Consider the following 243,793-nt stretch of genomic DNA (forward strand, 5'->3'; position numbering starts at 1 on the left):
TCGGTGCTGGGACCGCAGCTGTTTACAATATACATTAATGATTTAGATGAAGGGATTAAAAGTAACATTAGCAAATTTGCTGATGACACAAAGCTGGGTGGCAGTGTGAAATGTCAGGAGGATGTTATGAGAATGCAGGGTGACTTGGACAGGTTGAGTGAGTGGGCAAATGTATGGCAGATGCAGTTTAATGTGGATAAATGTGAGGTTATCCACTTTGGTGGCAAGAACAGGAAGGCAGATTACTATTTAAATGGAGTCAAGTTAGGAAACGGGGAAGTACAACGAGATCCAGGTGCTCTTGTACAATCATCAATGAAAGCAAGCATGCAGGTACAGCAGGCAGTGAAGAAAGCTAATGGCATGCTGGCTTTTATAACAAAGAATTGAGTATAGGAGTAAAGAGGTCCTTCTGCAGCTGTACAGGGCCCTGGTGAGACCCCACCTGAAGTATTGTGTGCAGTTTTGGTCTCCAAATTTGAGGAAGGACATTCTTGCTATTGAGGGAGTGCAGCATAGGTTCACAAGGTTAATTCCCAGAATGGCGGGACTGTCATATGTTGAAAGATTGGAGCGACTGGGCTTGTATACACTGGAATTTAGAAGGATGAGAGGGGATCTGATTGAAACATATAAGATTATTAAGGGATTGGACACACTGGAGGCAGGAAGCACGTTCCCACTGATGGGTGAATCCAGAACTAAAGGCCACAGTTTAAGAATAAGGGTTAGGCCATTTAGAACAGAGATGCCGAAAAACTTTTTCACCCAGAGAGTGGTGGATATGTGGAATGCTCTGCCCCAGAAGGCAGTGGAGGCCAAGTCTCTGGATGCATTCAAGAGAAAGTTAGATAGAGCTCTTATAGATAGTGGGGTCAAGGGATATGGGGTGAGGGCAGGAACGGGGTACTGATTGTGTATGATCAGCCATGATCACAGTGAATGGCGGTGCTGGCTAGAAGGGCTGAATGGCCTACTCCTGCACCTACTGTCTATTGTCTATTGTCTATTAAGGTCGCTTATAGGGATGGAATGTGAAACTGCTAAAGCAATTGCAAGCAGGGATGGAAGCTGTATGACCTTTTTTCCTGCTTGCTGCTAAATTTTACTGGAGAGGGTGCAGAAAAGTTTTACCAAGATGTGGACTGGACTAAAGGGCCTGAGTTATTGGTGAAGTTCGGCCATGCTGGATCATTATCCCTTGGAGTGCGGAGAATGAGAGGTGACCTCATAGAAGTTTATAATATCATAAGGGGTTTGGATGGGGTGGACAGACATTTTCCCTGGGGTTGGGGAGTCTAAAGCTAGAGGACCCGTTTAAGGCAAGAGAAATTTAATAAAGATTGATACAGAGGGCAGTGAGTTGCTGGAATGAGTTGCCAGAGGAAATCATTGAAGCAGGTACAATTGCAACATTTAAGAGACATATCATAAGATCAGACATGGGAGCAGGATTGGGCCATTCAGCCCATCGAGTCCACTCTCCCATTCTATCTGGGCTGGTTTATTTTCCCTCTCAACCTCATTCTCCTGCCTTCTCCCCACAACCAAGGACAAATCAAGCTCCACTTTATATCTGCCCAATGACTTGAGCTCCACAGCCAACTGGGGCAATAAATTCCACAGATTTACCATCCTCAGGCTAAGGAAATTAATCCTCTTTTGTGAAGGGATGTCTTTATATTCTGAGCTGTGCCCGCTACACTATAGGAAACATCCTCTCCATTTTCACTCTATCTAGACCTTTCAATATTCGATAGGTTTCAATGAGATGCCCCCTCATTACTTTAAGTGCACTTATCACCAGGCAGAGAGTTACAGGCAACTGGGACTAGCAGAATGGCCTCTCAAGAATTTTACTGTCATTAGGTGATGGGGAGAAGAACAGAATTGAATCACAATCAAGGAAAATAAATGGGACAGGCTTAGGTAGGCACTTGATCTGCATGGACAAATTGGGCTCTGACTCCATGCTATATGGGGACAATTGGAGTCAGGAGATTATGTGTCTGCTTTGACCAGGTTAGTAATTCTAAAAATCGTCTTTATTTTAAATGTGAAGTCAAATATGCCACCAATTTTTATTGATGTACCAGAGAAAGCGTCTTGCTTGGTATGGCAATTGCTCTGCCTGGAACTGCAACAAACTGCGGAGAGTTGTGGAAACAGTTCAGCACAACATAGAAACCATCCTCCTCTCCATGGACTCTGCCTGTACTTCTCACTGCCTCAGTAAAGCAGCCAACAAAATGAATGCCTCCACCTACCCTAGCCATTTTCTCTTCTTCCCTCTTCCATCAGGCAAAAGATACAAAAGCCTGAAAGCATGTACCACCATTTTCAAGGGCAGCTGTTATGAAACTATTAAATGGTTTCCTAGTACGATGTGTATTAGGTGTATAAGATGATGAGAGTCATTGATCATGTGGATAGCCAGAAGCTTTTTCCCAGGGCTGAAATGGCTAACACAAGGGGGCATAGTTTTCAGGTGCTTGGAAGTAAGCAGAGAGGGGATGTCAGAGTTAATTTTTTCACACAGACATTATTGGGTGCGTGGAATGCACTGCTAGCAACGGTGATGGAGGCAGATACAATGGAGTCTATTAAGAGACAGATAGGTACATGGAGCATAGAAAAATAGACAGCTATGCAGTATGGGAAATTCTAAGCAGCTTCTAGAGTAGGTTACATGGTCGGCACAATATTGTGGGCTGAAGGGCCTCTAAAGTTCTCTGTTCTATGTTTGGTGCTTACAATAAGATGGACTCTTGACCATACCATCTATCTCATTACGATTTTGCACCTTATTATTTACCTGTACTGCATTTTTCTGTAGGTGTTATGCTTTATTCTGCGTTCTGTTACTGCTTTACCTGGTTCTATCTGAATGCAGTATAAAAATTTGATCAGTCTGAACAATGTGCAAGGCAGGTTTTTCACTGTATCTTGGTACATGTGACAAAAAGAAACAATTCAACTTCCAGTCCTCCCAAGTGACCCAATGTTTATGGGAAGAGAAAATGACACTGACTGGGAGTTTTGCTGAGATTTGTAAAAACTCCTTACCCTAAACAAGGCTAATTCATGGCTTACAGTCAAGGACCCTTCCTTTGGTTAAACATTCTTCGGCAGCTTTGGAATTGTTTGAAAAATTTCATCTTGTGTTTTTACCTCTGGTTAAGCTGCTGCCCAGACATACAGACAGAGAGTTACACAATAATTTTGCACTGGAGAACAAGCTTAAATGGCATAAAATGAGATGAGCCCCTTGACTGATGGCACCTTATGTTTTAGGCCTGTTTGGACATCCTTCATCAGAAACACAGTGGCCACTTTATTAGGTATACCTGTGCAACTGCTCATTGACGCATATATTTCATCAGCCAAACATGTGGCAGCAACTCAATGCACAAAACATGCAGACAAGTTCAAGGGGTTCAGTTGTTTTTCTGACCAAACTTCAGATTTGGGAAGAAATGTGATCTAAGTGACTTTGACTGTGGAATGATTGTTTGTGCTGGGTCTGAGTATCTCAGAAACTGCTAATCTCCTGGGGTTTTCACTCATAGCCGTCTCTGGAGTTTATAGGGCATGGTGAAAAATGTCCAGTGAACGGCAAATTCTGTGGGCGAAAATGCCTTGTTAATGAGAGAAGTCAGAGGAGAGGGGCCAGACTGGTTCGAGCTGACAGGAATGCGAGAGTAACTCAAGTAACCACATGTTACAATGATGGCGTGCAGAAGACCACACCTGTACCTAATAAAGTGGCCACTGAATATATATGAATGGTATGTAAGACACGTTTTTCATTGTACCTCAGTACATGAGACAATAATAAACCAATTCCAATTCCAGTCCTCCCAGGTGACCCAATATTTCTGGAAAGAGAGAATGACTGGAATTTCTATTGAGATTTTGAAGTTTATTAGCCCAAGCAAGGCTAAGTCAAAACAAGAGTGCCCTGTTTCAGGCTTGCAGTCAATGGCCCTCCCTGAGTGTAAACATTCCTCATTGGGGTAGTTTTTGGGAAATGTTTGAAAATGTTAATGGAAATGTTTGAAAAATCGCTCTCGCCTATTTACCTTATGTTAAGCTGCAGCTCAGACCTACAGATGGAGAGTTACACCATAATTTTGCAACAGTGAACAAGCTTAAATAGCCTAAAATGAGATGAGCTCTATGATTGATGGCACCTTGTGCTTCGGGCCTGTTTGGACATCCTTCATTAGATAGATACATTGCCTTTATTTACTCTGTGATTAGAATGACCCGCGATTTGGGTGAGAGTCTCACCATGCCTGGTTTAAGATGAATTAGCCTTCTGATACATTGCAGAATACATACAGAGAAGCTGTGGAAATAATGAAAAAGCAGGGCAAAGAATCCTTTGCAGTTTCTTTCCTACTTCTCATTTAAGGCAAATTGTCAAAGAGCAGCAGGATGTGTTAGCTGTGCAGAAGATCAGCAGTGCATAATGTCAAACATTAATGCCAGATCTCTGGGGAACAACAGGGAATGATTAAACAGTCAATCTATACATGAACCAGAACCACACATAGAATTATTTTAATTTGTCCCATGGGCAGATCCTCTCTCTCCGTTCCCTCATTCTATCTGTTGTTATTTTTGTTAAATCTGTTCAGAGAAGCGGTTTAAATGCCACCCTGCATTCTTTTGGAAAGCCGTCTGCTGGAGGGACAGACAGTACAGAGGCTGTTTATCACAAGCACACTTAGAAATTAAAATTCATTGTGCTTAAATCCTCCTGATTGCTCTTGCCTTGAAAAAAAAATAAAGTGCGTGCAATACATTTCATGCTGCAAATTTTAGCAGTAATGGAAAATTAAATGATCTGCTGTCCAAGAAAATTGAATCCATTATTTGTCTCCGTGTTGTGACTCAAGAGGTTAGCTTGGTCTTGCTTCAAATCTAGATAAAGTGTTGAAATGGGGGGGGGGGGGGTGGGAGAAATATCCTGTTGGTTTCTTCCAAGTGACGGCACAATCAGTAGTAGACTTACGACAATTATGATGAGCCCTGGTGCAAGCACATTTGCAAAACCATGTATGATTTCAGAAAGGCTGTATTTGCTATAGACAGGCTGAAGCGCTGATCCACCGGAGAGTTTCCGGGGATGGCTGATTTCCAGGGTAGGCTCTCTGGAGCAGGGGGTTGTCAAGCTTTTTATGTCATGGACCAATACCATTAAGCAAGGGGTCTGTGGACCCCTGTTGGGAGTGAAGAGAAATGAAAGCTGAATTAATTACAACACATAGAAATCCTCAGCAGTGCTTGATGGGGTAGATATGGGAAGTGTGGTTCCCCTGGCTGTAGAATCAGAACTCAGGGACACTGGCTGAAAGTAAGGGATAAGCCATGTAGGATTGAACTGAGGAGAATTTTTTTATGTTATTTTATTTATTTAGAGATACAACATAGAGACAGGGCTTTCCACCATAATGAGTCCTCACACCAAAGTGATCAATTAACCTGCTAACTACATGCAGAATGTGGAAGGAAACCAGATCACCCAGAGGAATTCTATCCATTCATGTGCCGAACGTACTGGATAGCAGCAGATCCCTGACATTGTAATGGATAGATAGATACTGTAGATACTTTATTCATCCCAAATGAAATGATCCTAATCGATTAATAAAATTTATTCACTATAAGGGTGGTGAATCTTTGGGTCTCACTACCCTGGATTCTCCGGGGCTTAATTTCTTACATAAAATTCTTCCATCTTTTCCTAATTCAACTCCATCGGATTTTTCAGATTTGATTTTTACTTTTAATCCTTGTCAGAAGGGATTAGTAGCTTTTATTTATAACATGATTATGAAGATACAGCCAGAAATATCGGATAGAATTAGACAAGAATGGGAAAAAGAACTTCGATGTAATATATCAACAGATAAATGGGAAAAAATTTTACAAATGGTTAATTCCTCCTCTATTTGTGCTAAACATGCTTTAATACAATTTAAAATTGTACATAGAGCTTATATGTCTAAAGATAAACTTGCCCGATTTTATTCGCATATTAATCCTCAATGTGACAGATGTCACTTAGAAGTGGCTTCATTGACTCACATGTTTTGGACATGTCCCACTTTACATAACTATTGGAAGGACATTTTTGATGTCATTTCCTCAGTATGGAATATCGATTTACAACCCCATTTTATTACTGCAATTTTCGGTATACCAAATGAAGATGGCAATCAGCTTTCCCCTTCAATCAGACGAATGATTGCTTTTGTAACATTAATTGCCAGAAGGTCTATATTACAAAACTGGAAAGAAGTAAATCCTCCTACTACATTTCAGTGGTTCTCCCAAACTATTTCTTATCTGAGTTTGGAAAAAATCAGAAGCACTATCTTTGATTCTTCAATTAAATTTGAAGAAACCTGGGGACCATTTATTCGACACTTTCATATGAATTAATTTGGCTTATTTCAGATCCTTTTCTCTACTTATACTTGTTCAGGTATGGAGTTCTGGAGTTTTTCTTGACACCTTTATATATTTATAAAGTGCTATTATTGCCCATGTTAGTTTTAGTTTAGTATTTTTGTTCATTATATATTTTTTCTCATATATAATTTCAATTTTTTTTTTTCTTTTTTCGACGATTATTTTTGTTTTTCATATATATTTATATAGACTTGATTGATTTATGTACCTTTTGTTGATGGATGTTTTAATAGGATATTATTATCCTATTACTAATGTAATCTCAAGTCTATTGAATCTGTAATCTATTCATTATTTTGTGTTGTTTTTTTTATATATGAAATTTAATAAAAAGATTGAAAAAGAAGGATTCTCCGGGGCTTAGTCATTGACGGCACTGACTGAAAACTGAAGGCTTTAACTTCTCAACATTAAAGGAGTTGAGGATTCTAATTAATTGGGACACATTGGGACCAGTATACGTATTTTAGCCCAACTAAGCAGCTGCTCCAATTAGCCAAAGTTTCGTGGAAATAATTAAAAAGGTATAACAAGGACAAACTGAGTAACAAATCATGTATTTAAGTGAAGTACAGAACAAATTAGAACACTACCAACACTACTACAGTACTATAAAACTGTGTATTAGTTCCTAATACTTTTCGATAGAGCAATTCATCCGCACTGCATTGTAAGTGAACAACACCAGCACTGACATCTAATGCAGATAGTGGACCGCCTTCAAACAATTCTGTCAAAGGTGGCACCCTCAAAATTTTCATTTTCATTGTAACATTCAAGATGATTCACAACACTTTCAAGTTCTTCATAGTTTCTAACTTGTTGAAGTAGTGAAATCATTTCATTTTAATTCCCAGCCATTTCTGGCATCTCCAGGCCTGAATGCTTGAAACTGCAGTGAGCAAAACAGGTCTGAATTGCCTTACTGCTTATTTCTTGCCGCACACAACTGACGCTATTAAAAAAGGTTCACTCAGGTCATAGTGTACTCTCTAAAGCTCACACGAGCACAGGTTAGAAATCTTTTGGCAACAGTCTCATGCCCCAATTAATTGGCATACTGTCTCAAATAAACAAAAGGATCCCAGCTAGTTTCTCAATTAGTTTTAGTTCTTTAAGAGTTGTCCCAAATCAGCAGCTGCTCCAATTAACCAATGGCCCAATTTACCAAAATCCACTGTGTTTGATAGGGTAGGCAATCTTATTACATAACAGAGAAGGTTCAATGGAATAAATGGCTTGTTGCTACTCATTCATTCTGCCTCTTCTGTTTAAGTTAAGAATTCAGCATTCACACCCAGTATAAGGCAAGGATATGTAAACAAGACTAACACCACCATTGAATGGACGTAAATTTAGATTGTAGTCTGTCTACTTGTTTTCAGGAGACATGTCCTGGCCAACAGATTCCCACACAGGTGTTATTTTTAAAAAAGCAAGGAATTTTACAAACACAAAAACGAGGAAATCTGCAGATGCTGGAAATTCAAGCAACACACACAAAATGCTGGTGGTCTCAGCCGGAAACGTCGACTGTGCTTCTTCCTATCGATGCTGCCTGGCCTGCTCCGTTCCACCAGCATTTTGTGTGTGTTGAAGGAACTTTACAGATGTTTATGTTTTCAGCCTTTATACAAGTTAAAGATCCAACTGTAGCAACACAGCAAAATGGCTATGTCTAACTCCTTTCATCCATCAGCCTCACTTACAAACATTGGCTGAAGATTTTAACATCTTCATCATTCCTGTCAAATACTCCCACAGCTTTATGCTGTTCTTTACTGGCAAGCCACTCCCTGTATCTCACCAAGGCTCCTGCACACCTTTTAACCCTCACCCCACCAAAGTCCTGCCCATTTTACTGGCTCTTTCCCTCATGGCTTTCTCTTCAACGGATGGCTCACTGAAGAACAAAGATGCAAGGGAGACGTCAGATGCTGGAATCTGGAGAAATGCACACCAAGTGATGGAGGAAGTCAATGAGTCAGGCAGCATCCATGGAGGAAAGTGGACAGTCAGCATTTCAGGTTGAGACTCTTTGCCTGCACTCTAGTCCAAATGAAGAGTCTCGACACAAAACATCGACTGTCCACTCCCCTCCATAGCTACAGCCTGACCCGTTGAGTTCTTCTCACTTCTCATATGCGGCACTCTGAGGAAACCTCTGTATGTGACCTCAAAGCTCCACTTTACTCTTCACCCTCCATAGAACTCATCTCTTTCGCCCCATTTTTGTCACTTGTTCCACCACCTGCTTAATCTCAAGCTCTGTTTGATAACTCTCCTGAAAAATGCCAGATTAAATGGAAATTATTATTGCAATTTGAATTATACTCCATAGCGACTTGATGCAGAGGTAAACCACTGGCAATTTTCTCCCATGAGCTTGGAGAAGTGTCTGTGCATGTCCCCTTTATTTACAGTATATTAGTGTTTTATTGGCACATGGGTATTCCATCTGGTTGGCAGTATAATAGAGGCAAAACAGGACATTTAACATAGAACACAGAAGAGCTGGCCCTTCACCCTAAAATGTCAGAAATCAACATGATGCCAAATTAAACTAATTCCCTCTGTCTGCATGTAATTCATATCTCTCCATTCCCTGTGTATTCCCTGTGCATTCCCTGTGTAATTCCCTGTGTAAACTTGTGTGCTCTGTATTATTTATTTACTTACTATTATTACTATTTTGTATTTGCACAGCTTATCTGCTTGTCAGTCTTTGTGTGTAGTTTTTCATTGATTCTATTGTATTTCTTTGTTCTGTTGTGAATTCCTATAAGGAAATGAATCTCAGGGTAGTATCTGGTGACATATACGTAAATTGCTTTGAACATTGGTTCATGTGACTGTCTGAAAGCACCTTGAAGCTGCTGTCTGCTTTCACCATCACCCCTGAGAGCCTGCTCCAGGCACCCACCACTTTTTATAAAAGCTGTCCCACGCATCTGAGCAAATTCGGCCTTTTCTCTTTGGAGCGACAGGGGGTGAGAGGTGACCTGATAGAGGTGTACGGGATAATAGGAGGCATTGATCGTGTGGATAGTCAAAGGCTTTTCCCCAAGGCTGAAATGGCTAGCACAGAAGGGCATAACTTAGGTGGTAGTAGGTACAAGGGAGTTGTCAGGGGTAAGTTTTTTACGCAGAGAGTGGTGAGTGTGTGGAATGGGCTGCCAGTGATGGTGGTGGAGGCAGATACGATAGGGTCTTTTAAGAGACTCCTGGACAGGTACATGGAGCTTAGAAAAATAAAGGTTATGGATAACCCTTGGTAATTTCTAAAGTAAGTACATGTTCGGCACAGCATTGTGGACCGAAGGGCCTGTATTGTGCTGTAGGTTTTCTATGTTTCTATGTTTCTAATTGCTTCATAGAATCATAGAAGACTACTGCACAGAAACATGTCCTTCAGCCCATCTAGTCTGCACCAAACTATTATTCTGTCTAGTCCCATCAACCAGCACCCAGTCCATTACCCTCTATAACCCTCCCATCCAAATTTATCCAAAATATTTAAACGGAACCTGCATCCACCACTTCTGCTGGTAGCTCATTCCACACTCTCATCACCTCCTGAATGAAGAAGTCCGGACCCCCCACCTCCCCCCCCCCACAAGTTTTGCTTAAGTATTTCACCTTTCACTCTTAACCTATGGATACTATAGAGAGGGTACAGAGAAGATTTACAAGGATGTTGCCTGGATTGGAGGGTTTACCCTATGAAAATAGTTTGAGTGAATTTGGCCTTTTCTCCTTGGAGCGACGGAGGATGAGAGGTGACCTGAGAGATGCGTATAAGATGATGAGGGGCATTGATCTTGTGGATAGCGAGAGGCTTTTCCCCAGGGCTGAAATGGGTAACACGAGGGGGCATAGTTTTAAGGTGCTTTGAAAAAGGTACCAAGGGGATGTCAGGAGTAAGTCTTTCACACAGAGAGAGGTGGGTGTGTGGAATGCCCTGCTGGTGGCGGTGGTGGAAGCAGATACAGTAGAGTTTTCTAACAGCATCTTAGATAGGTACATGGAGCTTAGAAAAATAGGGAACTGTGCACTAGGGAATTCCAGGCAGATTCTTGAGTAAGTTACATGCTCAGCACAACTTTGTGAGCCGCAGGATCTGTAATGTGCTGTAGATTTCTATGTTCTATGACTTCCAGCTCTCATCTTACCCAAAATTACCTAACCTCAGTAGAAAAAGCATGTTTGCATTTACCCTGTCTATGGTATATCCCTCGTAATTTTGTATACCCCTATCAAATCTCCCCTCATTCTTCTTTTTGAGAATGAGTCCAAGTACCTATCCCAATTTCCTTAGAAAGTTTTCCAATAATTCCTTGACACATAAAAGGGAAGTGTTGTGGGAAAAATTTTTGTACAGTGCCAATTCATCAATTGAAAATGGATTACTGATATTTTGGTAAAGTGTGTTCCTATGGGTGGAGAGAAATGAGTTATTTGTAACAGTGGAAAGATTCTGTAGCTTTGCAAATAAAGATATACACTCCAGAGTTAATGGTGTCATGGCAAGTAAAAAACAGAAGAAGCTGGAAATACTTAGTGGGTCAAGCAGGTGGAAGGAGAAGTAGGATACATTTCATGTCCGGGATCTTTCACCTGAATGGTGTTCTAACAAAAATTCTTATAACAAATGCTCAAATGTTGAGGAAATACTGCACTAACTTCCTCCAATACTTTCAGTCAATAGTTCCCAGACCAGAATATCTACCCAGAAGCCTCTGTCTTCATCTCCTCTTTGGCACATTTGCCAATTATCTTAAATCTGTATTTTCTGGTTACCAACCCTCCAACAAGTCTAGTTTTATTTACACTAAGTCCTTGTTATGCATCACAACCTGGTAAGGCAACTTCTTCCGCAAAAGACCACAAGAAATTGCAGAGAGTTGTGAACACGGCCCAGTCCATCATGGAAACCAGCTGACTCCGCCCACTCTTCCTGCTGCCTCGTATCAATATAACCAAAGTCCCCTCCCACACCAGTCATTCACTCTTCTCCCCCCTTCCTTTGGGTAGAAGACATTAAAGGTTGGGAACTCTTAACAGCAGGCTCAAGGACTATTGAATCAATGCTTTATATGATGAAGATGAACTCTTGATCTCCCACCCTGCCTATCATGGCCCCTGCACCTAGTTGTCTACCTGCACTGCACTTCCTCTGACACAGTATATTCTGCATACTTTTTTTTTTCATTCCTCTTGTACTACCTTGATATACCTATGTATATCTGTCTGCATGGCATGCAAACAAGAGCTTTTTACTCTATCTTGGTACAGGTAACAGTAATTACTTCTAATTACTCTTTACCTAGAGATACATTTACTCATGAGGTCAGGCTGTGTACAACCGGGAGCAATGGTAAACAATGTAATTTTTTCCAGAACTCTCTACACCAAATCCTGTTGTCTATTAGGTAGACTGCATTTGATTTCCTGTGCTGGCAAGAAGCGATCTGAGTTGGGGCCAGGAATAAAGAAGGTCAGCAACAAGGGCAACTGGAGGAGAGTTGTCCAGACCAAAACTATATTCACAGAGGGACTAACCACATCAGTTCAGCCTTAGTGTCGTCACCAGTGGCCTTACTGGTATCTGCCATTTGTTGTTATCACTGGAAGTCTGGTCTCCTTTTCCTAAAAGATAACAAGGACCCCAGTGTAACTCACAATTTTGTGCACATCTAACACATCCCATCTGGGTTTCCAACAATTAATGGCAACAACAACAATGACATCTCTAGTCTCTTGCAGCTAAAATCATTGTCTAAGGTCTGCCTGTCTTTCTTAAAGCACACACTGCTCGATACTGGACACCACGTACCGTCTAACCAGGTTAAAATTAAAATCATCAACATGGTAGACCAAAAATAAAATCACGCCCTCAACATCTGAGCTACATTCAAAGAGGATGTTGTGTAAAATAAATCGAATGCATAATTTAAAACCAGGGCTTTGTACTCCAATGAGGAATATGGTAGCTTTGATATCCAAAATACAATGAGCTGGATGTGATTAAACTTGCATAACCCCATTCAGCTCACAAATAACGATAGAAAAAAATCAAATGCTAACTACATCCTTAGCTGCATCTATTAGCTACACCACAGCCTTTGTTATATTTTGCTTTGAAATTATTGCTTTTATTCATTCAAAGTATTTTCACAGTTCACAAGCAAAGGGTGGCATTTTAAATATCTGGAATAAACCTCTGGAGTTCTAAATGTCAAAAGAAACCCGTCTGAACCAAAGTAAGGAACATTTAATGTGGTAAAAGTTTTCAAACTTCTGTAAAAAAAAAAGTCTGGGTGGATTTTGATTGAAAGGCATTATTTCTGCACCAATTAGTGCTTTATTCTTAATTTTGAATCATAACAAAGAAATGTCTAGCTGCATACATCACCTCTCACAGTACCAGGATCTGCCAAAATACATCTCAACCAATCAATTACTTTAATGGTGCAATCACTGGTGTAAGGAAGAGGGCAACCAATTTGCAGATCACAAGATTGCACCTGGACCTGGACAGTCTGGAATATTGGTAAGGGAGATAAACTCCAGCCACATAAGAACTTTAATATCCACCTAACAGAACAGGTGGCCTGGAGAGATTGCTGAACTGTCTGTACATTTCCTAGAGTAAATCTGCAGTCCTGAGCCCAAACCAAACTCTAACAAAGCCGTTCACTCTTTCTCAGAAGAAGCTAGTCCATTCATCACTAACCTTAATCCATTTTATACTGTACGACTCTAAAGGTGAACTCTCCCAATCAACCTCAACGGGGCACTTGCATTTTAATTGCTGCCTGTTCTTCACTTTCTCTGCAGCTGCTATAAGACATTTATTTATTGAGAGATGCAGAGTGAACAGGCCTTCCAGCCCAATAAACCTAGTCACAGGGCCATTTACAATGACCAGCTAACCTACTAACTGGAACGTCTTTGGACTGGGAGGATGCTGGAGTACCCAGAGGAAACTCCCGCAGTCATGCGGAGAATGTACAAATGCCTTATAGAAGGTGCCAGAATTAAACTCTGAACTTCAACATCCTCAGCTGTAATAGCATCACACTATGCTACTGCGCTGCCCCAATTCCATAAACAGTACAGCACAGAAACAGAATCTTTGGACCATCATATCCACACCGAACATGATGCAAATCAGAAAATCACTTCTGCTTGATTATGATCCATGTCCACCTAGTTCCCTGCATATTCACAAACCATAAGGCCATAGATATAGGACTAGAGTTAGGCCATTTGGCCCATCGAGTCTGCTCCGTCATTTCATCATGGCTGATCAAATTTTCCTCTCAGCCCCAATCTCCTGCCTTCTCCCCATATCCCTTCATACCCTGACCAATCAAGAATCTATCAATCTCTGCTATAAATATACATAAGGATTTGCCTTTCACAGCTGCCGGTGACAAAGAATTCCACAGAATCACCACTATCTGGCTAAAGAAGTTCCTCCTCGTCTCCAGTCTAAAAGGACGCTCCTTTATTCTGAGGCTGTGTCCTCTGGTCATAGACTCCCCCACCATAGGAAACACTCTCTTCATAACCACTCTATCAGGGTCTTTCACCTTTCCAGACATTTCAATGAGGTCACCCGTCATTCTCCTGAATTCTGGTGAATACAGGCCCAGAACCATCAAATGCTCTTCATATGACAAACCATTCAATCCTGCAATCATTTTTGTGAACCTCCTTTGAATCCTCTCTAGCTTCAGCACTTCCTTTGGGGCCCAAACCTGCTCACAATATTCCAAGTGAGGCCTCACCAGTGCATTACAATGTTTCAACTTTACATCCTTGCTTTTAAATTCTGGTCCTCTTGAAATGAATACTAACATTGCATTTGCCTTCCTCATCACAGACTCAATCTGCAAATTAATCTTTTGGAATCTTGCACAAAGACTCTCAAGTCCTTTTGCACCTCAGTTTTTGTATTTGTTCTCCATTTAGAAAACTGCCAGCCTTTCAGTTCTTCTAACAAAGTGCATTACCATACACTTCCCCATACTGTATTCCACCTGCCATTTCTTGACCATTCTCCTAATCTGTCTGTCCTTCTGTAGCCTCTCTACTTCCTCAAAACTACCTGCTCCTCCAACTACCTTCATTTTGTCTGCAAACATTGCAACAAAGCCATCAATTCCATCACCAAAATCATTGACTATAACGTAAAAAGAATTGGTCCCAACACAAAACCCTGTGGAATACCCTTAGTCACCAGCAGCCAGCCAGAAAAGGCTCCCTTTATCCCCACAGCATTATCCATGCTAAAATCTTTCCTGTAATACCATGGACTCAGCTTGTTAAGCAGGCTCATGTGTGGCACCTTGTCAAAGGTTTCTGAAAATCCAAATACACAACATCAACCAATTCTCCTTTGTCTAACCTACTTGTTAGTTCTTCAAAGAATTCCAACAGATTTGTCAGGCAAGGTTTTCCCTGAGGAAACCATGCTGACTATGGCCTATTTTCTCATATACCTCCAAGTACCCTGAAACCTCAGCCTTAATAATCAACTCCAACATCTTCCCAACCACTGAGGACAGACTACTGGCTTATAGTTTGCTTTCTTCTGCCTCGCTTTGTTTTTGACAAGCAGAGTGACATTTGCAATTTTCCAGTCTTCCGGAACCATTCCAGAATCTCGTGAATCTTGAAAGATCATTACTAATGCCCCCATGATCTCTTCAGCCACCTCTTTCAAAACTCAGGGTACACCATCTGATCTGGATAACCAGTCTAACATCAGACCTTTCAGTTTCCCAAGAACCTTCTCTCTAACTATGGTAACTTCACACACTTCATGACCCCGACACCTGAAACTTCCATCATACTGCTAGTGTCTTCCACTGTGAAGACGGATGCAAAATACTTATTCCATCTGTTCACCATTTTGTTGTCCCCCATGTTCTTCCAGGCTGTTGTCGCCAATACAATCTTCTATGCGGTGATGTGCTGGAGTATTAGCATCAACATGGGTGATGCCAACAGCCTCAATAAACTGATTAGAAAGGCTGGCTCTGTTATAATAGTCAAATTGGACACACTGGAGGCTGTGGTAGAACAAAGGACCCTCCAGAAAATCCTGGCAACTCTGGACAGCGTTCCACCTTGGCTTTTAGTAATAGACTAAGACAACTGTGCTAAATGAGGTCATTCTTACCCTCAGCCATTAGGCTCTGGAATGAGTCAACCTATAGTCAGAGAAGTGATGACCCCCTCCTGTTCAAATGTTTAAGACAACTTATTTTTTTCTTCTTCCTTACTTCTCTTCTAATATTTGTATATCTGTGCACTTGTAGTGCTACTGTAACACTGTAATTTTCATTGGGATCAATAAAGTATCTATCTATGTATCTATCTTCTACCTCTCTAGCTTTATTTTCTAACAATCCAATACACACTCTCACCTCTCTTTTACACTTTATGTATCTGAAGAAATTTTTGGTTTCCTCTTTAATATTATTGGCTAGCTTACTTTCTTAATGGCTTGGATGCTCCATCAATTCCGACCATTGCTGCTCTGCCATCATCCCTGTCAGTGTTCTTTTCCAATCAATTCATGCCTCTGTAATTTCCTTTACTTCACTGTAATGCTGACACATCTGACTTTACCTTCATACCTACCTAAACATCTCATTAATGCCATTTAAAGGCTTCTTAAGGGTCTCTGCATATTTTCGTACAACAAAGAAGGGGGCATTGCCGCCCTTTGTGTAATCCATCTCTGGGCAATCCTAACTATCCTATTTCTGTATCTGCTCCCCTGTAATCTACTCTGTCTCATGAGCCCATCAATTCCACCCACTCAGGCAAAGGGTAACCAACAAAGGTCAAATAGCTTTCAGCGACAGGGAAAGTGTGAAGTGATTCACTTTGGAAGGTCAGATTTGAAGGCAGAATACAGGGATAATGGCAAGATTTTCAACAGTGTGGAGGAACAGAGGGATCTTGGGGTCCACATCCATAAACTTTTCAAAGTTGCCACACAAGTTGGTAGGGTATTAAGAAGGCACGTGATATGTTGCCCTATGCTCATTGGGCGATTGAAGTCAAGAGTTGCATGGTAGTGTTCCAACTCAATAAAACTCTTGTTTGATCATACTTTTGTGTTCTGTTCTGGCACCTCATTATTGGAAGGAAATGGAAATTTTGGAGAGCATGCAAAGGAGATTTAAAAGGATACCTTCTGGAATTAAGAGCATGTATTTTGATGATAGGTTGAGCAAGTTAGGGCTTTTCTTTTTCAAGAATGAGAGGCAACATGATATTGGTGTACAAGATTATAAGGGGCATAGAATAAATGGATAGGTAGAGATTTTTTTCTCAGAATGGAAATGGCTAATACAAGGGTGCATAATTTTAAGGTGATTGAATGAAAGTGTAGGGGAGATGTCAGAAGAACGTATGCTTTTACAAAGAGAGTGGTGGGTGCATGGAACACCCTGCAATAGGTGGTGGTAGATGCAGGTACATTAGAGACTTATATGCTTATATAAGCATATGAAGGTTAGAAAAAATGAGGGCTATGTAGGAGGAAAGGGTTAGATTGATCTTGGAGTAGTTTAAAAGGTCAGCTCAACATGATAAGCCGATGGATCTGTGCTGTGTTGTAGTGTTCTATGTTCTATGTTTTAACTCATCAGCATGTGGGTGAAAACAGGGGCACCCAATGTAAACTTATGTGGTCACAGGGAGAACATGCAGATTCCACAAAGAGCACTGGGGAGACTGCAGGGGCTGTAAGGCAGCAGCTCACTCATATAAGGAGGGATATACATATGTACATCAGAAGCAACTTAAGAAAAGGCTAAAAAGGCTGGCTGTAAGAAGTTTGTGTGTTCTCTCCATAATGGCATAGTCTCCTCCAGGTGCAGTGGCTTCCTCTTCTACCCAAAGATGTACATGTTGTGTATTAATATTTCAGTAATATTTGAGAAATCTTATAAATATATTGTTTGATTAAGCATTCTTTATTGTTGATATAATTCATTATGGATTACACTGGAAAACAAAGATTTTGCTTTCTGAATCCTACCAAACCAGCCAAAATTAGCTTTGCTGATATTGGGAAAGTAATGGAGGAACATTTAGAAATAAAACAATTGTTGATTGCTTTAGGTTTCATAAGCAGAATCAAAAGGAAGGGGAGTCCATTTCAGCATATGTGGCTGAATTGAGGAGATTCTCCGAGCATTGGAAGTCTGGTGATGGGCTTAATGAGGCACTAGAAGATTGTTTAGTTTGTGGAAACTTATGAGAAAGAATTCAAAGATGGCTACTAACTGAAGAACAACTCACATTTGAAAGAGCAGTTGAAGTCGTTGCATCAAAGGAAATAGCAGACAGACACGCAATTGTGTTGCCATCAGGAATGAAAGAGAGTGTGAACAAAATTGCAATGTCTAAACAAAAAATGCCTGGATAAACAAATTGGGTTACCATTGTGGCAGGGGCTCACATACCCCAGATCAATGCAGATTTAAAGGTGAAGCATGAAGAGAATGCAACAAAGTAGGACGCATACAAAGAGCATGTCAGGCAGACAGAAAGAAATGGACCGCACAGGGAAGAAAAAAAGATAAAAAGTTAAATTGCCGTTTCAAAAAGGCTGCTAACCTGCATGCTGTTGGTGAAAAACCAGATGATGTTGGGAATGCCACAGGACTGAGTAGTCTTAAGATTTACAATGTGCAAACTGACAAGAAATAAGCAATATGGCTTACACCAGAAGAGAATGGCAAACTAATTAAAATGGAATTGGACATTGGCTTCAGTCATTCCGCAAAATGAATTTGAATGGCATTTCAAAGACACTGAGATGAAGCCTGTAGATATCAAACTAAGATTTACACTGGAGAAAAGATAACTCTTGTGAGAATAACATTCATAACAGTGAAATACAACAACCAACAGGCCACATGGGGCTTGTATTGTATGTGGCAAAAACAGGAGGGCAAGCTTTGTTGCTCTGTGAGTGGCTCTGACAACGACAACTCGATTGGAGATTCATCCACCATTTGCATGCCACATCCCCTGCAATAGAGTCAAGTGAAAGGGAATTAAGGAAGGTACTGGATGATGCCACAGTAATGTTCAAGGATAGCACTGGAAAACTGAAACATATCAAGGGTAAGATAGAGTTAAATAAAAATGCCATATCCAGGTTTTACAAAGCCCGTCTAGTTCCTTATGCCATCTGTGATGAAGAAGTCTGTGAGCTAAATTGTATGGAGGCTAAAAGACTTCTTTCCAAGGTTAAATGCAGCCCAAAGGCAACGCCAGTGGTCCTTGTAACCAAGAAGAATGGGTCTGTCAGGATCTGTGGTGATTTTAAGGTCGCCATCAATCTAGCACTGAAAGTAGATCAATACTCTCTGCCTTGGATAAAGCATACCTTTGCAAACCGTTCTGGAGGAAAACACTCAGCAAAGAGAATTTAGGTTAGGCCTACCTACTGATAGATGGAGAAGGAAGAAAAGTCCAAAGTGGTTCTAACCATAAATACTCAGACAGAGTTTTAACACCATAACAGGTTTATTTTTGAAGTACCGTCTGCACCTGCATTCCGGCAGAAAGCTAAGGACCAGGTGCTACAAGGCTGTCTAGGCACACAGTGTTTCCTGGATATCATCATTGCTACCACTACAGATGGCAAGGTACATCTCAAAAATCCCAAGACAGTGTTAAAAATATTTGAATATTATGGACTGCAGTAAGAGTGAAGTAAGATGCTTTAAACCAAGCATCACTTACTGTGGTCACACCTTGACGCACAAGATTTACACAAGTGTACTGTGAAAATTCAAGTAGCAGTGGATGCCCCAAGGCCAAAGTATGTATCACAGTTGTGGTCTTTTTTCTAGGATTTAACAACTACTATAAAAGGTTTCTACCAAATCTGGCTACTGTGTTTCACCCCTTGAACTTATTATGACTGATTGGGAAGACATGGCAATGGACAAGTGAGAGGTGGCTTTCCAAAAGGTAAGGGAAGTGATGATGTCAGACACTGTACTCACACATTATGACCCACAGCATCCAATGAAACTTTCCTATGACATCTCACCTTGTGGGATAGATGAAGTCACGTCACATGTTATGAGTGATGGAGAAAAATGTCCCATTGTGGCGACACATTTCCTGGCACATCCGAACCGACTCACAATCTGATAGCCTACGGGGGTTTGCGAGCACAGAGCTTTGGAGCCTCTGCGCCACAAGGGAGGCTTAAAAGTGAGGCTGAAGATTTCGAATAAAGTTTTTTCCTTCGACTGCAATTACCGACTCCGTGTCACCAATTGTAGCGCACCTGCGACCACCCGAGCTCAAATACAGTGCTTTCGACCGGGAACTGTTGGCGCTCTACCTGGCAATCCGGCATTTCAGGTACTTCCTAGAAGGTCGGCCCTTCACCGCGTTCACGGACCACAAACCGCTTACCTTTGCGTTTATGAAAGTGTCCGACCCCTGGTCGTCCCGCCAGCAACGCCACCTGTCCTACATCTCTGAATACACGACGGATGTCCGGCACGTCTCGGGTAAGGACAATGTCGTGGCGGATGCGCTCTCTCGCCCTACTGTTCATGCCCTTTCCCAAGGGGTAGACTTTGAGGCACTGGCAGAGGTGCAGCAGGCGGATGAGGAGATTCCGAGTTACAGAACCGCAGTCTCCGGTTTGCAGCTCCAGGACCTCCCCGTAGGCCCGGGTGAGAGGACCCTACTCTGTGACGTCGCCACCGGCCAGCCCCGTCCAGTCGTCCCGACAGCCTGGCGGCGAAGCGTTTTCGACTCCATTCATAACTTGGTGCATCCCTCCATCCGGGCAACTGTCCGGATGGTTTCCAGCAGGTTCGTTTGGCACGGACTCTGCAAACAGGTCAGTGAATGGGCCAAAACGTGCCTGCACTGCCAGACGGCCAAGGTGCAGCGGCACACCAAAGCCCCACCGCAGCAGTTCCATCCCGCCCACCAGCGTTTCGACCACATTCATGTGGATATCGTGGGCCCCCTGCCAGTGTCGAGTGGAGCGCGTTACCTCCTGACTATCGTGGACCGGTTCACAAGTTGGCCAGAGACGGTCCCGCTCACCGACACCACCTCCAAATCTTGCGCCCGAGCCCTGATCGCCACCTGGATATCTCGCTTTGGTGTACCAGCCCAGATTACCTCCGACAGAGGCGCCCAGTTCACCTCCAGCCTGTGGTCAGCTATGGCCAGCCTTTTGGGGGCTCAGCTGCACCACACCACTGCCTACCACCCACAGTCGAACGGGCTAGTGGAGCGTTTCCACCGTCACCTGAAGTCGGCCCTCATGGCCTACCTGCGAGGAGCCAACTGGGCGGACGAGCTTCCCTGGGTCCTACTCGGCATCCGCACAGCGCCCAAGGATGACCTGCACGCCTCGTCGGCCGAGTTGGTATACGGCGCGCCCCTGGTCGTCCCCGGGGAGTTCCTACCAGCCCCGAGGGGGCAAGAGGAAGATCCCGCAGCAGTCCTGGGCAGACTACGCGAGAAGCTCGGTAACCTGGCCCCCATACCCACTTCACAGCACGGGCGGCACCCGACCTGCGTACCCAAAGACCTACAGAACTGTAAGTTTGTGTTTGTACGAAGGGGCGGGCATCAGCCACCGCTGCAGCGGCCATACGAGGGGCCGCTTATGGTGCTCCGGAACAACGGGTCCACGTTCGTGCTGGACGTTGGGGGGAAAGAGGAGGTTTTCACGGTGGACCGCCTCAAACCGGCCCATGTGGACCTGGCGCAACCGGCCGAGTTTCCGGCACCTCGGCGCAGAGGCCGACCTCCCAAGCGGGTTCTGGCCCAGACTGTGGACATTGGGGGGTGTATCGCCGGTTCTGGGGGGGGGGGGGCGTTATGTGGCGACACATTTCCTGGCACATCCGAACCGACTCACAATCAGATAGCCTACGGGGGTTTGCGAGTACAGAGCTTTGGAGCCTCTGCGCCACGAGGGAGGCTTAAAAGTGAGGCTGAAGATTTCGAATAAAGTTTTTTCCTTCGACTGCAGTTACCGACTCCGTGTCGTAATTTTAGCGCTGCGTGTAGCACACCGCTACACCATAGCCTTTTTATCACATGCCCTTACTACTGTAGAGAAAAATTACACACAGATTGACAGAGAGGCTTTGAGTCTGGGTTGAGGCGTAAAACGTTTCGACCAGTACTGGGGTCTCAGGGCTGGGTGTGTCTGCTGTCATTAGGTTCGGACATGGCCCAAGTGCGGAGTGAGAGACACTGAAGGGGGTCGATACTTCACAAAACCTTAATGCAAACAATGTTCAAGGGAAAATAAAACAATAACTGCTGGGTCAAACAGGGCTGTTAACTAAAACTCTCAAACGGGAAATGGAGCCTACACTCTGGCTGAAAAGAACATCTAATTATTAAACAAATACCACTAGCACTCAGAGTCAGTTGACTCCGCAGACCAATTTCTCAGGCAAGGCCAATGCAAAACAAAAGCGAAGCGTTGCTGTGCTCTGTCCAAGTCTCAACAAGCACTACGACGACAAGTATGGAGTTAAATACTATCACGATTAAATAATTAGCTGACACGTGCAAATTCACAAGTGCAATTGATGTATCTACTGCGCTGCCAAATCCGTGGTTGTGACATTGGCACCTATGCCATCCTCTACCCCAGCACTACTTCCCTGCCACCTGTCCCACTCCCCTGCCCCGGTACTACTTTCCTGCCACCTGTCCCACTCCCCTCCCTGGCACTAACTCCCTGCCACCTGTCCCACTCCCCTGCCCAGATATTACTTCTCTGCCACCTGTCCCACTCCCCTGCCCCAGTGCTCCACACTCACCATTCCCACTATCCTATGCTCCTGCCAGATTTACAAATTTGCTCTCCACTCCATGTTGACAAATACTAGACTGTGTGAAAGTCTTGGGCACCCCAGCTATATACAGAATATGTGCTGAAGATATTTGCATAGTACAATTGTGTGTGTGTGTGTGTGTGTGTGTGTGTGTGTGTGTGTGTGTGTGTGTGAACTTAATCAAACAATATCTTTTCAATACTACTTAAATATTACTGAAATATTAATATTTCCCTGCTTAGCTATACTATATATATTTAGATAAATAGAGAGAGAGAGAGAGAGTGGTATTATATATGTAATAGGCGAGTTTATAGGCAAATATATATACAACTCTCATAGTACAGCGAAGCAGGGAGGAGTGTTGCATATTAATATTTCAGTAATATTTAAGTAGTATTGAAAATATATTGTTTGATTAAGCATTCTTTGTTATTTACATAATTCACGTTATAAGTGTGCACCTCACTGAAGTAAAAAATTAAACGTACACAAATTATCCCTGGCTCAGTGTTTTTCATTTAATTAGTTTTATGTTTTGGAATTACGAAACATAACAGTCCGGGTTAGAAGGTTAATTGGTCACATTTGTGTAATTGGGCGCCGTGGGCTCATTGGGCCAGAAGGACCCATTTCTATGCTGTATCTCTAAGTAAAATAAAGAATAAGAGGTGATCTTACTGATCTGTTGGGACTTGACAAGGTGGATGCTGACAGGATATTTCCCCTGGTAGTTAAATTTCTCTCAGAGACTTGTGCATCCTTGGAATACTCCACGGTGGAGGCCTGTCGGCGCAATTTATTTAATATATTCAACGCCATGTTAAACACATATTTGTACTCTAGGGAGTCAAAGCTGATGAGAAGAGACAGGAGAATGAAACAAAGATCAGTAAACTACCCATCAGGCTTGAGAGATTATATCTTGCTTCTATTCCTTGAGTTCCTCTTGGGTAACTGATGTTAAGAGTCAAAGTACTGAACGGCTTCCTTCTGAACCTTAGACTTCCGAAACAGAAACTGGACAGAATGCATAATATTAAACTTGAAATCAAATTGCTTTGAAGTACTTTTGTGATACACATTACAGGAAAGTGATCAAAAATCACAATGGAAAATACTAATAATCTGCACAATGGCATTACTTAACAAAACAAAATTCATCTTTCTCACCAAAATAAATGGGTTATTTTCTTTTTAAGTGGCTAACAGAGGAAAATAGGGGTGAGGCCAAAATCATTGCAAGAGCGTATTTATGTTGCCTTGTGTGATTTCAACCCAAGAATGTTTCCATTACTAAACATTGGTACAGCATGAAATTAGATTTTAATGTGTTCTGTCCTCAAAGTGAATTTTGTAAATGAATTTACCAATTGTCAGCATGTTGAGATTTGGAAACATGAATAATTGAACAATGCAGCATTTTTAAAAAATATTTAATTGGTTTCAAATGAATTAGTAATGAGTGGTGAGGGAAGAAATTAGTAATTCCTGTTAAAGTCATATTTACTGAATAAAACCCATCTAAAAGTGTTCCTACAAATGAGCTGAAAAGTTTTATCAGCTGCTCTTCCAAGACCACTATTGAATAAAAAGCTGACTGCACTGCAGCCTGCAGTGTGTAATGGAGAAGAATTCTGTCATAAAAAGCTAACACTAAACCAATATAGGCGGCTTATTCTCACTGCAGCACTTCCTGCGCCTTTAAAGTTAGGCAACCCAATGGTGTAGCAAGTGGACCTGTTCCCTCACAGCTCAAAAGATGCATAAGACATTGGAGCAGAATTAGGCCAATTAGGCCCATTACCCTGCTCCACCATTCCATCATGGCTGATTTACTATCCCTCTCAACCCCATTCTCCTGCCTTCTCCCCATAACCATTATTTAAGTAGTAAAATATTGCAGTATGCTGCTGTGCAGAAGGACTTGGGAGTGCTTGTGCATGAATCACAAAGGTTGGTTTGCAGAAGCAGCAGGCTATCAAGAAAGCAAATGGAATGCTGGCCTTCATAACTAAAGAGATTGAATTTAAGAAAAGGGAGGGTGTGCTGCAACTGTACAGGATGCTGGTAAGGCCGCACCTGCAGTACTGCATGCAGTTCTGGTCTCCTTACTTGAGGAAGGATATACTGGCTTTGGAGGTGGTGCAGAGGAGGTTCACCAGGTTGATTCCAGAGATGAGGGAGTTAGACTAAGAGGAGAGATTGAGTCACCTGGGACTGTACTTGCTGGAATTCTGAAGAATGAGAGGAGATCTTATAGAAACATATAAAATTATGAAAGCGGTAGATAAGATAGAGTCAGGAAAGTTGTTTCCACTGGTAGGTGAGACTAGATCTAGGAGTCATAGCCTCAAGATTCAGGGGAGTAGATTTAGAATGGAGATGGGGAGGAACTGCTTTTCCCAAAGAGTGGTGAATCTGTGGAATTCTCTGCCCAATGAAGCAGTGGAGGCTATCTCAGTAAATATACTTAAGACAAGGTTGGGTAGATAGCAGGGGAATGAAGGGTAATGGGGAAAAGACAGGTAGGTGAAGATGAGTCCATGATCAGCTATGATCTTATTGAATGGCAGAGCAGGCTTGATAGACCAGATGGCCTAATCCTGCACCAACTTAAGTTCTTCTGTTTCTCATGTTAACATTTGACACCCTTACTAATTAAGAACCTATCGATCTCCACTTTAAATATACCTAATTACATGGCTTCATTTGTGACATCGAGTTCCACAGATTCACCATCCTCTCGCTATAGAAATTTCTCATCATCTCTGTTCTAAAGGGACATCCATCTGTTCTGAGGCTGTTCTCTCTGGTTTTAGACACCCTACTGTAGGAAACATCCTCTTCGCATCCACTCTGTCTGGGACTTACAGTATTCAATAGGTTTCAATGGGATTCACCCCATTCATCTAAACTTCCTGACTCTGGGTGCTGTCAACGTGGAGTTTGAACTTCTGTTCTGTGACCACTTCGGTTTCCTGTGTATGTTCTGATTACCTCCCACATTCCAAAGACGTATGGGCTAGTAAGGCTTAGTAATGCTACGTTGACACAAGAAGCATGCCAACACATCCTTGGACTTCACTGTATGCTTTGAGTACATGTGATAAATAAAGCTAACTGTCTTTATCTTTATCTTTAATGTGTATGGGAGTAGTAGAATTTAAGAAAAGTTAGGAGCAATGTGGGGAGAATAGTGTTAATGGTGCTTGATGGATCAGTGTGGGTTCAGTGGGTCACTACCTGGGCCCTTCAATATTGGGTAGGTTTCAGTGAGATCCTTCATCATTCTTCTAAACTCCAACAAGCAGAGACCCCGAGCCATCAAAGGTTCCTCGTACGTTATCCCTTCCACTCCTGGGATCATTCTTGCAAACCTCCTCTGGACCCTCTCCAACACCAGCACTTCCTTTCTTAGATACGGGGCTCAAACCTGCTCGCCGTACTCCAAGGGCAGTCTGACCAATACCTTAATAAAGCCTCAGTATTGTATCCTTGCTTTATATTCATGTCCTTCCAAAATAAATTCCTTCCTCACCACCAACTCAACGAAGGTTAACCTGCAAGTTAATCTTTAGGGAATCCTGCACTCGGACTCCCAAGTCCCTTTGCACTTTTAACTGGATGTAAAAAGCTTGGAACGGCAACTGTTCTGCATATAATCATAGAGAGTTGTAGACACAGCTCAGCACGTTGCAGGAACCTGCCTCTCCTCTATGCACTTTGGCATAGTAAACCGTGTCAAAGACGCAGACCACTTAGTCATTCTTTCCTCTCCCCTCTCCCATTGGGTAGAAGATGCAAAAGCTTGAAAGCACATACCACCAGGCTTCTATCCCAGTGTTAATCTTGAATTGATGTCTCGTATGATAAGATGAATACTTGTCCTCACAACCGACATACCTCATTTTGATCTTGCGCTTTCTCATTTACCTGCACTGGACTTTTTTGGTATCTTTCCGCTAAATCCTGTGTTATTATTGTTTTACCTTACTCTAGCTCAATGCACTTTGTAATGATTTGATCTGTATAAACAATATGCTAGACAAACCTTTCACTGTATCTTGTTACATGTGACAACAATAAACCAACACCAACATCAAAAATTGTTGGAAATGTTCATCAGGTCAGGCAGCATCTGTGGAAAGAGAACCAGAGTTACTATTTCAAGTTGCAGACCCTTCGTCAGAAATTCATTGTGGTCTTCTGCATGAAATGTTGATTTTTCTCTCCACAGATGGAGACTGCCTTCCTCAGTGTTTCCTGCACTCTCTGGCTTCATTTCAATTTTCTAGTATCTGTGACCTTTTCTTTTATTTTCATCTACAATAGCTGGGGCTGTTGCTGTTATCCTGCTTGGTGGGTGAGTGTGTGGATTTGGGAGATGCTGCTAGAGTAATCTGGCTGCAATGTGGCTTGGTTGAGGGCATGAATGTTTAAGATTGTGGACTTCAGGAAGGGGAAGTCAGGAGAATACATATTAGTTCTCATTGAGGGGTCAGCGATGGAAAAGATAAGCAGCTTCAAATTTCTGAGTGTCAACCTCAGGGGATCTATCAACACATTGATGCCATCAGGATGAAGACAGTGGCTCTATTTCATTGGGATCTTGAAGAGACTTTGTATATCACAAAAGATGCGTGCAAGGGTCTACAGATTTACGGTGGTGAGCATTTTCACTGGTTGCATCATCGTCTAGTATGGAGGCTCGGTTGTGTAGGATCACAAGAGGCTGCAGATGGTTGTAGACTCTAACAGCTCCATCATGATCACAACCCTCTCCACTATCGAGGACACTGTCAATATCCAACAGCTTAACAGCCAGGAATTGAAAGCTGCTGACCATGAGACCATGTCTCACATCGAACAGATCCTGCCCTTTCAAGTAAAGCTCTATTCATTGAAGAAGAGGTTTAAGGTGCATGAGTATCTTTCTGTAAATATTACCCTCCCCATTATCAAGGAGATCTTCAAGATGTGACATCACCCTCACCATTAAGATTTTGCCCTCTTCTCACTGCAATCACTGGAGCGAAGTTACAGATGCCTGAAGGCCCACACTCAGTATTCTAAAAATACCTTCCTCACCTCTGCCATCAGATTTCTCAATGGTTCATGAACACAACATTGTCATTTTTCTTTAGCACTATAGATTTATTTTAGTAACTAGCATTTATTTTACGTCTTGCTCTGTACTGCTGCTGCAAGACAACAATTTTCACAGCATACGTCAGTGATAATAAACCGGATTCTGATTCTGGAGTGATGAATTAGGAGTCTGCTGAAGCTAATAATGTCCAAATTCAACACAGGGAATTTGAACTGAAGACTACTAGTCTCCATAATGCTGTCGAAACATGCACTTTCCAATTTACATTTGAATATTATCTATAAATTCAGGTTAACTATAGGGAAGTGCACGATTCATTTGGAATGTGGATATCCTAGTGGAATAAATCCAAACACAGCAAACAAATAATCTATAGGAATGCTATACTGGTATCATTATTATTCCTTAGATACATTAATGACCTCCCTGAGGCTCATTCACATCCCCATGTCTTTTTATATTCTCAATACACAATCCAAATCTGCTGTCACAAATCTGCTAAAATTGATTTTAAAAATGGATTAATTGGGGGCGGGCTGCAATAAAGATTTCTCAGCAGCTACAGAAGAATCAACTTATTTTAAACATAAAACCTAATCAATTTGCATGGATTCTTTCCGATGAGTTGGCTTAAGAAGGGCACCCTTTGTAAATCAACATATATAGATCTAACCTTGCAAATGTTGCAGATTCTAGATGGAGTTAGACAATAAATCACCCTTCAGGAATTGTTTTACCAAACACTTTTCAACAAGGTAAGCTCTAAAATACCATTTTTCCATTTTTTTCCCATCTTTTGGAGCCTGCTCGAGAGAATGTGAATATAATGATTGCAAATTTCATTTCTACACTCAATATCCACTCTGTTAGATACCTCACATGTTGTGCATTCAGAAATGCTCGTCTGCACCCCACTGTTGTAACGCGTGGTTATTTAAGTTCCAGTTGCCTCCCTGTCAGCTTGAACCAGTCTGGCCATTCTCCTCTGACCTCTCTCATTAATAAGGCACTTTCACCCACAGAATTGCAGTCACTGGACAGTTTTTTTTTGTTTTTCACAACATTCTCTATAAACTATTGTGCTTGAAAATCCCAGGAGATCAGCAGTTTCTGAGATACTCAAGCCACCCCATTGAGCACAAACAATTATTCCACAGTCAAAGTCACTTAAATCACATTTCTTCCCCATTCTAATGCTTTATCTGAACGACAACTGAACCTCTTGGCCACGTCTGCATACATTGTGTTGTTATCAGATGGTTAGCTGATTATATACTTGCATTAATGAGCAGGTGTGCAACTGTACCAAGTACAATGGCCACTGAGTTTAAAATTCCCTTAACATAGCAAAACCTTATCAAGATGCCTCATGTAATGTTACTAAAGAAAAATAAGTGCCTTGCTACATTGTTAGGGCGAGTGATCGAAACTCTATCCAAAGTTAGGATTTAGCAAGCAGAAGAGATGCAGTTACCCAGGCCAGAAACAATAGGCCCACTCCCTGACCCCTTCAGTCATCTCTCGGCTTTAGACAGTGGAGACACCACCTACCACCCCCCCCCCCCCCCGCCCCCAATTCACCCTACCAACCATCAAACCTGGTGGTGGGGCTTTTCGACTAAAACAGCTTTCATTGATTTTAATTGATTTTAAACGTCTCTAAATGTCAGATATTTAAAAACCATCAAAATTGCGATTAACAAAATAATTATTAAAAAAATCATTAACTGAGCACATTAAAACACTTAAGAATAATTAAAGACATTAAGCTAAAGTGAGAGTATTCCTTAAAAATATATTAACAGCTTCCCCTCTGCCTCCTAAATTTGCTGCCTATGTTATGAAAGCGGTGGATCTGGCGTGGTTTCTGACCAGGCACAGGATGGTAACTCACCAAACCTTGTCAGTCTTTTCCCATGAGTTTGTTGTTAAGTGCATTTAATCATGCATTTAGGTGCCATTAGTTCTGTCAGAAACCCTAAATCCAGTAGCCACGCATTATCTGGGCCACAACCAGGGCCCCTGTACCTCCCTCAGGAAATGGATCCTTGACTTCTCCACTGGATTCTAGACATTGAGGACCTCTTCAAAAGGTGATGCCTCAAGAAATTGGTGTCCATTGTTAAAAATACTCATTATCTGGGAGATGTCCTCTTCTCAGTACCACCATCAGGGAGGAGGTGCAGGAGTCTGTAAAATGGACCCACGCTCAGTGCTTTTGGAATGGCTTCTTTCCCTTTGCCATCAGATTTTTGAATAGCCTCTGAAACCATGGAAGTTAGCTCCCTATGTTGCTCTCTTTCTGCACCATATTTATATATTTCTTATTGTAAACTATAGCAATTTTTTACGTATTGTTCTGTACTGCTGCAGCAAAAGAACAAATTTCATGAGATACGTCAGTGATGGCAAACCTGGTTCTGACTCTCACTTGGAGACCAGTCATTACAGATTGGTGCACTTCAATGACGCATTCTTAGCCCACTGCTCTACTGTCTCTCCATTCATCACTGTGTGACTAAGCACATCTCAAATACCAATGACACCACTGACTTTGGCAACAAGGAGGCATTGATAAGCAAAATAGATCAACTGGTAGAGTGGTGTCACAACCACAACCTCGCTCAATGTCAGCAAGACCGAAGAATTGATTATAGACCTCAGGAAAGGGCGGTCAGGATAACACATGAAACTCCTTATTGGGGGGTCAGCAGTGGAAAGATGGAGCGGCTTCAAGTTCCTGGGTATCACCAAACATTTTAACAAATTTCTATAGATGTATATTGGAGATGCCACCTGATGACCATGGTTGCATCACGGTCTGGTACAGAAGGAACAGGAAATGCTACATAAAGTAATGATACAGTCCAGTCCATCACTGGAAAAGCACTCCCCTCTACTGAATACATTTATATGCAGCGCTGCCACAAGAAAGCAGCGTACATCATCACAGACACCCACCATCTATGTCACACCCTTTTTCTCACTGCTACAATTGGGCAGGTTAGATCTCACACCACCAGGTTCGGGAACAGTTATTACCCTATAACCATCAGTTCCTGAACAGGTGTGGACAACTTCAGTCACCTCAACTGTGGATTGATTCTATGACAGACTGACTGTTTCAAGAACAGAGTTGGCCTTCACAACAAGGGGAGTTGAGTATAGGAGCAAACAGGTCCTTCTGCAGTTGTACAGGACCCTGATGAGACCACACCTAGAGTATTGTGTGCAGTTTTGATCTCTAAATTTGAGGAAGGATATTCTTGCTATTGTAGGTTCACAAGGTTAATTCCCAGGATGGCGTGACTGTCATATGTTGAAAGATTGGAGTGACTGGGCTTGTATACACTGGAATTTAGAAGGATGAGAGGGGATCTAATTGAAACATATAAGATTATTAAGGGATTGGACACACTAGAGGCAGGAAACATGTTCCCGATGTTGGGGGAGTCCAGAACCAGAGGCCACAGTTTAAGAATAAGGGGTAGGCCATTTAGACCTGAGTTGAGGAAAAAAATTTCACCCAGAGAGTTGTGGATCTGTGGAATGCTCTGCCTCAGAAGGCAGTGGAGGCCAATTCTCTGGATGCTTTCAAGAAAGAGTTAGATAGAGCTCTTAAAGATAGCGGAGTCAAGGGATATGGGGAGAAGGCAGGAATGGGGTACTGATTGTGGATGATCAGTGATTGTGGATGATTCATGAACACAGTGAATGGCGGGGCTGGATCAAAGGGCCGAATGGCCTACTCTTGCACCTATTGTCTCTTCTCTATAACTCTTTACAACTCATGTTCTCAGGATTTTTTTGTTTGCATAGTTTGTCTTCTTTTGCATGTTGATGCTTTGTCAGTCCTTGTGTATAATTTTAGCTAAATTCTGAACTGTAGTATTTTTATTTTTTTCTGTAAATGCCTGCAAGAAAATTAATCTTAAGGTAGTATATGGTAACTTACAGTATGTGCTTTAATATTATATTTACCTTGAATATTCAGAGTATCTATCCTGGTCCCGAAATGTTGACGCAATCATGTGTAAGGAATGCCAGCAGCTATGTTTCATTAGGAGTTTGAAGAGATTTGGTATATCACCAGACCCTGGGGAATTTATACAGATGTGCTGTAGAGAGCCATCTCTCTGGCTGTGTCACAGTCTGGTATAATAGCGCCAACAACTGTAAGTGCCACAGGTTAAAAGTGGCAAAATCTGGGAGGCTGATGGGGATGTGGGAAATAAAATGAGATGTATGTGTCAAACAAAAGGCCACTGTGGGGGCAAAAGAGCAAAAACTCCAAGGTTTCCAATAAATGTCGGACTAAGGTCTTACCAGTTGCTCAGTCTTGGTCAGGAGCTCCCAGTCTGGGATCCACGAACCCCTCGGTTAATGGTAGGGGTCGATGGCATTAAAACAGGTTGGGAACCCCCGCTGTGGGTGAAAGGACCTTCCCTGCTTGAGGTTTTGGTTCAAGCATCTTCTGCACAAGCAGCTGCAGCAGTTTATGACTCATTGGTAACACTGCAGACCATTGATTGTGGTTCAGGGGCAATACACTACTTCAGAGGTCTATGGGTTCGAGTCCTACCCTGGGGGCTGGAACCCACAGTCTCGGCTGAGCACAGACTCTATGTGGCTTAGATGTAAAAGGGATTATTCTAAAGAAAACTTTGCACCCAAAGGGCCCATGTTTTGCACTATGTTTTCACCCAGAGGATGGTCAGTATATGCAATAAACTGCTGGGGAAAGTGGTTGAGGCAGATGCGTGAAAAACAGTTAAGAAGTATTTGAAAAGGAACATGGCTAGGAAGATTTAGGTTGTATGACTCTGTGGCTCAAAGCAGGTGAGCTTTTCCTGCTCTTTCATTCAACCAAACTCGTTGGTCTTTGGCTGTTTAGTGGGAACTTCCTCTGTACAAATTGGCTGCCATATTCCCTGCATTACAACAATGCAGAACTTTGAACCAAAATGCTGAATATTTACTTCCCACCATAGATGCTTCCTGACCCACTGAGTATCTCCACCAGTATGTGTCTCATCTACTTCATTCCCTACAATGTGTTGGCCTGCAGTCAAATGTTATGTAGGTGCAGTCCTTTCTATGATGCACTGTGATGCCGAACTGCTGATATCACTCACATCTGCTGAACAAATCCAAAAACATCACTCCAGATACCTGCTCTGGTTTCCATGCATATATGGGTTAGGGTTAGTGAGTTGTGGACATGCTATTTTGCCACTGGAAGCACGGTGGCACTTGCAGGCAGCCCAGCACAATTCTCGCTGATTTGATCTGATGCTATTGATACAGTTCGCTATATGATTTGATGCACATGTGACAAATAATGCAAATCTTCTCTTAATTATAGAAACCCACTCCTGCTCATTGGGCAGAAGATGCAATAGGCTGATAGCACAAACCATCAGACCCAAAGGCAACTTCTACCCCACTATTATCAGACTTTGGAATGGAAAGCTCATCTGCTGAAAGATCAACTTGTGATCTCCCAGCTTAGCTCATAGTGTTCTTGCGTTTTATTCATCTACTTGCACTGCACCTTCCACGACTGTAACACTATTCCGTTTGCTTTTTACTACCTCAATGCAATTATACAGTCAGCCTCTTTAGTAGATACCTCCTGGAGCTAATAAAGTAGTCACTGAACGTATGCTTGTGTTCTTCTGCTGCTGCAGCCCATCCGCTTCAATGCTGGACACGCTGTACATTCAGGGATGTTCTTCAGCTCCCCACTGTCGTAACGCATAGTTATTTGAGTTATTGTTGCCATCCTGAAGGCTTGAACCAGTCAGGCCATTCTTCACTGCCCTCTCACATAAAAAAGGCATTTTCACCCACAGAACTGAAGCTCACTGGATTTTTTTGTTTTGCGCACCATTTTCTGTAAACTCTAAAGATTGTAGTGCATGAAAGTCTCCGGAGATCAGCATTTTCTGAGATACTCAAAGCACCCCGTCTGGCACCAACAATCATTCCACGGTCAAAGTTACCTAGATCACATTTAATCCCCATTCTGACCTTGAGTCTGAACAACAACTGAGCCCCTTGACCATGTCTGCATACTTCTATGCATTGAGTTGCTGCCTCATGACTGGCTGATTAGATATTTGCATTGACGAGCAGGAGTACCTAATAAAGTGGCCACTGAATTTACATAACGTAATCTATCTGGATGGCACAAAAACAAAAGCTTTCTACAGGTGACAAGAATAAACTATCACCTCTTCATATTCAGGTGTGGAAATTATTTTAATTTAATTGAAACCCTTGCTCTTTGCATTTTTAACTTTTAACACCAGTCATTCAATCATAATTAATGTAAGGTGTTCCTAGACAGATGTAAAACATTTTAACAAGAACCACTAAATCAATTAAGCTCTAATATAATTTTATAGCGCTTATGCTGTCTGTCATTATTTTGACTAAGTAACAGTTAGGGCAAAGTAATATATTCAGTTTTCAACATTCTGCAGTCTGTAGCGAGCCAGACATCTAACAATGTAACATGGCGCCTTATAAGAACAGACATAGGTCAAAGAGGCAGCTCCTCCCTCACTACACAGAGTTACACAGGAGAGGCATCATAGACAGGGGGCTGGAGAGAGTCTTGCTATTGAGAGGTTGAGCCAACGGTGACGAAACCCAAACACTGAAATTCAAACGACTGCTGGTGAATGTCTTCAACTTGAAATGGTAACACATTTGGTAAAGTGGCTTATTACTGTCGCAGTGCAAAGTATGTTGTGCATGCCCTGCATACAGATCATTGCACCATATCGGGCAGTGCAAGGGAAAAGCAACAACAGAGAGCAGAATGAAGTCTTACAATTACGGACAAAGTGCAATACAGGCAGACATTAAGGTGCGAAGGCCACAATGAGGTAGATTATGAGGTGAAGAGCCCATCTTATTATATAGGGGGCTGTTCAATAACAGTAGGATAGAAGCTGTCTTTGAGCCTGGTGGTTCGTGCCTTCAGGCTTTTGAATCTCCTGTCCAATGGGAGCAGGGGAAAGGGAATGTCATGGGTGGCTGTGGTCTTTGACCGGCTGCATGCTAGCAGCATTTTCTGATGTTATTTCAGATTTTGACTCTCAAAGTCCAAGCCTACGTCCCTGTTGTGAGAGGCGGAAACGGGTAAGGCTGGCCAACAGCGCTCTGGTGAAGCTGTACAGGCCAATCCCCTGTACAGCGGATGCAATGGAGTGCAGAAGCACTGAAGAACTCAAACCATACCCTCACCTTCAGAGGACAACGGAGACATCAAAGGCCTATACTCCACTTGGGAGCTAGGGGCCGAAGTCATTTCAGATTTAAAGCTTTTTAACTAAATTCTGTGACCACCTCTCATCAAGCTGTTTCTCTCATGCATATCCAAGTCCTGAAAGGGAAAGCAAAATAATTTTCCATCTGTCTGAATTTCTAACGCAACCATTCACCTACAGACTCTGTCTACACCCCTTGCTGCTTCAGGAAAACAGACAGGATAATCAAAGACCCTTCCCACCCGGACATTCTCTCTCCTCCCCTCTCCCTCAGCCAAAGATACAAAAGCATTTACCACCAGGCCTAAGGGCAGTTCTTGAATGGACTGCTTGTTAAATAAAGATGAACTCTTGAGCTTGCAATCTGTCTCAATGTAGCCCTTGTGTTTTATTTATCTCCTTACATGGCATTTTCTCAGTAACTGCAACAATATATTCTGCATTGTATTTTTCCCAATTTTGTACCACCACAATCTATATGCATGTATAGATGTCTCACATAGAAGTTTTTCAATGTATCTTGGTATATGTGATAATAATAATCCAATTTCAATTACCAATGTGGCCTGCGTTTAAGTTGGAAAATTTGTAAATTTAGTTTAGAAGGACGATGGCACCTAATGGCGACTCCTTTGCTTGCATCTTCAGAAACAGCTTTAGTTCTATCTTTTATATCTCTATTTTTCCCTTTCAGGATTCCTTTAAAGACCCTGACCTGGAGTTACACACTGACTTCAGTTCTTTGCAGGAATGGGACCTGCTCTTGAGGTTTCATGACTGGCCGCTATTTGATATACCAAGGACGTGGCCTAGGAGACTAGCACGCCTTCAGGGTTCAGGGATTTTGTGGCTCTGGAGGTGGGCGGACTCGAGGTTGGTGCTTCTGCAGGAAGCTGGTGTGTCGTGAGAGTACACGGAAGATCAAAAGCAGTGAGCTGGTTGTGTGTCCAGAGACCCGAGTTCTTTGGGCACAGAGCTCGGAAAAAGCAACGCAACAGACTTTTAACGTCGTAAGTCAGTGAGTTGTTTTGTTATGTCTCCCTCTCGCTGTGAACGGGGACACCTCTTTCCCCTTATTAGGGAGAGAGAGAGCCTGTGGTATGTTGAATACCGGGTGAGTGAGTAGTCTTTGGAGTACTGCAAGTCTGTGTCTTTACTAATGCTTTGCTGCACGTTTGAGTGCTCGGTGGGAGTACTGATGCTTGTTTTGCTGGGCGAGAGGGGTCTTCTAACATTTAACTGTCATTCATTCTTTGGGCACTCCTCTATTTTTGTGGATGGTTGCGAATAAAAAGAATTTCAGGATGTATATTGTATACATTCTCTTGACATTAAATGTATTTTTGAAACCTTTGAAATTAGTTTATTATTCTCTCATGAAGATTCTTTGAGATGAGTCAATTGGCAGTTCATAGTAAGGACAATAGAATATTTAAATTGACAAACTGTTTTATTACTCTCGACAACAGAGATTTTGCTTTCTGAATGCTTTTGGGTGTATCTTATGGATTTTTGGGCTGCTGATCATGAAAATTACCATGAAATTTCTCTATTACACACCACTTTTTTGAAATTGCCTATATTTGTTATATCAACTCATACTTCAAATTGGAATAACTAATGCCAAGAGTAAGGAAGGCATTTTTGTTGGTCCACAAATCAAACTGGTCATCAATGACAGGTAATTCAAAGAACTTCTAGTGGGACTGGAGAAAATTGCATGAAAGGCATTCAAGGATGCTGCTAAAAATTTTCTTGGCAACTGCAGAGCACCAAACTACATCAACTGGTTGACAACATGCTTCAAGCATAGAAAACCATGAAGTGCAACCTGTCATTAAAGATTCATTTTCTGCATTCCCACTTAGACATATTTTCTAAAAACCTTGGCATTGTCAGTGATGAGCAAGGTGAAAGGTTTCACCAGGACCTTGTGGTCATAGACAAATGGTATCAGAGCACCTGGAATGCATCAATGTGGCCTGATTATTGTTGGACACTTAAGCGAGAAGCCTCAAACGCTGAGTACAAGTACAAACGAAAATCAACAAAACATTTTTAGCTTAGTTGAATTATTGCAAAGTGACAGCACCATTATGCAATTAAATACATTATATTCAATAAAAGTTAATTTCTTGTTTCTCCAAATTCCTACGTGATACAAGTAGTCTAAAATTATACTTGTGTTCAACATTAAGTCTATGACAAACACAAAATATTTCTGAGGAAGCAACATTAGGGAAAAATTTGTTGTCCATTACGCTGTTTGACGACCTGAGTTATAGGGAAAGATCAAATAGGTTAGGACTTCTTTCCCTGGAGCAAAGAAGAATGAGCAGAGATTGGATAGATCTATACAATATTTTGAAGGGTATAGATAAAGTAAATACAAGCAGGCTGAGTTTGAAACTAGAGGTTCGTGAATTAAAAGGGTAAAGGTTGAAATGTTTAAGGGGAACATAAGGGAAAACTTCTTCACTCAGAGGCTGGTGGGAGTATGGAATGAGCTGCCAGTGGAAGTGGTGGAGGTAAGTCCGATTTCAACATTTCAGAGAAACTTGGGCAAGTGTGTGGATGGGAGGGGAATGGAGGGCTATGGTCTAGATGCAGATCGATGGGACTAGTCAGAATAATACTTTGAAATAGATTAGATGGGGCAAAAGGCCTGTTTCTGTTCTGCTCTGTGTCTCTATCACATGTACTGAGGTACAGTGATAATCTTTGTTTTGCATGCCAGCCATACAGATCATTCATTTTATACTGCATAGTACAAGGGAAAACAATAATAGAATATAGTGTAAGTTACAGAGGAAGTGCAGTGCAGGGAGGCAACAAGATGCAAGGGCCATTTCGAGTTAGATGGTGAAGTCAAGAGTCCATCTTATTGTACCAGGGCACCTTTAACACTCATCCCTAACTGCACTTGAACCAGTTGCTTTTCTGAGCTGCATTGAGATCAGCTGCTATCATTGATCCAGCATGCTGTTTCATAGTCTTCTGCACTACAAAGTCTGAAGTCACATACTGATGCACCATCAATAACTCTAGGAGACTGGAAGTGAACGACAGGCTTTTATTAACAGCGAAAGGGAGCACGACATGTCAAAGACCGAGGGAGGAGCAGTGCCCCAATCGCCGTTATACAGGGGTCTGTGGGAGGAGCCACAGGAGCAGTCAGCAGAGGGGCATGTCCAGACAGGTATACATAGTTTACCACACATACAGTCTAGAACAGAGAGAGGTGACAGAGTACCTACCCTAGAAGAAATTGAACACACAGTGTGGAAGCAATATTAGCACTGAGTGAAATTACAAAGCCAAATTGAAAATGAACTCAGCTATGAAGTGTAATTCACTATTCTGCATTCTGTCACTGTTTTTCCCTTTGTACAACCTCTATGTACTTATGTTTAGAATGATCTGCCTGGATGGTATGGAAAGCAAAGATTTTTATTGTCTCTCAGTATAGGTGACAATAATAAACCGGTTAAAGTTATGCTGGGACTTTGATTGCTACTTGTCTGATGACCTGGGATTCTGGTGTCATTAAGTCATTGTGGCCATATGCACTACTTGCCATTTCTCACCATGGTTGTTGTCAGGACACAGGATGCTGCAGACGCTGGAACCAGGAGCAACAAAACAACCTGCCAGAGGGGCTCAGTGGGTTGAGCAGCATCCGTAGAGAGGAAGGATTTGTCCACCCTGCGTCAGAACTGCGAGCGGAAAGGGCAGATGGCTGGTATAAAGAGGGACAGAGGTGAGACAGGAGCCCGAGGTGATTGGTGGGATCAAGAGAGGTGAAAGGTTACAGGCAGTGTGGTGAGGGGAGGGGGAGAGAACTGGGAGACAGTGGCAGGTGGGTGAAAAATGGAGACAGAGAAAAAGAAAATAAAACAACAAAGGGCAAATGAATTCAGGTGGGAGGAGGGGAAGATGAATATTGGAGACAGTTTTTTCCCCTGTTATAGAGTCATAGAGCACTGCAGCATAGAAACAGGCTGTTCAACCCATCCATTCTGTGCCAACCTGGTCTTCTGCCTAGTCCTATCTACTTACACTCAGACTATATCCCTCCATACCTCTCTCATTCATGTCCTGTAAGAAGGTTGTACGTTCTCCCCGTGACTACGTGAGTTTCCTCCGGGTACTTGAGTTTCCTCCCACTTTCCAAAGACAATGGGGTTAGTAGGTTAATTGGTCACATGGTTCCAATTGGGCAGTGTGGGTTTGTTGCAGAATGGCCTGCTGTTGTGCTGCATCTCTAAATAAAAAATATATTTTAAAAATTCACCGTTCACTCTAAACCTGAAGCATGTCATCTACTCTCAGTCTCACCCAACCTGAGGGGGAAAAAGCCGGCAAGCATTTACCCTGTTACTCCTCCTAGAGTTAAATAAAGCAGACAGCACAGAGCTAGGGCATTCAGTCCCAATTGTCCAAGCCTGCTCCCACCCCAGCTCATCTCACTCCATCAGCATAACATACTGTCCTTTTCTCCCTCCTGTGTAAATCTGGCTCTAAACAACCGGACAAATGATCTCTTTCCATGCCACAGATGTCTTCAGTCACCACTCTCCAGAGCAGACTCCTCCTCAATTCACAATTGTGCTTCCTTCTGGTGTTACTCAAATGACAACATCTCTAACGTGTAGAAAACTTCGGTTAGACCACCTTTGGAGCACCATATTCAGTTCTGGACATCCCATTGCAGGAAGGATGTAGACAAGAAGATTTGCAGATGCTGGAAATCCAAGGAACTCACACAAAATGCTGCAGGAACTCAGCAGGCCAGGCAACATCTATGGAAAAAAGTACAGTCGATATTTCAGACCAAGGCCCTTCAGCAGGACTGCAGAAAAAAAGGCAAGGAGTAGAGTTAAAAGGTGGGGGAAGGAGAGGGAGAAACACAAGGCCAAGGCCTTTCACCAGGACAGGACGGATACTGATGTTTAGGAGAAGGTGCAGAAGAGTTTCACCAGGATGTTGCCTTGACTGAGGAGCACTAGCTATAAGGAGAGGCTGGGCAAACATGGGCAACTGGAGAAACTCAATAGGTCAGGCAGCATCTATGAAGGCAACATTTCAGGTCAAGATTCGTCATCAGGACCAGAAAGGAAGGGATCAGAAATATTTTCTCTGGAGTGTCATAGGTTAAAGGGAGACCTAATAGAAGTAGAGTATTTCAAACGATGAGAGGCATAAATCGTGTAGATAGAATTTTCTCCACAGGCTGGAAATGTCAAACACCGAAAGCATAGTTTTAATGTGAGAGGGGGAGAGTTTAAAGGAGATTTATGAAGCAAGTTTTATTTTACACAGAGTGGTGGGTGCTCGGAACGTGCTGTCTGATGAAATAATAGAAGCAGATACAACAACTATGTCTAATAGACATTTAGACAGATGAATAAGCAGCTAATGTAGCGATGTGGATCATACGTATACAGATATGCAGTTTAAATTGGCATTATGGTCAACACAGACATCCTGGGCTGAAGGGCTTGTTCATGTGTTCTACTACATACAACATAGAATAGTTCATCACAGGAAAAGGCCCTTGAGTCCAAAATGTTGTGCCAAGCAATTAAATTAAAAATCAATTGGCCAACTGAACTAATCTCTATTCCCTGCACAATATCCATATCCTTCCCTTTTCTTCACATTTATGTGCCTATCTAAAGGTCCCTTAAAACTCTGCCACTACCATCATCACAGTCAGTGCATTGCAGGCATCTACCACTCCCTGTGTGAAAACTTGCCACTCACGTCTCCTTTAAAATGATTCTCTCTCACCTTAAATGCATGCCCTCTTGTATTAGACATTTCAACCCCAGAGAAATGATACTGTCTATCTAGCCTATCTACGCCTCTCATAATCTTATAAAGCTCTATCAGTTCTCCTCTCAGCCTCCGCCTCTCCAGAGAAAACAACCCAAGTTTGTCCAGCCTCTCTTTATACACATGCCCTCTAACCTTGGAAGCATCTCTTCTGCACCCTCTCCAGAGCCTCAACATCCTTCCTATAATGGGGTATCCAGAACTGTATGCAATTCGGCTGAAATGGCATAACTAGAATTTTATAAAGTTGTAACATAACTTCCAGACTTTTGAACTCAGTGCCTAAACTAATAAAGGCAAGCATGGCATATTCCTTTTCAACCTCCCTATCAACCTGCGCAGCCACTTTCAGGAGTTATGAACTTAGACCACAAGATCCCTCCGCTCATCAACATTGTTAAGGATCTTGCCCTTAACAGTCATGCTCTATATCTTCTCTTCGGCTGTCCATCGATTTTGATGTTGACTAAGGCTGAGCAAGGCTGTATAGGAGACTGGCAGTTGCCCATGCTGCAAGTATCCCCTCTCCATGCCACCGATGTTGTCCAAGGGAAGGGCACTAGGCCGATAGAGCTTGGCACCGGTGTCGTCACAGAGCAATGTGTGGTTTAGTGCCTTGCTCAAGGACATGATACGCTGCCTCAGCTGGGGCTCAAACTAGCAACCTTCAGATCACTAAGCCGACACCTTGGCCACTTGGCCACGCACCAACACCTTGTTCTATATACTTCACTGATTGCAAGAGACAGTGGAGTCCTGGATTTGTGAACAGTACTAGATAAGTATATCTTTAATATGCTCATGCTTCTTTAAGTGTTTAATCAATTCCCTCAATTTTATTTGTGATGTATCACATTGTGTCCTCTATAGCCAAGTTACATGGAAAGGTTTCTGATAATTCCTCTCTACGTGCTGGAATTTGTGTTCTGTCCTAACTCAAAATAATCCTTCACTATTTATTCAAGCCCTTAATTTTCAACAGATTCATCATCTCTTCTATCTTCCAGCTACCTCTGTACAAGATTGGGATCTTGAGTCTTTCATCTTAAGCAGAACTTTTCATTTAATATCACTCTGATATTCTGTAAGGTATGATCAAATCCATATTCACTGTTCTAATAAGAACTGACAAAGCAGGGTTGCAATTAAATTCCGAAGCTTGATCTATTGCATCTTCTACTTTTTGCTTGGAAAGCTTGAAGAATATTATAAACACAAGAGATTCTGCAGATGCCGGAAATCCAGAGTCACACACACAAAATGCTGGAGGAACTCAGCAGGTCAGGCAGCACCTATGGAAATGAATAAACAGTTGGCATTTGGGTTGACACCCTTCATCAGAGTTGGAAAGGAAGGGGAAAGAGTCTAGAGCAAGAAGGAATCTGACAGTGGAGAGTGGACCATGGGAGAAAGGGAAGGAGGAGGGGCACCAGGGGAGGTGATAGGCAATTCTGCTCCCATTTTAGGAGGATGTGGAAGCTTTGGATAGGGTGTAAAAGAAGCTTGCACCCTATCCAAAGATGCTGACTGGATTAGAGAACATTAGGTATAAGGAAAGATTGGACAAACTTTCATTGTTGTCCCGGAAGTGTCAGAGGCTAAAGGGAGACCTGATGGAAGGTTATAAAATAATGTTAGAAGAAATGCATTTAAAGGGGGGGGGGGGGTTAAGGTCAAAGGAGATGTGTAAGGCAAGTTTTTACACTGAGAGTGCTAGAGGCCCGGAATGTGCTGTCAGTGGTTTGTTGGCAGGGGCAAAACCAATAGAGGCTCTCAGATAAGCACATTAATGTGCAGAAAATGGAGGGATATGGACATTCTGTAGGCAGAAGGGATTAGTTCAGCAAGGAATTTAATTACTAGCTTAATTAATTCAGCACACCATTGTGGGTTGAAGGGCCCCTTCCTATGGTGCACTGTTCTGTGTTCTACCTCACAAAGAGCCGCCACACTCCACACCATCTTGGATTTCAACGAAGCAGAACTCAATCCCGGCCCGGCCAGTATTTTTTGGGAGACCATCTTTAACTATCAGGTTGCCTGGAGCAACAAATGACCCAACTGGCAGACTAAATTTAACAAGAACCTCAAGTAATTTTGCAAAAGACCAAAACAAGCTTTTGCCTCTCACCACCACATGATTGAAGCCTTCCTGTTAGCAATGAGGTCTGGTTTAGTTGGCTTGACTAAGCAATGTTACTTTGCCAAAGGGAGCCTCCAGGTGCATGTTTATTGAAACCTGACTGATCTCAGGCATGCAAACAAAGATGTAAGCCAGAATGCAAAGCTAAACTTGGCACTCTTTTTTATATATATCTTTATACTCTGAGGTAGTCCATGTGTTGGGGAATGGTACACAATGGGACAAGCAGGTTCAATAAATATATACTTATCACACTATATAAATATTTATAATGAACAAACCTTAAAAATGAACCTAGTGGATAGTAAAGATAACTAAAACTTCACTGCTTCCTGATGATATCTTCCTAATATATGATGACATACACTCTTGCTTCAAATTGGCCTCTAACTTTCAAGAGCTCTTCTTGCTGGATTACTACGATCAAAAACACACAATGCCGGAGGAACGTAGCAGATCAGGCAGCATTTATGGAGAGGACTAAAGCCTCAACATTTCAGGCCAAGGCTCCTGCTGATGAAGGGTCTCGGTCTGAAACATTGACTACTTATTAGATTCCATTGAGTGGGGGGAAGAGTTGGGAGACAGAGGCAAGTGGTTCACAGATGAAAGCGGAGAAGGAAATGAAGAGATAGGTGGCACTGTGGGGGGAAAAGGATCGGTGACATTGGTATTGATATCCAGAGGATGTCAAGCAGGGACAAGGCAATTACATTAGACTAGAATCAGAGCAGACAAAAATGAAGATTATGACCTTGTAACTTATCATTTACCTGCACTGCACTTTTTTGGTAGCATTGACACTTTATTCTGCAATGTTATTGTTCTACCTTCTTCTAATTCAATGCACTGTGTTTTGATTTGATCTGTATAAATAATATGCAAAATCAGCTTTGCACTGTATCTTGGTAAGTATGACAATAATAAACAAAAACCCTTTATCTTAATGCAAATATCACTAGTAAAAAATAGATGTAGGGTAGAGGTTGGATGAATTAATGACACAAATATAATTTAATGGGTACATTCTAACCACCATTGCAGAAGATGAGATTGCAAAGTGACTAAAGCTGGGACTTCATAATTCCAGGACATTTAACTTACAGAAAAGATAGGCTAAATGGAAGAGCAACACACAGACACACACACACACACACACACAATGCTGGAGAAACTTACTAGGTCAGGCAACATCTATGGAGAGGAATAAACAGTCGATATTTTGCGCTGAGACTCTTCATCAATACAAATGAAGAGGAGATTCAGCTCTGATATTAAGGGATGGAATTACAGCAGCAGAAGAACGAGGTCATTTTGGGGAAAGAAGAAGCAGAAAAGGCAGAAAATATTAACAGGTTTTCAAATTGGAAAGAGAATATCAAACATGGCATAAATTAATAAATAATGTAAATCTAACAATGATTACTGCAGGCTTTAATCCATTTAGAATTTGGACAAGCCAACCTAATATTAATAATATAAAGGACATATCCACGGAGTGCACAGAAGATGTTTTTCACAATCAGTATGCTGAAAAGAGTTCATTATATTCTGGTTGTTAGGAGCCCATGGGGAAGAGTGATCATAATAATTTTATGTAATGATTGAAAGTGACTTGCTTCAATGTGAAACTAAGGTAAACTAAAGTTGTAAAAGTGTCTAAGAATATTTATAAAGGAAAAAGAATGAATTACAGCAAGTGATGACTATGTTGAAAGGCACATTAGCCTTTGTTGCAGAAGGATTTGAGTACAAGAGCAAAAATACCTTACTTCAATTTTATAATGAGACTGCAACTGAATACAAGTCTGAATATATGGATAAACATGCGGAAGTGAGCTGAAGGCTCCTCCCAAGTTTGCAAGAAATTGTGGAATTCCAAACACAGCCCAGTCCATTGTACAAACCAGCCTTGCCTCCATTGATTCTGTCTATATTTCCCACCACCTCAGGAAAGCAGCCAACACAATCAATGATCCTCTCCACCTTTGTCATTCTCTTTATTTCCCCTTCCCATCACTCAAGATATACAAAAGCATGAACGCATATGTCTACAGGCTCAGAGTCAGCCTCTATCCTGCTTTCAAAGACTCTTCAATGAACCTCTCATACAATAAAGATGAATTCTTGATAGGCTGGCTGGTGACACAGTGACATCAGCACCAGACTCTGAAACGGAGGTTCCAGGTTTCGAATCCAGTCGAGCTGTTCCCAAGTACGCTTTCCATCTGTGCTGGGTTGAGTGTTGAGCTTGCAACTCGACCTCGTAAAATAAAGAAAAATACTGTGATGAGTCTGTGTGAGTAGTGGCACGCCACACAGTCTTCCATTCCGCACCTTGTAAGGCATGAAAATGCCCGACGCTGGCCTCTCAGGGCTGAGTCCATGTCATCGTCATTATCATCTTGACCGCCCAGTCCACCCCGTCACAGCCTGCACTGCACTTTCTTTGTAACAGTATGTTCTGCATTCTGCTTTCTTTTTTGCTGCTGATGTATGGAATGATCTGTATGGATGACATACAAATGAAAGGTTTTCACTGGACTTCAGTAAATATGACAATAATAAACCAATTACCTAGGTTCACCAGATGAATTTCTGGGCGAGTTTATCCTATGAGGAGAGACTAAGTAGATTAGTACTAACCCCTCTAGGGTTTAGAACAATGAGAAATTATCTAAGTTAAACATGTAAAACTCCTATGGATCATTGTAAGGTAACTGGAGGGATGGTTTTATCCTTAGCTGGGAAGACGAGGTGTAATCGTCACAGTCTCAGATTAAGAGGGTGCCCAGTCAGGACTGACAAGAGAAATGCTCTCATTCACCATCCAGTGAATCCTTGGAGTTCTCTCTCAAAGGACTGCAGAGGATCCAATACTAAGTATTTTCAAGGACAGCCTGATGAAGGGTCTCAGCCCAAAACATTGACTGTTTATTCCTCTCCATTGATGCTGCCTAACCTGCTGAGTTCCTCCAACATTTTATACATGTTCTGCTGAATTTCCAGCATCTGCAGAATCTCTTGTGTTAAAAAAAATGCAAGTTAATTCTTTTTGTACAGTCATATTTGTGAAGAAATTGTTTACACAATATTCTTACGTTAATGTCTGCTGTTTTATTGAAGATTTATAAGCGCTTCCATCTGATCTACTAAACACCCCTTAGTGTATTTTATTGAAAGTAATAGGGTATATAAATGTTCTTAATGTTTTTTTTAATTATCCACAGTATTGCTCCGTGGCAATGCAATCCATTCAATTATTTCACAAAATGGATCTCCAAATGTAAAATTCTCGGTTTAATGGATGAAGCTTGGTCTTAAGAAAATCCCTCTTGAGCTCAGAGTAGCTTGGAAGTCCTGACATGGGATTAGCGTAATATTTCTGTAAATTTAAAATGGTAATTAACAGTGGCACGCGCACAAGGCAGATGTAGCACAATGTTCAAAGAGGGACAGCACAAACTACAGGAATGAGAAGCAGGCGACGATTAAATAAATCAGGAAATGTTTCAAGGAAATCCATATTTGCTCTGACAAGGCTTTGCCATCTGCTGAGGTTGCCTAAAATTCACTTGCTGGTCTTTATAGGAAACGTAAAGACAAAAGTAAAGAACGTCCACATCCAAATGTAAAAGACAAATTTCAGCCAAGTGTTTTACGTGTTTTCCCCCCTTCCTCAACCTCTCCATCATTTCTCCATCACGTCATAGAGTTATGTAGCCATATACGTGCCAACCATGAAGTAGGAATCCATACTATTTACCAGCACTTAAACCATAAAACCATAAGTCACAGGAGAATTAGGCCATTTAGCCCAACAATTCTACTCCGCATTCCATCATGGATGATTTATTATCCCTCTCGAACCCATTCTCCTGCCTTCTCTCCATAACCTTTGACTCCCTTACTAATCAAAAACCTATCCACTTCTGCTTTAAATATACCCAACAACTTGGCCTCCACAGGTGACCATGGCAATAAGTTACACAGATTCACCATTCTCTGAATAAAGAAATTCCCCCTCATCTCTGCTGCAAAGGGATGTCCTTCTATTCTGAGGCTGTGCTCTCTGGTCCGAGACTCCCGTACTATAGGAAACATTCTCTCCATGCCCACTCTGTCTAAACCTTTCAATATTCAATAGGCTGGTCTGTTATCTCAAATGTTTTGGTTATTCTTTAAAACACATCCATTACTGTGACACCTCATTATTGTCCTAAGTTAGTGAAGTTCTATATGTTTATGTCAATGGTGCAGCAATCGAGACGGTTGAGAGTTTCAAGTTCCTAGGAGTGAGCATAACCATGTGTTCAGCCATGTGAACTCCAGCACCAAGGACTTCTGCCTCATCAGGAGGCCGTGTCGCTGTTGACCCTTACCAATTATTATAGCTGCCCCACCCTATCTGGGTGCATCGCGCTTTATAATGGCAACTGCCATCCCCAAGACGACAAGAAGCTGCAGAGAATTGTGGACACAGCTAATCACATCATGGAAAGAAGCCTCCCCTCCATGGACTCTATCTACCCTTCCCTCTGCCTCAGTAGAGTAGCCAGCATAATCAAAGACCCCTTTCACCCAAATATTCTCTGTCCTCCCTCCTCCCATCAGGCAGAAGATACAAAAGCATGAAAACATGTACCACCAGCGAAAGGACAGGCTCAACCCTACAGTTTTACAACTATTGAATGGTGCCCAATACAATATGATGGGTCCTGACCTCACAATTTATCTAATTATGGGCTTGCACTGTTTTATCTGCTTGCACAACAATTTCTCCAGTAACGCTTCGTTTTGATTTCTGATATTGCTTTTCTCTTTCGATGTTTGCAACGATCAGTGTTTATTTTCCCTGGTCCTACCTCAATGCACTGTTGTAATGAAATCATCTGTGTGGATGACATGAGAAACAAGGCTTTTCACTGTACAGGTGACAATACTAAACCAATCTGCCAATTTAAATATGCTGTTGCTCCTATATTGGTTGGCCATTTGACTCACCTCGATGAGTCTTCAACTATCCATTTCCAATCAATTTTTTACTCTCTGACATTTGCTTCACTCACAAAATGCTGGAGGAACTCAGCAGGTCAGGCAGCATCTATGAAATGAATGAGCAGTTGACCCTTCAGGCCGACACCCTTCTCCAGGACTAGAAGAGAAGAGAGAAGACGTCAGAATGAAAGGGTGGAGGGAGGAGGAGGGATACTACCTAGAAGGTGATAGGTGAAGCCAAGTGTGTGGGAAAGGTAAAAGGGCTTGGAGAAAGGGGAACATGACAGGAGAGGAGAGTGGATCATGTGAGAAAGGGAAGAAGGAGAGGCACCAAGGGTACCAGGGGTGAGAAGAGGTAAGAGGCCAGAGAGGGGAACAGAAGAAGAGGGAAGGGGAGGTAACATATTACCTGAAGGATAAATTGATGTTCATGTCATCAGACTGGAGGCCACCTGGACTGAGTCCGAGGTGCTTCTCCTCCTCTGTAAGAGTGGCCTCATCATGGCAAAGAGGAGCATGACATGTCAGAACAGGGATAAGGATAGAAATTAAAATCATTGGCCACCAGGAAATTCTGCATTTGGTGGAAGGAGCAGAGACGCTCGACAAAGCAGCCTTCAATTTACGCCAGGTCCCATCAATGTAGAGGAGACAGTACAGGGTGCACCAAGTACAATAAACAACTCCAACAGATACACAGGTGAAATGTTACCTCACCTGTTTGAGACCCTGAATGAAGGTAAAGGAGGAGGAAAATGACGACACGTACCATATCTGTCACTTGCAGGGGTATGTGCCAGGAGGGAGATCAGTGAGGAGGAACAAATGGACAAGGGAATTACAGAGGGCACAATCCCTGTAAAAAGCAGAGAGTGGGTGGGAGTTAAGGATGTGCTTGGGGACAGGATCCTGTTGAAGATTGAGGAAATTGCAGAGAATGATGCATTGGATGCAGAGTCTTATGAGATGGTTGGTGAGGGCAAGAGGAACTCTATCCCTGTTAAGGCAACAGGAAGATGGGATGAGTGTAGATATCGGGAAATGGAGAAGATATGGATGAGGGCAGCGTCAATGGTGAAGGAAGAGAAACCCCATTCTTTGAAGAAGGAGGACATCTCTGATGTCCTGGAAAGGAAAACCTTATCCTTTGAACAGATACAGCAGAGATGGAGGAACTGAGAAAAGGGAACAGCATCTTTTTACCGGAGACAGGGTGGGAAGAGGTATAGTCAATATAGCCATGTGAATTGGTGGCTTTATAAAAGACTTCGGTAGACAGTTTGTCTCCAGAGATGGAGACGGAGAGATCAAGAAAGGGAGGAGAGGTGTCAGAAATGGACAACATGAATTTAAGAGCAGGGTGGAAATTGGAGGCAAACTTGATTCATCTGTCAATTCTGCAATTCATCTGTCAATTCTTCAGAATCAGAATCCAGTTTATTGCCACTAACATACAGTAGGTTGTGATATTTGTTGTTTTGTTGTAGCAGTACAGAGCAAGACATTAAAATAAATCCCTATAACTTCCCATAAAAAATAAATAAGCAGTGTCAAAATGGAATAACAAACTAGTGTTTATAGGTTCATGGTCCATTTGGAAATTCAATGGTGGAGGAGAATCAATGATTGTGGGTCTTCAGACTCCTGTACCCCTGCCTGATTATAGTAATGAGAAGACAGCATGTCACAAAGCATCTGGAGCCCACTGGGAGATCATGCAAACTCCACAGAGACAGCAGCCATTGTTCAGCATTGAACCTGCATTTCAGGAGCTGAGCCAACAGTTCTACTAGCTGCCTTTCTATGGAAACACACAACATACTACAGGAACTCAACAGGTAAGGCAGCATCTATGGAGAGGAACAAAGAATCAAAGTTTTAGACTGAGGCCCTTTACCAACTTCTCGAGCAACTGGCTCTCTCTCTCAGGAGCATTGGCCCTTCCTCCATGGAGCCATTCATCTGCACAAAGCACTTTTTGCAACGAGGAATCTGCTTCCCACAGCATTCTGTGGCATCTTCCCTTCCATCCCGTTCCGCAGCTCCCACCAAAAGACTACTGTCCTTCAGAAAACTCTTCCCCCCAGCTCTCTAGAACCCTCTCTCATATCCCACAATCCTGATTGGGTGACTCACATTCCTAGGCTGGACAAAGTGGGTCTTTATCTTAGCTGAAGCTAAAACACTTTCCAGCATGGCACACTACTTCTACAGAAAATTGCTGATATAAACTACCTCACAGCATAGCAGTGGAAGTCTTAACCAGGGCATTACAGCACCTTGGTCATCACAGACCAGCTGAGTCGAAGAGGCCTTGAATGACATAGCAGGGACAATGGACGGAATGACCTTCTCCTGCTTATGCTTGTTGTTTTCCTTCCCTGGAAGAAAGAAAATTATTCCCTGAATTTTATTCAAAGCACAGTGGGCTTTCGTGAATATTTAAGATGAAGCTTAGTAGCAGTGTGGAATAGTGAAAATACTTGATCAACAAGAGAGGAGAGCTTACGGAATGCCCAGTTGCTCTCTAATACCTGGAACAATTCCGCCCTCTGCTGTACCAATGGACAAATAACAAGCTTAACTTCAGAACAAACTTCAGCCAGAGGCCCTTTGACCCCACCAAACTCACACCGGCCATTTTTCCCAACGACACTAGTCCCAGCTGCCTGCATTACCATGTTGTCTGCATGGAGTTTATAAGTCCTCCTTGTGACCGTGTGGGTTTTCTCCAGCTTCCTCCCACATTCCAAATATGTACGATTAGGGTTAGTGAGATGTGGGCAAGCTCTGTTGGTGCTGGACACTTTCGGGCTCCCCAGCATAATCCTCGCTGATTGGATTTGATGCAAACGACACATTTCAACGGATCTCAATGTACATGTGACAAATAAAACTGATCAGATTTTGTCTCAGTTGCATTGGACTGCACCTGCTTCCCTGGCAAGGCAATCCCAGTATCAACCACTCCCTGTGTGAAAAGATTTACCCCTAATCTTCCCTTTAGGAGTCAGAAGTAGCTCAGCATCAGCACAACGCTGTTCCAGTATGGAGCGCTCCAGCATTCAGAGTTCAATTCCGCCAGTGTCTGTAAGGTGTTCGTACACTCTCCCCGTGATTTCCTCCGGATGCTCCAGTTTCATAGAAACATAGAAAACCCACAGCACAATACAGGCCCTTCGGCCCACAAAGCTGTGCCGAACATGTCCCTACCTTAGAATGACCTAGGCTTTTCCCATAGCCCTCTATTTTTCAAAGCACCATGTAGCCATTCAGGAATCTCTTAAAAGACCCTATCATTTCCACCACTGCCGGCAGCCCATTCCACGCACTCACCACTCTCTGCATAAAAAACTTACCCCTGACATCTCCGTTGTACCTACCTCGAAGCACCTTAAAGCTATGCCTTCTCGTGTTAGCCACTCCAGCCCTGGGAAACTATCCACACGATCAATACCTCTCATTATCTTGTATACCTCTATCAGGTCACCTCTCATCCTCGGTTGCTCCAAGGAGAAAAGGCCGAGAAATCTTTCTATGGTTTCCACGTCCTTCCTGTAGTGAGGCGACCAGAATTCCTCCCACACTCCAAAGATGTACTGGTTAGTAGGTTATTTGGTCATTGTAAATTGTCCTGTGATTAGGTTCAGTTAGGTTTAAATAGGTGAGTTGCCAAGAGGTGAGGATCACTGAACCAGAAGGGCCTGTTCCAGGCTCTATCTCTAAATAAATAATAACTAAATCTCCTACCTTTTATCTTAACCCTCTGTCCTTTTGTGCTCTCCACCTCATCACTACAGACTCTTTTTCTTATGTCAATAGTATGAAGTGCCTTGTTGGTCACAGATATCTTGTCTCCATCTCTGTGATATGTGTCAAACGTTTTATTCCAGGAAAAACATAATTTGCATTAAAAAAAAGAACTCTTTGAGTTTGAAAATGGACGAGATGTTCATTTCCAGTCTGATGCACCATCGATAACTCACTCTGAGACGTAAAGGCGAGATATCGGCTTTTATTGACTGGAAGAAGGAACAAGCAGTGGTTGGCCACCATACTACATCCTGGAGACTGAAAGGCTGGGCTCAGGCCTCAATCACCTTTATACAGGGGTCTGTGGGAGGAGCCACAGGAGCAGTCAGCAGAGGGCGTGTCCAGACAGGTATATGTAGTTCACCACACAGTCAACGATAAATAGGACTGCTGTTATTTACTAAAACACTCAAGAAGGAGCAATAGCAAAAACTAAATGGCTACATATACGTACTTACTCTGGTCTAGTCCCTCACAGGAAGATGAGCACACCTACATGGAATGCTATCACAAGAAACCAAAACCCATCATGGACCTTGCCCATCCAGGCCGTTCTCTCTTCTTGCTTCTACCATTGAAGCCTTGGGTCCAAAACCACCAGGTTCTGGAACTGTTATTACCCTACAGCCATCAGGCTCTTGAACTAGAGTGGATAACTTCATTATAACTCTGAACTGATTCCACAACCTACAGACTCACTTTCAGTAACTCTGCTACCTTTGTTCTCAGTATTATTTATGGCCACCACCCACCCAAGCCATGCTCTCCCATCGCTGCCATCAGGAGGAGGGTAAATAGCCTCAGGACCAACTCCACCAGGTTCACGAACAGTCATTACTCCTCAACCATCAGGCTCTTGAACCGCTGGGGATAACTCCCCTCACCCCATCGCCGAACTGTTTCCACAACCTATGGACTTACTTTCCAGGATTCCTCATCTAATGTTCTCGATATTTATTGTTTATTTATGGTCACTACCATTAACAGTGAAGCCGTGGGAAGAGTCTGCAGCTTTAAGCTCTTGGGAACGAGCATCACAGAGGAGCTCTCTTGGACCACCAACACCTCCTTGATCGTAGGGAAGGCTCAGCAGCCCCTATACTATTTTAGGAGATGAAGGAGGGTAAATTTGCCCCAACAGCTGCTGGTAAACCTTTATGAATGTGTAATTGAGTGCATGTTGACCTACCGTACGACAGTATGGTACTAGCTGCAACAAAGTTGACCAAAAAGCACCTCAATGAGTGATTAGGACCAGACAGAACATTGTTGGAACACAACTGTCAGGTATGGAGACCATCTACAACTCACACTGTCTACAGTGGGCTCTCACCATCTTATTGAGCTCACCCCACCCCAGTACTTACCTGTTCAATCTCCTACCATCTGGCAGGAGGAACTGAAACAGCTCTGCACAGACATCCAGACTGAAAAACAGCTTTTTGCCCAGGACTGTTGTGCAACTGAATGATGCTCCTTCCCAACCCGCCCATAGTCCATAACAACTATGGACAATCTCTAAGTGCAATACATGGGCATGTGCAATTTTTGGGTTTAAATGGGGCAGTGTGACCTTTCTTTGATTTCAGAGTTCTTTATTTTTTATTGTTGTTTTAGTTAGTTATTGTACTTTATAACATTGGCATATACAATACTTGAATGGGGCAGCCAGTGTTTCTTTTAATTTGGAGTTGTTTGTTTTTAATTCAGTTATAACTTAATGTCATTCTAGTAATTTTAAATTTAGCCATGCAATTTAGTTATTGCATTGAGAGTATGCTGTTTTCACACTGAATGGAGTAGCCACTGTAATGTCATCAGCAATGACAATAAATCTTTCATTAAACTAACTACTGATATTTTGTTTTTTCTTGTTTTGTATTTGTGCCATTTGTTGTCTTTTGCATGTTGGCATTTGTCTGTCCTGTTGGGTGCAGTCTTTCATTGATTCTGTTATGTTTCTTGGATTTGCTGAGTACATCCGCAAAGAAACAGATCTCAGGGTTGTGTATGAGAACCTATATGTACTTTGATAGTAAATCAACTTTGAACTTACTTTTTATTTGCACGTTAGCTGCTTGTCAGACTCTGTTATGTATAGATTTTCATAAATTCTGTGTTTCTTTACTTTCATGTAAATGCCTGCAAGGAAATGAAACTCAAGGCAGTTTATGATACTATATGTACGTCAAGCCCTATGAGGTAGCAGACAAGGGAGGGAGATTTGGAGTGGGATTTTCAGGGCTTCAGGCTCTGGCAGATAAGGGCAATGTTTCCAGAAGAGGAAGAAGTAAATAGCAAGAGAGTTAATTTAGAGGAGAGTAGCTATTTTATTGGGCTATAGGCTAGAGTAAACCCAGAGATAGAAAAGAATGAGGTTTAATATCATTTACATATCTGGTGAAATTTGTTGTTTTGCAACTGCATTTCAGTGCAATACATTAGAAAAATGTATAACTTACTATAAGACATAAGTATATGTATTTATTTGCCAGAAATTTGAAGGTAAATTAGAATCAATTCTGAATTAAATAGTCCTGCTCACAAACACACACACACACACACACACACACACACACATATATATGAATAGTGAATTCTGGTTAATTGGGGCCATCAGTTAATTGGGGCCATCAGTTAATTGGGGCAGCTGTTTATTCAGGACAGCTCTTAAGAACAAAAATGCATTGAGACAATAGACAGGATTTCTTTCATTTATTTTGGATGCTATGCTGCTTAATTGGGACAGGAGACTTTTGCTGAGCAGTTCTTAATTAGAATCAGTTTCATGCTCTTGTGCAGCCAATAGACACAATGCCGTGCTTCAAGTGAACAGTTTTTGAACAGCATCAATTGTGTGTGCTTGTATTCAAAAAGTAATGATTCTGGGTTCCTGGTAGTTGGTGCGAAATAAGCACTAAGATGGTTCAGAACTGTTTTGCTCGCTGGGGTTTCAAGCATTCAGGCTTGGAGATGCCAAAAATGGCCGGGAGTGAAAATGAATTGATTTCACTACTTCAACAAGTTAGGAACTACAAAAAGAATCAAAGGTATAAATAATCTTCTTGAATGTTACAATGAAAATGAAGATTTGGAGAAAGGAATCATCACAAAATCTGTATGAAGGCAATCCGTTATCTGCACTAAGAGTTTGCACTAATTTTGTTCACTTACAATCGAAAGAATGAAACACAGGTGAATTCCTCTGTTGATATCTATCAGGAACTAATACACAGTTTTATAGTACTGCAGTAGTATCGGTAGTGTTCTAATTTGTTCTGAATTTTATTTAAATACATATTTTTTACTCAATTTGTCTTTTTTATACCTTTCTAATGACTTCCATGAAACCTCTGCGAATGTGGGCAGCCGCAAAATTGGGCCAAAATGTACTGGCCCTGATGTGTCCCTGGCCTTTGCATATATCTTGTCTACTGAGTCCAGCAAAACCATTTCTACTGGCAGGAGACGGGCAAAGGTGGGTTACTGGTGCCTTAATACAAGTCACTTTGAGCAGGCGGGGGTCGTCAGCCGTGGTTGGCAGCTCAGCTCAGAAAAGGAAAACTCTGATCTGAGACCTCTGCTGCTAGGCTCAGACCATTCCCACCCACCTGGCTTCACCTACCATCTTCCAGCTAGCCTCCTTCGATCCCCCTCCAACTTTTTATTTTGGCATCTTCCCCCTTCTTTCTCAGACCTGAAGAAGGGTCTCTGCTCGAAACGGCAACTATCAATTCATTTTCAAAGATGCAGCCTGACCTGCTGAGTTTCTCCAGCATTTTGTGTGCGTTCCTCTGGGTCCAGCACTACCCCACCACAAGAGTTGAGCTTTTCTCCTGATGTTGTTGTTGAGAAGAGCAGATAAGCTGCAAGCATCCAGACTAAAAGCTCAGACTGGAAACACACACGGCAGATCAGGCAGCAACCATGGAAAAAGAACCAGTCGAAGTTCACAGAGCTGGAAAGGGGAGTTCGCTGTGTTGATGAAGGTTCCTCAAACTGGAACGTTAACTGCTTTACCTTCCAGAGACACTGCCTGATCTAGTGAGTACTCCCAGCATTTTCTGTTTTCATCACTGCGTTGTGAAGGGGATTCAATAGAATCAGGAGTGATCTTTTGTTTTGTTCTCACATCTCTTGATTCTCTTATTATCTAAAAATCTCCCAGTTTTAATTTTGCATAGACTCAGTAACTATGCATCCACTGCATTCTAACTTATAAAATTCCACTCTCTGAGTGATGACCTTTTTTCCACATCTCTGTTTAGGATGGTCTATCTCTTCCTCTGAGGCCATTATCCTGGTTTTAGGTACCCAGCCAGGGAAACAACCTCCCTCTGCCACTCCTATCAAGCCCTGAAAGTATCAGTGGGATCACCTTTAGAGAATACAGGTCCAGTCTGCTCAATCTCCCTTAAAATAATCTCCCTTCTTTACACTTTCCCCACTATTCACACACTCTTCAAGTTTTATTAGTAATCATAGAAATTTATGTCAGGAAGTCTAGATAAAATTTGAACACTGCTGAGTTCATCCAGCTTGTTTGTACGTGTTGATTGGACCACAGCATCTGCAGTGTATTTTTTGTTTACAACATAGTACAAGCCCTTTGATCCACGATGTGCCTGCCTTTTAACCTACTCTAAGATCAATCTTACCTTTCCCTCCTACACAGCCCTCCCTTTTGTTATTGCCTATTTGCCTATCGAAGAATTTTTTAAATGCCTCTGATGTATCAGCCTCCAACACCACCCCTGGCAGTGCTTGCATGCACCCACCATTCTCAGTATAAAGAAATCTACCTCTGACATCCCCCCCTATACATTCTACCAATCACCTTCAAATTATGTCATTTTGCATTGGCCAGTTCCAACAGACTAAAAGGTGCTGGCTGTCAATTCTTTGTATATATGCCTCTTAACTTGTATACCTCTATCAAGTCACCTCGCATCCTCCTTCATTCCAAAAGAGAAAAACTTTAGTCCAGGTAACATCCTGGTAAATTTCCTCTGCACCCTCATTAAAGCTTCCACATCCTTCCTATAATAAAGCAACCGGAACTAAACACAAATTTGTCACTAACCCTCCCCAGCTTCGAAGGCTTGTCATTCTGTCTGTGTCCTTGCTGTTCCCTCTCAAGTCTCACCAGTTTTCTAAACTATTTTTTTAGCGATACGGCTCGGCAACAGGCTTTTCCGTCCCAATGAGCCCACACCGCCCAATGACACTCATCCGTAGGTCTTTGGAATGTGGGAAGAAATGGGAGTATCACGCGGACACAGGGAGAACATGCAAACTTCTTACAGATAGCAGCAGGAATTGAATCCGGGTCACTGGTGCTGTAAAATGTTGCCCTAACTACTACACGACCATGTAGGACCCACCACACAGAGATCTATCCTGCAATGTTCCTGCTATTGTCTAGCACAGAGAGGGGAAATCCACCTTGAAATGACTATTATATTATAATCTTACAAATGTCACGTTAACTTCTTGTACAGTACTGAACTGTTACTCAAGAGGAATTCATTCTTCAGATGTCAGAAGAGATATCTGCACATTTTATGAAGTGACACAGAGGGAAAGATATAAATAAGCACTTTCAAAGGAAGAGGCTGCATTATTCATGATTTTCTCAATGACCACCAAAGTGTTTAAATTAAATAATAACATTCTTGTAGGCACACATCACAGAGCACTGGAGAAACAATGATCAAACTGAACGCAAGGTATCAGACAATTACTTAGCATAAATCTCCCTTATGATATACACCTACAGCGACCACACACCTATATTCTTGCTTTGGATTTGTGCCTCTTCTGCATAGCCAGTCAAGATAGCACCGAGCTATGCTGTCATGACTCAGACTCAGTAATTTTTAGTTGTCTTTTTTAGGTTTGTAGGGATGGTTTTGAGGAGAGTTAGGGGTCATTTTAGGGTTTCGGGACAGGGATGTGGAGGACAGAGCTCAGGCTCCTCTCTGTGCTTGAAGGCCAGTGACACGGATATGGGATATCCGTGGTCAGATATGGGATATCCGTGGTCAGATATGGGATATCCGTGGTCAGATGTCGGGCCGGCAGACAGGAATAGACTATGCTGATGCCCACCCACCCCACCAGATCAGTTAGTTGTTGGTGGGCTCTGGAATCGGATTTCCTTGCGGTCAAGAGAAACGAGGTACAGTGACACCCTAGATGCCTGAATTGGCGAGACTGGAGTTCGAGGCCCAGTGTTCAATGATCAGTGAGTCTTGGGATTGATACTGAAGATCGAAGCCCACGGGTCAATTGGATGTCAAGAAGATGCTTTGTAAACCTTTGTAAGGTTGCCTCTACACTCCAGGGAAATAAGTCTCTCCTTATAACTCGTGGTCTCACATCCTGGTAACGAATCTTTTCTACACCCTTTCCAGCTTAATGACACCCTTCCGATAGCTGAGTGACCAGAAGCAAGCACAGAACTCTAAGTGAGGATATCACCAACAACTTGTACAGTTGTAACATGATGTGCCAACTCCTGCACTCAATGCCCCGTTGAAGGCCAGCATGCCAAATGCCTTCTTTAGGCTGCATAGTAGCCAAGCACTTTGGTTACACTAAAGATGTTTATTGATCATTACAGAATGTCTCTCTGGTGCTTCCCATTCCCTCCCCTTTCCCTTTCCCTTTTCCTAAACATGATTCCCCTCTCCCTGTCCCCTTCCCACTCTCGGTCCACAATAGAAACCCATATCAGAATCAGGTTTATCATCCCTCACATATGCTACTACAGTACTGTGCAAAGGTCTTAGACAACCTAGCTATATATACACACACACACCTAAGATTTTTACACAGTTCTGTACATAAGATGACACTAGGTGACTGGCAGGAAATGATAAAGTGACAGAGTGACTCTTGGCAAGAGGAACTCTCCTCGGTCGCGGCCGAGCAGATAAAAGCCCAGTAGGACAATGTGTCAGTGTAGGAAAGAGGTTTGGAGTGCAATAGTAAGGTGGCAATGTAGGGGGGGATGAAGGGTGCTGAGGGTCTGTGGAGATGAGTGGCTGATGTGGAGGTAGTGGTAGAATGGGGCAGGTTAATGGATGGAGGTGTTAATCAGCCTGACAGCCTGGGGGAAGCATGTGTTTTTGAGTCCAATGTTCTTGGTGTGGATGCCTCTTCCTTGATGGGAGTGAGGCAAACAGTCCATGAGCAGGGTGGGTGGTATCCTTAATGATGTTATTAGCCTTATTTTCTGGCACTTTACTATATATATATCCTTGATGATGGTTAGGCTGGTGCCAGTGATGTGCTGGACAGTTTTAGAGCCCTCCAGTACAGTTTCTGTACCACACAGTGATACATCAGCTCTGGATGTTACAAGTCAAAGATGAACTGCAATTCCTGTCATCTAGATAGCGAAGGGTCAAAATTTGGAGGGAGGTGTATGCTTAATGGGGACACACAAAGCATGGCTGTGCTTTTGATCTGAGCTCTGGTCAAACCTCCTGAGATGGCACTGCTATCTCACAGTCCCCTGCGCGGTCGCCTCATGTTGGCTTTTCAAGGCTGCTGTGGTGGTTGGGAGATGCAGGAGAGTGCAAACAAACCCCTTGACTAATGAGATGTCTTTACTGGAATGAACGGTGATTTGTATCGGAATAATTCATTCAAATAACATCCTTAAACACATACTGGGCTTTGGAGTTAGTCATGTCTGCTCATCTGCCTGGCACTGGTCCCTAATTCATTTTTACATTAGAGCCAGCATTTGTGTTATGACAATAGCATCCGTCTTAGTCATCATGCACATATCATACTGCCTTACACAAGTAATACGCATAATGCACTTTGGCTGATTGGTTTTCAGGAATTTACACTCAATGTATCTAATAAAGTGGTCACTAAGTCCATGTTCACAGTCTTCTGCTGCTGTAGCCCATCCACTCCAAGGCGTCACAGGTTGTACACTCAGAGATGCTCTTCTGGACACTGCTGTTGTAACGCGTAGTTACTAGAGTTCCTGTCACCTTCTGGTCCGCTTTTACCAATCTGGCCATTCTCCCCGACATCTCTCATCAACTAAGGGTTTGCACCCACAGAACTGCCACTCACTGGATGTGTTTGTTTTTTTTTGTTTTTCAGACCATTCTCTGTAAACTCTAGAAAGTACTGTCCATGAAAATCCCAGGAGATCAGCAGTTTCTGAGATACTCAAACCACCCCATCTGGCACCAACAATCATACATGGTCAAAGTCACTTAGATCACATTTCTTCCTCTTTCTGATGTTTGGTCTGAACAACAACTGAACCTCTTGACCATTTCTGCATACATTGGGTTGCTGCCACATGATTGGCTGATTAGATATCAGAATCAGAATCCTTTATTATCGCCAGGTATGAGGACACATACAGGGAATTGATGCCGGTTTCCCTGAGCTCTCTCTGTACAGAATTAAAAGCAAACAAGAACAATAGTGCAAATAATCATAAACTATATACAATGAGGTCCACCTCATTGAATGTATAGGTGGATTTGATTTATAATAGACTAAAAATCAAGTGTTCATAAGACTGATGGCATACGGAAAGAAACTGTTCTTGTACCTATTTGTCCTGGCATACAGTGATCTAAAGCGCCTACCAGAAGGAAGGAGTTGGAACAAGTGATGTCCGGGGAGTGATGGGTCTACAATAATGCTGCTTGCTCGCTTCCTGACTCTAAATACATATAAGTCCTGGATTGAGGGCAGCTTCACACCAATAATCCTTTCCGCAGCCCTGACCATTCTTTGGAGTCTATTCTTATTAAGAATTTGTATTAACGAGCAGGTGCACAGGAGTGCCTAATAAAGTCACCACCAAATGTATTTTCTTGACATCAAGCCTTGACTCTGCCGGCTATGGCTGGGTCTTTGAACGCGGATTTTTGTAACTCCAGAGTCTTTGTTGTTCAGTCAAACATTCTCCACAGCTTTGGAGCTACAGGGGGCTTTGGACTGAGTCTAGCCTTTGTGCCAGCACTGAGAGATAATGGGAGCAGGGGGCAATGGGCCGCGTGATCGAGGGAGTGTACTCTGCTGATTCATAAGGCAGGTCCAAGCTGAGCAGTAGTTCTGCAAGAATCATGGATTCCTCATAATTTGGCATCCGCCCTGTTGTTTTGTCATCGACCATTGGTGCAGCCTTCTCCCCGGCACACTGACTCTCTCCTCGTCCTCACTGCTCTACACACAGAATCTCTCTTCCTCTCTCCCAGAAACTGACTCCTCCCCCAATCACCGACTCTCCCCCACAAACAGGGATCTGGAACTCCCTCACACATGGAATCTCTCCTCCAGTACATCCCCCCCCCCCCGACTGACTCTCCTCTTCCACACACAGACTCTCTGCTCTTCTCCTCTCTCCCAGTCACTGACTCTTCCCCATTCATTGATTCTCCCCTCGCTCACTCTCCCCATTTACGCTCCCCAAACACTGTCTCCACTCTCCTTTTCTTCCCAAGTCGCCAACTCTCCCCTAGTCACTAAGTCTCCCCTCTTCCATTTTCCCCAAATCACTGACTCTCCCCTCCCCCACTCTCCCCAATCACTGACTCTCCCCTGGTCACCGTCTCCTTTCCTCTTTTCTCCCCAAATCACTGAGTGTCCCCATGACTTTCTCTCCCTCACAACCACCCCAACTCTCTCATTCACACACACCGACCCTCTCTCATATTCTCCGTCCCACACACCACCCCCCATTTCATACTGTCCCACATTGTCTCACTCTCTCTCACACACGCATTCTTCTGCATCCCACTGACTCCCTCTCTCTCTCTCTGTCTCTCCAGTTCTCACCCTTTCTCACTCGCTTTCTCCCACACCGAGTCTGTGTGTTCCATCATGTGGTAATGAGAGAGAAAGGCAGTGGACGGAGGGAGGCAGGAGTAAGAGAGGAGAGGGCGGCACACCGGGAGGAACAGACTCTGGGGCAATAGAACATGCTCTTGTGATAAAAAGCTGCGTAGGGTCATGCCTTCCCCGGCCAGGGTGACAGGGGGTGAGGCAATTCCCCAGAAGATCGATGGTGCTGAGGAAGATGGTCGAGAGCTCTGTTACCAGGTGTGACCAACAATTTGTCCCTCACTAGTCACATTGATGCAACAGCCAAAAAAACAAACCTAAGCCTCCAAACCCTCAGAAAGCTAAAGAAATTCCACGTCCTGAATGACCTATTTTCACAGTAAGCTTCCTAGCCAGTGCATCACAGGTTGTTATGGCAACTGCTCTCCCAAGACCACAGGGAATCGTAGAGAACTGTAGATGCAGCCCAGTCAGTCAACCTCTCCTCCACTGAGATACAAGTGGCTGCAGGTGCTGGAATCTGAGGGAACACACAAAGCGCTGGAAGAACTCAGGGGGTCGGGCTGCATCTGTGGAAGGAAATGGACGGTCGATGCTTCAGATCAAGACTCATTTATTGATCAGTACACATACAGTGAAATGTGTCGTTTGCATTAACAGCCGACACTCCTAAGAACGTGCAGGGGGCAGCTCGCAAGTGTGGCCACACATTCCTGTGCCAACATATCCTGCCCACCATAATCAGCAGAAATATATAAGCGACAGCAACAAAAGAAGCCTCTTTTCTCCGACCCACCCACCTTTTCAATGTTCACTCTTCGCTTGAAGTAGAACCTCACACCAGGGGCATAACTGAACAGTTATGCCCCTTTGACTATTCCAAGTCCAGATGCCACTATGGAGAATGTCCGTTGAGGTTGCAGTAACAGCAAATGACCTGGCAGAAGACTTTAATTGGCCTGTCTATCAATGTGAAAAATTTGACACTAATCCAGTTGACAGGAAGGCACCAAGGTAGGGAACATGGATAGGAGGAATTCACAAAATGGTGATGGAGTCAAAGTATCATAGAGTCATAAATTAAAGAAACAGGCCATTCAGCCCATTGTCAGTGCTGACTATACATGCCAACCCTATTTACTCTCACCAAATTGCCATCAACTCCCTCCTCAGTCGACTTTTCAGGCCAGGAGCCTTCATCACATCTGGAAGGGGAAGGGACAGAAATCAGAATAGGAAGGTGGGCTTGAGGGAAAGGAGTACAAGCTGGCAGGTGATAGGCGAGAGGGGCAGGTGGGTGTGTGAGGGGGGGATGAAGTAAGAAGCTGGGAGGTGCTAGATGGAAGGAATATGATAGGAGAGAACTGGACCATGGAATAAAGGAAAGGAGGAGGGGAACCGGTGGAAGATGATGGAGCAGGGAGGGGTAGAGAAAGGATGAGAGGGCCAACAGAATAGGGGATATAAAGTTTCCTGAGACTGGTGAAATCAAGTTTCCTCTCTTTTCCTCATCCATCCTAAAGATATACGGATTGATAGTTTACTAGAGGTGCCAATAGTAAACTGTCCCTAAAGCAACACACATTCTGCTAAATAAACTCAGCAAGTCAAGCATATTCATGGAAGGAAAGGGATTGCCTATGTTTCAGAAAAAATCCCTGCAACAAGGCTCTTCAAAGCATCTACACAACCGGGTTTGCCTAATAAAACTAGGATTGGTGGAAATTAATGTTTGCATTTCTACAGACTAACTCATTGACAGCTACATTTTTGTGCTTGTTCATACCTGATGGAAGAGAAGTGCAAATGATGACACCATATTGTGTGTGAGTGAGGCTTTCATTGGTCCGAGCTGACCATGGATATTGCATCCTAGAAGACTCGATGCTCAAGCCTGGGCCGTACAACACAGAGAGCAAGCTGGTGCCCATGTGGAAGCCTCCCCCCCCCCCCACGCTTCTGATGAAACCAAAGGAATGGCAGAGACTGATACAGTTTGGTACCAGTAGCACTGCAGGAATTGCCAGTCTGCACTGAACTCAACGTAGGACTGCCTTAGAGATTCCAGCTCCAGATTTTTCTTAAGGTTTACTCCCGATGTTTACCCATGAGTGGGTACTGCCTCAAGGCTGTGGCAGGTTGCAATCAGAGTTTTCCTTCTCCGAGGTGAACTGCCAACCCTGGCTGATGAGCCCCATCTGCCCAAAGCAGCAGATTTTAAGGCACCAGTAACCTGCCTTTGCCTCTTCTCCGATCAGTTGAACTACAATTTCAAATTCTAAGTTTTGTTCTCATTTTCTTTTTTGAAATCTTTTTATTATTATTATTCAAAAATAACACAGGTACATCGAAGTAACAACACTTACAATGCCTAAAAAAAAACAAATTATCTTAAAAATTGAAATTTTTTTGTGAATTAGAAAAACCTTACTAGGCAAAAAAAGTGAGAAAATAAAGAAACCCATTGGGGGTACAACCCCGGAGCCATGCGTTGCACAGAAAGCTTCTAAAAATAAACATCAAACCGCCAACAAGAAAGAAAAATATATCCAAAAAAGTCTTACACTTAGATCATGGAGGAAATCTATCAGTTAACTCAAATGATAATATCGAGCAAATGAGCCCCATCTCTTCTCAAAATCAAATAAAGGTTCAAAGGTTCAACTTCTAATTTTCTCCAAACTGAGACACAGCATCACTTGAGAGAACCATTGTGGCAAAGTAGGAGCTGATATCGCCTTCCATTTCAACAAGATGGCCCTCCTAGCTATCAATGTAACATGTTAGTCAGACACAGAAATACCATGGATATTTTGAGGAATTATTCCAAAAAGCGCTTTATTAGGTTGTAATTTGATTCTGAGTGCTTTAGAAATTGTCAAAAAGACTGCCTTCCAAAACTGTTTTAGTATAGAACATGACCAGAACATATGTGTCAGTGTAGCTATCTCAGTTTTACATCTATCACAATACTTGTCAACATTGGGAAATATTTTAGAAATTCTCTCCTTTGTCAAATGTTAACGAGGTACAATTTTAAATTGAATCAGTGAATGACTAGCACAGATGGAAAAAGAGTTAACCAGCTTCAGAATCCGCGTCCAATCCTCCCATATAAAAGTCAAATTGAGTTCTTGCTCCCAATCCTGTTTAATCTTAAGTAAAGGACGCTTATCCCATTGTAATAATAAATTATAAATTCTTCCAATAGAACCTTTCATCGAAGGGTTCATATTCATAATAGTATCTAACAAGTGAGAATCCAATGTGCAAGGAAAATTACTTAAATATTTTTGTAAAAAGTGTCTAACTTGAAGGTATTGAAAAAAGTGTGAATATGAGAGAATATTTATCGACTAATTGTTCAAAAGACATCAATCTGCCTTCTTTAAATAAATCCAAAAAAGAATTGATACTTTTATTTTTCCAAAGTAAAAAAATTGGATCACTCCAGGAAGGTTTAAAAAAGTAATTACAATAAAATGTACTACAAAGTTTAAATTTTTAAGATTAAAAAAATTGCGGAACAGGAGCCAAATTTGTAAAGAGCGCTTAACCACAGGATATAGGTTTAAATTAGCAATTTTAGCTAATTGTATAGGTAGTGCAACTCCTAATAACAAGGGTAAGTAAAACTGTTTCACAGCTCTCAGTTCCAGGTCTACCCAAATTGTCTGATCATTCCTATCACCCCAATATAACCAAAAGGACATATATCGCAAATTAACAGCCCAATATACATTCTTAGATTAGGCAAAGCGAGACCTCCATCCTTTTTCAACTTTTGTAAATGACATTTACTAATTCTTGGTCTTTTATTATCCCAAATAAAAGATAGAATAATAGAATCAATCTGATCAAATAATTTCTTAGTCAAAAAAGCAGGAATATTCTGAAATAAATATAAAAATTCTGGTAAAATCATCATTTTAACTACATGAATACGGCCAACAAGTGAAAATGTAAATGGGCTCCATCTACTAAATGAGTACTTCATAGAGTCCACTAAGGTAGGAAAATTGGCTTTATAAAGATCCACCAGCATTTTGTGTGTGTTGCTCACGGTCTCCTCTAGTGTCAAGATGAAGCCACACTCAGGTTGGAGGAACAACACCTTATATACCAGCTGGGTAGCCTCCAATCTGATGGCATGAACATTGACTTCTCTAACTTCTGTTAATGCTTCTCCTCCCCTTCTTACCCCATCCCTGATATATTTAGCTTTTTCCCCCCCTCCTTTTTTTTTTCTCTCTCTGCCCATCACTCTGTCTGTTCTCCATCTCCCCCTGGTGCTCCTCTCCCCCTTTCTTTCTCCCTAGGCCTCCTGTCCCATGATCCTTTCCCTTTTTCAGCTCTGTATCCCTTTTGCCTATCACCTTTCCAGCTCTCAGCTTCTCCCCAGCCCCTCCGGTCTTCTCCTATCATTTTGCATTTTCCCTTCCCCTCCTACTTTCAAATCTCTTACTATCTTTCCTTTCAGTTAGTCCTGATGAAGGGTCTCGGCCCGAAACGTCAACAGCGCTTCTCCCTATAGATGCTGCCTGGTCTGCTGCATTCCACCAGCATTTTGTGTGTGTTGCTTTATAAAGATCCTTATTTTTTTTTAGTAATTCTGACACCTAAATATCTAAAAGAATCCATAACTTTAAAAGGAACATTATCATATATAGAGACAGATTCATTTAAAGGAAGCAATTCAGTTTTACTAAAATTTATTTTATATCCTGAAAAATCTCCAAATTTGTCAAATAATTTTAGCAAAGCAGGAATAGATTCTTCAGGCTTAGATATATATACCAATAAATCATCAGCGTAAAGAGAGATCTTGTGCATGGTCTCATTCACAAAAATCCCATGAATATTTTTGGCTTCACGAAGAGCAATAGCAAGGGGTTCTAATATTAAATTAAATAACAAAGGACTTGATAGCTGAAAAAAAGGAGACCCACGGTTATTAGTGACAACAGTAACAATAGGAGCTTTATATATCCTTTTAATCCAATTATTAAAATTAATACCGAAACCAAATTTTCTAAAACATTAAATAAATATTTCCATTCAACTCAATCAAATGCTTTTTCAGCATCCAAAGATACAATGCATTGTGGAGTTTTAGAAGAGGGTGAATATATAATGTTAAACAGTCTCCGAACATTTGAAAAAGAATAACGACCCTTTATAAAGCCTGTTTGATCTTTAAAAATAATTTTACCCAAAATACTCTGCAACCGATTGGCCATTATCTTTGAGAGAATTTTAGCATCAACATTCAATAATAAACTAGGTCTGCATGAGGCACAATCAGTAGGATCTTTATCCTTTTTGAGAATTAAAGAAATAGAAGCCTCATAAAAAGTAGAGGGTAAATCTCTTTTCAGAAAAGAATCTTTAAACATCTCCAACATATATGGAGAAAGCAATTTTCCAAATTTTTTAAAAATTCTACAGGATAACCATCAAGTCCCGGGGCCTTACCAAATTGCATGGAAAAAAAAGCTTTATGAATTTCGGATTCAGTAATTTGGGCATCAAGAGTTTTTTGATCCTCAGCGGAAATTTTAGGAAAAGCAATCTTTCGTAAAAAAGCATTCATTTCAGAAGAATCCACTGGACATTGAGATTTATAAAGTTCAGTATAAAAATCTTGAAAAATCTTATCAATTTCTTCATATTCCCGAGCCAGGGTACCATCCTTTCAAAATTTGCCTTTTGGCTCCAGCCGATTTTAATTGAGATGCAATTAGTTTGTTATTTTTATCTCCAAACATATAAAATTGGCTCTTTAACATATGCAAATAACCTTCAATTGGATGAGTTAATAATAGGTTATATTGTGATTGCAGTTCCACCCTTTTTTAAAATAAGTCAACATTAGGGGAAGTCACATCGATATTATCTAAATTTTTAATTTGTTTTGAAATGTTATCTAATTCTACTTTAGTCTGTTTTTTTAAGTTTAGCTGAATAAGAAACAATCTGACCACGTAAAAGTGCTTTAAATGTATCCCATATAATTAATTTGGACATACCTCCTATATCATTAAAAAGAAAAAATTTCTTTTATCTGGCTTTCAATAAAACTGATAAAATCAGAGTTTTGCAATAAAGTCTGAGACATGCGCCATGGTGGACGGGCAAAAAAGACATTATCAAATTCAAAGGACAAGCTCAACGGTGCATGATCAGATATAGCAATAGCATCATATTCACAGTTTTTAACATTAGGCAAAAGGCGGGGATTAATTATAATATAATCAATCATCAAGTATTTTGTATAGACATGCAAAAAAAAGGAATATTCTCTGTTATCAGGGTGCAAATGCCTCTATAATTCGATCAACCCAAAATCGGTCAAAAAGGAGTTAATAACTGACACAGAATGATTTGGAAGTCGCTGATTAGTTGAGCTCTTGTCAATCATAGGATTTAAACAGTTAAAATCCCCACCCATTATCAATATATATTCATTTAAATCCGGCAATAAAGCAAATTCTTTTTTACAAAAGGAAGGATCATCTAAATTAGGACCATACAAATACAAAACAACCTTTCTATTACAAATCACTCCTGTAACAATTAAAAATCTACCATTAGAATCTGATTCAATATCCTCTTGAGTAAATATACTAGATTTAATAAAGATAGATACACCTTTAGTTTTACTCTGAGAAGTAGCATGGAGCTGTAATCCATTCCACCATCCAAAAAACCTATTTTGATCTCCCGCCCTGATATGCATCTCCTGAGCAAAAATTATATCAGGTTGGAATCAATTAATAATTTTAAAAGTCTTTTTTCACCTAATAGGATGATTCTGACTGTTTAACTGCCAGACTATAATTTTATTCTAATTTACTTTATACATGCACAGAACACATACCAATATGGGATTATCAAAGATGGCAGTAATGACGAGTACAACCATATAAAAAACACACATGCTCCGGAACCACCCAATGGGAAAAAACTCCTAACTCTAGACCCACTCACCCTCCCAAAATCCTGAAAAAAAGGCAAGCGAACTAAGATAGGATACAAAGCATGGGCCGATCTGTTGGTCTCCTCTCTCCCTCCCCCCAGCCAGCACACAAAACAATAAAATGACCTTGTGAGAAAGACAGTAACGTCTCAACAAAGAAGAGTGTTTACATTCCATCATGTATTAAACAAAAAAAGAACCACAATAATATAATCTCTTAGAGAGAAAAACCAGCGCCATCTTAAGTTCAGTTTTAAATCTCTAAGAAAACTTTAAATTCTGTTATAGAATGCTATAATAAAACAGAGGGAAAAAAGGTTGATAGTATATTTAACTGAACTAAATTTACAGAAATATTAATTAGTAATATCATAAGTAACTAAACCCTCCCAGAGAGATATATATATATATATATATAGATAGATATATAAAAAGAAACCCTATTAGTAGGAAAAAACTACCAATTAGTAAATTAAGACACAACAAAAAGAAACATCAAACCAAATACTAGATAAAAGGAACAAATCCTTTTATCCTCTTTTTTCAGTCAAATATCTAATTAGCCATTTAAACAGTCAAACTCGAACCGTAAATCTTCTTTCAAAAAAAAATCCAATAAGATGCAATAATGAGCAGGTTTTCTTATCTTCTTTTATTAATCTCTCAATGAAATATCCAAATAACCTTCATATATCTTCTTTTTGAAATGTGAATAATATACAGATAATCAAACAGCTTTTCTGACAGTTCATTCGGTAGTATCGTCAATGACGGTGACAGGTATAACCTGAACAAAATCCAGCGCGGCTTTTGGGTCAAAGAAAATGCGTGGAGAAGAATTAGGAGGAAAAGCTTTCATTCTTGTCGGGCAACTCAAGGGGGGAAATAGTTTCTTATCCTATGCTTGTTTCATTACCAAAGCAAATCTTGATCTTTGTCCCATTACTTCTTGCGGATAATCTTCATAAAAATGGAGTTCAGACTCGTTGAATCTGAAAACTCTCTGTTTTCTTGCCTGTCGCATTATTTGATCTTTAATTTTAAAGTGATGAAAACAAACCAGAGTAGCTCTTGGTCTGCTTGAATCCTTAAATTTCGAAGTAAATGCTCTATGTGCTCTTTCAATAGCAGGCGGCTGTGATAAAATAGTCGGAAATAGAGTATGAACGAGCTTACCAAAGTAAACCGTTAAATCTCCATTTTCAGCTCCTTCTTACAATCCAACAATTCATATATTGTTTCAACAAGACCTAGTTTCCAGGTCTATAATCTTATTTTGATATCTTTCCAAATGCATTGTAGTTTCAGACAATTTTTGCTTAGTTAACTTCAATTCCTCTTCATGTTTAGTAACTTGAGGTTCCACATCTTTAAGTTTTCCCAGAAATAACTTCATTTCATCATTATTCTTTTCAGTTGATCTTTAATTGCCCTATTCTGATCTTGAATTGAATTCCGTGTCCGAACGATATCTTCAGCCCATGATGGCATTTCATCTGATCTTTCCTTTGGCATCTTTCCTTTTCCATTACCTTTGTCACTGGGTTCAGGCAGATTCTTCCCACTTCTCATAGAGATAGACATATTACTCCCCTTCAAGAATCAGCAATTAAAATTTCTAAATTCAAAATTTAAACTGGGGGGAGAGAGAGACTCCATCGACAGACAGAGGTGGTCCGTTTTGTTCTAATTTCCATTGTTGATCGAAAGCTTAGAAGGAAAAATTTAAACACATTTTAAACCCTAAAACTGAAGATTTTAAAACATGGAATGAGCTATAGGCACACACGGTGGCCACTTTATTAGGTACATCTGCTCATTAATGCAAATATCTAATCAGCCAATCACGCATAAAAGCATGCAGACATGGTCAAGAGGTTCAGTTGTTGTTCAGACCAAACAGCAGAATGAGGAAGAAACGTGATCTATGTGGCTTTGCCTGTGGAATAATTGTAGGTGCCAGGCTGTGTTGTTTGAGTATCTCAGAAACTGCTGAGCTCAAGCACAAACTTCTATAGAGCTGACGGAAAATGGTGCAAAAAAACAAAAATGAAACATCCAGTGAGCAGCAGCTCAGAGGGCAAAAACGTTTTGTTAATGAGAGAACAACATGTCAAACCTTGAAGTGGATGGGCTACAGCAACAGAGGACCACGGACATACACACAATGGCCACTTTTCACTAGGTTCAGGAGATAGCTAATAAAGTGACCACTGAATGGATTTTAATGTACTTAAGACATGAGCTGCTTACTTTAACTGTTTTTCCAAGTCTGGGATCACAAAGGTCAGAGCCTTGCTACATTCTCTAATTATCCTGCTTAAACGGAAAATATTTCCTTGGCCTTTTAACTAGATTATAAGTCTGCTCATAATGTGTAAAAACAAGTCTGTTTAACTCACTGATAAAGCCTGCACCAGTTAGACAAGTAAAGAGATGTCCTTTATTCATAGCCATCAATAAATGAAGTCTCTTGCTCTTTTCTAAATGCCTGTCGATATCTCTCTGCGATTATATCAATGGGCAACATTCTTCATTGATGTTTATCCATTATTGCCCTTGTGGGACTGCAGTTTTGGTCCCTGTGCCATCTCGACAAATGAGTGTTCAAATTGACCTTAATTGTCAGACAAGACTGACCTTGGAGAGACAGAGAAGTACTTGCTGACCTTGTGGCATCAATAATTTGAAAACTTGTGGTGCCATGCTTGTGCAATTACAACTCTAGCCCCTGGAGGGCAGCAGTGCACCACCAGCGCACCACCAGCACACTGGAAGGGCTACAGTACAATTTGATATTCCGGCATGCTCCAGGACAACACTCGTGCTGAACAGGAGGATATTCCTGATATTTGGATATTAATTTGCATTTTTTAAAACATTTCACACAGTATATATAAAATTTCCAGTGAGCCGGATAAATTTCAGAGGAGAGTGGAAACCAAGTTAATTTCAGAGAGAGGAAATGGGGACCCCAGTGAGTTTCAGGAGACAGTGAAAATGGGGGCACCAGAGAATTTCAGAAGACAGTGAGAATGGGGGCACCAGTGAGTATCAGGAGACAGTGGGAATGGAGGCTCCAGTGATCTTCAGGAGACAGTTAGAATGGGGGCACCAGAGAATTTCAGAAGACAGTGAGAATGGGGACTCCAGTGAGTATCAGGAGACAGTGGGAACGGGGGCCCCAGTGAACTTCAGGAGACAGTGAGAATGGGGATCCCAGTGACTTTCAGGAGACAGTTAGAATGGGGGCACCAGAGAATTTCAGAAGACAGTGAGAATGGGGACTCCAGTGAGTATCAGGAGACAATGGAAACAGTGGCCCCAGTGAATTTCAGAGAGTGTGGGAATATGGATCCCAGTGATTTTCAGTGGACAGTGGGAACTGGGGCCCCAGTGAGTGTCAGGGGAAAGCTGGCATGAGGACCCCAGCAAGTTACAGAAGAGTGGGGAAAAGGACCCTGGAGAGCTTCAGGGGACAGTGGGATGAGGGGCCCTGGGGTGAGACACAAAAGCAAAAGACATAGTAACAGAATTAGGCCTTTCAGCCCATCAAGTCTGCTCTGCTATTCCACCATGGCTGACTTATTATCCCTCGCAGCCCTAGTCTCCTGGCTTCTCCTCGTAACCTTTGATGCCCTGACTAATCAAGAACCTATCAACCTCTGCTTTAAATATTCGCAATGACCTGTCCTCCACATCCATTTGTGGCAAAGAGTTTCAGAGGGCAGTGGGCAACATCACCTGGAGTTACAGTACACCAAGGGCAAACCATCAGAAGACACTGCCTGAAGTCTTCACCCGTCAAAGAGCCCCAGCATCCAGGCATCACAACTACCATGAAGGGACAGAAGCCTGAGGTCCCTCACCCCAAGTACTTCCCTTCAACCATTCTGTTCCTGAACTGATAACCTAACACTAAAATGGACTGTCTTTCTATTCTGATTACGTTCTCTCTTACAAAATTATGTATACCTTTTATTTATGATGTTTTCTTGTGAATGGTGTTTATCTGAAGCCATGTGCCTGTGATGCTTGTGAAAGTTTTTCATTCCACCTCTGCTTGTGAGTGCATACTCATTTGACAATAAACTCGATGGGACATTAAGCAGTGACCACGTTGGTACTCTCAGCCACAGAATACTTACGAAGATTAATGGATTCTTTCTGCCGTGACCTTGTAGCAGGAGGGGGCATAGAATCGTAAGGAAGGAAATTCCTTCCTTCCAGGAACTGAGGGCAGCTGAGGGCACAACGAGAAAGGGCGGAGAGAACAAGCTTTGCAAAACTGTGTGGCGTGAATTAGAGCGAGAGAGACAGAGACTAAAAGAGAGTTCGACAGATAAATACGTGTACTTGAACATCACAGATAGTACATCATTTCGCACCCTGCGGGTTCTTTTGCTTGTGTGAGAGAATGCAAGACGCAGGTGGTGCTCCAAATTCAAGCCCTAATCCAATAATTCACAGGTGACATTAAAAAAAATTTTCCACACAAAAAAAAACCATTATAGAAGATCAGACGAGGGATTCTGTAGATGCTGGAACTCTTGATCAACGCACACAAATTTCAAAAAAGCTGGAGGAACTCAGTAGGTCTGATGCTGCCTGACTTGCTGTGATTTTCCAGCGATGTGTGTGTGTTGCTTACTAGCATGGAAGATTCACCTTCAATGCCATTTTAGATAGGGGGAAGTTTCTGAGGATTTACTCAGTGACAAAGCTTTCTATAACTTTATATTAAGGTTGAAGTTGTATTTTTTTTTAAAGGAACACCATTGCCTATATCTTAATCAATTTCTTGCACAGCTCCCTGAATTTGTTCATGTATAAAGCATCGGGCCTTGACTTTGAGTTTAGACCGAATCATGTATGAAGGGACTTAAATTTTAGTTTTTGGAATATTTCAGGTTTCTTGCTTCCATAAGCTTTCATCAGAACTCAGATGTTTTGAGTTTAAGGTGGTTTCAGATCAAACAGACCTACTGACCATCCCATTTCTGAGAATCACCACCACCTACTCTCCATTATTGCTGCTCATCGTTTCTTCACCATTCCTTTCCTATCTGCTCCTCTCCTGTCTTGCCTCTCTTTGAAACAACGACACCCTTAATTTCCTCCAATTCCAATGCTAGTTCACCACCCCAAAAATATTATCTCCCAACAGGTGCCTCCTGGTCTGCTGAGGACTTCCAAGATTTCTTTCTCATTAAGTCAGTCACAGAAACTGACAGGCTTCAGGCAGTTAGCATGTTGCTTTTACAGCTCGGAGCATCAGAGTTCCGGTATCTTCTGCAAGAAGCTTATACGTTCTCCCACGGTCATGTTGGCTTGGTCCAAGTGTAATACTTTCTTCCAAAGAGGAACCAGTTAGTAGGTTAATTAGTCATTGGAAAATTGTCTTGCGATTAGGCTAGGGATAAATAGAAGGGTTGTTGGGCAGTGTGGCTTCTAGGGCCAGAAGGACCTGTTACACACTGAAACTCTAAATGAAAATAAAAATAAAAGCTAAAATAAGCTTCCAATCACTAAAATCCTGAATATTTTATACTAGTCAAGATGAACACTAGAGGGCGCCAGTGCTCCCTAATTCAGTCAGGCAGCAAGTTTGAAAGTCTTTCTTAAGATTTGGCATTGTTAAAGGTCGCTTCAAATAAACACCGAGATAACTCACCTGGGAGAGTGGATTTGTCAAAATTTATTATTCAAAATTGTAATAATTTTTTTTGTTTGAGATGAGCAACTAGGGAGAGTCAGCACAGAAGTAGACACTTCAGATCACCAAATCCATACTGACCCATTTACACTAGTACTACTCTAATCCCAAATTGTTCTTCCCACTTTACCATCAAATCTCTCCGGAGTGAATTGCTACCATCACTACACTTGCCCACAGACCGGAGGAATACTACTGTGGATAATTACCCGCAGAAAGCATCTGAGAATCAGGTTTACCGCTGTCTTATATGATGTGATATTAATGAGGAACTTGTAAGAGTCAGTGTAGAATCCTGCCTCATCTTTCTTTGATCTATGTTTACAACAGGGTAGTAGTCAATATATTGTCCCAACTGGTGAAAGATCAGGATTCCACGTCCTGATTTGATGCATGTATGAAGTTTGTATTACTTTTCATTAGAAGTAGGAAAATTTAGAAATCAAGCTTGTTTAAAATCAAGCTCTTGGAGGGGGAAGAGGGTCAGTGCGGAGAGGGGGAGGGAGGGGGTCGGTATGGGGAGGAGGAGAGGGTTGGAGAGAGGGCAGATTACACTTCTGGCTAGACGGTCAGTGCACATGATTCGGATCAACAACCCTTCATGACAGTTCCACTTCTCCTGCATCACCAGCATTTCTTTCTTTTCCTTTTCTTCAAGAATGCCTGCATTCTCATCATCTTGCCTCTCTCTCCACAGGTGCCACCTGACCTAATGGGCATCCCCAGCGTTTTGGATACAGCCATTTCATGAGCACTACTGCATGGTCCATCAGACTTGGATAGGAAGTGTAGATATGCAAAATTGGATACGAAGGGTCAAAGGGCCTATTTCTCTGAAGCCCAAATACTCCATTCAGATATAGAAGCAGATATAGGCCATTCAGCCCATCAAGTCTGCTCCGCCATTCCATCATGACTGATCCTTCATCACACTCAACACCATACACTTGCCTTCTTGTCATATCCTTTAATGCTCTGACCAATCAGGAAATGATTAACTTCTGCCTTAAATAAAGCACAAACTTGGCCTCCACCACAGTTTCTGGCAGACCATTCCACAGATTTACCACTCTGGCTAAAAATATTCCTCCTTAACTCCATTCTAAAAGGTCACCCCTCAATTTTGAGACTGTGCCCTCTAATTCTGGATACCCCCACCAGAGGAAACATCTCCAAACCCACCCTAACTTGTCCTTTCAACATTCAGTAAATTTCAATGAGATCCACCCCTTCAGACATTCTTTGAAATTCCAGAGAGTACAGGCCCAAAGCTGCCAAACACTCCTCATATATTAACCCTTTCATTCCCAGAATCATCCTCATGAACCTCCTCTGGACTCTTTCCAATGACAACATATCCTTTCTGAGACATGGGGTCAAAACCTGCTGGCAAAACCCCAAGTGTGGCCTGACTGGTGCTTGATAAAGGCTCAGCATTACCTTTGTTTTTATATTCTACTCCCCTTGAAATAATTGCTAACGTTGCATTTGCCTTCTTTACTACAGACTCAACCTGTAAATTAACCTTCTGGGAGTCTTGCACAAGGTCTCCAAAAGTCCCTCCGCACCTCTGATGTTTGAACCTTCTTCCCATTTAGATAATAGTCCACACTATTGTTCATCTTACCAAAATGCATTACCATACTTTTCCCAGGCCTGTATTCCATCTGCCACTTTTCTTCCCCCATTCTTCTAATTTGTCTATTTCCTGCTGCAATTGCATTTCTTCCTCAGCACTACCTACCCCTCCACCTATCTTCATATCAGCTGCAAACTTTGCCACAAAGCCATCCATTCCATTATCTAAATCATTGACAAACAATGTAAAAAGTAGCGGTCCCATACTGATACGAGGAACACCACTAGTCACCGGCAGCCAACCAGAAAAGACCTCATTTATTCTCACTTGCTACCTCCTGCCTGTCAGCCATTCCACTATCCATGCCAGAATCTTTCCCAAAACACCACAGGATGTCATTTTGTTAAGCAACCTCATGTGGGGCACCTTATCAAACACCTTCTGAAAATCCAAATAAATGAAATCCACAACCTTCCCTTTCTCCACCCTGCTTGTTACATCCTCGAAGAATTCTAACAGATTTGTCAGGCAAGATTTTCCTCGACAGAAACCATGCTGACTATGACTTACCATTAGTCTCTAAGTGCCTCGAAACCTCATCCTTAATAATAGACTTAATAACACTTTCCCAACCACTGAGGTCAGGCTAACTGGCCTATAATTTCCTTTTTTTGCCTTCCTCCCTTCTTAAAGAGTGGAGTGACATTTGCAATCTTCCAGCCCTCTGGGACCCCGCCAGAGTCTGTTCATTTTGAAAGATTGCTCAACTCACGTTGCCACTGCAATGTAGCGGTTGGCATAATTCTTTACAGCATCAATGATCAATGATCAGGATTCAATTCAAGCCACTACTGTTCAATTCACGGAGCCTGTATGCTCTCCCCACGACCACGCAAGTTTCCTCTGGGTGCTCCAGTTCTCTCCCACATTCCAGACGTATGGGTGAGGGTTAGTACGTTGGGGGCATGCTACGTTGGCGCCAGAAGCAGGTTGCCCCCAGCATGTCCTCACTGTTGGTCATTGATGTGAATGATGTGTTACACCCTTTTTAATGTATGGTACATGTGACAAATAAAGCTAACCCTAAAGACCTTAAATCTGGTACTTTCATTTCCTCTGCAAGCAGAAGTGTTTCCTTCCTTGACTACTGAAAGGGGGACTCAAGGGCAGCACAGTGTTATGGACACCTTACAGCTCCAGTAATCTGGGTTCAATCCCACTCCCAATGCTGTACGGAGTTTGCAAGCAGGTTCATGAAGAAGGTCGTCACTTTGGAAGGATTAGGTGCCAACATAGGTTGGAGTCTGAGACGGTAGGTTCAATGTGAACCCATGTAGGTTTTCCCTCGTGTGCCCCAGCTCCCCACACCACTTCAACATTCATCAGTTGGGGCAGAGAGTTTAGGGGGCAGGAAGTCACGTTGCAGCTGTACAAAATGCTGGTGAAAGTGTGTATTTCTGGTCTCCCCGTACGGTGGAGGCATTACAAAGGATACACAAGTTGTTTGCCAAGACGCTGCCTGGATTAGAGGGTATGGGCACCAAGGAGAGGTTGGAGAAACTTGGACGGTTTTCTCTGGATCGGAGGCTGAGGGGAGAACCTGAGAGAAGTCTGTAAAATTATGAGAGGCACAAGATGGGCTGCAGGGTAGTTTAACACTTTACAGTCACGGCAAACTGGGGTTGATTCCCGCCACTGCTGAAGGGCTTGTATGTTCTCATGTGGGTTTCCTCTGGGTGTTCTGTTCCCTCCTACACTCCAAAGATACATGGATTAATAAGAGTTAACAAATTTGAGGATGATATGTTGGTGGTGGCACTTGTGGGCTTCCCCCAGCATATTGTCTCACTGTTGACACAAACAACTTATCTATTTGCTTCAATGCACGTTACAAATAAAGCTAATCTTTATCTGGATAGGGTAAACAGAATCCATTTGCACAGGACAAAACGTGTCAGATACTAGACGGCATAGCTTTATGGTGAGAGTGAGATGTTTAAGGAGGTGAGGGCAGGCTTTGTTTTCAATATACAGGGCATGGTGGGTGTCTGGAATAGACTGCCAGGGGCACAAGTGGAAGTAGATGAAATAGCAGCATTTTGAGAGGGTTTACATGAGTATGCAGCGATATGGATCATGGGCAGGTAGGAGGGAATTAGTTTGAACTAGGATGGTGTTTGACACAGACACTGTAGGCCACAGGGCCTGCTCATGGGCTGTACTGTTTAATCCCAAAGATGTGGGTTTAGGTTAATTGGCCACTGCAAATTGCCCCAAGAATGTAGACTCTGATAGTGTGGGGAGAATAGGATTAGGATGGCCTGTTTCTGTTCTGTATGAACCATTTTCATACCACGGCCCTTTGCCCTAAAATTCCCACTCAGTACCTTCAAAACTTTGATCCAAGTCACTCAATATACCAAACATGGGAGTGAACACTAGAAGCCTTCAGGGGTTTAAACAATGGCCCACTTCCATTTCACATACCCACTCTCCTACAAGAAAGATGCACAGACACCAACCACAGGTTAGATTTGCCCCATTACTGTAGTTCAGAGGGACACTCTGGGCTGATATCGAACCCACCATTACAGAATAAAGAGTAACCTCAAAGACCTAAGCATTAAACCTCAGACTTTGTAACATGCTGCACAAAAACTATTAACTTTAAAACAAACACAGAACAAGGTGACTTCCTTTAAAGCATTCTTTATTTTAATCTGCCATACCAACATACAAAAAATAAATGCAATTTAATAAAATGTACTTAAGTCTATGTATTGCACAGACAAAATATTTAATCTTTTATGTTCTGCAAGCATTTGCCTAAATGGCAAAACTTCAAATGTTTCAGGACTCAGATAGCCCAGTGCATTTTTGCAATCCAGAATTGCCAGAGAGCACAACATAAAAGTATTACATTCAATTCTTAAATACATCCACATCAATGTTCACAGAAATCCCATGGTTAGAGTTGTCTAGGAATTTTAGACTTGTGTGTACAAAAATCTTGTTTAACATCCCTTTACATTTCATCGATCCTGACCTACAGTTCAAAGAGCAAGAACATGAGAATGCCATTTTATTTTAAAACTGAATCGCAGTAATTACAGGCTTTATAAGCAACAGCATTACAAACTATGACCTTGCTATTTTTCCTATTAATAACTTCTGTTTGGGTCCAAGACCCATAACCCAAGACGTGCTCAGGTACCTTAGAATGAACTTGATCCACAACAACTCTCTTGAACAAGGTCCACCACACAGATGTTTGTACAGCATTGATACTAATGGACCGATTGCAGGCAGAACTGGTCTAATTGGAGGTACTCTCTGCCTAGGCTAAACACATTTATCCAGCTGCAAAATAATACCAAATCTAATCTCTTTGTCACCCCTCCCCTCCCCACTCTCAAAGTTAAACCCAGTTACAATACCATAAGCTTTTTCTGATGTGCCAAACAGCGTGTACAAGGACATTAATAGGCTGCCGGCTTACCAGAGTACTACATAGCTTGCCTTTCCATTCTCCAAAATGAAACAGCTGAAACCAAGTGCCGAAGAATCCGGCTTGTTGAAGACCATTGCGGATGAGGTGCAGCTCTGCGCCAAAACACCTCACAAGCAACCTCAGCAAAAAGCAACTGTCAAAGCTTTTAACGCACATCTGCCAAATCAGAGCCTTTTTAATAGGATTGTGTGCGAAGTTTGGAGATTGTGGCATTCAATGCCTGACCAGGGTTGCAGTTCTGTAGCATACAGACAAGTTTCAACAGATGAGCTAATTTACAACCACACTAACCTCAACCGTGAATGGGGTTAGTTTATTTTCCTTTACTGTTTAGCTCTTCAGAATGTTCACAATTTGCACAGTTCTCTACAGTGCTATCAATTACTCAATGCACCTTGTAGTATTCACCATAATAAACAACAAGGGCAGTTTCCTGCAACTAAATATTGATGAACAGAAAACCTGCCTTTTGATCATTGTCTTTAATTAACCCCATCAGTAACCTTTGCCAATGTACACAATAGCTAGTGTAGGAATGATAATAAGGGCAAGAAAGCATTTCCAGCCTTTGAGGGATTCCTGTCAATTTTCCAATGCACTACATGTATGAGATCATGATGGGTGATCATGGAATTCGAGATGCAGTCAATGAGAAAGAATCCTAGAGACAAGCTGATGAGCCAGCGTCATGATTTCTGTCCAAGATGCCACACACTGCCTCGTACTTTATGCACAAACACCAAGAAAAATACTTCCACTCTGATTCACTGTTAATCAGATCTAATACAGTACTTTGACTAAAACAGAAGGGGAAATCAAAAACAAAAAGGAATCTTCAAGACTCACCTTAGCAAAATAAATCTGGATGGTAGAAGAGTCAAACAAAAGTAAACTCAGATCTATTTATAATTTTAGTTATATTGAGCGCATTTTACTCTATCTAATGTTCCAAGGGATCCCACCTGGACTTCACCCACATTAACCAACAGCAGATTTTCCTTTACTTTAACATTCAGCTGCACCTCTAGATGGCAGCACTCATCACCTTTCTGAATGCTGCAGCCAATGTTCAAATCAAGGCAACTGATGGATACCCGAGCCCAGAAACCAAAATGAATTAATTACCCAATTTAATCTAATCATGCATTTAACCTTCAATTCATACTCACACTCCAAGAGATTCAACCTCATTGTACAAGATCTTAAGACACGTCTTTAAGAAAATTCTCCAATCCTGAAATTTCAAGATAAAAACTTACTACACAAATAAATAATTCTCCAAGCACGTCTTCAATTTACTGCTCAGAACAGATAACACTCCCCTCTGCATGTTGTCCTCTTAATATAGATAGAAGCACATGAACTGTGCAAATATGAGTGCTAAGCAATTCTTTGGTGGGCTGTTTTATGAAGATATTAACCCACTCCTTTTAAAAAGCTTATTAAAATGGGTCATAAATGATTGCACATAAGTACTTTCATCTTTCATACACTAATATGCATGGTAAAATCCCAGGGACTATGCGATGCAGAATCCTTTTTACCTCCCCTTCCCCCCCCCCCCCCCCACCACCTTACAGTTTAAACAAAGCTTTCAGTCAACTATTTTCTCTTAAAAAGGATAAAAGAACAATGTGACTGGAAGCCATGACACAGGAACGTCAAGTCTGCATTGTGGATTAAGACAGAATTTTGGTGGTGTATATGAAAACCATAAGGGAAACTAGTGTTTCAACCAAGCTGAACTGACAGCATATTAGAACAAAAAGTTCACATCATTGCATATATTAAACAAATTAAGCAACCCAAATGGAAAAGCAAACATTACATATACAGTAAAATGTCACATCAAAACAAACACAAAATGCAAACCACTAGAATGATAATAAATATGTTAGTGTTTCTGTGCAGAGTGGGCCACCTGGTTCTCAGAATAAGGGACTGAACAATACTTTGGACGCTGCCCTGATCACTGGTAACATAAAATAGGCTGAACTTGATTCAGCTTTTTAAACTGATATTTTAATCAAACAGCATTGTTTAAAGTGAATGATCTGGATAAAGGACTAATAATCAAGAGACAGTATCAAATCAGGTGTTGCCTATATGGAGATCACTGTGCAGACTTTTAGAGCCGAGTTTAAAAAACTACCCAATTTCAACTCAAACTCTCAGAACTTCATGTGAACATCGAATTAAAAACTCCCAGTGATGAGAATCAGTGCATCAGATTATCACTGCCTTCATAACAAGCATCCACTATCTAGATGCTCAGGATACCTCAAACAGGTCCATTTTGGTTGCAGTGGAATTGTAAAAGCCAAACTGAACTCTCAACCATTTCAAATATTGCACCTAGCTCTTTAGCTCCACTATGGACGGAGTGAAGCCTGGTTGCGGAAGAAGGGTTGGGTATGGGACTTGCAACCCCATCCCATTAAAAACCTCAAGCTACTGAAACAGCAACAAAAACTGCTAAGACCTCACCCCCAAGAGAGGAAGGATCTTCAACTACAAGACAAAGGACTCTGACAAGCTGCTGTCAGCAGCCTATGCCCCAGGAGTGATGGATTAAATAAGGTATTTAAGTACTAAACACATTATAAAGAGGCTTCCTTTTGAATCCATTAAATACCCATTTGTTACGGAATAGAATAAACTGAGGTAAATATCTTATTCTGGCCCACTGCATTTGTTATAGCCTTGAGAATTAGTGTAAGGTTTTATTACAAACATTCAACTATTCACCTGAACACAAGTGCAATCAGAACAGTGATTTCCACCTTTACTTTGGTCAGGTATTTTTTTATGTTGCTGCCCAAAACCTTTCAACATGGTGATGACACTTCTGAAAGACAGTGGCACCCAGACAGAAAAGCATCATATGATCCATCAGCGGTACCTGCTGCTAAAATCCTATGCACTTCAGTTTCTTTCCCCATTTTGTGATCTGCACAAAGACACTAACCAGGTGTGACAAGCCTAGTCACTTCCTGGCCATCCCCCATGAATGGTATGGATCCTCTTTCAAAACCACATTGTATTAGGGACACAGAGTCCGTAACTTATTGAACCAGGCCCTGTGAATAAGCTCTAGAACCCAGCTTCTAAGTCTCCAAAAACAAAACAACTACCTTATGCACATTTTGGATGCTAGGTTTTGCACCAGAACTGTGGCGAGCCCTCCTACACAAATTAAACATTCCCCGGTGCTGGTTCATCCAACTTACATGTTTAAGTGTCAAATGTTAAATGTTCCACAGACAAAGGAAAATACAGATTTAAGCTACTTGCCATTCAGGTTCAATTCAGCATTCCTATTACTGCCCAATCTTAGCAAATGCTCAGAGCTTGGAGTTAATCTCTTGCCAGACAGACACTCTATTCGTGGAATTCTTGCCGACAGGTTCAACTGATGACCAACAGAACTTCAGCCTTCATAATCCTTCCTTTCCAAGTCACCCAGTAAGTTCAGTCTTCATGTACAGAATGAAAAAATGCAGTCCATTAATGTGCAAATAATTTGTGCAAAAACACCGGGTCTATTAAAAGCTGTCAGGTGCATAACCGGGGTTAACTTCTCAAGATGGTGCACAGGCCTGTCTTGTGAATAAAATCTAGCATGTTAATTGTATTTACGCAAAACTTTGGTCTACTTCCACTGTCTTTTAGTTTGGGGAAGGGGTGGGAGGGGGGACAAAAAGAAAATCAGTAGTTAGCCATAGCAACATCAGTAAATGCTGAACCATTGCCTTTTGACTAGGCAACTGGCAAAATCAATAGATAATCTTGGAAAAATTTAGTGAGCTTTATATCCAGACACTCAAACAGGCAAGTCTCAGATGATACAAAATGAAGGGGAACAGACTAAAGTTGGTGTAAAAAGATGAACAATTACAATCCACACATTAGGTTTTTCAAATCGTATATGCAAATGTGGTTTCCCAGTTCAAAATATATATATTCATACAGTCAGGTATAGAGTGCTTTCAAAAATTCAATTGTCCAAAGCAAGTTTTGCCTTTGATATGGTGTGGTTGGACCATGACTACTGGACAGTGCAAGAACTTTCTGTCTGACAACAAGCACAGGCTGATGAGGTAACAGGCTTTGGAGGAATTAGGTCAAGATCTTCATCATCTGGTATTTCATCTAGGTGGTAGCCGTCTTTCAGCAGCTGACGGTTCAGGTCCTGATTTACTTGCTGCTGAAATAAAAAGTAGCTTTTTTTATTTTCCTAGCACAGGAAAAAGAAACAGATCAACCATTTAGTCCTCCACTCATGCAGGGAATACCTAATAAAATAAACAAGCTAGCTTTCAGCATAACCCTGTAATGTGAAAACTACTCCAAATATCTTAATTCCATATTTAATTGCATCAGTAAAGTTTTAAGATTATAAAGCAAAACAGTCAGCTCACCAATAGTTGATGGGCCAAATGGCCTCCTTTGAGCCATAAATATGGAAACATACAAGGCGTGAAACAGATGACAAATACACTCAGTGGCCACTTTGATAGGTACAGGAGTGGAGCCTGATGTGGTCTTCTGCTGCTGTAGCCCATCCACTTCAATGTTTAATGTGTTATGCATTCAAAGATCACTGATGTAATATACTGTCACCCTCCTACAAGATTGACCCAATCTGGTCATTCTCTTCTGACCTCTCATTAACAAGGTATTTTCACCTACAAAATTGTTGCTCACTGATTTTTTTTTTTGTTTTTTGCACCATTCTCTAAACTCTAGAGTGCTATGCTTGAAAATCCCAGGAGATCATCAGTTTCAGATACTCAAGCCATCCCATCTGCCACTAACAACCATTCCATAGCCAAAGTCACTTAGATCACATTTCTTCCTCATTCTGAGCAACTGAACCTCTTGACCATGTTTGCATGCTTTTATGCACTGAGCTACCATCAATGATTGGCTGATTAGATACTTGCATTAACCAGGTGTACAGAAGTACCTAATAAAGTGGCCAATGAGTGTATACAAGCCAGGATGTTGGAACTTTCTGATGACCTTTCCCATTCCCAAGGCTTTTTTTTTTAAACCACAGAACCCTCATGTGGAAACATTCCCAGGGTCACAAATCTTCATGCAACAACTTGCTCCAAAACCCTTTCTACCTTCCTTTTACATTCTTGCCACAGGATCTCATTCCCGCTCCAAGCAACAAAATCCCACTCCTGCAGCCAAAAGAGCGGAACATGTCAGGGCAATGGGCTCAGAGAACCAAGTGTGGCTGGCTCACTAAATGAATGCTTAGGTGTGTGCGCTTTGAAAGTGAAATAAACTACAACATGTGAAATAACTGACAACCTAGAACAGGCATGAGAAATCCCAACTATACTGAGCACTGAACACCTGGACACTGCAGGAGTGTTGGGTCCTATAACAAGTACCACACAAACACAAAAGGCAGGGAGGGTGCATAGGAAGATAAGGATGATAACCTTTAAACTTATCTTTATACAAGTCTTTATTCTTTCCATTTGTTGATTTTTTTGTTGCAAGTTATGCCAGACCAATATACCACAGTAAATCCCTAATATGTGCCAGCGTATATGGCAAATAAAGTTGGTCCTTTGATAAAGAACCATGGATAGATGAAAAAAGCTCACAATTTCTGTTTTCTACTAAAAAAATTGACAAAATTTCAATGAAAATAACGAAAGTACAATTGACAAAAAACCACTTATGAAAGTACGGTAGGAGAATCAACCATAGTTGATAAGTGAAGGAAGAAAATTGCAGAGTTACAGAAGGAAGAGCTGAAGAAAGTGACAGAATTGCTATAAAACACTGCACCAAGACAATCAACCAAATGGTTTCGTGCAGCAATGACAGAATTTTATGCTGTAATTCTGAGGTCCTCATTCACCTTACCTCTGCTGATGAGTAGCCCGATGATGAATAATACTTGGATTCAAACTCGCCATCACTGGAAAACCCAAAGAAAACTGTTTGTGATACATCAGATTAATTAAATGTGCTTTTGGATGAAATCAAGTAGAAATATTTCTCAAACTCACTTATCACAAAATTTAAGTGGTTCTAATGGAAAAAAAACAATTTCTAACATAGACCATCACCCATGTCACCACCCTACATATCATTATTAGCAGCTGATTAATGATAATCATTATTAGTTTAGCTGATCTCCATTCAGGCACCTGTTCCATTACAAATTACCTGGCCACAGCTGACAGTAATGGAAAACCAGCTCAATATCTTGACCCTGTTCAAAATCAATACAGATATAAACACGCTGAGGTGGAAGGACTAGCTGCTCTTTCATTGAAAAGGCTTTCAAAGTCTACAAAGGCAAGCCAACACCCGCAACGGCATTAGCGCCAGGCTCCAGAGCAAAGACTCCAGAGTTCGAATCCAAGTCAGGCCACCCCCAAGTACGCTTTCCATCCATGCCGGGTTGAGCATCGAGCTAGCCACTCGGCCTTGTAAAAAATACAAGGGTCGAGTCAGGAATGTTCATATCGTGACCCGGTTAATCTGAAAGGAGACCAATCCTGACACCCTGCGCCAGACAAGAATGGCTGACATTCTGGTGCGACACACTTTAAAAAAACCTGTGGAACAGTAGTGCACAAAACAATGAGATAGCAGGGGGGTGTAAAATCATATCATTACAGTAAAAAAGCACTGCTTCAGGCTCAAGTTTATTTCCACAAGCCAGCCTTTTAAAATTCTGCCATGACTTTGAACCACCTCATCTTCAGATTTTTAAAATAACTATTTCATCACTTCCAAATTTACCTCATCATCTCTATTCACAGTCTTGGTGATACTGTCAAATTAAGAAAACCTGTGAAAACTTGTGTGCACAGCTGAAAGGTAAATGCTCGATTAGGAGTTAACCCTTACCTGTCAGACTCCAAGGAAACTAAAGATTCTTCTGGATGCTGCTTCAAAGCAGAATATCCTTTATTGAATTTTACTAACCTGCAAATGACAAACAATTTTCAGAACAAATAGAAACATTCAACAAAATCTGTTGGCCTGCTTGTGTCTTTTCCTTTCATTGCTCAGTTATTACAGTTGCTTGCCAACTCCCAGGCTGGAAAAGCAACAATTTTTGCAACTTCATTCAGGTGAAGCACTGTCTACAATTGTGATTAGTTCCCACTGGAAAGATTTGTATTTATATCACACCATAGAAAGCCCTAAAACACTTCTATAATGTAGAAAACCTGACAGCCAATTTTGCACACAGCAAGCTCACACTGGTGACAACCACATCAGCCACAGAGTAGAAGGACATCTCTTTAGGACAGAGATGAGGATGAATTTCTTTAGAAGGTGGCTAAAAAAAGGTGACCTGAAACATTAAAGCCTAGAAAAAGGTAGTGGATATAGCCCACTCCATCACAGGTAAAGCCCTCCCACCTTTGAACACATTTACAAGGAGTGCTGTCACAGGAAAACATCATCCATTATCAAGGACAGCCCCCACCCCCAAATGGAACATGTTCTCTTTTTGAAGCAGTCATTAGGAAGGAGGCCTCAAGTCCCACACCACCAGCACAGGAAATGTTATTACCCCTCAACCATCAGGGTCTTCAACCAGAGGAGATAACTTCATCCCAAATATTGAACTGATTCCACAATAGTCTCACCTTTAAGAACTCTACACATCTTGTCGTGCTATTTATTGCTTTTTTTTGTGTTTGCACAATTTGTTCTTTTGTACATTGGTTGTCTTTGTTATGTGCAGTTTGTTCTACTATGAATGTCTCCAAGAAAATAAAAGTTCAGGGTAGTATTGATGATATATGCTGTATATCCTTTGATAATAAATTTACTTTGAACTTTTAACTTTGCTAAATCTGTGGAGCTCATTGCCACAGATGGCTGTGGAGACCAAATCATTGAGTATATTTAACGTGGAAGTTGACAGGTTCTTGATTAGCAAAGGTGCCGAAGGCTACAGGAAACAGGCAGGAGAATGGGGTTGAGAGGGATAATAAATCAGCCATGATGGAATGGCAGAGCAGACTCAATGGACAGAATGGTCTCACTGGTTTTATTCACTATGACAGAGGAGCAACAATGTTCAAAGCTCCAGTGATAACTCTTCTTGAAAACAAAGTGGTGAAATGTTTTACATTCACCCAAGAGTGAAATGGATTTCACTTTAATGTTACAATTGAAAGACCACATCTCCAACAGTGCAGTAGTTCTTAAATATTACACTAGAGATACACAGATTACACAGATACCTGTATCTGTGTTCAAGTGTCTGAAGAGGAATTTAAATTCAAAATCTTCCAGCTCAGAGACAAGTTCTAAGCTGCATCCAGCTATCAGCAGCTTCCAACTTCAGTAGGTCAGGACTGTGACAGAGTTACCAACATGAGCACACAACCAGTTCAAAGCAATTTTTTGATAAAATATTTATCTTGGACCTTTTCCTGGAAGAAGTTGACAGGAGAACATATTTGCATTTTCTCAATTAAAAAGGATCTTTAAATCTACTACAGATTTCAAATTTGCATTTAATCCTGTAAGATTTCAATTTGAAGATATTGCAGAGAACATAATTAAAATTCTACATGAACTACACTGAATTTTTAGATGAGTGCAAATTTTGACAAACCTAAATTTAAGAGATGTCAGAAATCACACTTCACAATGTATTAAAGCAAATCAGAAGGTTTTAAAACCAATTGATCAGAGTTTATTTTCTATTTCAAGGTTCGCCAACAAAAATCAATTAAAATAATGAGATAACATGCTTCATTTGAGACTGACTATGATTTACACAGAATATTTTTCTCCAATCTGAATGCCAATCAAAAGCTTGAAAGAAAATAAAATTTTGGAGCAATGGGTTACCAAGGGATGCATCTTGAATGAAGAAGCTAAATGGAGAAATGATTTGGAGCTTCCCTCCATATCGTTAGTTGAAAAGTTCGTTTTGAAACAGGTTATGCAAGAGACGTCTTCCACTGGTTAAAACTGTCCATTCCTGTAAAGTAAAGCAAAAACACACTCTCCCCCACTGGAGCAGCTCAGCAGTTCAGGCAGCATCGATGGAAATGAAGCAACAATTGATGTTTCAGGTTGAGACCTTTCCTCAGGACAGGAAACGAAGGGTGAAGATGCCAGAATAAAAAAAGATGGGGAGAGGGGAAAGGTGACAAGCTAGAAGATGATGGGTGAAGCCAGGTAGGTGGGAAAGGCAAAGGACTGGAGGAGGAGGAATCTCATGGGAGGAGAGTGGACCATGAAAGAACGGGAAGGGAGAGCAGTAGGGGGAAGTGATAAGAGGCCAGAGTATGGAATAGAGAGAGGGTGGGGGAAAGAAAAAAGGAAATAAATTACCAAAAGGAGAAACTGATGTTCACGCCATCAAGTTCGAAGCTACTTAGACGGAATGTGAGGTATTGCTCCTCCACCTGAAGACTGACCTCATCGGGGAAAATAAAAATAAAAGGCAATGGACCAACATGTCAGAACAGGGACAGAAGGAAATTGTTGGCCAGAAGGAAACTCCGTTTTTGGCGGATGGAGCGGAGGTACATGCAAAGCAGTGCCCCAATTTACAGTCGGGTCTCAACTATAGAGAGGAGGCTGCCTCGAGAGTGCCGGATAAACAGATGACCCCAGGTTCACAGCTGAAGTGTTGCCTCACCTGAAGGACTGCTTAGAGCCCTGAATAGAGATAAGGGAGGAGATGAAAGGACAGGTGTAGCATTTCTGCCAGTTACTGGGGATAAGTTTATAGGGGGAGAGAAATGGACAAGGGAATCACAGAGGGAGCAATCTATGCAGAAAGCAAAGAATCAAGGTGAGGTAAAATACATTTGGTGGTAGGATCCTGTTGAAGATGGCTAAATACAAAAAACCGTTCCTTAATATACTCAATACAAATCAGCTTTCAATGGAGGGACCTAGCAACCCGTACCTGTCTGGATCATTTGCACAAATACAAAAAGTTATTCTGCAAACGCTGCAAATCCAGAGTAACACTCAAAATCCCAGAGGAACTCAGCAGGTCAGGCAGCATCAAGTGATGAGGTAATGTTTCGGGCCAGGACTCATCTCCAGCACAGGTAAGGAAGGGGGAAGAAGCCAGAATGAGGTCAGGGGTGGAGTAGCACATCAGAAAGAGATAGATGAAACCAGGTGAGGGTGTTGGGGTGAAGTGAGAGGCTGGAAGATGATAGACAGAAAAAGGTAAACAGCTGAGGTAGTAATCTGAGAGGAGGAGAGAATGGCCCATGGTGAAAGGAAGCAGGGGTGGCACTGGTGGGAGGTGATAAGCAGGTGAGAAGAGGCAAGAGGCAGCCAGAATTGAAGCATGGAAAAAGAGAAGAGGGGAAGGGGAAGAAATTACCAGAAGTTTTAAGTTAAAATTCTATTGGTGCTTGGTCATATGCACAATTTCACACGGTGGACTGTATTGATTTATCATTTCTGGAGCCCACTAAGAAACAAGGAAACCCCCAATTCCTGCCCCTTATTCTGACCGTGCTTCCAACATTGAAATCCAGAGGTGCAGCACCAATTCCCTGCAGTTATCCAGTAGGAATCTGGGTGCCAAATCAGTGCCATCATTAACAATTCCATTCCTTCCAATATAGGATGACTATGAGGGAAATAGACATGGTAGAAAATTTAATTGTTAATCAAAATCATTTGTCAACTTGAATGTCATTATCAAAATCTTTTTATGGACAGCTTCAGTAGCTTTTAGTAGTTAATGGAAACACATTGAATTGTATAAATTTGTCAATGTGAAGCGCTCATTGTAATCCTTGGACAAAGAAACCAAAGCAGTAATGAAATGAAATTCAGATCATCTGTAAGACCATGAACAGGACTCAGTGCACTATGGATTTAAGATTATAAAAGGCAGAGTCAGGTAACAAGATTGAGAACTACTAAAATGTTGACCCATTTCACAGAGTTTTGTACAATTGGCTCCCAAGATCCATACTGAGATTCACAGACCACACAAGCTCCTCCTGCCTTTACTCTTTCCCTCAGAGGCTTGTGAATAATAAACATCCAAACTTATCCATTAGATACAAAGTTTAATTTGCAGTGCAAGATGGAGTGAAGGCTAACCACAACTTCCAGATGCATTCCAGCCACAGCAAGATCAGCAAGTTCCTATACAAGTGTTAAAACTGACTAACCCCACAGCAAGTACTACTCTTATACATTAACCTTCAGAGATGTTGCAATCAAAATTGCAAAGACAATGAGTGCCATTTAGAACATTGACTCCATATCTACATATACATTAAAATCCTTGCCTATTACAAGGCTATTCATACTTCACTGATAATTTACCCTGCTGTGTGACAAAGCAGCTCACCATTCTGTTCAACATGATCAAAGCCATGGGAGAAATATAATGCTAAATATATTTTCAGAGCAACACACTGTAGACAATTAGCATGCAATCATAACTGAGTAGTATTTTCACATGCCAGTCCCCACCCTAAGTTGGTGGATGGAGAATTTACAAAAACTGCACAAATTGGATTAATTAAAGTGTTTCGAGCAGCACAGCTATAGTCAGCACCATCCATAACAGTTTCACAGACACGTTGAATGGACTGGCCCTCACTCATGCTACATTTGTGATTATGCTACCGAAACACCTTGAGCTCATCTCAATGTTACCACATTCCCCAGGTGTAATTTTCAATTTCTACATCATTTAAATAAATCAAATTGAAGGAGTCTTTATTACAAGCAAAAACTCAGACTGCATTATTACTATAACTGGGAGGTCAATCTGAATCTCGGCTTCACACAGAACGAAGGAGCACTGAAAACCCCAAACCCATTGAGACAATGGCCAAACTGGCTGTGGAACAAAAGACAGAGCATAAACACAAGATACTCTGCAGTTGCTGGAAATTCAGAGTAACACACAAAATGCTGGAGGAATTCAGCAAGTAAGGCAGCATCTATGGAAAGGAATAGTAATAAAGACCATATGTCAACTGTTTCTTTCTTTCCACAGATGCTACCTGATCTGCTGAGTTGCTACATGTTGCATGTGTTACTTAGAGCACCTCTTGATTCCAAATAGAATAGCTGACAAGCTGCTGCTCCAGTTCCAGAACCAGGTTTAATCCTGAACCTGATATTATCCAAATGGAGTCTGCACATTCCCCATGAATGGTTTTCATCAGATTGCAAAGACAAGTGGACACTGGAAGTTGCCCCTGGTGTGATGGTAGAATCTAGGGAGAAGATGATAAAGATTGTGGTACAAGCTTGCTGGTCCAAAGGGCCATTCTCCATCTTGCGTGACCATAAAGCACTGTTTGTAGATCACACATTTGTTTTGTGGCCTAGGAGTAGGGAATTCTAAATCAAATTTGGTTGTCAAGTTATTTTAGCTTTGCTGAGCAATTTGGTTTACTTCAACCACTTGTACAATCTTTTCCTAAAATCTTTTCTTTTGGGTAGCAAGTGAGAAAACAGGTCTACTTTACAAAAAAAACACTACTATTCACCAAAAGGCCATAACCACAGTTTAACATGTACAGAATTTAAAATGGTGAACAAAATGAACAAGTAATTCTGATAACACACACAAAATGCTGGTGGGAACACAGGCCAGGCAGCATCTATAAGGAGAATCACTGTCGACGTTTCGGGTGGAGACCCTTCGTCAGGACTAGATTAGAAAGTAATTCTGATAGCAATCTTTTGCTCAATAATGTAAACTTGATTGCCAGGAACTTTAATTTGTTTTTTTAAGGTCACAAGATAGAAGAGCAGTATGAGGCTATTCAGCCCATTGAATCTGCTCCACCATTTGATCATGGCAGATTTATTAACCCTCTCAACCCTATTCTCCTGCGCTTGTTGTAACCTTTAATGCCATTACTAATCAAGAACCTATCAACCTCTGCTTTACATATATGCAATGACTTGACCGCCAGTTGTTTGTGGCAATGAATACACAGATTCACCATCCTCTAGCTAAAGAAATTCCTCCTGTTCTAAAGTAACATCATTCTATTCTGATCCTAGATGCCCACATTATAGAAAACATCCTCTCTACATCCGTTATCTAGGCCTTTCAATTTTCGACAGATTTCCATGAAACCCTCCATCATTCTTCTGAACTCCAGTGAGTACAGGCCCAGAGCCAAATGCTCCTCATACATTAACCCTTTCATTCCTGGGATTATTTTGTAAACCTCCTCTGGACCCTCTCCAATACAGCACATCCTTTTTAAGGGGCCAAAACTTTGCACAGCTGCTCTTGCACTTTACAACACGATAAAACATGTACTTAACCATATGCACATGTTCCAGTTTCTGTTTACATTTTGCACAACATTTAAAAGCTCAATTAAAACCGGTGTTGTTTCCTTCCCATTTTCTTGAGAAAATTCTTTAGATTGGCTGCCAAGTCCACAATGACATCACAGTTAATGGATGGCGGGGATCTGCTGGACAGGTGCCCAGGGAAGGGCAATTCCATGCCAAAGATAACCTAAGATGCTTGAGCAGCCTTCATCAAGGTTCTCAATTACTGCTGAGCCATTTAGTTATGACTACGGAGCTATTAATACAAAATAGATGCCAATTAATTCAATGAAGAAAATTCTTTGGTAAGAAACTGGTTAAGATGTGGAATTTGCTACCACAAATGGTAATAAAAGGGAATAGTATTGGGGTGTTTATGGTGGAGAAAGGGAAGATACTTAATGTAAAAACTGAAATGATGAAAACATTAAAATCCCTATTGTAGGTACAAGCAAAAGTCAGCATTACTCCAAATAAAGATTGCTTCCTCAGATAGGAAAGGTCATCTTTTCAGTTGTCAATGCAGCCAGATAAAAGTGTGAGAAGATGATCAAGCGTGGAAGGGGAATGAGAACATGAAGAAATGAGGATGAGTGAGAACAACAAAGCCACAAGTATATCTCTGCAGCAATTTCATAACACAAAATATCAAGGCATCATGGAGTGTGTGGTCTGTTCAATCAACGAGTTAATGCCATAATACAATGGAGAGAGAACTGCAAGACTGCTTATGTTCAGGTGAAGTATGAAGATGGGAGTGGGTTAGTGTGGAGCGATAGTCATTGGGCTATTGCAGGCCGTTTCTCTGAAATACCTCCTTTAACACCTCCAGAACCAACCTGACTGACCTGTAACTGCTGGTGGCTCCAGCAACTGAAGGACAGTGTGAGACAGTCACTCAACCAATGCTTATTGCAAGATTTTTTTCTTTCATTATAAAGAGTTAGTTTTCACTCCAAATTAAATTGCCAAGAACATCATTCCTCAGCATCATCGGAACTCAAAGTCACACTGGAGCAGAGCGGGATGACTAACCTTTTTGTCCCCGACTTCGGCTGATGCAACACCGGACCTCCAACCATTGCCTTCTTCTTAAGGGCCCTCTTGGCCAATTCCCGGTGTTTCTCTGCAAAAGAAAGAAAATTTAACCTGCAGAAAGAAAACTGCTTCATTCAAAAAAGCCTAAGTCATAGATGAATATAATCCAAGGAAAGACAAAATTCAAGTAGTATGGTTGAATACAATAAGTTAGTTTCTCTGCGAACACCCCAGACACAGGAGACTGCAAATGATGCAGACCACTGGAGGAACTCTGTGGATTGAACAGTAGCTGTGGAGGAGGAGATTTGTTGATGTCTCATGAAATATTGACAATTCTTTCCTCCCACAGATGCCACTCGATCCAGTGAATTATTCGACTAGACTGTTTTATATAAATTTAATCCTTTTTGAAGAAAAGGACAACAAAGGTAGACCACAATGAACTACTAGCACACAGACTCTGCGGACGCTGGAAATCCAGAGCAACAAAGTTCTGGAGGAAATCAGTTAATAAACGACATCTATGGAGTGGATTAAATAGTTGATGTTTCTGGCCAAGACCCTTCATCAGAACTAGAAAGGAAGCGGGATGAAGCCAGAATTATTTTTTTTTTTTAAATAAAGTGTGGCAAGTGAAAGAGTACAAGCTGGAAGGTGATAGATAAGACCAGTTGAGAGGGAAGGTGGCTGGGTGGGGAAAGAAATGAAATGAAAAGCGTGGATGGGGTGGGGGAATGATAAGTAGAAAAGATAAAGGGATGAGAAAGGACTGTTGAGGAGGACCGTGGACCATAGAAGAAAGGGAAGAGGGGAGAGGAACCAGGGTGGGAAAATAAAGTGAGGAAGGAAAGGAGGAAGAATTGACCAGAAGTAAAATGATTGAAAGAATATTTTTCAATTTTGCTTAGCCATACATTTTTCTGCTGTTGGGATTTCCAAGATAAAACTTTGGGCATTGACATTCTGACAATCAGTGTGGATTTTCCTTTAATTCCTATCATCAGTCAACAGTGCAGCATTGGACTGCACAGTCATGTATTGACAGACAGGGGAAATACACCTTCTTATTTAATGGACATCAAGGACTTGGAGCAAAGTAGAAGCATCAAACACTATAAAAATCTGCCATGAACTTCCACACAATAGAGTGAAGCACAATTACGTAACAAATGCTGGCCTTCCCAGTTACGGTCACTTCCTATATTAAACTAAGAAAGAGGCAACACGGTAGCATAGCCATTAGTTAACATTAGTGCCAGTGACCGGGTTCAATTCGCATCACTGCCTGTAAGGAGTTTGTACGTTCTCTCTGTGACTGTCACTTTCCTCCAGATGCTCCAGTTTCCTCTCACATTCCAAAGATGCACGAGTTAGTTGGTCAATAGGTATAATTTAGCGACACAAGCTCGTTGGGCTGGAGGGACCTGTTACCGTGCTGAATCTCTTATTTAAATTTAAACAAAATCCACTTAATCTTACATCAACTCAACCTTCAACATACAAATTTAATTAATCTGCACCTTCTTTTCTATTCCTTACCATAACTGTACCAAAAGAACCAAAAGACCTGGAGCAGTTTTAAAGCTTGTGCAGTCTGTCATGTTGTGTAACCATTCAAATAATGATCCTGACCTCCAGTAATGAAGAACATCATTCCTTTTGAAGTTTCAAGATAGATTTCCAATTGCTGTAATACATTTCCCTTTGTTAGATTCTCATTTATTGAACGGTTTAACTGTTTTAATATCCTTTCAGATTAATTACACTAAAGTGAATGTTGGTGGTTTTGTTTTAAATTTATGTATTTGAACACTTGCGAAGCCAGTGATTTATCCCTCCATAACATTCTGTGAGAAACTAAGAATTTGGCCCTGAACAGCATTATGATTTTCTGATATTGCAGCATTTTCACAAGTTTTCCTCCTTAGAATGAGTTGGGAAATATTGTTCTTTTAGAGTCAGTTTTACCGAATGAAAATGGCCCCTCTGCCCAACTCTTCCATGCTGACCATAATGGACCTTACAACCTGGAATCTGTCTTTTTGTGACTGCAAAAGAGATACAACATTCCTAACTCATGTGGGGTGGCACATGGCTTCGCAGTTAGTCCAATATTAGTACAGAGCCAGCAAACCGGGTTCAATTCTGCTGCTAAAGAGATGTACATTCTCCCAGAGAGCAAGTGGGTTTCCTGTGTGCTGTGGTTTCCTCTCACATTTCAAAGGTATACGCATTGGCATGGGTGTAACTGGGCAGCGCGAGCTTGTCGAGCAAAGGCCTGTCACTCTAAATAATAGGAGTATGCTGCACCTCTAAATAAAAGGAGTACATTTTCCAACAATTCCCCTTAATGTCAGATCCAAGACAATCAAATGTTATTAGTGAACATTGTAATGTATACTCACTCAGAAAACAATTCCAGCTCATGAACACAATATTCAATCACAAGCGCGAATGGTGATCTAACCAGCCCAAGACCCACCAGACATCAGAAACTCCCATCATCTGAATAAAATTCAGTCAGATCAATGGAAATCAGCTCAAACCGAGATGGGTTTGAACAAACAGAAGAGCAGTCTCAAGATGAATGACTTCTCATGCCCAATTCTCCCCTACAAAAAGTCAATTGTTCTAATGATGACATCCTCTTGTTTGCTTATACTTCTCCCCAGCACCTGGTGAGACCTATTTAAAACAGATTCTTTTATCCATGCTAATTCTTTAAGGACTCTCTTAACTTCATTGACTCAAGATGCTACAAACCATGAATTGTGTGAAGCCACTGTCTTGGGACAGATGCCTCTAACAGTAACAAGATTAGAAGAATAAAATCAAATCTTCCTCGTGACTGCATGGGCTCCTTCTGGGTGCCCTGGTTTCCTCCCGCATTCCAGAGGCGTGCAGCTTATTTGGTTAGTTGGTCCCATGGGTGTAACTGGGTGGTATGGGCTCATGTGCCAGAGGGGCCTGTTACCATGCTATATCTCTAAATAAAAAGGGAACATTAATGAAAACAGGTTCCTCAATCTATTAATTAAGGATAAGCTCAAGTTTATGTGCACAGAATTTTTTAGCAGCCATGGATCCATTAGACCCACAAACCAACCTGACTGGCATACAACACCACCCTCTGAAAACCCAGTTCTGCCCCACCTGCAAGCCCTCGGTGGCCTCATCAGTCACTTCAAAACTCAAGGGAAACAAGTCATCTCATTCCCAAAGACAAAAAGAGTCTCTGATGCTTATCTTACTATTTTTATTTCTATATAATGGTCTATGTTTATCTAATGAAGACTAAGTTATTGGATTTCTCATTTTCATGGAGGTGGTGGCCATATGACCTGTCAAGTCTGTGCCAGTTCTTCCTACAATTCATCTTCTCTGACATTCCCAGCAAATACCCGACCTTACCACCACCACCCACACCAAGGCGAACTTACAGTCACTAATTAATATAACAATCAGCCTGCCTTTGGAAGATGGGAGGAATTTATCAAGGGATACCCAAAGGAAGAAGTTGCAAAATCCACACAGACAGTACTGGAGATCAGGATCAAACCCAATTTGCTGGAACTGAGGTGCAGGTTTACCTCCTGCCCAACTGTGGCATTGTGTCTCATTTTGTGATTCTCAAGTCCGAGATAAATGAGACAAAGCACGAATCCCATATTTTATGAACCCAGTGTTGACTCACCATACACAGGCAGTGCTGCAGTGGGTCAAACAGGTCACTGGCATTGTGGCCTTCAGCAAAAAACTTCAGTAACTTAATTCATGACAACTAGGGATACAAAACTACAGTTCTGTTACTTTTCACTAAAGTCAATAAAACCATAAGATCCAGGAGTGGAATTAGACTATTTGAACAGAGTCAGTCCATCAACTCTGCCTTGTCATTTCATAATGACTGATTTATTATTTCTCACAAACCCCATTCTCCTGCCTTCTCCCCGTAACCTTTGATGCGCTTATTACTCAAGACTATTAGTCACTGCTTTAAATAAACCCAATATACCCAACCTTACCAGAAGCTCTCCCAATCACCCCATGGCTAATATAAACAAAAAACAAAGTGTAACAAATGCTAGAAATACAAATCAAAAACAATAAACGTTAGAAACACCCGGCAGGTCAGGCAGCATCTTTCCAGAGAGAAATGGAGTCAAGTTTTTGTGTCACTGACCCTGCTTCGAAACACTGGCACTTTTCGGCTTTGGGTTTCCTGAGCAGGAAAAGCTTTACTTCATTGACGTCATAATGCAATGAAATGTGACATAACCCTTGCAGATAGTTTTTCTACATTTTGCTCATTCAGTTTTCCAGAACAACATCAAGCAGCCAGTGGACAAACCAAGGAAACAGATAAAATGACTAACTGTTGAACTCCAGTTGGTGACAATAGGCAACCTTCGCCCTGTCCTTATGAGAACAAAACCTGGTGAAAATTCAATGAGGCTCACGTTCCCCACTCTAATCAGCACGAGTTAGAATTAACAACTCTATTGACAAGACAGGCGAGGCTTAACAGGATAGTCAAAATGATCAGTCTTTTTTTTATTAAAAAAAGCTTTTCTGTGGCAGAAGAAGAAGTATTCACATAAGCAGCAAGCCTGGAAATCAGGAACTATTCAGGAGGAAGCATCTTGCAACTAACATGCAGTTTAGTCCAAGTCAGGTGATCATTAACTGTCAGGGTGTCACTTAAAACATATATTTGAGGCTCTGTATGAAGCAGCCCTGTTTAGTTGCAGTCACAGAACACTACAGCATAGAAATAGACCCTTCAGCCCATCTAGTCTGTGCTGAATTATTAATCTGCCTAGTGCCCTGAACCTGCACCAGACGATAGCAGTACATACCCCTCCCATACGTGTACCTATCCGAATTCTTTAACATTAAAATCGAACCCGCATCCACCAGCTGCACTGACAGTTCATTCCACACTCACTACTCTGAAGCTCCCCTCATGTTCCCCTTACACCCTCAACCCATGACCTCTAGCTGTAGTGTCACCCAACCTTAGAAGAAAAAGCCTGCTTGCATTTACCCTATTTAGAGATAGTGTGGAACAGGCCCCTCTGACCCACCAAGCCACCGATTTTAACCCTAGCCCAATAACAGAACAATTAACAATGACTGATTAGCCCACGAACCAGTACATCTCTGGACTGTGGGACAAAACCCACACAGTAAAGAACATACAAACCTGCTTACAGAGAACACCAGAATTGAACTCTGAAACTCAGTACCCCACCCCAGTTGTAATGGCATTGCGCTAACTACTACACGACTATGACACAACTACCTATACCCCTCGATTTTGAAAGCCTTTTCACTCTTGTTGGGTCCTCTATATATTAAGGAAACTTCCCTGAACATATTTGAATAATTATCTCATCCAGCACTTTTATAGCATGGGAGTCCCAATGAGTAGTCAATATTACATTATTAACAAATAGCTATATGGCTGCTTATAAAATACAAGAGAAGCATTGTTCAAGTAATGTTTAATTTCCCCATTACAAGCTATCAAGCTGTAAATACATAATCCTAATGAACAGTCATGGCCTGAAACATCATCTGCCAATTCTCCTCCATAAAGGCTGCCTGACCTGCTGAGTTCCTCAAGCATTCTGTACACGTTGCTCTGGATTTCCAGCATCTTTATACTCTTGTGTAGATATCTTGTCACCTTACTCTCACCTGCCAGTTCAGTAACCTAACCCTTTACTCCAGCCCCATCAGCTTAGACTGAAGAACAAACAACGACCCAAACTGTATTTAAATTATGTTTATCAAAGCACCAACCTTACAGGTTTCTTAGTTTGCAAGGTAGCATAACTGAGCTGGGAGCAGCACGAGGAGAGGCACAGCAGTCTGGGAGGTGCAGCCGAAGCTCAGGAAGTTGCTATCGTTTGACAGAAGCTGGAACGAGATGCAGGCAGCCGCCTAGGGAGAGACAAATGGGAGAGCGAGAGAGAAAAAGATATCAAGGAAAAGAAAGAAGAGCCAATGTAAGGGAGAGAGGGAGAGAAAGAAAGAAAGATACACTGAGTGCTGAGGTAGTGCAATTGATGAGAACAGTTCCTGCTGAGCAGTGTGTGTAACAGGAACTTGAAGTGAGAAAAAACAGATAATACAACAAATTGATCAGAGCTTTGTGGGTAGCTGTAAAGATTAACATCTTGAACTTGGACACGTCAATAGGTAGATCATTAAAATGGCTCCTTCCAGATGCCATCAGGAGGAATGTTTAAGATACCATTTGTTTTTTTTTTATTTATTTTATTTAGAGACACATTGCAAGAGGCCTATCAAGTCCAATGAGCCTGCACCGTCCAATTACACCTATGTGGCCAATTCAAATGCTAACTCATATGGCCTTGCAACGAGAGGGAAACTGCAGCACCAGAGGAAACTCACGTGGTCACAGGGAAACCCCTTATGAACAATGGCAGAATTGAACCCAGAACGCTGGCGCTGTAACAGCATAATGCTAACCACTACGCCACTGTGCCACCCTGTTTCTAACATGGGTTCCCACTTCAGCTCAATTCAATAAGTTGACAGGCCAAGACCAGAAACTCGACCAAGTGGACCATTGGCAATAAAGGCAGCAAGCCTACAGTGCCACAGAAGACACAGCAAAGATGGATGACAGGTAACAGAAGTGACAGGCTGCTTTATAGCTTGTTATTTGAGCTGTCATTCACTGAATTGCCAATTATGTAAGGTAAATAATACTAGGTTATTCTTTTTGAACAGACCAAGAGCAGCGGTCGACTTTCCCCAGTATCATCAAAGATGCACAAACAGCTATAAAAGGTCCACACACACAGAATGCTAGAGAAACTCAGGTAGCATCTATGGAAGGGTCTAGGCCCAAAACATCAACTGTTTACTCTTTTCCATAGATGCTGCCTGACCTGCTGAGTTCCTCCAGTATTTTGTGTGTTATTTTGGATTTCCAGCATCTGCAGACTTTGTGTTTGTAATTATAAAAGATCAGCAATTATATACATTACCCAATATATGCTGTAATCCCTGCAGTGCTCACCAGGCAAGGCCCCAAGAGTTTGAGTGCAGGCCCAACAATGCCACAGACAAGGCAGGCAGAACAAACCCTTCTGGATGATCACAAAACAGGTCTGGGAGCAGGATCTCAAGAAAATTCTTGTGACTACCAAATATCCACTATGAGGAACCAAAGATTCCAGATGTGGACTACACTGCAGCCCAATACTTCTCCCTTATTTTATATAAAGGAACACAAATAAATCATTTACTGAGCAATAACAAATACTTTATGCTTGCTCCATTGCTGGGTTATGAAGAATTGACTTTCTCTGTGCAAAAAAACCATTGTGAAACACTCCCATCCTAATCTGGTAATTTCATATGCCAATTCAACACCTCACAATCCACTCTGAAGGACGAGAGTTAACCACACGACATTCATGTGGCACAGATCCCATCTTGAGCTATTATTTTAGCCTACAGGATAGACAACCAATGACCGATACTTAGAGTGAGAGGTGGTTCTCATAGAGACCAAAATAATAGGCAATGTGATAAATTGTATTGACTGGCTGCGTCACAACCTGGTATGGAAACACCAATGCATTCAAATGGAAAATCCTACAAAAAAAAAGTGGATTCGGCCCCGTCCATCAAGGGTAAAGCCCTCCCAACCATCGAACACATCAACATGAAACACTGTCATAGGAAAACAGCATCCATCAGAGACCAGCATCAAACAGGGCATGCTCTTTACTCGCTGCTGCCATCAGATAGGTACAAGAACCTCAGGACTTGTACCCACCAGGTTCTAGAACAGTTACTACCCCTCAACCATCAGGTTCTTGAACAAAAGGGGATGACTATACCCACTTGCCCATCCATTGAGATGTTCCCACAACCAATGATTTCACTTTAAGCACCATCTTATCTCATGTTCTCATTATTTGTTGTTATTTGTTTACGTTTGCACTTGCAGTTGTCTTCTGTACGCTAATTGATCTTGTTATAGAATCTATAGAATAATAATTGAATATGCCCACAGGAAAATGAATCTCAGAGTTGTATATGGTGACATATGTGTACTTTGATAATAAAATTTACTTTGAACTTTGAAATTGAGTTATTCACGAGACGAATTGATACTGAGAGACTGGTACTTTTGTGAGGAGCCAAAACCAGCACATCCTGCATTTTTGTAATGAGATGTTAACAGAAATTACCAGTTACATTAATTTATCAAATTTATCATACTCAAGTGTAAACTTGAGATAATCAATTAAACCAGTGACTGCTCTTGCCTAATGCACCTTCACTTTCAAACAGAACAAAGGTGATTCCCAAATCCCACAGCTGTATGTGGAAACGGACGGCAGCAGAAGACAACTACAAATAGATGGCAACAGGATGCAGAGTGAAGTTGCTGACTGCACTGGGCCTGGGGTGATGACTGTAGCAGGTCCAAACTTGTCAGTCACACCACTGCCCCTCCTTGTCACACATCATACTAATCTGGTACTTTCAATTGATGTATAGGTACAGGGTTTCTTGGAACTCTAATCAATTGCCAAGTACCTACACCTCAGGGGCTGATGCCTGCCGAGTTCCTCCAGCATTTTGTGTGTGTTGAAGCAATTTAGGACAGCTCAGGGCAGGATAATAAATCTGAACATATCAGCCACCCACGTACATTCAAAAAACAAATTCAAAAAGGCAGAGATCTTGACCTCTATTTTTTTTTTTTAAAAAAGGTATTAACTGTTCAAGTACCAAGAGGGTTAAGCACAGTGATTCTTTTCTCCACTCCTTTTCCTTTTGTGTTTCACACTTTAGAAAAAGAAACTCAGTGACTCTTCCATAAAACCCTGACATTTCAACCTGAACAGCAAGGATGCATTCTGCTCGAACCAAGCCTGGATCCTTGGACTACCTTCTCACTGTTAGCAACAAATTACCATATTAATCAGATTTATCTTATAACTTCTCCCCCCCACCCCCAACCAGAAGGAACATAATTTATTGCTCAAATACCCACCACAGCTCCTGTCAATGAGGAAACAGTGTGCTGTACTGTATTCTGCAATCACAATGGTCTGGAAAATATCACTGGCATGATATATGTGTCAGGAATTTGTCTCAACAAGTCAGAACAGTGAATCATTTAATTATTAATCTATTGCAACACAGCAACTTCAGAACATTTTGCCATCCATTTCATTACACAAATCTGGGTGCAACATTTGCCTCCAGTTTCTGTAAACAATTCTAAATGTCCTAGTGACTGAACGCATTAGATATTAAGGATGAAATATTCCTCCATGTCTTTTTTCCAGCATTTGGGCTCAGCTCTTCTGCAGCACAAGTGTTCAGGGAGCTGAATATTCATTGTTGTGTGACACCAGCCCAAACTCAATCAAATGACACTGGAGAGGTAGTAATGGGGGAAACAAAGAAAAGATGGACTTAGATTAAGTATTTTGCAACTGTCTTCATTGTGGAAGACAACCAGCACAATTTGGCAGAAATTTAACTGAGTGTCGGGGAGAAGCCAGTGCAGCTGTTGTCACCAAGGAGAAGGTACTTACCAATCTGAAAGTTCTGAAAGTAGACAGGTCACCTGGATCTGATGGACTACACCCTAAGGTTCTTAAAAAGATAACCAAAAAGAATGAGGAGGCATTAGAAGGGATCCTTCAAGAATCAGTAGATTCTGGAATGGTTCCAGTAGACTGGAAAGTTGCAGACGTCACTCCACTCACTTTATAAGGAAGGAAGCCAAAAGACAGGAACTTGTAGGCCAGTTGGCCTGACTTCAGTAGTTTGGAAGATATTGCAGTCCTTTATTAACAATGAGGATTCAGAGTACCTTTTGGCACATGATAAAATAGGCCTAAATCAGCATGGTTTCCCAAGGGAAATCTTGCCTGACAAATCTGTTGGAATTCTGAGGAAATGTCATGCAGAATAGACATAGGACAGTTAGTGGATGTTGCTTACTTGGATTTTTAGAAGGCCTTCAACAAGGTGCCGCACATGGCTAAGGAGGCCAAGTCATTGTATACATTTAAAGTGGAGATCAAGTTCTGATTAGTAAGGGTGTCAAAGGTTACCAGGAGAAAGCAAGAGAATGGGTTCAAGGGGGACAATAAATCAGCCATGATGGAATGGCAGAGCAGACTCAAATGGGCTAATTCTGCTCTTATGTTTTGGCATTGTATTGTTCACATTTGAACAGCATCAAGGTTCAGAATGGAAGAATGGCATTCTTCCATTGCTGCAGTCCTGGTTGAATTAATGAACCTATTCATTACAGTTCTACAGCATGCTGGTACTGTCAAAATGCACATTAGGAATGATCTCAAGCCCAAAGTAATGGAAGGCTGACATTCTTTGAAATCATTCAGTATTTGGACAAGGAGAAATTAAAACTTCCAAAAAAAAAGGCAGCACCCATCATTATTGACCCACACCACCCATAACATGCTTCATTCTCATTAATACCACCCAGGAGGTGGCACAGAAGCTTTAATGCACCCAATATTTTAGGAACAGCTTCTTCCCCTCCGCCAGATTTCTGAAAGGACAAAACCCAAGAATATTACCTCAGTGTTTTTCTCCTTTTGCAATATAATTTTTACCTTTTTTGTATTGTAATTTATAATACATTATATGTATTACATTGCACTACTCCCTTAAAACAAGAAATTTCATGACATAATGCCTGTGACAATAAACCTGATTCTAAATTACCATTTAAATCTGGAAATAATGCTAATGCCCATAAAAACTACATGCGAGCAACAAGCTTGTGACTCACGCAATTTGAGGTGTATCGATGGAGTTCTGGTGCTGGTCGGCAGCTGCTTCTTCTCATTCATTTTGAAGGATGTCTCGTTTTTCCAGTTTTTGTTGGGACCCTTTAAACAGAACAAAGGAGGGGATGAGGGGGAAAAAGAGCTTCACAGAGCAAATTCGAAACACAAAAGATTCGGTAGATGCTGGAGATATTGAGTAGCATGCATAAAATGAGGGAACTGAGCAAGTCAGGCAGCATGTAGGGGATTAAAAAGTAAAAAAAACTCAAGCCAGGACTCAAAAGTTCTCAACTTGAAACAAGAACTGTTCGTTCCCATTCATAGATACTGCCTGATGTGCCGAGTTCCTTCAGCATTTGTGTGTTGCTCTTTACATAGTAAGCCACCTTCCACTAACAGGACTCTAACATTTGAACTGCTGCTTCATCTAGTAAAATAAAGGCCAAAGGCTAATCTGAATGCAGTTTTAACTCCACATGATTGCCAATACCTGGAACCTTGCTTAGCAAAAACATTTTGTCACCGAATATTTAGAGATTTTTGTCTGAAGGCAATACTCATTGATTTTATGGGAACATAAAAGATGATAATTCCAGGCTTACATTCTGACTCAGATGTTAAACGTTTAAAGTCCAACTCCAACAGATTCAGCAGCTACAATCAAGCACCTTCAGCCAAAGTATCTAAGGACTTGCAGGTCATGTGAGGTGAAAGGATCCAGCTATTCAAGACAAGATATGGCAGAAACCACACTGAATGAGCAGCAGTCTTGGGTGGAATAAGATATTGCATTCTGTACAAGGGAACACTCACAATTACAATAAACCAGCCCAGGAAAGGTTTCAATGCTAGCTACTTCAGGATCACTGCTTTACAAAGGGAGGTATTAGTAAAACACAAAATGTTGGAGCAACTGAGCAGGTCAGGCAACATCGATAGAAATGAATCAACAATTGACATTTCAGGCCAAGAGCATTCAGCAGGACTGGAAAGGAAAGGGGAAAATGCCAGAATAAGGTGGACAAGGGGAAGGAGTACAAGCTAGATGAGGATAGATGAAGCCAAATGGATAGGGGAGAATCACAATCCATAGGTGCCTAGGACACACACAGGGTAATTTCAAAGTTGGAATGTGGAGCCCCTGACAACAGTGGCGATCAAGTCCCTCGACAATGGTGACAATCAAGTGGTAACTGAGAATTGTGAGCCTTGAAATCTTTGTAACTTGATATGTAGTTTTTTTTGTGTAATTTGTGCTTTCTACTCTATTCTCTGGGCTTCATATCCAAGGACTCATTTTCATTCTATATGTCATTTCTTACCTTTATTGTTTGCATCATCTGTTTTTTCCTCTCTGCACATTGGGTGTTTGTCTTTTTTTAAATATGAGTTCTTTTGTGGCTGCCTGTAAGCTGAATCTCAAGGTTGTATAATGTATACATACTTGTATACATACTACGTACGAGTGTGTGTATACATACATAGTCAATGTACTTTCAACTTTGATGAAGTAAGAAGCTGGGAAGTGATAGGTGAAAAAAGCAAAGGGCTGGAGAAGGAGTCAGTTAAGAGAGGAGAATGGACCATGGGAGAAAGAAGGAGACACCAGGAAGTGGTGATAGGCAGGTGAGGAGAAAAGATAAGCAGCCAGAATGAGGAATAGGGGAAACATTTTCTGGAAGGAGAAATTGATGTTCATGCCATCAAACTGGAGGCTACCTAGAAGGAATGAGGTTTTGCTCCTCCAACCCAAGGGTGGCCTCATCCTGACAAAACAGGAGGCCATGGATTGATGCACCAGACTGGGAATGAGGATAGGAATTAAAATGGTTGGCCACCAAGAAATCATGCTTTTTGTGGTTGGAGTGCAGGTGCTTAACCAGGTGGTCCCCCAATTTATGTCAGGTCTCACCAATGTAGAGGAGCACCAGATACAATGGACAATCTCAACAGCTTCCCAGGTGAAGTGTTGCCTCACCTGGAAAGATTGTTTGGAGCCCTGAATGGAGGCAGGAGTGAAAATGAATGAGCAGGTGTAGCATTTCTATTGCTTCAGGTGATACGTGCCAAAAGGGAGATGAGTGGGGAGGGGCGAATGGACAATGGAGAGAAAGTAGAATCAGAATCAGGTTTACTATCCCTGACATATGTTGTGAAATTTGTTGTCTGAGGCAGCACTACAGTGCAAAACATGAAATACTATAAATTACAATAATATAAAATTAAATTAGCACTACAAAAAGAGCTAGAATTACGGGGTAGTGTTTGTTCAGAAATCTGACCGTGAAGAGGAGATAGTTATTCCCAAAATAAGGTGTGGGTCTTCAGGTTCCCTTACCTCCTCACTGATGGAGGTAGTGAGAAGAGGGCATGCCCTGGAGGATGTCACCTTCCTGAGGTACCATCTTCTGAAGATGTGCTCAATGTCAAGAGCCCATTTACAGAGGGAGGGACCAAGGGTCAGGTTGTGAGGCTGGCTTTGCCGAGGCTTCCAACCAGGTCGAATGAGCTACAATCCTATCAGGTCAAATCCATTGCTTTCAAGTTCAACTGCCTTTCAACCACACAACAGGGATAAAGCCAACCAAAACAATGTTCCTCAAAGGTTCATTTTGTTTATAAAGTATGTATGCAGAATGCTACTCCGGGATTTTTCTTCTCCAGATTACCACAAAACACAGAAAATCCCTATGGAAGTCATTGAGGCCCCCTCCCTCAAGGAAAAAAAATCAAAATTTGCAAACCCAAACCACACCCACAACCTCTCCTTCGTACAAAAACTAACAGATCGCCCACCGGGACACGACAGCGAAAACATCAAACCCCTAACCCCAAGCCCCTCCCACAAAAATAAAATTGCACCATCCAACCTCTCCTTCACCCAAAAAACTATCACCCACCAGCCAATCGGCAACCAGAACAAAAACACAGAAAAACTGGAGGACACCAATGCCAAGGGCAAGGTGTAAAACAGAGTACCAACAGGCACACACAGCACATATAGTCATGAATAGTTAGGACTGCAGAAAAACCAGTCACAAAAAAATAGCCCAATTCTAAGTGTCATTCTGATTGACAGTGCACTGGATGTTGTCCTGGAGTCACTTTGTTGAAAGAACAAGCATGCAACAGTACTGAATGTGCACTAGTGCTGCCAGACATATGCAATCCAGCTAGTCTTCCACTGGAGTGCAGCACCAATGGGGGGGGTTGTTCCAACCCAAGCCATTATGGACTCGAGCTCTCTCCCTCACCACCTTTGCAGCTCCTCCCCTGGGCGGCTACAACAGGCATGAGAGACTGGTCTGCACAACAATAAGGCCACACAGCTCCCCACAGTCAGTCTTCCCAATGAACCAAACTTTCAGTATTCTACATTAGTAATCCAAAAGGATCTTGCAATCACAAGAAAAACTTCTTAGACAGCTATTACACAATTTGTTGGACCGCAAACCACCTGACTCCTTCCTTGGGTGCTAATAGCAGGCAGCAACACAATATGCCCAAGTCCAGCTCCACCCGCTTTGAGCAACTTGTCAGTGGGACAGACTAGCAACACTTGATGTTCTCAATACTCAGCAGTGTCTCGCGATGGCAAAAAAAAGGTGTACTGGATGAACAGTACACCTTTGCTTGGACCCAGAGAGGCTGCTACAACCGTGCGTTCCGAAACCTTACTGTGATGCCTTGGCACCAGATTGGAGGGCGAGAAGCTGTTAATTTAGTTGTTTTTTTTTAAAAATGATCTCACTTTAGTTTAATGCCTTTAATTATTCATAAGCATTTTAATGTGTTCTTAATGATTTTTTGAATAATTAGTTTGTTAATCTTCATTTTAATGGTCTTTGAAATATTTCTGACATTCAGAGACATTTAAGATCTACTAAAATCAATGAAAACTTATAGCCAACAAAGCTCCAGTTAGCTATAAAAAACATTGATTGTTTGCCTTCAGGCTCCTATACATTCTCACTGATGGTAGTAATGAGAAGAGGACGTGCCCTGGATGATGGGAACATTTTATGATAAATGCCACTTTTTTGAGGCACCCCCTTTTGAAGATACCCACAATGCTGGAAACTAGTGCCCGTGATGAAGCTGGCAAAGTTTACAACTCTCTGGAGCTTTTTCCAGACCCTACATACTGACCCTCCATACCAGATGGTGATGCAACCAGTTAGGATCAGAATCAGATTTACTGTTACCAGCATACTATATGCCGCGAAATTTGTTGTTGTTGCAGCACAATGCAATAAACAATAGAAAATAAATGTGAATGTTATTAAGTATAAACAAGTTAATTAAATTAGTACAACAATAGAAATAAAATGGTAAGGTAGTGTTCATGGGTTCAATGTCCATTCAGAAATAGGATGGCAGAGAGGAAGAAGCAGTTCCTGAATCATTGAGCATGTGCCTCCTGCCCGATGGTAGCAATGTAAACAAGGCATGGGTAATGGCAGTCCTGAATGATGAATGCCACTTCTGAGGCATCACTCTTTGAACATGCCCTGGATACAGGTTTATTATATTTACCATTAATTTATATGGGAAAATTTCGAGCATTCCCAGACCCAAAAAATAAACCTACCAAATCATACCAAATAACACATAAAACCTAAAATAACACGAACATATAGTAAAAGCAGGAATGATATGATCAAAATACACCCTATATAAAGTAGAAATATTGTACATACGGTGTAGTTTCATGTATCAAACTCAGGAAGACCGTGAGCCAAAATCGATTTGGAGAAAAAAAAATCGGCACGTACACACACACACAAACAACTGCCCACACAAGGCTTCACGGTCATTGTAGTCTTTCTCCGGGTAAGCACACATATAAAGTGGGCATCTTTTTTTTCGTAAAAGTGAAAATCCTCTTGGGTTAGCGAAAACAGGTACTAATGTAGGTCTTTTGTAACAGTGAGCTGTCGTAAAGTGAACGTTCAAAAAACGGGGGCCACCTGTACTACCGAGGCCAGTGCCCACTATGGAACTGACTAAAGTTTACAACCTGTAGCTTATTTCGATCCTGTGCTGTAGCCACCCCATACCAGACAGTGATGCAGCCAGTTAGAATGCTCTCCACAGCACATCTGTAGAAATTTGCGAGAGTCTTTGCTGACATACCAAATCTCCTCAAACTCCTAATGAAAGACAGCCACTGTCTTGCCTTCTTTGTAGCTGCATCAATATGTTGCGTCCAGGTTAGATCCTCAGAGATTAACACCCAGGAACTTGAAACTGCTCATGCCTTTCATTTCTGATCCCTCCGGAGGACTGGTGTGTGTTCCCTTGTCTTACCCTTTCTGAACTCCACAATTAGTTCTTTGGTCTTACTGACGTAGAGTGCAAAATTGTTTCTGCAAAACCACTCAACTAGCTGGTGTATCTCACTCCTGAATGCCTGCTCGTCACTATTTGATATTCTGCCAACAATAGCTGTATTATCAGCAAATTTATAGATGGTACTTGAGCTGTGCTATCCAGAGAGCACAGAGAGAGTAGAGCAGTGGGCTGAGCACACACTCCTGAGGTGTGTCAGTGTTGACTGCCAACGAGATAGAGATGTTATTTCCAATCTGCACAGATTGTGGTTTCCCGGTTAGGAAGTTGAGGATCCAGTTGCAGAAGAAGGTACAGAGGCTCAGGTTTTGAAGCTTTTCAATAAGGACTGCAGGAATGATTGCGCTAAACACTGAGCGGCAGTCAATAAACTGCACCCTGACATGTTTGCATTGTTCAGATGATCCGAGGCTGTGTGAAGAGCCAATGAAATCACATCTGCCATGGACTTATTGTGGCAATAGGTAAATTGCTGTGGGTCCAGTCCCTGCTGAGACAGAAGTTAATTCCAACTATAACCAACCTCTCAAAGAACTTCATCATCGTCGATGTGAGTGCTACCAGATGATAGTTGTTCAGGCAGCTCACCTTGCTCTTTTGGGCACTGGTATAATTGCCCTTTTGAAACAAATGGGAACTTCCAGCTGTAGCAACAAGAGATTGACAGTGTCTTTGGACGTTCCCGCCAGTTGGTTGGCACAGGTTTTCAGAGCCCTACCAGGTACTCCATCAGGGCCTGTCACCTTGTCAGGGTTCAGCCTTGCGAAAGCCAGTCACACTTCGACCTCTGAGATGGAGATCACAAGGTCACAGGAAGCTGGAGGAATCCTCATAGCTAGAGTTCTATTCTCCCTTTACTCAAAGTTTGCATAAAGGTATTGAGCTCTTTTGGGAGCGAAGCATCACTGCCATTCATGGTGTTAAGTTTTGCTTTGCAGGGTGTAAGGGCCTGCAAACCCTGTTAGAGTTGATGTGCATCAGATTCTGCCTCCAACCTCATTCAGAATTGTTCCTTTGCTCTTGAGATAGCCCTCCATAAGTCATCCCTGGTTTTCTTCTTTAGTCCTGAGTCACAATGCCACAGATCTAGCCCTCAGACTACAGACCTCCTGGATCATTCCCAGCTTTGATTTGGTTATGTACAATATGTTCCCATAGACACATACTCATCCACACAGATTTTAATGAAGTCAGTGACAACTGTAGCATACTCATTCAGACTTGAAGATGAATCCCTGAATACAGTCCAGTCCACCTGTTCAATTGCGTCTCCTTTGTCCGTACCTTCTTGGTGTAAAGTGTAGACGTGGGATAGCACAATAGTCACCCATTGATGGTGTAACAATGGTCCAGTGTTTCGGTTCCTCTGGTACTACAAGTGATTTGAAGGTAATAATTATTTAGAGACTTTTTCAAGCTGGCCTGGTCAAAATCCCCCGAAATGATAGGGATGGCATCAGGACATGTTGTTTTGTGCCTGTTGCTCAGTTTGTCTAGAGGCTGTTTGACACTAGCCTGAGGTGTGTGTACATTGCTACCAAAACAATTGCTGAAACCTCCCCCAGCAGATAAAATGGCCAGCATTTGATTGAGAGATGTTCCAGGTTGGGTGAGCAGGCCTAGGACAGCACTTCAACATTTGTACACAAGGAGTTGAATATATAGCCTACTCCACTTCCTCTGCCTTTGAAAGATTCAGTCCTACCTTGGTAGTTTATTGTGAACCCATCTAGCTACATCATTGCATCCAGATCGGCAGGGGATAACCAAGGTTCCATAAAATTAAAAAAAAATCCAAGAGCTTTTAATGCCCTTCTGGTACGGCAATCTAGCTCTGAGATTTTCAACTGACCAGAGATTGTACACTTGCCATCAAGGTGTTCGGTATTAAGAATCAAAAACCAAACTTCCTTGGATGAGCTTTTAAACTAGAGCAACATCCTCTCTTCCACCACACCAACAACCAGTGTCCATTCAAGTTTCGTCAACTGAATAGTGAGATTTTTTTAAAAAGTAGATAAATTGCAAAATGATGTTACTAACTGTACAGACCATAGAAGTAGCTGTGGATTTCAGCTATAGCAGACTGAAGTGTGAATATTTGATTGCTTCCATTGGAGCTGCTCACACAAGTCACCTTCTTGATGGCGCCCCAGTACATCTTTAGAAACTTGCTGGAATCATTGATGACATACAAAAGCTCCTCAAGATCCTAATGAAATACTGTACAGCTACTGACATGCCTTTTTCGTAATTGCATCAAAATGTTGGGCAAACGTTGATCTTCAAAGATGTTGACATCCAGGAACTTGAAGCTGCTTACCCGTTTCACTGCCGACTCCTCAATGAGGACTATTTTGTGTTCTCTCGACGTCCCCTTCCAGAAGGGGAAAATCAATTCCTTGGTATTAATGTTAAGTACAAGGTTGTTATTGTAACACCACTCAACCAGCTGATCCATCCCCTTCTTGTACACCCCCCTTGTCACCATCTGGGTTTCTGCCATCAAGTGGGGTCATTGGCATATTGATAGATGGCATTTGGCATATTGATAGATGCTGTGCCTAGCCACACAGCCATGGGTGTAGAGAGAACAGTGCAGAGAGCCAAGCACACATCCTCGAAGTGCGCCAGTGTTGTCAGTGAGGAAGAGCTCCAAGGACGGCAAAAGTAGATTTGTCTGAGAGATTTGAGAATAATCCCAGGGGCTGGGACTGGGAGCCAAGAGGCAGAATTAAGCAGTATAATTTTACCTGAGGAGCTACAATTAACAACCCAGATGGCTGCTGTAAAATTTGACTACTGGATGCAAGAATGTAATCAATTCAGTTTCTAGTGAAATTCAATCTATTTAAGCATTTAATGGCTTTCATTTTAAAATTATGCAGGGAGAAAATTCAGAGACTGTGCAGAGAAAAAATGTAAAAGGTTGGACAGCGTCAGCCAAGCAGGACAAGCAACAGGTCCAGTAAAATACAAACAGCTTGAACTGTGCTGTACTGTTCTATGTACTATGTCTATAAACCCAAAGGCCTTGCCCCAAGGTATACTGAAAACCTGGGGGAGGAAAATAGCAAATAGAAGTACAGGCATTGAGTAGGAATTGGGGAGGGGGGCATGGAAATGTGGCTGAAGTACATTGATACAAAGCAACGTACAGGAGTTGTTCTAATCCATCAACCACGTTACTAATTTGGAATCTAGACACAAGGTATATCCTCATTTATTCATTTGAGATTTGTTCGTCATTGGTGAGGTGACCCGCTTTTATTGCCCATTCTCAGCAGCCCTCAAGGTAAAGGAAATCTAATGCTTTTTTTTGGCTGGGGAGTTCCAGGATTGGCCATTTCCAACAGGCACCATCATAAGGCAAGTAACTTCAAAATCATATCTTAAGTTACACATGAAAAACTTTTATAAGGTTTACAAAATGAACTAGTGAAAAATGTACCTCCGCAAAATTCAGGATGATAGAACTGAAAGTGGTTTTAAACTTTATTCATTATTCAGGGACAAACAGCACGTACACCTGTTTTATAAGGGAGCCACATGCAGATTCAGATTTATCTCTTGCACATCAAAACATAGTGAAATATGTCCTTTGCATTAACAACCAACCCACCCAAGGATGCGTCGGGGGGGGGGGGGGGGGGGGCAGCCTGCAAGAGTTGCCATACATTCCACTGCCAACACAGCATGCCCACAATGCTTGGCAGATCAGAACACAAGTGACAAAGCAGCAACAGCAAAACAACTCCCATTGCTCCCTGTGCACAACCCACGTGCACACACAGCTCTTCAACTCCAGGACTGGCTTCAAATTTGGCTTCCAGTGGCCATGGACTCGAAGAGATTCACAGATTCTGGGCCCCAAAGTGAGCTTCCAATCTGGACTTCAGGACTTATAGGTAAGCAATATTTTTGATCTTTAGAATGCAAGTACAAGACAGGCACTTCATCTTTAAATAACTAAGCCGAACAGATATCTCTGAGCTTTCATCTACAGATCTACATTCTGGCATAGGAAAGTGGGCTTAATAAAACAGAAAATTTATCCAGTGACAGATAAATTCATACACCAGCCTATTAACTGAATTCAGGTTTGAAGAGAATTGAGCTTGCACCCAGCCTCCAAGCCTCAAGTAGTCCTATCCCAAATGTCTTGATTTCACATTCATGTACTCAAGCTTTGCTACCTCCAGAATCATCCACCATAATAAACCTACAGGAGTGCTGCACTTTCACTAGGTAACTGCTCCATGAGGGGCAACTACGATCTTCATCTGTCAAAGTCTCAAGCTTGGGGATTCCCTCGCTAAGTCACGACTCACCCTTTAAAGACTACCTGATATGTAACCAATCCACCTAACTTCTTGGATACCTATTTATTTCCGTTATTGGTTTGCGGTCAAATATTGCTTGGCATCCTCTCAGAGAGATTAAAAAAGTCAAGGCCTTTCACATGTAACCCCATGGGTCGCCTCAGGCTCGCTCAGCTCGTTCTCGTCTAGGGGGAGCAGCCTTCAGCCCCACCAAACTGGGTAATCAGCTGGTGTGGATGCTGTGTGATGTCCCCGCCTCGCCCAAAAACAGACAGTACACCATAGGCGATTAAATGAGTACAATTTATAAAGGTTACTATAACTAAGTGATTAATAATGATACAGTATATATGAAGAAAAACATAAAGAAAAGGCGCCAAACTTATCAAAGTCCAAACCACTTCGTGCACAACCGTTGGAGCTCAATTACTGAAGTCTTCTGGCTGCCATTCGATCCCTTCCGAACTCCTCGACTCGCAGCTCAGGACCCTCCAAAGTGGTCAACCAAGCACATCTAGCTTCATCCCCCCTCCTCGGAGTACCTCCTGGCCTCGGACCCCCGCTTGGGGTCCGTTCCTCGCCCAGCTTACAGCATTGCGTCCTCTCTCTCAACCCCGTTGCGCCGATCTGCCCAAAAGCCCGTCAACAATCGCTTACAGACTCAGAAGAAGGAACATTAATCCCCATTTGGTTTACAAAGGAATACAATTCTCATTATCAGTAAATTTTAGCCCAAACAAGCTTCCAGCACTCTCTTGCAACAAAGAAGCATTCCTGCTAGTTAACAAAACAAAGAAGCCCTTTTGATTACATACACAGTAACAAAGAAAAAAGAAGAAACCCCCTTTACACACAAATACTTCTTGTTACTGAAGGTAGCCCTGTCAACAGATGTCTGACATCGCTTTGTACATTAGTGAAGGCAACAAAGCAGCACAAATACAACGGCTACACAACAAATGGCCACCAGCTGTTTAGCTGGATTCTTTTTACATTAGTAAAACAGCATAAGCTGTGAAAAGTAGCATCTTCATGGTGATTAGTACAGCTCAGTATGGATGAAAAAAAACGAACACCAGTTATTGAGAATTGACTAGAAAATGCAGGGATCATCAACAGAAAACGGTGTAACTGATTGATCAGAGTGTCATTTGCAATTACACACTGTTCATCATAACTAGTAACCAAATCTTTCAGAGGTGAAAAGGATCTATGCATAAAGATAAACAAAATGAAATCAAAATGAATGTTGGAGCAGAGGAAACAAAAGCAGGGAGCTCTAAAGAGTGGGCTGTGTTAGAAATACAAAAGAGGGAGAATGGAGAGATTGAATGGACAGTAGACACTGAGCTGAGAACAAAAATGAGGGAGGGACATGGCTGTGACAAGAAAAAGACTGAATTCAACTGTCTATATCCAACCGTTTGTTTTTAAATTCTTAATTACTGGCAGACAGAAGCCGTTTCACCACACACCTGATTTCTGCAAATGCATACTGGATGAAGTGTCACAGAAATGGTAATCTTACTGGAACCCACAATTCATTAAGCACCTGACCCTCTCAACATATATACAAGGGAGTGAACATACCGCACAACAATTTATTTTCCCCTTGTTTTCTCTCACTTCACTTTTAATATCGGAAATTACATTTGGACTTCAGACTCAAAGCAAACAGAAACTGTCATTTTACTGAGTTACACAATAACGAATTACATGGAGAAATGTACCATAGTATACACAGCTGGGAGTTAACTGCATTAGGGGATCTATTAAGGGTGCTCAGATTTATGGGATGAAGATGGCACCAGTGAACAACAGTACCAAATATAACATCAAGACAGTTCACAAAGCACCTCCTTTCATCTCTTCTCATTTCAGATGAAGTTCTGCTACTGTGAGAACCCATAATCTACATTCTGGCAGTGTGTTTTCAACCTGTTCGGGCAATCTGGCACTTTACTGACTCCAAGAGGGTTCCACAAGGCTGCGAACCCTGCGGCCTGGAAGCCAGGAAGCTTGGAGACAGGGTGCAAGCCATGACCAACTCCATCTCCCACCGATTAAAGCACCGAGGAAGATCAAAATTATTGAGGCAGGTATGAGGGTAAGCAAGGAAGTAGTACAAGGTGGTAGGTGTAGGTGTAAATGGGAGAGAGGGGAAAGGAAGTTAAGAGCTGGGAAGTCGATTGGCAAATGATAAAGGGCAGTAGAAGGAGAAATCTGACAGGATAAGACACAAGGCCATGGAAGGAAGGGAAGAGGGAGGAGTACCAGAGGGAGGTGATGGGCAAGTAAGGAGATACGATGAGAGGGAAAAGGGAATAAGGAAATAGAGAAGGAGATGGGAGGACATACCGAAAGTTTGAGAAATTGATGTTCGTGCCATCAGGTTGGAGGCTACCCAAAGGGAATACAAGGTGTTTTTCCTCCACCCTGAGGTTGGCCTCTGCATGGCAGCAGAGAATGCCATGGACTGACATGTTGGATGGGAATGGGAAGTGAAACTAAAATGGGTGGCCACTGGGAGATCCTGCTTTTTCTGGTGGACAGAGTGTAGGTGCTCGGTGAAGTGGTCTCCCAGTCTATGTCAGGTCTCACCAATATAGAGGCCACACTGGGACCACCAGATACCGTAGATAACCCCAAATTCACATGGAATGTCACCTCACTGAGAAGGGCTGTTTGGGGCCCTAAGGGAGGAGGCGAAGGGGCAGGTGTAGCACTTGACTGCTTGCAAGTATAAGTGCCTGGAGTAAGTTCTGTAAGGAGGGACAAGGGAGTCTTGTAGGGAGCAATCCCTGCTGAAAGCAGAAACTGGGGGTTGGTGGTGGGCTGGGAGGCTGAAGATATGTTCTTGGTGGTGGGATTCCATAGGAGATGGAGGAAGTTATGAAGAATTATGTGCTGGATGAGGAGGCTAGTGGGGTGGTTGGTGAGGACAAGAGGAACCCTATCCCTGGAGGGGTAGTGTGTGGATGGGGTGAGGGCAGACATGCATGAAATGGAAGAGATGCGAGTGAGGTCAGCACTGATAAGGAGGAAAGAAAGCCTCTTTCTTTGAAGGGGGAGGACATCTTAGTTCTGGAATGAAAAATCTCATCCCGAGAACAGATGCAGTGGAGTCTGAGGAATTGAAAGAAAGGAATGGCTTTCCCCCCACCCCCCAAGTAACAGGGTGGGAAGAGGATTAGTCCAGATAGCTGTGAGAATCAGTGGGTTTATAAAATATATCAATGGGTAAGCTGTCTCCAGAGACAGAGACAGATGGAGAAAGGGGAGAGAGGTGTTGGAACTGGACCACGTAAATTTGAGGGCAGGGTGCAAGTTGGAGGCAAAGTTGATGAAGTCGATGAGCTCTGCATGAGCACAGGAAGCAGCACCAATGCAGTTGTCGAGGTAGCATCGGAAAATATACTATCAGTATAGGCTTGGAACATACACTGTTCCATGTAGCCAAAAAGACAGGCATAGCTGGGCTCACGGGTGCCACTTCCCTCCTGGCACTTATCCTTGCAAGCAGAACAAGTGCTACAGCTGCCCCTGCACCTCCCCTCTCAATACCACTCAGAGCTCCAAACAGTCCTTCCAGGTCAGGCAACACTTCACCTGCGAGTCTGTTAGGGTCATATCTACTGTATCCAGTAAGACCAGACGCAGAATAGGAGACCGCTTCGCAGAGCACCTCCACCTTGTCCGTTAGAAGGAGCAGGATCTCCCAGTGGCCACCCATTTTAATTCTTCTTCCCATTCAGACATGTCAGCCCTGGCCTCCGCTACTGCTGCATTGAGTCCACACTGAGGTTGGAGTACTCCTCTATCTTCTGGTCTTATACAAATTTCAGGGCTAATTACAGCCAAACTTTTCTGTTTGGCTTTCTGTCAATAGTTACAGGGGAGGATTAGATGGGGCATCATAAAACAAAATATTTGCACTTTAGTGAAATCTTAAGCTTAGACATCTTAGAAATCTTAAACATCCCAAAGGTGTTTGCAGGAGCCCTGTCAAATGGAGGATAACACCCAGTTCTCAAGGAGATTTTAGGTCCAGTCTTATAGATAATTCTGATGATCATAGAGGGAAGGTGTGAAGAGTGATGTCTGGAGTTAGGAACTGGGGCAGCTAATGACAAAGATGTCATTGGTGGAAATGTTTGCCTCTGACTTCCCAAACTGGGAACAAGAGCAACTGAAGATTCATTAGTCCCAACGAAGGGTCTCGGCCCGAAATGTCGACAGTGCTTCTCCTTATAGATGCTGCCTGGTCTGCTGTGTTCCACCAGCATTTTGTGTGTGTTGTTTGAAGATTCATTAGATCAGGTTCCTGTGAAGTGCTCTGGTATGAGTTACTGACACAAAGGCAAGCTGTCACTCTCCACAATTTTTTGCTCTTTCAGTGCACCATTTACTTCCTCATAACCAATTCATAAACCGCCAAAAATAAAGATTAGCTTTATTTGTGCACATGTACATCAATGTGGACCATTAGTCTTGCGAGACCATGGATCTGCGCCTGGAAAGTCTTGCTTCAGTCTCTCCAGGGTGCAGGCCTGGGCAAGGTTGTATGGAAGACTGGCAGTTGTCCAAGCAGCAAGTCTCTTCTCTCCACACCACCAATGTTGTCCAAGAGAAGGGCAAGGGCTGGCACAGCTTGGCACCAGTGACGTCACAGGAGTTGCCAGAGTGAGTTTGAAGACAACGCCAGACTCCAGCTCCGATTTGGCCTCGGGGTTTACTCCCGAAAACTTTCCCATAAGGAAGTCAATATTGATCCCATCAGTACATCCAGTAAAATGCATCATTTCAATCAGATCAAATCAGTGAGGATTACACTGGGTGGCCTGCAAGGGTCGCCACACTTTCAGTACCAATACAGAATGCCCACAACTCATTAATCCCAACTATAAATGTGGGAGGAAACCAGAGCTCCCAGAGGAAACCTACTCTGTCATGAGTAAATAGTTTTGAGTTGAACCTCGATCAGTGACTGCTAACACTGTGGTAGCAGTTAGCATAATGCTACCATATCACCCAGGATGTGTTCTTTTGGCCATGACATGTCTGATCATCTGCTTTACCTACAAAGTTCTATAATCATGTACCCAACCATCCACACACTTGACCTGGAGTAAAACACAAGTTATTTACTTCAGTCTACTTCCTATGAAAGCATTGAAAGAACACTTGCCCCACGGTGCAAAACCATAAGTTACAACAAAAGAAAACTTGCTGTGGAATTTAAACCTAAACTTTAAAAGAAATGATGAGCACAGAAGATTCTGCAGATGCTGGACGGACACAAACATGCACCTAGCAGAACTCAGCATGTCAAATCCCCTGAAGGGAGTACGCCCAAAACATTGACTCTTTATTCCCTTTCATAGATGCTCCCTAACCTGCTGAGTTCCTCCAGCATTTTGTGCGTGTTTAAAAGAAACAGTGATGGTGGCCATAAAAGTACTGGATGAAAACCTTCCATACAACAAAGCCCCTTCAGGGAAACAATTCTGCCACCCTAACCTAGTCTCGTCTACGTTCATTTCCTGACCCACCAAAGTATTTGACTATTAAACTATTTCCAATTCCACCAGCAGGTCACGTTTAAGGAGCAATTAGAGGCAGATAATAAATGTCACCTTACCAATGTCATCCAGATCCCCACAATTAATCAGTTGTGCTAATGCTCTTCCTAAAATTGAAATGTGATATTATCAGCCTTCTTCCTACGCCTCGTGGGGATATAATACTAATACCTTCTCCGTTTACTTTCAACTGAAACCACAAACTGTAAAACTGTTTCCCACCTGCCCTCACCAACAAGACTCACCACATACTCACTAGTGATTTAACTCATCAATTTGGCTACACTCAACAGCTTTGCTGGAAATCACAGAGCTTTGTTTGTCCTGTACATCACAGGGAACCAAAGACTAGAGAACACGGTAGTAAAGGTAAGAGGCAAAAAATTAACAGGGACCTGAGGGGCAACACCTTCACGCAGAGAGTGGTTCATATATGGAACAAATATCAGAACAAGTAGCTGAGACAGGTACAATAGTACTTAAGACAGTTGAACAGGTATATGCATGGCGATGGGCCATCACAAAGCTGGAATACTCTACAACTTGAAGATTAACTTTATTTCTCATGCATACATTGAAACATACAGTAAAATGTGTCGTTCACATGAAATTAAATCAGTAAGGATTATGCAGGGCAACCCCACAAGTGTTGCCATGCTCACTGTGACTATATAACATGCCCACAAATACCACAAACACCCCCTAGATCAAGCATGCAACCAGAAAAACAGCGGATCCATGCACTGTCATTCTACACAAGTAATCCTGACCAAGTGGCCATCTTCAGTGCCTATCATTGGGATTATTAAATTCGCTTAAACAGTAGCAAACTAACTACACAGAGAGGGAGATAGAATTGCAAACAGAGCCTCAGACCAAGTCTGCTTACTACATCAGACACAGGTTCTAAATTCAGAGTATAAATTCAATTAGGCACTAATCCAAAACTCGCCAGAGGCAATTAATTAGCTTTAATTCATCCAGCCCAGAATTCAGTCAGAACACAACATCCCATTTAACATACAAGAACATTCGAATAATTCTGGTGCTTAAAGAGATAAAACGGCGACACGAAAATAGAAAAGAACTGATGAAAGAGCAATGAAGTCAGCTCATTATAACTGAAGATCACCAGGGAACGAATAGAAACACGACAAAATGAATCTTATTGCCAAACTAGTCATTCGACAAGGTACGACAGTCACATCATCCAACACTTCTCCCGAGGAATGAGGTCTCATAACCCCACCAGGACACGTCCATCCCACCCGAGTCCGAGCAGCTTCCCCAGCTCAGTAACTGACCCCGAAACCCACCCCGGTACTCATACCCCTTTCTCCCAGTACCCAGGTCCTAGAATCCCCACAGTCAGCGGCTCCGATCCTCCCTCCCCCGGTACCCGCACCCCAATCCCTTCGGAACCCGGCCGGATCCACCCATCCACAATACCCACCCCACAACCCCGGTACCTGTTCGGCTGCTCTCTTCCACCCCCCCGGTACCTGACAACCCCTCCCCTGGTACTAACTCCCTCAGCAGCCCCTCCCTCCTCCCTCCCTCCTCCCACCATTACCGAGGGCCCGGGCTGCTGCGGTCCGTCCAGTGGACAGTAGAGCTCCGCAGGCTCCATAGCCGCCTCTCGCCTCTCCACTCACCACCAGGGCACCATCACACACTTCCGCATCCGGAGCAGAGGCTACCAACTGAAGAGGGAAAATATGTACCCGCCCCTTGGTCAGCTGATATGGAGTGTCACTAACCCCGCCCACAAACAGCTGATGACCCCGCCCCTCGATCAGCTGACTGAGAGCTGGGCACACCTACTTGCTCAGTTGCTATAGCCCCCACCCTCTGGTAAGCTGATATAAGAGTTTCCCACCCCCTGTGTCAACTGATACAAAGATGGCCCTGCCTCTTGGTCAGCAGTTATAGGAAAGGTCCTACCCCCTCTTTCATCATCTGATGGGGGTTGTTTGCTAACCCCACCCTCTGTTAGCTGATACAGTATTGGGAAAGCCTACATCCCCCTGCACTGTCCTGCATTGGTTTCTGCCCTTCACCTACCAGACCAGCATTCAGTACAGACCCCTCACTGCTCTGAGATTCTGGTGATGAACTGGTCTCCTGAACGGTTGCAAGTCCGTTTCTTTGTAGATGTTCACAAACAAAACAATGGAGGTGTCTTATGTTTAAGAAAAGCCAGAGCATCTCATTTATTGAACACCAAAAACTGAACACAAATCGTGGTAACAGTCCTTTACGTTATTACATCATCATATCAGACCAGCCTCTTAAAGTGAGGCCCAACCCAATGTCAGCGGTTGTGAATTCTGTACATTTCCACTATTCACGTTACCCTACACCCTCTGCTGCAAAGCCCAGTGTCACGTCACAATTCATGTATATAAATCTAGGCTGCTTCAGCAAGAGAGATCCTGGAGCAACATGCTGGACGCTGGAGGAGCTCAGCAGGTCCTGGAGCTTCTATGTGCGGAAATGGACAGTGGACGATACAGTTTGAGATATTTCATCTGGATTGGTGTCATAAATTTACCAGTGAATTCAAAATAAGCAGGTAACTCAAGCTGAAACATGGAAGCACTCCTATGGGCTGGACACCAGACAATGAAATTCAGAATCATCCAAATGTAGGGTCTAGACCTTTAATGTTGACTGTTCATTTTCCTTCAATTGATACTAATTAGCCTGCTGAGATCTGTATCATTGCGTGGATAGGACATGATTCCCAGAAATGGACCCGCTCTCAGGGCCTCTTGACCAGCCGCTTTTTGATATCCCAAGGGCGCGGCCTAGAAGACGAGCCTGCCTTCAGGGTTCCAGAATCTCATGGCTCTGGGGAAGTGCTGATTCAGCCAGTGCCCCTGACTGAAGCATTGCGGGAGAACATGGAATATCAAGAGCAGCAGGTTAGCTGCCAGGGGCTGTGTACCCGCAGAGCTGCACCTTTTTGGTGCCAACAATACGGGTGCAGAGCTCAGAAAAAAACGATGCAACAGACTCGTAACATCGTAAATCAGTGAGTTGTTTGTTATGTCTCCCCTCTCACTGTGAAACGGGGCCACCTCTTTTTCCTCTATTAGGGAGAGAGAGGGAGGGCCTGCGGTATGTCGAATTAACGGGTCAACGAGTAGTTTTTGGGATACTGTAAGTCTGTGTCCTTATTGAAGCTTTGCTGCACGCTTGAGTGCTCGGTGGAGGGTGCTGATGCTTTTTTGCTGGTGGGTGTGGGGAGGTCATTGCTTTGCTGCTGCTTGTGCGTGGGAGGGGGGAGCTGGGGGGGGCTTGGGTTCAAATGATTTAACCGTCATTCATTCTTTGGGGCACTTCTCTGGTTTTGTGGATGTCTTCAAAGAAAAAGAATTTCAGGATGCATATTGTATACATTTCTCTGACATTAAACACACCTATTGAAATCTATTAATAATAAATAAATTGTAAATAAATAATACTGAAAAGAAAAAGTTATAGAGTCCTTGAAAGTATGTCCATAATTTGTATTCAGTGATGAGTTCAGTGTTGAGGTCAGTGAAGTTACCCACGTTGGTTCAGCAGCCTGATGTTGGTAGGTAATAGCTGCCACTGAAAATGGTGGTGTGGGACCTAAGGCTCCTGTACATCCTGCCTTTGGCAGCAGTGAGAAGAGACCATGGTTTGGACAGTGGGGATTATTGTCAGAGCTTGTTGTGCATAAATTGCCCACAGCATCACAATAGCAATTATCCTTAAAAAGTCTTTCAAAGTGACTTTATGAAAGATCCCCTGGAAATGAAGGGCTTTATTAAAATCAACAAGCATTGTCTGATTCACAGCCTCTTACCTAACTGAGTCTTGTACTGAAGTGTTTTACAACTCAATCCACTCTCCAACATATGGGAGTACAAGAAGAGCGGTGAGGGGCTGCTTCCACGGAGAAGTGGTAGCGTCGATCACTGGAAAGTTTCTCACCAGACTAGAAAGTAAACACCCACAATGTTCTGGAGGAAATCAGCAAGTCAGGCAGCTTCTATGGTGAGGAATACACAGTTGAAATTTCCGGCTGAGTTCTGTCATCAGTAGTATAATTCACTACGTGATATTTTTTGGATGGAAATACGTTTTCTTGATAATCTGATTCCCTAAAGACACGCTAGCAAAACAGAGTGAAATGTCAGAGTTAGATTGAAATTGTAGTTATCAGCCTTTTAAGAATTAGCTTATCAAATCATATTCAGTAAATTTTGCACTTTCTTTTGTTTAACTTCTACAGATTTTATTTTTGGTCATGCTCTTGCACAATGCCACCTTAAAATGAAAACTTAATTTTACATGCCATGTTTCACAAACTCAGAAAGCCCCCAGAATGACACAATTTTTGGTGTGTTGTGCTATAAAGTCAGTGGCCACTTTATTAGTACCTCCTGTACCTAACAAAGTGGCCACTGAGTGCATGTTCAGAGTCTTTTGCTGCTGAAGCACATCCACAATATGTTGTGGATTCAGGATACTCTTCTGCACTGTTGTAATATGTGGTTATTTGAGTTACTGTTACCTTAGAAACGCCACAAATGCTGACAGATCGATTCTTCTTGGCTACTGGGACCACTGGCATTGTTGTTGAGCTCCACTCAATCTTGGAAAGAATTCCTTCAGCCTCCATACAATCTAGCTCACTGGCTACTTCACTCTATAAAGAACCGGAAGAGCATGGTAAAAATAATCTGCGCGTGGCATTTTCATTTAATACTATTTTACCCTTGATATGCTTGAGTTTTCCACTGCCATCCTTGAACCCTGCTGTGGCATCATCTTTCTTAATTTGCCTTCAGGTTATTATGTTGCTGGGGATGTGGCATGCAAATGGCAGACGGATCTTGAATCAAGTTGTAGTTGCCTCAGCCAATCATGGTCCCACATTGCTGGCCATCCTGTTTTTACCACAAGCAAGCCCAATGTGGCTTGTTGGTTGTCGTATATCACAGTTACAAAGGCCATTCCCACAGAAATGATTTTTTTTTCTCTCCGGTATAAGTTTTTGTTGGGTATCTGTAGGCTTCTGTTCAGTATCTTTGAGATTTGGTTCAAATTCATAGAGAGAACAGAAGTGAAGAGAATGAGCAATTTTAAACTGCTGGAGTCAATATCTCTGAAGACCTAACCTGGACGCAACATATTGATGCAGCTATAATCAACCAGTAAAGTTTCTGTTTGAACATTGCAGGTTCGTTCATGCTCACTTTCATTCCTGGTTACAGCCCAATTGTGTCTTTGGATTTTTTTTAATGTGAGTTGTGCTTTGGTTGGGAGTGTTTTTGAATTCTTACTTGTAAGGTTCCACAAACTAAATGATCTCTCAGTGCATCATTAAGCCCATCTCTGAGCTGACAATGCTCAAATGAGCTCTTCAATTCAGCAACATAAGCTGAAGTGGACTCCCCTTCCTTTCAATTCTGCTTTTGAAACCTGAAGTGTTCTGTAATCATCAATGGTTTCAGTTCTAAATACTCCTGCATTACTTTCACGATATCAGCAAAGCTCGTTCTGGCTGGTTTGCTTGGAGCAGTTTAATTCCAAAGCAAAATGTATGCTTTCCCACCTATTGCATCTAACCATCTCTTTCCTCCTTCCGATGAAAAAAAACATGCTGCACTTTTTAAAAAACTCATACATCTCTCTCTCTCTCAAAGAAAAAAAAATGCTGGACTTCAACAGGTAGTCAGTCATCTCGGGTTTATTTTAAAATTTAATCCTCACCACTATTATGTTTTGTAATTACAAAAACATAAAGATCATGGAGAGAAAAACACGGAGCTGGGGATAATGCATCTACTTCATTCTTACTTTAGTGAGGTGTTCACATATGAGATAGTGGCATGATGACACGTGCCACTCACATACTATTACATATAACCCATAATTAATTATGTGAACAACAAAGAATGCTTAATCAAACAATATATTTGCAATATTATTCAAATATTACTGGAATATGTACCGGAGGGGAATACTGAATTCCATTTATTTGTGTAGTTCTTTATTATAACTAGTAGCAACACACATATTGCTGAAGGAACTCAGTGGTTCAGGCAGTATCTATGGACGGAACGTAGAGCAGTACAGAACAGCAACAGGCTCTGCTGCCCATTATGTTGTGCCGAACTATATAAACTAGTAATTAAATGCCTAAGTAAGCTGATCCCTTCTGTCTACACAATGGCTATATTTCGCCATTCTCGGCACATACCTGGGTCTATCTCAGATGCTCTTAAACACCTTTATCATATTTGCCTTCACCACCACCCCAGCAGTGCCCTCCACTCAGGTAAGAAAATTCCCTGCGCATCTCTTTTACCCTCACTCTCACCCTGAATGTTTGCCTTCCTTAAAAGCTTGCTCTGGATAGCCAGGAGAAGGGTGTCAACCCAAAAACTCCATTGATTTTAATGGTGAAGTGCAGGCCCTCATACTCATCAAGGGAGTTCACTGCCATTGTGACTATTGCTGTTTAAATTCCACCCCCACCCCCCCATCACCGTGCTAGTGCTGCAGGAGCTCTACGGCGCAATCTGCAACCCCAAAGCCACTCACCCCAAAGGTGTCTTCATTGTTGCTGGTGACTTCAATCATGCCAAGTTAAAAACAGTCCTGCCAAAGTGCTCCACCAGCATGTTAACTTCGCAACCAGAGGAGAGAATGTATCAGACCTGGCTCATACCAACGGTCACGGACCTACAAGGCTACCTCTTGTCCTCACTTCAGATACTCAGACTACATACAGTATCTATTTTGCTAATCTCTGCATACAGACCACCGGTTAAACGAGTCAAACCAGTTCACAGGGAGAGCAGGAACTGGCCAGATGGTGCCAACTCAGCACTGCAGGATTGCTTCGAAAGCACGGACTGGAGCATCTTCAGTGAGACAGCTACCCCCGATCATCGCATCAAAGTGCGGGATCAGTGACTGGCCAGATAGAAAAATACATTGAGGACATTACCGTGATTGAACATAACACTGCCAAGGCAAACCAGAAACATTGGCTGACTGCAGAGGCTTGTTCGGGATCTTGACACTGCCTTCAGATTGGGGGACAGGACAACTCTAAAGTCAGCAAGAGCTGAACTTTACGGCCCATCAGCAAAGCAAAGCCTGAGTATGCACAGGAAATTTACAGACACCTTTGTGACAGCTGGGACGTGTGGCAAGGTACACAAACCATTATTGATGACGTCCACCCTGCATGCTAACGACAGCGCCGCCTCCCTTCCTGATAGGCTGGAGGGTTTCTATAGACAATTTGGCCAAATGAATGATGTGACATTGAGAAAAGCCCTCTCTCTCCCTGAGGAACAGACACCCCATCTGGCCACAGCAGAGGAGGATGTAGCCAGGGTAAACCCACGCATAGCTGCAGGGCCAGAGAATATATTTGGTCAGGGGCTGAGGGACTGCGCGGTCCAGCTAACAGGGGGTTTTAATGGACATTGATGCATCATCAATAACTCACTCTGAGACGTAAGGCGAGATATCGGCTTTTATTGACTGGAAGAAGGAACAAGCAGTGAGTGACCACCATACTACATCCTGGAGACTGAGAGGCCGGGCTCAGGCCTCAATCGCCTTTATACCGGGGTCTGTGGGAGGAGCCACAGGAGCAGTCAGCAGGGGGCGTGTCCAGACAGGTATATGCAGTTCACCACAGACATCTTTAATGTCTCTCTGAATGAGTCACCTGACCCTGTAAGTTTCAAGGCAGCCTCCACCATTCCGGTGCCCGAGAGAGCAACGATAACTGGCCTAAATGATTACTGATTTCAACAATCAAGAAGTGCTTTGAGCAGCTGGTAATGGATCATATAAAACCCCACCCTCCAACTACATTGGACCCTTTCCAGTCTGCATACTGCTCAAACCTATCCACTGATGATACCTTAGCCTCGGCCCTCCACTCCATCCTGTCCCACCTAGAAAATGGAACCTTGAAACTTGTACACTAGGATGTTAGTCATCGACTTCAGCTCAGTGTTTAACCCCTCAGAGGCTGGTGGGTGAACTGTCCTCACTGGGACTCAACACCCCTCTCTGAACCTGGATCTTGGATTTCTTGATGGAAAGACCCCTGTCAGTCCGAGCAGGCAGGAATATCTCAAGCTCCATCATGCTGAGCATTGGTGCCCCCCAGGATTGTGTGCTCAGTCCGCTGCTGTTCACACTGCTGACTCACAACCATGCTGCCGGATTCAGCTCAGACCTCATCAAGTTCAGTGATGATACTACAGTTCTTGGCCTCGTCACCAACAATGATGAGTCAGCACACAGAGAGGAAGCAGAGAGGCTTATCAAATGGTGTGAGAATAACAACCTGAGTCTTAATGTTGGCAAGACAAGAGAGATGATTGTGAACTTCAGGAAGATACCAGTCAACCACTTTCCATTGGACAATGGCTCTGCCATTAAAAGATTGAAGAGCACAAACTTCCTTGGTGAGCACATGATGGACGATCTAACCTGGACCCACAACACCTCCTCACTAGTCAAGAAGGCACAGCAGCATCTACACTTTCTGACGAGATTGGGGTGTGCAAGGTTCCCCTCCCCCATTCAATCACCTTTCTACAGGAGCGCCATCAAGAGTGTTCTGTCTGGCTGAACCACTGTGTGGTATGGAACTCGCAAGGCATTAGAGGACAGTAAGAACCACCAAGAGGATCATTAGGGTCTCCGCCTCCCCTATTTGTGACAATTACCAGGACCTTTGCAGATGAAGGGGCCCAAAATATTGGTGAGGGTCCCCACCAAACATCCCACAATCTCTTCGAGCTGAATCTGAATCTGAGCCACTACCATCAGGAAGGAGGTACAGAAGCATCAGGACTAGGTCAACCAGACTAGGTAACAGTTGACTAAGGGATACCCTGCCACCACCGAGATCTCATCACTAGGATAGCAAGCTGTTTACTGTACTGTTTACTGTTTACCCATGCTGTGCTCTACTACGTGCATTTTGAATTATAATTTATTAACTTATTTATAGTATAATATTTTGGTGTATGTGCTGTGTGCTGTATATGTTCTGCAGGTGCACCACGGCCTGGAGGAATGTTGTTTCATTGGTTTTGCTGTGTATATGTATAGTCAGATGACAATAAAATTGAACTTAAATGTCCACTGTGTACTTCGCTCCACAGATGTGTTTTGATGTACTGAGTTCCCTCAGCATCATGTGTGTTGTGATCAATTCCAGTACCTGCAGTCCCTTGTGCCTTCAGTATAACTGGTAAGGTAGGTGAACTCAGATGAGCAACCATGACGTTGTTGCCATTACTGAGACACGCATAGTTGAAGGATGGGACAGATGGACACAGAATTTTCAAGGGAGGCAGAAGTACTGTAAAAGAGGAGTTGTCATTGAACTGTGAGTGAAGGAATACATTCCTTCAGTAGTGAGGGAGGATATCCTGGAAGACTCCTCAAGCAAGGCCATGGGATAAAGATTAAGAACAAAAAAGGCGCTGTCACTTTGCTGGGGGTGTTTTAAAGACCTTTGAACAGTCAATGGGAGATAGAGGAACAGATATGTAGGCAAGTAGCAGAGGGTCATAATTAAAACAGGGTTATGGTACAAGGGGATTTCAAAATCCCAAGTATTAACTAAGATTGTTTGGTTGTTGAAGACTCAGTATGGTGGAATTTTTGAGGTGCATCTAGGAGAGCTTTTTGTCACAGTTTGTAGATAGATCAATGACAGAACGAGCATCACGGGACTTCGTCGAGAAATTTTGTTCATGTAGAGAGGTGTCAGTGGGGGGAGCATTTTGATAATAGTGATGGTAACACTGTCTGCAGATGCTCATCGGGTTGAGCAGCATCTTGGAGATAAAGAACAGATCAACGTTTTGAATCATCAAGACTGTCCTGATGGAAGCTCACCACCATAAACATCGATGTTTTCTTTGTCTGTAAATATTCAGCATGGCCCATTGAGTTCCTCCAGTAGTTTGTTTTATGCACGATACAGTATATTTTAAAGTGGTTATGGAAAAAGATAGGAATAGACTGGGAATAAGAAATTAAATGGGGGATGGGTGGTTGTGGAACTCCTATTTCATAAAATAACACAGGTCCTGGAAAAGTTAATGGTACTGGTTTATTTGTATTCATTTATTATTGCCAAAATACAACGGAAAACTTATCATGCACAGTGTTTATGCAGATCAAATCATTACACAGTGCACCAGCACGAGTTAAGTCAATAACAATGCAGAAAGTGTAACAGCTACAAATATAGTGCAGATAAACAATGAAGTGTAGAATCATAACAAGGGAGATTACGAGGTCACGAGTCTATCGTATTGTACAGAGATCTATTCAAGAGTCTGATAACAACAGGATAAAAAATGGTCCTTAAGCATAATGGTATGTACTTTCAGACTTCTGTGTCAGGTCTAATTCTGCACAGTCTGAGGCATTCAGAGGAGAAATACCAAAAATTCAAGGCTATCCTGTTCCTGTAAGAGATAAAACCAAGGGGACTAAATACAGGGAATCCTGGACATTGATGGATCAAGGGGTGGATAAAAAGGAAGGAAGCTTAGAGCAGACACGGAGAACTAATGATAGGGAAGGCCAGTCAAGGATATCTCAAGTGTAAGGAGATGCCTAGGAATGAAATTAGGAAGGTAAGGGTGATTAAGAGATATATTTAAAAAAAACAAGGGAAAGCGTAGGGACCATTATGGACAATCTGCTTGTGAAGTCCTAAAGGAATATTTTTCATCAGTATTTACACAGAAATGGAGTTTTCAGTCGGTGATCTCAATGAAAGGGAACAAGTAACAAGGTGCCTGTCAAAGTCTTGTGGGCTTAAAGGTGGATAAATGCCCATGGCCAAATGGTATTTACCCCAGACTGTTATCAGAGGCATGGCAGGAGATTACTGAGTCTCTGTCTGAGATTTGTGCATTTTCACAGACTGAGGTGCCATGTGACTGAAGAACAGCAAATGTGCTCCTCCTTTTCAAGATGGCACAGATAAGGTGGACAGTAACTGTCTTTGCCATAGTCTGAAACTAGGAAGCATAGATTTAGGATGAGAGGGGAACTTTTTTGCATGGGTGGTGAGTAGATGGAACAAGCTGCCAGAGGAGGGGGTTGAGGCAGTTCTAATATTATCATTGAAGAAATACTTGGATAGGTACATGGAAGGGCAGGGCCTAGAGGGATATGGACCGAATGCAGGAAATTGTGACCAGCTGGGTGGGCATTTGGTCAACATAGATACAATGGGCTAAAGGCCAGCTGTACGTGCTGTATTGTTCTATAATTGTATGATAGAAAGGAAAAGTTGGTCAATCACAGTCCTGGAAGTTTAAAATTAGTGGTAGGGAAGTTCATGGAAAAAATGTTATGAGAGACTGGATTAAATATATGGAAAGGCAGGGACCAATTCGAAATAGCTAGCATGTTTTTCCTTCAAGAGACAAACTTATCTGACCAATTAATTAAAGTTTTTGAGAATGTTAAAAGTATAGTAACGAGAACTTCAGTAAGGCCCTCAATGTCCCACATAGGAATCTGGTCCAAAAAGTTAGAGCCAGTGAAAACCTGAGCAAGTTGAAAAATTAGATCTGAAATTTGCTTGGCAAATGGAGACACAGGATGATTGTAAAGGGGTTGTAAAGGGGTTTTTTTGTGATTGGATATCTATAACTTGTCATATTCCACTGGTATGGGTACCCTTGCTGTTAGTGATGCAGATATAAGAGGAAGGATGCAGATGCAGATGTCTCCGTAAGTTTGCAGATGACACTAAGATCGGTGAAGAAGTGGACAGAGTGAATGGTAATCAGGCAAGAGAGAATCAAGTTTAGTGTCAATGGCATATGTTGTGATGGAGTAGGTCAATGGGAGTAGGCAGTTTAAATGGTTTGGCACAGACTAGATGGGCCGAAGGTCCTATTTCTGTGTTGTACTTTTCTATGATTCTATTTGATGTTTTGCGTAGCCCAGGCCACACAGTTACACCAATTTGACCGATTAACCTACTAAACCGTAGGTCTTTGGAATGCAGAAGGAAACTAGAGCACCCAGAGGAAACCCACACAGTCATGGGGAGAACGTACAAACTCCATACAGCCTGCAGCAGGAATTAAACCCAGGTCGCTGGCACTAACCACTGTGACATACAGTTCAATCCAGCTGAGCTTGAGGTGATCTGTTTTAGAACATAGAACAGTACCGGCCCTTTGACCCAGGATGTTGTACTGACATTTTAACCTACTCTAAGATCAATCTAACCCTTCCCTCCCAAATAGCCCTCCAATTTCCTATCATCCATGTGCCCATCTAGAAGACTTTTAAATATACCTAATGTATCTACTTTTACCACCAGTGTGTTCCACACACCCATCACATTCTGTGAAAAAATAAACTACCTACGACTTCCCCTTATATTTTCCAATCACCTTAAAATCATGCCCCTCCTCATCACTATACTTTTACCCTGCTTAAAAATTTCAACCAACTGGTCAGACAAGATATGCCCTTGACAAAGCCATGCCGACTATTTCTAATTACCCAAGTAACACACGTAAAATGCTGGAGGAAGTCAGCAGGCCAGGCAGCATCTATGGAAAAGACCCTTCAACAGGACATCTGCTGAGTTCCTCCAGGTTTTTGTGTGTGTTACTTTGATTTCCAGCATCTGCAGATTTTCTCTTGTTTGTGATTTCTAATTACCCTTCCAAATAATCAATAGTCGTGTCTCTCATACTTTTATGCCATTAGCTTCCCTAAGTATGCCCTATTTTGGAAATACTAATGATCATACCATAAATGGTAAAGTCCTAGTGAAATATTGAGGAATAAAGAAACCTTGATGTACAGGTCCTAAGATCCTTGAAGGTGACAGTTCTGGTTAATAACATGGAATGCTGGCTTTCATAAGAAGGGTGTTAAATACAAGACCAGGCAGGTTATGTTCCAACTGAATGAAACAACATTCAGACCTCAGCTAAGGTGGGGGTGGGGAAGGACTTAATAAAAGTGTATACAACTGCAATTAAGGCAGGTAGAACTATAATGATCTATGTCCTCAATAAGTCAAGTTGAGTTGATTGTTATGTGTAGAAGTATGGTGAGGTTCAGCAACAAGGCACATGGATTCAGGCAATGCACAAAACATAATTTAGACATGATATACATAATTTACCCAAGACAATGAAGAAAAAAAAAGACTGCGCAAAATGTGACATCAGTGCAAGCAAAAATAATCAGAGTCAAGTCCATGGTAGTGTGAGAGGTGGTCCACAGTGTTACATTAATGAGGTAAGATTCCTGTTGTGCAGACCAGTTCAAGAGACTAAAGGTTCTGGAAGAGTAGCTGTTCCTGAACCTAGTAGTGTAGTTCTTTAGGCTTCTGTACGTCCCGTCGTGCCTGTACATCATTGAGAAGTGGGCATGGCTGGGTAGTGAGGATAGATGGCACCTTCTTGAGGTAGTGCTTCTTGTGGATGCTTCCAATCGTGGTGCCCATGGTGGGCCAGGCTGTGGCCACAGCTCCTTGTGTGCTTAGTTCCACGACTTGGAGATTCATTAGCTGGAAGGATTAGAGAGGGGCTGAGGAAAAAGTGGGAGGGAGCCTGAAGGTGGTAGTTTTCCCACTTTTGGGTATTGGGAAGTGAGTCATTCAGAGGATACTCAGCCTTTGCTGCCATGGCGTTTGAGTGACTGGTCCAATTGCAGTTTTGATCAATAATGACTACCAGGATGTTGGTGGTGGAAGAATAGGCGATGGTAATGCCATTATAAAGACTACCTTTTTTGTCAAATGTAAATCGAAACGTACAGTGAAATACATCATTTGTGTCAAATCAAATCAGCAAGGGTTGTGCTGAGCATCCTGAAAGCGTCATCATGCTTCCGACACTAACATAACATGCCCACAACTACCCCTAACCACACATCTTTGGAATGAGGAAGGAAACCAAAACACCTGGAGGAAACCCATGTGGTTTCACCTACTTAGTCTGGCTTCTGCCTCTGTCATTTCCAGTCTTGGCAAAGGGTTGCGGCTCAAAAGGTCAACTGTTTATTCCTCTCCATAAATGCTGCCTGACGTGCTGAGTTCTTCCAGAATTTTATGTGTGCTGCTCAAGATTTCCAGCATCTACAGAATCTCTTGCATCAGCAAAGGACCTGATGTAGGCTGCTATTTCCTGCCCTCTAGTGCTCAGTTGAAGAACAGCACCTTGAGGTCCTGATGCAGGTTTCAACCTGAAACATCAACAGTTCCTACCACCCCCCACACTGCCCACAATTACTGCTCATCCGCTACATTCTTTCAGCAGATTGTTTGATTAATTGTTGTCAGTTGGACTTGTAACCTGATTCACTGTGTGTATTGCTATAAAAGAAAGCTCCAAATGAAATAACATTCTTTCTTGTGGTTTGGAGCTCAAAGATTGCAATATTAAAACTTTTATATGCTTTGGGTGTCATTTAAATGTGCTGTAAAATACATCTTATGGAATTCATAACGTCCTCACTTATTAGCCTGGCTGAAGTCTGCTGCTCACAATCAGGGAAGATTTCTGTGGACTTAGCAAGCTATCTCAGAGGGGATAGCAGGTGAACATTCACCAGTCCCTTATTGAAAGGTCTGTGGTGGAAAGGCTGAGCAGCTTCAAGCTGGTATCCACATCTCACAGGATTGATCTGGGGTCTCACACCCAGATGCAACCATGAAGAAAGCATGCCAGTGTCTATACTCAGAAGTTTAAGTAGATTCAACATGTCATCAAAGATTCTGACAGACTCCTCCAGTCGTACAGTGTTAAGCATTCTGACTGATTACATCAAAAGCAGAATCAGATTATCACTGCTTTATACGGCACAAAGTTTATTGTTCTGCTGCAACAGTACAATGCCTGGCACAGAATCACAAGAGATTACAGAGAGTGGAGGACTCAGCCATTTGCATCTTAGGTCAAGCTCTTCCTACCATTGAAGATATCCATAAGAGGTGAAGTCTTAGGAAGACAGCATCTATCTTCAGGGATCTCCACCTCTTCTCGATGCTGCCATCAGACAGGAACTACAGGAGCCTGAAGACTCACAACTCGGGGTTCAAAAACAGCTTCTTTCCCACTGCCATCAGTTACTTGAACCAACCTTAAAAACACTAATTCTACCTCAGACTCCAATGGTACCCCCAAACAGGGAGTCCTAGACTCTCCCCCTCATTTCTGCAAGCCATTTCTGTGGTGGTTTGCAGAGTTAACCCCAACTTGCAAAATGTCATTGTTATTTTTTTACTGTGTCATGTAAGTTATGTATAATTTATGATAATCTGCATTTATGTGATTTATAAAAGCTCATTTTCATGGCAATTATACCCAGGGTATGTGTGCTCATGACAACCATAATCTCAAACTTACCTGAACTTTAGCTCACATGATCTGAAATATAGTAAGACCCAAAACCCTACACAAAAAGAGATTCTGCAGATACTGGAAATCTTAAATAACACACAAAATGCTGGGGGAACTCAGTTAGTCATGCAGCATATATGGAGGGAAACAAACAGTAAGCCATTCTCAGCCTGGCACATCTACTGTTTATTCCCATCCATTGATGCTGCCTGACTTGCTGAGCTCCTCCAACATTCTGCATGTGTTGACCAAAATCCTACAATGCCTTACACATCTATTTCAGGATTACACAGAGTATCTTTAAAGTGTTGTTGCTGTTGCTTTGCAGGAGACAGGTCCCCCTAACCGATGCAAACAGCTGGGTGATAAAGATCAAATCTTTTTCTTTTGGCAATGTTGAGTGACGGATAAATATTATCTGGGGGCAGCACAATAGCATAACGGTGTGCAGTTTACATTTTCAAAATGTCAGTGACCTGGGTTCAATTCCACTGCTTTCTCCAAGGAGTTTGTACATTCTCCCCATGACCGCAGAGTTTCCTCCAGGATTTCCAGTTTCAACCTATGTTCCAAAGACATATGGGTCAGTTGGTTAATTGGTCAATTGGTCACATGGGTGTAATTGGGTTGTGTGGGATCGTTGGGACAGCAGACCCCTTACCAGTAAATAAATTGTTCAGGACACCAGAGGTATTTTCTTAGAAATTGTACCATGGACTCCTATACATACAAATGTTCTCGAAACCTCAGTTTCAGTAGTGTCATTGCCGCACTCCCTCTGCTGCAGGAGATTCTGATCACACTGCAAAAAGGAGGTGATGTGCCTAGAATGGGTGCAGAAAGGCTAGTGGGAAAGGTACCAGGGATGTGGAATTTCAGCTCCAGAGACCAATGTACACTGGGAATGGGAGACAAAGGCTACACAGTACACTGGGAATGGGAGACAAAGGCTACACAGTACACTGGGACTGGGAGACACAGTGTACACTGTACACTGGGACTGGGAAACATAGTGTACACAGCACACTGGGAGACATGGTACACTGTACACTGGGACTGGGAGACAATGGGTACACAGTACACTGGGACTGGGAGACACGGTGTACACAGTACACTGGAACTGTGATACAAATGGTACACTGTACACTGGGACTGGGAGACAAAGGGTACACTGTACACTGGGACTGGGAGACAATAGGTACACAGTACACTGGGAATGGGAGACAAAGGCTACACAGTACACTGGGACTGGGAGACATAGTGTACACAGCACACTGGGAGACATGGCACACTGTACACTGGGACTGGGAGACAATGGGGACACAGTACACTGGGACTGGGAGACACAGTGTACACAGTACACTGGAACTGTGATACAAATGGTACACTGTACACTGGGACTGGGAGACAAAGGGTACACTGTACACTGTGACTGGGAGACAAAGGGTACACTGTACACTGGGACTGGGAGACACGGTGTACACTGGGACTGGGAGACAAAGAGTACACTGGGACTGGGAGACACAGTGTACACAATACACTGGGAGACATGGTACACTGGGACTGGGAGACAAAGGGTACACTGTACACTGGGACTGGGAGACAATGGGTATACAGTACACTGGGACTGGGAGACACAGTGTACACAGCACACTGGGAGACATGGTACACTGTACACTGGGACTGGGAGACAATGGGTACACAGTACACTGGGACTGGGAGACATGGTACACAGTACACTGGGACTGGGAGACAAAGGGTACACAGTACACTGGGACTGGGAGACAACGGGTACACTGGGACTGGGAGACACAGTGTACACAGTACACTGGGACTGGGAGACACCGTGTACACAGTACACTGGGACTGGGAGACACCGTGTACACAGTACACTGGGACTGGGAGACACAGTGTACACAGTACACTGGGACTGGGAGACACTGTGTACACAGTACACTGGGACTGGGAGACAAAGGGTACACAGTACACTGGGACTGGGAGACAATGGGTACACAGTACACTGGGACTGGGAGACAAAGGGTACACAGTACACTGGGACTGGGAGACAATGGGTACACTGGGGCTGGGAGACAAAGGGTACACTGTATACTGGGACGGAGACACAGTGTACACAGCACACTGGGACTGGGAGACAAAGGGTACACTGTACACTGGGACTGGGAGACACAGTGTACACAGTACACTGGGACTGGGAGACAAAGGGTACACAGTACACTGGAACTGTGATACAAATGGTACACTGTACAATGGGACTGGGAGACAAAGGGTACACAGTACACTGGAACTGTGATACAAATGGTACACTGTACAATGGGACTGGGAGACAAAGGGTACACAGTACACTGGGACTGGGAGACAAAGGGTACACAGTACACTGGGACTGGGAGACAAAGGGTACACTGTACAATGGGACTGGGAGACAAAGGGTACACTGTACAATGGGACTGGGAGACACCGTGTACACAGTACACTGAAACTGGGAGACACACTGTACACAGTACACTGGGACTGGGAGACAAAGGGTACACAGTACACTGGGACTGGGAGACACAGTGTACACAGTACACTGGGACTGGGAGACACAGTGTACACAGTACATCGGGACTGGAAGACACAGTGTACACAGTACACCGGGTACTGGGAGACATGGTACACTGTACACTGGGACTGGGAGACACAGAACACGGAGCACTGGCACTGTGAGTCCTAGGGCAGTGGAGCTGGGAGATAACACCTAGGACAACTATACACAAGGCAGCAGGTGTACGGACATCATGTGCACAGGACACTGGGGCACAAGGCACTAGTCTGGTGGACTATTTTTTTAAATTTAGTTTTATATATATATACACACTTCGTATTATAGTAATTTTATCTGAGATTCGGAATCAGGTTTATTATCACTGCATGTGTCATGTGTCATGAAATTTGTTAACTTGGCCGCAGCAGTTCAATGCAACACATGATAATATAGAAAGAAAATCAGTCAATCAATCAATCAATCAATTACTGTATATGTATATTGGATAGGTTAAAAATAGTGCAAAAACAGGAATAATGTATATTTTAAAAAGTGAGGTAATGTTCATGGGTTCCATCTCCATTTAGGAATCAGTTGGTAGTGGGGAAGAAGCTGTTCCTGAATCACTGAGTGTGTGCTTTCAGGCTTCTGTACCTCCTTCCTGATGGTAACAGTAAGAAGAGGGCATGACCTGGTTAATGGAGATCCTTAATAGTAGACATCACCTTTCTGAGGCACCGCACCCTGAAGATATCTTTGATACTACGGAGGCTAGAACCAAGATGGAGCTGACTAATTTTACAACTTTCTGTGGCTTCTTTTGGTCCTGTGCCATAGCCCCTCCATACCAGAGAGTGATGCAGCCTGTCAGAATGCTCTCCACAGTACAACTATAGAAGTTTTTGAGTGTTTTTAGTTGACAAGCTAAACCTCTTCAAGCTCCTAATGAAATATAGCCACTGCTTTGTCTTCTTTGTAGCTGCATCGATACGTTGGCACTAGGTTAGATTCTCAGAGATCTTGACACCCAAGAACTTGATATTGCTCACTTTCTCCACTTCTGATCCCTTTATGGGGATTGGTTTGTGTTCCCTCGTTTTACCCTTCCTGAAGTTCACAAACAGCTCCTTCATCTTACTAACATTGAGAGCAAGATTGTTGCTGCAATACAACTCAACTAGCTGTTATATCTCGCTCCTGTACACCCTCTCATCTTCATTTGAGATTCTACCAACAATAATTATATCATCAGCAAATTTAAAGATGGTATTTGAGCTATGCTTAGCCACACAGTCACAGGTATTGAGGGAGTAGAGCAGTGGGCTAAGCACACACCCCTGAGGTGCGCCAGTGTTGATCATCAGCAAGAAGACATTATCACCAATCCAGATTGTGATCTTCCGGTTAGGAAGTCAAGGATAATTGCAGAGGAAGGTACAGAGGCCTAAGTTCTGTAGGTTTGTTGATCAGAAATGTGGGGCTGATGGTGTTAAATGCTGATCTATAGCCAAGGAACAGTATCCTGACATGGGTGTTTGTATTGTTTATAGTAATATATAGTAATTTTACATTGCACTGTACTGCTGACGTAAAATAAGAAATTTCATGTCAGTAGTCAGTGATTGATCCACTTTTTGCATTGAAATAAATGCAATTTAATCCAGCAGCCTTTCCTCACTTCCTGCCATATGGCGGTCTGTCTTGTCAGCTGGACTTACTGTTGGGACAATAACAGCCACAGTTTGTCTGGTAACTCTCTCCTTGTCTTGTTCTAATCACAGCATGTCCTATAGTAGCTGAGGTGCTCTCTCCTCACCAATCCTGTGTGGAGTGTGCATGTGCTGCCTGTATGGAGGGTTGGTGAGGAGTGACTGCTGCGGATGGGGCGTTTGACTGTCAGGAGAAATACTGGGGGGCCGAGGGGAAGGTTCCTCTTACTCGTATATGCCCCTCTGACACCCAAGTGTATGCCTCAAGCTCAGTTCCTGCTCACCTTGATGGCTCCACGGCCAGACCCACAGCAAGCAAACGCCCTGACTATTTAATCCGGCAGCTCATGCAAGGAAAGGGAATGTCCGTAGTCAATGCCAGACAACAACTCCACTGACCACACTGATGTACAGAAGAACCTTGGTGTTCGAGCCCACTGCTCTTTGAAAATGGCCACTCTTGCGCAGAAAGGTAGTAAAGAAGGCACATGGCACGCTTGCCTTCATTGGTCAAGGCATTGAGAGAAGAATCAAAGTTCAAAATAAATTTATTATCAAAGTGTATACGTGTCACCATATGCAACCCTGCGATTCATTTTCTTACAGGCATACTCAGTAAATCCATAACAGAATAACAATAACCATAATGGAATCAATGAAAGACCGCACTAACTCAGGCATTCAACCAGTGTTTAAAGGACAACAAACTGTGCAAAGACAAAAGCAAGAAATAATACTACTAATAAAAAATAATCAATAAATATTGAGAACGTGAGATGAAGAGTCCTTAAAAGTGAGTCCAGAGGTAGTGGGAATATTTCAATGATGGGGCAAGTGAGGTTGAGTGAAGTTATCCCCTTTGATGGTTGAGGGGTAATAACTCTCCCTGAACCTGGTGGTGTGAGTCCTGAGGCTCCTGTTCCTTCTTCCCAATCGCCACAGCAAGAAGAGAGCATGTCCAGTTACCTGTATGAATCGTTGGTGAGGTCACACAGATTATTCTGTGTAATTCTGGTTGCTCCATTCCAGGAATGATGTGCAGGCTTTGGATACGGTGAAGAAATTCGGCAGGACTTTCCCAAAAACGGAAAGTATAAGCTATATGTAGGGGTTAGACTGACTGGGGTTTTCTTTGGAATGGAGGAGGCCGAGGAGAGACCTGATAGTTTATAGAACTATGAGAAGCAGGGACAGAGGGGATGACAGGATATTTTTTGCCGAGAGTATTACTGGCGGAGAGAGCTAAAGATGGTGCCAGAGGTTTTGCAGACCAAGACACCTTAGTCCAACTTGTTCACAAAACAGCTTAATTTTCTCTTCTCATGCCTCTATTTTTCTTGTTAATGTGTCTGAGGTCCTGTCAGAGTCTGCGATCTACAGCTGCAGCTCAAACTACCGGTTCTTCATGGGTGGTGGGTTCTCACTCTTGGATTTGCTGAGTTGCTTCGTGTGTTAATATCTCCAGGTGCAGCCTGGAAGACGTGCGCCTTTGGAGTGCGGCCCTGTGGACAACCCGATTCCTCGCTGATGTCAGAAATGTCGCAGGAGATTGAAACGTTGCAACAGCAGATGGCGTATGCTGTCGTCTAAATAAGGCCCCTGCGCTCAGATGATCTCTCTCTCTCGACGATGAGGAGCGTCTAGCTGGAGATCTGGTACAAACGACGTGGCAGACTCTAACATCGCAGCAGTGAGCTGTTGGTATCCCCTCTTGCTGTCGTAGGAGCAATCTCTCGCTTTCCCTCTCTCTCGTGAGAGAAAGAGAGCAAGCCTGTCTGAGATGTCCCAGTGTTGGTATGGACAGTAGCTTTTGATGGACCCGAGATCAAGGTCTCTGGTCTCTGGGAGCTATGCTGTTGCTTGCATGGTGGGTGGTAGGGTTGATGCCTTTGCTGCTGCTTGTGCATGGGAGGGGGATGGCAGGCGGGATTTAGGGTTCTAACGTTTTCTGTCATTCTTTGTGGTTGTGAAACAGGGATGGCGCTGGGGTGGCTGGTTGGGCTCTGTTTGCTGTGTGAGCTTCAAACAGCAAGGTATTTCATTGCAGCCTGCTATGTCTGACAATAACATCATCTGAATCCGCATCTGATAACTTGCGAGTGTGGGATGAGTAGTATGATTTAACCACACTGAGGGATATTAAACGTCAATCGAGGGGAATATTTAGTTACACCTTCCTGCTTATTTACTTTTATCCCCTCACTGGGGTATTTACTCCTGGAACTTACACTCGTTCGGGTTAAAATGCGGCGCCTGAAGCTGCTGAGCTTCTGTCTTCTGCGCTCTTCCTTTCCAGTCGTGGGGAAGGGCCTCGTCCCGAAACATCGACAGCAAACTTCCCTCCCGACGCTGCCCGTCCCTCTGAGCTCCTCTCAGCTGTTCGTGCGATTGCCGCTTCAGTGTTCCCCGGAACCAAAACTCTGAGCTGCCGGCCCGACGGAAGGGTTTGATTGAAGGACACAGTACTTCCGGTGTGTGGGAACAGCTCGGTGGTGGATGCACATGGTAGGTGAAGAGGAGATGACTGGAGGGGTTGATGGTGAATGAGTGAGTGAGGTGAAGGAAAGGGAAGGGAGCAAGGGAAGTTGAACGAGGCCGAAGTGGTCAAAGGAGGAGGAGTGGGGAAGCTTCGAGGGAGGGAAGGGTTAGGATGACATGTTATGGGGAGAAGTAGGAGAATGAGGAGTGTGAATGGGGTGGGGAGGGAGTGTTGGAGAATGGGGATCGGAATAGCCGGGGTGGTCAGCTCTGCGCTTGGCCGTGCTGGGGCTGGGACAGATGGAAGGGACAGGAGATGGAATAACTGGGGTTGGAGTGCTATTAGGAGCAGTGGGGGGGGGGGGGGGGGAGAAGGAGAAAGGTATTTGTGTGTGGTGTTAGGAATCGGTATCTTAGCCAGATTGGTCCTCTCTAGATGGGATAGGAAATAGGCTTTCACCAAACGGGGGTGTGTCACAGACATAGGGTACAGACTTGAACCCCATTTCAAAAGAAACTTGTTTGCTGGCCCACTGAGTTCATGCCAAACATTTTACCCTCCGTCAGCTACCCCCGTCCCCAATCCAACTCCCAAAATTTCTTCCACTCATTTACAAACAGGTGGCAATTACCCTACCTACCATCACAATTTGAGTGTTTATAAGAGAAACCTAGAACACCCGGAGGGATCCCATGTGGTCATAGAATGGCAGTGTCAGGGATTGGGATTAAACAGGATCACTGGAGCATTCAGACAGCAGTTGTATCAGCTGCGTCACTGTGCTTGTGAACAGTGAATGGGAGAGTGATGGAGGGCAGTGCTGTGTGATGAAAAACTGCCTTCTTTTCCATTCAGTTACTTTGAAAGGGAGACGATGGAGGAGACTAAGAAGGTGCATCGACAGAAGCACAGTGGGCCCAAAGCGGTGAGGAAGAAGCAGCGTCGGCTGAAGAACCTGGGCATTGGAGATGAAGCGAGTGCGAGGGAGAGAAATCCGAAGGCGTTCACTGTTCAGTCTGCCGTGCGCATGGCTAGAACCTTCCACAGGTGAGAGCAGGTTTACAGAACACCATCTAGTCTGGGTTGCTCCTGCTGGTAGTGGGACTGAATTAGATTTGCTTCATTTGTTCACCTGAATGCGCGGGACCTCAAGGGCTGTAATCCCTGGATTACTTTCAGTGTCGTATGCTGATGAGGAGAAGAACAGGAGAAAAGGCCAAATGAGGAGCTGGTGGGGGAGGTATGGATTCAGGTTCTTGAATCATTGAGATCTCTCCTGGGGGAAGAGGTGACCAGCACAAGAGGGACAGGTTGTGCCTGAACTGGAGTGCAGCCAATATCTAAGCTAATGCTGCTGGGGAGGTTTTAAACAAATCACGCAAGGGTTGGGACCCAAAGCAGTAGTATGGCAGATTGGCAACTTCAAGCAGGAGCAATTTGAGGCAACGGAAGAGGCAGGGGCAGGATAGGGAACGAGGAGGTTCTAATAAATTAAACTGCATTTATTTTGCCACGTGACAAGTTAAGAAGAGGATTCATGGCGTGGATTGGTAATGTAGCACGAGGACATTATAGTCATGTTGAACAAGGTGCAGGTTTGACAGCTCAGCATTCCAGGGCATAGGTGTTGCAGACATGATGGAGGAGGTGGAGGGAGTTGTGTTTCTGATTGAGGATACTGTGGTAGTACTTAGAGGGGATGTTCTTGGCAGACCATCCAGTGAGGCTGTATGAGTGGGATTCAAAAGTACAAAAGGAGAGATCACATTGATAAGATTATCCTATGGGTTGATGAGATTATTCTATAGGCCTCCCCTGTAGTCAGCAGGAATTAAAGGGACAAATACATACAGAGATTGTATCAGTGGTTGTAAGAATAATATGTGATTTCAACTTCCCTCATTGATTGTGCCTGCCATAGTGCAAAGATGGGGTGACATTTTTGTTAAATGTGTAGCCTATTTCTATGCTGTGTTGCTCTGTGATTTTATTATAAAACTCTAGCCAAACTGCTCATGGAAAATAGTATTCATTCTGGTCATTTCATTCTAGAAAGAATGTGGAAACTTTGGAGTGGGTTCAGAAGAGGTTAGCCGGGGTGCTGCCAGGATCAGAGGGCACATGTATAATGAGCTGTTGACAGACTTGGGTAGTTTTCTCAGCAGTAGAAAGTGTCAATTGGGGGTAGGGGGCTGGTTTGTGTGATGTTTTGAACTGTATCCACAGCTGTCTCTGAGCCAAGCCGTGAAATGTCTGGATGCGATGCTTTCCCTGGTGCATTGATTAAACATCAGTAAGGGTCATCAAAGACATGCCAAATGTCTTTTGTCTCCAGAGGAAGTAGAGGTGCTGGTGAGCATTCTTGGCTGTGGCATCTATGTGGCTGGACAGGACAAGTTGTCTGTGACATTCACTCCTTGGAAGCTTTCATCCTTCTTCAACATCGTTGATGTAAACAGGACCATGTGTAGCCCTTAGCCCTGTAGTCAGTGACCAGCTCTTTTGTATTGCTAACTTTGAGGGGAAGATTGTTGTCCTGTCACTAAGCTCTCTGTTCTGACTTGTGATTATTAAGGTACAGCCCACTATAGTGATGTCACCTGCAAATGTGTAGAAGAAGTTAGAGCAGAAACTGAGAATCTGGCCAAGCAGTTGAGTGTACAGGGAGTAGAGTAGGTTGCTGAAGGTGCAACCTCGAGGTTCATCAGTGTTGAAAGTAATCATGACAGAATTGTTGCCTATCCTTGTTACGGTCTATTGGTCAGGAAGCCAAGAATGCAGTTGCAAAGGGAGATTTGAAGGTCAAATGAGGATAGATCAGTAAATGGTTTGGCCCTTTGGCAGGGGTTCCCAACCTTTTTATGCCACGGACCAATACCATTGAGCAAAGGGTCCATGGACACCCAGGTTGGGAACCCCTCCATTAGTGACTGTTGATGAATAGAGGGTGCTTGAGATACAAGTGTAGGTCAGGTAGACCTATATCTGACAGTGGACAAGGCATATCGGAAGCACGGTATCAAATATAGGAACAGTTATGTTTTAATTTCATAAAACAGGTAGTTGGTCCACTACTGGAATGCCTACCTTTCATTAAGCCTTTGAGGTAACCTATAAGCAAACACGAGGAAATCTGCAGATGCTGGAAATTTAAACAACAACACACACAAAATGCTGATGGAACACAGCAGGCCAGACAGCTTCTATAGGGAGAAGCGCTGTCGACGTTTCGGGCTGAGACCCTTCGTCAGGACTCTCCTTGTAGATGCTGCCTGGCCTGCTGCGTTCTACCAGCATTTTGTGTGTGTTGAGGTAACCTATGAGTTTGTTTTCTCTAAGCAGAAAAGGTGTAATGAGAAAGCTCTGCATAATTATGAGGTGTAATGGAAGGGTGGATAGTAAGAATCTTTTTCCCGTGCTTGGGAGTGTCTAAAGCAAAGCCATAGGTATAAGGTGAGAGGCAAGAGATTTTGATGGGATTTGAGGGTATTTTTTCCCCGGGAATTTGTGAAATTCACTACCTAAGTTAATGATGGACCCAGGTACTGTTATCTACCTTAATCAATCTCACTTCTCCACCCAAAGGTAGGTAGAGGTAGGGAATGAAGAAAATGGAAAAGGTGTGATTAAGAACCCTTCCAGCAAAAGAAAATGGAAAGGCACCTGGGAAGCGCTGTTGTGGAAAGTGTGGCCATTAGATCTGTTATGATGGAGCCTGAGATACAGTGCTGTGCAAAAATTTTAGGCACATATATATAGCTAGAGTGCCTAAGACTTCTACACAGTACTGTAGTGATTTATGTATTGCACTGTACCGCTGCCGCAAAAAAATCAAATTTCATGACATGACTGTTGATAAACCTGATTCTGTTATGGGTCTCTATTATGGACTGAGATTGGAAAGGGGGCCTTGGATGAAACATCCATAGATGCCCTACCGCCATTGATCATCTTCATCACCTCAAAAATCTGTAAGACAGTAACCTCCCCTATACAAATCCATGCTGATTATCCCAAATGAGTGTTCTTTTCCAGATGTGAGTGGATTCTCTCCCTGAGAATCTTCTCCAGTTATTTACCTACTTACTGGCCTGTAATTTCTTTGTTAAACAGAGATACAATTTGGAATTGTAGAGGAACTGAGGTCCTTGGTCACTGAAGTCAAGCATTCAGGACCAGGAAGCTCAAAGTAACTGAAATTGTGGGCTGCATCTGATGTGTTGTGGATACATGCAACAAAACACTACAAGAGGAGGAAGGATAGAGTGAAGGTGGGAAAAATAGAGATATGGTCCAAAATGCAGGCAAATGGGTCTAGCTTAGATGGGAATTGTGATCAGCATGGACCATTTGGGCCAAAGGGCCTGTTTCTGTGCTGTATGACTTAACAATTCTTTTGTGGAGAAAGAGCAGGCTGAGAGTATAGATCTGACGACCCAAGGTGGAACAGGACAGTGCTTGATCCAGAGGCTGGTGAAAGAAATTTTCCCAAGGGAATTAGTTCAATGAACTGTCTGGGACTCCACAGCTGTGTATTCAGTGGGAACCCATGCAGATGTAGTATGGAGAGCATTTTGACTGTTTGCATCACTATCTGACATGGAGGCTGCAGTGCGCAGGTTTGAAAAAAAGCTGCAGAAAGTTGTAGACTTAGCCATCTCCGTTAGGGTTGGTCGTATCCCCACCATTGAGGACATCTTCAAAATGTGGTGTCTCATTAAGGACCCTCATCATCCAGGACATTCCCTCGCCTCCCTCAGGGAGGAGACACATGAGCCTGAGAACACACACTCAACATTTTAGGAACAAGTTTTTCCACTCTGCTGTTGGATTTCTGAATGGTATATGAAGCAGGAAAACTACCTCACTACTTTGCTCTCTTTTTACACTTTATTTATTTTTATATATTGTGACGTAGTATTTTTATATACTGCACTGTACTGCTGCTGTATGAATAAATTATTTAGACTATTATAGACTTCATAACTCTATAATTAGCCAAAATAACAGTGGGCTTAACAATGGGCCGTATTTTAAAATTCAACAACTGAGGTCCAAGAAATTAATGAAGAGGGGACAGAATATGAGAGCAAATAAGGGAAGCCTTCATAGAAGAGGAAATACTTGAAAGTGGGGGATCTAATGAGAATAATGGAGTGGTGGAAAAGTGGTTAAAGATCTTGAGGTTGAAGACCAGTGTATTTTAAGAAACTTTAACAGCTGGTTATAGAGATACTGCATGTAATGGTTATCTTGCAAAATTCCTAGATTGTGGAAGGATTCTGCAGATCTGAGGAAAGGATAACAGAGGGAATATATGCTTGGCATTGGAGGAACACGAAACAAAGTCATAGTCAAGTTGATTGTCATGTGCACAAGTACTTGCATGCACAGTTGCAATGAAAAACACAGTAGCATCAGAGGCACATTGTTACTTATTCTCTGCTTTGTGTCAATATTCATAAAGGAGATGGACGTATGAGGATAGCGAGATCAGTTCGGCCACAAACTTGCTGGAAGATGAACTGTACCTGCCTCATACTCTCATGGAAATAGCCTATCGAAGCCGATGGATCAATCAGTTAAAAATTATTTCTTGAGTGTTTGGTGCTAAGGGAAACCAGATGGGTAGATGAGCTTAAGATATAGGGAAACCGATCTAAAAATCTGGGGGTCTGAGTTTACTTGTTATCATATAATAAGCAATCTTTACAGTAATCATAAATTGGAGAGCGGAAGCGTAATTATAATAAACAGTTTAATTTAATTCTATCGTTAACAGAGCACAAGACTTGAAGACTAAAAAGCACCATGTCCCTGTGGTTGACCGGACACCGTTGGAGCCCCCACCTATTGTAGTTGTTGTCATGGGACCCCCTAAGGTGGGAAAGAGTACTTTAATTCGGTGTCTAATTCAAAACTTCACCAAACAAAAATTAACGGAGATCAGGGGTCCAGTCACTATAATTGCAGGTAAGTCTGTGAGCTGTGAGCAACACTTAAATTGATTTGAATTGTTACAAAGGAAAACACGAAGGTAGATAAATGATATGACTCAATGCTGCCATTGCCTTCTCTTTTAGGACATCACTGTTTTCTCCCCCGAGTTCCTTAGTTTCCATGCGCTTCTCCATGATTAATGCAGAGTGGTATTCACTCATTATTTCGCTAGTTACCATAGGTATAGGAGCAGAGTCGGCTCGCTGAGCCTGCTCTGCCTTTCAGCATGGCTATTCTTAACCCCTTTCTCTTGCCATACCCCATAACCCTTAATCGCCTTGCAAATCAAGAACCTATCAATCTCTGCCTTAAATACACCAACAGTGAACCTCCTCATCCCTGTGAAGGTGAATTCCACAGATTCACCATCCTCTTTACGAAGAAACTCTTCTTTTAAAGGGATATCCCTTTATTCTGAAACAGTGCCCTCAGATGCTAGCCTCTCCTACTAATAGACACATCCTCGCCTTTTGATTTTAATATACTTATAAAATCACTAGGGAGTCTGCTTTCTTTATCTGCCAAGGATATCTCATCCCTGTTTTGCCCTCCTGATATCCCTCATAAGCATACACATACGTCCCTTGAACTCTGCAAAGCACTTGCTGGATTCCAGCTGCTGAACGTGACAAATGCGTCCTTTTCCTGACTAGATCTTCAATATCCATTATCAACCTGGGTTTCCTAACACTGTCAGCATTGCTCTTCACTCTAACCGAGAACTCGTTAACTTTGAACTTTTTCTATCTCATTTTTTTTTTAACTTTTTTTATTGAGTTTTCAAATAATTACAGAAATAAAAGAAAATATATGAAAAATATATATATACCCTTTCCCCCCCTCCCCTTAACCCCTCCCCCCCTAACATCCCTATAGAAAAAAAAAGAAAGAAAGAAAAAAAGGAAAGTGCCTGGGTATCGGAAGATCCCCACATGATCCATGGAGTTCGTAATAACTTTAGTATATATATTTATTTCTTTCCCCAAATAACCAATTATTTCATCATCGGAGCACCTATATATTTAATCCTGTCTTTTGTAAATAAGGGCGCCAAATTTTCAAAAATGTTTCATATTTATCTCTTAAATTATAAGTAATTTTTTCAAGTGGAATACAGCCATAAATTTCCTTCTTCCAACGATCTATTCTTAAGTATGTATCCGATTTCCAAGTAACTGCAATAGCCTTTTTGACTACTGCCAGTGCAATTTTTTATAAATTCTTTCTGATATTTATTCAATTTGGGTTTCGGTTTTATCCCTTCAATATCGCCTAGTAAAAATAATATTGGATTATGTGGAAGTTGTGTTCCAATAATTTGTTCCAATAAAACTCTTAAATTTGTCCAAAAAGGTTGAATTTTAGAACAAGACCAAGTAGAATGTAAAAAAGTACCGATTTCTTGGTTACATCAGAAACACTGACCGGATAAATTTGGGTTTAATTTATTTATTTTTTGTGGTGTAATATATAATTGATGTAAAAAATTATATTGCACTAATCTTAACCGGACATTTATTGTATTTGTCATACTATCAAGACATAGTCTTGACCAATTTGTTTCTTCAATTTTAATATTCAAGTCACTTTCCCATTTTTGTCTTGACTTATGGACTCCTTGTTTAATTGCCTGTTTTTGAATCAAGTTATACATACAAGAAATAATTTTTTTAATCTTTCCTTTTTGAATTAAAGTTTCTATTTCATTAGATTTTGGCAATAACATTGTTTGATCTAATTTTTCTCTTAAATAAGCCCTTAGTTGGAAGTAACAAAAAAGAGTGTTGTTTGATACTTTATATTTATTCTTTAATTGATCAAATGACATTAATATACCTCCTTCAAAACAATCTCCTATATATCTAATCCCTTTTTGAAACCAATTATATAAAAGTTGATTATCCATTGTAAAAGGAATAAGTCTATTTTGAATTAAAGATCTCTTTGCTAATAAAGATTTCTTTGTCTCATCATCAACATTTATCTTATTCCATAAGTCAATAAAATGTTTTAATATAGGAGATTCTTTTCCGGTATCCATTTAGATTCCCATTTAAATATAAAATGGTGTATTTTCTCCTATTTTATCTAGTTCTATTCTAATCCATGCCGGTCTATCTTTCTCAAAAAAAGATGCAATAAATCTAAGTTGATTTGCTTTATAATAATTCTTAAAATTTGGAAGTTGTAACCTTCCTAGATCGAATTTCCATGTCAATTTTTCCAACGATATTCTTGACATCTTACCTTTCCAAAGAAACCTCCTCACATATTTGTTTAACTCTTGAAAAAACTTCTGGGGTAGTTGTATTGGTAGTGATTGAAATAAGTATTGTAGTTTAGGGAATATATTCATTTTTATGGTATTCACACTACCTACTAATGTTATTGGTAATACCATCCATTTATCAAGATATTCTTGAATTTTTTTCAATAATGGTAAGTAATTTAATTTATATATGTTCTTTATATCATTATTAACTCTTACACCTAAATATTTTATACCATTTGCCGGCCATCTAAATTGAGTTATTAATCGACATTGACTATAATCTCCTTTAGTAAGAGGTAAAATTTCACTTTTATCCCAATTTATTTTATAATCTGATATTTTCCCATATTCTAATCTATAGGATAATATACGCAATGAGTGCAATGGGTTTGTTAAATAAAGCAGAACATCATCAGCAAATAAGTTAATCTTGTATTTTTCCTGATTAACTCTGAAACCCTTAATATCTGGGTCCATTCTAATTAATTCAGCTAATGGTTCTATCGCCAACACGAATAAAGCAGGTGATAATGGACAACCTTGCCTAGTTAACCTTGTTAACTGAAATGGTGTTGAAATTTGACCATTTGTCACTACTTTAGCTTTGGGATTAGTATTTAAGGTTTTAATCCATTTTATAAAAGATACTCCTAATCCATATTTTTCCAATACCTTAAATAAAAAATCCCATTCCAATCTATCAAATGCTTTTTCTGCATCTAAAGCAACTGCCACACTCATTTCCTCCCTCTTTTGCGCCAAATGAATTATACTAAATAACAGAGTTACATTATCTGCCGATTGTCTATTTTTAATAAATCCTGTTTGATTCATATGTACTAATTTTGGTAAGTATTTAGATAATCTGTTAGATAAGATTTTTGCTATTATTTTATAATCAGTGTGTAGCGGTGTGCTACAAGCAGCGCTAAAATTACGACACGGAGTCGGTAACTGCAGTCGAAGGAAAAACTTTATTCGAAAACTTCAGCCTCACTTTTAAGCCTCTGTCAACCGGCCCCCCATGGCGAAGAGGCTCCAAAGCTCTGTGCTCGCAAACCCCCGTAGGCTATCTAATTGTGAGTCGGTTCGGATACGCTAGGAAATGAGGCGCTACATAACCCCCCCCCAGAACCGGCGATACACCCCCCAATGTCCACAGCCTGGGCCAGAACCTGCTTGGGAGGTCGGCCTCTGCGCCGAGGCGCCGGAAACTCGGCCGGTTGCGCCAGGTCCACATGGGCCGGCTTGAGGCGGTCCACCGTGAAAACCTCCTCCTTCCCCCCAACGTCCAGCACGAACGTGGACCCGTTGTTCCGGAGCACCGTAAACGGCCCCTCGTATGGCCGCTGCAGCGGTGGCCGATGCCCGCCCCTTCGTACAAACACAAACTTACAGTTCCGTAGGTCTTTGGGTACGCAGGTCGGGTGCCGCCCATGCTGTGAAGTGGGTATGGGGGCCAGGTTACCGAGCTTCTCGCGAAGTCTGCCCAGGACTGCAGCGGGTTCTTCCTCTTGCCCCCTCGGGGCTGGTAGGAACTCCCCGGGGACGGCCAGGGGCGCGCCGTATACCAACTCGGCCGACGAGGCGTGCAGGTCGTCCTTGGGCGCTGTGCGGATGCCGAGAAGGACCCAGGGAAGCTCGTCCGCCCAGTTGGCTCCTCGCAGGCGGGCCATGAGGGCCGACTTCAGGTGACGGTGGAAACGCTCCACTAGCCCGTTCGACTGTGGGTGGTAGGCAGTGGTGTGGTGCAGCTGAGTCCCCAAAAGGCTGGCCATAGCTGACCACAGGCTGGAGGTGAACTGGGCGCCTCTGTCGGAGGTAATGTGGGCTGGTACACCAAAGCGGGATATCCAGGTGGCGAGCAGGGCTCGGGCGCAAGATTCGGAGGTGGTGTCGGTGAGCGGGACCGCCTCTGGCCATCTTGTGAACCGGTCCACGATAGTCAGGAGGTAACGCGCTCCGCGCGACACTGGCAGGGGGCCCACGATATCCACATGAATGTGGTCGAAACGCCGGTGGGCGGGATGGAACTGCTGCGGTGGGGCTTTGGTGTGCCGCTGAACCTTGGCCGTCTGGCAGTGCATGCACGTTCTGGCCCATTCACTGACCTGTTTGCGGAGACCGTGCCAAACGAACCTGCTGGAAACCAGCCGGACAGTTGTCCGGATGGAGGGATGCGCCAAGTTATGAATGGAGTCGAAAACACGTCGCCGCCAGGCTGCGGGGACGACCGGACGGGGCTGGCCGGTGGCGACGTCACAGAGTAGGGTCCTCTCACCTGGGCCCACGGGGAAGTCCTGGAGCTGCAAACCAGAGACTGCAGTCCTGTAACTCGGAATCTCCTCATCTACCTGCTGTGCCTCTGCCAGTGCCTCAAAGTCTACCCCTTGGGAAAGGGCATGAACGGTAGGGCGAGAGAGCGCATCCGCCACGACATTGTCCTTACCCGAGACGTGCCGGACATCCGTTGTGTATTCAGAGATGTAGGACAGGTGGCGTTGCTGGCGGGATGACCAGGGGTCGGATGCTTTCGTAAACGCAAAGGTAAGCGGTTTGTGGTCCGTGAACGCGGTGAAGGGCCGACCTTCTAGGAAGTACCTGAAATGCCGGATTGCCAGGTAGAGCGCCAACAGTTCCCGGTCAAAAGCACTGTACTTGAGCTCGGGTGGCCGCAGGTGTTTGCTGAAAAACGCCAGGGGTTGCCAGCGACCTGCGATGAGCTGCTCCAGCACCCCACCGACTGCCGTGTTTGATGCGTCCACTGTGAGGGCGGTAGGGGTGTCCATTCTGGGATGTACTAGCATTGCGGCGTCAGCCAAAGCTTCCTTCGTTTGAACGAAAGCGGCGGCGGACTCCTCGTCCCAGGTAATGTTCTTGCTCGGACCCGACATCAGGGCGAACAGGGGACGCATGATCCGGGCAGCTGAAGGGAGGAAGCGGCGGTAGAAATTGACCATACCTACGAATTCCTGAAGGCCTTTGATCGTGGTGGGTCGGGGGAAGTGGCGGACCGCATCTACCTTAGCGGGCAGAGGGGTTGCCCCGTCTTTAGTAATCCTGTGGCCCAGGAAGTCAATGGTATCAAGTCCGAACTGGCATTTGGCAGGGTTGATTGTAAGACCGTACTCACTCAGTCGGGCGCAGAGTTGACGGAGGTGGGACAGATGCTCCTGACGACTGCCGCTGGCTATGAGGATGTCATCCAAATAGATGAACGCGAAGTCCAGGTCCCGTCCCACCGCGTCCATTAACCGCTGGAACGTCTGTGCGGCATTCTTCAGGCCGAACGGCATGCGGAGGAACTCGAAGAGGCCAAACGGGGTGATGAGAGCCGTTTTGGGGACGTCGTCAGGATGCATCGGGATTTGATGGTACCCTCGGACAAGGTCGACCTTGGAGAAGATCCGGGCGCCGTGCAGGTTTGCCGCAAAGTCCTGAATGTGCGGCACAGGGTAGCGGTCCGGTGTGGTAGCCTCGTTCAGCCTGCGGTAGTCGCCGCACGGTCTCCAGCCCCCCGTCGCTTTGGGCACCATGTGCAGGGGGGAAGCCCAGGGGCTGTCGGACCGCCGGATGATCCCCAATTCCTCCATTCTCTGGAACTCCTCCTTCGCCAGTCGGAGCTTGTCCGGGGGAAGCCGCCGAGCACGGGCATGGAGGGGTGGTCCCTGTGTCGGGATGTGGTGCTGTACGCCGTGCCTGGGCATGGCTGCTGTGAACTGCGGTGCCAGAACCGATGGGAACTCCGCCAGGACCCTGGTGAAATCGTTGTCGGACAGCGTGATGGAGCCGAGGTGAGGGGCTGGTAACTGGGTCGCGCCCAGGGAGAACGTCTGAAAGGTCTCGGCGTGTACCAGTCTCTTCCTGGGCAGGTCAACCAGCAGGCTGTGAGCTCGCAAAAAATCCGCACCCAGAAGCGGTTGGGCTACGGCGGCCAGTGTGAAGTCCCACGTGAACTGGCTGGGGCCGAACAGTAGCTGCACCTGACGGGTGCCATAGGTCCTTACTGTGCTGCCATTCACGGCCCTCAGGGGGGGACCCGGTGCCCTGCTGCGGGTGTCGTAACTCGTCGGAGGTAAAACGCTGATCTCAGCCCCAGTATCGACCAAAAACCGGCGTCCCGACCTTCTATCCCACACATACAGGAGGCTATCCCGATGGCCAGCCGCCGTAGCCATCAGCGGCGGCTGGCCCTGGCGTTTCCCGGGAACTTGCAGGGCGGGCGGCAACGGCGGGCTTCTGCGCCCCACCGCTGGTGGTAGAAGCACCAGTGGTCATTGGGCCGGGGGTTAGTGGGCTCTGCGGCCGGGCCTGGACTGGTTTGCTGCCGGGAGCGTGGCTGGGAGATCTGTGCAATGGACGCCCCGCTCACCTTTTTGGCGTTCCACAGCAAGTCCGCCCGGGCTGCCACCTTCCGGGGGTCACTGAAATCCGCGTCGGACAGCAGCAGGCGTATGTCCTCGGGCAGCTGCTCCAGGAATGCCTGCTCAAACATGAGGCCTGTGTGTCCCTCGGCCAGAGACAACATCTCATTCATTAAAGCCGATGGAGGTCTGTCGCCCAAGCCATCCAGGTGCAGTAAACGGGCAGCCCGCTCGCGCCGTGAGAGTCCGAAAGTCCTGAGGAGCAGGGCTTTGAATTCCGTGTACTTGCCGTCTGCCGGGGGCGACTGTACGAACTCCGCGACCTGGGCAGCTGTGTCCTGGTCGAGGGAGCCCACCACGTAGTAGTAGCGGGTGTCTTCTGAGGTGATCCGGCGAACGTGGAATTGGGCTTCGGCTTGCTGGAACCATAGGTCCGGGCGCTGTGTCCAGAAACCCGGCAGTTTCAACGAAACCGCATGAACAGAGGCGGCGTCGGTCATTTCTGGTCCAAAAATCGTTTGGACCGTCGGGGTCACCAATTGTAGCGGTGTGCTACAAGCAGCGCTAAAATTACGACACGGAGTCGGTAACTGCAGTCGAAGGAAAAACTTTATTCGAAAACTTCAGCCTCACTTTTAAGCCTCTGTCAACCGGCCCCCCATGGCGAAGAGGCTCCAAAGCTCTGTGCTCGCAAACCCCCGTAGGCTATCTAATTGTGAGTCGGTTCGGATACGCTAGGAAATGAGGCGCTACAAGTGTATAATAAAGAAATAGGTCTATATGATGCTGGCTTTAAAAGATCTCTATCATTTTTTGGCAATACTATTAAAATAGCTGTCGAAAAAGATTCTGGAAGTTTATGCGTTCTTTCTGCTTGATATATTAACTCCGTAAAAGGAGGAATTAATAAATCTTTAAGCTTTTTATAAAATTCAGGCGGAAAACCATCTTCTCCTGGAGATTTATTACTTTGAAGTGATCCTAGAGCTTCTTCGACCTCTTTCAATGTAAAAGGCATATCTAATCCCTTCTGTTCTTCCGTATTTAATTTTGAGAGAGTTATTTGTGATAAAAACCTTTCTATCTTGACATTATCATTTTGTGATTCTGATTTATACAACTCAATAAAAATTCTTAAAAGTTTCATTAATTTCTAAAGGTTTATAAGTAATTTTATTTACTCTTGTTCGAATTGCATTTATTGTTTTAGAAGTCTGGTCTGTTTTTAACTGCCATGCAAGGACCTTATGAGATCTTTCACCTAGTTCATAATATCTCTGTTTAGTTCTCATAATTGCTTTTTCTGTTCGATATGCCTGGAGTGTATTATATTGTAACTTGTTATTAATAAGTTGTCTTCATTTTTCTTCTGTCATATTTCTTTGAGATTCTTTTTCTAATTTTGTAATCTCTTTTTCCAATTGATCTATTTCTATCATATATTCCTTCTTAATTTTAGAAGTATAACTTATTATCTGACCTCTCAAATATGCCTTCATTGCTTCCCACAATATAAATTTATCATCAACTGAATGTGAATTTGTATCTAAAAAGAACTGAATCTGCTTTTTCATAAAATCACAAAAATCTTGACGTTTTAGTAATATTGAATTAAATCTCCATCTATAAATTGATTCCTCTTTATCTATCATTATCATTGTCATTATCAAAGGAGAATGATCTGACAATATTCTCACTTTATATTCCACACTTTTCACTCTATCTTGAATATTCATTGATAATAGGAAAAAAATCTATCCTTGAATATGTTTTATGTCTATTTGAATAAAATGAATAATCTCTTTTGGATTAATTCTTCTCCATATATCAATCAAATTTAAGTTTTTCATCAATGATAGTTAATTTTACTACTTTTGATTTTGTGACAACCTTTGTTGATCTATCTAAAGCTGGATCTAGTTAAAATCTCCACCTATTAATATTTTGTCATGTGCGTTAGCCAAATTCAAAAAGACCTCTTGTATAAATTTTACATCATTTTCATTTGGTGCATATATATTCATAAGAGTCCATAGTTCTGAAAAAATTTGACAATGTATAATTACATATCTCCCCACCGAATCAATTAATACGTTTTGTATTTTAATTGGTAAATTTTTATTAACCAAAATTGCAACTCCTCTCACCTTTGAATTAAATGAAGCTGCAATAACATGTCCAACCCAGTCTCTTTTTAATTTCTGATGTTCTATGTCTGTTAAATGTGTTTCTTGTAAAAAAAAGTTATATCTGTTTTCATTTTTTTAATGTATGTTAAAATTCTTATTCTTTTTACCGGTCCATTAAGCCCATTAACATTAAAACTTTAAAAATTCAGTAAATTAGTCATTATTTTTAATTATGTTACTCCAATCTATAACAATACCTAATCTTTCAACTTCCGTGGTATCTTGGGAAATCTTTTAAAAATTCTCCATGTTGCTATGTGTGTCCCCACCGATCATCCAGGCAGAAAGATAGAAGAAAAATAGAGTATAAAGAAAAAAACAAAATACTCCCCCCACTAAAGTTGTGAAAAAAAAGAACACAACATTACCCCCCTCTGTTGTATGGGTCATGGCGATCGCCATGATTACACACGTGAATCCTGCAGTAACCGATCCAAAGCTCCCCAGCACCCCCGCAACATAAAAAAGTGTGTGTGTGTGTGTGTGTGTGTATATATATATATATATATATATATAAATAAAAGAAAAAAACTATTCTCAATTAGTATTTCCGAAATTTTCCTTTTCTCCCCTGTATCATCCTTAAATGTCCATCACTTCTGTTCACTGTCTCTATCTTCATCTTTAATCCATTACGCTTGGAAGTCTCTATGTGTAATTAGTGAATAAATGGAAGTTTTTGTGCGAACTCCTCCGCTTCTCGATAATCGGTAAAAAAAATCTTCTTTTTCCCTCCTCCAAAAAAATTATCAGTGTTGCTGGGTGACGCATTATAAATTTATAACCCTTTTCCCATAAGACTTTTTTCGCTGGGTTAAATTCCTTCTTTTTCTTCAAAAGGTTATAACTTATATCAGGATAAAAAAGAACTGCCTTCCCTGCTATCATCAATGGCCCGTTTCTCTTTTTGGCACATTGGGCAGCCGCCTTCAGGATCTTTTCTTTATCTTGGTATCATAAGCATTTTATCAAAATTGATCGTGGATTTTAATCAGCTTGAGGTCTTGACCTTAAGGCTCTATGAGGCCTTTCAATCTCAATTAGAGTTTCTCCTTCCATTTCCAATTTTTCAGGGATCCATTTTTGAAAAAAATTTATTGGATCTTCTCCTTCTATATCTTCTTTAAGTCCAACAATTTTAATATTGTTTCATCTACTAAAATTTTCAAGCTTATCAATTTTTTCCATAAATTGTTTTCTTTCTGATGTCCATGCAGTAATATCATCTTCCATTTTATTCATTCTTTCAACCATGTCTTCTGTTGTAGTTTCCAAATCTATAATTCTCTTTTCCATTTTTTCCTGTCTTTTTGTCATTTTATCAAACATAATCTCCATATTTGTCATTTTTCTTTTGATTACTTTTAATGCACCTAATTTACGCATTATTTGCATCAAAGTCTTTTCTATATTTCCAGAAAAATTTTTACCTCCACCTTCGTCTGATTTTTCCAGAGAATCTGACTCTCCCTCAGATTCACTTTCACTTTCGGTTTCAGTCGTAACTGGGATTTGTAGTTCTGGTTGCTCTCGTTTGCGCATGCTCCTTCCTTCACGTTTGCGCAGTTCTCGTTGATCTTTTTCTTTAGGATTGATCGATGTTGCCGCAGTTTCTTGTTCTGTATCGCCGGTGGTATAATGCACCTGAGCCCGTGGTTCTTTGGCAGAAGTGGGCCTTGATTCTGTTCCAACTTGCGTTGTCTTCCCGGTAGTAGTTTTCTTCATCTTCTGTTTGTGAGGCATAACTTGAAACAATCCGGAGTAGTTTATAAGTAACTCTTAGAAAGTATTGACTAACTTTTCTTCACTTAAACATTAATTTATTGATTTTTTACGGGAGAGCTGGGTTACATCATCATGTGACGTTCCCCCCCCCCCATCTCACTTTTAAAAGCCTTCCACTTTCTCTTTCCCTCTCTTAATCAACCTATGCAAGATCCTGTCTAATGCTATCAAAATTAACCTGCTCCATTTTGGGCCTTTAATGTGCACCAGCTATCTTTTTCTGTAACTATTTTCTCAGTAGCATTATTGTCATTGTTGTTAAAGTGCACCCCTGCCATTCTTGTTTTGTGGGTAGCACCTGATGAGCTGGGGCAGAGGATCTACTCAAATATATTTTGAATTAATTATTTCTCTTTTTTTCTCATTTCTCTGGTATTTATACACAGTCTCTAGTGCAGGGATTCCCAATCTTTTTTATGCCATGGACCCCCTACAATTAACAGAGGGGTCTGTGGATACCAGGTTGGGAACCTCTGCTCTAGTGTGAAGCCTAATGTAACAAACCTCTCCAGCGAATCTGATATTTCCTGATAGTCAGTTTGCAAGTGAACTCATTCATTGATTCCTTACTTATCGGTCCATCTGTGCAGAAACAGCATTTTGTTGGATTTCCTTGTGCATATTCTTTAGTTCAATGTACAAAATTATATGTTTGATTTTCAATAGGTAAGAAGCGCCGTCTTTCAATTATTGAGTGCGGAAACGATACCAACTCAATGATCGACTTGGCCAAAGTGGCTGATTTGGTGAGGAATAATTTCTGGTTTAGTTTAAGAGAAATAAAATCTCATTGTTTCAGTTAAACATTGCTTGGGGAAGAAATTTAATGCTATTTCCAAATGGCATAGACAACAACCTTTTAAATGTAGTAAAATGTTCTAGGTCCTAAGACACCAGTGTTCTCAGGTTTGACAATTAATGTTGATCAAAAATTAATTATTTGAAATATTGTTGATGGGAAAGAAGTGATGAGCAGAGGGATTTTAGGAAGCGAGCTCAAGTTTCGGTATGGACTATTAAAGGCATCACAGGGTGGTGGAGTGAAGTTTGGTTTGAAATTACGAATTTTGAACTGGGACATTGTTGGAGCAGGAGTCAGCGAGGTTTGCAAATGCTGGAGTGATGAAACGTGGGCAGCATTTTGTTGGATAGGTTATAATTTATGTAGGGTGATAGGTGGGAATTTCACTTAGACCTGTTGTATGTATCTTGTTAAATGAACATTGAAATAGAGCCGGTAGAATGGGCGCCATGGTAGTGTAGCGGTTAGTGCGATACCATTCCAGCTTGGGTGTCAGAAGTTAGAGTTCAATTCCAGTGTGCTCGGTAAGGAGTCTCTGTACATCCTCCCTGTGGAATGCCGTAGGTTTTCTCTGGGTCCTCCATTTTCATCCCACAGTCTGAATATGTACCAAGTAGGTTTATTGGTCAATGCAAATTGTCCCTTGATTAGATTTGGGTTCAGTCAGGGTTGTCTGGAGGTTGCTGGGCTGTGCAGCTCAAAGTGCTGGAAGGGCCAAATCTGCACTGTATTAACAAATAACTACTTTAGGGAGACACCTTTTAGTTGCTGTTTTACACAGTGGCTGATGTCTGAAACGTGTTGCTAGTAAAGTAGTGAAATCAGGTACAGTCACTGTTTAAGAGGCGCTTGGATGAACGCTTAAATAGGCAAGGCATAGAAGAATGATGTCCCAATGTAGGCACTGTGGCTGTTTCTGTGTTGTACAACTCTAGGCTTCTGACTCGATATAGTATGAAATGAAAACTCTTCTAAGCTTAAACATAGTCTGTAATAGGATAAAGCATGTCAGCAATCATTTTGGGCACTTCCACTCAGCAGTGTCAGGTAAAATTCAGTGCTTAAAATGAGGGGCTGCAGGGTGGCATAGTGGTTATCACACCGCTATTACTGCCCCAGTTCAATTCCTGCTGCTATCTGTAGGGAGTTTGTATGTTCTGCCCATGAATGTATGGGTTTCCTCCAGGTTCTCCGGTTTCCTCCAACATTCCAAAGGCCTACATTTAGGGTTTAGTGTGTTGTTGGCATGCTCTGTTGGTGCCGGATCATGGTGACACTTGCGGGCTACCCAGCACAATACTCGCTGATTTGATTTGACACAAGTTTCACTATGTACATATGACAAATAAATCTAATCCATGGGTTCCCTGGTGGTCTAGTGATTAAGGATTTGGCACCTTAACCGCACCAGCCTGGATTCAATTTCCAGTCAGGAATATTGTCTGGCCATCATGGTAGTGTAGCAGTTAGCGCAACGTTATTATAGCTCGAGGTGTTCCAGGGTTCAGAGTTCAATTCCAACACCAATCTGTAAAGAGTCTCTGTATGTACTCCCCGGGGAATGCATAGGTTTTTTCCAGATCCTCCGGTTTCCTTCCACATTCCAAAGACGTGAAGGCTAGGTTAATTGGTAAATTGTAAATTTTTCCATTATTAGATTAGGGTTAATCAGGTTTGTTGGTGGGGGTGGTGTGGCTCTAAGGGCCTACTCCAAGCGGTTTCACTAAACAAATAAAATAATGTTATGTTATAGGGCTGATTGTTGAAGTTGACAGACTAAAAGAAGTATTTTGCTCTATCACCCTTGTAACTGAGGGTGAAAACTTGAAATATTTGATTCCTCACGTTGGTTAGAAGTTTATGAATGTTAACTGGGTTAAATGATCAATGGAACTCATTGTGTCTAACTAAAGGTTTTACTTGTGGTAAAGTGACAGGATAGCCACTCCAACTGTTTTTTTTTCTTCAGGTTTTAATGCTGACTGATGCTAGCTTTGGGTTTGAGATGGAAACTTTTGAATTCCTAAACATCTGTCAAGTTCATGGTTTTCCCAAAATCATGGGTGTGCTCACCCACTTGGATGCCATTAAAAACAACAAGCAGTTAAAGAAGACAAAGAAAAGATTAAAGCATCGGTTCTGGACTGAGGTCTACCAGGTATGAGCCAAGGGAGGTAAATCGAGATTGGACTTAACAACACTGACCAGCACCCTTACATTCACTGTCCCAAAACACAATACTTCATATTTATCTGAATTACCATTCAGATAAATTATCTAGCTGATCAAGATCCCCCTGTAATTTTTATGACCTTCACTGTCTACGATACCACCTATTTTAGTATCATCCTCACTAACCATGCCTCGTATATTCACATCCAATCGACTCTATAAATTACAAATAACATATATTCTAGCACCAACTCCTGTGGTCCACACAGGTCGCAGATCTCCAGTCCAAAATACAACCCTCAACCATCACTCTCTGCTTCCTACCCTCAAGTCAGTTGTGCATCCAATTAATCAGCTGTCCATAAATCCCATGCAGTCTTACCTTGTTTACCGTATTCCATGAAGAATCTGGGCAAAGGCCTTGGTGAGATCCATACAGGCAATGTATCCTGCCCTACCCTCTTCTATCCTCTTTGGAAACTTTTAAGAGATTTGTCAGACTGGATTCCCCGTATATAAAGCAGTGCTGACTGTTCCTCTAATCCCCTCCGTCATCTTCACCCACCACTGATGTCTGATTCACTGGCCTTTTGTTCTTTGGTTTATCTTTACCCTCCTAAAATAACTGTACAACATTAGCCATCCTCCAGTCTTCTAGAATTTCACCTGTGGCTAAAGATGAAGCAAATATCTCTGCATGGGCTTCCGCATTTTCTTCCCTTACTTCCCACAAGGTCTGAGTATGTACTCTGTCAGTCCCTAGAGATTTATTCACCTGAATGTGCTTTCAGGCCACCATTTAGCTTCATCCGCTAATTAATTTGTGCTGTCAGTAAGTACAGCAAGTGACTTACAACATATATGGATTAAAAAGCTATATTACTAATTCTCTTACAATTGTCAGTGATGAAACAGAGACCAGCATCATCATTTGTATTTTCCAGGGTGCAAAGCTCTTTTATCTGTCAGGAATGGTGCACGGACAGTATCAGAAACAGGAGATTCACAACTTGAGCCGATTTATCTCTGTGATGAAGTTTCGGCCACTGATGTGGCAAATGGCACATCCTTACGTCTTGGCTGACAGGTGGGGACAAATTACTTGGACTTTGTTTCAAATCTACATAAAGTTGAGGGCATATTAAAGAGGGACTATCAGAATTGAAATGAGGTAATTAAATAATGGATAGTTGTTTTTGGGTAGGGCTGCAGTTGGGCTCTGGAACAATAACAGGAATTGGGACATGAGACTGGAATAATGTGTGGAGCAATAAGCAGGACACTGGAGGACCTTGGTGGGTCAGGCAGGATCTGTTGGGGGGGGGATGAACAATGGGCATTTTGGGTCAAGACATTTCATCTGTACAGGAATATAATGTGTTGGAAAATGATGGAGTTCCTCCCTTTCTCCCTTGGTTAAATTTGAATTTCTGTATTCCATTGCCTAATTTGTTATTTTTACATCACTGCTTCTGGAAATGATCTTTCTCCTTTATTTCTTCAAACTGAACCAATATGTTACAGGTAGTTCTTTACCAAGCTTAATGATTTAAGTAATAGACTAAGAGTTCAATTCAGGTTCAGATTCAGTTTATTTGTCATTTAGAAACCACAAATGCAATGCAGTTAAAAGATGAGACAACGTTCCTCCAGAATGATATCACAAAAGCATATAACAAAACAGACTACACCAGAAAATCCACGTAACATTTGGCAATCCCCAATCCAGAGTCCGGAGAGGCTGCTGTGTATTAATATCACGCTACCGTCTTAGCGCGTTCCCCAGAAAGGAGCTCCAAATCCACCAGACAAAACAAGACCAAAAACTAAAGCTACAAGACCTGCACAAAACCATATAGTTACAACAGTGCAAACAATAGCATAATTGATTAAAAAAAACTGACCACGGGCACAGTAAAAATAGTCCAAAGATGTTAAAAGACTAGAAGTTCAAAAGAAATCACCACACAGTTTCCACAAGTCCCCAGGATCCCGACAGACTCGCCATCCCATGCCGGTGGCAGAAAAGAATACCCCCGCTATGGACTCAGCCTTGCAGAGGCAGCACACACCGAAAGCGACCTGACCGCAGCGGACTCCGAGTCCGTTGAACCCCCGAGCCGACGACCATCTCCTCCGGAACAGCTTCTCCGAGCACCATCCTCTGCCGAGCGTATTAAGACGGCCCCGCCAACAACCATCGGCAACGCGACCCCGAGGACAGGGGGCCTGTTCTTCCCGGCAGAGTCCTGGACCTCACAGCAGCAGCAGCAACAAAGAGGGTCTTCCTGGAGATTTCCAGATGTTCCTCCGTGCTCCCACGTCCGTTTTCAATCGATTATGATTGTGCACGGCACCCCACTTCACAAATAACAGATAATCAGCTGCGGAGTGGCCGCTGCAAGCTGCGTTGCGCCGCCATCTTGAATTCCAGTTAAAAAGGGATCTAGTGCTTTCCTGGCATATACGATGAATAAACTACTCTAGGGCTTCCAGCTGGGTACAGGTTTCGAAGACAAACTCTGCCATCTTCACCTGAAGCCCTAGAAGAGTTTATTCATAAGAGTTCAGTTGTTGGAACACAGAGTGAATTAAGGGATTATGCACCATGACAGCTGAATAGTCCCAGTGGAGTCGGTGGCTAAGGATGCAACTTTGTACAGCACCAGTGATTAGACAGATGTGCTGCTGCCTGTCCTTACTGATTGCAGTCCATTAGTCATGAATTCAGGAGTCCAGAGTTTGGTAATGAATTTGCTTGGAATAATAGTATTTAAGTCACATCTGTAGTCTGATGTAGGTGTCTTTGGAATATAAAACATTACAGGCCCGTCGGCCCACTATGTTGTGCTGACCTTCTTAACCATCTCTAAGATCAATCTAACCCTTCCTTCCTAAGCAGTCCTCTATTTTTCTATTATCCATGTGCTTCTTTAAGAGTTTATTAATTGCTCCTAATGTATCTGTCTCTACTACCTCCTCTGGCAAGCATTCCATTTATTCACCAGTCACTGCGTAAAGAACTTTCCTCTGACACCACCCTCCCTTGTACTTTCCTCCAATTACCTTAAAATTATGGCCAGAGAGAACACACTGGGGTATATCCTGTCTGGCCTTGGGGACTTCTTATGTTTTTCAAAAGTTCCAGCACATCCTCTTTCTTATCGTTGACACTCATTACTGTCTTTACTGTCTAAATGCACCAGGGATGAGCGTAGTGCCAGTGAGTTGGTATCCACAGTTAACCTGATTTGGCAATAGACAAGTGCACTGGGTCATGGTTGTCTGGAAAGCTGGAGTTGATGCTTGCCATGATCAACCACTCGAAGCACTTCATGATGGCAGATGTCAGCCACTGGATGGTAGTTATAAGATGCATTATCTTGTTTTTATTTTGGTTACCGGGGTGATCATGAAAATGATTCCAAGATTAAAAGGCTTATCAAATGAAGAACATTTGATGGCTCTGGGCTCTGGGCCTGTAGTCACTAGAGTTCAGAAGAATGAGGGGTGACCTCATTGAAACCTATCTAATGGCGAAAGGATGTGGAGAGGATGTTTTCTATGTTGGGAGAGTCTAGGGCCAGAGGACACAGCCTTAGAATAGAGAGGTATACTTTTAAATTGGATGCCGAGAAATTTCTTCAGCCAGAGAGTGGTGAATCTGTGGAATTCTTTCCCTTTTTCAAAGTATTCCAAAGACTTAATGCTCATATCATTTTTGTACAAGAAACTCATGTGAGGAGGGAGGACAAATTTCGTTTTTTTAGATTTTGGCGGGGTCAACAGTATCATGCAAATTCGAATGCTAAGGTAAAAGGAGTTTCAATTTTTATTGACTCCTCTATTTCATTTGTTCAACATGATATTTTTTCGGATCCGAATGGCAGATTTTTGTTAATTATGGGTTTACTTTGTAATAAAAAGGTTGCTTTGGTTAATGTTTATACTCCAAATGTGGATTGTCCTGACTTTTTTAAGTCTTTATTTACTTCTTTACCCAATCTAAACGAATATAAGTTAATAATGGGTGGTGACTTTAATTGTTGTTTAAATCCTCTGATGGATAAATCTTTATCTATTCAGACTTTACCTAATAAGTCGGCCACTTGTATTAACTCCTTTTTGACTGACAATGGAGTTTTTGATGTTTGGAGATTTCGGCATTCTAATGACAAAGAGTTTTCTTTTTTCTCACATGTTCATCACTCTTATTCAAGAATTGATTATTTTTTTGTAGACTCTTGTTTTATTCCATTGGTAATCGGTTGTAACTATGATATTATAGCTATCTCTGATCACGCTCCGTTATTACTTTCTATGAAATTTACGGATACAGCTTTTAATGCTAGACAATGGCGATTTGACTCTACCTTGTTGCAAGACTCTGACTTTATTAAATTTATGGAGGAGCAGATCGACTTCTTCTTCTCAACTAATTCTACGGATGATATTTCCTACGGAACACTTTGGGACACTTTTAAAGCTTATATACGTGGACAGATTATTTCTTATTCTGTTGGTTTGAGGAAACGTATCAAGATGGAAACTCTTTTATTGGTTGATAAAATTAAAGAGATTGATAAGAAATACTCGATTGCTCCTAGTAAGGAGCTTTACAAACAAAGGGTTGAACTTCAAATGGAACATAGTTTATTACTTACATCCTCGATTGAAAATCAATTAATGAAAACTAAATCTGATTTTTATATACATAGTGATAAATCTGGTAAACTGTTAGCTAGTCAATTGAAGAATGCTCTGGTTAAACGTCAAATCACTAAGATTGGTCAGCAGAATGGGAATCTGACAGTTAATCATGATGAGATAAATAAGGCATTTCAAGATTTCTATACCTCCCTGTATCAATCTGAATTTCCTCAAGATTGTAATACCATGTCTGATTTTCTGGGGAAATTAAATTTTCCAAGGTTATCATCTGATGATCTTTTGATATTGGATACTCCTATTACGGATGTAGAAATTAAAGGGGCTATTTCCTCAATGAATTCTGGGAAAGCACCGGGTCCAGATGGTTATACAGTTGAATTTTTTAAATTTTTTTCCGCTACTCTTTCCCCTTGGTTAGGTAAGGTTTTTGAGGAGGCCATTAGATTAGGGAATTTGCCACAATCTTTTTATAGAGCTTCCATTTCTCTAATATTGAAGAAAGATAAAGACCCTACTAATTGTGTGCTTCTTATAGACCTATATCTTTATTGAATGTAGACTCCAAGATTTTTTCTAAGTTACTGGCATCTAGATTGGAGAAGGTATTACCCAAAATTATTTCAGATGATCAAACTGGCTTTATTAAAAATCGTTATTCTTTTTTTAACATTAGGAGATTGTTGAATATTGTTTATACTCCCTCACATGATACTTCAGAATGCGTGATTTCATTAGATGCGGAGAAAGCATTTGTCAGAGTTGAATGGCCTTACTTATTTAATGTGTTGGAGAAGTTTAATTTTAGTCCGATATTTATATCATGGATTAAATTGATTTATCATACTCCAGTAGCCTCAGTGGTTACCAATAATCAAAGATCTCCCTTTTTTCGCCTATTTCGGGGCACTAGACAGGGATGTCCTCTTAGTCCATTACTATTTAACATTGCCTTAGAACCTTTGGCAATTGCCATCAGACAATCACAGGATATTTTGGGTATTAATCGTGGGACAGATATTCATAAGTTATCTTTGTATGCAGATGATTTATTACTATTCATTTCTAACCCGGAGAAATCCATTCCAGCAGTTTTATCATTATTGGCTCAATTTAGTGAGTTTTCTGGGTATAAGTTAAATCTTAATAAAAGTGAATTGTTTCCATTAAATAAACGGGTCCCAATTTATGGAAATTTACCCTTTAAATTAGTTAATGACTCTTTTACTTATTTAGGGATCAAAATCACAAAGAACCATAAAGATTTGTTTGGATTTAATTTTTTACCCTTAATTGATCAGATTAAAGGTTTGTTTACTAGGTGGTCACCTTTGTCTCTATCCCTAATAGGTAGGATTAATGCTATTAAGATGGTTATTTTACCTAAGTTTTTATATATTTTTCAAGCGATACCAATTTTTATCCCGAAATCTTTTTTTACTAATGTTGACTCTAAAATTTCTTCATATATATGGCAGTATAAAAATCCCAGGTTAGGTAAAACATATTTACAGAAGACAAAAAAGGAAGGCGGGTTAGCATTACCTAATTTCAGATTTTACTATTGGGCAGCTAATATTAGATATTTGTTATGCTGATTGAAAGATGGGGGTGGATCTTTTGGCCCTTGTTGGGTGAGTTTAGAAACTAAATCGGTATCAGCTTATGCTTTGGGTTCTATTTTAGGGACTTCTCTCCCTTTTGCTCTTTCTAAATTGCCGAAACGAATTGACAACCCGATAGTTAAACATACATTGCGTATATGGTTTCAATTTCGGAGATTTTTTGGGTTGACTCAATTCGTTTTAAATAGTCCTATTGTATCTAATTGTTTTTTTCACCCTTCCATTATAGATCAAGCTTATTCAGCTTGGAAAACTAAGGGATTACTAAGATTTTCTGATTTATTTTTAGATAATTGTTTCATGTCTTTTGAACAATTATCCAACAGATATAACTTGCCGAGATTTCATTTTTTTAGATATTTACAGATTAGACATTTTTTAAGTTCTGTACTCTCTACGTTTCCAAATTTTGTGCCTTCAGATACTTTGGAGAGTTTATTTGAATTAGACCCTTTTCAAAAAGGGCTTATTTCAAAACTTTATAATATAATTATGAAGATACGCTCAGAGCCCCTTTATAAGACTAAACAGGATTGGGAAAGAGAGCTTAGTTTTAGTATTTCTAGTGAGAATTGGGATAGAATTCTTCAATTAGTTAATACATCATCGTTATGTGCCAAACATTCACTAATACAATTTAAGGTTGTACATAGGGCCCATATGTCCAAGGATAAATTAGCTCATTTTTACTCTCATATAAGTCCTATTTGTGATAGATGTCATTCTGAAATTGCGTCTTTAACTCACATGTTTTGGTCGTGTTCATTTTTGGAGAAATATTGGAAAGATATTTTTGATATTATATCTGCGGTTTTGAATATTGATTTACAACCTCATCCTATTACCGCAATTTTTGGTTTACCAATGTTAGATTCACAGCATTTATCTTCTTCAGCCCGTCGAATGATTGCATTTCTAACTTTGATGGCTAGAAGATCTATATTGTTGAATTGGAAAGAAATTGATCCTCCCACTGTATTTAATTGGTTCTCTCAAACTATGTTATGTTTAAATTTAGAAAAAATTAGAAGTGGTACTTTTGAGACTTCTATTAAATTTGAAAAGTTATGGAGACCATTTATTCAACATTTTCATATGATGTAATATGACCCTTTGCCAAGTACATTTGATTTCGCAGCTTTTAGCTTATGTATTTTGAGAGGACCGGAAGTGACGGCATTGATGAATACTTATTTTTGTGAGATATTATAAACAGCCCACTTTTTTTTTCCTTCTCTTTTGTTTGTTTTTTTTCTTTTATATTACTTATTAGCTATAGTTATTAGATTAGATTAGTTAGTTCTGCATTATATAAATTTTTTTTTGTTTTTTTTTCTTTCTTTTTTCTGTTTTTTTTATATTATACATTATGAAATATTTATATTTACTATGTCCATACATATATCTTATGGCTTATGTCTTGGTAAACTCATTTATATTGTAACTATTATGTATGTTTTTTTTTCATATGTAATGGAATGTGTATGTTGGTAATTTCTTTATCAATATATCATCTGTACTCTGTCCATATTATTAATATTAATAAAAAGATTTAGAAAGGAATTCTTTCCCTCAGGCAGCTGAAGAGGCCACGCCTCTATGTATATTTAAGGCAGAGGTTTATAGATTCTGGATTAATCAGGGCAGGAAGGGATACAGGGAGAAGGCAGGAGAAGAAAATTGGATCAGCCATGATGGGCCAAACAGCCTAATTCTGCTCCTATATGTTATGGTCTTACGATTGTAGTCTTAAAGCAGGAGGGTTTCACAGCCTGACCCAGGGAGAAGATAAAAATGTCTGCAAATACCCCTGCCAGTTGATCCGCTGAGATTCTAAGGACACAGCCAGTGATAGCATCTGATGCTTTCCACGGGTTCAACCGCTAGAAAGCTGATGATACTCCTACAGCAGTAACTGCAGATTCAGGTGCACTGGAAACTATCATGGTGGGTGGTGACATTTCCCTTCCCATCTGTTCAAAGTGTACATAGAATGGGATAATCACATTGAGAAGGGATGTGCTGCTGAAGTGATACTGGCTGATCTTATTTTCTAACCCACGTAAGCTCGGCCACAATTGACAGATAAACTGGGACTCAATTTAGACTGCTGCTGTCTGTTAGCATGTCTGATAGCCTTACAGAACTCGTATTTCTTATAAAGGTAAGGGTCACCTGATCTGAATGCTGCAGTCTGGGCTTCAGAGGAGAGTGAATGTCCCAGTTCATACATGGTTTTTGGTTTGGGAACACCTGGATTGTCCTCTTTAGTACACAGTCTTCAACACTTGCTGATAAAATCCTTATGGTAGTGACACATTTATATCAGCTGGTAGCTGAGTCTTTGAAAATGGACTAGACTACTGACTCAAAGCTATTGCATTAAAGTTCATCATTTTCTTCAGACCGGCACCGTGCGACTTTCTGTACTAGATTCTCCTGCTTCAGCTTGTTTGTGTGCACGGATTAGGAGCACAGGCTGGTGCTTTAATGTACCAAAGTGTGGGTGGGAGATTGATTTGTGCCCAGTGCTTTTGACTTTGGAATGCAAGCATGTAAAGGAGCAAATGGTTTGTTTATCTATGATTTCGAACATAGAACAATGTACGTGGGCAGTACAATAACATAGTGGTTAGCAGGGTTTGATTCCTGCTGCTTTATTTGAGGATATCCTCTTTGACCACGCGAGAGTCCTCCTACATTCTAAAGGTGCATGGTTCGGGTTAGTAGGTTGTAGGCAGGCTATATTGGTGCTGGATTTGTTTCAACACTTACAGGCTGGCCAGTGGAATCCTCACTGATTTGATTTGATGTGAATGTCACATTTCAGTGTATGTTTCGATGTACACGTGACAAAGCTAATCTTTACAGGAACAAGTCCTTCAGCCCACAATGTTATAAACCCATAAAGATATAGAAGCAGAATAGGGCATTTGGCCCATTTTCTCCACCATTCCATCATAGCAGATATATTAACCCTCTCAACCCCATTCTCCTGCCTTCTCTCCATAACCTTTGATGCCCTGACTAATCAAGAATCTATCAACCTCTGCTTTATATATTGAATTGACTTTATTTCTTACATCCTTCACATACACATGTAAAAATCTTTACAATACATCTCCGTCTAAATGTGCAACTTGTATGCTCAGTGACTTGCCCTCCCCCGCTGTCCATTGCAATGAATTCCACTAATTCACCCATCTCTGGTTAAAGAAATTCTGCCTCACCTCCATTCGAATTGGACATCCCTCTATTCTGAGGCTGTGCCTTCTGGTCTTAGACTCGCTCACTATAGGAAACGTCCTCTCCACATCTACTCTATCTAGGCCTTTTAATATCAAATTGGTTTCAATAAGGTCCCCCCTCATTCTTATAAACTCCAGCAAGTACAGACCTCGCGCCAAGAAACGCTACTCATAATGTTAACCCTTTTATTCCTGAAATCATTCTTGTGAATCTTCTCTGGACCCTTCCAATGCCAGCACATCTTTTCTTAGATAAGGGGCCCAAAACTGCCTGCCATGTTCATGCAGTCTGACCAATGCCTTTTTAAGCCTCAGCATTGCATCCTTTCTCTTTTATTCTAGTCTCCTCAAAATGAATGCTAACAGTGCATTTGCCTTCCTTACCACAGACTCAACCTGCAAATTTACCTTTAGGGAATCCTGCACAAGGACTCCCAAGTCCCTTTGCAACTCTGATTTTTGAATTTTCTTTCTATTTATGCTTTTATCCTTCTATCAAAATGCATGACCATGCATTTCCTAACATTGTATTCTATCTGTCTTTTCTTTGCCCATTCTCCCAATTGTCCTTCTGAAGACTCCCTGCTTTTTCAACACTGCCTCTCCACTTATCTTTGTATCATCTGCTGACTTCGCCACAAAGTTATGAATTCCATCATTCAAATCTTTAACATATAAGATGAAAAGAAACTTCCAATACTGACCCCTACTGAATGCTACTAGTCACTGGCAGCCAACCATAGCAGGCCCCTATTATTCCCATTCTTTGCTTCCTGCCAGTCAGCCAATCTTCTATCCGTGCTAATAACTTTCCTGTAATACCAAAGGCTCTTGTCAGATAGCCTCATGTGTACCATCTTTACAAAGGCCTTCTGAAAATCGAAGTAAACAACATCTACTGGCTCTCCTTTGTCTATCCTGCCTGTTATTTTCTGAAAGAAGTCCAACATGGAGCTTAGAAAAGTAGAGGGCTAGATTTGCCAGGCAAGGTATTCCCTTGAGAAAACCATGCGGACTTTGACCTACTTTGTCATGCACTTCCAGGTACCGTGATTCTTCATCCTTAACAATGGACACCCAACATCTTCCATTGAATTCAGGCTACCTAGCCTGTAACTTTCTTTCCTTTACCTACCTCCCTATTTAAGGAGTGGAGTGACATTTGCAATTTCCTAGTCCTCTGGAACCATTCCAGAACCTAGTGATAGAACATATATCATAGAAATTTACAATGTTGTGTTGACCATGTAAGCTACTCTAGAGACTGCCTAGAACTTCCCTACCACATAGCCCTCTATTTTTTTAAGCTCCATGTACCTATCAAAGAGGCTCTTAAAAGACCCTATTGTATCCGCTTCCACCACCACTGCCGGCAGTGCATTCCACACACCCACCACTCTCTACGTGAAAGCTTACCCTGACATCCCCTCTGTACCTATTTGATATTTAAAAGATCATTACTGATGCCTTCACAAACTCTTTCAGAACGCAGGAATGTAGTCCATCTGGTCTAGGTGACTTATCTACCTTCAGACCCTTCTGCTTCTCAAGTACCTTCTCCTTTGTAATAGCAGCAGCTATGGTCATTTCTGCCCCCTGACACACTTGAGTTTCTACCATACTGATAGTGTCTTACACAGTGAAGACTGTTGCAAAATAATTGAGTTCACCTGCCATATTTTTTGGCTGCATTACTACCTCTCCAGCATCATTTTCCGGCTGTCGAATATCCATTCTTGCCTCTCTTTTACGTTTTCGTATATCTGAAAAAAAATTTGGTATTCTCTTTGATATTTTGGGCTAGCTTATCTCCATATATAATCTTTTTTCTCCCTATGTTTTTTTTAGTTACCTTCTGTTGGTTTTTAAAAGCTTCCAACTAATGTTTGCTCTATATATGCCCTCTGTTTTGCTTTTATGCTGTCTTTGACTTCCCTTGTCAGCCAGGGTTGTGTCATCCTTCCTTTAGAATACTTCTTCATCTTTGGGATATATCTATCCTGTACCGTCTGAATTGCCCCCAGAAATTCCAGCCATTGCTATTCAATCATCATCCTTGCTAATCTCTCTTCCAATCAACTTTGGCCAACTCCTCTCTCATCTCTCTGTAATTCCCTTAATTTCACTGTAATACTGATCTATCCGACTTCATTGTCTCCTTCTCAAATTGCCGGGTGAATTCTATCATATTATGATCATTGACTTTGAAGGGTTTCTTTACCTTAAGCTCCCTAATCAATTCTTGTTTATTGCACAGCACCCAGTCTAGAATTACCTTTTCCCAAGTGGGTTCAACCACAAGCTGCTCTTAAAAAAAAATCTTACTGACATTATACAAACTTCCTTTTTTGTTTGGGATCCAGCACCAACCTGATTTTTCCAACCTTCCTACATATTGAAATCCCCCATAGCTATTGTAACATTGCCCTAATTACACGCCTCTTCTATCTCCTGTTGTAATTTATATCCCACAATCTTGACTACTGTTGGGGGCCTCTGTATAACTTCCATCAGGGTCTGGGGTTTTGGCCCGAAACATCGTCACTACCTCCTCCCGTAGATGCTGTCTGGCCTGCTGAGTTCTGCCAGCATTTTGTGTTTTTTATTCTTTTTAACCTTTGTAGTTTCTTAACTCTACCCACAAGATTCCAAATCTTCTGATCCCATGTCTACTGTATCTAAGCATTTGATTTCATTTTTTTTTACCAACAGAGCCACCCCACCACCTCTGCTCTTCCTGTCCTTTCAATAGAAGGTATATCCTTGGATCAAACTAATTAAAGCTGTAATTAAATAGCCAGCTAAACTAATCCCTTCTACCTACATAATATCCATATCCTTCCATTTCCTGCACATTTGTGTGCCTATCTAAGAGCTTCTTTAACGTCCCTATCGTATTTGCCTCTACCGTCACTGCAGGTAGAGGATTCCAGGCACCAACCACTCTGTAAGACAAAAACTTAAAACTTACCCCCTCTTACCTTAAATGCATGCCCTCTGGTCTGAGACATTTTAACTCGGTGGGGGGGGGGGGGGGGGGGGGGGAGATACTATCTATCTACTCTATCTGTGCCTCTCTTAATCCTATAAAACTTTATCCCCTTAGTCTCTGTCACTCCAGAGTAAAGAGCCCAAGTTTGTCCAACCTTTCATGTAGCAGATGCCCTCTAATTCAGTCCACGTCGTGGTAAGCCTTTTAAACGCCTTCAAAAAGCCTTCACATCCTTGCTAAGATCAGACAACCAGAATTGAATGCAATACAGCATAACCATAACTGAAGCTTCCTGAATCTGGAACTCCGTTCTTTGACCAATAAAGGCAAGCATGCCATATGCCTCTGTTACTACCCTTACAAGTTGTGTAGCCACTTTCAGGAAATATAGTGTATTTCAGACGGTCCCTCTGTATACATGTGTGGTGCATTCCAGGTAGTTCATCTTTGTGAAGCCCCACAGATGAAACTTACTCGCAGCTTTGTGACAGTTCCAGTATTCTAGATAGACAGTTCCAAAGGGTCATGATAAAATGCCTTGTCATTTCAGTGATCTGCTGACTATCTGCACAACCCTAACAGGTATTTCCAACATGCCAAAATATGACTATTGCACAGAAAAGCTTTTTTAAATGAGAAAATCGTATTATTTCAGAATGGAAGATCTGACCAACCCGGAAGATGTACGAGTAAATCAGAAGTGTGACCGTAGAATTTCAATGTATGGTTACCTGCGTGGGACATATCTCAAAGCCAACAGTCAAGTTCATGTACCTGGTAATGTATTACTCAAAAGAAGTTTTATGTTTCTGCAGCTCCTTACAGACTGTGTTTGGGAACAGGTGCTTCAGCTAAACAACTTTTAGCTCATACAGGATATTGAGGAAGAAATAGAAAAGATTTACAGGGAAATAAGTTGCAGGGGGCAAGTACCTGAATGACTGTCAGGAGAGGGAAAGGGAATGAGAAGACAATGCAGAGTGTCCTGTGGCCATTCCCCTCAATAATAAGTATACCACATTGGATACTTTTGGGGGAAGAATGACCTACCAGGGAATCCTGCAGCAAACCAGGTCTCTGGTTCTGTGGCTCAGAAAGAAAGAGGGAAGAAGAGGAGTGCAGTTCTGATGGGGATTTAGTAGTTAGAGGAGCAGACAGGAGATTTTGTGCATATGAAAGAAACACTTGGATATGTTGCTTTCTGGGGTGCCAGGGTCAGGGATACCTTGGATCGATGTCACATCATTCTGGGGGGTGTGCGGGCATGAGTAGCCAGAAATAGTGGTACATATTGGTGCCAATGGCATAGCAAAAAAAGGGATGAGGTTCTGGGGAGCGACACGGGCTGCTAGGTAGGAAGCTGAAAAGCAGGATTTACGGGGTAGTAATCTCTGGATTGGTGCCTGGGCTACATGTCAGTGAGGGTAAGGATAGGATGATATGGCAGATGAATGCGTGGCTGAGGAATTGGGGGCAGGTTTTCAGATTTCTGGATCATTGAGGTCTCTTTTCAGGAATGCATGACCTATACAAAAATGAACTCCAGAGGACCAGTATCCTCTTTGGAAAGAGTTTAAGCTGCTGTGGCAGGGGGATGAACACCAGAGTGAATGGACAAAGAATGGGGCAGTTGGTGTACAGGTAGGTTCAGAATGCAGAGAGTCTATGAGGAAAGATAGACAATTGACAGGCCAAAATTACAGTCAGTGGGATAGGTTGAAGTATGTCTATTTTAGTTCAAGAAATATCAGGAACGAGGGTGATGAACTTAGAGCGTGGGTCAGTACGTGGAACTACAATGTTGTGGCCTTTATGGAGACCTAGTTGACACAAGGGCAGGAACAGCTGCTGGATGTTTCGTGGATTGGATCTTACCAGTGGAATGGAGGGGGAGGTGGAAGAGGTAGAGGAATGGCATTGCTAATCAGGAGTTAGCAATGCCGTTCAGGGTATCACAGCTGTAGAAAGGGAGGACATTGTGGAGCAATTGCCTACTGAATCCCTTAAAATATTTTAATTGTGGGCCTGGAAGACATTGCTTTATGTATTTTCATTTAGCATTGGCACATTGTAAAATCTTAGCAAATGCACTGCTAGTAGTTGTTCTTTGTAACACAGTGCATCTTGCCTGTCTATTTACAGTAACGTCACTTGGATTCATTAAAGATTAGCTTTATTTGTCACCTGTACATAGAGCAATCGAAAGATACAGTGAAATGCGTTGTTTGCACCAACAACCAACACAGTTCAAGGATGTGCTGGGATAGCCCATGAGTACCATCATGCTTCTGTCATCACCATGGTATGCCCACAGCTTAACCCTAACCTGGATATCTTTGGAATGTAGGAGGAAACTGAAGTACTAGGAGGAACCACACAGTCGCGGGTGTGCATACAAGTTCCTTTTAGACAGCACTGGGGATTGAACCCGGACTGCTAGTGCTGTAAAGCATTAAGCTAACCGCTAAACTACCATTCCACATGCATAGGTGTAAGACATGACATACATGCGATTTTAAAATTGTTTTTTCCACTCCAGGTGTTGGTGATTTCATGGTGAATAAAGTCGACTTCCTTCCTGATCCCTGTCCACTTCCAGAGCAGCAGAAGAAACGGTCTTTGAATGAGAAAGAGAAGCTGATCTATGCCCCAATGTCTGGAGTTGGTGGCATTATTTATGATAAAGATGCCGTGTATATTGATTTAGGTGGAAGCCATGCACACAGAGATGAGGTAAATATGGTACACTTTCAGTTCTCGTGTTTCTTTTCCCTTTTTGTTAATGTTTTCCTTCCTTCTCCAAACAGAGTTTAATAGTTTCTCTCTGCCCTCCAGTACATAGTGCAAGTGGTTCTGAGGCTTGAGCAAGATCAACATTAGTATCCTTCTCCCCAGCAGGAGACATTACAATTGATTATGGAATCATAGGACATGTAGGATGTAAGAAGAGGCCGTTTAGCCTATGATCTCTGTGCTGTCTGGGGTGCCATGGTAGCATAGCAGTTAGTGCAATGCTATTTTACCCTGGGGGTCCAGAGATCAGTCTTCAATTCCAGTGCACTTTTGCCTGGTAGACCATGGGTAAAAGTGAAGACTGAAAGCATCTGTAGCTATCCAAGAAAGGGATAGTATCATATAGAAAGAAATAGCATACAATGTTGTGAAGATCAGTGGGAAGCCAAAAGATTGGAACACATTTAGGAATGAGTGAGGAATACAGCAAAAAACTGTAAAGAGGGGGAAGATATGTACATTTTGAGAGCGAACCAACAAATTATCATGGAATCATGCAGCACAGAAGCAGGGCATTTTAACCTGACCTGTCCACGTCAATTGTGTTGCCAATCTCCATTAATCCCTGTATGGCTTTTCTTTCATAGTGCCTGTCCAAATGCCCCCCCCCCCCCCCCGGCAACATTGTTGTTTTATCTATCGGTCTTCGCCACCTCCAGCAGCTTTTTTCACATATTCATCCCCTTCCTTGTGGAAAAACCATCATTTTGTAAGTCTGAAGGTAGTTATGGAGACGGATAAGAATGGTTTGCAAGTCAGGGTCCCAAAATGGGGCAAGGCCAAAGATGAACTTGGTGAAAGTGGATTGGGTGCAACTATTTTTGGATAAAATGACATCCAACAAATGGGAGTCTTTTAAAAGGGAGTTGATGAGGGTGAAATGTTTGAATGACATCATTAGGGAGATCTGGATGAACAGGGAAACTGAGGAGCTGATGAAGCAATATCAGGAAGCATGTGACAGATCTGGGCAACTAAAAACACAGTTCTGTGATGAATGCAGGGAATGTAGGAACATACTTGGAAAGGAAATTAGAGTGAAAATCTGCTATGAAAGTTTATAAGGTGAGTATCGAGGTGCTCTCTATTACTATAGAGTATATGATACAAAGTGTATTAAGAGGATTAAAAAGAAATAGAGTAGGTGTTTGTAACATTTGTGACGGTGTGAATGGGACGAATTATAAGTTGACAACTAAGGCAAAAATTGATGGCGTTCTGGATTGTGAGGAAGGTTGTTTAAAGTTACAGCATAATATAGTTCAGCTGGTTAGATAGAAGAATGGCAAATTGAATGTAATTCTGACAAATGTGAGGTGATGCATTTTGGAAAGGCAAACAAAGGTAAATAAACTAAGGGAATGTTAATGAACAGACTAAAGAGCTGTGTGGCGGCTATTGTTGATATGGTGGTGAAGAAGGCAGATGGGACATTCACCTTCATTCATTATGGCTTATGTTAAAGTCATGTAAACACCTTTATAAAGCCTGGGTTAGGCAGTGTTTGGACTATTGACACAGTTCTCATTGGCACACTTCAGAAAGTTTGTGATTGTGCTGGAGGGAGTATAGAGGAGTTTCACAAAGGTGTTGCCTGGATTGGAACGTTAAAGAGAGATTGGATAGGCTGGGTTTGGTTTCCCCGAAGGGAAGGAGGCTGACCTGTTAAGAGACAATAATTTGGGATGAAACTTATCAGAACTGAGAAGAAAGGCCACCGAAGTCAGAATAACAATCCGGGGTGAGGGGAAGGAGTGCAAGCTGGCAGGTGAAGACCAGGTAAGGGAGAAAGTGGGGGAGGGAGGTGAAGGAAACTGGGAAGGAGAGGTGAAAGAGGTAAAGGGCTGAAGAAGAAGGAATCTAATGGTGGGCAATGGGAGAAAGGGAGGGAGGAGGGGGATCAGGAGGTGATGGGTAGGTGAGAAGAAGAGGAGGTGAGATGTTAACCAGAATGGAGAATAGGAAAACAAAGAGGAAGGGAAAGTAAATTATCAGCAGTAAGAGAAATCAATGTTTGCTCCATCGAGTTGGAGGCTCCCCAGATAGAATATAAGGTATTGCTTCACCAACCTGAGTTTGACCTCATCTGGGAAGTAGAGGAGGCCATGAGTAAACATGTGAAAATTGGAATGGGGGACGTTGAATTCAAATGGATAGCTTCTTCCAGAGCTCAGGTGCTTGACAAAGCAGTGCCCCCCAATCTGCTTTAGGACTCATTGACATAGAGGACACTGAACCAGGAGCACCAGCCTCATTTTAATCAGGGATTTCTGCACAGCCCACCTTCTAAGTCATCTGCACCTTCTGACAATACCTGAACCTTAGAAATGTCACATGTTAGAAATACATGAAATGCAAGAGATCATTTAAGGATGGATTATGCATAAGCACATATTCTAGTTGAAACAAATTAAAGGCTGGTGTTACAACAACCTTTCCCCTAATGTCAGCAAAACAAAATAGCAGGTCATTGACTTCAAAAAAGAGGGGTGGTACAATGTTTCTGAGGTTGAGAGGATTGAATGCTTGAAGTTCCAAGTCGAAAACATCACCAGAGTTTGTATACACCGTGGCCAAGAAGCACAGTACTGCTTCTGCTTCCTCAGAGGCAAAGGAAACTTGGCATGTCCCCGTTGACTCTATGAATTTTTATCAATGTACCACAGAAAACATCCCATTTAGATGCATGATGTGGCAACTGCTCTGCCCAAGCCCAAGATTGCACAAAACTGCAGATGTGGATGCAGCTCAGCGCTTTTTAAAAACCCAGCCTCTCCTTCTCCGACTCTGTCTGTACTTTTTGCTGCCTCCGAAAAGCAGCCAGCACCACCCACCAAAGATATTTTGTCTTTTTGTTCCTCCCCCTACCCCATCCCCATCTTCCCCAAAATCAGGCAGATACAAAGGCCTTGGAAATATGTACGACCAGGCTTGAGGACAATTTCGACTCTGCTTTAAGAAACTATTCAACAGACCTCTTGTTCAATAGATTGGAATCTATCATATCATGGCCTTGCACCTTACTGTTTGCCAGCACAGCAATTCCTCTGAATCTGTAGCATTTTATTTAGCATTCTGCTGTTGTTTCCCTTGTATTACCTTGACATGCTGATGTGGATGGCATGCAAAGCAAATATTTTCACTGTACCTTGATACATGTTATAAACCAATTGACAATCACCGATTCTCTCAATGCACTACTAACATCTCAACAGATTTCTTATTGTTTGTGTGTATTGTTTGATTTTCAGGAAGAACAAAGGCCAACCGATGAGTTGATGCAGAGTCTTATTACAACTCATAGTACTATTGATAACAAAATGGTTTCCAGCAAAGTTTCTCTCTTCATGGATTCCCATCCTCTGGAATATGAAGAATTGACAGAAATCAGGTACATTGAAACCTTGAATTCTATGTAAACGGTTCTCTCTCGCAGCTAGAGTTTCTTCATGCACATTTAATCCCAAAGTGATTGTGAACAGCCTTGTTTTTGTTCCTTGCATCATAGAGTTAGTGGAACCATAGTTAGTTGTATTGGAGTGCAGAAAGTCCATCTTTCTTCTTGTGTACCTATTCTTGTACTTCATATGTAGACCAACAGTGTTGGACAGGTCATTTAACACACGATGTGCTGATCTTGATGCCAATTTGTACTATATATCCTCTTCCTGTTTATCATTCATATCCCTCTATTCTCTTAATATTCATGCTTCCACTACTACCACTGGTAGCCCCATTCCTGGTATTTACCATTTTGTGTTTTTAAAAAAAACCTTGGCCCTTGCATTGCCTTGAGACTCCCTGTCTCAACCTTAGAAGCATGTCCCCAAGGCATGTTTACAATGTCCTGTGTATGTTACTCAAAATGGCTTCTTTGGTTTGTTAGGAGTAGGAGTGCTTCTTTGTCGGATAAGTGTTTCTCTCGCTGTTGTTTCGCTTTAGAATGGCTGATATGGTAGTTGTATTCATTTGTTAATCAATGGGGAACGTTATTGTGTCTTGTGAGGCTGGGAACTTGGGGGAGGGGTTTTCGCGGGTTTTTGGTGTGAGGGGAGTCGGGAGAAAGACGCCGAGGGAGGTGGACGTGCGCTCGGAAGACCACCGGGGAGTCCGGGGTGGAAGACGTGGAAGTCAGAGGCAAGCGACGAAGGGTCGAATGGTTCGATGGTTGAGCTCCAACGAGTGCACTAAACAGAGAGAACTTTGATAAGTTGGCGCCTTTTGTTTTTTTCCATATATATATATATATATATATATATATATATAGTATTGCCTAATACTCTTTTAATTTTAGTAAACTCTTTAAAGTGTATTTCATAACGGTATTTGTTGTGGGTTTGATACTGTTGGCGGGTGCGAGGCATAAACTCGATTCTCACAGCACCTGCGCGTACGGGAGGTGGGTTGGTGAGTGGCTGGATCTCCGTTTCCCCTAGACATATACCAGCCTTTTGGGTAAGGGTTACACACGTCTGCCCCTGGGGTAAAGGTCCTGTCTTGCTCTATCTTTGCTTCTCATAATTTCAAATCTATCAGGTCTCCCTTCAGCCTCCGACACTCTAGGGAGAACAGCTCAAGTTTGTCCAAACTATTGCTTATACCCTCCAATTCTGACAACATCCTGGTAAACCTCTTCTGCACTCATTCTACAGACATCCTCCCTATAATGGGGTGACCAGAAGTGCACACAGTGTTCCATTTGCGGTCTGACTGTAGTTTTATATAGTTGCAGCATGACTTCCTTACTCATGTATTTAATCTGCCTACCAATGAAAGCATGCAATATGCTACCCATTTGTGTAGCCGCTTTCAGTGAACTATGGATTTGGACCCCAAGGTCCCTCTGTACCTCAGTGCTATTAAGGTGTCTACCATAAGCTGTGTACTTTCATTTGGCTTCCCAAAGTGCCGCACCTCACACTTCCTCAGGTCCTCCGTCTGATGCTTCTCTTCCCGAATCTTTAACTAATCTATATCTCACTTTATTCTTTGACGGTCCTTTACACTGCTCACAACTCCACAATCTTAGCGTCATCTGCTAATCCACCGATCTGCAATCATATCTTTGGTTTATATCACAAAACAGCAGCTGTCCCTGCACCAGTTCTTGCGGAGCAATACTGATTACAGTGTTCCAATATTAATAACAGCCTTTGACTCTCTGTCTGAGTTTGTTGTTGCCAGCTTAGGAAAAGGCAAATAGTGCCTTTTATAGTGGAAAATTCTAGCACAGGAGTCAGAATTTTATGCTGTAGTTGTGCAGGGCGTTGGTAAGACTGTGCTGTTACTAAGGCATGCGGTTTTAGCATCCCTTTCTGAGGAAGGATATTCTTGGTATGAAGGGAGGGCATCAATGTTGACACTTCAGTCCTATCAGCTCCAGAATCAGACATTAGTTAGTTAGGTTTATATTCATTGGAATTTGGAGGATTGAGTGGGGTAGCAGTGTACTTTATACAGTTTTGGTCATTCTGTTACTGAAGAATGTCATTAAAAGAAAACACATTTACAAGAATTTTGCCAGGACTATTAGAGTATGTGTTATTAGGAGTGAATAGGCAGGCTAGAACTTTATTCCTTTGAGCATAAGCGACTGAGATGTAACCTTACAAAAGGGAGGGTAAATGCACAGTCTTTTTCCCAGGCACAGTAGCAAAAACTAAAGTGCATAGTTTTTTGGTGAGAGGGCAAAGATTTAAAAAGGGCATGTGGGGCTAAAATGGAACAACCTGCCAGAGAAAGTGGTTGAGGAAGGTACAGTGATGACTTTTAAAGTGCTTCTGACTCTGATGATTGCTCGTATTTCATTTACCTTCCTTAGTACCAACTCAACCTACAAGCTAACCTTCAGGGAATCATGCACCAGGAATCCCAAGTCACGTTACACGTCCAATTTCTGAATTAGCTCCTCAATTAGAAAATAGTCATCATCTTTATTTCTTTACCAAAGTGCATGACAATACACTTCCATACACTGTATTCAGTCTGTCATTTTTTGCCCATTCTTTTAATCTCTCCAAGTCCTTCTGCAAACATGTTGCCATCAATTCTATCATCCAGATCATTATCATATGTGAAAAATAGCAGAGACAACAGCAACACCTGAGGAAGGGTTGGTACTGGGCCCACGGCTGTTTACCATTTGCATTGATGATTTGGAAGAGGGGACTGAGTATAGCGTAGCAAAAATTTGTTGATGGCACTAAACTGAGTGGAAAAGCAAATTGTACAGAGGATGTGGAGAGTCTGCAGAGGGATATTGATAGGTTAAGTGAGTGGGCCAAGGTCTGGCAGATGGAATACAATGTTGGTAAATGCGAGATCATCCACTTTGGAAGGAATAGTAGAAGAGCAGATTGTTATTAAAATGTGCAAAGGGACTTGAGAGTGCTTCTGCATGAATTGCAAAAAGTTGGCTTGCAGGTACAGCAGGTTATTAAGAAGGCAAATGGAATGTTGGCCTTCATTGCAAGAGGGATTGAATTCAAGAACAGGGAGGTCATGGTACTGATGTGGCACACCTGGAGTACTGTGTGAAGTTCTGGTCTCCATACTTGAGGAAGGATATACTGGCTTTGGAGGCAGTGCAGAGGAGATTCACTAGGTTGATTCCAGAGATGAAGGAGTTAACCTTTGAGGAGAGACTGAGTCGCCTGGGGCTATACTCTCTGGAATTCAGAAGAATGAGAGGGGATCTTATAGAAACATACATAATTTTGAAAGCGATAGATAAGATAGAAGCAGGAAAGTTGTTTCCATTGGTAGGTGAGACTAGAACAATGGGACATTGCCTCAAGATTCAGGGGAGAAGATTTAGGATGGAGATGAGGAGAAACTTTTTCCCAGAGAGTGGTGAATCTGTGAAATTCTCTGCCCAGGGAAGCAGTTGAGGCTTCATCACCAAATATATTTAAGATAGAGTTAGATAGATTTTTACATAATAAGGGAATTAAGGATTATGGGGAAAAGGCAGGTAGATGGAGCTGAGTTTATGGACAGATCAGCCATGATCTTACTGAATGGTAGGGCAGGCTTGATGGGCCAGATGGCCTACTCCTTCTCCTATTTCTTATGTTTTTATGGTTCTTATGTTCTTGCGGACATTCAGAGTAATTACAAAGAAATAAAATCAAGCAAAATAATAATAATAATAATAAATAAATAAGCAATATATATTGAGAACATGAGATGAAGAGTCTTTGAAAGTATGTCCATAGACTGTGTGAACAGTTCAATGTTGGGTAAGTGAAGTTATCTCCTCTGGTTCAAGAGCCTGATGGTTGAGGGGTTAAAAGAGAGAATAGCTTGGATAGTGGGGATCTGTAATGATGGATGCTACTTTCCTGTGACAGTGCTATATGTAAATGGGCCCAGTGGTGGGGAGGGCTTTGCCTGTGATGGACTGGGCCATATCCACTACTTTTTATAGGCTTTTCTGTTTAAGGATATTAGTGTTTCCACATCAGGCTGTGATGTAACCAGTCAATATACTCTCCAGCACACATGTTAAAATTTTAGATGACACACTGAGTCTTCGCAAACATTTAAGAGAGTAGAGCTACTGCCATACTTTCTTTGTAATGGCACTTGCGTGCAGGACCCAGGTCAGATCCTCTGAAGTGATATACCAAGGAATTTAAAGTTGCTGACCTTTCCATCTCTGATCCCCTAATGAGGACGGGCTTATGGACCTCTGCTTTCTTCCTCCTGTAGTCAGTAATCAGCTGACATTGAGTGAGAGGTTGTTGTGACACCACCCTGCAGATTTTAAATCTCCCTCCTATATGCTGATTCATTGCAATCTTTGACTTGGCCAATGTCATTGTTGTTGCCAGCCAACTTAAATCTGGCATTGCAGCTGTGCTTAGCCTCACAGTCTGAAGTATAAAACAAGTAGAGCAGGGGCTAAGCACATTGCCTTATGATGCATCGGTGTTGACGGTGATGGTGGAGGAGATGTTGTCAGCCCATTTGCTCCCAACAATCCCATTTCCCTGTAACTTTACTCTCATGTCCCTTTGATGCACTTTTTATTCCAAGATGTGCACCACAAACTTCCACTGACACTAATTATCTTTCCAGCACACCTTTGGGATGGGGGATGAAGCCAGTTGGGCAAATTGGGGAGAAGCTCCACACATTCCTCATCTGAGCTTAGTGTTGAATCTGGATTGTTGGAGATCAGAGGCAGCAGATTAGCTTTAGTTTGTCAAATACTGCTGAGGAGTACCAAAATGAGAATTTCGTAATGAAGGTAATCAAAACTGATGATCATTTGCTGTGTTTTCTGTTTTAAAAAAATGCATTTATTTTTCGCAAACAGATTCAAAATGCCCAAGGAGGAAAAACAGATTGATCCAGAGAATGGACGGGTGAGACGTAAAGCTGTATTTGATGATGAGGGTGATGATGAAATGAGTCAAAGTGATGAAGAAGGTTATGACTCTGAAAGTTGTAATGAAACAGACAATGAAAATGAGGAAGCAACCAACAGTCAAGACGAGACTGACCATAAATCAGAATATTATCCCCAGCTGCCTAAAGCCTTGAAGTTGGAGGGGCCAGATGCAGAGGCTACAGTAGAAAGGCCGGCATTTGCTGATGATGACTCTGAGATTGATTCAGAGGCGCAGGTGACTGATGAGTCTGATCCAGAGGATGATATTGTCGGTGATTCTTCAGAGACTTTACGTACTAGTAACAAAACACTAAAGGAGCAACCAGTGATGAAAAGAACTTTGCAAGGAATTTCAAATCGTAAGCAGAAAGATGAGGCGCTGACAATGTCAGCGATGGATACTTCTGAAGAGGGTGAAAATGTAAACTTACTTGTGAAACAGACAAGGTCAGAGTTGTCAGAAGACCTGCTACATCAAAGACACTGTGACACTGAACAGTTACTAAAAGACGATTATGAAGAAAAGACTGATTTAATTGTTGAGACACCAGGTATATGAAATTTTTGATTTGGGTAATACTTGGGTTGTTACTACTTCAAAGCTTTGAATATAAAGAAAAACAAACAATATCTATTTCATATTTCTCCCTCACTTGTGGGCTGCCCCTAACGTAACTCTAGTTTGTATTGGTTGTTAATGCAAACACATTTTACTGAATATTTTGATGTACATGTGATAAATCAATCTGAATCAGTAGCTGGATTTTAAGCATTGAATTTAGCCCTCTTTGCCACCTCGAGCAATCTGAGAAGGGTGTTGCATTTTTGTAATGAAATGCCAGAGACAGGCGCTTTAGAAACATTTAAAAACCATGCAGATAAGTATATGATAGGAAGGGTTAGAAAGCTATGGGCCAAAATGGGCAGATGGGACTAACTCCCTGGGCAACACAGTCACAGTGGATGAGTTGAGCTGAGCGCCTGTTTTGTCATTCTATGACTTGAATTGTGCATACCTGTCTCTAGTCTGTCATGGACATATTTGCACCATTCTTCCCATGATCCCATCATGCTGACACTGCTGTCTGCTCCAAATTACTGTTATTCCACACACCTCCCAAAATGTGATTTTAATTTCTGACCAGACATTCTTGGTTTTTGCTCCTTTGATGTAGACCACTGAATTCTTTGTTTCCTTGTGGAGCGCAGTGGTACATTTTCAGAGAATACAACACAGTAACAGGCCTTTCTGTCCAAACCATCCATACCAAATGAGGTGTGTACCTGTGCTAGTCCCATTTGCCTACATTTGGTCCATATCCTCTGAACCTTTCCTAACCATGCTCCTGTCCAAATATTCTAGTTGTATCTACCTCTACCACACCTGTATGTACTCACTGGCCACTGTGTGGGTGGAGGAGATTTTCCCCTCTGATCCCTATTAAATCTCTCCCCATTCACCTTAAGCTTTTGCCCCATGGTGTTAGGCTCCCCTACACTGAGAAAAAGTTTAAACCCTTTATAAACCTCTATGAGGTCACTATCTCAGACTTTTGCTCCAGGGAAAGCAGTACCTGTGATCCAGTCTCTTGTCGTACTCAAGCCCTGCAGTCGTAGACACATTTTGGATACTGTCTGCACTCTCTCTAGCCTAATCATATCCTTTGTGTAGCATAGAATTGTACACAATATTTCAGGTGCAGTGCCTTTAGCATCTCGTACAGCTGTGACATGATGTTCCAAATCATATACTCTGTGCCCCAACCTGTTTGAATGTGTTGACATTCCCAGGGAATGATGTACAGTATTTGAAGCTGAGAGTGTCTCTGTTCTAGAACATTCCCCACTGTCCCACTCTATAATGCTCTGGCCTGATTTAACTTGCCAAAATGCATCACTTGGCTCTTATTTAAGTTAAGTTCTTTCCACCATTGTGTGGCCCAGTTTCCCGCTTGATCTGGACCTCAGATAACTTTCTTCACTATTCATTCGATCACCAATGTTGCTGTCATCTGCAAACTCAACAACGAATTGATGGAGAGACAGACAAGTGATTCTTTGGCTGTGAATGCACCTCCCAGGTGTTGGTGTCAAGGCTGTCTGTGAGCAGGGGCAGAAAATTCTCAAGGGGAGGGTGAGCAGCCAGAGGTCATTTTTACATATTGTTACCAGAGACATAGGTAGAGAAGGGGGTTGAGTTATGAAGATAGGCTGTTAAGCAGAAGGTTGAAAAGCAGGGCCTCAAGGGCTGTAATCTCTGAATGAATCCTGATGTCGCATGCTGGTGAGGATCAGAACAGGGGATTAGGCAAGTGAATGTGTAGTTGAAATCCTCGTGCAGGTGGGAGAAATTCAGGTTTCTTGACCATTGGACTCTCTTCTAGAGTATTCTGGCAGGAGGTGGGACCCAAATTAGTAGTACAACAGATCAGAATGCAAACAGGTCCAGTAGGAAGGACAGGGAGCAACGAAGATTGTAGCAATTAAACAGCTTTTTATTTTAACACAAAATTTAACATGCGAGGCAGATGAACCCATGGCATGGACTGGCACAAGGGATGGTGATGTAGTTACTATAGAAACATGGTCCTGGGTTGGACTGGCAGGTCAATGTCTTGGGAGGCAGATTGGTACAAGTGCAATGGTGTGACAGTAAAAGAGGAGGGTTGTATATTTATTAGGGAGGACATCATGGCTGTACTGCGAGAGAATATTCTGTCTTAGGTAGAAATAACTGAGAAATAAGAAGGGAGTGACTCATCCTAGCTTCTCCATTCCTCCATATTTCTAGGCATTCTTGTTTCTCTCTAGTTCTGAATACTAATGATAAGTTGCCTTTGTGTTAATGCATATTATGTTTTCTTGATTATTTCTGAAGGATCGTTGAAGTGGAAAGAAGGTCTCGCACAGCGAGCAGCAGATGTCTTTGCACAACAGCAGTCAGCTCCAAACCTCCAGAAGCTGGTCTATGGAGCAGGTAATCCTAAACCATATGGAGGTCACATTTCTTGGAATAACTTGGGCTTAAATGAAAGGGCAAAATTCTGACATTCGCAGAAGATGAGATGGAGAAATGCAATAAGGATTGAGGTGAAGGCAGCTGGACTGGACTGACTCATGACTCTTCATTGTAGTTACTCTAATTAATCCTCCTGTCTTGCTGCTTTTCTCTCACTAAGTCTGTACTTTTTTCTTCTCAATATTAATCTATTTTCCTCAGGAAGCAAGTTTAGAAACAGTACCTAACAATTTTTTTTAAGAAAGCCAAGGACCAGTTGGATTAAGGTCCTTTCCATGCTCTGACTCTATGACACTACAGCTGTAGGAATGATTAATAAGAGCGAATGGAAATCTAGGTTTTATTATTTGATGCATAGAGTACAACAGCCAGTAGGCTGTGTTCACTCCTCCAAAAACTCAGTTTGGTGTCAGCTAGATACTAGATCCGTATTTGAAAATAGACTTTCGGACTGAAATATTTAATGTTGTCATGAGATATGCATTTGCAACAAATGTATTTGTGAGAATGTTCAGGTAGTTTTGCTTGCTCACTGCCTGCTGGAGTCCTAGTCTGGTGTCTCTTGTCCTAGACTCCCCCACCATGGGAAACATCTTTTCCACATCTACTCTGACTAGGCCTTTCAAGATTCAAAAGGTTTCAATGAGATCCCCCCTCATCCTTCTAAATTCCAGTGAGTACAGACCCAGAGCCATCAAAAGTTCATCGTGTGATAACCCTTTCATTTCTGAATGATCCTTGTGAACGTCCTCTGGACCCTGTTCAATGCCAGCACATCTTTTCTAAGATGAGGGGCCCAAAACTGCTCACAATACTCAAGATGTGACCTCATTGGTGCCTTATAAAGCCTCAGCATCACATCATTGCTCTTATATTATAGACCTCTTGAAATGAATATTAACATGGCATTTGCCTTCCTCGCCATCGATGCAACCTGCAAATTAACCTTCTGGGGGTTCTGCCCAAGGTCTCCCGAGTCCCTCTGCATCTCAGATTCCTGGATTTTCTCCCTGTTTAGAAAATAGCCCAAACACTTATTTCTACTATCGCAGTGCATGACCATGCATTTTCCAACAGTGTATTTCATTTGCCTCTTTCTTGCCCATTCTCCTAATCTGTATAAGTCCTTCTGCATCCTACCTGTTTCCTCAACAGTACCTTCCCCTCCACCAATCTTCGTATCATCAGCAAGCTTGGGCAGCAAAGCCATCTATTCCATCATCCAAATCATTTATATACAACATAAAAAGTGTTCCCAACACCGACCCCTGCGGAACACCACTCGTCACTGGCAACCAACCAGAAAAGGATCCTTTTATTCCCACTCGCTGCCTCCTACCAATCAGCCAGTGCTCAACCATGTAGTAGCGTTCCTGTAATACCATGGGCTGTTAACCTGGCAAGCAGCCTCATGTGTGGCACCTTGTCAAAGGCCTTCTGAAAGTCCAAATATACAACATCCACTGCATCCCTTTTATCTATCCTACTTGTAATCTCCTCAAAGAATTCCAACAGGTTCGTCAGGCAGGATTTTTCCTGAAGGAAACTATGCTGACTTTGTACTAACTTGTCCTGTGCTACCAAGTATTCCATCACCTCATCCTTAACAATTAACTCCACCATCTCCCCAGCTACTGAGGTTGGTCTAGCTGGTCGATAATTTCCCTTTTGCTGCCTTTCTCCTTTCGTAAACTGTGGAGTAACATTTGCAATTTTCCAGTTCTCTGGCACCATGCCAGAGTCCAATAATTTTTGAAAGATTATTTCTAAAGCCACCGCAATCTCTAAGACAACCGCTTCCAGAACTCTAAGGTGCAGTTCTTCTGGTCCGGGTGTCTTACATACCTTTAGGTGTTTCAGCTCTTTGAACACTTTCTCTCTTGTAACAGTAACTGTACCCACTTCTCTTCCTTCACAGACTACAACTTCAGGCATACTGCTAGTGTCTTCCGTAGTGAAGACTGACGCAAAGTACTCATTTAGTTCATCACCCATCTCCTTGTCCCCTGTTATTATTTCTTCTGCCTCATTTTCTAGCAGTCCTATATCCACTCTCATTTCTCTTTTATTTTTAACATACTTGGAAAAAACTTCTTATTATCCACTTTGATATAATTTGCTAGTTTGCTTTCATATTTCATCTTTTCCCTTCTAATGGTTTTTTTAGTTGCTGTCTGTAGGTTTTTTAAAACTTCACAATCCTCTATCTTCCCAATAATTCTTGCTTTGTTGTATGTCCTTTCTTTTCTTTTACAATAGCTTTGACTTCTCTTGTCGGCCATGGTTGTACTATTTTACCACTTGAGTACTTCTTCATTTTTGGAATGCTCATGCCCTACACCTTCCTTACCTTTCCCTGAAACGCAGACCATTGCTGCTCTGCTGACATCCCTGCCAGCAGCTCCTTCCAATTTACTTTGGCCACCTCCTCTCTCATACCAATGTAATTTCCCTTACTCCACTGAACTCTTACTGCTACATCAGACTTTACTATCTCCCTATCAAATTTCAAGTTGAACTCAATCATATTGTGATCACTGGTTCCTGAGGGTTCTTTCACATCAAGCTCCATAATCGCCTCTGGTTCATTACATAACACCCAATCCAGTATAGCTGATCCCCTGGTAGGCTCAATGACAAACTGGTTTAAAAAGCTATCTCTTAGGCATTCAACAAACTCACTCTCTTGGAGATCCATTACCAACCTGATTTTCCAATCAACCTGCATGTTAAAATCTATGACCATGACCACAGTAACATTACCCTTTTGACTCACCTTTTCTATTCTTGTAACCTGTGGTTCACCTCCCAGCCGCTGTTGAAGAGGTCTGTATTTAACTGCCATCAATGTCCTTTTACCCTTGCAGTTTCTTAACTCAACCCACAAGTATTCAACATCTTCCAATCCTATGTCACATCTCTGTACTGATTTGATGCCATTCTTTACCAATAGAGCCACACCACCCTCTCTGCCTACCTTTCTATCCCTCCAATATAACGTGTAACCTTGGACATTCATCTCCTAACTATAACCATCCTTCAGCCATGATTCAGTGATGGCCACAACGTCGTACCTTGGAGAAGTAGGATTGAGGGAAACCCCAACATATATGGGGAGCAGGAGAAAAAAAGAGAGAAATGTGCTTAGAGGCAGATGGGGAGTCCTTAATGAATAGATTGCGTCAGCATTGACCAGGGAGAGTAACTTTGACAAATGTGAGGGCAGCATGGAACAGACTAATGTGCTACAGCATGTTGAGGTTAAGAAAGAGGCAGTGTTTAAACTTTTGAAAAATATTAGGATAGATAAGTCCCAAGAACCAGATGGAATTCACCCCAGGTTACTGTAAAAGTGAGGGAAGTGTTTGCTGCGATGTTGACAATAATACTTAGGTCCTCCCTAGCCAGAGGAGTAGTCTGAGAGGATTGCAGGTTGGCAAATGTTGTTCTATTATTCAGGAAAGGTAATTGGTATAATCCTAGGAATGATAGACCAATGAGTCTTACATTTGTAGTAAGCAAACTAATGGAAAGGATATTTGGAGACAAGATTTATGAGCATTGGGAGAAGTTCAGTGTTATTAGGGAACATTCTTTTGTGATGGGTATGTCATGCTTCCTGAGCCTGACTGACTCTTTCAAGGAAGTGACAAAACAAATTGATGAAGGTAGCAAAATGAATGTGGATGGATTTTCCTTACACATTTGACAACATTCCCCTGTGTAGCCTCATCCAGAAAGTCAGGAGGCATGAGGTCCATGGAAATTGGTTATGTGGATTCGGACTTGGTTTGCCTACAGAAAACAAGGGGGAAGTTGCTGTGCAGGTGGACTGTAGTCATCCTGGAAGTTGGTGACTAGTCATGTTCCACAGGGATCTGTTCTGGGACCTTGACTGTTTTTTTCTTTACATAAAGGAAGTGGATGAGTAAGTTTCCAGATGACACAAAGGTCATTGATGTTGCGGAAGGTTGTTGTCGGATGCAACATTGTATTGACAGGGCAAAGAAATGGCAGATGGAGTTCAATCTGGAAAAGTGTTAATCAATACATTTTGGAAGATTGAACTTGAAGGCAGAGTAGAAGATTAATAGCAGGATTCTTAGCAGCATGGAGGAACGGGGGATCTTGGGGTCCTAGTCCCTAGATCCCTGAAAGTTGCTGCAAAAGTTATTAGGGTGGTTATAAAAGCCTTTGATGTTTTGGCCTTCATTAGTTGAGAATTGAATTCAAAAGTTGTGAGGTAATATTGAAGTTCTGTAGAACTTTAGATAAACCACACTTGTATTATTGTGTTCAGTTTTGATTACCTCATTATAGGAGGAATGTTGAAGCTTTAGAGAGGGTGCAAATGAGATTTATCAAGATAGTGTCTGAATTAAAGAACATGTCATGTAAGTAAAAGTTAAGCAACCTAAGGCTTGACTGTTTGAAGCAAAGAAGCATGAGAGGTGACTTGATGGACATGTATAAGATTGAGAGGCATAGGTAGAGTTGTTAGATCTGACTGCTTAATTGTTATTTTCTTTGCAACTTAACAATTAATTGTGAGTTTTATTCTAAATATTATTTGTATACAAGCAACTGCTTAGTATGTTTCCTAGTGGTTGCAGTATGTATAGTACTGTGCGAAAGTCTTAGGCACATGCAGTATCTTTTGCTAGGGTGCCTAAGATGTTTGCACGGTTTTGTATTGGTCAATGTGGAGCAGAGCGCAAGTTTACAAATCTGGCAGGAGCAAAGAATAGTGATTCTTCTGTGAAGCCTCTCCTGTAGCTCTGCAGGGGAGGCTTGGGACAGATGGCAGAGAAGGAATGCAGGGTCGGAGGGGTGTGACACAGGTGCAAACGTAGTCCTTGATTCCAAACGTAGTCATTTGATTCCAAAGAATTGATTTATTGATCATTGCATATTGTCACTCGGGTGCTTCCCACTTCCTCCCCTCTCCCTGCCCCCTTCCCAGTCTCAGTCCACAATAGAGATCTATATCAGAATCAGATTTATTATCACTCACATATGTTATGATTTTTCTTTACAGCAGTAGTCAATGCAAAACATTAAGTTACTACAGTACTGTGTAAAAATCTTAGGTACCCTAGCTATGTATATGTGTCTAAGACTTTAGCACAGTACTCTATATATAGTTGTTCAGTGTGTTACCTAATGATTACACTGGAATGATTCTGTAACGTTTTGTGAAGTTCTGAAAGCTTCTCTGATGCTGCATTACTTGAATAAGGGCTTCCTCAATGGTTGACTTATCTGTGAATTTGAATGGAAGTTTCCTTATTTATGAGAAAGAGCTACTCCATGTTGCATTATCTTTTGTCTTTGTGTTTCTCATTTGACTCTCCCTCTCTTAAATTAGCTGGCTTGTATCATTGCCTGTTTTCAACTCTCTTTGTTGAATAATCGTGAAGCAACACATTTTGCGCCTCTTTCCTGACTTATGAGAAAAGTGTTGGATGAAAACATCAGAATCCAACAAGTGGCATAGTTAGCAGAATTCGAACCTGAGTCAGGATAGCTCTCCATTTTTCTTTCATTCTTGTGCCTATCTAAGAATCTCTTACACATCGCTAATATATCTGCCTCTACCCTGCACCTACCAAAGGGCCTGTACTGAGCTTTACTATTGTAGAAGACCCCAGCGTAGACTGGATCTAAACCTTTGGTGGGGCACACAGATTTTATTACGTAAAGAATTAAGAGTATCGAATCAGCATTGGTAATGGAATTGACAGAGTGAATAGCCATGAGCTAATCGAATAGCAGAGCGACCTGTAGAGACTAACTTGGCTTTTCCCAGCATAAATGAGGCAGAGGTGGAAGAGAGTATGAAGCTCTCCATATGCAATTTATGTAAGGATGGCCTTTTTTGTTATCATTATTTCAGTTAGTGAAGACAAGGAGGATGAGGAAGGTGATATACTGGGAGGAATTTTCCATGTTAGCAAACAAGGCCAAGAATCCAGAAGCAAAGATAGTGGTGTGGATTCCTCAATATTTCTGGTGAAAAACCTTCTTGACTGGGACTTGGAAGAGGTAAGGCTGTTGGCAAATTGTGCCCCAGATTTGTACTCATTAGTCCTGGTTTTGAATTCAAGTATTGTGCAGCATTCCTGTATTCTAATCACCTCAGTCTTACACTCCATCCCCACCATATGTCCCCATTCCAACTGTCCTGCTGCATTCCTGTTTAACCGGTTATGTTTCAATCTCCAGACGAATATCTCTCCAAATACCATTCTTGATTTTCAGAATGTCAATTTGCTATCTTACCAGGTGGCCAGATAACAAAACTGAAAGTTGGCATTGCAAGTGAGATGTGGCCAGTGCTTTCTTTAGCAGTTCATGTTTCCCTTTATATTGATATGGGAGCAGAAGTAGGCCATTCAGCCCATCAAGTCTGCTCAGGCATTCAATCATGGGCTGATCCAATTCTTCCAGCCATCCCCACTCCCCTGCCTTCTCCCCATACCCTTTGATGCCCTAGCTAATCAAGAACCTATCTTTCTCTGCTTTAAATGCACCTAGTGACTTGGCCACCACAGCTGCTCGTGGCAACAAATTCCACAGATTTACCATCCTCTGACTAAAGTAATTTCTCCACATCTCTAAATGGACGTCCTTCAATCCTGAAGTTGTGCGCTCTTGTCCTAGATTCCCCTACCCTATATCACTTCACATTTATGTGGGTTAAACTCTCAGCCCAGCTCTGCAAACTGTCAATGCCCCATTGCAACCTACAACAATCCTCCGCACTATCAACAACTCCACCAACCTTCGTGTCATCTGAAAACTTAATAAACCCCCCTTCCACTGTTTATAAAAATCACAAAAAATAGGGGTCCCAGAACAGATGCCTGCAGACCACAATTGGTCACCAACCTCCAGGCAGAATGTACTTCATCTACTACCACCCTTTACCTTCTTTGGGCAAGCCAATTCTGAATCCACACAGCCAAGTTTCTCCAGATCCCGGGTCTCCTGACTTTCTGAATGAGTTACCATGATATGCCTTATAAAACACCTTACAAAAATCCATATACACCACATCTACCACTCAGCCTTCATCAGTGTGCTTTGTCACATCTTTAAAGAATTCAGTCAAGTTCATAAGGCATGACCTGCCTCTCACAAAACTATGCTGACTATCCTTAATCAGACCGTGCTCCTCTAGATATTTGTAAGTCCTCTCTAATAATTTGCCTACCAGTCATGCTCGACTTTCTGGTCTATAATTCCCAGTGTTATCCCTGTTCTTTCTCTTTAACAAAGGAATAACATCAGTCGCCCTCCAATCAACTGGTACTACTCCTGTGATCAATGAGAATGCAAAGCTCAAGGACGCAGCTGCCTTTTCCCTCATTTACCGTAGTAACCTGCGATATATCTCATCTGGGCCCAGGGACTAATCTATCCTAATGTTTTCCAGAAGTTCTAGCACCTCCCCTTTTTAACTTTAATATGTTCAGAATCATAATCAAGTTTAATATCACTGGCATACACACTGTAATTTGTTTTTCAGCAACAGTACAATGCAATGCATAAATACAATAAGAAATACAGTATATTTGTATATTTAAAAAAATAAGTACTGCAAAGAGGGAGCAAAGTATAGAGAAATAGTGTTCATGGGCTGGTTCATTGTCTGTTCAGATATCTGATTATGGAAGGGAAGAAGCTGTTCCTAAAACATTGAGGCTCTTGCTACTCTTCCATGATGGTAGCAATGAGCAGAGGGCATGTCCTATATGATAGGGGTCCTTAATGGTCATTGCTGCCTTTTTCAAACATCGCCTTTTGAAGATGTCATCGATGCAAGGGAGGCTAGTGCCCATGATAGAGTCTGCAACGTTTTCCAATTCTCTACAGTAGCCCCTCCATATCAGACGACGAGGCAAGCAGTTAGTATGCTCTCCACAGTACATCTGTAGAAATTTGTTAGAATCTTTGGTGACATACGAATCTCCTCAAGCTTCTAATGAAATATAGCTGCTGTTGTGCTTTCTATGTAATTGTATCAATATGTTGGGCCCGGGATGATCTTTAGAGAAGTTGACACACAGAATACTGAAGCTAAGTATTCATTAAGTATCTCTGCTATCTTCTCCAGTTCCATGCACACTTTTCCACTGTCACACATGATTGGTCCTATTCTCTCACATCTTACCCTCTTGTAGAATGCCTTGGGGGTTTTCCTTAATCCTGCTCACCAAGGCCTTCTCATGACCCCTTCTGACTCTCCTAATTTCATTCTTCTCCTTCCTGCTAGCCTTATAATTGTCTTGATCTCTATCATTACTTAGCTTTTTGAACCTTTCGTGAACTTTTCTTCTTGACTATGCAGAATGCCACGCAAATATCCCCTGAGCACTTGCCACATTTCTGCACTACATTTCCCTGAGAAGATCTGTTCCCAATTTATGCTTCCAAGTTTTTGCCTGATAGCTTCATATTTCCCTTACTCCAATTAAACATTTTCCTAACTTGTCTGTTTCAATCCCTCTCCAATGCTATGGTAAAGGAGATAGAAAAATTATGATCACTATCTCCGAAAAGCTCTCCCACAGAGAGACCTGACCCCTGACCAGGTTCATTTCCCAATACCTGACCAAGTACAGCCTCTCCTCTTGTAGGCTTATCTACATATTGTGTCAGGAAACCTTCCTGAACACCTCTAACAAACTCCACCCCTTGAGTCATCCTAGTCTCTAATGGCCAGAATATCATAGCTCCAAGTATTGATCTACACTCCTCTCTCCTTATGTCTCCTGACTCCATCTTCCCATCACCCTCCTCATCTACTTCCACCTATCTATCATCTACCTCTATCTCACTTTCCCCCTTCTACTTTCAGTCCTGATGCAGAGCTTCAGGCTGAAATGCAAGCTATCCCTGTGCCTCCACAGAGGGTGCTTGACCTGACCTGCTGAGCTCCTCCAGCAGTTTGCTCAGTAAATAACACTTGCTTGGTATGTTGTGCTTATGATTTCGCACTGGGAAATAGAAAGGAATTTTGTTTGCAGATGTGGATGAAATTTTTTCCATAGTATAGTAACCACCAGCCAGAAAATACATAGATCAGTAATTCAGACTGTCAGATAGAAGAAAACCTCAAGTTCAAAATTAATTATCATTCCACTGTACGTGACTATAGCCAAACAAAACAACATTCCTCTGGGGCTAAGGTGCAAAACACATTACCACCAACATACTGCACATAGCATGAAAAGCGCTTATGGTTAGGATTTCAGAAAAACATGTAGTTACAAGGTAAGAAAATGTAGCCCAAGGCTTGCTGATGGGATAGTGTTGGTGTTCTTAGTACCCAGTGGTGACTGGCGATTATAAAAAAAATAATGTACAAGACAAACAAACACCTTTGATTTAACCTGGAGTGGCCATCCAAGTGCATCGCCATCATACCGGAACCTTTTGGTTTAATATATGAATGCCATTGAGATATCTTGCTACTCAATACTGATAGGTTTAAGTTTTTTGTTCAGTGATGTGTTTTTTTTAAACACAGGTAAGGAATAGTATCCAGGATTGCTTTGTGACTGGAAAATGGGAATCGGATCAGGATGCCACAGCTCTCCTTGAAGAAGATGGTAGGCGGTTAAATGAAACGTTTTTTTATTTGATTACAGGATATGGAAATAGTTGGTTTGGCAGTAATTATTACCCAGAATAATTATCCCTTAATAGAGTCACTTGTTGGGCTTTTTCAGCTGACAGTCACATGAAGATGATAGGGAATAAAACAAAAAATGCTGGGAAAATCTCAAGAGGTCAAGCAGCATCTGTGGCCTACAGAGTTACACAGCATGGAAATGAGCACTTTGGCTGAATGCACTTATGCCAGCCAGTCAAGATGTCTATTTTATTGTGTTTGGCTCATATCCCTCCAAACCTTTCCTATCCATGTATCTGTCCAAATGTCTTTTAAAACATGTAATTGTACCTTCTTCTACCATTTCCTTTGGCAGCTTTTTCCACACTCTTGTCGAGAACTTCCCTGCTCACAGTGGAGGGAGAGCATTTGGAATGGTATGAAGGACTTCGAGTCCCTGTGTTGGGAGGACTCAGAAGCTTGTTGTAACCAGAGAAAGGGGCACCCTATTTCCTGATCTATAGACTTCCCATACTGTCAAGTACCTCCTGCTTTATATCATCAGAACCCACAAGACTGGGATGGGAATAAATCACCTCAATCCAGAGCTGACCATGAAAGAGCACGGGGGGGGGGGGGGTAAAGATTCAGGGGGTACAATTGAGACAAGTTGCATTTTTTTGGATAGTATGCTACTGTGGGCCATGATGAAGGATGAAAGTGTTAAAAATATTTGGTGAGTTATCAGCTGCAAGGTAGTGTTATCCTTGATAGTTTTGAGTATGTTTGAAGCTGCACTCATTCAGGCACATGGAGTATTATTACACTGTTATTTTACAAGTTGACATAGCTGATTGGAAAGCTTTGGGAGTAACTCCTTGCAGTATCTTCATAGGCAAAAGTGTGTGTGGTAAGTAGAATGGCAAGGAGCAGTCGAGCAGTATTTTCCCCATGCATTTCTTCTCTCACCACCTGTCCAGTCTGCAGTAGCTCTCTTCAGGAACCTTAGTCAGTGGTAATGCCCATCTAGAGTACTGTGTCTCATCAGAGCAGTGCTTCACTTGGGTAAATATCAGTTCATCATCTGAATGCTTTATCACTATTTAATCTGCTGATATGAGACTTCAGGAGATCTGGAGTCAATGTAAAAGACTTTTACAGATGCTGTTGCATATCAACAATGTGGAGTGGGATGGTGTCTTGTGGTGGTGATGGGCTGGCTTCTATTTGTGATACCTTTCCCGAACTAGGTGTGAAGGATGAACAGAAGCCACGTTCCTAATTCTTTGAGAAATTGAGGACATGGCATAGAGTGTTACACAATTTTTTTTCCCCCAGGGTTGGGGAATAAAGAACAAGAGGGCTTTGGTTTAAGGTGAGAGGGGAGAGATTTACTAGGAGCCTGAAGGGCAACTTTTTCACCTGGGAATGGTCAGAGTATGGAATGATCTGTCAAAGGATGGTACATTAACAACATTGAAAAGGTACATGGATAGTAAAGGTTTAGAGGGATATGGAACGAACACTGGCAGATGGGACTAGCTTAGATGTGTGTCTTAGTCCACATTGACCTCCATGCTGTATGACTTTGCAATATGGCTCCTCCAACTTTATTTTCATTATGAGGTGTAGTGGCAATCAACGACTTGGTCAGGCCAGTTAAAAATAATGGATTGCCTCCCTGGAGGGCAGTGTTGAAGCAGATGGATGATCCAGCAGCTTCATGATCACCAATATAAACAGTAGATTTTTGTTTCAGGTTATTTAACTGAATTAAAATTTCCCAGCTACTCTGATATTTGTATTTAGAAGCCTGATCAAAGTTATTGTTTTCCTTAATATTTTCATATTTTTATTTTCCTTCCAGACTCTGTATACGGAGCATTTGAGGATCTGGAGACGGGGGAAGTTCATAAAGGGAAACCTGAAGCGCTAAAACAAAGTCACGAGGTCTGGGTTGAAGACATTTTTTTGTATTATCAAGCTTATTCTTTTGAAGATTCAGGAAACAATGAAAATTAATATGGGTTTCCATAGTGATTGTGTTCTTATATTATGAAATTCAATGCATGTCATGCTTATTTCTCAAGATACCATGCAATAGTGTTGGAGGGGCTGTAGAGGCAATTCACCCTGCTGCTGCTTAGGTTAGAATATTTTAGTTATGAGGAGAGAAGAGGGAAGCCGGGTCTATTCTTCCTATAGCTTAGAGGGGACATGATTGAGATGTGTGACGTTATTGAGATGTATAGATAGAACAGACTGCAGGAAACATTTCCTCATAACAGCAGTAGACAAAACAAAATTGCATTGATACAGGCTGAGGGGGAAAAGGTTCAGACGGCATATCATCTCAGGGGACCTTTTTGACCCAGAGAGTGGAGGGTATCCAAATGTACTGTCAGAGATGAAGGCAGGGTCACTGACAGCATTTAAGGAGTCTCAACAAGCTTAGATGTGGAAGGGTATGGATCAAGTGCCAGAAGGGTGGATTGGTGTGGATGGAATGTGAGTGTGATGGGCAAATGTGACTATCTGCTGAGCTGACAGAAATGGTTCATAAAAGTGAAATAATAAATTAGTGTACGTTAGACTAGGAGGAATTTCTTGGAGTGTGGGCTTTGAAATTAGAGTTTAAAATCATGGAAATTGAATATGGAAACTTAAGTTCAAGGGGAGTTTGATAGTGAGGTGTTGTGGTAAGGAAGTAGGGAGTTTGAAGATGAGGGCTTTAGATGAGAGTCATGCAAATGCAGTGTAATTTGAAGGTCTCATCTTAGCTACAGCTAGTAAGGGGCTAAGGATGAGTTAACTTCATAATAGATGTCTTCTGAAGCAATAACACTCTTTATGGATTGTGAAGTATAAAAGGAAATAATATATAGTTCCTTGGGTCTTGTTTGGGCTCCCCTTTATCCTGTATTGAATGTACATTTGATGGCAAAAAAAGAAAAGGAATCTTTGAAATTCATCCCAAAGCAGAAAAGTAAATAGAGAGCTAAAGAACGCTGTTATGGAATAAGTAAAGAATTGTTTGCATTGCTGTATAATGCTAGATGTAACAACACAGAGCTGGTCTCATCCATTAATCCTGCATCAGAGATTTTCTCATCATTAGCCCTTCTTTGTCCAAATCCATTTTTTCACTCCTTCCCCAGAACCTCTAACAATTGTTCCATGCTTAGTCCAATTGTGGTTTCTCTGTGTTATAAAATAGCAGCTGAAAGATGAGATAATGTGTCACACTGTAAAGGCACAAGTTAGTAGCACTGACATGTTGTGTATTTGGGTATAAACCAACTAAGATGAACATATCCACATAGCAGAATGCTGGAAACACATAGTTGATCAAGCAGCATCACTGAAGAGAGAAGCAGACCTAATGTTACAGATCAAAGACCTTTTGTCAGGTCTGAGCCTGAAACATTTTGTGTTGTACAGGATTCTTGTTGCTTTTGGATCTATGCTGACATTTGTTTAAAGTACAGTATACGGGACCGACAGCTGTGAGCGAGTCAGACTCGAGTGTCATCCCAGCGACATGAATCATCATTTAAGAGAAGTTAGATATTTCCCTTGCGGCTAAAGGGATCAGGGGGTATGGAGAGAAAGCAGGTACAGGGGTTCTGAGTTAGATGATCAGCCATGATTGTACTGAATGGCGGTGCAGGCTCCAAAGGCCGAATGGCCTACTCCTGCACTTACTTCCTATATTTCTATCTGTCAACACTTTTTGTGTTGGTTTGCACATTAGGAATTGATGCAGGAGCAAGTTGTTAAAATCTGTCTGGGGATCACATCCGTAAATAAATTACAACATTCAGACCTTCGGGGCTCGATGGTGGACAAGGTAGAAATTAGAACTCCTATGTTGGAGCTACTTGATAGAGAAATCTGTTTTAAATTTGAATACAAATTGTATGTTAAACCAGGACGATGATATAACAGATGCTGAAGATGACAACGATCCTGGAAAGCCAAAGGAGGAAGAAGAACAGACCAAGCGCTTAGAGAAAAAGCGGAAATTGAAGGAAATGTTCAACGTTGAGTATGATGGTGGAGATGGAACTTACTTTGATGATCTGAAGGATGAAATGCAGAAGCAAGCACAGGTAAAAATAGATATTCAGACTTGGATCCTGCTCTGCACAAATGTGACAAGTTAGGAATCTAAACATCACAAATTGATGTATCTACTCTTTCATTTGCTGTTTGTCACTGTTTTCATTCCCTGTAATTTAGAGGGATTTCATCATTAGTTCCCTAATTATTTAGTTGTGATTCTGAGTTGTTTGGTAAAATTGGAAACGATTTATTGTAAGTATACAGCTGAATGGAAAATCTATTGGGAACGCTATATCAATTTAATTGTACTTGTCAGCATGATGGGCCCCATTTGCTACTATCTCAGGTACAATGCTGCAAGAAATTAGTAATAACATGTAACAGACACACACACATCTCTGCACCATCCAGTATGTTACTACTTAATGTGAATTTTTGTTCTTCTTAAAGCTTAACCGTGCTGAATTTGATGACCAAAATGATGAAATCCGGATTCAGTATGAAGGTTTTAGACCTGGAATGTATGTACGAGTTGAGATCGAGAATGTACCTTATGAATTTGTGGCGAATTTTGACTCCCATTATCCATTGATACTTGGTGGCTTGGGAAGCAGCGAAGGAAATATAGGATACCTGCAGGTAACTATTCACCATTAACAACTTGCAGTAAATAATATCTTAACCATAGGAAGACTTGCAGAAAAGAAACTGACAGATTGGCACTGATAAAGATGATAGGGCAACATTTTTCTGGCATGACACTGTACAGTACATGTGGCAAACTTGCCTGCATTGGTCAGGGCATTAAGTATAAAAATTGGGAAATTGTGTTGTAGCTGTATCGAACTTTGGTTAGACCACATTTGGGACATTGCATTCAATTCTAGTCATGTCATCAGAGGAAGGAAATAGAGATTTTCAGGAGGGTATGGTGGAGGTTTACCAGGATGCTCCCAACTTTGGAGGACGTGCTATGAGAAGAAGTTGGACAAGCTGGGTTTTCTCTGGAGTGATGGATGCTGAGGGGAGATTTGATGGACCTATATAAATTTATGTTAAACAGGTAGGCAGCTAGTATATTTTTCTCTGGATTACATGCCTCATACCAGAGAGCTCGCATTTAAGGTGGGTGGGGAAAGTACAAAGGAGATGTGCAAGCTAAGTTTTTTTACATAGAGAGGTGTGCAGGCCTGGAATGCATCTACGGGTAGTAGAGGCAGATAGCGTAGAAGCATTTAAGAGACTTAGATAAGCACATGAATGTGCAGAGAAAAGAGAGATATGGTCAATATCTGTGAAAGAGGCATTAAGTTAATTCGGAGTCACTGATTTAATTTCTCAGGTACAACATTGTGGGCTGAAAGGCCCGTCTTGTGCTGTCCTCTTAATATTAAAGAAGCATTTAGTTGGACACATGAACATGAATATGGTGGGTATAGACCATGTGTAGGCAGATGGATTAGTTTAAGTTAGCATCAACATGGTGGGTTGAATATCTTGTTCCTGTGCTGTACTGTTCTCTGTCTGACTTCATTTATGAATTAGATTGCTTCATTCGGACAGCTTTGGGAATATTTTAAATATGCATTTCAAAGTATTCCTTCGCCATTCTTTCGGTGCATTTCAAATGGTACAGACCTGATCTTTCTTTTATGAACCAGAATAGTCTTGCTGGTGAAACAGCAATCCATTATTCAGCCCACCAAGCCTGTGCCATCTTTCCAGGCAATCCCTTCTGCCCCCCCCCCCCCCCCCCCAACTAATTGTCCTTGATTTCCCCCACCAATCTACACTAAATACAATCTGGAATGATCAATTAGCCTATCAGCACCCCTTGGGATGTAAGTAACAGCACCTAGGGGAAACCCATCCTAGCACAGAAAGGCTACACACAGCCAGATATCAGGGATCTGGAGCTGTGTGGCAGCACCCCTGTTAGAGCCGTGTTACTCTGCCAGTCTTTCCTTTTGCAAGGATACTGGTTTAACTCCATGCACAAATGTGATTCACGGAACACTACACCACAGCCATCCATACCCCTTCATCTGTGTGCTCATCCAAGTTACCCTTAAATGTTGCGATAGAATCCGCATCGACTACCTCTATGAGCAGCTTGCGCTACTCGCTGAGTGGAGAAGTTCCCTCTCAGGTTCCCCTTAAATATTTCACTTTTCATTCTTAATCTCTGACCTTTAGATCTCGTCTCATCAAACCTCAGTTTAAAAAGCCTGGTTGGATTTACCCTATCTATACCGATCAGAATTTTGTATACTTCTATCAAATCTCCCCTCATTCTTCTGAACTCCAGGGGAAAAAGGCCTAACCTATTCAACCTTTCCCTGTGATTCAGGTCCTGCGTCCCAACAGCATCCCAGTAAATTATCAATCTTACTGATATCTTTCTTGTAGGTTGGAGACCAGAATACTCAAGAAATTGTGAATTTGATTTCCCAGATGCCTCTGCTCTACCACACCCCTTAGTGTCCTACTATTACTGTGTGGGGTCTACCCTCGTTTCTTTTCTCAAAGTGCAACACTTCACAATTGTCTGCATTAAATTTCATCTGACATTTTCAGCCCATTTTTTTTCTTTTACTTAATTCTTCATTGAGGTAATGTAATGTATGAACCATGAGACGGGTTATGTTTGTTAAAAGATGTACAGTGGAAGTTTTAACCTATGCAGGAGCATTATATAAGTACTAAGCTACTGAACTGGCCACATCCCATGGGGTGATGTTATGTCCTAACCAGCCATTGTTTCCTTCTCACTAGATGCGTTTAAAGAAGCATCGATGGCACAAGAAGATTCTGAAGACCAGGGACCCTTTAATCTTCTCCTTGGGCTGGAGACGCTTCCAGACTATTCCGCTCTATCACATTGAGGATCACAATGGGCGTCATAGGCTGCTCAAGTACACACCTGAGCACATGCACTGTACTGCTACTATTTGGGGTAAGGAATTTAATGCCATTCCTAGTTGCTCTCCAAAATATCAGGGACCTTAACAGTCTTTCTGCTGAAGGTATAACCACAATACTGGGAGGATTTACGTTTCAGTCATGAAAGAATATTGATCCATTTCCAAGTCAGGATGGTATGGAGCATGAGTGTCCTCTTGTCCTTGGTGATAGACACATACAGTTCAGAAAAAAAGGCTTTTTAGCCCAACTGGTCCATTTCAACCAAGGCTGTCATTTTAGCTACTCCCAGTTGTCCATGTCCTACTAAACCTTTCCTGTCTAAGTATGTTTGAAATGCTGTTAATGTGGCTGCCTCAACCACTTCCTCAGGTACCTCATTCCACAGACCATTCTCTGGGTAAAGATGTTGCCTGTTGGGTTCCCATTAAATTTCTCCCCTTTTGTCCTAAACCTATGCCATCTAGTTTGGGAACCCTGGGACAAAAAAAAACTGCAGATTCGACTTACCTGTGCTCTTCGTGACTTTTATACACCTCTATGAGATCACCTTCCCCTATTTCCTATACTCCAGTGAATAGCCCCCTCTCACTCCTCGCACCCCTCTCACCCCCCCCCTCCCTGACTGCAGGCTGGCTGGTCTCCAACTTGATGGCATGATCATTAATTTCTCTAACCTCCCTCCAATCCCAGAGAACATCCTTGTAAATATTTCCTTCACTCTTTCCAGCTAAGTAGCATATTTCTTATAAAAAAGCAATCAAAGAGGAATACCATATACTAAATGCTGGAGGAACTGATCAGGCAGCATCTATTGAGGAGAATAAACAGTCGATTTTTCAGGCTGAAAGCCTTCATCAGGACTGGGAAGAAAGGGGCCAGAATAAGAAGGTGGGGGGAGTGGGAGGAGTATAAGGTGGTAGGTCATAAATGAGACCAGGTGAGAGGAAAGCGGGGGTAGAAACGGGGGGGGGGGTATAATGGGAGAAGCTTTGAGATGATGGGGGAGGGCGGTAAAGGGCTGAAGAAGAAAGAATCAATTAGAAGAGAATAGTGGGTCATGGGATCAAGGTAGTGGGTGGTCAGAGGGAGGTGATGGGCAGATCATGAGGGTGGAGGAGAAGAGAAGGAGTGAAAAGCCACCACAATGGGGGGGGAGAAATAAAAAAGGGGGAGGGCAGAGAAAGCTTAGGGGACTGGTACTGGAGGTTAGAGAAATTAATGTTCATGCCATCAGGTTGGAGACTAGTCAGATGGAATATGAGGTGTTGCTCCTCCAACCTGAGTTTGGCCTCATCATGGCGATAGAGGCCATGGATAGACATGAAGGTGAGGGAATGTCAAATGGAATTGAAATGGGTGGCCACCAGGAGAGCCTGGCTGTTGCAGTGGACAGAGTGAAGGAGCTCATCAAAATGTGCACCAATTTGTGCCACATGTCAGTGATGTAGAGGCCGTACTCAGAACTGCGGCTGCAATAAATGTCACTGATGCAACTGCAACATAATATCCCAACCTCTGTGTCCAACAGCCCAACTGATAAAGGCCAATGTGCTGCATCATTCTTCAGCACTCCGTCTACCTACGAAGCCACTTTCTGAGAATGTGGGCTTGTATCTCCCTCTGTCCCAGCATTCCCCAGGACCGTATCATTCACTGTAAAAATCTTACCCTGATAAGTCTTCCCAAAGTGCAACATCTTGCATTTATCCAAATTAATGTACATCTACCATTTGTAGGCCTATTAACCCATATAATAAAGATCCCTCTGTAGATCCTAATAACTATCTTCACTTTCTGCAATACTGCTAATTTTAGTGTCACCTGCAAAACTTTAACCACACCTTGTACATTATCATTCAGATCACTGATATAGATGACAAACAACAATGGGCCCAGCACAGAACCCTAAGGCACATCACTAGTTATGGGCATCCAGTCCCAGAAGCATCCTTCCATGATCACCATATTAGAGGTTGTGGGTTTGGAGGTTTGGATGATGGCTTTGTGGCCAAGTTTGCTGACGGTACAAAGATAAGTTGAGGAGCAGGTAGTGTTGAGGGAGCAGAGAATCTGCAGAAGGACTTCATTTGGGAGAATGGGCAAAGAAGTGGCAGGTGGAATACGGTTGTGAATTTTGGTAGAAGGAATAAAAGCCTGGGCTGTTTTCTAATCGAGAGAAAATTTAAAAATCAGAGCTACAAAGGGACTTAAGAGTCCTTTTGCAGGATTCCCTGAAGTTAACATGAAGGTTGAGCTGGTGATAAGGAAGGCAAATGCAATGTTGGTGTTCATTTCAAGAGGACTAGAATATAAGAGCAAGGGTGTAATGCTGAGGCTTTATAAGGCATTGGTCAGATTGCACTTGGAATATGGGGAGCAGTTTTGGGCACAGTATCTAAAAGATGTGCTGGCAGCAGAGAGGGTCCAGAGAAAGTTCACAAGAATGATTCCAGGAATGAAAATGGAGGAGTCTTGGAACCAGAGGAACAGCCTCTAGAGGGTGTCCATTGAGAACAGAGATGAAGAGGAATTTCTATAGCCAGAAGGTGGTGATTCTCTAGAATTCATTGCCACAGGCAGCTGTGGAGAACAAGCAATGAGGATATTTAAAGTGGAGTAGTTTACCACACCCTCCCCCAACAGTCGACCTGAGAGAGGTATATAAGATCATGAGGGGCAGAGACAAGATGAAAGTACACAGACTTTTTCAAAGGGAGGGTTGCTAAAAACAAGGAGGCATAGGTGAGGTGAGAGATTTAAAAGGGACATCAGGGGCAGTTTCTTCATACAATGGGTGGAAAGAGCTGTCTGAAATGATGGTTGATGCAGCACTTTAGCAACATTTAAAAGTCACCTAGATAGAGGTTTAGAGTGCTATGGGTCAAACATGGGCAGATGTGGCTAACTTGCTCGGCAACACAATTGGCATGATGAGTTAGGCCAAAGGGCTTGTCTCCATGTTGTATGAGTCTCCAACACTTTAAGCTAATACACCTCTAGTTCCCTGCTTTCTAGCTTTCTTCTTTTTTGAATGTAAGAGTCGCATTAGCAGATTTTCAGTCTTCTGGAACCATCTCAATGAGTTACGAAAAATTTTAGCTGATGATCCACTATCTTTGCAGCCACTTCATTTAAAGCAGGTTTGCAGTCCAATGGGTTCTCGTGACTTGAATGCCTTTATCCCCTGAGTTTCTCCGATACTCTGCCCCTTGTTATTGGAACTTTACCAGTAGGGATGGTAGTTCCCAATGACACTGATGCCAATCATCAAGAAGTGCTTTGAACAACAGTGGTGGGGCTCATCATCAACAACAATGAGACAGACAGGAGGTGGAAGTGCTCAAGGCCTGATGCCAAGCAAATGACCTCTCCCTCAACATCAACAAGACAAAGAAGGTTATCGACCTCAGGTGAACTCTCACCACTCTCAAACCTTTTTATAGTTTCAACCTCCTGGAGTGCATATCTTGCACAACCTCTCATGGTCCCAGAACATATTCTTCACAATTAGGAAAGCACACCAATGCCTTTAGTTTCTGGAAAGGTTAAGTGAGCTGGACTATGCACATCTGTATTCATGTCATTCTACAGCTGCACAGTAGAGGGTGTTGTAAAAAAATACTTATAACGATGATTAGTGAGACACAGAGAGCTGTATTTACTAACAAGTACCTTTATTGTTTAAACTAACAAGTATGTGAATCAATACACTAAATACGTTGTGTGCATACCCACTAAATATCCCTGACTCTCTTGAATAGTCAAAGAATAGCATAGGTATTACCCAGGTAGAGGAGTTTACACTGGCCAGGCATTCCTCATAGTCCCGATTCACTCCCCAGGTACTTCACGCAGGGTTGCTCGCACTTGTATCTACGATGGTTATTCTTCAAAGTTACTGCTACCAGCACACACGAAGCATCAATTTTTATATCCATTCCTTATCAATTCAAATATCGCATTCCAGTGTCATTGGCCACAGGTCCTTTAACACTTGTGATAGGCTCTGCTCCAAGCCAGCATCCATTTATTGCTCTCTTCCCATCAAGTGACAGTCAATAATTTATGGCTCTTTGTTCTCAATCAACAACAAACCGGGATCACTCCAAGTAGGCACTAACCCTAGCATTCACAAACCTGCATATTATATCCAACCAAAGAACATCTCACAAATAACTTATTTGAAACTGATCACCAGATTAGCAGATTACCTGAAGTATCATCGTCTTTAAAACATTGATCAAGCTCATTAATCAGCATGTCAAGCTCACAATATGGAGAATAGAACGTCTTCACAAAGTAGCAGCCTCCATCCCCAAGCATGCGGCAAGAACAAACGCAATTAGTCTGTCTGCTTCCACTGTCCTTGATTCATCTGAATTCACTGATTAGTAAACTGTCAATCTTTCTACCCAACAAGAGCATCCTAACATGCTGTTTGATTGCTTGGTATGGAAGCTGCACTCTGGCTAACAGGAAGGCTCTACAACGGGTAGACAAACTGCCCCATGCATCACCAGTACCAGTCAAGGAGTAAGGCTGATCAACACCTCCACCACTACTTTATGAACATACAATCAATCTATGTATATAAGCTATCTTATGTATTTATATTTATTGCTTATGTTTTTTTTAATATTGTGTTCTTTATCTCATAGTGTTTTTTTTTCATTCTCTTTTGCACTTGTGTACTGGAAATGACATTAAGCCATCTTGAATCTTTTGTAAGTTCTACTGTGTTATTTGAAATTAGCCTGCCTGATACCTTAGGGATACGAGCAATATGTTCTCTGGTGGAGGCTGATCCAAAAAAACCTATTTGGTTCAGAGGCAACACTTGAACTGCTTAGGCATAGATGGCTATAGATCAAGTGCAGTAAGGAGGTGTTACTGGTCAGCATGGCTCGTGATGCCTGTTTCTATGATCTCTAACTGCTATTCCTTTCCCCGTTATTCTAGGTCCAATCACTCCACAAGGCACAGGGTTTTTCGCCATTTCATCTATGGTTGGTAGTTCGGTGAGTTACAACTGGCATGACATGAGAAAAGCCTAAGTCCTGGATGGAGGGCAGGCAAGCCTTGGTTCAACGATTCCCTTTTGCATGCTCCTGCATCGTCCTTAATCGCTTCCTTCTGCCGCCCTATTATTACAACTCCCCACTAATCAGGAAGAGTCCAGATTTATTCCTTAGGAATGTAGGAGGCTGAGGGTTTGACCTTTTAGAGGGCCATTATGTGGGGAAAAGGTATTCAGAGACTTTCTCCTGTGACAGTGGAGTCTAGAGCTATTACATAGGTTTAAGGTGAGGGGGAGAAATTTAAAAGAGATCTGCGGGAACAAGCTGCCGGAGGTGCTGATAGATGTAGTTGCAGTTACATTTATAAGGTGTTTGGGGAGGTACATATGTAGCGAAGACATTGAGATTTATGCCCTCTAAGCAGGAAAAAGACTAGCAAAAACATGTAGGTGAGCTTCTGCTCTATTAACTATGGATGATAAGACCTAGGAAGAACAGAGGAACCTTTTCAAGGAGCCCTGAAGGCATCAGAACTGACAGATAGGATGATTAAGAAAGCAAACAGGATACTGGCCTTTAATGGTCACTGCACACAGCAGGAAGATTGTGAATAATTATGCTAGTCATTAGTTCGGTTACTAAAACACTGTACACAGCTCTGATAATCGCACTACAGGAAGAATGCAATTGCACTGAACAGGGTACAGAAGTAGAGGAGAAGGTGAGAAACATTTTTCCTTGGCAGAGGTCTCTGCAGCCAGAGAGGAAAAGTTTATGATAGGGGAAGGAGATAGAGGGGATGTGAGGAAGATGATTTTTCACCCAGAGCATGGTTGAAATCTGCGGAAGGGGATGGTGGTATTAACACATCATAAGGTATTTGGACAAGCACTAGATGTGGGACAGAGAAAGTTACAGCTTAGTGTGGAAAATAGGATTAGTGTGGGTTAGTATTTGATGTCTGCCACTGATGTAGTGGGCTGAAGGAATCCTCCTCATACTGGACAACTAACTGGAAAAAGCCATTTGTTTTATCATGGTGTTTCCTCAACACCATGTCCCTGTACTTATGCAGTATAGCTCAGTAAACCAAAATCTAAATTCCAGAAGAGTATATAGGACCCTCTCCAGAGGATAGAACTTTGAAGGTTTTATAGGTTGTAGCTGAGAAGTACAGAGGAGATTTGATAGAGGTGTATGACATTAATGGCAGGTTGAGAAAAGGTAAACAAAGAAAAGCTCTCCCCACACTGATTGAAGGATCCACGCCCAGATTTAAAGGCCTAAGAAAATAGGGTAGTGTGAGAAGCCTTCCTTTAGTCAAAGGCAAGTAATGACCCAGAGCTGGCAGCTTACAAGGATGCTGGAAGTTGGAAGATCAGTGATTTCAAAAGTTGTGGTGACACAAAGAGAATAAACCAGATAACTGCAGGAGTAGAGAAAGGGAATGGGATTTGCAGAGAGTTGGCAGGGAACCGACATTCTCATTGAGCAGCGAACAGTACTGCACAGTACAGGCCCTTCAGTAGTGCTGACCCTTTAACCTACTCCAAGATTAGTCTAATCCTTCCCTTCCACATAGTTTTCCATTTTTACTTTCATCCATGTGCCATTCTAAATCTCGTCAATGTCCTTAATATATCTGCCTCCACCAGCACCCCTGGCAGCACATTCCATGCACCTACCACTGATGTCCCCCGTATGCTTTCCTCTCAACAGTTTATAGTTATGCCTGGGAAAAAGTCTCTGGCTGATTAATGCCTCTTTATCATTTTGTATACCTCCTAACAAGTCGCCTCTCATCCTCTTCTCTAAAGCCCTAACTCATTCAACCTGAGACATGCTTTCTAACCGAGGCATCATCCTGGTAAATGTCCTTTGCAGCTTATCCTAACCTTCTACATCATTCCTATAATGAGGCAACCAGAATTGAACAAATACTCCCAAGTGTGGTCTACAAGTAGTTTTATAGTACTGCATCATTACCTCGTGGCTCTTGAACTCAATTTGCCAACAACTGAAGACCAGGACACCATGTTCTGTAATAGCCGCCCTATCAACTTACACACTTACAGCTTTGAGGAATCTGTGGGTGTGAGAATCCCAAGATCTGTCTGTTTCTCGGCATTGTTAAGAATCCTACCATTATTCTGTCCTCACGTTTGATGTTCCAAAGTGAATCACTTCGCACTTTCCCGGATTGAGCTCCATCCTCCACCTCAGCCCACCTGTGCATCCTCTCAATATCCCGTTGTAACCTACAACAACCTTCTACACGATCCACACCACCAACCATCATATCAGCTGCAAACTTACTAACCCACCCTTGCACTTCTTCACCTAAGTCGTTCATAAAAATCTCAAAGAGCAAGACCCCCAGAATAGATCCCTACAAACACCACTGATCACAGACTTGCCACCTTCTGCCTGCTCTGGGAACCTCAATTCTGAATCCACACAAGTTTCCCTGGATCCTGTGGCTCCTGACTTTATGAATGAGCCTACCCTGAGGAACCTTTTCAAGTTCTTTACTAAATAGGGCTGTTGTGTGAGTGGACTGTGTTAGAATGGGGAGCTAGAGGCTTTGGCTCAGCAGGCTTAGGTGAGAAGAGGTGGAGGCTAAGGTAGAATTCTGGTAAGTATTTTTCTTTCCTTGTCTGTTAGGCCTATCTAGAGTAGTGAGGATAGATCCAGGTTCAGGGGTGTGTTGTGGGAGTTCTGGGAGACCTCCATTATCCCCGATAACTACATCAGTATGAACCTCATCCAGCTGTGTGTCCGCACACTGCACAGCTCGGAGGGAACAGTGGCGAGTAGCCAGATGTCGCGGTATTTATTGGTACCAACATTGGTATTCAGAGATCAGAGAAGCGATGAGGTCCTGAAGAGAGAATACAGGGAGCTAAGTAGGAAGCTGAAAATCAGGACCTCAAGGGTGTAATCTCTAGATTGCTGCCTGTGCCATACACCAGAGATATTAAGCATAGGATGATTTAGCAGATGAATGTGTGGCTGAGGAATTGACACAGGGGGCAAGGTTTCAGATTTGTTGATCATTCATATCTCTTGGGGAAAGTATGACTTGCACAAAAAGGCAGTTCATACCTGAACTTGAGAACGTGATCATTGCGGGTAGATTTGGTAGCGTTGTTGGGGATAGTTTGAACTAGATTGGCAGGGGGATTGGTACCAGTGTGATGGGGTAGAGAATGGGGCAGCTGGTATACAGGTTGATGCAGCTTGATGTGTCTATTTTAATAAAAGAGGTATCAGGAACAAGGGTGATGTACTTAGAACATGGATCAGTACATGGAGTCACAATGTTAACAGAGACTTGGCTGTCGCAAGGGCAGGATTGGCTGCTGGTTGTTCTGGGGTTTAGGTGTTCCAAAAGGTATAGGGAAGGAGGTAAGGTAAGTGGAGAGGGGGTGCTGGCATTGCTAATCAGGGATAGTATGTCGTGGAGGGATTGCCTACTGTATTCGAGTGGGTGTATTCTGTAGACCCCACGCAGTTGCAATAGAGACACTAAGGACCAGATCAGGAGGCAGATTTTGGAAAGATGCAAAAATAACAAAGTTGTTGTCATGGGTAACTTCAACTTAGTATTGCTTGGCGCCTCCTTCATGCAAAAGGTTTAGATGAGGTAGATTTGTTAGGTCTGTTCAGGAAGGATTTCTGGCAATATATAGACTGGCTGATTGAAGGAGAGGCCTTACCTGACCTTTGCTTCTACATTGCTCAGCTACTGCTGCTGTCTGTTGTCCTGTCACCCTCCCTCCACATTCTACCTGCTGCTGCTGTCTGCTCTCCTTTCACCTTCCCCTACACCAGTGGCAAATGGAGTTGCTGCCACACCACCTACATTGTACTGGTGACATTACCTGACCATTCAGGCAAGTTAAAGCTTAGATTTCAAAGCTAACTACTGATTCTTTTCTTTGCAGAGTGATTTCAGAATTGCAGCAACTGGTGTGGTGCTGAACCTCGATAAATCCATAAATGTTGTTAAAAAACTCAAATTGGTTGGATTCCCTTTCAAGATGTACAAGAACACGGCCTTTATAAAGGTGAACTACTCTTCGCTTTGGAGTTGCTGATGGTGTAGAAAGTTGCCATAGCTTACAACAGGACATTGACAAGATGCAGAGATGGGATGAGAAGTAGCAATCTTATTTCAACTCTCTCTCCCCACGCCAGCTGGCTTCTTTATACTGCCTGGTCTTTCCTTTCCTGTTTTTTTGATCTACCTAGCCATTATCTTTGCATTCCCCCTTCCCAGTCTACCTATTTGTCCACTTCTATTTCTAAGCTTTACCTGTACCTTTAGAATCAAACCACACAGGATTCTATTCAGTAAAATTGGTTCTCAGTTTGCTTTTTGAATTAGCAATGTAATTAATCAATTACTGTACAATCACACATGACTGCATGGCTAAACACGTGATACAACAGCGGTGGGGATCTTCACCAACAATGATGAGTCGGCCTACAGAGAGGTGGTGGAAGAGCTTGAGGCTTGGTGCAAGGCAAACAACTTCTTCCTCGATGTTAACAAGACAGAAGAGATGGTTAGTGACTTAGGGAGAACTTGCACCACTCACAACACTGTTTACAGTTGTGGAAATAGCAAGCATTTTCAAACTCCTGGGATTACATATCTCACTCAACAACACCTCTACTTTCTGAGGAGGCTGAAGAGAGTTGGACTGTGTACACCTATACTCAGTGTCATTCTACAGATTCAGAGTAGAGCGCACCCTAACAAGCTGCACCACTGCATTATACAGAAGCTACACTTCAGTAAACTGAAAGGCTCTACAATAGCTCAAAACTGTCCAACACATCACTGGCACTACCTGCCAAAGGACATATACGGGTGCCAGAAAAGGAGGTCAGTAAGATCATGAAGAATCCTGCCTACCCTGCTCACCGACTGCTTGTCATGGAGGCTTTGTAGCACCATGCCAGAAACAGTTACCTTCCCCAAGCAGTAGCGCTGATCAACACCTCCACCACTAATGCACTCAAAGTTCAAAGTAAATTTTATTATCAGAGCACATTATATGTCACTATACAGCCCTGAGATTTATTTTCTTGTGGGCATACCTCCAACCACCACTGCTTTATCATTTACTGTCAGTAAATATATAAGATTTCTACCCCAACACTAATAACTGAAAACACAACCTTTCTTTTTCCATCTTTCTCTGCCTGTCTACAGCCATTGACGTTGCTAGAAATTTGCCTATGTTGAGTTAACAGATAACGCGATCGTAGACAAAGAGGACATTTTAAAAGATGACATGGTGAGTGATCAGGGCCAGCTTCGTCTTGCTAAAGTGAAGGGCAAGACTGGCAGGATAAGGGAACCCTGACTGATTAAGTGTTTAGAGACTCTGCTCAGCACATGAAGGAGGCATACATCAGGTACAAGTGGTTAGGATTAAGTGGGTCCTTTGTGATGCAAGGAGGAAATAAGGGAAATATCCCTGGCAGATCAGGTAAAGAAGTATCCTGCAAGATTTTATAGTTTTATTAAAAGCAAACAGGCATGTAGAGAGGGAGTAAACAGTGCAGACACCAGCTCTTCAGCCATACTGCTCCATGATAAAGTTGTTGCCAGGATGAGAGGCCATGAGTTATAGGGAGATATTGGCCAGGCTATGTCTTTATTCCTTAGAACATATCAGAATGACAGCGACCTTACAGAAGTGTTTAAAATTAAGAGAGGCACTGATCAAGTGGATTATAAGAGTCTGTTCCCCATGGTAGGGGAATCCAGCACTAGGTGGCATGGGATTAGGGTGAGAGGTGAAAGTTTGAAAAGAGACCTGAAGCGGTGACTTGTTCACAGAGTACGTCAGGATGAGCTGCCAGAAGAAGTGGTTGAGGCAGGAACAGTAGTATCATTTAAGAAGCATCTGGATAGGGACTTGCAGGGATAGGGGCCGAACGTGGAAAATTGGGACCAACTAGTTGAGCATTATGATCTGCATGGACTCGTTGGGCGGAAGGTCCTGTTTTCATGCTGTTGCTCTATGTCTCTGACTAACTTCGTGGGCTTTTAATTACTAGTTTCATTAGTTCAGCACAAATCATTCCTATGTTCTATCCATTCTACAATATTCCTATCTTTGCATTGTTTAATTTTATAGCTAGTTATTTTATCCAACCAGGTAGCTCTAACTTTGACTGTATTTCATTCCCACTCTAGTCTACAAATGAATGGTCTCCTCCTTTATATCGTCCTATTGCTCTTAGTTTTACCCTTTGTTTCCATTGGCAGAATTGTCTTCAGTTTCCTGAAATTTGCCTGGAATGAGTTGTGTCCTCTGCAGGTGATTTGGTAGTGGGTCATTCTCAAGGATGTATTCTGTTTGCATGCAGGGAATGTTCAACTCTGCGCTGGAAGTTGCCAAGTTTGAGGGTGCGTCACTCCGAACTGTAAGTGGAATTCGTGGTCAGGTGAAGAAAGCACTTCGTTCCCCAGAGGGTGCATTCAGGGCCTCCTTTGAAGACAAGCTGTTAATGAGTGGTGAGCAATTTCCTTCAACGTCTAATTCTAAAGGAATTAGGTCTCAAAATGATAGCAAAGCCTATTGTTTATACTACATTTCTCACCTCCAATGAATCTATTATCCATTGGAATTTTTGTTCTGGGCCTGTTCAGTTTTAAGCATTTTAGGGTCTGAAAGAAATTGTTTAGTAAACCTAGTTCAAGATGCTGGATCCATGCTTTCCCTTCAGTGTATCGAACTCATTACTCATGCTGTTAAGTTATGGGATTGGATTGTGAGTTGAATACCTAATAAAAACAGAATTTGTTTTGCCTCTAACCACAGTGCAGTACTTTGCATTTGATTAACGTTCTGTTCGTTTGCTCAAGATCTCAATATTGATGACAATGACCATGAAACAAACTGATTGTCTTGAAATCTTATCAGCATTGCCTCTGGGTCTTTAAATTCTGACAGAACATACAACAGTACAGCACAGGAACAGACCCATTGGCCATTGATCTTGTGCCATACTAATTAAACTATACTATATCTATATTCTCCCCCCCCCCCCCCCCCCCGCTGCCATTCTCCGCACCTAAGAATCTTTTAAACGCCTCGCTCATATCTTCCTCCACCGCCACCTGGCAGTGCATTACAGGACTCACCACTCTCTGTGTAAAAACAAAAACTTGCACCTCCAGTGAACTCGTAAATACATGCCCCACACCCTCTCTGGCTTGGCAGGCATTTCAACACTAGTAAAAAGATATACTCTATATTCTCAATCAATGTCTTTCAGAATGGCCTCTGCCATTCTGGAGAAAGCAACCCTAGTTTTCTAACTTCTCTTCATTGCACATGTCTGCTAATCCATGCAGCATCCTGCTAAATCTCTTCAGCCTCCAATGTGTCCATATCATTCCTGTAATGGCGCAACCACAATTCATGCATTACTCTAGCTGTGGCCTAAATACAGTTTATGTAGTTGCAACATAGCTTTTATAGAGATGCAACATAACGTTTTGGCTTTGAACTCAGCGTAAAGTAACTAATAAGGTTAAGCATGCTATCTGCCTTCTTTACTACCTATCAACCTTTGCAGCCACTTTCAGAAGGTTGTGGAGGGTTCAGAAGAGGACACCAAGATTCCTCTGTACTTCAACACTTACATCAGTATGGTTTTACTGTTAATGATGTACTACCTCCCCAAAATTTAGTCTAACATCGTGCAACACCACAAATTTGGCTGGATAAATTCCAACTGTCATTTCTCCACCTACATCTTCAACTGATCCATATCTCGCTATATCATTTTGCAATCTTCTATACTATCCACACCACCAGCAACCTTGATATTGTCTGCAAACTTACTCTCCCATCCATCTACATTCTTATCTAGGTCCATGCACAAACAGCAGAGATCTCAGTACAAATCCCTGTGTACACCAGTAGCCATAGACCATGAGCCAGAATAAGTCTTATCGAGTACTTTGCTCTCTCTTCTATGGGCAAGCCACTTCGAATCTAAACGCCCAATTCACCAAGGATCCCATGCATCTTAATCCTGTGGATGAGCCTACCTTGAGGGACCTTGTCAAAGGCCTTATTAAAATCCATATAGACAGCATCTACAACTCATCAATTGCCTGTGTCACCTCCTCAAAAAACAAATCGTTAATTAGACATGACTTGCCGCACACAGCCATGTTTACTGTCTCTAATTAGGCCATGATTTCCAAATGCTCATAAATCCGATCCCTAACGATCTTCACCAGTAACTTTTCTACCATCGATGTGAGACTCACCCACCTATAGTTTTGGCATTATCATTTTTCCCCTTCTTGAATAATGCAGCAACATTAGCTACTCACCAGTTTTCTGGATCCTTGCCTATATCTAGAGAGGACATGAAGATCTTGGTCTTGGGACCTTGATGACCCAACACTACAGTGCCTCTTTCTTTATCTCAAAATGGCCTATGATATTATCATGCTCCACACTGATCTCACAATCCTCCAAATCCTTTGCCTTGGTAAATATTGTACCAACACAAAGTACTAACTTAACCTTTCACGTCTTTGCTTATTTCCACTTTAAACATACTCAAAGACTGCTATCACCACCCTTTAAGGAAGCGAGTTTCAGAAATATTTATTATTTATTTAGAGATACAGCACGGAAACTGGCCTTTCTGGCCCAACAAGCCTATGCTGCCTAATTACACTGATGAGACCAATTAACGTATGAACACGTGCCTCTTTGGGATATTAGAGGAAAGAAGAACTCCTAGAGGAAGCCCAGGTGGTCACTGAGAGAATGTACAAGCTCCTCACAGACAGCAGCAGAATTGAATCTGGGTCACTGGTGCTATAATAACATTATGCTACTGTGCTGCCCAATATCAGCCTCTGTTTCTGTTTTGGCTGGGCAACGTGTTATTTTTAAGAATGTCAGTTTGTAGCTATACCCATAGTAGGAAATTTATTCTCCAGGTCGATCCTGGCCAGACACCTCAGGATCTTGAATTTTAATTGTCACCTTTTACAGAACACCAGCACGTTCAAATCTAACCTCTCCTTATATTCTGTGACTATTGTTGTACTGCAAGAATTGCTGCTATGGCCCTTGTTTCTGATATATCAATAACATGAATATTTAGGAGGTGTAATAAGTAAGTTACAGATGACATGAATGTTGCTGGATTTGTAGATACTGAGGAATGCTTTCTCAAGCTACAACAGGATATATACCAAATGAAAAGTTATACATCAACAGATGAATTTAATCCCAACCAGTGCCAGGGAATGCATTTTGGGAATTAAGTAGTGATAAGATGTACATAGTAAATGGTAGCATGATAAAGAATTTTAATGAAGAGAGACCAACAATACTGTGCAAAGGTCTAGGCACAGAGAGATATATATATATATATATATACATAGGGTGCCTAAGACTTTTGCACAATACTGTAGTAATTTTATGTATTACATTGTACTGCAGATTTCATGACACGTGAGTGATGATAAACCTGATTCTGATGTGGGTGTCTGTTGTAGACTGAGAGTGGAAAAGGAACAGGGAGAGGGGAATCATGGTTTGGAAAAGGGGAAGGGAGTGGTAAGCACCAGAAAAACATTCTGTAACGATCAGTGAACCAATTGTTTAGAATCAGATTACCCTGCCAGGTGTCTTGGGGCTGGGTGGGTCTGCAGCCACCCTAACCACCCCCCTCATCCCACAATCCTTTTCTGCCACTTGTCCCTCACCTCTGCTGCGACACTTCATCTTCACCATTCCCAACATTCTTTGCTCCTGCCAGATTTACAACCTCACTCTGCGCTCCCACGTTGTCAAATACAGTACTGTACAAAAATCTTAGGCACCCTAGCTATACATATGTGCCAAAGATTTCTGCACAGTGCAATCGGAGTCCAAATCTCATCATTTGCTGAAAGTGATGACTCAGTAGTGAAGAAGGCATGAGCATTCTTGCCTTCTTAGGTCTGGGCATAGAATATCAAATTCAGGACAACTTGTTGGACTCTATCTGGAGTATTGAATGTGTCATTTAGAATATCATGGGCTGATGAGAATGTAGAGGAGATACACTAGGAAGTTGCCTGGAATGGAAAATTTCTGTTATGGAGAGGTATTGGAAAATCTGGGCTTGTAGGGATAGAAGGCATAAGTAAAAGGAAAGATTTTTAAAGGGGATCTGAGGGGTAAGTTTTTCACAGAGTGTGGTTGATAACTGGATCTCACTACCAGGGGATGTCGTGAAATCAGATAACAGTCATGATTGAACAAAAGTTGGAAGAACAAGTAAATTAAATCAACTGCTCTATTATTATCATCATAAATTTTAGTTGCCTCTTCAGAGAACTACACCATATTAGTAAAATATGATTTCCCCTTTCTGAACCCATGCAGGCTTTCTGCTAACATACATGTTATCAGCTGCTTTTCCATCTCATTCTTTATTATCTTGCCTGTAATACACATTAAGCTTAAGGGTCAGTAGTTACCAGGGTCCGTGCAGTTACCCTTCTCGTATGCCTGGATAATGTTAGCCCATTTCCAGTCCTTGGGGATTTCACTAGTCTTCAATGACTTGAAAAATGCATGTTATTAGTTTGTATATATAATCACAGACCTCTTTAAGTACCCTTGGATATATGTTGTCTGGCTCTGGAGATTTATTAACTTTCAGCCTTTACAGTTGAAGCAGGACCTCACTTTCTAAGATATCTAAGTCACTTAACCTTAATTTCTCTGTGCACTTACTGCTGTTATTGCTAACATCTTTGCAAGTGAATACTTCAGCAAAATAAGAGTTAAGAGTATCCACTACGTCCTTTTCTGGATAATTTAACACCCCACTGTTATTACTAATACACTTAACTTCCTCCTTGACTTTTATTTTACTACTAAAGAATCTCTTGGGGTCATTCTTAGCGTTATCAGCAATATCCTTTTCAACCTGCCTTCTGGCAATCCAAATTTCCTTCTTAACTATAGCTCTCACATTTTCATATGTCCTATGGCTAACATAATTGCTATTTTTTTTCGGTGTTCCTTATATAGCTGTCTTTTCTTCAATAATTTTTAATGTCTATCTTTATTCATCCATGTAATTGATCTATTGATTTTATTGCTTCTCCTGACCTTGGGTATGAACATTTCCTGCACTGTGTATTAGCTCTTTAAATCAACCCCATTGTTCCTCAACTGACACAACGTCAAGCAGTTCTTTCCAGTTTACCTTCTGAAGTCTTTGCCACATCGGCACAGACTTCGCATTTCTGAAATTCAATTTAATGGCTTTGGTTTTTACTGATATATTCTCCCAAAAAACTTTACTTGTTCCTGAAGGCTCAACAACTTCCGTACTCAAAATTCTATCCTGATTGCTACAGAATATCAAATCTAGACAGGCTTCCCCTCTTGTTGGTGCATTAACATATTGGGTCAAAAAACAATCATTCAATAACTCAATGAATTCACTTTCCTGTAATCCATTAGTCACTGGGTTCCCCACTCAATATTTGAGAAAGTAAAGTAACCTATAAATATAACATCACCCTCAGAATTTATTACAATATGCTGATAGTTGTTTATTAAAATCACTATTAGCATTAGGGGTCCTATAGCATATACCCAGTGTTATTCCTTTGTCCTTATAGCTTTCAATGCTCACCCAGGTATCTTCACAAAGTCTCAATTCATCCCCTATCACAAGCAGCCTCACATTTAAATTCTCTCGTGTATATGGCTACTTCTCCACCTTTACGATCTTGGCTATCTTTCCTAAATATATCCTTTAATACTATGTTCATCACCATCCTTTGAGGTAGGCCAGGTTTTAGTTATTGCTATTATATCATACTTAGAAGAACGTACATATAATTCCAGCTCATTTTTTTTATTCTTAACATTTCTTCCTTTTATACAAGCCATCCTTAGTCTATTACTGATGTTTTTCATCCTATTCCAACTAATTTTTATATTTTTGAAGCCTATAATCAGTTTATGTCATAATGGTATTCTCCACTGAGGTGTTTAAACTGTTGTAAGTTCCCTGCCACCCCTCCACACCACTCCCCTGCATTCCCTAGTTTAAACTGTCCTCAACTAGCAGAAGTATACACCTGCCCAGTACATTAGTGCCCCTCTGATTCAAATGCAACCCATTCCAGTAGTACAGGTCCATCTCCCCCAAAAGGCATCCCAATGTCCTATAAACATATGCCCCCCTAACCTACACCATGATTTCAGCCACATGTTAAATCTTCCTATCTTCTCCATCTTACCTGGACTGGAGCGTGGCACAGGCAGAACTTCAGAGAAAATCTTCTTGTCAGTTCTGGCCCTACGTTTCTCAGCTAACTCTGCCCTTTCCCATGCCATTTGTTCCAATGTGGACGATGACTACTGGATCCACCACAGTTCTGGTCAGGAGCTTATCTACTCGTCCAGGGATGTCTCCTATTTGTACAAGACTCCTCATCAGTACATATCTGATTCTCAGCCTCCTCTGATAATTGAGCCCCCCTGCTATCACTACTTACTTTTTATGGGGATTAGGTTTAGGATTAGAGAGGGTCCTGTGGGGTTCCTCTGTTCTGCCTACCAGAAGTTTCATGGTCGTCGTCAAGCATCGCTAGATGTTCAAGATGGTTGGATACTTCCAGCTCTGGGGTTTTTTGCCTCTAGACAGTGTGCACCTCTTACCTTGCGCTTCCTTCCCATGGTCCCCACCTGTCTCTTTCTTTCTGTTCTGGAGTCTCAACCCATGGCTCTTTTGGGGTGCATACTATCTCCCTAATGGACATCTGGAGCACATCTGCCAATACTCTACAACATCGCAAGTAAGCTACCTCCTCAAGTTCAGCCACCTTGTTACCGAAGTGTTAGATTAGCTGACTTTTCTTGCATGTGAACTCTTTAAGGGAGCTAATTAAGAACCGTACATAACCGTGTTGCTGCTGCCTCATACAAAATTAGAAGGGAAGTTCCTCTTCTCCACTTGTGTTTCCTGAAACAGCTACCCAGTTTCCATTGATGGAGACTGTAGCTGAATTCCTTGAGCATTCCATTTGTTTCAATCACTCTTGCTAATCTAAACTGAGTTCAAACTTGACTCAATGCAATCTTCCCAGAGAAACTGCTGAATTCCTTTCTGTGAGTCAGCAGTGTTTCACATCCAATCACCCCCATTCTGATTTGTTCCCCTTTTCTTTTCTGATGAAGAGTTTTGACTCAAATCATCAACTTTTTTTCCTTTCCATAGATGCTGCCTGACCTGCTGATTTCTTCCAGCATTTGCTGTGTGTTACAGTCATCTCCATTGCTTGCAGCCCTTACTCTGGATTTGTCTGCCTTGCCTCTGACATCTGACCCATATCTCTAAACTGTGCATCACAGTAGAACCAACAATTACTGGAAAAATGGAAGTGCCCCAAATCTGACAGGCTAGTACTATGGAACATTTCAAAACATGCCTTAAAAAACCATTTTTTAATTTGACCTACTTGTAGGATTACTTAATGCTTGTTGAAAATAATTACATTTATATAATTTGGTACATTCAGTTAAATTTTATTCTTTACTTATTATTTCCAACTGTCTCACATTTTTATGACTATACTGATCTATCTTTGCAATCTACGTAAAGCATTTTGAGCCTGCGTCTTAATGTATGAAAGGTGCTATATAAAGTTAGTATTACTACTATTATTGTTCAGTACAACTGACCTTAGAAGTAAGAGGTAAATGGCTAAGTAGACCTTTAAATAAAACACATATGATGAATAGATCACATAGTTCTCTGTGAATAGCCAATAATGTTTCTAAACTAGACAAATGTGATTATTCTAGCTATAAATGCTGATTGTTGTTTGACAGATGATGTCACTCTACATATTAGGATGCCAAATGTCTGAGGCATTCTAGACTGTATGATGGCCGAAAGTACTATTCTGGATTTTTCTGAGCTGAGCCATTTTCCCCTGTTACTGTATTTTCATGTTTTGCACTCAATTGTGTGGTACTGATAAATGCTGTTCCCTCAATTCAGCATAGGGCCCCTTTTATCAGCATCTTTCACCTCCTTACTATTTGAGATGTTTAAAGAATATATTTGCTCTTAGAAATAGTGGATGTGAAACAATAAGGGAAATCCAGATTAACCTTCATACGTCTTCAGTAAAGGCTCAGCTAGAGCACGGTGTTCAATTTAGAAAAGATGCCAGGCTTTGGAGAGATCACATAAGGTCTTTTAAGAGACTCTTGGATAGGTACATGGAGCTTAGAAAAATAGAGGGCTATGAGTAACTCTAGGTAATTTCTAAATTAAATTCATGTTCGGCACAGCATTGTGGGCCAAAGGGCCTGTATTGTGCTGTAGGTTTTCTATGTTTCTAATACAGATGGGGAAAAAATGATTAGAATTGATGCAGTTGTCTGAATGGCCCATTTCTGTGCTGTGCAATGTGACTTTGTTAAGCAATCTGACCTGCTTTGTTTTCCTTTTTTAATAAAATTCTGAACTATTACAAAGCAGAGCTATTTGGTTTTTTTTCTCAGATATTGTCTTCATGAGGACGTGGTATCCAGTTTCAGTGCCGAAATTCTATAATCCAGTTACCTCCTTGCTTCGGCCAAATACTGAAAGGGAGAGTTGGACTGGAATGCGGACCGTTGGACAACTCAAGCATGATTTAAGTATTAGGATGAAACCAAACAAGGATTCCTTGTACAAGGTAATTTTATAACCTCAATATATACAATCCTAATATTAGGTTAGAGTTCCCTAGGCGCTGTCAATAAAATAGCACCCCCCCCCCCCCCCCCAAGATCACTGGGTTGGGGAGGGGCAGTCTCTGCGCTTAGTCGCTTGAGTACTGAACTGTATCCAGGGAATCTTGTATACAGCTACACCAGGACTACAGGAACTATATTTACATAATCTACATAGGATAAATGCATTAGTAACAAGCCATTCAGCCTAACCAGATTGAATTGATATTTATTTTCCACTCAGTCCTTCTTCAGTCTTCCTCATCTAAATATCTCAGTGCGATCACTTACGCTTGTCCAGCTTCCTCATCAGTGTACCAATGCTATTTAAAAACTACTTATGACAGCAAGTTCTACCAATAACTACTGTACCTTATATTGAGGACCTGTAATTATGTTCTTCCCCTGTAATTTCAAGTATTCTCTTTATAACACCAAAGTCCTTCATAATTTTACTGACCTATATCTTTTCTGGAGAAAGGAAAACTATGGCCCAAAATTTCTGACTTTGCTCTGCATCGCCTCCAGTGCATCTATGGTGATAATAGCTTTGTATAACTTCTTAACTTTTCATTTCTGTTCTCTGGGAAATATAGCCCAGTGCTAAGTTAGTTTTCTCTATTATTTGTAACCTATGGTAGTATGTTTTTTTATATACTCTCTATACTATTTGATATGATCATGACATCGGAATCATTAGTTCAGACTGAATTGATCACAGCACAGTGCTCCAACCTCCATTGTGGATTGCTGTGCTTTACTCCCACCTCTGCTTTCTGTCCTGGTCAGTTAGCAATCCATTCTGCTCCTTGTTCTGACTCTCCAATTTTATACATTTGTGCTTGATAGGGTATGTAACTGAAAGGTTTGTCAACATTGAGGTAAATTGCGATTATCTACTCTTTTTGTTATCTCACAAAAGTTCAATGATGTTTCCTTTTGAGAAAAGTGTTGATGATACACTGTTGTAATGTTCTATACATTAGTTGAAATTCCAATTTGTTTGTATCATCAAAGTTACCAACTAAATCCAGCACCATAAAATGACAGTCTAAAAACTACATTCTATTAATCACAATTCAAGCACTGAACTCTTTGGTTTACTTTTGCAACTTACCAAACTCACTGCCTGTATTCAGATGTTACCCACCCTTGCGAGGTGACTGAGCTCAAGATTTGAAAAAGTAGTGGAAGGCATTGAGGACATTTAGTGGGCTTAAGATTACAAGAGCCATTGGCTTGTGGATTGTGAGCATGAGGTTTGAAGAAGTATGCAGGGCCAGTTGGGACATTTAATATGCTTGAGATCACAGGCACTTGGCAAGGGCCAACAAAAGGAAATAGGTTTGAACTGGAACAGTCATTGCGGGAACACCATAGTGTGAGTGGGCCAGTGGTGAGTTACAGGCTTTGACGAGAAGAAGCAAGTTTCCTTCTTCCTTTCCTCATTATTTACTTAAGAGCAGTGGGATACCAGGCAGGACAGTGGAATTCTCTTGTGGGATAGAAATATAGAAAATCTACAGCACAATACAGGCCCTTCAGTCCACAAAGCTGTGCTGAACATGTCCCTACCTTAGAACTACCTAGGCTTTACCCATAGCCCTCTATTTTTCTAAGCTACATGTAGCCATCCAGGGGTCTCTTAAAAGACCCTATCATTTCCACCGCCGCCGGCAGCCCATTCCACGCACTCACCACTCTCTGCATAAAAAACTTACCCCTGACATCTCCTCTGTACCTACTTCCAAGCACCTTAAAACTATGCCTTCTCGTGTTAGCCATTCCAACCCTGGGAAACTATCCACACGATCAATGCCTCTCATTATCTTGTATACCTCTATCAGGTCACCTCTCATCCTCGGTTGCTCCAAGGAGAAAAGGCTGAGTTCACTCAACCTGTTCTCATAAGGCACGCTTCCCAATCCAGGCAGCATCCTTGTAAGTCTCCTCTGCACCCTTTCTATGGTTTCCACAATGTGGGAAGACTGGGAGACCTTCATTGTCTCTGATGACTACACCTACAGGAAGTGCATCCAGCTGCAGCTTCTTACAGACCATGCTAGGGAGCTGGAACTGAATGAACTCTGGATCATTCAAGAGGCTGAGGGGTTAATTGGCAGCGATACAGGGAGGCAGTTAGACCTAAGGAGCACAGCACAGGAACAAGGGAATCACCAAGACAGGGAAAGGTGATAGGCAGTCAATGCAGGGTATCCTTGTGGCTCTTCCCTCAATAACAAGATTACTACCTAATAGACAATAGACAATAGGTGCAGAAGTAGACCATTCGGCCCCTCGAGTCTGCACCGCCATTCTGAGATCATGGCTGATCATTCACTATCAATACCCACTCCCTGCCTTGTCCCCATATCCCTTGATTCCCCTATCCATCAGATATCTATCCAGCTCCTTCTTGAAAGCATCCAGAGAATTGGCCTCCCACCGTCTTCCAAAGCAGTGCATTCTACACCTCCACAACTCTCTGGGAGAAGAAGCTCTTCCTCAACTCTGTTTTAAATAACTGACCTCTTATTCTCAATCCATGCCCTCTGGTACTGGACTCTCCCAACATCTGGAACATATTTCCTGCCTCAATCCTATCAAATCCTTTAATTATCTTAAACGTTTCAATCAGATCCCCTCTCAATCTCCTCAATTCCATCGTGTACAATCCCAATCTCTCCAATCTCTCTGCGTAAGACAGCCCTGCCATCCCAGGAATCAACCTAGTGAATCTACGCTGCACTTCCTCAATTGCCAGAATGTCCTTCTTAAACCTGGAGACCAAAACTGTACACAATATTCCAGGTGTGGTCTCACCAGGGCCCTGTACAAATGCAAAAGAACATCCTTGCTCTTGTATTCAATTCCCCTTGTAACAAAGGCCAACATTCCATTTGCCCTCTTCACTGCCTGTTGCACTTGCTCATTCACCTTCATTGACTGGTGAACTAGGACTCCTAGGTCTCTTTGCATTTCTCCCTTACCTAACTCGACACCGTTCAGACAATACTCTGCCCTCTTGTTCCAGCTTCCAAAGTGGATAACTTCACATTTATTCACATTGAATGACATCTGCCAAGTATCTGCCCACTCACTCAGCCTATCCAAGTCTCCCTGTATTCTCCTAACGTCCTCTTCGCATGTCACACTGCCACCCAGTTTAGTATCGTCAGCAAACTTGCTGATATAGTTTTCAATGCCCTCATCTAAATCATTGACATAAATCGTAAAGAGCTGTGGTCCCAATACAGAGCCCTGTGGTACCCCACCAGTCACCTCCAGCCAGTCTGAGAAACACCCATTCACTGCTACCCTTTGCTTTCTATCTGCCAACCAGTTTCCTATCCATGTTGAAACCCTGCCCCCAATGCCATGAGCTCTGATTTTACTCACCAATCTCCTACGTGGCACCTTATCGAATGCCTTCTGAAAATCTAGGTACACAACATCTACTGGCTTACCCTCGTCTAACATCCTTGTTACACCCTCAAAAAACTCCCAACAGATTAGTCAAGCATGATTTGCCCTTGGTAAATCCATGCTGGCTCGGCCTAATCCTATTTCTGCCATCTAGATGTGCCACTATTTTGTCCTTAATAATGGACTCAAGCATCTTCCCCACGACTGACGTTAGGCTAGCAGGGCGTTAGTTCTCCGTTTTCTCCTTCCCTCCCTTCTTGAAAAGTGGGACAACATTAGCCACTCTCCAATCTTCAGGAACTGATCCTGAATCTAAGGAACATTGGAAAATGATTACCAATGCATCCGCAATTTCCTGAGCCACCTCTTTTAGAACCCTCGGATGCAGACCATCTGGACCCGGGGATTTATTAGCCTTCAGTCCTACCAGTCTACTCATCACAGTTTCTTTCCTAATGTCAATCTGTCTCAATTCCTCTGATATCTTATGACCCTGGCCCATCCATACATCTGGGAGATTGCTTGTGTCCTCCCTGGTGAAGACAGATCTAAAGTATGCATTAAATTCTGTTGCTATTTCCCTGTTTCCCATAACAATTTCTCCCAATTCATTCTTCAAGGGGCCAACATTGTTCTTAACTATCTTCTTTCTCTTCACATAGCTAAAAAAGCTTTTGCTATCCCCTTTTATATTCCTGGCTAGACTGAGCTCATACCTGATTTTTTCTCTCCGTATTGCTTTTTTAGTTAAGATCTGCTGTTCCTTAAAACTTTCCCAATCATCTGTATTCCCACTCATCTTAGCCCTGTCATACTTCTTTTTCTTTAATGCTATACAATCTCTGACTTCCTTTGTCAACCACTGTGGCCCCTTCCCCCTCTTTGAATCTTTCCTTCTCATTGGAATGAACTGCATTTGCATCTTTTGTATTATGCCCAAGAATATCTGCCACTGCTGATCCACTGTCTTTCCTGCCAGGGCATCCGCCCATTTAACTTTGGCCAGCTCATCCCTCATGGCTCCGTAGTCTCCTTTATTTAATTGCAACACTGACACCTCTGATCTGCCCCTATCCCTCTCAAATTGTAGATAAAAACTTATCATGTTATGATCACTACTTCCTAATGGCTCCTTTACTTCAAGATCACTTATCAATTCCTGTTCATTACACATCACCAAATCCAAAGTAGCCTCGTTCCTGGTTGGCTCAAGCACAAGCTGTTCCAAAAATACATCCCTTAGACACTCCACAAACTCCCTATCCTGGGGTCCAGCACCTACCTGATTCTCCCAGTCCACCTGCATGTTGAAATCTCCCATAACAACTGCATTACCTTTAGCACATGCCAATGTTAACTCCCTAATTAACTTGTACCCAATATCCACACTACTGTTTGGGGGCCTGTACACAACACCCATTAGGGTCTTTTTACCCTTACTGTTCCTCAGCTCAATCCACACAGACTCTACTTCCCCTGTTCCCAAGTCACCTCTTGCTAAGGACTGAATCTCATTCCTCACCAACAGGGCCACCCCACCCCCTCTTCCCATATTTCTGTCTCTACGATAGCACGTATACCCTGGTACACTCAATTCCCAGGCCTGATCCCCTTGCAGCCATGTCTCCGTTATTCCAACAATATCGTAGTTCCCCATTTTCATCTGATCTTCAAGCTCATCTGTCTTATTTCTGACACTACGCGCATTCAAGTATAGAATTCTTAGCCCATTCCTCCTCTCTTTGCTTAAAACACTGTCTACTGTACCTAACCCAGCTCCTTGAACTTCCATCGGGCAAATTGCACCCTGAATTTTGATGACCTTCTCAAGATCACCCAAACCTTGTACACATTTAACCCCATGCACCTTCTGACCAACCCTCTGGATCTGGATCCCTGCCCCCTGCACATCTAGTTTAAACCCCCCCCCCGAGCAGCACTGGCAAATACTCCTGCAAGAATGTTAGTACCCCTCCAGTTCAGATGTAGACCATCCCTTCGAAACAGATCCCAATGTCCCTGGAACAAAGACCAATTATCCAAAAACCTGAACCCTTCCTTCCTGCACCATGCTCTCAGCCTCGTATTAATGTGCATAATCATTCTATTCTTCGCCTCACTCGCACGTGGCACAGGTAGCAATCCCGAGATTGTCACCCTGGAGGTCCTGCCTTTCAGCTTCACTCCTAACTCCCTGAACTCTCTAAGCAGGACCCCCTCACTCACCTTACATACATCATTGGTCCCTACATGGACCACTACATCTGGGTTCATGCCCTCACTCTCAAGAATAGCCTGCACCCGATCTGAGATGTCCCGGACCCTGACACCAGGGAGGCAACATACCATCCAAGACTCCCGATCTGCCCCACAAAATCTCCTAACTGCCCCCCTAACTATAGAGTCCCCTAAAACTATCGCTCTCTTTTCTTCCCTCCTCCCCTTTCTAGTTGAGGGTTCAACCACTGTGCCAGAGGCAGGACCACTACAACTCATTCCTGGTAGGTCATCCCCATCAACAGTATCCAGTACGGTATACTTATTGTTAATGGGAATGGCCGCAGGGGTGCTCTGCTCTCTCTGCCTGCTCCACCTGCCTCTCTGGACTGTCACCCATCTGCCTACTTCTTGGTTTTTTGGTGTGACTACCTCCTGATAACTATCTATCTCTGCCTCCACCTCCCGAATGATCCGTAGTTCATCCAGCTCCTGCTCCAACTCCCTAACTCGGTCTGATAGGAGCTGCAGCTGGACGCACCTTTTGCAGGTGTGGTCATCAGGGACAACTGTGTTGACCCTGACCTCCCACATACTGCATACAGAGCACACCACTGCTCTGATTGTCTCCCCCAAACCTGAACTGGATTAATAGAATAAGTCTAAAAAGCACCTAGCGAGCAATCACACAAGCTTACCGAAGCCCACGTAGCCAAAGCCCAGGACTCTGCTTCCACGGACTCCGCTGCCCGCTCTGAAAAGAAGTCCTGCCTTTTAAAGTGCGCGCTCGACGCTGACGTCACTCCCGCCTAGGGGGATGACCTAGCAGAGGAAAGCCATAGCAATCTGATCTTTGACACTGCCAAGGCAAGGAGCAAGGTTTCAACTGCTTCCATCATGGAACACCAATATACAGATGATAACGCCATCATAGTTCGCTTTGAGAGGGATCTGCAGTGCTTAATGGATGCTTTTGCCAGAGACTCCTGGGACTTGATCTGAACATCAAGAAAACCTAAGTCCTGCACCAACCTGCTCCAGATCAAGCTCCTAAACCTCCAACCACTCAAATTGACAACATCTGTCTGGAGAACACTGATCATTCCCTGTATCTTGGCAGCCTACTTTCTTCTGACTCTGTGGTCTGATTCTGTGGCTTGGAAGGGAAGTGGAGAGAAGACGTGAGCAGTAGTGATAGGGAATTTGTTTGTTAGGGGAGCAGACAGGAGGTTCTGTAAATGAGAACAAGGTTCCCTGATAGTATGTTATCTCCCATGTGCCAGGGTCAGGGACATCTTAGATAGAGTCTGTAGCATTCTGAAGTGGGAGGGTGAGCAGCCAGAGGTCCTGGTTTGCATCAGTACCAATGAAGTAGGCAGGAAAAAGGATGAGGTAATGGAAATTGAGTTTGGGGAGTTAGATGCTAAGTTAAAGGACAAGACCTCCAGGGTTGTGATCTCAGGATTGCTACCTGTGCCACATGCTAGTGAGGCCAGTCCTAGGAATATACTACTGTTTAACATGTGACTAAGGAGATGGTGCAGGAGGGAGAGCTGCAGAATTTTGGATTAAATTCATGCTGACTAACCCTCAACCTTTCAAATATTTCCCTGTCTCCACCTTAGATATCTTGAACATGGCAATAAATTTGAAGTTGGTTCAATGCGACCTCCACCATGCTCTGCTGCAGTTAGTAAACTGACTTGTTACATGTACTGAACTACAGTAGAAACACTGTTTTGCATGCCAACCTTGCCAATCATTTCATCACATCAGTAATCTGAGGTAGTGCAAGGGAAAAGCAATATCAAAATGCAGAATAAAGTGTTACTATTACGGAGAGAATGCAGTGCAGGCAGAAAATAAGGTAGCAAGGCCACACCAAGGTAGATTGTAAGGTCAAGACTATTTTATCATACAAGTACATGTAACTGCCAAGTGCCTTTAAATGTTGTTAATATACCTGTTTCACTTACTCTGGCAGTGCATTTCATATATTGACTACCCTCGTAGGTGAACAAGTTGCCATTCAGGTTCCTATTAACTCTCTCCCCTCCCACTGATACATACAAGGGACCTTCTTGAAGTCAGTGACCAGTTCTTTTGGTTTGCTGACACTAAGGGAAAGGTTGTTGTCTTGACACCATGCCAGTAGGTTTTCTGTATCCTTCCTGGACAGGAATGCATGAACTTAATCGTCTCGTGTTCTGGATATATTGTGAGGTGACTGGCAAGACCTTGGAGGAAGATACAAAAGTAATATAGCTGAATGCTCCCTTTGTTGAAGGACTTTGTGAGGTGCAAAGACAGCAAAGGCTATTCCCCTTTATGCATGACTGGAAAGATGTGAATAGTTAGACAGTATTAGCTGCAAAGAACATTTGGACAGAGTTGTATTGTTTTCTGTGGAGCATTGGAAACTGAGCAGTGATCTGGTGGAAGTAAATAAAGTTATGAAAGCCACTGAAAAGGTAGATGATCAGTCTTATTCCCAAAGTGGAAATGTCAAATACCAGAAGACAGAGCATTAAAGATTAGTGGTTGGTGCCTCGAATGTTCTACCTGAAGAAGCAGTGAAAGCAGATAAGAGAGCAAAACTTCCAACTGGCAGGTGCACAGGCCGGGAATGGAGAGATATCGAGTGAGTGCAGGCAGATGGGATTAGTTCGATTGGCATAAATATGGACGGCCAAAGGACCTGTCCCTGTGTTGTACTATTCTCCAAGTATGGAAAGTTGGGAATGAAATCTGAGTCAGTCAGATTTGGGAAGAATTTGATTAAGATAGCTGAGGAAATAGTTTCCAGTAGCAAGTGGGCAGTAACCGGAGAACTGGGTGTTATCATAAACACAAAATACTCCGCAGATGCTGGGGTCAAAGCAATGCACAATACACTGGAGGAACTCAGCAGGTCGGGCAGCATCTGTGGAAACGAGCAGTCAACGTTTCAGGCTGAGACCCTTCATCAGGACTGAAGAGGGAGGGGGTGGGGGGAGGGTGGGAAGGAGAAGGCTGGTAGGTGCCAGGTGAAAAACTAGTAAGGAGAAAGATCAGGGGGTAGGGGAGGGGAAGCAGGGAGGGGATAGGCAGGAAAGGTGAAGAAGGAATGTAAGGGGAAAGCACTATGGGTAGTAGAAGGAGGTGGAACCATGAGGGAGGTGATAGGCAGCTGGAGAAGGAGGTAGAGTGAAACTGGGATGGGGGAAGGGAGGGGGAGGGAATTACCAGAAGTTGGAGAATTCAATGTTCATTGCCGAGGGGCTGGAGACTACAAAGACGGTATATGAGGACCTGAGTTTTGCCTCATCATGGCAGTAGAGGAGGCCATGTTTGGACATATCCGAATGGGAATGGATATTATCATAATTGTCAAAACCAGAAGTGAGGTGATTGAATCACAATCAATGATCAATGTTTAAAGGGAAGAAATGCTGGGCTATGGAGAGAATGATAAGGCATGAAACTACTTGGTTGGTGTTTTATGAGGAGCTATTGAATGCATCAAATTGTTGCCTTCTCTGTTGAATTTGCTCCGTTTATTTGAGTTAGATGCTACCTCTAAATAATCAATGACATGGGTATTAAATGCTGACAGTAATACACTCACACTATTTGGCCACCTCTATTTATTGGCCACTGCCTCTAATTGTATGTAACTTGTTCTGACCTGCAATCCAAGAATATTAATTGATGTGTTGTGCTGCAGTAGCCTTTCTTTCTAATTGTGTGCATTTCCTTGCAGACCATTGAGAGAAAGATGAAGCATTTTAGTCCCCTGTACATCCCCAAGATGCTGCAAAAAGCCCTACCCTTCAAGAACAAACCCAAAACTCAAGAGAAACTTGCTAAAGTACCACGTGATAAAAAGCGCGTCACCGTTATAAGAAGTGCACATGAGAAGAAGGTAAGAGTGCATAAACATAAGTCATCATTTAAGTACTCTTTTTAAAGAAAACACTATTTTAAGATGCTGGAACTATGCTGCCAGGCTGCATCTGATCTTGTTGGAAAATTCCTCCTATGAGCTTAGTTTTGTTGTGCATTTTCAACATTCTGACAATGTGATAAGAATTTTCAGTGGTCAGATGAGAAGTAAGTCTTCTGTAAGAGGGCTTTTTAATTCTTCCTTGCTACAACTGGAGAATTACAACTGTGGAAATCTGTGAAATGTCAGACAGCTGCTGGCTGGTCAATTTAACTTCTGTGGTGAGTGCTAAGAGACAATCAGCATGGCAGGATGATAATTTATTTGGAGATGCTTGTGGTGACAGAGGATCACCAGCATGAAGGTAATATATATAGCTCACCTTTGCCTACACACAGCAGCCATTAAGAATAGTTATTAAGTGTTCCCCACCCATCATTAACATAATTTATTTACTTTCCCAGTGAATCAATCAATCTCCACTCTCCTCTCCCCAAAGTTCAATTGTGGGTAAAGCTTTTCTTTATTCCTGCTAAAGTATTCTTGCATTTCTTGTTTGTACAGCTACACAAATTGATAAGAATTATGGCCTCTCTGTTTCAGCTCATGTAGCTTTCCCAGAGGAATATCCTGTCCCTGCACTGAGTGTCTCTTCAGAGCTTCTTCAGCTCCCCAATATAGTATCTTTGTCACACTGTGAAACCTCACATGTGAAGCAAGTACATTTGGAACAACTCTCCTGATTCTAATTCCTATTAATTAGCCCACAGTCTAATTTCTGTATGTGCACTGTTAAAGAAAAATATCTGACTCCTACTTTGGTCACCGTGCAACAATCCTGTTAGAAAATAAGAGCAGAAAGAAGGTAATAGCCATAGATAGTTGGATCTGTGTATCTTCATTTTAAGTTATCTTTGATTTTGTTTGTTGTCAACTATTGAGCTTCATGTATTGAAAAAGTACGTTTTTAATCCACAGATCTCAGCCCTGATCGCTGCTCTGAGCACAGTTAACAAACATAAAGTACTGAAACAGCAGAAAAAAGAAAAGCAACAGCATAAGGAGTTCCTTGCACAGAAACAGAAAGAGGAAGAGGCGAAGATTAAGAGGCAAAAAGAAGCTCGAAAGAAAATCTATCGAGTTCTGGGTCAGAAGGAGAAACGCAAAATGAAATCTAGCCTTAAGGGCCCTGGAAAAGACTGAAGTACCAGGCCTTCCTGGGTCACTGCAGGCACTGGTGTCTGCAGGAAACTGATGATGCAAAACATAACATATCATTAGAGATCATTGTTCATCTTTGCACATCTTTTGTGAAGTGCCATCCACAAACAATTTGATTTCATACAGAGATGGATTCTTGGGCAAAAGGGGAGTGTGGTTAACAATTAAATATTCCCTGCCCTATATAATGCATTCTTAGAAAAACAGGCAAATTACCTTTGTGTTACTAATTTTTGGTTATTAAAATGAAAATTGTAGAATTAGTGCCTGACAGTGGTTGCAGTTGGAAGCTGAGAGTCTTTGAGGCAAGGTTTTTGAACTGAGCCCTGCAGAAGTGCACTCTGCATTGTACACACCTCTTCATGGAGTCAGCCTTGGGAAAAATTGCTGGAGTTGAGCCCACTTGAGAGAGTATATGCACAACAATATCTTGTTTGGGAAAAGCAAGTAAATGTCTCAGACTAACTCTTCTCCAATCTGATTGGCACCCACTCTAGGAAGCTAAACTAGTAGCCTGCACCAGAGCTGATATAATCTGCATCAGAAATGCATTAATAAAAAGTAGAGAAATGGGCATAACCTTAATCTGAGTTGGGTTAATAAGAACCAAAGTAAAGCTCCCTCAGGCTTCTGTTATACGGTCTTGGATTTAATCTGACTGGAGGTCAGAATGGGATTAATAAGTAGCATAAGTGGCCATAATCTACATCTGAAATGAATGAAACAGATACATTTATTATAAAATGAAAATAATTAATTAAAAGATCATTGGGATGAATAACCTCAGAGTAATACAGTATTGAAACAGGCCTTCAGTCCATCTGGTCCATGTCAACCATGATGCCTACAAAGCTGGTCCCATTTACCTGCTAAACCCCTTCTAACCACGTAATTTCTCCAAATGTCTATTAAACATTATTACTCTACCTACCTCAACTACCTCCTCTAGCAACTTGTTCCATAGACCCACCATATTCTGCATGAATAAATTGCCTCTTATGTCCCATTTAAATCCTTTCCTTCTCACCTTGTACCTTTGTTCTCTGATCCTTAGTTCCCCTTCACTAGGAAAAGGATTGTTCTTACCCATGTTCTAAAGAATAACATCGTAGCCTGCTTAACCTTTCCCTATAACTCAGGCCCGTGAGCATTAGAAGAGTCCTCATAAATCATCTCTGCACACTTTGTAGTTTAATGAAGGCCATCCAAAATGAAAACAACCAAAATTATACACTTTACTGCACGTGCAACATAATGTCCCAACTCCTAAACTCAGGAGTCAGTACCCTGCTAATAAATGCAGAAGTGAATTAATCATGTGCAGCGGGGCAGGCATAACCCATATAAGAATTAAGTTAATACAAATCACCAGGACAGCATCAATCAACATCAAACATGAATGAATGTATCAGAACAGGATTAATAATAAGTAAAGAGCAGATGTAAAGTACATCTGAAAAATTAACGAGCACTGGGATAGGTATATCTCATATAAGAGCCAAATGAATTAACAGATACTAGGGCAAATGTACCACTTCAAAGTTGATTGCATGCATGAATGAGGGTATAATCTGTGTCAGAAATGAGTAAGAGTCAGGGCATGGGGAAAATCTAAATCTGAGTTGGGCTTATAAGAAGCATTGGAGTGTGTTTATCCAAAAACTGAACTAAATACACGAAGCAGAGTGGCAAGTGTGGATGATGGGACAGATAAAGCATGACATATTCTGTTGTGCTCAATTTATTACGGAAGATCCATTACTGTATGATTACTAAATGTTATGTATGGCCAGATCTAAAGTTTTCTTTGTTTGGATAACCATGTACTGATCTTGGAAACTGCCTCTAAATACTTTACAGGAACATGACCTCGTGAATAATTTGCCAATTTATTTTTCCCAGAATGAAGATTAAAGTTATATAGAACAGTATAGCACAGGATGAAACCCTTTACATCTGTGCTGACAATTACGCCAACTTGAACTAATCCCAGATGCCTATATGTGGCCCATATTTCTCCATTCCCTGCCAGTTCATGTACCTGTGGAAATGCTTCATAAATAAGACCATAAGATATTGGATCAGAATTTGGCCCATTGAGTTTGTTCCCCTATTACATCATGGCTGGCCCATTTCCCTCTCAGTCTCACTCTTCTGCCTTCTGCCCGTAACCCTTCGTACCCTGACCAGTCAATTATCTATCAATCTTAATTATACCCAATGACTTGGCCTACTCAGCTGCCTGTGGCAACAAATTCCACAAAACACCACTCTCTGGCTAAAACATTACTCCTCATCTAAATCGATGTCCCTCTATTCTGAGGCTGTGTCCTCTGGTCTTAGACTCCCCCTCCACAGGAAACATCCTCTCCACGTCCAGTCTGTTCTGTTTAAGTCTTTCAACATTCAACAGGTCTCAGTGAGATTCCCCCTCCCCGTTCTTCTTCCATTGAGTACAGGCCCAGAGCCATCAAACGCTCCTCATATGATAAGGAGCCTCCTTTGAATGCTCTCCAATGTCAACACATCCTTTCTTAGATGTGGGGCCCAGAACTGCTCACAATACTCCCATGTGAGGCCTCACCAGTGCCTTATAAAGCCTCAACATTACATCCTGGCTTTTATGTTCTAGACCTCTTGAAATGAATGCTAACATTGCATTTGCCTTTCTCACCACCAACTCAACCTGCAAATTAGCCTTTAAGAAATCTTACACCAGGACTGATCTAAGGAGCAGAATGTTGAATCCATCTGGGTAGAGATTAGGAATAGTAAAGGGAAAAGAATCACCGGTGGGAGTTGTCTACAGGCCACCGAATAATAACATTACAGTGGCACAGGCAATTAATTGAGAAATATCTGAGGCATGTAAGAATAGAACAGTTATCATGAAGGACTTGCCTGTGGACTTGCACACGGATTGGGTGAATCAAGTTGATTGACACAGTCTTGAGGACTTGATAGAATGCATACATGATAGCTTTCTTGAACAGTGTGTTACTGAACCTACAAGGGAACATGCTTTCTTGGATCTGGTCCTGTGCAATCAGACAGATAAAATTAGCAATCTTGTAGTTAGGGATCCTCTTTTGAAAGAATGATCACAGCATGATTTGAGTTTTTCATACAAATGGAGGGTGCAATAGTTCGACCTAAAACCAGTGATGAGGGATAAATTGGATGGGGTAGACTGGGAATACATGCTATATTGGGACTGTTAAGGGACCGTAGAAGACTTTTAAAGAGGTTTTTCACAGTGCTCAACAAAAGTATATTCCAGTTAAAAGCAAAGACAGTAAGGATGGGGAGAGCCAGCCGTGGATAACTAAGGAAATAAAGGTACTAAAACTAAAAGTCAAACTAAACAAAAACATCAAACTAAAAGTCTTGTGTATGAAGTCGCTAAGAATAGAGGGAAACAGGAAGATTGGGAAAATTTTAAAAAGCAACAAAGAACCACTAAACAGGCAATAAAGAATGGGAAGATAGATTATGAAAAAAAAAGCACAAAATGTAAAAATGGATAATAAAAGTTTTTATAATTATATAAAGTGGAAAAGGGTGGCCAAAGTGAGTGTAGGTCCCTTGGAGGAGGAGGAGGAATTGATATTGGGTGATGAGGAAATGGCTGAGGCTTTGAATGACTATTTTGTGTTGTTTTTCATGGTGGAGGACACATCTAACATTCCAAAGGGAGAATGATATGGATGCAGTAGAAGGTGAGGACTTCAACACAATAGCTATCATTAAAGAGGTAGTGCTGACAGACAAGTCCCAGGTCCTGAAAGTATGCTTTCACCAGGGTACTGAAAGAAATAGCAGAGGTTATAGTTGAGCTTTGGTGAAAATCTACCAAAATTCTCTGGGCCAGTCCTGGCAAATAAAAAAAAGGTGAATGTCATGCCACTGTCCAAAGAAGGATATTGGCAAAAGGCAGGTAACTATAGGCCAGTTAGTTTAACATCAGTAATTGGGAAAATGCTTAAAGCTATCATTAAAGAAGAAATAGCAAGGCATCTGGAAAGAAATAGATCCATCAGACAGATGCAGCATGGATTCAGCAAAGGCAGGTCCTGTTTGACAGACTTACTGGAGTTCTTTGAGGGTATAATGACCGCAGTGGATAGAGGGGAACAGATGGATGTTATTTACTTGGATTTCCAGAAGGCATTTGATAAGGTGCCACATAAAAGACTTAGCCATAAGATAAGGATTCATAGAGTTTTGGGGTGATGTATTAGCATGGATAGAGGATCGGTTAACCAATAGAAAGCAGAGAGTTGGGATACGTGGGTGTTTGGCAATCGTAAGCAAGTGTATCACAGGGGTCAGTGCTGAGCCTGCAACTGTTCACAATATACATTAACAATCTGGAAGAGGGGATGTATCTAAGTTTGCTAAATTGTGCAGAGAATGTGGAGTCTGCAGATAGATATAGGTTAAGTGAGTGGGCAAGGGTCTGACAAAAGGAGTACAATGTTGGTAAATGAGGTTATCCACTTTGGAAGGAAAAATGGAAGATCAGATTATTATTTAAATGGTAAAAGTTTGCAGCATGCTGCTGTGCCGAAGGACTTGGGAGTGCTGTGCATGAATCACAGAAGGTTGATTTGCAGGTGCAGCAGGCTATCAAGAAGGCAGATGGATAAGCCTTCATTGCTAGAGGATTGAATTTAAGAGCAGGGAGGTTATGTTGCAACTGTATAAGGTACTGGTGAGGCCACACCTGGAGTACTGCATGCAGTTCTGGTATCCTTACTTGAAAGATATACTGGCTTTGGAGGCAGTGCAGAGGAGGTTCACCAGGCTGATTCCAGAAATGAGGGGGTGTAGACTATGAGGAGAGATTGAGTCACCTGGGACTGTACTCACTGGAATTCAGAAGAAGGGGAAGAGATCTTAGGGAAACATATAAAATTATGAAAGGGATAGGTAAGATAGAGGCAGGAAAGTTGTTTCGACTGGTAGGTGAGACATAGCTTCAAGATTTGGGGGAGTAAATTTAGGATGGAAATCAGGAGGAGCTGCTTTTCCCAAAGAGTGGTGAATCTGTGGAATTCTCTGCTCAAAAAAGCAGTGGAGGCCTCCTCAGTAAATATACAAACGTATTTAAGACAATGTTGGATAGATTTTTGCATAGTACTACGATTAAGGTTTACAGGTAAAATGTAGATACGTGGAGCTGAGTCCATGGTCAGATCAGCCATGAACTTTTTGAATGGCGGAGCAGGCACGATAGGCCAGAAGGCCTAATCCTGCACCTATTTCTTGTGTCTTGTGACTCCCAAGTCCCTTTCCACCTCAGATTTTTGAATTTTGTATCGTTTTAGAAAATTGTCTACCCTTTTATTTCTTCTGCCAAAGTGCATGACCATAAATTTCCTGACTCTGTATTCCATCTGCCATTTCTTTACTCATTTACCTAATCTGTCTTGCTTCCTCATCTACCTGCCCCTTCTGCTACCTTTGTATCATCCACAAACTTGGACACAAAGCCATCAATTCTGTCATCCAAATCAATGGCCTATAACAAAAGAAGTGGTCTCAACACAGTCCCTTGTGGATGCCACTAGTTACCAGCAGCTAAGCAGAAAAGGCTCCCTTTATACCCACTCCTTGCCTTATACTATTCAGCCAATTCCCTATCAATGCTAGTATCTTTACAGTGGTACCTTGGACTCTTGTTAAGTAGCCTCACATGTGCCACCCTGCCAAATGCCTTCTGAAAATCCAAGTACACAACATCCACTGATTCTCTTTTGTCTATCTTGCTTGTTATTTATTCAAAGAATTCCAACAGATTTGTCAGGCAAGGTATTCCCCTAAGAAAACCATGCTGACTTCAGGTATTTTATCATGTGCCCCCAAGTACCCCGAAATTACATCCTTAATCGACTCCAACATCTTCCCATCCACCGAGGTCAGGCTAACTGGCCTATAATTTCCTTTCATCTGCCTCCCTTCCTCGAATTTTCCATTTTCCGTTCCTCCAGAACCATGCCTGAATCAATTGATTCTTGAAAGATAATTCTTAGTGCCTCCATAATCTCTTCAGCTACCTCTTTCTGAACCCTGGGGTGTAGACCATCTGGTCTAAGGGATTTATCCACCTTCAGACCTTAGTTTCCTAAGCACCAAGCTGCTTTGCCATCATTTTTGCTCATGTTCCCTTCCAATCTACTTTTGCCGGCTCCTCTCCCATGCCTCAGTAATTCCCTTTACTCCTCTCTAATACTAATGTATCTGACTTTCTGCCTCTCAAATGGCAGGGTGAATTTGATCCTGTTATGATCACTGTCCCCTAAGTGTTCCTTTAACAAGTTCTCAAATTATTTCTGGTCATTGCACCACACCCAGTCCAGAGAAGCTGATCCCTGGTGGGTTCAAACATGAGGTACTTTAAAATTCAATTTTATAGGCATTCTTCAAATTCCTCCTCTTGTGATCCAGCACCAAACTGTTGTTCTCAATCTACCTGCATATTGAAATCTCCTCCCCCCCCCCCCCCCATGACTATCATAGCTTTGCCCTCTTGATATGCATTTTCTATCTCCCATTGTAATTTGCAGCCCACATTGTTGCTGCGGTTTGGAGCTTTGAATATCACTTCCATCAAGGTCTTTTTACCCTTGCAGTTTCTTAGTTCTACCCACAATGTTCTACATTTTCTGATCCTATGTCAACACTTTCTGAGGATTTGATTACATTTCTTTTTACCAACAGATGCACTCCACCCCCTTTGCCTACCTGCCTGTCCTTTGGATGCAATATGTATCCTTGAAATGTTAAGCTGTCAGTTCTAATCTTCTTTCAGCTGTGATTCAGTGATGCCCACAATGCCATACATACCAGTCCTGTAATGTTCATCTACTTACATGCATTCAAATATAACACCTTCAGATCTACATAACCCTTTTCAATTTTGTCCCCCTTTTACAGTCATCCCATTTTACCCTATCATCAGCTTCTCCTTGCTAGCAGTCTCCACGCACTGTCTTTGTTTGTAAACCAACTAGTCCATCCTCAGCCCTATCAATGCCGTTCTCAACTGTTGTCAAATTAGATTAAACCCTCCGAAACAGCTCTTGTAAAGCTACCCTTAGGAATATTGGTCCCCCTGGGGTTCAGGTGTAACCTATGTACAGGTCATACCTTCTACAGAAGAGATCACAATGATCCAGAAACCTGAACCCCCTACCCCCTGCACTAGTTCTGCAGGCACACATTTATCTGCCAAATGTTCCAATTCTTATCCACAGTGGCGCGTGGCACAGGCAGCAATCCAGAGAGTACTGCCCTGGAAGTCCTGCTTTTCAGCGTTCTGCATAACTCTCTAAAATCTCTCTTCAGGATCTCCTCACCTTTTCTACTTACAGTGTGTCATTGGTGCTAAAATGTACCAAGACATGTGACTGCTCATCTTCCCCCTTTAGAATGCCATGGACCTGATCTGAGACATCCCTGACCCTGGCATCTAAGAGGCAACATACCATATGGGTGCCCATTGCAGCCACAGAATCTCAACTCTATTCTTCTAACTATGGAATCTCCTATCATACTGCAGCCCTCTTCACTTCTCTTCTCTTCTGAGCTACGGCACCAGACGTCTCTGTGGCTACCCCCTCCCCCAGTAGTTTGTCTCCCTGAACAATATCCAAACAGTATTCTGATTATTGACCATAGGGGTACTCTGTCCTGGCTTCTCCTTTCTCTTTCTTCTCCTGATAGTCACCCAGTTACCTACTTCCTTCAACCTAGGGTGACTGACTACTTCCTAGTAGCTCCCATAACTTCCTCAAGTCTCCTGTATGAGCCAAAGTTCCTCAAGCTGCAGCTTCAGTTCCTTAACACGTTCCCTGAGGAACTGCAGCTCAGTGCACCTGGAGCAGATCTAGTTATCTGGGAGGTTGGAGATCTACCAGAATTCCTATATCTCACACAAATAACACAACACAGCCCCTGGAGCTATTTTTACTGTACTACCTGTGCCCTAACATATGAGGAATGAAGAATAAAGAAGAAGAAACTTGCTAGATTCTAACCTCACCTAAGGCCTAAAGCCTAAGCCTCCTCACTCTGTTCTCGCCACTCTGTTTGCCCCTGCCTTATTCTTATTCACCCTTGTTAATGAATCTCATTCATTGATTGGGCACAGTTCAAACATTGAAAACTGTTGCTGTGCTGCTTTTTTAATCTTCAGTCATGGGCCTATGTGAAGCCACATCTTGTGCTCATGTTCAGATTGGCAGCAATTCAAACTCCAATTTTTTATCCTTCAATCGTAAACCTGTGTGAAGTTGCACCTGCTTCTCGCACTCCTGTTCACTGATTGGGCACAATTCAAACTTGCAAATGTTCCTATCATACCTACTTCCACTTCTTTCCCTGGTAGCACGTTCCAGGAACCACCTCCTCTCTATGTAACTTGCCTTGCACAGAGCATCTCCTTATAAAATTTCCCACTCCATCTTAAAGCTCTGCCTGAT

General features: G+C 42.1%; 2 protein-coding genes and 1 long non-coding RNA gene across 4 annotated transcripts; 1 reads left to right on the forward strand and 2 right to left on the reverse strand.

Annotated features, from left to right (window-relative positions):
* Positions 1–78,347: 78,347 nt before the first annotated feature.
* On the reverse strand, positions 78,348–121,300 carry fam219b (family with sequence similarity 219 member B). Of its 2 annotated transcripts, none has more exons than XM_059946193.1 (6): positions 121,179–121,300; positions 104,352–104,451; positions 93,512–93,602; positions 86,054–86,131; positions 85,058–85,112; positions 78,348–83,369 (listed from the first exon to the last, which is right to left on the reverse strand). In XM_059946193.1, exons 1-6 carry the CDS (start codon positions 121,233–121,235, stop codon positions 83,214–83,216), a joined length of 537 nt encoding a protein of 178 aa, XP_059802176.1. In that variant the 5' UTR covers positions 121,236–121,300; the 3' UTR covers positions 78,348–83,213. The 2 variants fall into 2 exon arrangements, with proteins under 2 accessions (XP_059802176.1, XP_059802175.1); XM_059946192.1 differs by having other exon boundaries at positions 78,348–83,372.
* Positions 121,301–123,515: 2,215 nt separating this feature from the next.
* LOC132378902 (uncharacterized) lies at positions 123,516–141,618 on the reverse strand. Its single transcript, XR_009507221.1, has 3 exons — positions 141,513–141,618; positions 124,155–124,289; positions 123,516–123,629 (listed from the first exon to the last, which is right to left on the reverse strand). It is a non-coding gene; the product is annotated as an uncharacterized LOC132378902 (long non-coding RNA).
* bms1 (BMS1 ribosome biogenesis factor) lies at positions 139,847–237,238 on the forward strand. Its single transcript, XM_059946194.1, has 23 exons — positions 139,847–141,789; positions 142,619–142,810; positions 147,546–147,736; positions 159,040–159,119; positions 161,145–161,333; positions 162,292–162,434; positions 174,536–174,657; positions 176,420–176,613; positions 179,925–180,064; positions 184,997–185,622; positions 187,950–188,048; positions 193,987–194,135; positions 197,626–197,707; positions 199,577–199,659; positions 201,642–201,821; positions 202,225–202,413; positions 204,550–204,730; positions 209,659–209,717; positions 213,665–213,787; positions 216,108–216,255; positions 224,306–224,481; positions 233,904–234,065; positions 235,065–237,238. The coding sequence occupies exons 2-23, from the start codon at positions 142,638–142,640 to the stop codon at positions 235,287–235,289; spliced, it is 3,714 nt and encodes a 1,237-aa protein (XP_059802177.1). The 5' UTR covers positions 139,847–141,789; positions 142,619–142,637; the 3' UTR covers positions 235,290–237,238.
* Positions 237,239–243,793: the final 6,555 nt, after the last annotated feature.

Source organism: Hypanus sabinus, chromosome 21 (assembly GCF_030144855.1).
Source record: "Hypanus sabinus isolate sHypSab1 chromosome 21, sHypSab1.hap1, whole genome shotgun sequence".
In the NCBI taxonomy this organism is placed as follows: domain Eukaryota; kingdom Metazoa; phylum Chordata; class Chondrichthyes; order Myliobatiformes; family Dasyatidae; genus Hypanus; species Hypanus sabinus.

Coding starts and splice junctions, on each gene's coding strand:
- fam219b (XM_059946192.1), bottom strand. CDS start 121,235: ATGGAGCCTGCGGAGCTCTACTGTCCACTGGACGGACCGCAGCAGCCC. Junction 104,452..121,178: donor CGCAGCAGCCCGGGCCCTCG/GTAATGGTGGGA, acceptor TTCTGTTTAAAG/GGTCCCAACAAAAACTGGAA. Junction 86,132..93,511: donor CCGAAGTCGGGGACAAAAAG/GTTAGTCATCCC, acceptor TGTCATTTGCAG/GTTAGTAAAATTCAATAAAG.
- bms1 (XM_059946194.1), top strand. CDS start 142,638: ATGGAGGAGACTAAGAAGGTGCATCGACAGAAGCACAGTGGGCCCAAA. Junction 185,623..187,949: donor TTTAATTGTTGAGACACCAG/GTATATGAAATT, acceptor TTATTTCTGAAG/GATCGTTGAAGTGGAAAGAA. Junction 216,256..224,305: donor AGACAAGCTGTTAATGAGTG/GTGAGCAATTTC, acceptor TTTTTTTCTCAG/ATATTGTCTTCATGAGGACG.